The 288,358-nt window shown below is 36.6% G+C and overlaps 3 protein-coding genes across 4 annotated transcripts; 2 read left to right on the top strand and 1 right to left on the bottom strand.

Moving 5' to 3' along the window:
• Positions 1 to 48,594: 48,594 nt before the first annotated feature.
• Positions 48,595 to 49,741, bottom strand: LOC309835857 (sialomucin core protein 24-like). Its single transcript, XM_082675578.1, has one exon. It carries the CDS (start codon positions 49,661 to 49,663, stop codon positions 49,058 to 49,060), a length of 606 nt encoding a protein of 201 aa, XP_082531704.1. The 5' UTR covers positions 49,664 to 49,741; the 3' UTR covers positions 48,595 to 49,057.
• An 8,629-nt stretch (positions 49,742 to 58,370) lies between these two features.
• Positions 58,371 to 259,170, top strand: TDRD3 (tudor domain containing 3). Of its 2 annotated transcripts, XM_082675521.1 has the most exons (15): positions 58,670 to 58,725; positions 141,405 to 141,489; positions 146,239 to 146,304; positions 169,519 to 169,679; positions 173,278 to 173,419; positions 183,809 to 183,880; positions 186,402 to 186,551; positions 191,444 to 191,584; positions 195,736 to 195,892; positions 196,670 to 196,795; positions 211,201 to 212,051; positions 218,233 to 218,358; positions 229,409 to 229,494; positions 253,128 to 253,253; positions 258,931 to 259,170. In XM_082675521.1, exons 1-15 carry the CDS (start codon positions 58,685 to 58,687, stop codon positions 258,959 to 258,961), a joined length of 2,361 nt encoding a protein of 786 aa, XP_082531647.1. In that variant the 5' UTR covers positions 58,670 to 58,684; the 3' UTR covers positions 258,962 to 259,170. The 2 variants fall into 2 exon arrangements, with proteins under 2 accessions (XP_082531646.1, XP_082531647.1); XM_082675520.1 differs by lacking the exon at positions 229,409 to 229,494 and having other exon boundaries at positions 58,371 to 58,725.
• On the top strand, positions 242,946 to 245,462 carry LOC309836032 (trimethylguanosine synthase-like; the record flags this gene model as incomplete). Its single annotated transcript, XM_082675785.1, is given in 6 exon segments — positions 242,946 to 243,305; positions 243,309 to 243,989; positions 243,991 to 244,468; positions 244,471 to 245,273; positions 245,275 to 245,362; positions 245,365 to 245,462. Coding segments are annotated over 6 exon segments (2,484 nt in total). The 5' UTR covers positions 242,946 to 242,969.
• Positions 259,171 to 288,358: the final 29,188 nt, after the last annotated feature.

Genomic DNA, 288,358 nt, shown 5'->3' with positions numbered 1-288,358 from the left:
CACACACCAAGTCAATATTTCCCCTGCTCTAAATCATCCCAGGGCCAGGTACTAGGCAACTAGAGACCACTCCTCTAGCCCAAAGCCTGCCAAACTAGCTGATCCTCAACTCTTTACTCTGCCCTGCCTTGTCTTTCCCGTGGAAACATCAATAAAGGCTTTGGTCTAGGCTCTCCTCTGGCTCCTGTCTTCTGCCTTCTGACCAAAGCCTAGCACTTTCCCTTTGCCTTGAGTGCTGTGGTGCATGTGCCCCTCTCTCTTGGGAAATGTAAGTAATAAAAATCTTCTTTCAATGGCATTAACTTCTCCATGTTGTCACTTAGCTACCTTCATAAATTAATACCTGGGCACTAAGCAGTGTGGAAACAAGTGCAAATACACTTCATGAACACTGGAGAAAATAAAAGAAAGCAAGTGTGGCTCTTGACTAGTTGGTATTACAAGATTGGAGAGGGTGAAGACTTATGGCTGTCTACCAGAACCCATTCTCCTCTTCTTTTACAGCACAACAATGTAGCTGGGTAAACGAATGCCCAACTGCTTTGTGTTTCCCAGGTTCCTTTCACTTATGTGGGACCAATAGAATGTCAGTAGGCACGACTGGCTAATCCTTTAGAGACAATGCCTCAGCCAATGGATGTTCTTCCTTTATCCTCTCTTTTTATCCCTTCCCACCGGCTGCAGTGGCAGTGACTTAGCTTTGGACAGTTGTATGAGGACAACACTCTAGGACACTTGCTCTCAAAGTGTTGTCCCAGATGGGCAGCATCAGCATCACTCAGAAGCTTGTCAGAAATTCATACTCTCTAGTCCCAACACAGACCTACTAAATCAGAAATTCTGAGGATGGAGGCAAGAAATTTGTGTTTTAGTCCAAATGATTCTGGTGCATGCCCAAGTTTGAAAACCACTATTTTAGGCAAAAAAGGAGACATAAAATGAAGAAACCGAAGTACCTGAATGTCCACATGGCATAAAGCTGTACATATGAATCTGGAGCTCAGGAGAAAGTTGTGAGTGGGAGATTATCAATTTAGGGTGCTATTCAAAGCCACAGGAACACGTGAGATAACCAAGGGAGAGAGTCAGAGAAAGAAGGAGAAGAAGACTGAGGATTGGGGCATGGGTAGCTCCAACATTTAGAGAAAGGGAAGGGGAAGAGGAGCCTGAAAAGGAATCTGAGAAGTGGGGACGAGAGGGGCAGAAAGCAAGCTAAGAGTGAGGTCATGGAAATTAAGAGGGTAGAGTGTTTCAGAGGGGAAGTTGGGGCCCCTCTACTCAATGCAGAACCTCTCCCCTCCTCACTGAGTAGCAGCAATGCTTTGTTGAACAACTGACCCTCACTCAAGGGTGGGTCTGACTAAGTTAAAGTAACCCTCCCCACGTCCTCCACCCCCTGCCACCAATGTTTGCTACGAGAATGAATGTGAGGCCAGTTCTGGCCAATAAGATCCTAGAAATGTACTAGTGACTTATGTGAATATCCTTCCTTCCTTTCTTTTTTTTTTTTTTTAATTTATTTATTTATTTTGGGCTGTGTTGGGTCTTTTTTTCTGTGTGAGAGCTTTCTCTAGTTGTGGCAAGCAGGGGCCACTCCTCATTGCGGTGTGCGGACCTCTCACTATCTCAACCTCTCTTGTTGTGGAGCACAGGCTCCAGATGCGCAGGCTCAGTAGTTGTGGCTCACGGGCCTAGTTGCTCCGTGGCATGTGGGATCTTCCCAGACCAGGGCTCGAACCCGTGTTCCCTATATTAGCAGGCAGATTCTCAACCACTGCGCCACCAGGGAAGCCCCCCTTCCTTTCTTTTGATAGAGAACAATAGGAAGCTAATGTCTGTCTCTCCCACTGGATGGAAATAATATAGCCCTTGTTGTTACTGGAGGTCATATCAGGACCACAAAGGACAATGACATCATAATTTTAAGGTCATAAATTTCCTTATTTGTAAAATGGGGATAATGCTAGTACCTACCTCACAGAGGATGAAGCTGGCACTTTGGACACTCATGCAAAGAGATTAAAGGAACTAAAGCCCTTGATGACATGGCTGAGCTGCAAAATCAACCAAAGCAAACTTTCTGTTTGTGAGCTAATACATTTCCTTGTTTCATCAGTTTAATTTAAGATTTCTGTTACTTGTAGCTGGAAGCAGCTTATCTGATACAGAGATATATGAAGACGATTTCTATTTTTAATTGTCAGACAGTCACCGATTTATTACAAATTCTCAAGAAAGATTATTTGTGTGAAGTATTCTTCAACCAGTGTTGTAAAGCACTTTTCTAATAAAAGGAAATCTACAACTTAATCTTATAAGACAACTACAAAAAAATCAGCTTAGGAATAACTGATTAAGCATTTTACTTACCTTAGAATGGATATATATTTCCTATTAATGTATTCTACAATTCAAGTCATATTTTAATATTAAAACCTCAGTGGAACTAATTTTTTGAACTCTCATTTGGCAGAAAAATGCAAATATTTAAAGTCTATGTCTTATCCCTCCCTCAACCTTGAGTAATTGTAGGGACTGAAAATTAGGTCTAGGAAAAGAACATCTAGAATTTTAAATATGAAAAATACTATAAACATGAAATATATGCACACAAAGTCAATGGTTTGCCTGGTTGAAATATTGATATCTTAATTTCATTGAGAAAATTGATCTATTAAAATACAATGAAACTTAATACTTCAAATTAATTTTATTTACTACTGGAACACAAGTGGAGGTTGTAGAAAGAATGTTAATCTAGAAATCAGGAGCTTTTTGAATTAGTTCCACCCTTCCCACCAGGTCTGTAGTCTCAGATACATAATTAACCTCTTGTTACCTTATCTAAGGAGAGTGAGGAGAGGTTGATCTTGGTAACCTGTAAAGTTCTTCCAGTTCTGTAATTCTATAATTTAAATTGTTATCTTAAATCCCTAAAGTGAAAATAACTAAAGGCACATTTTTATAAACGTGTTCTATGTAATCTACTCTATTTCCAATTCCAAATTGGTAATTGTTTTCAATTCGTAACTCAGTCTCTTTCAAATATTTCTATTTGTAATTATTTACTAGGAGCACGTAGAAAGCTTTCATATGGATGAGTTTTAATTAAGTACCTGTGTGCCATGCACTGGAAAGACATATTTTAAAGAGAGGTGCAAATACACTGTGACAATGAAAAAAGAAACTTTCCTCTTTCTGGTGCCTAGAAACAGGATTAAAATTAAGCATGACTCTAAAACCAGCAATGTATTTCATAAATCATGAGATTATCATTAACAATATTCTTATTAAAAATGCCACTGTCGACATTCTCACAGTGTGATAAGGGCTGCATCAGCAGGATTAGTTTTGTGGTGTGAAGTGCTTAGTATTTGGTTTGTACTACAGTGTCTTTTATGACAAACATGCTTCATTCATCCAATGACAGAAGTTAGCCATATGCAAATGTGGGCAACAAAGATGATTTCTTATGTATGTTCCCCAATATTAATAGACAAATGTTATACTTATTTCCTTTGATCTACTGTTAGTTCCTCTTAGCTCTCGCTTCACTCCCTCCCGCACAAAAGACATGTATATTGCACATAATTATTGGGCATTTTCTTACTAAATCCTCTGTCTTCTCTAGTGTTAAAAGGCAGTAGTAGTACTTAACCTTTGGCTTGATAAATGTGATTCAATTGAGTTAAACTGCCGTTCTTCTAGAGCTTAAAAAGTAAAATACCAATATAAATATGTGGTAATTATCACCGGAACTGTTCATTTTTAACTATTAAATTTAAACAAAGAACAATTGCTGTTTGTTCATGCAAAACAAACAGTGCCTGCTTAAGATCTTTTTGATTAATCTGCCTCCCTGCATGCAGATCTAGGAGAAAACACTGCCTCGGGCTCAGCACACACATCAATGAATGGAAAAAGCTTTGCTGTCCCAGTCAATTGTTAGGGTTTTCCCAAAGCAGGGGTTTAGTGGTAAACAATTCAGGATTAGCTGGGGAAGGGGATGCCAAATTCTGGGGAACAGGCCAACACACCCAAGGCATGGCAAATGCAGCCTAATTCTAGAACCAGCATCAGAAAAAAGGGAGGAAGGTGTTTGAATAGGTGAGAAAAGGAACTGTTATCAGACACAGTGCCAAATCATACTCGAAAGTGCATCGGAAACAAGTGTAACGAGAAGGAGGAAACTTTTTAAACCAAAACTCCTGGCAGAGGCACTGCTGTGAGTACGAGGGCCAGACACACGTCCCTGGGGGTGTGCTCAGCATGTTAGGTCACCTGGGAGGACACCCGGGGGTGAAAAATGCAGATGGATTCAGACAGTAAAGCCTGCATTGGAGACCCTCATGCTCCCAGAGCCTCCCAGCTTGAATAAAAATCCACAGACAATCACAACCTATTTCATTTGGTTGGATTTCTTGTAGAAACTGGTGTAAATGCAGAGATGGATGTTCAGCCTTCTGAGAGGAGTTGAGGGAAGGAGGCTGTGGGGAACCACAGGGAAGGTCCAGATGGGCACTGGCCTGTGGACAGGACTTTCCATTGTCTGAGGGGAAGCGGCCCCAGTTGACCACTTTGTTACACGAGAGAAGTGAAATGATAACTGTCTACTATATTTTAGACACTGGCTAAGTCTTTTATGTTACTAGTAACACCAAATCAAGAGAGGGCAGGCTGGGCCCAATCCTCTTGGGGTAGGGCTGGCAGGAGCGGGGTAATGGGCAGATCCCAGCTGCTGGCAAGACACATTGACTGAGCTTCCCTGGGGAGCCAGGGCTCTGACCACTGTGGTTCAAGTTGAATGTGTGGGTGGGTATCCGTGTGTGGGAGGGGTTGGCCAAGACAGAGGAGTCCTAGAAACCCAAGCAGAAGGAGCCAGTTAAGCAGCCTCAACCCCAATTATTTACAGGATTCTCCTAGATAGATTCATGGGCTCACTCACCAACCATGTCTCAGGCTTGAATATTTCACACTCATATTGATTCCTTGGATGAAAAAAATGATATACAGATTCAATATCATCTCATTTAATTTTGAAGCAGCACAGAGCAGACTGTAGACATGAGGAGTCATCAAGACCACCTAGAAAAGGGATAAGACAGGAACAGGAATTGACATCAAATGGAAATGGACAGAATGTGATTTCTGAATGGAGGGATGAGACTTGTAAATGCCAACTAATAACAGAACAAGTCAAGATACTGTAATGATCAATTGCTATCATGTGACAAAGATGGGATAAGGCACCTGGGGTGGGGGGGATGAATTGGGAGATTGGGATTGACATATATACACTAATATGTATAAAATAGATAACTAATAAGAACATGCTGTATAACACAGGGAACTCCGCTTCACTGTACAGTAAAAACTAACACAACATTGTAAAACAACTATACCCCAATAAAAAAATAAAAATAAGTAAATAAATAAATTAATTAATAAAATAAAATAAAATTTAAAAAAAGAACTAAGGAATCATATAGCATTGATTCCTGTATTAAATATATTCACATATATATATATTCATATATGTATAATTCATATATTAACTATTTTAAATGTTGAGAAAATACCATGGGACAAGAACCATACAAGATACTGAGGACACAAAGTTGAATGACATGATCACTTCTCTCAAGAAGCTCTTCATCTGGTGGAGAAACACATGAGTTAAAGAATAATCAAAGTGTAATGTGTTATATCAGATGTAAGTATGAAGTCTTATAGAAGCCAGCGAACAAACCCAGCTCAGCCTGGGAGCCACAGGCAGCCTCCCAGAGGAAGAAAGTCCCATCAAATGGGATGTCATATACATTTATACAGATAGACATAGATAGCTGGGACCTGGATTACCCAATCCTTTTTTAATCAGTAGTCCTTCATTTCAATGTTCCACAGAGAAATGTATGCACAGAAACTAATGATCAGATTTGGCTCTAAATCAGTTGAAATAATGAGTTAGGACAGACAATGGGAATTACATAAGCCAAGTTGCTTAGAACGAAAGTGGCCTCAAAGTCCTCCTTTGCCTCCTTCTATCCTTCACCCTGGCTCCCACCTAGCTCAGGCCATTGCAGGCTAAGGCTGCAGGAGCAGGCTCTGAGCTCTCTGCACCTCTTCACAGTACATCAGGAGAACACAGTACTGCCTTATGTGGATTCACCTTTTGACTCCTTTGCTCAGCCCAAGGAAAAGCTCCTTTCCTTTCATGGTGATCAGTAAAATGCCTTTGAATGACCAATCTTAACAATATTGCTGTACCCTGGGGGAGAGTTTGTGGAGGAAGGACAGGGTGGAGAGGAGCCTTGACATTCCTGGAGAGTGTGAGAGTGCTGTATGAGCTAAGTTTTGAAGCACAGGGTAATCTAGAAATGAGTATTCTTGACAGAGGGAACCATATGCCAGACACCCGACATGAGAGATCCTAGCAAGTCTAGGGATTGCCAAGGAATGCAGCATGGTTGGACCCAGGATGTGAGGAGGGATGGTGGGGGCAGCATGAGAGGGAGAATGCTGAGTAGCTGGGGCATTACTGTAGAGATGGATGGGCCACCACAGGAATGAAAATAGCCATGACATCACATGCTTATTGTAGAACCAACACCTGCTCATATAAGAAGCCTACTTAAGCCTATTCTGTACTTTACTACTATCCTGATTCTATCCAGTCCCCAAACTTATTATTATGAGATTCCTATAATGGAATCTACAGCTCACTGAAAATTGGAGCATTTTGGAGAGTGTCCAGGAGCAATGAGGCTCTAGTAGTATGAAAGCAGCTTGTGGCATCTGGGAAAAGAAACTATGGGGCACGTTGGGCTGAAACTCTGGGTTAAGACCACCAAGCAAGGAAGGAGGCATGAGGCCCATTTTAATCTCCCCAGGCAGCATACTGAGGTGAGGAAGCAGTTCAGTCAAAGGAAGAGAAGCAGGGTAAATCTGCTTGGTTCAGGGCCTTGAATAAGTAGTCAATGAGAATGGATACTTTTTTTTTTGGCCTTGCTGCGTGGCTTGCAGGATCTTAGTTCCCCAACCAGGAATTGAACCCAGGCCCAGGCAGTGAAAGTGCCAAGTCCTAATCGCTGGACTGCCAGGGAATCCCAGAATGGATCATTTTTGAGAGTAGTTTAGAACAAAGACATAAGGACTCCCAATCTTGTGGCAAGATTTTGAGCAAGGGGCACTATATTGGTTATCTATCACTGCATAACAAATTACACCAAAACGTAGTGACTTAAAACAATATTTATGATCTCACAGTTTGTATGTGTCAGAAACTTGGACATGGCTTAGTTGGGGCCTCTGTTTCAAGGTGTCTCACAGGCTGTAATCGAGGTATCAGCTGGGCTGCAGAAATCTCAAGGCTCAACTGGGGAATATCCACTCCCATATTCACCCAAGTGATGGTGACAGGATTCAGTTTCTTGTGGATTTTTGGCTGGAGGCAGCCCTCAGTTTCTTGCCACGTGGGCCTCTCCACAGGGCAACTGACAACATGGTGTCTCCATCTATCGGAGTGAGCAAGAGAGAGAGCAAGAGAGGGCAAGCAAATCAGAAATTGGAGTCATTTCTAACCTGATCTTGGAAGTGGCATCCCATCACTTTTGCGGCATTCTATTTGCTAGTGGCAGGTCACCAGGTCCAGCCTACTCTCAAGGGTCCAGTCCACCCTCACACATACATATGTGAAGAGTTGGGGATCATTGGGAGCAATTTTAGAAGCTGTTCAGCAAAGACAGTAAAACACAGGAGGAATGAGCCCCATTAGAAATCTTTCAATCTGGGGCAACATCAAAGATGGATTCTGAGGTTGTAGGCAAGGGGGAGCATGAGAGCTTGAGTAGGAGAATCCTTCCCTTAAGGCATTGGAAACAGTGAGGGGAAGAGAGCAGATCCTGGAAGGTGGCAAAGAAGGAACACTGTCAGAATTTCTCAGGAAACGTGAGACATCTGTTAAGCAAAGAATTATAAGATTAGAATCCCGTTTTTTTGTTAATGACTCATTAATCAGAATTCTTCTGTGTCTTGAAAATCCAGGGGGTGAAAAGTCATAGCTGGATGAACGTTCTCTCCACAAGGCTGTATCTTATATATGGCTTCTGATAGTCCCCGACTCCCATCCTCCTGTTCAGTAATACCCCAGTTTTTCTGTCTGTAACATACATCCATGCCATAAAAGGACTTGTTGTCCTTGCTTATGCTACATGCCCACTGCAGGACCAATCACTGTGTCCAGGAGGTTGTAGTGTCATGATTAGCCTACCCTGAGACTCATGCTTACCTGTATAACTAAAGGCTGAGGGCATTGCTTGTAGTCATTAATACAGTTCACCAGATATTTCCACTTTCCTTCCATCACAAGGTAGGATTGCACTTCCCTGTTTCATTGGGGGTAACTTATGGCCATGTGGCTTTGACCAATGAAAGGGAGCAGAAGTAATGGATATCACTTTAAAAAATAACAGCCTTATTGAGGAATAATTCACAAACCATAAAATCCACCATCTTCAATTGTATGATTCAGGGGTTTTCAGTATATTCACAGAGTTGTACATCTGTCACCTTTATCAAATGCCAGAAAGTTTTCATCACTCCAAAATGAAACCCCATATTCATTAGCAGTCACTCCCCATTTTCCTCTCCCACCAGCCCTGCACATTGCTAACCTATTTTCTGTCTATACAGATTTGCCTATTCCGGATGTTTCATACAATGTGTGGCCTTTCATAACTGGCTTCTTTCACTTAACATAATGTGTTCAAGGTTCATCCAAGTTGTAGCAGAATCAGTATTTCATTCCTTTTTATGGTTGGGTAATATTTCAATGTATAGATTTACTATTACATTTTGTTTATCCGTTCACCCATTGATGGACATTTTGATTGTCTCCACATTTTGGCTATTATGAATAATGCTGCTACGAACATTTGTTTACAGGTTTTTGTTTCTTTTTATTTCTTTTGCATATATACTTAAGAGAGAGACTGCTGGGTCATGTGGTAACTCTATGTTTATCTTTTTGAGGGACTGCTAAGCTGTTTTCTAAAGAAGCTGAACTATTTTACATTCCTACCAGCAATGTATAAGGGTTTCAATTTCTCCACCAACACTTCTTATTTTCTATCGTTTAACTTTTTTATCGTTTAAATTTAACTATTCTTGAAGGTACTTTGTTGTGATTTTGGTTTGCATTTCTTTAATGACTAACAATGTTGAATATCTATCTTTTCATGTGCTTATTGGTCAGTTGTACATCTTCTTTGGAGAAATGTCTATTTAAATCTTTTGCCCATTTTTAACTGGATTGTCTTTTTATTGTCGAGTTGTAAGACTTCTTTATATATTCTGGATACAGGTCCCTTGTCAGATATATGGTTTGCAATTACGTTCCCCCATTCCTTCGGTTGTCTTTTCACTTTCTTGATAGAGTCTTTTAAAGCTCAAAGTTTTTCATTTTAATGAAGTCTAATTTATTTGTTTTCTTTTGTTTGTGCCATATATAAGGAAACATTTTTGTTTGTATCATATACAGGAAACCTGAGGTCTTGAAGATTTAGTCCTGTTTTTAAGAGTTTTATAATTTCAGCTCTTACATTTAACTTTACGTTTACCTTTTATTTCATATTTCACATTTAGCTTGTACATTTAGGTCTATGATCCATTTTGAATTAATTTTTCTGTATGGTGTGAGGTAGTGGGTCAACTTTATTCTTTTTTATGCGGCTATCTAATTGTCCCAACACCATCTGTTAGAAGGACTATTTTTCTCTCATTGAATTTTCTCTGTATCCTTGTCAACAATCAATTGATGATAAATGTGAAGATTTAATTCTGGGTTCTCAGTTCTATGTCATTGATGTTTAGCCTTCTGCCAGTTCATGTGTGTCACTTCCTTAGCAAGTTTTAAGAGCCAGTGCACAATTGGCCACACTTTATTTCTTTGCTTCTTCATTGTTCCAGATAGGGGCTGAAATCTTAGCCTGGGTTCCACAGTAAGGATAATGTGGAGAAAAGCTCAGAACCAAAGCACTCTGGACACAGTGTGAGTGAGAATTCAACTTTTGCTTGAATTCACTCATAACCAAGTTCATGTACTAGCCTGTTCTTAAAAATTCAACACTGAAATTGACAACTCCACATAGAGTGAGGGTGAAGTCCCCAAAAAAGCCTGAAGAAAGGAAGTGAGAAAGCATGCTAGACAAGCAAAACTTCAGCTATAATTTTAAACCCCAAGGGCTATGAGCTACCAATAAGTATGTTTTATATTTTTGATGTAGCCTGCCAACATCAACACATATTATTGATTACTATGTCCTAGGTACTGGTGTGTAAAATGGCATCTCTACCCTCAGGATCTTACATTCTAATTGGGAGGTGGAATGTATACATCGAATATAAAGAACCATAGAAGCTATCATGTAATAAGTGATGCTAGAGAGGTTTAAAGAAGAAACAAATATAATCTAGTGTGGTTAAGAAGGATTTCATTGTGTTGTGATTTAAGTTGTGCCTGCAGGGAAAAGAATGATTTAGACAATCAAAGAGGAGGAGGAAGGTATATAAAAAGTGAAAAGAGGGGCAGGCAAAGTAGTACCAACTTGCTTGGGAGACAATTAATAAATAGACTAGTTTATCTGGAACAAGAAGATCTTTTGAGAAGTAGTTGTAAAAAGAGTTTGGAGGCAAAATTGAAGTCTGTGAATGATGAATCTAAGTTTTATTCTGTAGGTAGTGGGAAAACATTAAAAACTTTTTTGGAGGAAAAATGATGTTTTTGTGAAATTAATCTTATGGCACTGACTTAGAAGCTGAAAAGGTAGGTTTACTTCATCACCTCTGAAATGACTGCAGAAGGCAGTACTTTAATATATCTAATTTACTATAGTTCATCAGTACAGCCCTGTAGAGACTTGGAAGTGTCAATTGCTTCACTGTTGTTCTCTAAGCTAGAATCGGTTCAGGCTACTCTAACAGAATACTGTAAACTGGGTGGCTAATAAACAACAGAAATTTTATTTCTCAAAGTTCTAGAGGCTGGGAAGTTCAAGATCAAGGTGCCAGAAGATTCAGTGTCTGGTGAGAGCTCAGATCCTGGTTCATAGATGATGCCTTCTCACTGTGTCCTCACATGGCAGAAGGAGAGAGGAGACTCTCTAGAGTCTCTTTTATATGGGCACTAATCCCATTCATGAGGGCTCCATCCTCATGACCTAATCACTTCCCAAGGGCTCCAACTTCTGGTACCACCATACTGGGAATTAAGTTTTCAACATATGAATTTTGGGGAGACACAAATTTTCTGTCTATAGCAATTACTATCTAATATTGGAATTTTCTGTATTGGATAATATAGTGCCAGTGCCTGAATGGTAATGTTTATCAAAATGGTAGAAAAAAAATCCCCAGAAAACATACCAAGTGTGGGCTTTAAATTTTTGGATCCATCCGGGCCTTGAAACTGATTACAGAGACAAATAGTAGACTTCAACAGTGAAAGAAATCAAAGACTCAGCCATCTGAATGTGGCGTTTGTGAGCTGTTTGAGTGAGAGTTGGCAAATATTTTCCCAACTGTCAATTCTAAGAAACATGCAAAGAGATTCTGTGAAACTGAATACAGCAGTGAACCTGTGTCTCTGTTAAACCGCAGATAAATGAAATAAGCTGATATTAAATTTCTAAAGGGAACTTAAACCACCTGCTAAGTTGTAGAATTTAATTTGCAAGATGAATACTTGGCAATGTGACACTTCTTTCATAGCTTCATTTGTTGTTTTAATAAAAATGTTCACCATGGTTTGGTTCCATCTGTTAGAGAAAGTGAAAACAGCTAACTGCTATTCAAACAAAAAATACAGCTTTCTAGAAAACAATATCTAGTGCCACCAAAATGTAAAGAGGTATTTATAAATTCTAAACTTCTAAAAAATGTTGTCATAATTGCACTGTATCTTGGACTCAACATATAAATAATTTATGCAAAAAATTTAAATTAAAATTATTCCCCCACACTCCAAAAGCAAATGAATGTGTTCAAAGTTATTGTGACCATGAATCTTATTGCATCAGGCTACAGATTTTCATTATAACAATTTGTAAGCAAATATTTGGTTATTTTTATAAGCCACAAATCTGGCTGAAGGAGAAAATGATATGTAATAAATAAAAACCACAAAGTATGTTTGTTGTTACATTTGCAGATTGGAGATAACAATAAGCTATAGTACAACAGCCTCCCTAATTTATTGATTAAATTTCCATAGATTTTTCTTCAGAATATGTAGATCAAAGTTTTATAACTTTCTTTTTGTTTGAATTTTATTTTATTTTTTTATACAGCAGATTCTTATTAGTTATCTATTTTACACATATTAATGTATATATGTCAATCCCAATCTCCCAGTTCATCCCACCGCCACCATCCCCACCCCAGTTTCCATCCTTGTTGTCCATACGTTTGTTCTCTACATCTGTGTTTCTATTTCTGCCTTGCAAACTGGTTCGCTGTACCACTTTCTAGATTCCACATATATATGTTAATACACGATATTTGTTTTTCTCTTTCTGACTTACTTCACTCTGTATGACAGTCTCTAGGTCCATCCACATCTCTACAAATGACCCAGTTTCTTTCCTTTTTATGGCTGAGTAATGTTCCATTGTATATATGTACCAAATCTTCTTTATCCATTTATCTGTCGATGGGCATTTAGGTTGCTTCCATGACCTGGCTATTGTAAATAGTGCTGCAATGAACATTGGGGTGCATGTGTCTTTGTGAATTATGGTTTTCTCTGGGTACATGCCCAGGAGTGGGATTGCTGGGTCATATGGTAATTCTATTTTTAGTTTTTTCAGGAACCTCCATACTGTCCTCCATAGTGACTGTATCAATTTACATTCCCACCAACAGTGCAAGAGGGTTCTCTTTTCTTCACACCCTCTCCAGCATTTGTTGTTTGTAGATTTTCTGATGATGCTCAACCATTCTAACTGGTGTGAGGTGATACCTCATTGTAGTTTTGATTTGCATTTCTCTAATAATTAGTGATGTTGAGCAGCTTTTCATGTGCGTCTTGACCATCTGTACGACTTCTTTGGAGAAATGTCTGTTTAGGTCTTCTGCCAATTTATTGATTAGATTGTTTGTTTTATTTTTTTAAATATGGAGCTGCATGAGCTATTTCTATATTTTGGAGATTAATCATTTGTCTGTTGATTTGTTTGCAAATATTTTCTCCCATTCTGAGGGTTGCCTTTCATCTTGTTTATGTTTCCTTTGCTGTGCAAAAGCTTTTAAGTTTCATTAGGTCCCATATATTTATTTTTCTTTTTATTTCCACTTCTCTAGGAGGTGTGTCAAAAAAGATCTTGCTGTGATTTATGTCAAAGAGTGTTCTGCCTATGTTTTCCTCTAAGAGTTTTATAGTGTCTGGTCTTACATTTAGGTCTTTAATCCATTTTGAGTTTATTCTTGTGTATGGTGTTAGGTAGTGTCCTAATTTCATTCTTTTACATGTAGCTGTCCAGCTTTCCCAGTACCACTTATTGAAGAGATTATCTGCTCCATTTGTATAACCTTGCCTCCTTTCTCACAGATTAGTTGACCATAGATGTATAGGTTTATCTCTGGGCTTTCTATCCTATTCTATTGATCTATATTTCCATTTTTCTGCCAGTACCATATTGTCTTGATTACTGTAGCTTTGTAGTCTATTCTGCAGCCAGGGAGTGTGATTACTCCAGCTCTGTTTTTTTTCCCTCAAGATTGCTCTGGCTATGCAGGGTCTTTTGTGTCACCATACAAATTTTAAGATTTTTTGTTCTAGTTCTGTAAAAAACTGCCATTGGTAATTTGATAGGGATTGCATTGAATCTGTAGACTGCTTTAGGTAGTATAGCCATTTTCACAATATTGATTCTTCCAATCCAAGAACATGGTATATCTCTCCATCTGTTTGTGTTATCTTTGATTTCTTTCATCAGTGTCTTATAGTTTTCTGAAAACAGGTCTTTTACCTCCTTAGGTAGGTTTATTCCTAGGTATTTTATTCTTTTTCTTGCAGTGGTAAATGGGATTGTTTCCTTAATTTCTCTTTCTGATCTTTCATTGTTAGTGTATAGGAATGCAAGAGATTTCTGTGCATTAATTTTGTATCCTGCAATCTTACCAAATTCATTGATCAGTTCTAGTCACTTTCTGGTGGCAACTTTTGGATTATCTATATATAGTATCATGTCTTCTGCAAACAGTGATGGTCTTACTTCTTCTTTTCCAATTTGGATTCATTTATTTATTTTTCTTCTCTCATTGCCATGGCTAGGATTTCCAAAACTACGTTGAATAAGAGTGGTGAGAGTGGACATCCTTCTCTTGTTCCTGATCTTAGTGGAAATGGTTTCAGTTTTTCACCATTGAGAATTATGTTTGCTGTGGGTTTGTCATATATGGCCTTTATTATGTTGAGGTAGGTTCCCTCTATGCCCACTTTCTGGAGAGTTTTTTTTTTTATCATAAATGGGTGTTGAATTTTGTCAGCTTTTTCTGCATCTATTGAGATGATCATATGGTTTTTATTCTTCAATTTGTTAAAATGGTGTGTCACATTGATTTATTTGCATGTAGTGAAGAATCCTTGCATCCATAGGATAAATTCCACTTGATCATAGTGTATGATCCTTTTAATGTGTTGTTGGATTCTGTTTGCTAGTATTTTGTTGAGGATTTTTACATCTATATTCATCAGTGATATTGGTCTGTAATTTCCTTTTTTTGTAGTACCTTTGTCTGGTTTTGGTATCAGGGTGAGGGTGGCCTCGTAGAGTGAATTCAGGAGTGTTCCTTCCTCTGCAATTTTTTGGAAGAGTTTGAGAAGTTTGGGTGTTAGCTTTCCTCTAAATATTTGATAGAATTCACCTGTGAAGCCATTTGGCCCTGGACTTTCCCTTGTTGGAAGATTTTAATCACAGTTTCAATTTCATTACTTGTGATTGGTCTGTTCATATTCTCTATTTCTTCTTGGTTCAGTCTTGGAAGGTTATACCTTTCTACAAATTTGTCCATTTCTTCTAGGTTGTCCATTTTATTGGCATAGACTTGCTTGTAGTAGTCTCTTACGGTGCTTTGTATTTCTGTGGTGTCCGTTGTAACATCTCCTTTTTCATTTCTAATTTTATTGATTTGAGTCCTACCTCTCCCTCTTTTTCTTGATGAGTCTGGTTAATGGTTTCTCAAGTTTGTTTATCTTCTCAAAGAACCAGCTTTTAGTTTTATTGATCTTTGCAATTGTTTTTGTTGTTTCTCTTTCATTTATTTTTGGTCTGATCTTTATGATTTCTTTCCTTCTACTAACTTTGTGTTTTGTTTGCTCTTCTTTCTCTAGTTCCTTTAGGTGTAAGGTTAAATTGTTTATTTTGCTGTTTCTTGAGGTAGGATTGTATTGCTATAAACTTCCATCTTAGAACTGCTTTTGCTGCATCTCATAGGTTTTGGATCATCATGTTTTCATTTTCATTTGTCTCTAGGTATTTTTTGATTTCCTCTTTGATCTCTTTAGTGATTTCTTGGTAATATAGTAATGTATTGTTTAGCCTCCATGTGTTTGTGCTTTTTACATTTTTTACCCTGTAATTTATTTCTAATCTCATAGCATTGTGGTTGGAAAAGATGCTTGATACATTTTCAATTTTTGTGAATTTACTGAGGCTTGTTTTGTGACCCAAGATATGATTTATCCTGGAGAATGTTTCATGTGCACTTGAGAAGAAAGTGTAATCTGCTGTTTTTAGATGGAATGTCCTATAAATATCAATTAAATCTACCTGGTGTATTGTGTCATTTAAAGCTTTTGTTTCCTTAATTTTCTGTCTGGCTGATTTGTCCACTGGTATAAGTGAGGTGTTAAAGTCCCCCACTATTATTATGTTACTGTTGATTTTCTATTTTACAGCTGTTAGCATTTGCCTTATGTATTGAGATGCTCCTATGTTGGGTGCATATATATTTCTAATTTTTATATCATCTTCTTGAATTGATCTGTTGATCATTATGTAGTGTCCTTCCTTGTCTCTTGTAACATTCTTTATTTTAAAGTCTGTTTTATCTGATATGAGTATTGCTACTCCAGCTTTCTTTTGATTTCCTTTGCACAGAACATCTTTTCCATCCCCTCACTTTCAGCTTGTATGTGTCCCTAGGTCTGAAGTGGGTCTCTTGTAGACAGCATATATATGGGTCTTGTTTTTGCATCCATTCAGCAAGCCTGTGTCTTTTGGTTGGGAGATTTAATCCATTCACATTTTTTTTTTTTTTTTTTTGCAGTACATGGGCCTCGCACTGCTGTGGCCTCTCCCTTTGTGGAGCACAGGCTCTGGACACGCAGGCTTAGCCACCATGGCTCATGGGCCCAGCCGCTCAGCGGCATGTGGGATCTTCCTGGACCAGGGCACAAACCCATGTCCCCTGCATCAGCAGGCAGACTCTCAACCCCTGCACCACCAGGGAAGCCCTAATCCATTCACATTTAAGGTAATTATCGATATATATGTTTCTATTACCATTTTCTTAATTATTTTGGGTTTGTTTTTTTATGTCCTTTTCTTCTCCTGTTTCCCACTTAGAGAAATTCCTTTAGCATTTGTTGTATAACTGGTTTGGTGGTGCTGAATTCTCTTAGCTTTTGCCTGTCTGTAAAGCTTTTAATTTCTCCATCGAATCTGAATGACATCCTTGCTGGGTAGAGTAATCTTGATTTTAAGTTCTTCTCTTTCATCACTTCAAATATATCATGCCACTCCCTTCTGGTTTGTAGAGTTTCTGCTGAGAAATCAGCTGTTAACCTTATGGGAGTTCCCTTGCAAGTTATTTGTTGTTTTTCCCTTGTTGTTTTTAATAATTTTTCCTTGTCTTTAATTTTTGTCAATCTGATTACTATGCGTCTCGGTGTGTTTCTCCTTCAGTTTATGCTGCCTGGGACTCTGTGCTTCCTAGACTTGAGTGGCTATTTCCTTTCCCATGTTAGGGAACTTTTGGACTATAATCTCTTCAAATATTTTCTCGTGTCCATTCTTTCTCTCTTCTCCTCTGGGACCCATATAATGCGAATGTTGCGGTGTTTACTGTTGTCCCAGAGGTCTCTTAGGTTGTCTCCATTTCTTTTCATTCTTTTTTCTTTATTCTGTTCTGCAGCAGTGATTTCCACCTTTCTGTCTTCCAGGTCACTTATCCATTCTTCTGCCTCAGTTATTCTGCCTTTGATTCTTTCCAGTGTATTTTTCATTTCAGTTATTGTATTCAAATAGTTACCTCTGTTCTTTAATTCTTCTAGGTCTTTGCAAAATCTTTCTTGCATCTTTTCGACCTTTGCCTCCATTCTTTTTCCAAGGTCCTGGATCATCTTCACTATCATTATTCTGAATTCTTTTTCTGGAAGGTTGCCTATCTCCACTTCATTTAGTTGTTTTTCTGGGGTTTTATCTTGTTCCTTCATCTGGTACATAGTCCTCTGCCTTTTCATTTTGGCTATCTTTCTGTGAATGTGGTTTTCGTTCTGCAGGCTGCATGATTGTAGTTCTTCTTGTTTCTGCTGTCTGCTCTCTGGTAGATGAGGCTATCTAAGAGGCTTCAAAGTCTTCTTATAACTTTCAATAAGAGTTGTTCCTCAATCACAAACTCCAGTACTTAACACCACGTTGGCATGTGGTAGGCATAAACTACTTGTTTGTTGAGTCAAAGAAGTGCAGCCGTAGTCAACCTTACATCAAAGAAAGGCAATGAGGGGAGAGACAGAGAGGTAAGAACAAAATGGAGGAAAAAAAAGGAAGAAGAGGATTTCCCATTCTCTGCCCCATGGAATTACCTCGGACATTGGTTTCAGTTTGTCTTACCTTGAGTTGCTCCCTTCTGTGCAGGGAGGAGAACTAAGGCTGAGAATGACACAGCGTGGGGGGGGGTTGTCCACAAAATGTCCTGTTATACTTGCAGAAAGGTAGGGTTATGAGAGTCTCATCTTGTGTTTCAATCTTGTGTTTGATTCAAGATGTCATGGTTTTGTCTCAGTTCACTATGTACTGAGAATTAGTCTCGTTGAATATTTGTTTTAGATATTTGGGTTTAAGCCTGGCCCTTATAAAGGTAAAGAAACTTTGATCCATGAAGTTGAATAACCAGCTAATTAACCACTGAATAGGAAATAGATCATATTAATGTCAATTAAGCAAATATTTCCTTTAGATAATCCCAAATTCTATATAAGTTAAAGTTCATATAAGAAGGAAATGAATAATAGATAAATTTACTCTTTTATTGAGTCATTTCATGACAATAACAAAAGTTGTGTCTCACTGGCAATTTTAAGATGGGTTAAAAGCACCTAGAAGAAGAATACTTATGCTAAGTACAAAGAGAGGTATTAATTTCCATATATTTGGTAGTGAAGTCTAGACTTGGAGACTAGGTTTTAATTACTTACTACTTGGAAACATTTTACAATCTGTTTGATCTCAAACATACACCTGTGAAAAATATATAATAATTATCCTATCTGGTTCACCAGGTTGTGGTAGGATGAAAATAAAAATAAGATAATGTGTCAAAGTGCTTTTTAATTGCATGGTGTTAAATTAAGGTATCTTTGGCAGTGTAGTTTTAATAGCAATGCTCTGAACCCTTCCATAGGAAACAACTACAAATAACCAGTACAGGGAAATCTCACAAATTAAAACTGACAGAAAAGAAACTGACACAGAATTGATAAAATGATACTATAGAAAAAAGATAAAAGTGATTAGCAATATCAAGAACAGAATGCTCTCCAAAAATAATGCCATGGAATAGTTGATATTTGGTACTAAGCGCTTCATAATAAATATTTTAAATGGTAAAAGAAATAATTATTTCTGTGAAACAAACCACAAAGAATTGAACTTAGCTAAGTTGGTGAGTACGAAATGGAGACCCTGAGCCCCCTCCCCCCACAGGCACACCAAAATTACAACTATTTACAGAACAGCTATTGATGAGAAAGACCAAAATCTAACAGAAAAGATCTTCTACAACCAAAGGTATAAAGAAGGAACCAAAATGAGATGGGTAGGAAGGGTGGAGCCACAGTATAGTAAATATCTATACTCCCAAGTGGGAAACCTACAATAAGAGGATAATTATAATTGCAGAGGTTCTCCCAAAGGAGCAATGGGTCCAAGCCTCACATCAGATTCCCCAGCCCAGGGGTCCTGAACCAGGAAGATGAGCCCTCAGAACTTCTGGCTTTGATGGCCAGGAGGGCTTACTTTCAGGAGAGCCAGAAGGTTGTTGGAAATAGAAACTTCACTCTTAAAGGGCACACACAAATTCTCAAATGTTCTTGGAGCCAAGATAGAAGCAGTAATTTGAAAGGGTCAGACCCACCGGCTGATCTTGGAGAGTCTTCCATAGAGGCAGGAGGCAACTGGAGCTCACCTAGGGGACACAGATGCTGGAGGCAGCCATTCTGAGAGCTTGTTCTACCACAAGGACACTGGTGTTGGCAAGGGCCATTTTGGAATCCTCCTTCAAGCTTATTAGCACTGGGACCCGGCCCCTTCCATCAGTTTGTTGGCACCAGTATTGAGAATGCCTCAGGCCAAGCAACCAGTGAGGTGGAGACACAGAGCTACCTACCAGCAGGCAGGCTGCCTTAAGACACCCTAAGCTTACAGCCACCCCAGGACACGGCCCTGTCCACCAGAGGGCCCAGGACCTGGTTCCACAAGCAACAACATGGATGGACCTGGAGGATATTATGCTTAGTGAGATAATTCAGACAGAGAAAGACAAATACTCTATGTTATCACTTATATGTGGAATTAAAAAAATAAAACAAAGGGATTAATATCACAAAACAGAAACAGACTCACAGACATAAGGAAAAAACTACTGGTTACCATTGGGAAGAGGGAAGGGGGAGGAGCAAGATAGGAGAAGGGGATTAAGAAGTACAAACTATTATGTATAAAATAGGTGTCTCCCCACAACTAGGGTGCTTACCAGACACTGGTGGGGGACGTTGACACCCAAGGGGTTGGGAGGAAACCCCAAGCAATTGGGTAGGATGTGGAGGGAATGAGGGGGTAGGAGAAGTGGAGGCCAGATCCTGAGGGGTAGCTGGGGGAGTGGAGGAGTTCCCACACTTGGAGGGATCTTTGGAGGTTTGGAGGATCGTGGGGAATGCACCTAGCATTTCCCCTGTGCACTCAGGCCCTGGGCAGCCTGCTGGACTCCCAGGCATGGTCCTCCACCCTCCGAGGCCCCCTCTGGCAGTGTGAGTCCTAGAGGCATAGGAGAGAGGGAGGAGGGAGGAAGAGGAAGGGAGATGGATGGGAGGGACCCTCCAGGACTGGAGGATCAGGGGAAGTGTAGCTGGTGTTTCCCCTGCCCACTTGGGCCCTGGGAAGCCTGCTGGCTCCAAAGGCAGGTCCTCTGCCCTTCAAGGCCCCTTACAGCCGCCTGGGTCCTAGGGGTGTGGGAGGGAGGGAGGGGGGTAAGAAGAGAAGAGGCAGATGGGGAGGGACCCTCCAGGATGGGAGGATCAGGGGAGATGTGCCTAGTTTCCCCCACCTACTCAGGCCCCCGGAAGCCTGCTGGGGTCCTGGGACTGGTCCTCTGCCCACTGAGGCTGGAGGCACTCTGGGGCCCCTCCGGCCATGCTGAGCCTAAGCTCTGACCCATAGCACCTCCAGGGCCTTTTCCAGTGGCATGGGTTCTAAGCCTAGACCCTGCCTGCTGCCTAAACGCTGCCCGCTGCCTAAACCATGCCCTCCACGGCCAAGGCCTTTTCTGTTTTTTTTTTTTTTTCCTCCTTTTTGCTACTGTGGTTTTGTTTTACCTTCTGGTTGTTGTTTCCTCTATATTTTTATTTTTTCTAACCTATCTGTTAGTTTTCTAATCTTACTTTATTTTTTACTCTTTGTTATTGTTCTCCTTTTTTTCTTTTTTCCTTTTCTTTTTTTTTTTTTTGCTGCGCTGCACAGCTTGCGGGACCTTGATACATGAACCAGGAATCAGGCCTGAGCTACTGTGGTGGGAGCTCCAAGTCTGAACCACTGAACTAACACAGAACCTCAGACCCCATGGACTATTCATCAGAGTGAGGTCTCCCAGAGGTCCACATCTTGGCACCAAGACCCATCTCTACTCAATAGCCTACAAATTCTAGTGCTGGAAGCCTCAGGCCAAACAACCAGTAAGACAGGAACACAACCTCACCCATCAAAAAAAAAAAAAAATGAGATGGCAAAAAAAAAATGTTATAGATGAAGGAGCAAGGTAAAAACCTACAAGACCAAATAAATGAAGAGGAAACAGGCAACCTACCTGAAAAAGAATTCAGAGTAGTGATAGTAAAGGTGATCTAGAGGCATGGATCGAGAAAATTCAAGAAGTGCTTAACAAAGACCTAGAAGAACTAAATAACAAGCAGAGATGAACAACACAATAACTGAAATGAAAAATACACTAGAAGGAATCAGTAACAGAATTACTGGGACAGAAGAATGCATAAGTGAGCTGGAAGACAGAATGGTGGAAATAACTGCTGAGGAACAGAATAAAGAAAAAAGAATGAAAAGAATTGAAGACAATATCAGAGACCTCTGGGACAACACTAAATGCACCAATATTTGAATTATAGGGGTCCCAGAAGAAGAAGAGAAAAAGAAAGGATCTGAGAAAATATTTGAAGAGATTATAGTTGAAAACTTCCCTAACATGGGAAAGGAAATAGCCACCCAAGTCCAGGAAGCACAGAGAGTCTCATACAGGATAAAACCTAAGAGAAACACACCAAGACACATATTAATCAAACTAACAAAAATTAAATTTAAAGAAAAATATTAAAAGCAACAAGGGAAAAGAAAACAATAACATACAAGGTTATCCCCATAAGGTTATCAGCTGATTTTTCAGCAGAAACTCTGCAGGCCAGAAGGGAGTGGCAGGATATACTTAAAGTGATGAAAGAGAAAAACCTACAACCAAGATTACTCTACACAGCAAGGATCTCATGCAGATTCAATGGAGAAATCAAAAGCTTTACAGACAAGCAAAAGCTAAGAGAATTCAGCACCAGCAAACCAGCTTTACAACAAATGCTACAGGAAATTCCCTAGGTGGGAAACACAAGAGAAGAAAAAGACCCCCACCCCCCAAAAAAACCCTAAAATAATTAAGAAAATGGTAATAGGAACATACATATCAAAAATTACCTTAAATGTAAATGGATGAAATGACCCAACCAAAAGCCACAGACTGCCTGAATGGATGCAAAAACAAGACCCTTATACATGCTGTCTACAGGAGACCCACTTCAGACCTAGGCACACATACAGACTGAAAGTGAGGGGATGGAAAAAGATGTTCCATGCAAATGGAAATCAAAAGAAAGCTGGAGTAGCAATAATTGTATCAGTTAAAAGAGACTTCAAAATAAAGACTGTTACAAGACATAAGGAAGGACACTACATAATGATCAAGGGATCAATCCTATATATATATATATATAAATATATATAATTATAAATATATATATATACCCAACATAGTAGCACCTCAATACATAAGGCAAATGCTCACAACCATAAAAGGGGAAATTGACAATAACACAATAATAGTAGGGGACTTTAACACCCCACTTACAACAATGGACAGATCATCCAAACAGAAAGTAAATAAGGAAATGCAGCTTTAAATGACACAAAAGACTAGATACACTGAATTGATATTTATAGGTCATCGCACCCAAAAGTGGCAGAATACACATTCTTATCAAGTGCACATGGAACATTCTCCAGGATAGATCATATACTGGGTCACAAATCAAGACTTGGTAAATTTTAAAAAACTGAAATCATATCAAGCATCTTTTCTGATCACAACACTATGAGACTAGAAATCGATTACAGGAAAAAACCCATAAAAAAACACAAATACATGGAGGCTAAACAGTGTGCTACTAAATAACTAAGAGATCACTGAAGAAATGAAAGAGGAAATTAAAAAAATACATAGAAATTAATGATGACCCAAAACCTATGGGATGCAACAAAAGCAGTTCTAAGAGGGAAGTTTATAGCAATTCAGTCTCACCTCAAGAAACAAGAAAAATCTCAAATAAACAATCCAACCTTACACCTAAAGTAACTACTGAAAGAAGAGCAAAGAAAACCCAAAGTCAGGAGAAGGAAAGAAATCATAAAGATCAGAGCAGAAATAAATAAAATAGAAATGAAGAAAACTATAGCAAAGGACAATAAAACTAAAACCTGGTTCTTTAAGGAGGTAAACAAAATTGATAACCCTTTAGCCAGACTCATCAAGAAAAAAAGGGAGAGGATGCAAATCAATAACATTAGAAATGGGGCTTCCCTGGTGGCACAGTGGTTAAGAATCCATCTGTCAATGCAGGGGACACGGGTTTAAGCCCTGGTCATGGAAGATCCCACATGCTGCAGAGCAACTAAGCCTGTGCACCAGAACTACTGAGCCTGCACTCTAGAGCTCGTGAGCCACAATTACTGAAGCCCGTGTGCCTAGAGACCATGCTCCACAACAAGAGACACGCGCAGTGCAACAAAGAGTAACCCTCACTCGCCGCAACTAGAGAGAACCCACACACAGCAACGAAGACCCAATGGAGCCAAAAATAAATTAAAAATAAAATAAATAAATTTAAAATTATTAGACCAGATGGTTTCACAGGTGAATTCTTTCAAACATTTAGAGAAGAGCTAACACCTTTCTTTCTCAAACTCTTCCAAAAAATTGCAGAGGGAGGAACACTCCCAAACTCTTTCTACAAGGCCACCATCACTCTGATACCAAAACCCGACAAAGAGGTCAAAAAGAAGGAAAATTACAGACCAATATCACTGATGAACATACACGCAAAAATCCTCAACGAAATACTAGCAAACAGAATCCAACAACACATTAAAAGGATATACATGATCAAGTGATTTTTATCCCAGTAATGCAAAGATTTTTAGTATACGCAAATCAATCAATGTGATACACCATATTAACAAATTAAGGAATAAAAACCATATCATCATCTCAGTAGATGCAGAAAAAGCTTTTGACAAAATTCAACACCGATTTATGACTAAAACTCTCCAGAAAATGGGCATAAGAGGAAAACTACCTCAACATAATAAAGGCCACATACAACAAACCCACAGCAAACATCATTCTCAATGGTGAAAAACTGAAAGCATTTCCTCTAATATCAGGAAAAAGGCAAGGATGTCCACTCTTGCCTCTCTTATTCAACATAGTTTTGGAAGTCCTAGCCACGGCAATCAGAGAAGGAAAAGAAATAAAAGGAATCCAAATTGGAAAAGAAGAAGTAAAACTGTCACTGTTTGCAGATGACACGATACTATACAAAGAAAATCCTAAAGATGCCACCAGACAACTACTAGAACTAATCAATGAATTTGGTAAGGTTGCAGGACACAAAATTAATGCACAGAAATCTCTTGCATTCCTATACACTAACAATGAAAGAGCAGAAAGACAAATTAAGGAAACACTCCCATTTCCCATTGCAACAAAAAGAAAAAAATACCTGGGAATAAACCTACCTAAGGAGGCAAAAGACCTGTACTCAGAAAACTATAAAACACTGATGAAAGAAATCACAGATGAGAAATATACTATGTTCTTGGATTAGAGAAATATACTATGTTCTTGGATTAGAAGAATCAATATTGTGAAAATGACTATACTACCCAAAGCAACCTACAGATTCAGTGTAATCCCTATCAAATTACCAATGACATTCTTCACAGAATTAGAAAAATAAATAAATAAATATTTTTTAAAAAAGAATGTTAAGCACTTAATACTTGCTGTGTTGTCATTTATGGAGTATTTGTACCCTACAAGTAAGGCTGAGATTGCCCCCTTGACCTTGGCTGTAGTTACAGGTTAATCAAACCTTTGCTCCTCCTGACTTGTGTTAGAAACAGAGAAAGGTTTGTGTGTTGGGCTGCTAGGAGGTATCTTGCTAGGTCCCCCTTCTGCCCTATGAATTGATTTCCCTGGCACAGTGGTGGATCCGGGCATGAGGGCGCTATTTGTGCCACCTTATTCCAGGAGATGGACAAATGACTCAAGGTGAACTCATCGAAACTTCCCCATGATCTGAGATTTCCTTTTGCCTGATAATATAAATAATTTGAAACAACCTGAGTCATGGGTCAAAGAAGAGCTATAAACTGAAGTTGCAGAATTTCTAAAATGCAATGATAATGAAAACTATATATCAGTGCTCAAAAATGTCATAGCCCTAAATATTTACATTACTTAAAAAAGAAGGAATAAAAATAAATGAATTAAGCTATTAACTTAAAAAGGTTTGAAAAGGAAAAACAAAATAAACTTAAGAAAACAGAAAGATGTATTAGTAAAGATAAAAGCAGAATTAATGAATTAAAAAAATAGAAAATTGAAGTGATAAATAATTTAAATCCTCAGTCTTTGTGGAAAATAACAGAGTACATAAATTAGTTAAGGAAAAATATAAGGGAAGTATAACTCCATAGATTGATAAATGACAGTAGGAAAGTAACCACAGAAAGGACTTTCAAGAATTCTGAGATTACTCTGCTTAACTCTATGCAAACAAATTGAAAAACCTGGATGGAATGAATAAATTACCATAAAAAATAATGAATATATAAACAGACCAAATTTCAAAAAGAAATAGCAGCTGTCAAAGCATGACCGTCTAAAAACATTACCAGACCCAGGCAATTTTACAAGAATTTCATAAAATCTTAAAAAATGGTAACTCCGGGCTTCCCTGGTGGCGCAGTGGTTGAGAGTCCACCTGCCAATGCAGGGGACACAGGTTCGTGCCCTGGTCTGGGAAGATCCCACATGCCGCAGAGCGGCTAGGCCCGTGAGCCACGGCCGCTGAGCCTGTGCATCCGGAGCCTGTGCTCCGCAACGGGAGAGGCCACAACAGTGAGAGGCCCACATACCAAAAAAAAAAAGAAAAAGAAAAAGAAAAAAAAAAGGTAACTCCAATGCTATTGGAACTATTCCAAGAATGGAAAAAAGTAAAATCCCAAACCTATTTTTTCCATAAGTTTGCAAGTCCTCTATGAATAAAACATTTAAATACAAAGGAAAGACACATATAGAGCACTTGAATTAATGGAAAGACATATCATATGCTTGATTAGGATTCAAATCAGTTTCTGCTAAGTTAATTTGCTAATTTAATGTGGTCCTAGTAAAAATACAACAAATTAATTTTTTTCTATACAAGTTGTTCCTAAATTTTACCTAGGAAATTAAAAAGTAAGAATAAAACATTAAAATTCTTTAAAAAAAATGAATAGTGATGTAGAACTAGCCCTACCAGATATTAAAATATTACAAGGTCTTCAGACAAACCAATAAATCAGAATAAGAATTCCAGAAATACAGCCAAATAGATACTGAGAAACATATTATAAATTAATATATGATAAATGTGGCATCTGAAACCTGTTAAAAAGAGAATTATTCATTGAGTGGTGTTGGAAAAAATGGGGTGCTTTCTAGATAAAATTAAGTGAGATACTTCACTTAACTTCAAATGGAATTAGGAAGAATTCTAAGATGACCCCCAAGATTCCTGCCTTTCAGTGTACACTTCCTGTATAATCCCCTACACTTGATTGTGGACAGGACCTGTGAATATGATGGGTGTCACTGCTGTGATTAGATTAGATTACATGGGAAAAGTGAATAGATTTGTAGATGTTATTAAGGTCTCTAATCAGTTGACTTTAAATTAATAAAGAGGAAGATTGTCCTGAATGGGTCTGACCTAATCAGCTGAGCCCTTTAATAAGGGGTTTAGATGTCAGAGAGTCTTCTGCTGACCTTAAGGAAGCAAAACTCTCTGTTGTTAGAGGTCCTCTAAGAGGGCAACATAGCAAGGAACTGCAGGGGCCTCTCAAGGTTGAGAATGACTCATGGCTGACAGCCATTTACAAAATGAAAATTAACTTATTCTAAGTAAATAGCTTAATTCATTTATTTTTATTCCTTCTTTTTTAAGTAATGTAAATATTTAGGGCTATGACATTTTTGAGCACTGATATATAGTTTTCATTATCATTGCATTTTAGAAATTCTGCAACTTCAGTTTATAGCTCTTCTTTGACCCATGACTCAGGTTGTTTCAAATTATTTATATTATCAGGCAAAAGGAAATCTCAGATCATGGGGAAGTTTCGATGAGTTCACCTTGAGTCATTTGTCCATCTCCTGGAATAAGGTGGCACAAATAGCGCCCTCATGCCCGGATCCACCACTGTGCCAGGGAAATCAATTCATAGGGCAGAAGGGGGACCTAGCAAGATACCTCCTAGCAGCCCAACACACAAACCTTTCTCTGTTTCTAACACAAGTCAGGAGGAGCAAAGGTTTGATTAACCTGTAACTACAGCCAAGGTCAAGGGGCAATCTCAGCCTTACTTGTAGGGTACAAATACTCCATAAATGACAACACAGCAAGTATTAAGTACTTAACATTCTTTTTTAAAAAAAATATTTATTTATTTATTTATTTGGTTGCATTGAGTCTTAGTTACCCATAACCCTTAGTTAAGGATTCCTTAGTTGTTGCAGGTGGGCTCCTTAATTGCAGCACGTGGGCTCATTAGTTGCAGCTCGTGGGCTCCTTAGTTGTGGCATGAGAACTCTTAGTTGTGACATGCATGTAGGATCTAGTTCCTGGACGAGGGATTGAGCCCAGGCCCCCTGCATTGGGATTGCGGTGTCTTAACCACTGTGCCACCAGGGAAGTCCCAGTACTTAACATTCTTGATTCATTATCTCTTTGTAAGAATAGTTTTTCTCCTATTGTCATTAATCTAGAGTCAACTTAATTTGATTTACTGATCATAAGCTTATCTAATTCTTATTTTCAGGCATCATTCTTTTTTTTTTTTTTTTTTTTTTGCATTATGTGGACCTCTCACTGTTGTGGCCTCTCCCGTTGTGGAGCATAGGCTCCGGACGCGCAGGCTCAGCAGCCATGGCTCACGGGCCCAGCCGCTCCGCGGCATGTGGGATCTTCCCGGACCGGGGCACGAACCCGTGTCCCCTGCATCGGCAGGCAGACTCTCAACGACTGCGCCACCAGGGAAGCCCAGGCATCATTCTTTAATATATTGTGAGCCATGTTGTTAACTAAGTATAGAGAATTGTAAAATGAAGATAATAGGGTGATTACTTTGAGCACAGTAAGTACAAGTTAAGTTTTAACAGCCCTATGGTGTATATAAATATTTCTCTGAATTATCCATTAATGACTTACCCCATTTAATCATGGCACATTTAACATGCTTTTTTTAAAAATAATAAATTTATTTATTTAATTTATTTATTTTTGGCTGTGTTGGGTCTTCATTGTTATGCACAAGTTTTCTCTAGTTGTGGCGAGTGGGGGCTACTCTATGTTGCAGTGTGCAGGCTTCTCAGTGCAGTGGCTCCTCTTGTTGCAGAGCACGGGCTCTAGGCGTACGGGCTTCAGTAGTTGTGGTGGGTGGGCTCAGCAGTTGTGGCTTGTGGACTCTAAAGTGCCAGCTCAGTAGTGTGGCACACGGGCTTAGTTGCTCCGTGGCATGTGGGATTTTCCCAGACCAGGGCTCGAACCTGTGTCCCCTGAACTGACAGGCGGATTCTTAACCACTGCGCCACCAGGAAGCCCTAACCTGCTTTTAAATGAGTTAAGGCTGCTAACTTTTTCAATTTTGTTTTAAAAGTTAGGTAAATTTGTTTGAAAAGTCAAAACAGTGAAATAGAAATGATTAGTCTATATGAAATTTAACTCTGTGTTTGCACCTTACAAATGTTAATTGTTTTACCAATGAATTGTAATTCTACCTAGCAACACTCCCTTCTTTCCATTTTTAATTTCTAAGAGAAGATATGTCTGAGTAATTACCAGTAAATTGCTCTGAACTGAATACAATGTTTGGAACACTTATGGCTTATATTTACAAAAAAGTCTTGGTAAAGAAAGTTAAAACTAAGATGTGTCAAATAGGTTCATATAAATGTTTCACAGTCTGTCTATTGGGCTCAAGAACAAATGACAGGGGAAGGAGGGAACAAAGGGACACAAAAAGTTAAAGAAACTGTCAGGATTATTTTATTCTTTTATAAAACCATGTTCTGATTCCCATGTACTTACTGTTGTATGGACATTATGGTCATTGTGGAGATCAATTATTCTTATACTGTAGATCTTAATGGGAAAAGTTTACTTGCCTTCTGTAGATTACTGAGTTACAGCTAAAGGATAAAACCATGAATTGAACAGGGCAAATCACTGTGGCCATTCTAGGTGTTTGGGAAAATCCTAAAGACTCCATCCTTACCCACATGTGTGGGTGCAGGCTCTCTCCTTACACACAGGTTCGCTCCACTGTGCACTCTGTTGCATCCTGGCCACCCTCCGTGCTCTGCCTCCAGAAACACCCCCTCATCCTTCACGGCCTCATGGCTGACCCATTCATATACGTTCTGCTCTTGCTCTCCACTCAGCCGTGTAGATCTGGATCAGCTCACCTGGGCCTCAGGCCTTTATTGGCACCTAGCTTAAGTCAGTAAATATCTGTTTAATCAAAGTTAATTGTAATAATGAGTTTTCACTTCTAAGATAAACATTTAGTGTTTACAAATTTGTTGTTGATATAATTAATTTTGTTGATTGTTTCTTCCTGTTATAATAACCTTGAATTTTGTGGATAAACCTCTTGTTTATAGCAAAATTTTTATTTATTGTGTTGTATTGTCTTTAGATTTTACAATTATCCATATATCTCTTCACTGATTTACAGTTTTAAAAGAACTAGAAACAAAGCATTTGTACTAGTTTCCTATTGCTACTGTGACAAGTCACCACAAATTTAGGAGCTTAAAATAACACAGATTTATTATCCTACAGTTCTGGTGGTCAGAAGTCTGAAATGAGTCTCACAGAGCTAAAATCAAGGTGTCAACAAGGTTGCATTCCTTCTGGACGCTCTAGGGGAAAATCTGTTCCTTGCCTTTTGCAGCTTCTAGAGATTGCCTGTATTCTGTGGCTTGTGGCTGCATCACTCTTACCTATGTTTTTGTCTCACATCTCCTTCTCTGACTATCTTTTCTTTATATAACTACCTGTGTGATTATACTGGGTCCACCCAGATAATCCAGGACAATCTTTCACCTTAATGTCCTTAACTTAATCACATCTGCAAAGTCCCTTTTGCTGAACAAGGTAACACACAAAAATTCTTGGTAAACAAGTTAAAACTTTCTGAGGATTAGGACATAGACATTTTTGGGACATCCTTCAGTCTACCACAAAATTCATTACTGCTATACCAGACAAGCAAAGAAATATATAAAATTGGGACCAGATTCTAAAAGGTTAATTAGACTTTAATATTAACTAAAAGACTGAAGTTGCATAGAAATAAAAATATTAAGATATTTAGTAATGAGATTATGTGAAGTCTAAAGTTAATATAGTAATTAATAAAATTCAAGCTTAAAAACCATAAATGCCATATTTGTTTGAAGCCAAGGTCTATCTAATCCAGTAACTACACAGAGATAATTTGATTGAGATTTTAGCATTTTATAGTATCAAACTGGATACCCAAACATACTCTTCAAGCCCTGTTCATTTTTTTTTTTTAAGAAATGTAATACATACATGGTAAAAAAAAAATTAGAAAAGTCTAAATGGTATATAATGAAGAGTAAATCTCTGACCCTCTCTGCCTCCCAGTCACTCACATTCTGTCAGAGGCAGCCAAGTCACTAGTTTTCTGTTTATTTTTCCAGAAATTACTTGATCATTTTAGTTGCTTCTCTCTAGAATCATTGAGCCATTAGGAAGTTAATCCATACATATATTTTATTTATAAGACTGTTTCTATACTAGTTAGACAGCCATTAAAAATAATTTCTATTAATACCTGAGACCCTCTTTCCACAGTTTTTATTGTTTACTATCTAAAAAAGTATGTACTGCCTGATAATCTACAGTATGTCCTTTGGTATTTAGATCCTTGATCACACTTTAATTTTCTTTATCCTCCAAAGGAGTGGGCTCTCAAGGCAGCCTCTCAGCTTAAAGTTTGGCTTTCCCAATTTCAGGTTGATTGACTTTGTTAGCTGACTAACTAGTTGAACTCTTTGGTTGTGCTTTCTTCATGTGTAAACTGAGCATAATAATAGTACCTACCTCTTAGGGTTATTGTTAGAGTTAAGTTAAACACTTCATAAGGCATCTGGCATTTACTAGGTATTTAGTAAACAATTGTCTTCATGAAGAACTCCAGCAAATGCACAAGGATTATCTTCTTGCATTTGCTCTATTTATCTTAGTTGCTATTCATTACTGTTATTCCACTGTTAACTAATTTACTGAGTATGGAAGGATTACTGTCCTGTAATGCTCAAAGCTAGCACTGGGCTCTTCCTTAAGGAGAGTAGCAGCTAATGTTCACTGAGCATTTATTGTGTCCTAGGCTCTGTGTTTTGCACTCTTGCTGCATTAAACTTTTCTGAGTTTTCCCAAACCTGTGAAGTTGGTGGTGTTATTTCATCATCCTCAGCTCAAGGGTGAGTATCCAAGGATTAAAGAGTTTGCGTAACCCCCCAGCTAGTTAGGAACAGAGCCAGGATTTGAACCCAGTTAGTCCAAGTCCAGTGCCCATCCTCTTAATTATGAATTATATTGCCTCTTGAGGAATGTTTGCTCTGGCATTTCACTAATCCTCAGGCCTTTACTCCCTCATCCTTCCTTCCTGCCTTCCTTCCTTCCTTCCTCCCTTCCTCCCTCCCTCCCCCTTCCTTTCTTTCTTCCTTCCTTCCTTTCTTTCTTTCTTTCTTTCTTTCTTTCTTTCTTTCTTTCTTTCTTTCTTTCTTTCTTTCTTTCTTTCTTTCTTTCTTTCTTTCTTTCTTTCTTTCTTTCTTTCTTTCTTTCTTTCTTTCTTTCTTTCTCTTTCCTGTCTTTCTTTCTCTCTTTCTTTCTCTTCCTCTCTCTCTCTCCACTTCTCTCTCTCTCCCCTTCCTTCCTTCTTCCTTCCTTCCTCCTTCCTTCCTTCCTTTCTTCCTTCCTTCCTTCCTTCCTTTCTTTCTTTCTTTCTTCTTTCTTTCTATAGAAAAATAAGCATTTATTGAATGCTTATTATGTGCCAGGTACTCTCAAAGGCAATAGGTATACAAAGATAATAGAGCAGTGTGCCTGTCCTTGGGCTCATGGTGGCCAATAGCTGACAGCGACACCTTACAGAGTCTTGAACTACCAGAACTCACTACTAAGTTGAGGCTAGTACATGTGGTTGCCAATATTTGATATAGTACCTGCTACCTTTCTTTTTCAAAGACACCATGGAAATGAGAACTTCCCTTAAGTCTTTTCTCTGATTGAAGCAAACAACTAACTTATTCTCTCTCTATTCTCCTCTGTACATGTATCACACTGGTTATTAAGTGCCTCTCTAGCAAGATTCCTATCTTTCAATATTTTAACAACTTGTCATTGATATTTTACAATTTTATTAGTGTTTTGAAATTAAAAATTTTACTTTTAGATAGTTGTAGATTCACAAACAGTTGTAAGAAATAATATGCAGAGATCCCATGTACACTTTATCCAGTTTCCCTGATGGTAACATCTTGCAAAACAATAGTACAATATTACAACCGGGATATTAACATGTTAACATGAAGCAATCCATCAATTTTTATTCAGATTTCCCATTTTACTGGTACTCTTGTGGTGTGTGTTCTTCTATACATCACTGAGATATTAATTCACGGTTAGCCTTGGATAATTTTTCCTCTCATAATTTTATTTTCACCTGATCTTCCCGTGAGAAATCTTTATATTTTTAAAGAAATGCTCTATTCCTTTCTGTGACAGCATCTTTGATATTGCATTATTTTAGACATTGCAATCAACCATGACGAATTTTTTTCTTCCAGAAATCTGGTCTTTTTAATTCACGTCACACATTTTCTTGAGCTTCCAGTGAGTTATTTTTAAATTATCTGCAAAGAGCCTGTGGCTTATTTCCATTAAATTAATCCATGTTTTCTCCATAATAAATGCACTTGTTTCATTATATTTGTAACATGTCGTAAAGGTACAATAGTTTTTTTGGGTTTTCCTGAGTTGAATCGTGTTATAATAGCTCATATAATAGTGGTACACTTTCAAATTTTCTATAGATAGAACTTCGTATTCTTACTTCCAAATCTAAAGTAATTTACTTTTTTCTGGGTACTAACATTACCTATTCTAAAAATCAGAGTATTGAGTAATTTATCCTACATAAAAACTTATCCTCAAAATCTCATCCACATGAGGCAATTACAACCTAAGTATTTTATAGCTCTCTATTGGATTTTGTCTCCCAGCTTTTGAGATGAAAATGAGAGCAAAATTATCACCTTCAATTCCAATTCCAATCCCAATTCAATGCAATATAATAATTATATTACTTGGAATTTGAATCTCTCCATTTTGTTTTTAGAATCTATTGTTATTAAGTAGGTAGTATTAGTCCCACCATCTCATATAAAGAGATAGGAACCCCAGATCTTCTGATTCCTGAAACAACAACTTACTGCCACACAGAGTCATGGGGACATGAAGATCCCATATATGGTAAACACCTGGCAGAGACTACAAATTGGTGGCCCATAAACAACATCCAGTTTACAGCTATTTTTTGCTTGACCTGCATGGTATCAGCCAGCATGTTTTTTAAAAAGTTTCAGTTAATTGACAAAACTTAAAAAATCAGGAGATTTCACAAGAAAATCCAGATTTCCAATTTCCCTTGAAAAATCAGGATGGCTGGCAGCAATCCCCTGGAGTAGAGGGGCAGCTCCCCAACTTCGTCCTGTCCCCCTGACCTTAAAGGTGGGTGGCACTGATGCTGTATCAGGACACTCATGCTTTACTTTCCTTAGGCCTGGGCTGACTGGATCAGTCATGTTATCTGCCAGATGCCCACAGCCACTGTAATAGGCAAGTCTGATGCCTGGGTTTTAGTCAAAACTCCTATCTGACCACGTGCTTGGTGAAGTAGTTGGACATGAGATCCATGAGAATTCCTTCAGATTACACCAGAGGTAGTTTGGGGGCTTGCTCCTAGGTCTTCTTTGATTGACCCTAAGCACCTGAAATTTTCCCTGTGAAGCTTGGCAGAGAAAACAAGAGCCCTGTCTTTAAGGACTGGAGAGGAGCTTGCCTGTCTCCTCTTCCTGGTCCCACCCTGCTGTCCACTAGACCTTACAAAGTTAGGGCATCCTCAATAAGGATTCTGCTGGTAAACAGCCCTCTGTTTGCTTTTGGATATCCCAGCACCCACAGAGGACTACACTGTTTAAATTGGGGTAGGGTAGGATTCCCATACAGGAAATACCCTCAGGCTTTACCTTGATGTATTCATCACTGGAGGGAAGAGAATGTAGAAAGCCAGCTCAGTGGCATAGGAAGGCAGGATGATGGTTTCATTTGAATTCTATTGACTGTATCTTTGCAATTTCCACCAAATTTTCCTCTCCTGATATCAAAACCTAAATTGTGTGTACTTGGGACTCCATTTTGCCCTTGACTCTTTTCAAGGGGTTTGGGAAGAACTCTGGTTTCCCATAGAAGTTAGTAACACTTGGGGCTATTAAAATTTCTGAGTGTCAATTGCTATTCTCTACTTCACATTGCTGGTGTATGCATGGCTTTAAACCTTAGGCTTCTGGCAAACGTTGATTTTTGAACTGTCCGCAGGGTTTTGAGAACTGTTTGTTAGTCTCGCTATTTTGATACTCACCAGGGAAAATATCCAACCTGCTATGGAACAGGATCATTAACTGAAGCATCCACTCTGAGAAGGAAAGTGCATAATGTTATAAGTGAAGTCACTGCCATGAAATAATACCGATGTATTCTTTTCAGTGAATTCTGTGCAAACACCTAGTCAAGCTGAGACTTCCCTGATTATGTACAGGGAATGCATTTCAGAAAATCACCAGCTGAGTTTTTCAGTGGTTTAAAAGCTGCTGTTCTATAGCATTCCAGAATAAAATAAGTAAATACCACCTACCAACCAGTCAAGTTTTTTGATGTAACATCCCTTTACTTCAAAGCTTATAATGAAATTGATTTTCATTGCTTTTTCATTTCAACTTGCAAGCCCCATGAATAACTACTCTAAAATAATTTCAACTTAGGGATGTTCAGGAACTGGTGAGAAGTTGATAGCGACTGTTTTATTCTTAGCCAAAAGATATTGAATAAAAATGTAAAGGAAGAACTTACTGTGTTTAAATGAGAAGAACTATATGATAAGGAAGCAAAGAGCCAGAACATTATTTTCCATGATAACCAGAGTTATTTAAAACTTTCTTTAATTTTGAGTGGGATTGAACCCTCAAACAAATGAGATTTCATAGCCTGGAGAACTGGCAGAGGCTGTAAATCACATTCTAATTCTGAAATGTCATTCATTGATTATGACTATCTGAGGAGATAGTCATCCTGATGAGAAATTTTTAAAAATACAGCAAATCATCCAGATATTTGGAAACTCCTGGATAATAAAATTTCTTACTTTGCACTCAAATAGATAGAATTGTATTGATATTTATTTTGAAGGTATATGTGGATTCATGTTTTGTGTATCCTGAAGCTTATGCAATTTGGGGAGGGGGATTTCTTTAAGAAAAAGAATACAAAGTAGTGAATATAAAATTTGGTAATAAAGTGATTATTATTTAGAAAGATAGTAGAAATTGCAGCAAGTTACAAATTTCAAAAGCCTGAAATACCAAAACATCACAAAATCCAGAAAATTAACAAAATTATTTTAATTGATGGACTTCCTGATATATCTCTGTAATACTTTTTTCCCTACACTTTTTAGCAGCATACTCATTAATGATCTCTTCATACGACAATAGTTTCAGAATATAGTTTTTTATCTAGAGAATAGAAAAATAATTCAGACTTTCCTCTAGCATAATTAACTTAAACTTGTTTATTCTTATTAAAAATTTAGAAAAGTTTCAGCTTCACAACTCCTGTAGATCACATCCATATACAATTTTAATATTGTTGGAAATTTGGAAAATCCTCTATCAAGTTTCTTTTATACATGAGTTATTGGATTTCAAGGCATTTCAAGATCTCTTAACCAGTGACTGATCTGATAGCACTCATTAACCAATTTGTAATTGATATTCTTGTATTATGATGCTGGGTGGGTCTGCACAGTGGGATGAAGGAAGATTCTGGGAAGTCATTCCACACTGGGACAGCCAGCAATAACAGCTATCCAGGGAAGTGCCCACAAACTACATAAACACATGTCTCCAAATCCAAACTAAATGTACCCCCAACTCAGTTCCCCTTAGGCAAATCCCCAATATGTAGAATTCCAATGCAGAATAGAAGGAGACAGTGGTTTTAACTGATTGAGATTAAAATATCCTTCTTTAGAAAATTTTACAAACTGGGCACAGTAAATCAACTTCTATCTCATGGGGAAGGAACCTGAAGCTAGAGGACTAGATGTAGCATTTTACTTAATTTTATCTATGCTCTGAAAAATGCCCTCCGAGCTCTGAGTGGGTATTGGTCTAGCCCTAGCACAGCAGACTAAGAACAAATGTTCCCTGGATTTCTGCATTTCATTCAGTGCCTACATTAAGTTTCCTTAATATACAAAGTTGGTGACTAATTTCTTCTGTTCAAACAGATGTCTTTCTGAGACTACCAATTGAGTTCTGATAGTTCAAGAGAAAATCTGAGAATTAATCTGACCCTCATGTGTTAGAGGGAACAAAAAATTCCTTATGAGTATGAGAATGGGAAGATGAAATGTTAAAGAAACTCATCGTTTAAGAAAAAGAAAAATGTAACATCTTTGTTCATTGAAAGATCAAATATATTTTATGTTATAGATCATTAAATATAAGAAACAGATGTATTAATTTATGTATGGATTATAATTTACCTGTAACAGATGATACTTAATAACCTTATGTAAAGGTTTGTCATAATCAAAATTTCATGCTCTTTCAAGACACACTTTGTTTAACTTATGCCTTTAAAAGAAGTCACTACAATTGTTGCAACAATTTGGCAAAGTGGGAGTTTCACTACAATTTTGGTTTGAGGGACACCAAAATGTCAAGTTGTTCCAAGATATTTCTATGTGCCATGGCAAAAAGGGATCTTTTACTAGAGCATGTTCTTCTCCTATTATAATAATATAAATTATTTAATTATATAAGCTATTGATATTTATTATCTTGATTTTTGTAGTGACAAGAAATCGGACAGGTCTGAGCGTCAATAAAATTGAATGGAACATGGCAGAGACAAGATCTTGATGGCAACAGATTTTTGACCATAGATGACAGGGCTGCGGTGATATCACAGAAACTAGCCACTATAGAAATCTCAATTCTTCAGCTTAATTCAATAAACATAAATATGCAAATTTTGCTTTATGAATTTTTTTTTGGAGTTTTTGAAATGGTAGCAGATAGGGAATCAAGTAATCAGTATTCTATCTTTCCTAAATGTGATTTGATTTTTTTTTGAAATGTTAGTATTCCATTTAATTAAAGAAGTAGATTGTGGCTAGGGGAATCTGAGAAAACTTAAGTATAAAAAAATATATATAATTTAGTGTAAAATTTTTCTCTTTAATTTGAAATTAGCTAAGAGAAATATGTACTTGAAACAGTTTTAAGAGGTAAAAAAATCCTATTCAAACTGGTTAAATAACTTATTGGCCCATGTAACAATTTCTTCAGGTTTGGCTTGATCTAGTGGCTAAAATAAATCAATTTATCTCTTTCAACCATGCCATTCATTGTGGGGTATCATTTTAAGGCACTGAATAGTGGCTTCTGGATCTCCAGGCTTATATCTCCCAAGATTCAAGTCCAGAAGATAAGGGAAAATACCTCTTGCTAGTAACTCAGCAAAAGTGATAGAATTCATTCTTACTGGACCAACTGGGGTCACATTCTCATAGTAGATCAAATTATTCTCTAGAGGAAAGCAGAAGTCTATTTGGAAGGGCCTGAGTCACATACTTTTCCCTGGAACAAAAGGTAAAATTATGCCACGCTGCATGGATGAGAATGAAGAGAAATGGGCACCCAAAAGAAATCCAAATATAACACTGTTAACAAAAGAGGGAGAATGACTGTTAGATGGAGAAAATCAAGTGGCGTCTACCTTTTGGTAACTCAGCTCGAATACTCATCTTTCTCCACAAATATACATTTCCAAACATGTCTTAGCTTGGCACATAATGACACTCCTGTCCTTCCCAAAGGGAGACAACTGTGAGTTTGGCCAGTTACTGCATCTAACTCTAAATTTAAGATATCTGGATAATGCATGTTTTTAAATAGATCTTGATATAATTCTCATGATCTGAGAACCAGTGGATAAATGCAAAACCTAAGTAGTTCCAATTAACTCAAAATGCAATTGTAGATTAAAATAGCCTAATTTCAATTTAGAATTCATATAGAGAAGGGGATAGCATAGGAGACAACCAAGGCTGGTCACTGATTCAGTAGTATATATCACATCCTTCAGGTAAGGACCAATATGGACTTTTGCTTGGGGAGTAAAAGAAAATCCTTGGTCATATACAATCTGCTAGCTCTCTCTCTGGAAGGATCTCCCTAGTCTAGTATCCTCCATAGATAATGACCATTAAGGACAAGTCCTCTTCTGGTGAAGTTATGTCTGTAGCAGCCGACTTTCTGTTGGTGCAAAGAAGGCAGGGGTGTGAGAGCTAATTGTGTATATCTCTTGCCAACTCTGAATCCAGTGACATATATTGGCAGCTTGAAATGGCCACGGTGGGAGTATTTATACTACAGAAATCAGCAAATGCTATGAATCAAGGTCCCCCTCCCTGCAGCCAGTTTTACCATTTATCAGGAAATCACTGAGAGGAGGTCTAAGGATTACTTAGGACTTAGGAATTAAGCAATCACCACCTTTTAGGAGTTAGGAATTAAGCAATCAGCACCTTTCTTTACTAAATTTGAGATTTCTCTAGCAATGCAATCTAAAAATTTAGTTGACTCTGAGTCTGCAATACCATGGGTTAATCACCAAATCTGTTTAATCTTGTTAAATTAGTCATTCAACTTAGAATCTGAGCAGGGATTTGTACTTCTTAGCAACCACCTTCAGTTTCTTCTTTATTTGCCCAGATCTCAGTGTCAAGACCTTTATCTAGTCCTTTGTCTCACAGCACAGTGAACATATGGTCTGCAAGTGAATAGGCAATAACTAAGCAGCTTTTAGCCCCCAAGCTGCAAGCCCACTGAATATTTGCAATTACAATGATTATTCCCTTTTGCAAGAAGAGAATTCATAACAAGAGATGCTAGGGAAGAACCTGAGCATCAGACTTTTTTTAAATGCCAATTTCTTCTCATGTTAGTTTTCCCATCTCCTGCTTTGTTTGCATTTCTCTGGTTTGGTGCGGAGAACTTTGTTTTTATAATATTTCAAACATTCAGAGCAGTAGACCCTCAGGCATTTCAGATTATAGGAGATTGGCAAAGGCTGCCTCTCTGAGCATAGATACATTTTTTTATCTTTCAAATGGTTCAATTGCTATGAAGTTCTTTGTTTTTCTTGTAGGAGAAAAATCAAGAGTGTAGTATCCTGCAAGCCGAGTGAAGAATGTGTACCAGGGAAGAAGAGGTGCTCAACTGTGTTCAGGGTCAAGGCTGATAAATCAATGTGCTAAATGTCAACGCTGATAGGTCAAAAAGGGTGAGAAAGAAAGACTGAGCGCTGCATTTGGCAATATGGAGGTCTGTGATAACTTTGACAAGAGCAATTTTAATGGAGTAATGGGGGCAAAATGGAATGGGTTTAAGTGAGAATGGGATGAGAGGAACAGGAGAAAGTAAGTCTTTGTCAGGGTGTTGCTGGGAAAGAAGAGCTTTGAAGATTATTTATAGCTCTGTGAAGTTTTGACTATATGTCCCTGAATGTATTTTCTTTGATGAGAAAGGTGTGTTTCTACATTCCTGTAACAAGTCTAGTGAGTCCTAACTTATTGCCACTTGATGGCACCTACAGATGGTACAAAGGTGAATTAAAAAAAAACAACCCTACTTTTTTTCAATTAGTCACTAGTATAACAAGGCTCTTAGCTAGGGTTAGGGTTAAGAATTTGTGACAGCTAATATATTTATTGACTTGAATTGCTCAGGATCCCTGAGTTCTCCATTTAATGCATTCACCATCAAAATTACCAAAAGACAGCTACCTAACTTCATATATATATATATATATGTAAATATATATATATACATATGTATATATATACACATATATGTATAAAATTTTTTCATTACTAAAATGAAGATTAAAAGATTACCTATACAATGCTGCAACAAGAACAAAAAATATACTTAATAGTTTGAGGTATAGTTGACAAAAATGATATAAATTCAAAGCAATACTAATCTATTTACATTTTTATTCATTACATTTAATTCTGCCTATTAATACTTACTGGGAAATCTCATTTTATTTTGTTAAAGTCAGAATATCAATTTTTAAGCTATCATTTGCTGGGAGGTCTAAATTTGAGAATGAATTAATTTACTTAGGTTTTTCTAAGATCCTTGAATTTTAAAGGCCTTAACAGTTTATATATAATAAGGATCAAACCCCCTCACTATTTGTAGATAGAGTGTGCATTTCGAAGTAATACCATACTGGCTATTTGCTTGACATTTCTGAAAAGAGCTTAAGTACAAGAAGAAATGAAGAGCAGTGATAATGGAGGGAAATGTTGAACAGTATTATTATTCAGCTCTGTTCTTACCTCCTACCTCTTCCAAGCTGTTTTTAAGTAGTAGGCTCTGTCTTTGGTGTTACTTCGCTTTTTCATGTGGAGGCGAAAACAGTGTCTTCAGTCCCTATGCAAGAAAATGTTGGCATGGATGGGAGAGAAAGGTTCATTTTTGCTCTATTTCCTTACACTCTCCAGTTCCCCTGAGAAGGACTTCTGACTTCTCTGCCCTACATAGACATTTCCACCTCATTCAGCCACTCTCCTGTTCAGGACTATAGCTTGAGCAGTTGGCAGCCCACTATTATTACTGTCCAGGGCCATGAATAAGATTAGATCCAGTCAGTTATCCAGATTAAATTCACTCTAAGGTGAGTTTGATATTGAAAAATGCAAAATGTTTCAAGCTCCTGGCCCTGTAGCAGGAGCATGATTAGATTCAAGGCAGAGTTCACTTGCTCTCCTGCACCGAACAGGTCACAAACTTGATTGTGGCTTTTACTGTGTGATCATGTTTCCTGTGAGCCTGTAGATGCATATTCTGGAATAATGACTTCCGCATTTTTTAGTATAAGGCTAAGCATGGTGCCAGTGCTATTATATAAGAAAACACACAAAAAACTATTCCTTCATGGTTCCTACTTCTTTACCACTAGTCACTATTCCTAAAGATATTAAATAGTTGATATATTTTGAGTATTTCATATATAATAAAATAATATTTTCTATAATAGAAAAATATTTTTATATTTAAATTTTACCAAATTAATTTAAATGTACCTCTTTATTAATAAGAAAAGACTGTGGGGAGTGAATTTGGTATAAGTTGATAACTATGATGATGATGATGATGATGATCATTTTGTGGTTTTGAGGGTGTTCTGGAAGAGGTTAAGGTATTGAGTCAAATAATATCTCCATGGATTCTTTGTATTATTGCCCATGATGTGTTGGAAATTTGTTGGGTAACATTCATAAGTGCATACAGTTCTTTTAATCCAGAGAAGACAAATGGTATCTGTAAACTAATTTCAGTCCATTAGTCTGATCTAACCTACAGTAAACATTTCAAGTTAATCAGATGACAGCAAACATTTATTACATTCAGTAACCCAATGTTTATTGAGTACTCTGTGTATGTGTGTTTTAATTCATTTAATCTTTCAAAGATTCCTGTTAGTGTGGTCCATTAGGAGATAATGAGGGTCAGAAGCTAAGTAGCTCTTCCAGGAACACACTGCTAATGAAAGGTAGAGCCAGAATTCAAACTTGGATGTATAACTTCCAAGTCCATACTGTTGACCACCAAGCTCTGTGACTAGCTGGGTAGGAAAAGGATGAATTAAAGTGCCTGCCTTTAAGCACTTCACAATGTGAAGGGAGAAATGGGTGGATGTGTACACAAATTATATCAATGTGTTACAGTAAGAACTGGAGAAAATGGATATACAAAATGGCATGTGAGCACAGAGACAGGAGGCAGCAGTTGTATCTGGGTAAATCAAGTGAGGGTTCACAGATGTGAAATCTGAGACACAAAGGAAAAGAAGGGTATTCAAGGCTAAGAGCATTGTAAGTAAAGAGCCGCTAAAGAGGAAAAGACATTGCACATTATGTAAATCATGCAAAATTTGGCATTGGGGTAGAGGTGCTTGTGGCAGGAGCATTGGAATTAAATATGACAATACTCTGAATTTACTCTATTGAATAATTGAATATTAAAATAGTCTGTAGGGATCAGGGAGCATAAGCTAAAGGTTAAGTGACTAAGACAGTACTTATGACTTGCTAAGTTTTAAGATAGGTCTATTTCTCTAGTTATTTTAATTACTTTGTCAGCATCCTTCAGAAGACATCCTTTCTGTAGATTTTTTGTTTCAGGTCAACAACTTCGTGTGCATTTCAGCTAATGCCTCATTATTATGCTAACTGTATTTTCTTTGTTGAAACTCTATATTACAGTGTGTTACTATATATGGCAGGCTATGATTTGGCCTTACTGAACTTTGGGCCATTACCAGTAGCTTCAGATTGAACAGGGTTATTTTGAGGTCATACACTGACACTACAAAGGATTGAATTATTTATGGCTTTAATATTCACCAGTGTTACTAGCGCAAGATCCAATATACCACTTACTATTATCTGTCAACAAAACACTGCATCTGTTCCATTTGTTGATGACCGATAAAACAAAGCAGTTTGAATTGCTGCTTTGAACTCCACATGGGTTGAATTTCTGCCCCAAGTATTTCAATAATAATGATGATGATATTTGTAATAAATATTTAAGATATTTATTAAAAATAATAATATTGTGTCTGAGACTAATTAGCACCAATCATAATGAATGTATAAAATTAAACACATATATCAATATCTATGTGTGTATACATATAATTTTACTGTATTATTACATTACTATTTTTATTTTTGCATAATAGAGATTGAGTGGGGGAAATAGGTATCTTCTTCAAACACTAGCTATAAGCCCAGCTGCATTTCTGTAAAAAATCAGGATTTGGTATAAAACATATTTTTAAAAGATTATAAATGAGAATATTTCTATCTCATTTGACCACTTTTCCCCTTATACTCTTAGATTCAGCAAAGCTTAAGAAAAATGGATATTAGATATTGTGAAAGAAGAGGTAGAGGAAGAAATATTTTATAAAACTAAAATTCCTCTTTTTAAGTGGCACCCCAAAAATAAATATATTGATAATTTTAAGGAATTAAACCTTAGAGATGGAAGGCAGTTTAGAGTTCAATTTTAATCATTTAAAAATCTTTTTTTCAAGACATCACAACATTCTCTCTGAGCATTAACCCTGAAATGAGTTTTCATTACCTCACAGTAGGTTTTCCTTTGTAAGAATCAGGTGGCACAGGGCATTTCCGGGAACAGCACTAGGAAATGGAACATCTTAAAGTCTTATTTTTCCCAAGGGACAATGTTATATCTGGGGGTTGCTTTACTGACAAAAACTTAGCATAAAATAAATCACAGGTATGTCCAATAATATAGCATAAAAGCAAATATTGAGTCATGGTGCAGACTAGAGGAAATGATGCAAATGAGTTCCTGTCACACAGTAGGCAATCCATACATGTTAGCGTCTCATATCCCAGGTTCTGGTTACTTTGGCTGCCTCAAAGACTACTCCAAAACTTAATGGCTTAAAATAATAATAATCACCTATTTTCTTTTAAAGTTCTGAAACCACACAACTCCGATGGGATTTGAACCCAGTGAAAACTCAGATGGAACTTGAACCCATGGGCTGGGACTTGAACCTACTGTCCTTTAGTCCAAATTGCTCACCTGGTGTCAGGACTTAACTGAAGCTCAGGTTCTTTATGTCTCATCGCAGAAAGAATTCAGTGAGAGACAAAGTGCTAGGTAAGAAGTGGATTTATTTAGAGAGATACACGTTTGATAGACAGAATGCGGACAGTCTCAAAAGGCAAGTGTGGCCCCAGGGCATATGGTCGTCTTGGAAAGTGTGAGTGGCCATGGGAGAAACACACTCCACAGACAGCATGTGAGCCATCTCAGAAAGCGAGAGGCCCCAAACCTTGGCGTGGTTAGTTTTTATGGGCTGGGTAATTCCATAGGCTAATAAGTGGGAGGATTATTCCAACTATTTTGGAGAAGGGGAGGAGATTTCCAGGATTCGGGCCCTGCCCACTTTTTGGCCTTTTTATGATTAGCCTTGGAACTGTCATGGCCCCTGTGGGTGTGTCATTTAGCATGGTAGTGCATTACAGTGAGCATCTAATGAGGCTCAAAGTCTCCTGGATGTCAAATCTTCCACCATCTTGGGCCTAGCTGGTTCTAACCAGTTTATGTTTATCCTAATGGCTATGTCATTCTTTTAAAGGTTGTGCCCTGCCCCCTTCCCTCCTATTTCAGTTCCTGTGGGTCAGGAAGCAGAAATCAGATGTGGCACCATAGGCTCAACTGTTCTCTTCTCCATGATGTCTGAGGCCTCAGCTGCAAGAGCCAAGGCCTGAAGGCTGAATCATGTGAAGGCTTATTCACTCATATGTCTGGAAGTTGCTGGGGATTACTGAAGGAGGGTCTAACTAGGGCTGTTGGCCAGAACACCTACACGTGCCCTCTCTGTGTGGCCTGAGTTTCTTCACAATATGATGGTTGGGGTGTAAGGGCACGTAAGATAGATAGGGAGATATTGAGAGAGGGGGAGATACTACACTGAACTTGTTTTTGCCTTTTATGATCTAGTCTCAGAAATCAAGCAGCCTTACTTCTGCTACATTTGAATGGTCAAGGAAGTTACAGGGACTCAAAAGGAGGAAGTATCAAGTCCACATGTCAGTGGAGGCATGTGAGTGCCACACTGTAAGAAGAGCATATGGCATGTGTATATATTGGTGCAGCCATCTTTGAAAAAACAATTTGCCAACCTATCAATAATCTGAAATAATAAAATTACACTTGAAATCAGGAATTAGGAGGGTCTGCAGGACTTTAAAATCCAATTATTTGGAAATCAAACCCTCTAAAGAAAAAAGAGTCCCAGAGAAATAAATTATCTGAGTGGGGCCATTCAACTGGTTATTCTAGTGTTAGGAGTTTAACCCAGGATTGTTGAATCTCAATTCTATAGTAATTTATCATATAAATATCCCATAAAATTTGTCTGTTTGTCCACTGATTAGAAAAATGGGCTTAATGTATTTAAAACTATCCATCTGTATAAAAAAATACAATTCTTATATACGAGAAAACTAGATTATTGAAACTAATATTGGAGGAGAATGTTTCCCAGCTGGGGTTAAAAAAGTGTAGATGTGTCTGATGAACAGGCTGACTCATGACCTCCCTGACATCTACTTGCATGAGCGAGAAGTACGGGGTTTCAGCAAGACAACAGAGTGGAGGGGACAGTGCAGTGTCTTTTCCTCAACCCTGTTCTGTGCAGTTTCTTGTTTGAGCTTTAGGGAATCTGAGGGCTGAAGCAACTGCTGTTTCAAAAGGAAAGTGTAAGACCCACTGAGTAAGCAGAGCTTCTCTGGGTCCCAGGTGTCCCAAGTGCAACCAGGATTTGGAGAGGGGTAGTCCCCACTTTACACAGAGGACGTGGTGGTGGGAACACATTGTGGTCTGGCATGTTGAGGTTTTGCTGGTTTTGGGTCAGTAATAAACAATCTCCTAGGCAGAGAAACAGAGAAAAAGAGAGGTCATGAGATGATTATAATATCCAAGTACTTTCCCCTAGTGGGTTTTGAGCCAGTGGACGAAACAAGAGGCTAGAACAGAAGACAGTGGAGGAATGTTGCTGCCCAAGTGTTAACGCAGCTCCTGAGGAGTCTTTGCAAAACTAGAATTTGTTATTTGCTGCGGTGGCAATAAGTAATGCGTTAAGTCCCCTGTAGTTATGTTGTGAAGAGTGATAGTAAAATTGGTGTAGAAATGCTAATGTAGATGCATTTGAACCTGCTGGCAGATAAGGTCCTTGAAAATTTGGATCACACTAATAAACTATCTATAATTATCATTTAATTAGCAAAAATTTTATTTGACTTCTTAGAATTTTGAAGGATATTTGGAGGAATGATTTCGATAACTTATGTCTAAAAAAATGAACTGCTACCTTCTCTTCCATTCACTCTGAGTCAAGCAGAAGTTTTATAAAATTACTCCATTTACTACCCTTTTCAAAAACATTTGCTGAAGCATCTATTTGAAAGTATCATTATATGCTTTTTTGTTTTTGAAATTTAGAGATCCAAAACCTCTTCAATCTGGTTGTCCCATTTATTGTTTTATACTTTGCAAGGGTTAAAAAAAAAGTAAAAGAAAAGAAAAAAGAAAAAAAAGAAAAAATCTACCATATGAACAGGATAATCACATGGAAGGCATTACTTGGATCCGTGCTACAGAAAGAGTGACAGGAATGTAGGGAGGAAAATAAGTAACTGATCGCTGGCACCAAGGTTATGATTAAGGATTTCACAGAGCGGGGGAAGATGTTTAACACAATGTAGTTTTTCCTAATTTTAGTCATTTACATGCCACCCTCAAAATTCTGCCATATCCACATGCTTCCAGTATTTTTGTTTGCTTAATATAAGTTTTTGAACAGAGCCACTGTTAAAAATCTTATGTGTATTTAGACAGGAAACTTTACCCACTACTATAAATAGAAAAGCCAAATAATTTGCCATAAACAGAAACTATAAAAAATAAACACAAAGAAAACAAAACAATGTTATTATAGTTAGAAGTTGTCATCTACAGAAGATTTTGACCTTAAGGCCTGCTATCTTTTTTGTTAAAAATGGAGGTTGGCAAGTGTTAGAGGGATGTTAGAAACACTTGCTCCAAACTGATACCTCCTCTTTGAGGCCATGAGACAAACTGAAAGAGAATTGGAAAGGGATATAACTTTCCTCTACATGATTGGTTTAATAAATATTTACTAAGTTAATGTTATTTAATATCATGTTCACAAACATGATAGAGATGTTTATGATAGAAACAGAAATTTCATGATAGAAATCTAGAAATGTTCTCCATCTCCACTTGTCCCATATTTTGAGAATGGTGTATTGGTTAAGAGGGTGGTCTGAGTGCTGGATAGACATGGATGTAAATCCCAGCTTTGTCATTTAATGGCACAGCTATCATGGAAAGGTAATTTTACTACTATAATCCTGTTTTCTCATTTGTATTTAAGCAAACATTTAGCACAGTCAATAAATTTTGTTGTAATGATAATGAAATGATAATGATAATGCTCATAAGGTAAAAATGTACAGGATGTGCTAAGGAAGGGACTATAGATATATTTCTATTGTTTTATTAAGGCATTGTCTACAGGTTGGTTGTCAAGCAAATCCATTCTGACTTCAGTTCCTTTGTTTTAAAAATCCATCCATATTGTTTGTCCTCCTAGCATCATAGTCCTTTTAGCAATCTGACTTACTAATAGCTCCTCTATTTCTCTGCTACTTCCTCTTTCTCCTACCTTTTACTGTGATTTTTCCTTAGGTTCAATCTTTGAGCCTCTTCTCAGTTTATACATTATTCCTCAGAAGCCTGGTCATTTATAAGGCTTTAACAATCTGTTGTACGAAGATGACTTAAAAATCAGTATCTCCAAATCTGCCCTTCAGCTGTTTACAGCCCAATTACTACTTGATATTTGGCACATCTTGTCACTTTAGATTAGACATGACTGAAGTCAGCACATCCGTTTCATCCTCCTCTCCTTGTCAAGGATCCCACCACTTTCCAGTTTATGAGTGTGAGGCCTAACTGCATGTGTTTTGGAGTCAGAATACTATGGAATCTTGGCTCTACCATTTACTAATTTAACTGAAAACTACTCATCAACAAGATTCAAATATATATATTTGGTCAAAACTTCCCAATACTTCAAGAAAAGTGAATGCTGGAAGAAATAGTCTGTAAAGAAATGTAGATAAAATACTTTTTACATTGAATTTCATTACTTAACTGGCCATTCTAAAGGGAGGATTTATCATCAGACACTGAAAGACTACAAAGACTTCTTGGGGAGCATTTTCACTTCTCTCTAAAAACATATCATCCTGTGGACTGTATCAGATCACGCTGTGAACATAAAATACATATGGTGTCTTTCCTAAATAGTTTTTTTTTTTTTTTAAATTTATAAATTTATTCCACTTTTGCAACGATAGCCCCAAATCCACCTGATTGATGCTCATTTGGCACATTCTTCTCAATTCTGGTCACTAAACTACATCCTGAGTTAGGGTGAAAAAATGCAGCTTTCAGGCTTTAAAATAACTACATTTAAATTGCCAAAAGAGTCATGAGGTTGTCTGCGCAGGACAATGTTTTCCATCACTTACAGAGTTACATTTGGCATGTCAAGAAGAGAGAACATAATCCCACAGCAGCAGCCATTTAAAATAAAAGAAGACAGCCACAAGGATTCATGCAGAATATTTTACATATTCCCGTTGAGCAAATAGATTTCACTGATTTTTCTTCAAGGGCGATGCTCCTATATGCATCCTTTGAAAAATTAAAGATCCTAGAATAGCGTCTTCCATGTGGGACATCTTGAAAGATAATGTTTTGGTTTCAGTGAGTTACACACCAGTCCTTGTTAATTTAGTGGGTCTGTTTACAGAGTGTGGTAGTTTCGTTCTTTAGATTTGCAGAATTTATAGAGAAAGAAAATTACAGCCTGCACACCCAAGACAAGGACAATTCCGCCAATGAAACTGGCTGCATCAAACGTAGACTTCCGCGCAGGTTGTGTAGTCGGAGCTGAAGTGATATTAGTTGTACCTGATGTAGTAGCTGTGGTGGAAGCTGTAGAAGGGGAAGGCGGAGTTGTGGTTTTAGCTGTAGAATTGGTTGGCAATGGTGTGGCAGTGGGCACAGTACAGAATTCGGTGCTGTTCACCACCTTGCAATCACTAACTGTTGAATTATCTGAACAGTAGCTTTTACCTTTACACTCTATCCAAAAGCAGGTAGTGTTAGCAGCATTAGGGTCAAAACAGGAAACACAGTTGTTGCGGCTTTCACGGATTTCTGGTGCTGGAGTGGTGACCGTCGGGAGGGTCAGCGGCGGCACCGGCGCTGTCGTGGTGGTGGTGGTGGTCGGTAGAACCGAAGGTGCAGTCGTGTTCGGGGCCAGGGTGGTGTTCTGAGCTGCGGTCATCACGCAAAGCGAGGCCAGGCAGCCAGCGGCCAAAAGCAGCGGGCGAAAGAGCCCCGACATCGCGTCCTCCGCGCTGGCCTTGGAGCAAAAGCTAAGACACCCAACGTTGCGCCCGTCCCTCCGTCTCCTGCGGCGCCGCCTCTCCTAAATAGTTTAAAAGGTAAGTTCAATGGCTCTAAGGAATTTGGCAACATTTAGTACTTGAAGTGCATTAAATGAAATAACTGAAATATGTGCAATCTAATTTTGTGATATGAAGGCAAAACAGGCTAATTCCTCTTTAACATACTTATGAAACTTGCTCATGTTGAAAAGTTGTTGGAAAGTGACTGCCAATGATTTTTATTTAAATGAGTGATTATTGGAAAACTGAAAGTTATCCAGAAGATACATTAAAATTGTGGTGATTTATTTTATAAGTGGGTGCAACTAGCATTCTTTTAAATGGAAGTTTCTTTGGGTAATTTAAAATATAATACATGACAAAACATTGATTTCTATACAGTTAGAAGGAATACAGCTGTGGTAGATATCTTTTGGAGTGTCTGCTTGGGTAAATATCCCCTTAGTTACCTGCTTCTTGCATGTAGTAATCCTCTAGCAGTTCTGTGTGAAACGTGACCCTATCATCTGACCATCTTGGTTGAACTTGTGGTGGGCTTCTTACCCATGCCATGCCATGCCATGGCATGCCAGAGTGCTTTTACTGAAATTTCCCTTTGGGGTCAAGAGTGAGAGTTAATCTCTCTAGGGCCTGGAACTGTAATATGTAAACTCAGGAGTTAAGGACATATGCTGTCATGCAAATTAGGAAGTAAGGAAAAAGAAAGAAAGAAGTTATGCATGGAACAGCAGAGATGTAGAGACAAAATTTTGCCTGGGAATACAGTGGCTTTCAGCTATTGCTTTCAGTCCTTCTTAAGGTCTGCTACTTCTCTGCTCATGGGTTGAATAGAATCCCCTCTGTCTTTATACATACATTCTACTTTCCCTTAGGTGTTATTGAAACCAAAGAGCCCTAAGACAACTCCTATTGCATGTTCTGCACTTTCAGTGGTATATCAAAACTACATTAATACAACTATGGAAATGTTTAGTGAAATATAAGGTATTTGAAGTACTCAGTGACTTATAGGAAATGATTACATAAAAAGGTTATGTAGAATACCTAGGTCAAGTAAAGTATTAAACTAGAAAAATAGTATTTCAAATATATAAATATAATTCATGATACCCAAACAAAGAGAAATAGCATAATCAGAAATATAAAATATATGTCATAAGAAGTGTTGCAATGTATTAGATGATAAAATCCTTAACAAGGGTAGATAGAAGAATCTTCAAATTGATACAGCTACCAACAGTATTGCACGCATATGTGAAACTCTAAGATTCCATAGAATAAAAGATGCCATATAAGTTCACTCTGCCATATACTTACTGGTTCTTATAAAAGTAACACTGTATTGGAAAATATGTATATATTTAAAAAGGACATAAAATCCTCCTCCTATAACCACCTAGAGGGCTATACTAGTAACATTCATGCATATGCCCTTTCAATCTTTTTCTTCACTTACAACTCATGTTGCTGTATTTGTGTCTAATAATGCTCATATAATGCAAAATAATTATATTATTTTTTAATAACTGACAAAACCCACAGTGATCACCTAAAATATTCAACTTACTAAGTAAAACAAATTGTTTCTCCCCTAAACAGTTAGAAAGAAAACTCTACAAGGGCAGATTCCATTTTCTTAATCACTGTATCTCCCCACGCTTAGCCCCTAAGTAAATTTTTGTTAAAGGATATTTGCATAAATAGACAATCAACAGTTACATTCAAGGACACACATAAAATACATAGCACAAAATCAAATTCCTTAAAAATTAGTCATTTTAATAATGAAAACATGGATTCATAATATTACACATAAGATCTCAGGTTTGGTTTGATATCTTCATAGCACTTGCTACAATTGTAACTAAGTAACTGCATATAATTAATTTAATGTTTTTATTCTCAGATAGACTATAAACCTCAAAGGCAGGGCTCATGACTGCTAATCTCACCTGCAGTGCCTGGCACAGTAGTTGGCTCATAGTGTGGGCTCAAAAAATCCCTGTTGAATGAATGAATGGCTTACTCATCTAGTCTCATGGTTCCTAAACCTTCTTTTTAATTGTTGAATCCTTTATTCAAATTAAAGCAGATTAAAGAAGTGCTGTTCTGCTTTGAGGGGGCTTAGGGGTTTAGACTCCAGCTTGCTGCCCCTTTTCCTTGCCACATACTGTGGTTCTTCAGGCACCAAGTGGAGCCACTAGGGCTCCTTAGAAAATCCTTTGTGATCCACTGAACCAGTCTAACTGCTTGGATTCTTTTCTGTAACGTTCGTACCAATTAATCATCTAACGGAAGCCTGAATCGTCTAACTCTGGGGAACTCACCCTGTTCTAAGACTACCTGTTTCCTTGTTGGACTGCCTCTAGATTAATATTCTTTATTAAATTAAGCTGAAATCTTTTCTTTAGGACTTAGGACTATAGGACTATAGTCCTTAGGATAGTCCTTAGGACTATCATCTGGGATTGACAAGGACAAGTCTATTTTCTTCCACATTTCAAATTTCTAAGGTCACTATTATAGTCTTTTTATTTGCCCTCCTTTCCCTTTTGTTTTTTTCTTCCTTGTTATTTTTATACTGATTATATGTTCATTATATTAACAACATAAAACAATATACTGTAGAAAATGAAAGTGTATTACATATATTATTTTAAAGTATCATGTAAAACAACAGTGTTACAACTTGCTTTTTTGATATATTTAAAATGCAACCAAAAGTGTAAATAATAATTTTTAAAAATCCATATTTTTACTACTCAAGGAACAGTAACTAACATATTGCCATAATTGCTTCTATTCCTTTTAAAGGAATAAACCTTACCAACAAAGCAAAATTCCTCTCTGGCAACTTCCCTCAGATGTATTCCCTTTCTTCCCCACTTCAACCAGTATTCTGAGTTTGTTGGGTATCCTTCAAATGTATTTTCATCCTTCTACAATACATTTGTGTGCACCTATACATCCAAACATAAATATATCTATGCTGTCCAGTACGTAGCCACTAGCCAGTGTGGTTATTAGCCCGGTACGTGGGCTTCTGCCTGTTGTGGCCTCTCCCGCTGCGGAGCACAGGCTCCGGACCGGACCTGCAGGCTCAGCGGCCATGGCACACAGGCCTAACTTCTCCGCGGCATGTGGGATCTTCCCCAACCGTGGCACGAACCCGTGTCCCCTGCATCGGCAGGCAGACTCCCAACCACTGCGCCACCAGGGAAGCCCTATCCCATTGTTTTAATTGTCATTTTGTGCTTATAGATGTGGTTAAACATTTTCACATATTTACTGAATGCTTAGATTTTATTTTTGTATATTGACTATACATATACTTTGCCCATTTCTCTATTGGAATTTTGCCTTTTTCTTAATGATTTATAGTAATTCATCACATTAAAACTTGTTTTTATTTTTTTACTCCGCATATGTATCTCACTAATATATCTTAGTTCATAGTGATCTGTTAAATTTTTTTTTCTTTTTTTTTTTTTTGGTAATGTCTACAATCGTACCCACTATAACTTATTTAAATATTTCCCTTTTGATAGATATTTTGTTTATCTTCCGGATTTTGTTTTTGTTTTTTTTTTTTGTGGTGTTACTGCACCACATTGACTACCACAGCCATTAATCTTGCTCACTGAATAGTTCTGGATCCTGGTGTTTGACTTCCTGTGTTGTCATATATCCAGTCCTGGCAGAGCATTTAATTTCCAGTGTGAGATCCTCCAGAGTCTTCTTTTCTCCTACTTCTTCAATCAGCAATGTTCCAGATGGTTAGTGCTTTGTCAGGGTCCTGGAGTGAGAATGATCAAGGCCTTTCTCCCCACTCTCCAGACATCCACATTAGACATATAACGTGAAAGAAAAATAAACATGTTTTGATCACAAATCACTAATATTTTGTGGTTGTTTGTCATGGCATAACCCAGACTCTCTTGATGGCCACCTATTTCTTATACTCAGTAGTTAAGAAACTTTTTTTTTTTTTAAAGGAAATAAGTTCATTTTTTCATAGAATTCTATGAGTCAAACAATCTTTAGAGGTCAGCTATTTCAATCCTCTGCCTACTAAATCATTTCCTAAATCATGAGTTCTAGAACCATGACAAATGGGTTAACAGCAAATTCCTTGGTCTTTAGTTTGTGGAACCCCACTCCTTTTATTGATCTTTTCATGAGTTGATGGACACTTTGATTATTTTTTCCACTTATTGGCTAATATGAATAATGCTATGAACATCCACGTACAAGTTTTTGTGTGGACATGTTTCCATTTCTCTTGGGTATACATACCTAGAAGTATATATGAGTTGCTGAGTCATATGAAAAGTCATTAAGTTAACTTTTTGAGACCTGCCAAACTGCTTTCCAAAGTGGTTACATGATTTTACATTCCCACTGGCAATGTACGAAGGTTCAAATTTCTCCATGTCCTCACCAACACTTGTCATTGTCCATCATCTTTTTAACCATAGCCATTCTAGTGGGTGTGAAGTATCTCATGTGCTTTTGATTTGTATTTCCCTAGTGACTAATGATGTTGAGTACCTTTTCATTTACTTATTGGCCATTTGTATGTCTCCTTTGGAGAAATATCTGTTAAAATGCATTGCCTATTTTTAACTGAGTTGTCTTTTTATTATTGAATTATAAGAGTCTTTATATATTCTTGATACAAACCCCTATTTTCTCCCTTTCTGTAAATTGTCTTTTCACTGTCTTGATGATCTTCAAGTCACAAAAGTTTTAAATTTTGATGAAGTCTGACTTATCTAATTTTTCTTTTTTTCAATTGTGTTTTGGATGTCATATCTATTGCCTAACCCATGGTCATGAAGATTTGCTTTTACATTTTCTTTTAGGAGTATTATATTTTTAGCCCTGCATTTAAATCTATAATCAGTTTTGAATTAATTTTTATGTATGATGTTAAAAGGGTCCGACTTTATTATTTTGCACGTGAATACCCAGTTTTCCCAGCACCATTTGTTGAAAAGACTCTCTTCCCTTTCTTAAAACTGAAAATAGTTTTTTCCTGTTTACAGGTTTCTAGCACATTTCCTGAAAAGTTCAGCAGTTCTTCAAACCTCCCTGGCATTGGCTCATCTAAGTTATTCACAGGTTATTTTAGTATTCTCTGGGTTGTAAATGGCTTAAGGTCAAAAGATTTAATGTGCCTCCGAGGGACTAGTTACTCTTATAATACCACTTTTTTAATTATGGTTTTTACCTCCTCATCCATGGTCTTCTATCATTTTCAATCTGAGAAACTTTTCCTGAAGTTTCTGAAACGAAACTGAATGAAATGAAAGGGGCAAAACATAGTTGAATGGATTTGCAGTCTCTCTTCTGTTAATTTATACCATTGACTCCAATACATTTAACTCCTCCTTTTTGTCCTCTTGTACCTAACAAAGCTCTTTTGTCATCCTTAGGCTCTCCCCCAGCTTTCAGTTCATTGTAGACTTTATATTTTCTGTAAATCAATGATTCATCTATTAAAAATGGAAATATAATTTTTTGTCTAGTCAGTTCCTACCATATCCCATGGCACTAACTTATCAATACAGAACATAATTCCAATTTAAAATTTTTGATGTGAAAGAAATTAGTATAATCCATGCTTTTTTCCTTAAATTTTTATTTTGAAAAGTTTCAAACTTAGATAAAAATTTTAAAAAATATATAATGAGCACCCAACCATCCAATCAGATTCACCCATTTTAAACATTCTGCCACATTTGCCTTCTCCCTCTCTTTCACATATATGTATATATATATACATACATATATATAATAGTAAGTTGTAGACACAATTCTTCAGCCATAAATGTTTGACATAAAATTTCTAACATTAAGGACAATATTATCACATCTAAGAAAATTATAATTCCATTGTACTATCTGATATCTAGTCCATTTAAATTTGTGCTTTTGGCCACAAAAATCTCTCCTCCTTTTCCTTCTCCTTATTCTTTTTAAATCCAGGGTTGCATGTTGTTGTCATGTCTCTTTACTCTCTTTAATCTGGAATAATTTTTTTTTTTTTTTTTTAGTTGAATTGGCTCATTTGAACAGCCCAGGCCAGGTTTCTGGTAGAAGATGCCACATTCTAGATTTATTTGCCTGTTTCCTTATGTTTTACTTGTTCCAACATCTCCTACATATCTTAGCCTTGGCACTCCTGACATCTTGGATCAGGTGGCTATCTTGTTCATTGCAGGATGTTTAACAGAATCCCCCTCCCACCAGGTTGTGACAACCAAAATGTCTCCACACATGCCAAATGTGCCCAGGAGATGGGGGTGGGTTCGGGATCCACTTCCTGGTTGTGAACTACTGTCTAGAAGCTTGCTTAAATTCAGGTTAAACAATTTTGGAAAGAATATTTCTCAGATGACGTGTATTTCTAATTGCATTATATCACTAAGCACATAATATCAGATTGTGCCATTAGTGATTCTAGCCTTGATCACTTATTTAAGGCAATGATTATTTTTCTTTAAAGTAAAGGTATGTTTTTCCCTTTTGTAAGAAGTAAGTTATGGCTTGATACTTTGAGACCATGTGAAGATTCTATACTCCTACAATCTTTCACCCAATGTCTTTTAGCATCCTCTGATGGACTCTGACTGAATCAATTGAAATTGACTTGGAATATGGTGATTTTCTAATTCTATTATTTGTTCTACATTTATTCTCTGGTATTTCTTTGAAAGAAAAGTTTCATCCCCCCTCCTTTTATTTATTTTTACTGGCACTCTGAATTCTTGCATTTTCTTTATCCTTTTTTAAAAATTCAACTATTGTAATTATTCTTTTTGATGCTCATATTATCCCAAATTCCTCCGAATCTTCGACCCATTCTTTAAAGCATTTCTTGAAGTAAGGAAATTTAGTGTTTTGTGGAGCATTTTATGAAAGTTATTTTAAGTACCACACAATGGTAAATTCTTATTGTACACACTGCATATGAGACCAAATGTGTAAAGCCTTCACATTTAACCAGCAAAGAATTCTGATGATTGGGACATTTTTTTTTTTTTTTTTTTTTGCGGTACGCGGGCCTTTCACTGTTGTGGCCTCTCCCATTGCGGAGCACAGGCTCCGGACGCGCAGGCTCAGCGGCCATGGCTCACGGGCCCAGCCGCTCCGCGGCATGTGGGATCTTCCTGGACCGGGGCACGAACCCGTGTACCCTGCATCGGCAGGCGTACTCTCAACCACTGCGCCACCAGGGAAACCCTGGGACAGCATATTACTTTCATAGTTAACAAGTTACACTAGTTGAAAAATTCAATTGGTAAGAGAAAATTCTACAACCAATAAAAATTATTAGCGATTTAATTTTGAGTCATCTATTTAGCTTCAGAATGGTAAATCTTTTCCTGACTCCTGGATATTTTGAATGGTGCCTATAAATTGAAATACACATGTAGTATATCTATGGACTAAACACTATACTACTGCAAAATGTAGGGACAAGGATATAGTTATTTCTGATTCTAAAAGTGCTTGGAAACATGTTTCATTAAAATCAGGATCTAAGCAACGTGCTTGGACACACATTTCAGTAGCATCACAGCTAAGCAAAGCATCGTGAAAAAATTTTGCATTAAGGAATTTAACTCCACCCAGTGTAATTATCCTCTTCCTTAACTGTCAGTTTCCTCCGCAGTCCCAGGAGCGGCTCTGCCCAATTCCGCAGTCTCTGCTCTAAGTCCACGTTGATGAGGCAGCCCCCGCCATAGGGTTGAAGGTTTTAACAGTCTCCCCAAATGACTTGCCACGTGGGACCAGAGCCACTCGATAGAATGTTTCTCCCCAGCAGCCACAAGACTGGAAAACCGGTGAGGGTGGAGCAAACTCTCAGTGAGCGTCTCCCGGGCCCAGCTCCCCTTCCGCCTGTTCCTCCGATTGGCTGGCGTGAGTCTCGGCCGCCCAATCGCGTTGGAGTGTCTCCTGCGCGGCTTGCGGCGCCGCCGCGCATGCCCACTCGAGAGCCGCCCCTACGCTTCAGTCCCCGGGAGAGCCAAAGAAGGGCACCGGCAAGCGGCGGGTGGGGACTGGGCCTGGCAGTGCCCGTGCCAATATCAGAGGGCCGTGCCGGGACCTGGATGGGCCCAGTGGGAGAACGACAGGAAAAACAAGCACCGACAGAACTACCCGATTTCCCCATATCCCTTAAGCGCAGGTTTTCCCTGGGTTGACCCATTCATTTTTATTGCAGTGTGGGAGTTGGACAGTCCGATTTAGCTGTGGGGAGACGAAAAAATCCGATTATATTTCTTTTCTTTGTATCCGGGCAGATCGAAAAAGGGAGCAAATGGAGCGAATCTTAATAAGAAAGTAAACTTTTCTCCTGTGTGGAGTGGACTGGGAACACCCTTACTTTGACTTTCCCTGTACGAAATGTGGCCGTATTAGCGCTTAACTGGAAGCGCTTTTCCGCCACCGCCCGAGCGTTTCAGCTCTAGCGCTGTCCTGCCCTCTCGGAGGTGGCCGCCTGTGGGCGCTGGAAACGGTGCCTTACTTTCTGCTGTACAAAGAACCGCCCCACTAGTTTCCACGGTGTGCAACTCAGAAAAGTGACCCCGAACGAAAAGCAACCGCCTTCGGCGGAGAGGCCGTGCCGTGCTCCTTACCGACAAACTGGCCCCGACCTGCAGGACCCGGCCTGTCCTAGGCGAATCGCCGCTGTCGGCGCGCCACAACCTCGCAGCCTCACGCCAGGCCGGCCCCTGCGGCCGCTTGGAAAACGCGGCTAGCGGAACCCGCACGCGGAAGCGCCGGGCGCACTGAGCATGCCCAGTTGCAGAGCCGACCAGAGGAGTTTTTTTCTTTTCTTTTCTTTTTTCTTTTTCTTTTCTTTTTTTTTTTTTTTGGTCTCAAGCAGCAGGCCTTCTCCCCACCCCCACCCGAGCCCCCCACCACCCCCGGCCTAAGCAGCTACCATGGCCGAGGTCCCCGGCGCGGTGTTGTCCCAGGCGGGTTGGTAAGTGGCGAGTATAATCGGCCGCGGGCGCGGGCCGGGCCGGAGTAGGGTTGGGGTTGGGGCGGTGGGGTGCGTGTCGGGGTAGGCGGAGGCCGCCGCCCGCCCCCGGCCTCTCCCCGGGCCCTCCGGGCCGGCTCCGCCCCCGGCGCCACGCGGAGCCCAACGAGTCCCCCAGCTCCCCTCGGCGTGGCGGCGCGGCCTGGGCCCCGGGAGGCGGGCGGCGCGCCGGGGAGAGGCCGGGGGCCGCGGGCAGGGCGGCGGGGCGGGCGGCGACGCAGGCCCGAGCCGAGCCGCGCGGGCGGACCCTCAGCGCCACCGCGCCGCTCCGGGGGTTGTTGCCGCGGCTGGACGAGAGGAGGCGAGGGCTGGAGAACGGAGTGCGGCGGAGAGGGACGAGCACGGCCGGAGCCCGCGGGCCCGCGGGAAGTTGAGGGCACAGCACAGCCCGGGCTGTTGCCGGGCCGCCTCTCCGTCCTCTTTATTACAAAGTACAGGACGGAGCGGGGGAAAGCCGCCCTCTGCGGCACACACACAACTTCTGAAGCTGAGAATGACCATATTAACTCGTGTGGATGCTCTGTAGAAGTTTTCTTGAAAAGATGACGGTGTTCGGATTTTTAAAGACATGTCAAGATTTTAGGATCTGAAAACAATAAAAAAAATTTATGCGAATTAAGCAGTTTCTGCAACTTCGGCCATTAGGGTTGTAAACATCCAGTTTAATTTACTAACGCTTTAACAGGCCTGCATGGGCACAGTCTGGGATGAAGGGTGGGAAGGAGGTTGAAAAAGATTTGCCCCTGCTCTCTGGAAGTTCACTATCTTAGCGAAAAGAGGGGAAGGAGGCATTAAAACAACAAACACAAAAACGGGAAATAGTGGTAAACTGTACAGAGGTGCAGGCAAATGTGGTATGGAATTGGAGAGGAAGGAGAGTTAATTTCCTGGAGAAGTGGGCTTTGGGAGATGGTGAGGAAAAGGCTTTGTAGATACAGAGCCGCTGGAGATGAGGCACAGAGGTAGGAAAGTGCTTATTGGTTTGCAGAATTGATATTAGATCCCTATGGTTCCTCGAAGTAGAAGGGGGTCCAGTGAAGATTAAGACCTTAAAAGTTTGTGGCCAGGTTATGGAGCCTACAAGTGCCTAAAGAATGGATTTGATTTTGTGAATGAAATTTTTGATTAGAGGGCTGTAACACCTGTGTTTTGAAGACGCTGTGCCTGGCTCTACTGGCACCTCATTTTACAGGTGAAGAGATTGAGGCACAAAATTGTTAAGTAACTTTCCAAAAAAAATGACATAACTGGAAAGTGGTGGAGTTGAATGGTGAGCACAGAGGGGCTGGTTCCAGCTCTGGTGCTTTTAACTGTTACTGTTCTGACAGTTTTTGCTTTTAACTGTTACTGTTCTGACAGTTTTTGCTTAGAACACCATTGACATAACAAACTGTAGCGTTAAAAACTCACCTTTTTCAGTTTTATTATTGTTCTTCTAACTGGAATTTCTACATTCAGTTTGTTTACCTCACAACGCTATCCTGAAAAATCTCGGATCACTCTTTGAGTTTTTCCCCATTCTTCGTTTGATTAACCCTTAGTTCTTCAAACTAGTTGTATGAATTCGTTTACAGTCTTTTACTGCTTTCCAACATGATCCCACCTGTGTTAGAAAGGCCAGTCTCAATATTTTGATTTCCAAACACATACTAAATTGTTTTTTGGACTCTAAGATCCTTAAGGGTGGGTAAACTGCATCTTATGTTTCTGTACATTTGTAATGCCAGGGAGCTCACTACCTTGAAGGTTCTTTTTTTTGGATTTTTGAATTTTGCTTTTTTATACAGCAGGTTCTTATTAGTTATCCATTTTATACATATTAGTGTATATATGTCAATCCCAATCTCCCAGTTCATCCCACCACCGCACCCCCGCCCCTGCCACTTTACCCCCTTGGTGTCCATATGTTTGTTCTCTACATTTGTGTCTCTATTTCTGTCCTGCAAACTGGTCCATCTGTGCCATTTTTCTAGGTTCCACATATATGTGTTAATATACGATATTTGTTTTTCTCTTTTTGACTTACTTCACTCTGTATGACAGTCTTTAGATCCATCCACGTCTCCGCAAATGACCCAGTTTCGTTCCTTTTAATGGCTGAGTAATATTCCATTGTATATATGCACCACATCTTTATCCATTCATCTGTCGATGGGCATTTAGATTGCTTCCATGACCTGGCTATTGTAAGTAGTGCTGCAATAAACATTGGGGCACATGTGTCTTTTTGAATTATGCTTTTCTCTGGGTATATGCCAAGGAGTGGGATTGCTGGGTCATATGGTAATTCTATTTTTAGTTTTTTCAGGAACCTCCATACTGTTCTCCATAGTGGCTGTATCAATTTACTTTCCCACCAACAGTGCAAGAGGGTTCCCTTTTCTTCACACCCTCTCCAGCATTTGTTGTTTGTAGATTTTCTGATGATGCCCATTCTAACTGGTGTGAGGTGATACCTCATTGTAGTTTTGATTTGCATTTCTCTAATAATTAGTGATGTTGAGCAGTTTTTCATGTGCCTCTTGGCCATCTGTATGTTTTCTTTGGAGAAATGTCTATTTAAGTTTTCTTCCCATTTTTGGATTGGGTTGTTTGTTTTTTTAATATTGAGGTGCAGGTGCTGTTTATATGTTTTGGAGATTAATCCTTTGTCCATTGATCCCTTTGCAAATATTTTCTGCCATTCTGAGGGTTGTCTTTTCGTCTTGTTTGTAGTTTCCTTTGCTTTGCAAAAGCTTTGAAGTTTCATTACGTCCCATTTGTTTATTTTTGTTTTTATTTCCATTACTCTAGGAGGTGGATCAAAAAAGATCTTGCTGTGATTTATGTCGAAGACTGTATAGTGTCCATTTAGTTCTGTAATCCATTTTGAGATTATTTTTGTGTATGGTGTTAGGGAGTGTTCTGATTTCATTCTTTTACATGTAGCTGTCCAGTTTTCCTAGCACCACTTATTGAAGAGACTGTCTTTTCTCCATTGTATATCCTTGCCTCCTTTGTCATAGATTAGTTGACCATAGGTGCGTGAGTTTGTCTCTGGGCTTTCTGTCCTGTTCCATTGATTTATATTTCAGTTTTTCTGCCAGTAACATAGGGTCTTGATTACTGTGGGTTTTGTAGTACAGTCTGAAGTAAGGGAGTCTCATTCCTCCAGCTCTGTTTTTTTCCCATAAGACTGCTTTGGCTATTCAGGGTCATTTGTGTCTCCATCCAAATTTTAAGATTTTTTGTTCTAGTTCTGTGCAAAATGCCATTGGAAATTTGATAGGGATTGCAATGAATCTGTAGATTGCTTTGGGTAGTATAGTCATTTTCACAATATTGATTCTTCCAATCCAGGAACATGGTATATCTCTCCATCTGTTGGTATCATCTTTAATCTCTTTCATCAGTGTCTTATAGTTTTCTGCATACAGATCTTTTGTCTCCTTAGGTAGGTTTATTCTTAGGTATTTTATTCTTTTTGTTGCAATGGTAAATGGGAGTGTTTCCTTAATTTCTCTTTCAGATTTTTCATCATTAGTGTATAGGAATGCAAGAGATTTCTGTGCATTAATTTTGTATCCTGCAACTTTATCAATTCATTGTTTAGCTCTAGTAGTTTTCTGGTGGCATCTTTAGGATTCTCTATGTATAGTATCATGTCATCTGCAGACAGTGACAGTTTTACTTCTTCTCTTCCAATTTGTATTCCTTTTATTTCTTTTTCTTCTCTGATTGCTGTGGCTAGGACTGCCAAAACTATGTTGAATAATAGTGATGGGAGTGGGCATCCTTGTCTTGTTCCTGATCTTAGGAGAAATGGTTTCAGTTTTTCACCATTGAGAATGTTGTTTGCGGTGGGTTTGTCACACATGGCCTTTATTATGTTGAGGTAGGTTCCCTCTATGCCCACGTTCTGGAGAGTTTTTTTTGTCATAAATGGGTGTTGAATTTTGTCAAAAGCATTTTCTGCATCTATTGAGATGATCATATGGTTTTTATTCTTCAGTTTGTTAATATGGTGTATCACATTGATTGATTTGCGTATATTGAAGAATCCTTGCATCCCTGGGTTAAATCCCACTTGATCATGGTGTATGACCCTTTTAATGTGTTGTTGGATTCTGTTTGCTAGTATTTTGTGGAAGATTTTTGCATCTATATTCATCAGTGATATTGGTCTGTAATTTTCTTTTTTTGTAGTATCTTTGGTTTTGGTATCAGGGTGAGGGTGGCCTCATAGATTGAGTTTGGGAGTGTTCCTTCCTCTGCAATTTTTTGGAAGAGTTTGAGAAGGATGGGTTTAGCTTTTCTCTAAATGTTTGATAGAATTCACCTGTGAAGCCATCTGGTCCTGGATTTTTGTTTCTTGGGAGATTTTTAATCACAGTTTCAATTTCATTACCTGTGATCGGTCTGTTCATATTTTCTGTTTCTTCCTGGTTCAGTCTTGGAAGGTTATACCTTTCTAAGAATTTGTCCATTTCTTCCAGGTTGTCCATTTTATTGGCAAAGAGTTGCTTGTAGTAGTCTCTTAGGATGCTTTGTATTTCTGCAGTGTCCGTTGTAACTTCTTTTTTATTTCTAATGTTATTGATTTGAGTCCCCTCCCTCTTTTTCTTGATGAGTCTGGCTAATGGTTTATCTATTTTGTTTATCTTCTCAAAGAACCAGCTTTCAGCTTTATTGATCTTTGCTATTGTCTTCTTTGTTTCTATTTCATTTATTTCTGCTCTGATCTTTATGATTTCTTTCCTTCTACTAATTTTGGGTTTTGTTTGTTCTTCTTTCTCTAGTTCCTTTAGGTGTAAGGTTAGATTGCTTATTTTAAATTTTTCTTGTTTCTTGAGGTAGGCCTTGTATAGCTATAAACTTACATCTTAGATCTGCTTTTGCTGCATCCCATAGGTTTTGGATCGTTGTGTTTTCGTTGTCATTTGTCTCTAGGTATTTTTTGATTTCCTGTTTGATTTCTTCAGTGATCTCTTGGTTATTTAGTAACGCATTGTTTAGTCTTCATGTGTTTTTGTTTTTTACGTTTTTTTCCCCTGTAATTGATTTCTAATATCATAGCATTGTGGTCAGAAAAGAAGATGCTTGATATGATTTCAAGTTTCTTAAATTTACTGAGGCTTGATTTGTGACCCAAGATGTGATCTATCCTGGAGAATGTTCCGTGTGCACTTGAGAAGAAAGTGTAATCTGCTGTTTTTGGATGGAATGTCCTATAAATATCAATTAAATCTATCTGATCTATTGTGTCATTTAAAGTTTGTGTTTCCTTATTAGTTTTCTGTTTGGATGATCTGTCCATTGGTGTAAGTGAGGTGTTACAGTCCCCCACTATTATTGTGTTACTGTCGATTTCTTCTTTTATAGTTGTTAGCAATTGCCTTATGTATTGAGCTGCTCCTATGTTGGGTGCATATATATTTATAATTGTTATATCTTCTTTCTGGATTGATCTGTTGATAATTATGTAGTGTTCTTCCTTGTCTCTTGCAACATTTTTTATTTTTAAGTCTATTTTATCTGATATGAGTATTGCTACTGCAGCTTTCTTTTGATTTCCATTTGCATGGTATATCTTTTTCCATCCCCTCACTTTCAGTCTGTATGTGTCCGTAGGTCTGAAGTGGGTCTCTTGTGGACAGCATATATATGGTTCTTGTTTTTGTACCCATTCAGCGAACCTGTGTCTTTTGGTTGGAGCATTTAATCCGTTTATGTTTAAGGTGATTATTGATATGTGTGTTCCTACTACTGTTTTTTAATTGTCATGGGTTTGTGTTTTGTAGATCCTTTTCTTCTCTGTGTTTCCCACTTAGAGAAGTTCCTTTAGCATTTGCTGTAGAGCTGGTTTGGTGGTGCTGAATTCTCTTAGCTTTTGCTTGTCTATAATGCTTTTGGTTTCTCCATCAGATCTGAATGAGATCCTTGCCACATAGAGTAATCTTGGTTGTAGTTTCTTCCCTTTCATCACCTTAAGTATATCATGCTACTCCCTTCTGGCTTGTAGAGTTTCTGCTGAGAAATCAGCTGTTAACCTTATGGGAGTTCCCTTGTATGTTATTTGTTGTTTTTCCCTCTTTGTTCTCAATTTTTCTTTGTCTTTAATTTTTGTCAGTTTGATTACTATGTGTCTCGGCATGTTTCTCCTTGGGTTTATCCTGCCTGGGACTCTGCACTTCCTGGACTTGGGTGGCTGTTTCCTTTCCCATGTTAGGGAAGTTTTGGACTATAATCTCTTTCAATATTTTCTTGGGTCATTTCTCTCTCTCTCGTCTTTCTGGGACCCCTATAATGTGAATGTTGTTGTGTTTAATGTTGTCCCAGAGGTCTCTTAGGGTGTCTTCATTTCTTTTCATTCTTTTTTCTTTATTCTGTTCTGTGGCAGTGAATTCCACCATTCTGTCTTCCGGGTCACTTACCCGTTTTTCTGCCTCAGTTATTCTACTATTGATTCCGTCTAGTGTATTTTTCATTTCAGTTGTATTGTCCATCTTTGTTTGTTCTTTAACTTTTCTAGGTCTTTGTTAAACATTTCTTGCATCTTCTTGACCTTTGCCTCTATTCTTTTTCTGAGGTCCTGGATCATCTTCACTTATCATTACTCTGAATTATTTTTCTGGAAGGTTGCTTATCTCCACCTTATTTAGTTGTTTTTCTGGGGTTGTATCTTGTTCTTTCATCTGGTACATAGCACTCTCCCTTTTCATCTTGTCTATCTTTCTGTGAATGTGGTTTTTGTTCCACAGGCTGCAGGATTGTAGTTCTTCTTGCTTCTGCTGTCTGCCCTCTGGTGGATGAGGCTATCTAAGAGGCTTGTGCAGGCTTCCTGATGGCAGGGACTGCTGATGGGTAGAGCTCAGTAAAAGTTTAATCTGCTTGTCTGCTGATGGGTGGGGCTGGGTTCCCTCCCTGTTGGTGGTTTTGCCTGAGGCGACCCAACACTGGAGCCTGCCCCGCTCTTTGATGGGGCTAACGGCGGACTCTGGGAGGGCTCATGCCAAGGAGTACTTCCCAGAACTTCTGCTGCCAGTGTCCTTGTCCTCACGGTGAGCCACAGCCACCCCCTGCCTCTGCAGGAGACCCTCCAACTCTAGCAGATAGGTCTGGTTCAGTCTCCTATGGGGTCACTGCTCCTTCACCTGGGTCCCGATGCACACACTACTTTGTGTGTGCCCTGCAAGAGTGGAGTCTCTTTTTCCCCCCCGTCTTGTCGAAGTCCTGAAATAATCCCCCTAGCCTTCAAAGTCTGATTCTCTTGGAATTTATCCTCCTGTTGCCGGACCCCCAGGTTGGGAAGACTGATGTGGGGCTCAGAACCTTCACTCCACTGGGTGGACTTCTGTGGTATAAGTGTTCTCCAGTTTGTGAGTCACCCACCCAGCAGTTATGGGATTTGACTTTATTGTGATTGTGACCGTCCTACCGTCTCATTGTGCCTTCTCCTTTGTCTTTGTATGTGGGGTATCTTTCTTCCTGAGTTCCAGTGTCTTCCTGTCAATGATTGTTCAGCAGTTGTGATTCCAGTGCTCTCGCAAGAGGTTGTGAGTGCACGTCCTTCTACTCCGCCATCTTGAACCTATCTCCTACCTTGTATATTCTTGATAAAGTCTAATAGAAATGGACCTTGGATGCCCATGCTCCTGCCAGTCAGAATTCTCTAACCAGGGTCTCTACCCAAGCTTAGTGTTCTTCCTGTCTTTGTTATTTTGTTATAAACCCTCAGCAATGTTATATTGTGACATTTGCCACTTTGTGTTGCAGTTTATCTGTTTACGTGTTTCTTACTTTAGAGTGCTCCTTTTGTGTGGCAGGGACTCATAAAGGCAGGAGAAACCTGTGGGGCTAACAAGACTATATATCTACAAGTTTGGGAATAATTCCTGATGGGTCTTGAACCTACTAGACTTGTGAAGAAAACAAGAGGATGTCCCAGTCTTATCCGTGACTTGTATTAGATCTTATATTTAAGTAGATATTTGTTATGTAAACATACAGAATCTCAAAGGTGTATGCAGAGAAGAGTACTGGAAGGAGAATTTTTGACCATAGAGCAGTTTGACCAACTCATTCCAGTTCTGACATCCTGAGTTTCCTTTGACTCTTGGGATTCTCTGTTATTGTCGCTGACAAAATCATTTTTTTAGTACTTAGTACTCAATTATTTGCAGGACCTCAAAAGTAATAGATGCTAAAGCACTTAAACTATTATTATCTGTTTTGTCAGTTTCACCTAAAATAGCAGGTTAGGGAAATATTGAGTGCTGAAAAGCTTATGTTTCTGAAAATGTGATCTTCATGGGGTGCAGGTGATCTGTATAGACTGATCTATATTCTAGTTTATGTTATTTTTTGAGCTCATTTTTTTCTTTTAAGTCTTTAATCTTCATTATAACCCCCATAAAAATCTATATTTTAAAATGTAACTCCCAATAGGAGCCACCTTGGCTGACTTTACAATAATGTTCTTCCTTAGTAGCCAGTAGCACGGAAGGTGTTAGGTTTACTGATCTGAACTGAAAAGTTCTAGAAACTTTTCCAGTATAGTGATTATGTGTAAATATTGCAGGAAATCGTACATTGGTCCTTTGTAATGCTTACTTATATGCATGGAATAACTACTGAGAGAAGATATGTGACTCTAGATTTGTCTGCATAACAGATTTACTTCACTCTTTGCCTTTTTTTTTTTTCCTCTTGAGATTTCCTTAAGGGTGAATTTTGTCCTTCTATTAACCTTTTGGATTTTTTTTTTAAAGCCTTTCAGAACATTTTTTTTTAATAGAAACATGTTAAGGAAACATAATCAACTGTGTTTAATTTTGAAAAAGTTTTTTTTTTAATAGAATTAGTGATTGTATAGCTTAACTCCCTCAGTGTGCAAATAAGGAAGCTGAAACACTGGTATCAACAGTTTGCTCAGAGATACAAGCGGCAGAACCATGAATACAGCCCAAATGTCTGGAATAAAGATTCAGTACTGATTTCCACTGAGTCCTGGTGACCATGTTTAATTTAAATTGTTTGTCAAATATAACACATTTGAAAATTGAAAATTGGATTAAAGCATTTTTTGTGATGTGTAAATTTCCTTTCCTCTTTGGGAAAGATAGGTGCTTATACTGAGAAGTGATGCTGTTGGAATCAAAGAAACCTTTACCTTTTGGTGGTTCACCTAATTGCTGATTAGGCTTATCTAAAAATCTGTTTAATTCTGTATTTTTTGAAGTCTAAGAATATCTGAAAAAGTAAGGCACTCTGTTGCATGTATTTGCCTTACCCAGCAGTTTTGAGTTGAAGAAACCATAAGGAAGCATTAGAAGTAGTGTGTTTCCATTTTATTCTGAAAGAACATATTTTCTAAGAAACCCTGGGTTTCTAACATCTAAAGTTTAACTTGGTTGTGCTTTGAGGTGGTTTTTTTTTTTTTTTTTTTTTTTTTTTTTGGTGGGTAGGGCAAAGTTGGAGGGGTAAGAGAGGGTGAACATAAAGGTCTTCTTATCTTGTCACCCTTGAATTTCACCTTCCCTTTTGGAGTTATCTCTCCTTGATTACTGGTACTACCCCCATACTGATATCCTCTGGCCCAAGTGTATACCAAACTTCACTCCCTTGGTTTCACCTTTGAACAACTAAGAAAGGCTACAAGTATAAATGTCTTTATCAAAACACTACTAGAGGAGAATATTTATTTATGGGATAAATGGAGAAAAGAAGATGCACAATGGCAGCATAGATTATAAAGTGATGGTTCTCTTGTCTTGAGGAGCATGCCCTGCTATTCCACATATTGCCTTGAGATAGCTGCTCCAGAGAGGTGGGACAACTTCAGGATATTTTGCTGGGATTTCTGATTCTTAGCTTTTGACCTGCCCACAGATGGAGAGCTGTTTTTTACATCCCATCACCTAGAAACTTCCTCCAAAACACATCAAGACCAAGAAAGTCACATTCCTGTTGTGTAGCCACCCCTGCACTTATCTTGTTTGTTTTTTTTCTGAGAAACACTCCAATTCCCCAGGAGATTGCTGGTAAATGAGCTCAATCTTCAAGTGAGAAATGCTCTTTGTAGCATCATAAATATAACTATACCTTCATATAATATATTGTTGGTAATAGTCATGCATAAGAGTTTATGCAAAGGGTATCAGAAGTTTTGTTCCCTCATATTATTCCAGCATAACTCTTAGGCATAAGTGTATTTGTAAAGAATTTTGGTAGTTCTTTCTAAGGTTATGTGCTAAGTGCAGGATTCTTTTATTTTCTAGAATTATAAAACACTTCATCATTACCACTTTGATATACATGTATTCTTGGTACTCTCTTTTGGAAAGAATCAGAAACATTAAGACACATTTTAGGTGAAACAGAATAATAGACCGTGCTGAAGAACACTAGAAGAAACCAGCTGCTTTATATTTGGTTTTGGGGAGAGCTTATTGGAGACATCTTTCCATTTTGAAATATTTCCTGTTTTTTTAATGAGCATTTGTTATTGTATCTTTGGTTTATGTTGTTTGTGAAGTTATAATGTTCAAATGTAATAAGTGTTGTTGACCGTCTGTCTCAAAATATGTTACATATTACCTGGTTGCTTCTGTTGATATTGTAAAGTGTCATTAATACACAAAAAAGACTGTGTATTCTGTTAAACTGTGCAAGTTTTCAGGTTCGAAGGTGCTATTTGCAGTATTTTTTTTTGGTGAATAACCTATAAATCTAGTTTTAACTGCCTGTCTTTGACTGCCTCAAGCATAAAGGGGGTATAAAAAGAAACTTGCTACCTCAGCAAGTTGAAAATAATTTTCTCCTCATACAGCAGCATTTGCTAGATTGAGTAAAAATTGCATAGTAACATTTCAAGAGCCATAAAAATATAACATATATATTTTTTGGCTTATGCTTTCTTCTTTTGACAAAACAACAATATTGGCATTTTGTCTTATCATGTTAAGTCCCATGTGTCTAGAAATTCTGACTTTTTGAAAGGTATAGAATCTGGAACTAGCTGAAGAACACTTTATCTCTGTATAATTTTTAGAAGAAGCAGACTGCACTTTCAGCAATGCAAAATTTTTCTTGTAAAAGTTGAGAAAACATTGTGAAGTCATAGAATGACAAAGAAAAGCAGAGAGATAGCAGGAAATGTGTGGTGATAAAGTAATAAAGTGAGTCAAAGATACTCATAGCAGAAGCACATTGCGATGTAGAGAAAGAGGAAAGAACAACATTGTGCTCTGGGGCTGGACAGAGCCTACATGTACCTTAGTACTGTAATCTCTGCATGTTTCACACCCTTGCTCGATGGGTGTGAGTCTGTGTGCAAATGTGAGCGCTTCTCACTCATTTTACGGTTTTACAGCCTTTAACGTGGAGACAAATAGCTACCTTCATCTTAGTATAGTACTACTGAAGGTATGATATCTTTACAACAATAAGTAAGTCTTTGCAGTAATGCAGGGAAATATGTAATCCTATAGTAATGTGTATACTGAAATACAAGTAGTAAATATTTGTACCTCTTATACACAAGGCACTGTGTTTGTTGTTAGGATGATGTGCAAGACAGGCAGAATTTAAACATTTTATACACTGGTATTTTGCTTCCAGGGTGTTGTTGAGAGCAGTTAACCCCCACTTGGGAAGTATGAAAGGCTTTCTAGAACTAGTGATGTATAAGTAGGGTATGTTATATATGCCAACTCAATATGGTGTCTAGTCTTTGTCTATGAAAAAAAACAAGGCAGATTCATTGATGTACTCATTCATCAAATAATTATTGAACATCTTTTTGTGGCAGGCACTTTCTTTTTTTTTTTTTTTCAGGGTTCTACTGCATTTTCACTCACTTTCCTGAAATTAGAGAAAGAACTAGATCAGGTCGAGGAAAAACGTTTTCCTTTTATTACAAAGTAGTGTTTATTTATTTTTTTTGAGTTGAATAATATATATTATTTTATACTGCAGGTTCTTGTTAGTCATCAGTTTTATACACATCAGTGTATAAATGTCAATCCCAATCACCCAATTCATCACACAACCACCTCCACCCCCCTCACGGCTTTCCCCGCTTGGTGTCCGTACATTTGTCCTCTACATCTGTGACTCAATTTCTGCCCTGCAAACCAGTTAATCTGTACCATTTTTCTAGGTTCCACATATATGCGTTAATATACGATATTTGTTTTTCTCCTTCTGACTTACTTCATTCTGTATGACAGTCTCTAGATCCATCCACGTCTCAACATATGACCCAATTTCGTTCCTTCTTATGGCTGAGTAATATTCCATTGTATATATGTACCACAACTTCTTTATCCATTTGTGTGTTGATGGGCATTTAGGTTGCTTCCATGACCTGGCTATTGTAAATAGTGCTGCAATGAACATTGGGGTGCATGTGTCTTTTTGAATTATGGTTTTCTCTGGGTATATGGCCAATAGTACTATTTCTGGATCATATGGTAATTCTAGTTTTAGATTTTTCTTTTTTCTTTCTTTTTTTTTTTGTGGTACGCGGGCCTCTCACTGTTGTGGCCTCTCCTGTTGCGGAGCACAGGCTCTGGACGCACAGGCTCAGTGACCACGGCTCACGGGTCCAGCCGCTCCGTGGCATCTTCCCGGACTGGGGCACGAACCCGTGTTCCCTGCATCGGCAGGCAGACTCTCAACCACTGTGCCACCAGGGAAGCACTATTTTTAGGTTTTTAAGGAACCTCCATACTGTTCTCCTTAGTGGCTGTGTCATTCCCACCAACAGTGCAAGAGAGTTCTCTTTTTTTCACACCCTCTCCAGCATTTGTTGTTTGTAGATTTTCGGATGATGCCCATTCTAACTGGTGTGAGGTGATACCTCATTGTAGTTTGATTTGCATTTCTCTAATAATTATTGATGTTGAGCAGTTCTTCATGTACTTCTGGGCCATCTGTATGTCTTCTTTGCAGAAATGTCTATTTAGGTCTTCTGCCCATTTTTGGATTGGGTTGTTTGTTTTTTTAATATTGAGCTGCATGAGCTATTTATGTATTTTGAAGATTAATCCTTCGTTGATTCGTTGGCAAATATTTTCTTCCATTCTGAGGGTTGTCTTTTCGTCTTGTTTATGGTGTCCTTTGCTGTGAAAAAGCTTTGAAGTTTCATTACGTCCCATTTGTTTATTTTTGTTTTTATTTCCATTACTCTAGGAGGTGGATGAAAAAAGATCTTGCTATGAGTGTTTTTCAAAGAGTGTTCTTCCTATGTTTTCCTCTAAGAGTTTTATAGTGTCTGGTCTTACATTTAGGTCTGTAATCCATTTTGAGTTTATTTTTGTGTATGGTGTTAGGGAGTGTTCTGATTTCATTCTTTTACATGTAGCTGTCCAGTTTTCCCAGCACCACTTATTAAAGAGACTGTCTTTTCTCCATTGTATATCCTTGCCTCCTTTGTCATAGATTAGTTGACCATAGGTGCGTGGGTTTATCTCTGGGCTGTCTATCTTGTTCCATTGATCTATGTTTCTGTTTTTGTGCCAGTACCATATTGTCTTGATTACTGTAGCTTTATAGTATAGTCTGAAGTCAGGGAGTCTGATTGCTCCAGCTCCATTTTTTCCCCTCAAGACTGCTTTGGCTATTTGGGGTCTTTTGTGTCTCCATCCAAATTTTAATATTTTTTGTTCTAGTTCCATAAAAAATGCCATTGATAATTTGATAGGGATTGCTTTGAATCTGTAGATTGCTTTGGGTAGTATAGTCATTTTCACAATATTGATTCTTCCAATCCAGGAACATGGTATATCTCTCCATCTGTTGGTATCATCTTTAATCTCTTTCATCAGTGTCTTATAGTCTTCTGCATGCAGGTCTTTTGTCTCCCCAGGTAGGTTTATTCCTAGGTATTTTATTCTTTTTGTTGCAATGTTAAATGGGAGTGTTTCCTTAATTTCTCTTTCAGATTTTTCATCATTAGTGTATAGGAATGCAAGAGATTTCTGTGCATTAATTTTGTATCCTGCAACTTTACCAAATTCATTGATTAGCTCTAGTAGTTTTCTGGTGGCATCTTTAGGATTCTGTATGTATAGTGTTACGTCATCTGCAAACAGTGACAGTTTTACTTCTTTTCCAATTTGTATTCCTTTTATTTCTTTTTCTTCTCTGATTGCTGTGGCTAGGACTTCCAAAACTATGTTGAATAATTGTGGCAAGAGTGGACATCCTTGTCTTATTCCTGATCTTGGACGAAATGGTTTCAGTTTTTCACCATTGAGAATGATGTTTGCTGTGGGTTTTGTCATATATGGCCTTTATTATGTTGAGATAGGTTCTCTCTGTGCCCACTTTCTGGAGAGTTTGTATTATAAATGGGTGTTGAATTTTATCAAAAGCTTATTCTGCATCTATTGAGATGATCATATGGTTTTTATTCTTCAATTTGTTAATATGGTGTATCACATTGATTGATTTGCATATATTGAAGAATCCTTGCACCCCTGGGTTAAATCCCACTTGATCATGGTGTATGATCCTTTTAATGTGTTGTTGGATTCTGTTTGCTAGTATTTTGTGGTTGATTTCTGCATCTATATTCATTAGTGATATTGGTCTGTAATTTTCTTTTTTTGTAGTATCTTTGGCTGCTTTTGGTATCAGGGTGATGGTGGCCTCATAGAATAAGTTTGGGAGTGTTACTTCCTCCGCAATTTTTCGGAAAGTTTGAGAAGGATGGGTGTTAGCTCTTCTCTAAATGTTTGATAGAATTCGCCTGTGAAGCCATCTGGTCCTGGACTTTTGTTTGTTGGAAGATGTTTAATCACAGTGTCAATTTCAGTGCTTGTGATTGGTCTGTTCATATTTTCTATTTCTTCCTGATTCAGTCTTGGCAGGTTGTGCATTTCTAAGAATTTGTCCATTTCTTCCAGGTTGTCCACTTTATGGCATACAGTTGCTTGTAGTAGTCTCTTAGGATGCCTTTTATTTCTCTGGTTTCTGTTGTACGTCTCCTTTTTCATTTCTAATTTCATTGATTTGAGTCCTCTCTGTCTTTTTCTTGGTGAGTCTGGCTAATGCTTTATCAATTTTGTTTATCTTCTCAAAGAACCAGCTTTCAGCTTTATTGATCTTTGCTATTGTCTTCGTTGTTTCTCTTTCATTTATTTTTGCTCTGATCTTTATGATTTCTTTCCTTCTGCTAACTTTGGGATTTGTTTCTTTTTCTTTCTCTAGTTCCTTAGGCATAAGGTTAGATTGTTTGAGATTTTTCTTGTTTCTTGAGGTAGGCTTGTATAGCTATAAACTTCCCCTCAGAACTGCTTTTGCTGCATCCCATAGGTTTTGGATTGTCGTGTTTTCATTGATTTGTCTTTAGGTATTTTTTGATTTCCTCTTTGATTTCTTCAGGGATCTCTTGGTTATTTAGTAACGTATTGTTTAGCCTCCACGTTTTTGTGTTTTTTACATTTTTTCTCTGTAATTCATTTCTAATCTCATAGTGTGGTCAGAAAAGATGCTTGATATGATTTCAGTTCTCTTAAATTTACTGAGGCTTGATTTGTGACCCAAGATGTAATCCATCCTGGAGAATGTTCTGTGTGCACTTGAGAAGAAAGTTTAATCTGCTGTTTTTGGATGGAATGTCCTATAAATATAAGTTAAATCTATCTGGTCTGTTGTGTCATTTAAAGCTTCTGTTGCCTTATTTATTTTCATTTTAGATGATCTGTCCATTGGTGTAAGTTAGGTGTTAAAGTCCCCTACTATTATTGTGTTACTGTCGATTTCCTCTTTTATAGCTGTTAGCAGTTGCCTTATGTATTGAGGTGCTCCTATGTTGGGTGCATATATATTTATAATTGTTATATCTTCTTCTTGGATTGATCCCCTGATCATTATGTAGTGTCCTTCATTGTCTCCTGTAACATTCTTTATTTTAAAGTTTATTTTATCTGATATGAGTATTGCTACTCCAGCTTTCTTTTGATTTCCATTTGCATGGAATATCTTTTTCCATCCCCTCACTTTCAGTCTGAATGTGTCCCTAGGTCTGAAGTGGGTCTCTTGTAGACAGCATATATATGGGTCTTGTTTTTGTATACATTCAGCAAGCCTGTGTCTTTTGGTTGGAGCATTTAATCATTCACGTTTAGGGTAATTTTCAATATGTATGTTCCTATGCCCATTTTCTTAATTGTTTTGGGTTTGTTTTTGTAGGTCCTTTTCTTCTCTTGTGTTTCCCACTTAGAGAAGTTCCTTTAGCATGTGTTGTAGAGCTGGTTTAGTGGTGCTGAATTCTCTTAGCTTTTGCTTGACTGTAAAGGTTTGGATTTTTCCACTGAATCTGAATGAGATCCTTGCCGGGTAGAGTAATCTTGGTTGTAGGTTCTTCCCTTTCATCACTTTAAGTATATCATGCCACTCCCTTCTGGCTTGTAGAGTTTCTGTTGAGAACTCAGCTGTTAACCTTATGGGAGTTCCCTTGCATGTTCTTTGTCGTTTTTCCCTTGCTGCTTTTAATAATTTTTCTTTGACTTTAATATTTGCCATTTTGATTACTATGTGTCTCGGCATGTTTCACCTTGGGTTTATCCTGTGTGGGACTCTCTGCACTTCCTGGACTTGGGTGGGTATTTCCTTTCCCATGTTAGGGAAGTTTTGGACTATAATCTCTTCAAATAGTTTCTCTGGTCCTTTCTCTCTCTCTTCTTCTGGGACCCCTCTAATGCGAATGTTGTTGCATTTAATTTTGCCCCAGATGTCTTTTAGGCGGTCTTCATTTCTTTTCATTCTTTTTTCTTTTTCTGTTCCACAGCAGTGAATTCCACCATTCTGTCTTCCAGGTCACTTATCCTTTCTTCTTCCTCGATTATTCTGCTATTGATTCCTTCTAGTGTAGTTTTCATTTCAGTTATTGTATTGTTCATCTCTGTTTGTTCGTTGTTTAATTCTTTTAGGTCTTTGTTAAACATTTCTTGCATCTTCTCGATCTTTGCCTGCATTCTTTTTCCGAGGTCCTGGATCATCTTCACTATCTTTGTTATGAATTCTTTTTAGGAAGGTTGCCGATCTCCACTTCATTTAGTTGTTTTCTGGGGTTTTATCTTGTTCCTTCATCTGGTACATAGCCCTCTGCCTTTTCATCTTGTTTATCTTTCTGTGCATGTGGTTTTTGTTCCACAGGCTGCAGGATTGTAGTTCTTCTTGATTCTGCTGTCTGCCCTCCAGGCACTTTCTTTTGGTATGATCAGGTGTAGTCTTAGGGGAGAAAGCCATTAATTATATATTCAAACATATTGCATCCATAAAATATATTAGAGAGGAGAAGGGATATGGCTCCATAAGAGCATATAAAAGGGAAATTTGGTGTCTTCCTGGTGGTCAGAGAATGCTTCTATGAGACCTGGAGAATAAGTGGCAATTAGACCAAGTAGGGGGAAAGCAGCATATGCGGAGATCATATGGCAGTAGGGAGCATGGTGAGTACAAAGGACTGAATTACCAGTATTAATGGAGGTCAAGACAGAGAGGCAGTATAGTAAGGTGGGACTGGGAGATACCCAAGGACTAGATCATGTAGCTTGGGCCTTGTAGGTCACGGTAAGTTTCATTTTTATTTTTAGGCAACAGAAATCAGTCGTAAAGTTTTATTAGGGGGTGGGAGGATTGAAGTAGGAACGAGATCTTAGTTACATTTTGAGGTATCCTTGCATTGAAGAAAATGGATTGGAGCTAGGTAAGAGTAGATGGACGGAATGGTGGTGATGATTGAGATGGAGAGCAGTAGATTGATTTGAGCGATAATTTATGAGGTAAAATCGACAGAACTTTATGTGAGTAAGAGAGAAGGAAGTGTCAAGGGTTTGATTTCTTGGTTTCTGGCTTGTATACCTGAACTGAATACGGTACAGTTAGAGTATTAGAAGAAGACCACATTCTTGAGGGGTGGATCTTGAATCAAAGTTGGACATTATTTGAGTGTGAAGTGCCTTTGAGTCATCTAAAGTAAGATGCCAGTTGGGCATTAGGAAATATTGGGCTGGCCAAAAAGTTCATTTAGGTTTTTCCGTAACAGCTTAGAAGCGAACTTTTTGGTCAACTAAATACTAATCTTGCACTCAGCAGAGAAGACTGGGTTAGAGATACACATTTGTGGTCATTTGAGTATAGTTGATGGTGAAGCAGAGCATGGATGAGATCATCTAAGGCTGCACTGTCCAATATAGTAGACATTAGCCATGTGTATCTACTGAGCACTTGAAATGGGTCTAGTCCAAATTCAGATGTGATGTAAATGTAAAATACACACTGATTTTGGAGACTTATTACAAAAAAGGAATGTAAATATCTCTCATTAAGTTTTTTATATTGTTTACAGTATTGAAATAATATTCTCAATATATTGTGTTAAAACATATTAAATTAATTTCACCTGTTTACTTTTTAAAATGTGGTCACTAGAAAATTGAAAATACATATGTGAGTTGCATTATATTTCTGTTAGACAGCAGTCATCTATGATCTAAAGACCAGGCTTTGAGTAGGAAGAGGCTAGGTTCAAGCAATGACAAATTTCAGCATTTTTAGAGGACAATTAGCCTTTAAGGAGCTGCCAGAGGGGGAAAAAGCATATGAAGTCATTGACTTTTCTAAGAAGAGAAAACGGATATAATCTCTTAAGAGTTCTGTGACAAGATTATTTGATTAGGTCATCATTAGTTTATTGTCTTGCTGGTATTATAGATTGAGAGCAGTTTTTAAGACAGTCTTTATAAATTTAAGGTATCTGAAGGTCATTTTAAAAAAATTCTCCCCAAATCCCCCCAAAAGTCCTCTAGATATAAAATGCAAGTAAAACTCAGTTGCAGCTTTTCAGAAGACAATCTATCATAAATATTAAGTGAACATGTTAAGAAAAAACATTTTTATTTTGCTAAATTTCTAAACAGGACCTTGAGAAGTTTGATAAATACCTAATGTGAAACATTAAACATAAGTATTGATGGAAGAAGTTGCTAAATAAGTTAAGCCAACATTTTATAACGGATATTGGAATTGTATTGTTTTGAGAGGTTTTTTTGGCTGTGCTGAGTGACATGTCTGATCTTAGTTCCCGGACCAGGGATCGAACCCACGCCCCATGCAGTGGAAGCGCAGAGTCCTAACCACTGGACAGCTAGGGAGTTACCGAGAAAGTTGATGCATGTAAGTTTAAGTGTCCAGAAAGTTGATAGGTAATCATGATAAAATTAATGAAATAATTTTACCTTTTTCTCTAGATATATTTTTGATTTTATATTCAAGCTAAATGAATATTTAGCTTTTCTAATTAGTTAGTTCGATTGATGCCTTGTTATTTTGTAAGCTCCAGTAAGGCAAGGATCCAGTCTTTTCATTTTTCTGTAGTATTCTAGCATTTAGCAGGGTGTGAGGTATACAGTAGACACTTAAATGCTTGTGGAATGAATGCTAGTGTCATCTTAATTAGTCTCAGTATCTTTCATCATATTGTTTTTGTGTTTTCCAGGAACACAAAATTTCTTCAAGCTTTTTGTAGAGTAGAAAATTGTTATTTCTGAAGTGAATGTTGTGAAATGAAAAAAAACCCCAACAGTTTTATAAAGAACGTAATCTCCTCAGAAATATAGGAAATAATCTTACACAAATACTTCTCTATTTTGATACTTATTTCTAACTGAATATAAAGACATATACCTACAAGTTTAGATGTAAATTTTGAAATATGTTGATAAAATTTCTTTGCTTGGGACAACCAGCTGTTTCTGTAGGGGCTTTGAAATGTTCTTTCTCAAAGCAGTGTTAATTAGAAACTTTTCAGAAACTCATTAAGTTAGTATATGTTTGTCCTGGGCCCTAATTATTTCTTTATACATTAGATATTTTATGAGATATGCTACTAATTTTTACTTGTCTTTTTGATATTTTAGAATTGTTAGCTTCGGGTCCCTGGTTAGAAAGGTGTTAGGATGACGAGATTGTAATTCATTCTAGGACCTTTGATGAGGCAAAGAAGTAGGCATTTAGGCACCTTGTAGCCTAGTAAGCTGGCATAGGCTCCCAATCCACCTGAAGACACTGCCAAGCACACGTTGCTCTTTTGTTATTTAAATTATGAACACCAAGAAGGACCATGTATATGTTACTAGTTAGAATACAAAGCATGTGAAATAGGCTCCTTCTCAGTATCCTTTTTCAGTGGCCCTTTCTGCCTGAGCTGAGAGCCCAAGTTGGTATAAAGGGGCTCCTAGTCTTATTGGTTTACCATGATCTTTTGTCCAGGCTGTTTGCTGATTTCTCAGTCTGTGTCACTGTCATCTATGAGTAATAGTGAGATTTCTTCAGGGCTATGTTTATTTGACTTCTTTTCTCAGTTGAGCTTCTTGGGGAGGGATGGGGTAGGTTAATACCCATGCTCCATCAGAATCTTCTTTCCTTGCTACATTTGGAAGTTTTACAGCATCGGCATGTACTGTTTCCTTATTTTGGTTGCTGATAAATTTTTTGACTTGCTTTTTCTGGCTGTGGTTGTTTTCTTTGTTTTTACTATTTTTTCCCTTGTTCACTTAATTAGTTACACATCCATCAGAAGTTCTTATGAGCATATATTAATTAGGTGTTTCTTTGATAATTAAAAATTGATAAATAATAAAGTATTATGTATACCTAATTAATTGCTATACCAATACCATGAAATTTCGGTGCCCTGTTTTGTGTCTTTGTTTACATCCTTGTTGTTGCAAAGTGATCACCTAACATAACTTTTAACTTTGTTGGTAGACATACTTAGCTGCTCTTTGCTACCATTATACTCATTACATTTTCTACCAGTTACATAGACAAGGTTTGTTTTGTAGTGATAGTTCACAATTAAATTTTATCTTCATAAAATTAGATGTACATCTTAACAAATTGAGAGTTTAACAAATTGAAATTTTGATTTGACATCATGAAAAAGATAATCCAGTGTAGTGGTATAGAATTTAATGGGTACAGGGTAATGAGAAAGGACTTAATATTTGAGTGATACATGACAGAAATCATGTATACATACTGAAGTCTGATTGAAAATGCAGTAGGGCATCGAAGTTTTTGCCAGTTTATATTTATGTGAATGAACATTTACACTGATATTAATTAAAATGCAAAAACTGGCCCAAGATAGACACTTGTAATATTTAGAAAACCGCTCTGTATTAGTTAGATTGAAGGCTAGGCTGCTGTAATAGAGGCCCCTCATTACAGAGGGCTCAAGAATGTAGCCTCCTTTTCTTCTGTCACAAAACAAAGTGATGGGGAATTTTGCTTTGTGCTGTCATTTAGGGACCTGGGTTCCTTACATCTTACTGATTTGTTGTCCTCTTACCCCTGCTACTTCAAGTGAGGTCCTCAGACCAACAGCATTGGCGTTACCTCATAGTTTATTTGTAATGTAGAATCTCAGATCTCTACTACAGACTTGGTAAATCAGTACCTGCATTTTAACAGGATTCTCTCAGTGTTTCTTCTGTACATTAAAGTTTGAGAAGCACTGCTCTAGGGCCTTGTCATTGTTATCATGGTCAAAGCCTTATCTGAGTTTCAAGTAACAGGAAAAGGAAAGACAGCAGAGAGCCATAGAGTCGTTGTTCCCTGTTGGGGAAGGTGGCACACATCATGTCCTTGGTTTCCAAGAACTTTCGTCTCAATCTGCCTGTAAGGGATTCTCAGAAATGTGGTTTAGTTCAGTGATTCTCAAACTATCTGCCAGTTTTAAAAATATCCAGTTTCTCACAGATCAGTAATTTTGTAAACTGAAATCTTTCAGCAATGTCAGATTGCTTCTAAATGCTTACCTCAGTTTCTGTACTTATCCCATCATGGTGCACTAACAAAGAGTTTGAGAATTGGCACTGCACCGACGCATGGACACACGGGTCATGTATTCTACCTGGATACACTTTCAATTTTTCACTCAGTGATGCTGTTCAAATTATGGTAATGTTACATGAATTGGTATGAATGAATGAGGCACTGTATTTTTGGCCTTTCATACTTTTTGATTTGATTTACTTGCTAATATTCTTCTACTTAAAAAATTATATTATTTAGTTTTTGCCACTCTGCACGGCTTGCAGGACCTTAGCTCCTGGACCAGGGATTGAACCCAGGTCCCGGCAGTGAAACCACTGGACCACCAGGGAATTCCTGAAAAATTATATTATTTTAAATGATAATCTTATGTTTGTAAAGGACTTCTCAGCTTGCAAAGCCCTCTTTCCCTAATTATATGTCATTCCATAAAAAGAAGTAGTATGTATGTATTATATTTGCTTATAAAAGGGTATTGTAAGCTTTCCTCGTTTAATCATGTTGCTGATACCTAGTATGGCACGTCAAAGGAGGATGTTCCTGTTTGTTATGAGATACCTTTCTAATGTATTTTGTAACTTTCAGTTATGAATTAATACAAACTAATATTAATTTACAATTGGTGTTATGAGACTTACCTGTGTCATTATCATATTGGCTTGACATGGTTTGAATTATTCCTGCCTCAACATGTTTTTATGGAAAATAAAATTGAATTGGACTGTTGGTAGTCTTTTAAAATGTTTTACCTTATCACAATAACTTTCATGTGTAAATTGAACTATTTAGAGTTATTGGGAATGCTTTATGCAAAAGTATATTTTAAAAATGTATGATTATGTATTTCTACATATTAAAGACACATACTTTTAAAGTGGAAAGTAGCCTAATGTTTGGCTAAATGTTTTTGTTATATTCAACATGCTTGTTGTTGTTTTGGCCTGCCCAGTGTTGTCCTGCAGCACCAATTCTTTTCCCCTCTAAGTACCCAGTGTACATGAACTAATAGGTCAGCAGAAAGTCTGCATAGTGAAATTGCCTAGAAACAGGCTTGCAAGCTTGAATCAATTTGTGTTTGAAACTGAGATTAATAAATTACATGGTTTTGAATAGTTAAAAGTCTATATTAGAATTATTAATTAGAATTAACTGGATTATCATGAGGGATTACTAAGGAAAAATGTTACAGAAACACTACTCTGTACCCTTGATCTTCAATTAGATTTATACCTACTTTTTTTTTTTTTTTTTTTTGGCTGTGCTCTTGCAACTTGTGGGACCTTAATTCCCCAACCAGGGATCGAACCCAGGCCCTCAGCAGTGAGAGTGCGAAGTCCTAATCACTGGACTGCCAAGGAATTTCCAAATTTATACCTATTTCTTGAGAAGCAGTATGGTTGGTGGTTAAGACAAGGGCTCTGAAGTCCAAGTCTCTTGAGCCAGGGTCAATCCTGGTTCTGCCACTGAGCAGCTGTAAGCCTGATCACATTAATTAACTGCTTGCTGCCTCAGTTTCCTCATCTGTTAAATGGTGTCAATTGTAGCACCTATCCCATAGTATAGTTATGAGGATTAGTGAGTTAATACACACAAAGTGTTTAGAACATTGCTTGTCATATGCTAAATGCTCAGTAAATACTTGCAGTTCTTCCTATTGTATGTTAAGCCTGGACTCTCATAACTTATGTGATTTGCACATATATGGATTTCTGATATTGTTTCACTTTTGGGAAAAGTTGTCCTTTACTCTGTTTTAGAATACGTTATTTAGTCTCTAAAAGGGTTCCTTTGATAAAGAAAAAAATCTTTATGTCTTAAGGATTTTGAATCTCATAAGTATATTCTTATCATTTGGTAATCTTATAAATAATTAGTGTTTCAAGTTAAAGATAAAATTGTACAGATAGAATATTTATTTCATATATTTAATTATTTCATTTGTAAAGAAAGAATAGAAAGACATTTGAGAGAGGAAACTATCAATATGTAGTCTCTTATTATGGATTTGAATTTAGTAAGTATTTGCCTTTATATTTGTAAATAAGGTTTTTACTTAAGGAGTAATGAGATGTCCTCCTCAAAAATTAAATGTTTGGAACCAGCTATGTAATATGTAAATTTATGGGACAATATAATTTTTTTTAAATTAAATACATTTTGAGAGAGGTATCTTCTGAGTCTAGTTTTTGAAGAAAGAAAGATTGTGTAGCTTTACCTTAAGTAGGGAGTTGGCAAACTATGGCCCGTGGGCCAAATTTGGCCTGCTGCTTGTTTCTGTAAAGTTTTATTGGAACACAACCAGACCATGCTTTTGGGCCGTGGGACAGATTTGAGTAGTTGTGACAGAGATCATATGGCCTCAAAAACCTACAATTTTTACTATATGACCCCTCATAGAAAAAGTTTGCTGGTCTCTCTCTACCTTAAGTAATTAGTAAAATAGATAAGTCCATTATTACTTAGAAAACACTGAAGTTTGCACAACTAGTACATGTTACTTGTCCAATATTTGGCAAAAATAACTTTCCAAAACAATGACAGTTCTTGTTCTTGTGCTCACTACTAATGATTGGTATGAATGGTGCTGGCTCACAGATTGGTAAATCCTCACTATTTGATAGGAATGTGCTGGTACTTGCAATGGGGCTTTCTATCAAATACAGAATTGTCAGGTGTTTTTGAAATGGTCTAATGATTTTAATAGACCTTTTCCTTTATGTCCTAGGACAGGTAGAAATCCTTCATTGGTTTCAACTGAGAATTTCTATCACGGCTGGACAACTTTTGGATTTTATAGAAAACCTAGAACACAGGTAGTTTTTAATCAAATCAGTACTGCTTAAGGGAAGGAAATGGTGTGAGGTTGAAAAACCTCTTAAAACATATCAATCCTGAGTAAAATATAAAAGTTTGTCTTTAAATAACAAAATATATGTGGTAGCCAATCATTTAAATTAGCCTGATTTATCTGTAACAAGCTGATTATTTTAGGTTAGAAATTGAACTTACGAAAAAAATAACTCCATGCCTTGATTTAACAAAGTTGGTGAAGTTTTCTAACAGTGGTCCAGGGACTAGGCATGAACGGTCTAATATAAAATGCAATTTTTCTATATCTGTTGCCATCCTCATTCATATTTTTCCTTTTTGGAAATGGGTCCTCACACTTGTAGAATTACCAGTCCCACCATGTAGATTCATGTTTGCTGGGATCCAGTGCACAGTATCCATTTTTTGACATTACTTTGATTACAGAAGTTACTGTTTCATCAGAACTTTTACATTTCATCTAACTACTTTGGTGTACTGGGGCTATAACTAATATGGTGATTATAAGCAAACATGCCGTTTAACAAATGTAACCACTAACAGGCAAATGCCATTATTGAGAAAACTGGGCCTTGAATTTTAGCTAAGTTAAACATACCAAGGCAATCTTTATAACTCAGCCACACACTTAAATAATATAATAATTTTGAAGAATACATTAGTTTTTCTGTACAAATCATGATTAATTTTACATGTCAAATTGTGAGATGTAAACAAATAAAATTGCTTCCTTTTCTCAAATGGCCAAACTTTGTATGGATGACTTGATGGATCTCCTGGGAACCACCCTGGTCCAGAGACCTGTGGAAACTTTTAAATCAGGGCAATGAAAACATCAGATTTGCTGGGTTTAAAAAGATCACTCTGGCTTTTATTTCAAGCATGGGTTAATTGTCAGGCAGGGACAGTTTGAAGAAAAACAGTCTTTAGAGGTAAATGTCATCAATGAATTTTTTTCTTAGTTCCCTTAAGAATTGAAGAAATGGAAAACTCTGGTTGGCTGTCAGTGTCTTTGACTTGTCTCCCTACCCTACTCTGCCCCAGTTTAAAACTAAAATCAGTTAATACTGTTTACTCAGTGTTAGTGCTGGTTGTTTCTTGGTGTCCTTTCATAAGGGTTTATAAGTTTGTTGGATGCCTAAAAAATTGTGCTTTGTAAGTTGATAAGTAGTGATGTAAGATTTAACATGGTGTGATGTCAAGTTATGGCAAAAATGACCTACTTTATTTCAACTGATCCCTTCAATAAATAACGTATTTCTCTAAGTGTAAAGGAAGATGAGGAAGTCCATAATATGGTTTTTAGATCTAAATTTCTGAAAAGTAGTAGGGACATTATTTTTCTTAACTGATCAACCACTAATTCCATTCTTATTTTAGTGCTATTTCCAGGCCAATATGTGAGTGAGGCTATATTTAAAACATTCGTTTAATAAGTAGATATTTATTAAGGAAGACTTCTTTTTTTTTCTTTCAAGATCTGAATTTCTTTTTGAAGAAATTATTTTGTGAATGCCTTTTCTGGTATTTTTCTTTGGTTTGAAAGTTACTGTTATAATATTGAGCACATGTATGATTGTGTGCATATGTAGAATTCTTTGAACCAGTCTTTATATTACTTTCTACCTTTTTACCTTTATTTACTGTTCCATCTGTTGTCTGCTGCAGTCTGGCTTGCGCTTCTTCCATGCTACTGAAATGCTTTTGCTGAGGTTACCAGTGACCTCCCAGTGAAGTACATTTCAGGCCTTTCCTTACTGACCTCTGTTACATGGGATGGTATTGGTCAACCTACTTGAAATTCACTATTCCTTGTATCCCCTAACACTGCAGAATTCTTGTTCTCTTCATCCCTTTCTGATTATTCATTTGCTGTCATTTTATGGTATTCTTGTCCCGCCCTTCTCTGCCTTTTCTTATCTTTCCTGTTGGTACTACCAAAACTATGTCTTTGTTCCACTTTCTCATTCTTTGTACTTTAACTGATAAATCTCATTTGTTTTCATATTGAAACTAATTTTTATATGCTAATGATTCCTAATGCCTAGGCCTGTATTTGAAAAGGCACCCTTGTGTATGAAACACTTGCTACTTAACTAGGTATCACAGAGGCACTTCAAACTCCCCATGTCTCTAACTGTGCTTCTCTTTCCCACTTCTTCTCTTTACACTTTGTCTTAGTTTGTGGCACACTCATCTTACCAGTCACATGGGAGTCATTTTTGACTCATACCATTCTCTTACATTTAAATTAGGTGTTGGTCCTGCCAGTTTACCTTCTAAATATTATTCCACTTCAGGCCTTCATTCCTTGGGAACACATTAGTAGCCTCCTCACTGTTTTTTTTGTTTCCTCTTTTAAATCCATCTTTTCTATGGCTGTTAGTATGAGTTATCTAAAATGGTTGTCTAATCTTCAGATCTCTTGTTACATACAGGATGAACACTGTCTTCCTTACACAGGTTTATATGGCCTCTTGTTCTTTCTCTGGCTTCCTTTTTTGCTCCTCTCTTCCTGTAGTGTGTGCTGTAACAACATCAACCTGCTTATGAATCTTTTGTGTACATGGTATCTTGTGTCCTGCCGTTGTACCATTTCTCATAATGCTTTTCTCCATTTGAGTTCACTCTTGCCTATCATTTTAAGCTGTCACCTGTTACTGGACTTCTTTTCTGTTGGGAGGTCCTTCCTCTGAGCTCTTGTAACATTCTGGCTCTAACTCATTGGGTTATAATTATTTATATGTGTCTCTTCAGGTTAATTAAACATCACTGGAACTGAACTTATTCGAGGTCAGTGACCATGTTCCTTTCATCTTTGAATTCCCAGGACTAGAACAATGTCTGTCACAGAGTAGGGAATCAACAAATGTTTACTGAATAAAGTGATTAGATTTATGTCATGTGATATCACTTATATGTGGAATTAAAAAAAATAGTTCAAATGAACTTATTTGCAAAACAGAAATAGAGTCACAGAAGTAGAAAACAACTTATGGTTACCAGGGCCGTAATGGAGGGTAGGGGTAAGTTGGGAGATTGGGGTTGACATATTCGCACTACTGTATATAAAATAGATAACTAATAAGGACCTACTGTATAGCACAGGGAACTCTACTCAATACTCTGTAATGACATGTATGGGAAAAGAATCTAAAAAGGAGCAGATATATGTATAACTGATTCACTTTGTTGTACAGCAGCAAAAACTAACACAACAGAAACTAACAAAGCATTGTAAATCAATTGTACTCCAATAAAATTAAAAAAAGATAAAGTGATCGGACTTTTCCTTTTAAATTTCAGCATGATTAACATACATTATAATGTGCAGCTTTTAAGTGTTTAGTGCAATAGGTTTTGATAGTTGTATACACTTATGCAGCCACCATCCCAAACAAGAGACAAAACATTTCCATCACCCAAGAAAGCTTTCTCATGCTCTGTCCTTTCCACTGGCCTGTTGCCCCCAGGTCATCTTTTTCTGACATCTGTCATCCTGAAATTTTTCCTGTAATTGGACATCATAAAAATGGAGTATTTTTTGTCTGATTTTTTAGAAACTTAACATAATGATTTTGAGATTCATTCATGTTCTTGCCTGTAGCAGTAGTTCATTATTTTTTTATTGTTGAGTAGTACTACATGTTTGAGTATAGCATAATTTTTAAGTCATTTTCCTCTTGATAGACATTTTGGGCTGTTCCTAGTTTCCGGTTATTAGGAATAAAACTGTGACCATTCTTGTACAAGTGTTTTTTTGTGGGCGTGTTTTTTCATTTCTCTTGGATAAAATATCAAGGAGTGGAAATAGTTGCCCATAGGGTAGATTTATGTTTACCTTTATTTCCAAAGTGGCTGTGACATTTTACACTCCAGCCAACAATGTATGAGAGTTTTGGTTTCTCTATTTCCTCACCAGTGTTTTCAGTCCTTTTAATTTTAGCCATTCATGCTTGAGTGAAATGATATCACATTGTGGTTTTAATGTGCATTTGCTTGATGACTGAAGATGTTGAGTATGCTTTCATGTGCGTGTTGGCCGTTTGTATACATTCTTTTTAAAAAATTGTATGGAAGTATAGTTGATTTATAATGTGTTAATTTCTGCTGTACAGCAAAGTGATTCAGCTATATGTGTGTGTGTATATATATATAGTTTTTGTATTCTTTTCCATTATGGTTTATCACAGGATATTGAATATAGATCCCTGTGCTATACAATAGGACCTTGTTGTTTATCCATCCTGTATATACTAATTTGCATCTGCTAATTGCAAACTCCCAATCCTTCCCTCTCTCACCCCCCTGCCCCCTCACCAGCAACCACAAATCTGTTCTCTATTTCTGTGAGTCTGTTTCGTAAATATGTGTATATATTCTCTTTTGAAGTATCTATTTGAGTCTTTTGCCTATTTTTTTAAAAATTGGATTGTTGGATTTTTTTTTTTTTTTTTTTTTTGCTGTACGCGGACCTATCACTGTTGTGGCCTCTCCCGTTGCGGAGCACAGGCTCCGGACGCGCAGGCTCAGCCACCATGGCTCACGGGCCCAGCCAATCCGCGGCATGTGGGATCTTCCCAGACCGGGGCACGAACCCGTTTCCCCTGCATCGGCAGGTGGACTCTCAACCACTGCGCCACCAGGGAAGCCCGGATTGTTGGATTTTTAATATTGATTTGTAGAAGTTGTTTATATGTTCTAGATACAAATCTTTTGACTGATACACATACTATGAATACTTTTTCCATCTATGGGTTTTCAATTTATTTTCACTAATGTTATTTTTTGATATTAGAAATGTTTAGTTTTGGTGAAGATCAATTTTATCAGTTTTCTCTTTTATGATTATTGCATTTTATGACCTGTCCAAGAATTGTTGCCTATCTTAAGTTTGTGAAAGTGCTCTAAAATTTGCTTGCAGAAGCTTTAGGGTTATATTTAGGTATATGACCAAATGAATTTTGGTGTGTGAAGTGAGAAAGAGGCTGAGTTTTATTTATTTATTTTTTTATACAGGATTCAGTTTTTTCAGTAACATTTGTTAAAAAGATTTTCTTTCCCTATTGGATTGACTTGACATTTTGGTTGAAGATCTATTGACCATATTTTGTGCATCTATATTTAGTTTCTATTCTGTGTCATTGTTTTGTCTGACTATCCTCATGCCAATATCACAGTCTTGATGAATGAAGCTTTATAGTAGTATTGATATCAATTAGTGCAAGTTTTCATCTCTTCTTACAGTATAATTTGCCTATTCTTGATCCTTTGCATTTTCATATGAATTTTAGAATCAGCTTACCTATTTATTGAACAAAGCTTGCTGGAACTTATGATAGTTAGAAAATAATGGTAGTGTAGTTAGCAGCCTCCAAAATCGCCTCTCAAACTATACGTAAGAAAATTCTATGTAAAAGCTTACTCTCAACATTATGTGAAGGTGGAGAATGCTGAAACTATTAAATAGCTGAGGGTAAGAAAGAAAGTTAACAAACACCAGTACCATTGTTCCACACATTCCCACTTCAAACTTGTCCCACTGTGGGGCTTGATGATTCAGGGCTATAGGGAAAGCAGAGGAGAGATGCCAGTGGCTTGAGGGTGAAACCAGAAAGATGAAATCTACCCTAAAACTGAAAATACTAAAGTAACTTGACATGTCAGGAAGGTATTTCAAATTATGCATATATTAAAGGGACAGATTCCAAATAAAGGGTCAGGTGGGAGATTTAAAGAGAGAGTTGTTGTATAATGGGCCAGGCATGCAACTTAAAGAGATAGACGGTTATATAAAGGAACAGGTATGTGATTTAAAGGGATAGACTCTATTTAACGGGTTAAGATTGATTTCAAAGAGCATGCACTATTCAAATGCATAATCTTACAAATACATAGCTTCTGGGAGACAAAAAAGGCAAAAGTGTAGGAAGTAGTTTCCTTTGGCATTTGGATAGTGAAGAGGAAAAAAATAAGGGGAAAGTTAGAATCTTACAAGACAACTGAATCACAAATTGCAGGATTTACAAAAACTACTTTGGCCCCCCCCCCTCCCCACCACTTAAGGAAACAGACCAACCAACCACCCCATTATAGTACCTGGTATTGATAGGAAAGGGTGACATTAGACTAGAAATACTGTAAAACAGGTCAACAGCACAAAAAATGAAAAAAAAAGTTTCTAAATCAGGAAACAAATTTGTACACAAATTAACTGAGGAAAATTCTCCTCAAATACACACCATGAAATATTAAAAAAACTGTAAATTGATACTTCAAACAGAATTAAATTTACTCTAATAAACATTTGAGAATATGAAAAATCATTTTAATCAGAAATTCAAAAACTGAAAACAGAGATGGACAATAAAATTGTCCATTAAAAAAAGAAATTATAAAAAGAATTGATGGAGTTCAGAAAAGAAATAGAAGAAAATGTCAAAATTATTCCAGAAATGAAGAATATATTCCAAGGTGCCAAAGGGATAATAGACTAATATGAAAATTTAATGAGCATCAAAAAAAAAAAAAAGGAAAGTAACCATGAGAATTAAAATGACATAAGGAAGTAAAAAATGTCAGAAAAAAAGTAGTGGAAATTGAAGAATTAGTTAGGGAAGGAATAATATTTCTTTTCTTGGAATCTCTGAAGAAGAAAACCAAAACAATTGAAAAGAGCTAATACCTGAAACTGTAATTCAAGAAAACTTTCCAGATAGAAAAGATCTGAATCCACACATTGAAAGTATACCAAGAACCTGGAAAAATTAATCCACAACATGTAACTCTAATACATGTTAGTAAAATTATTATATTAATATATCAAAGATAATAAACTCCTTAAGACTCCATGTAAAAAACCCAAATAACTTAGAAAGGCAAAAAATTATATAGTTAACCTTTAAACAATGTGGGGGTTAGGGGTACCGACTCTCCACGCAGTTGAAAATCCATGTGTAACTCATGGTCAGCCCTCTATATCCACAGTTTTGCATCTGCAGATTCAACTAACCACAGATAGTATAGTATTACTATAATATTTATTGAGAAAAATCTGTGTATAAGTGGACCTGTGTATAAGTAAGCAACAACCCATGTTGTTCAAGGGTCAACTGTACTAGCATCAAACTTTTCAAAACCAACATACAAAGCAAGGCAAAGTGGAACAGTGTTTTAAAAAAAGTCAATGAAAAAATAATTCCAGATTTTATATACAGTGAAGCTGGCCTTTAAATATGGTTATATAAACATAGTTTTCAGCAAACCAGAACTTAGGGAAATCTCTACCCCTCAGTCCTTCTTGAGGAATCTAGAAGGTGAGCTTCATCCAACCAGCTGGTGATTGGGAAAAATTCACCAAAAGGACTGATGATGAGCATTTAAAAAATGTATAAATAGACATATAACACTAAAACAAGATTGGTGTGAGAATGGACTACTAATATAAAAGTATTATATATTGTGACAGCATTAGAAATAATGTAACTGGAAAACAGGAGGGAAATGGAGAGGGGAGGGGGAAAATAGGGCAGTAGGTAGTTAAGAATATCAACAGTAGGTGTTTAAGAATATCAACATGATAAATCATACATTAAAAAGTTAAATGAGAAAATGAGACTCAAGGGAATTTAAAAAAGGTATAAGTACAAAGGCACTATGAAAACAAAAATACAGACCTTTGTAAAAACCAAAAAAACTTTCTTTAACAAAATAGCAAAGAATACACATCCTGTGGATAAAGAAACATGCTAAAAATAACAAAATACACAATTTATAAACTATGATGATGAAATTGAGACCAAATATATCAGTCATAACGATCAACGTAAATGGGCTTTACTGAAAAATTTTTGAAAAAATGTTGGTTCATGTAACAAAACCCAATATGCTGTTTGTAAGAGACATAATGTGATTCAGAATAGCTGAAAATAAAAGGATGGATAACAGTATACCAGACAAATGGAAACAATATGAGAGCAGGGATAGTGATTTTTATATCAGATATGGCAGAATTCAACTCCAAGAACATTAAATGTGACAGAGAAGGTTAATGCTTAAACCCACAGTCCACAGTTAAGATGTTACACTTATGAATATTTAGTTTATCAACCACCTTTCAGAAATAAAACCCACAGGAGATGTAGGGACACATAGATAGAAACATACCAATAATAGATTTTAAAATACCACTTTCATTAGTAGACAGATGAAGTGTACCAAAAAAAAAAAAAAAAAGGAGATAGAAGATCTAAATAATAGAGTCAATAAGATTGGTATTTGGTGCATACAGAGCACTACACCTTGGAAACAGAGAATACATATTTCTATTGAGTGCCCATGACACATTGACAAAATTGGTTATATATTAGGTCTCAAGACAATAATTTTCATAAAGTAGAAGTATTACAATTATTGATTACAATGCAATAAAACTAGGTTTTACTACCAAAAGCAAAAACAGCCTCTTCCACCCAGAAATGTAAAAATTGATTGAACAACTCCTTGGTAAAAGGGGAACTAGAACAGAAAGTCCAGAATTGGACTTCCTGTTTAGACACCAAAACAATGGAAACTTAGTATATGGCAAAGGTAGTGTATCAGTCTGGTTCCAATAAGGAGAGTGAAACCAACATGGTAACTTGAACAGAGAAAATTTCATATAAAAATTATGAACTGTAACAGGAGATTGGAGTAACGAGGAGTTCTAAGAAGCAAAGAGAATTTAAAAAAATATAGCAATAGAGGATATAAGGAGCAGCTACTACGCCTGAGGAGGAAGAACTTGCCTTGTCCTGGGGTCTGAGATTCATTCCTCATTGAAGAGGGTACTGAATGGGAGAGAAGTTGCTGTGGTCCTGCACTGGCAGAACCTGCTGGAAATCACTCCTTTGGAACTTCTAAATCTACCTTCTAAGGTGTCAGGGAAAGCTGGTCACAGGAAAGCTGGTCATAGGTAGTTTAAAAAGATTTTCTATATTTACCTACATGTTTACCATTTCAGATGCTTTTAATTCTTTCCTGTGGTTTCATCTTGTATTATTTTGCTTAAGATCAGTAACCTCTTATAGCATTTCTTGTATTGTGTGTCTGTTAGTGCTAACTTCTCTCAGCTTTTATCTAGGAATCTCTTATTTCATTTTCCTTTTTGAAGGATATTTTCTCTGGATATAGATTTATAGGTTGTTATCTTTTTCAGTTATTTAAAGATACGGTTTTATTTTCTCCAGAATGAATTGTTAGTGGAAATTCTTATATTTTTTTCTCAGTATATGATGTGTCTTAATTCTCTCACACTTCTATTAAGATTTGTTTTTTATTATTTTTTCCCCCAGCAATTTAACTGAGATGTGCCTTGCTGTAGTTTTCTTTGTGTTTATTCACTGTGAACCCCACAGTGTTGAGTTTTTGCATCTTTGGTTTGGTATCTTTCATCGGTTTTGGAAATTATGCAGGTGTTATCTTTTCATACGTTTCTTCTGCCTCATTTTCACTTCTATTTCTTTTCTAGAACTCCACTGACATTTCATGTTAGACTCTGTTATCTTGGATTTTCCATTCTGTTAATTTTCTTCCTTTTTTTAGTTATCTACTTCCTTTTTAACCTATGTTCAAGTTCACTAATCCTTTCCTCTTTTGTGTCATGTTTACTGCAAAGCCTATCTATGAATTCTTTATTTCTAACTTGTATTTTTTATTTTTAGCATTTCTATTGTTTATAGCTTATATATCCTTTGAAAATCCTCAGCTCTTCCTGCTTACTGTTCAGTTTTTTCCATGAGATCTTTTTATTTTTATCATAGCTAGCTTCAGGTGCCTGCCAGTTTTGACATTTGCTTTATCTATGGTCTGTTTCTACTGCCTATTTCATCTCTTGATTGTTTTATATATATATATATATATATATATATATATATATATATATTTGCTTTATGGTATGCCATATAATTTTTGATTGCAGGCTAGACTTTTTGTATAAAAGAACTGTAGAAAATGAAATAAATAGTATTCATTTCCATACCCTTCTTCTAGATTTGGAAGAGGGGTGGGATGGGGAAGCCTGAGGTAATGAGATTTGAGGTTACGATGGCTTTTTTTCAGTGTTAGTTTGAGTCAGGTCACCACTGATTTCAGGTGCTTTGAGGATAGGATCACAGTTTTCTCTTTGGCAGGACCTGGGATCTTAGCAGTGTTAACTTCCAGAGTTCTGCTCTTCCTTCAGCTAAGCTGCCAGCTATGAAACTGTGGGAGATCTGTTTCTCTGTTTTGCTGCCCAGCTCTCAGATTCATGATTCATGTTCTACTTTCTATTGCTCTCTAAACCCTTTTGCCTGTTTACTCTGTTAAAGCCTGGAGAGCCTTGGAGTAGTTTCTTTCAGCTCTCCTATCTCACTGCCTGTAGTTTAAAGCTTGGAGTGCCTAGAGATGTGGGAGTGAGGAAGGTGGGAGGAGATGAGAAGTTCTTGCTTCTTACTTATCCTGCCCATACTTATTTGCAGTTGAAAGCCTGAAGTGTTCAGAGGGTACCTTTCAGATACCCTGCGCTGGACCCAGCCTTCTGCCTTCTGTACCTAAAAGCCCAGATTGCCTCTGATGGACTTTCTCTCCCCCCACCCCCACCACCTCCCATGCCCCCTCTTCCCCCGCCTCCAGCTTTTGGCATACAATGCTTGAGCACTTGGTAAAAACCTGTGTGAGAGTTGGCCATTAATTGCAGACTTGCTTGTGGCTGTAAATCCTTGGGATTCTTTTTTTTTTTTTTTTAACATCTTTATTGGAGTATAATTGCTTTACAATGGTGTGTTAGTTTCTGCTTTATAACAAAGTGATTCAGTTATACATACACATATATTCCCATATCTCTTCCCTCTTGCATCTCCCTCCCTCCCACCCTCCCTATCCCACCTCTCTAGGTGGTCACAAAGCACCGAGCTGATCTCCCTGTGCTATGTGGCTACTTCCCACTAGCTATATATTTTACATTTGGTAGTGTATATATGTCCATGCCACTCTCTCACTTTGTCACAGCTTACTCTTCCCCCTCCCCATATCCTCAAGTCCATGCTTTTTTTTGTTTTTTTCTTAGATTCCATATATATGTGTTAGCATACGGTATTTGTTTTTCTCTTTCTTATCTGTGAAACCAGACTGTATGTGGCTGTAAAAAGTTGAAAGTCTGGCCGATTTGTCTTTCTTCAAGTGTGGTAAATTCCTCTTTCTTCAGAAAGGATGGAACAATTTTGTGTCTCTTTTATGAAGGACTGGCCACCCTCTAGAATTTAGTTCATGTAAGTTTCTTTGTGGCCTCATTGCTCTGATGGGTTTAAAAACTTGTGATTTTGTAGTTCATTCAATTTGTTTTGTTCATTTGGTTGAGAGTGACCGTCTCTTGCTGCTTTGTGGAACACAGTGTTTCTCTTTATATTTCTAATTTTGTAGAACTTTCTTAATGGTAAAAGAATGTGGAATTAATAACCAATGAATCATCCTTTTAATTTTTAAAATTTCCTTACAGTTTCCTTAAATGTTTCAAGTTTTGTACACTTGAAGCAGAATATTGACTAGGTCTACTCTTAATTTGAAAAAAACGAAGGCTATCTCATTGCCCTAGAGTATCATTGAGCAAAGTAATGTTATTTTGAATGTATCTCTTCATGATTGTGACTCGGAGGTTCTGAACAGGAAGCTACTTGGTCATGTTGTCCAATCCCTTTATTTTACCCATGGGAAAATATCTTTATGTTCTAGCTGGTCATAATGAGTTTGAGTGTGTTATCTAGTTATCTATAGCCATTGCTTTTTTGTCCTTTAGCACAATGTTTATATGTTTTAGACTTCTACTTTGTAATTTTTATCTGTGGTGAATATTTTATTTATTCAGAATTTAATTTGAATTTTAAAATGTTTAGAAAAGACAGATTATTTCTCTGGAGTATTAATTATTAGTGTTTATCTCTTCTGTAATATAAATGGGATATACATATAAACGGATTTGTGTTACACAAATATTTACTAAAACAGTACATAATATTGTGAATGTAGTGGGTTACTAAAGTATAGATAGTAGTCATGAATAATATTTTCCTTTGAATTGTTTTATGCAGCAGAATATACTTTTTCACAAAAATTGGACTTTGATATTAATTTTTTTATTGAAGTATAATTGACATACCATAATAGTTTCAGGTATACATCGTAGTAATTTGGTATTTATATGCATTTTGAAATGGTCACCATGATGAGTCTAGTTACCATCTGTATCATAAAAAGTTATTGTAATATTATTGACTATATTCCCTATGCTGCACATTACATCCCCATGACTTATTTACTTTATAACTGGAAGTTTGTACTTCATAATCCCCTTCACTTATTTCACATGCCCCCAGCAATACTTTACTCCCCCTCCATGTTTTATGTTTTTTACATCACATTTTACATCTTTTTATTTTGTGTACCCCTTAACATTGTAGTTATAATTGATTTTACTACTTTAGACTTTTAACTTTCATGCTAACTTTATAAGTGGTTGATCTACTACCTACTGTATACCTGCCTTTACCAGTGAGATTTTTTTCGGTGATATTAATTTTTGAGATATATGATTCCAGTGCAAATAATTTAAATTTCTTTTAATTATAAGAATTAGCTAATCTTCATTTCAGATATGTAACAAGTAGTTAGGAATGAATGGCCACTTGTTTAGTCAGAGAAAGGTAAAAATATAAAGTGCAGTCTTTCAGGAATAGATGCCAGCACAAGTTTTGTTTGATAGTTTTATAAATGATTGAGAGTGTAAGACAGCAGAAAAATTTTTAGGTTTCCAGAAACTTTTCTAACTGGTAAAGTGCTAAATTCATGGGAATAAAGATAAGGAGGATCTTTCAATGAACACATATTTGCAAATAAAGGCTAAATCTTATTAAATATAAGATAAATATATTTTATGTATTTATTTAAACAAGCTACAGGCCCAGTCTTTTCTTCACTCTTTTCTAAGAAATGTTGACTGAGTTATAAGTGGCCTTAGATAACTGGAGTCTCATGTACCTTTTACAGAGAACATTGCAGTACTGTGACTTTTTTTCTTGTACCTGCCATAAATATACTTACAGAATGTAAAGTTTCCTTCCACTTTCCTTCTACCTTCAGTTAACTCTGCTTATTTCCTTCTGCCTCAAAACCTTTATGGTATGAAGTGAGGTATGATTACTGGGTCAGTAACCAGATGATACAGTTCCTTAGGCTAATAGAATAGTGTTCAGCCCTCCCTTCCTCCCTCCCTTCCTTCCTTCCTGTTACTTTCCATTTACAGTTATTATAAAATATTTCTATATTCTTTGTGTTGTACAATACATCCTTGAGCCTATTTTACACCCAATAGTTTGTACCTTTACTATCTCCTATCACTATGTTGCCCCTGACAACTGGTAACCACTAGTTTGTTCTGTTTTCTGTGAGTCTGCTTTTTTGCTATATTCACTAGTTTGTTCTATTTTTTAGATTCTCCATATAAGTGATGTCATATAGTGTTTGTCTTTCTCTGTCTGACTTTACTTCACTTAGCACAGTGCCCTCCAAGTCCATCCATGTTGCTACAAATGGCAAAATTTCATTCCTTTTTATGGCTGAGAAGTATTCCATTGTATATGTATACCACATCTTCTTTATTCATTCATCTGTCAGTGGATACTTAGGTTGCTTCCATGTCTTGGCTATTGTAAATAGTGCTGCTGTGAACATAGGAGTGCATGTATCTTTTAGAATTAGAGTCTTCTCTGGATATATGCCCAGGAGTGGGATTGCAGGATCATATGGTAACTCTATTTTTAGTTTTTTTAAGGAACCTCCATACTGTTCTCCATAGTGGTTGTACCAATTTACATTCCCACCAACAGTGTGGGAGGGTTCCCTTTTCTCCACACCCTCTCCAGCATTTGCTGTTTGTAGATTTTTCGAGGATGGCCATTCTGACCAGTGTGAGGTGATACCTCATGGCAGTTTTGATTTGCATTTCTCTAATAATTAGCAATATTGAGCATCTTTTCATGTACCTCTTGGCCATTTGTATGTCTTTTTTGGAGAAATGCCTGTTTAGATCTTTTGCCCCTTTTTTGATTGGGTTGTTTGTATTTTGATATTAAACTGTATGAGCTGTTTTTATATTTTGGAAATTAATCCCTTGTCAGTCGTATCATTTGCAAATATTTTCTCCCATTCAGTAGGTTGTCTTTTTGTTTTGTAGATGGTTTCCTTTGCTGTGCAAAAGATTTAAGTTTAATTAGGTCCCACTGTTTTTGTGTTTTTATTTTTGTTTTTATTTTCACTACTCTAGGAGGTGGATCCAAAAAAATATTCCTGCACTTTATGTTGAAGAGTGTTCTGCCTATGTTTTCCTGTAAGAGTTTTATAGCATCTGGTCTTACATTTAGGTCTTTAATGCATTTTGAGTTTGTTTTTGTGTATTGTATTAGAGAATGTTCTAATTTCATTTTTCTACATGTGGCTGTCCATTTTTCCCAGCACCACTTATTGAAGAGACTGTCTTTTCTCTGTTGTATATTCTTGCCTCCTTTGCCATAGACTAATTGACCATAAGTGTGTGAGTTTTTTCTGGGCTTGTTCTCCTGTTCCATTGATCTATGTGTCTGTTTTTGTGCCAGTAGTAGTAGTAGTAGTAGCTTTGTAGTATAATCTGAAGTCAGGGAGCCTGATTCCTCCAGCTGTGTTCTTTCTGAAGGTTGTTTTGGCTATTTGGAGTCTTTTGTGTTTACGAGAGAGTGGCATGGACATATATACACTACCAAACATAAAATAGATAACTAGTGGGAAGCAGCCGCATAGCACAGGGAGATCAGCTCAGTGCTTTGTGACCACCTAGAGGGATGGGATAGGGAGGGTGGAAGGGAGGGAGTCGCAAGAGGGAAGAGATATGGGAACATTTGTATATGTATAACTGATTCACTTTGTTATAAAGCAGAAACTAACACACCATTGTAAAGCAATTATACTCCAACAAAGATGTTAAAAATAAAAAAACAAAAAAAACAAAAAAGAATTTTAAATTATTTGTTCTAGTTCTGTAAAAATGCCATTGGTATTTTGATAGGGATTACATTGAATCTGTGGATTGCTTTAGGTAGTATGGTCATTTTAACAATATCGATTTTTCCAATCCAAGAATACGGTATATCTTTCCATCTGTTCTTATCATCTTCAGTTTCTTTCATCAGCATCTTAAAAGTTTTAGTGATAATTCTTTAGCCATCTTTTACTGAGTTTGCCATTTCTCTCAGATACCATATTATTATGGTATTATTTTCTTATTTTGTAAATGGGAGTAAAATAGTACTTTCCTCACAGGGCTTTTATGACAATTAAATGACATAATACATGGCAAATGATTAGTGTGCTATCTGACATTTAAAACCACAGTAAATACTTGCTGATATTATTATTGTCACAGTTGTTATCATCATTAACATCGTCATCGTACCCACCCCGTCATCATTTCCTTTTGTCTGTTCTGACAATTACCATCGTATTTTACACACTACTTCTTATCACATTGCATTTAAACTTGTGCAGTAGCCTCCTAACTGATACTATTACCTCCAGTTTCTGTCCCATCCATGTGGTTTATTTACACTTTTCAGACAAATCTACCTAAAATAGAATTTTTAATCAGGACACTGCCCAGTTCAAGAATCTCTCTCCATTTTTCATAGACTTAAATCTTGCTTTGGTTTTTAAATAACTCATTTTACTTATCTAAACTTTATAGTAGGTTTTTATTAAATATTTGTTGAATAAGTTGAATCAATGATTCTATTATAGCACTTAAAAATTAGGTTGCAGTGCAATTTCAGTGTATCTGTGGTTGATGTTAGTATTCTGTTTTCATTTATGTAAATTTCTTCTTGTAAAAGGTAATCATTGATTTTTCTAAATGTAGTTGTTTCTAAACATGATTGTTAGAACTTCTATCAAATTAATGTACCTTTATAATTTAAAAAAATATAAAATGATACTGAAGGACTTGTAACGAAAAACAGTAGTTCCTGGCCTAACCATCTTTCTCCCCCTCCCCCATCCTACTTTAACTCTTAAATGTTTCTGATGGTTGTTGTCTTCTTTTAATATAATATGCTTTTATCAAGCTGTCTTGACTTTATAAGTTTTAATTTTATTTATCTGCCATATATGAATATTTAGCCTTGTTCTATGATTTATCTGTCCTCTCTAATAAATTATATTATTATTTTTAGGAGCCCATTACTTGCTTCCCTTCTTACTTATCTGTATATAGTATCAAGGTAGATGATATGTACATTTTGTCATGTAACTACAATTAAATCAATGTTATTTTTCCTATTGGTTGACACTGTAGCTGCAGTTAAGTTTATAGTGTTTTTATTAATGTGACTATAAATTTTCTTTTTAAAAAATCATGTAGGGCTTCCCTGGTGGCACAGTGGTTGAGAGTCCGCCTGCTGATGCAGGGGATGCAGGTTCATGCCCTGGTCTGGGAAGATCCCACATGCCGCGGAGCGGCTGGGCCCGTGAGTCATGGCCCCTGAGCCTGTGCGTCCGGAGCCTGTGCTCCGCAACGGGAGAGGCCACAGCAGTGAGAGGCCTGCGTACCGTTAAAAAAAAAAAAAAAAAATCATGTAAATAAGCTCTGATTTCATATTCTTTCTTAAACAGCCTTTTGTATCTCCTGGAGTTTCTAATTCCCTTTTTTTTTTCCTTGCATTGCTTGGTATTATCATTTCCTTCTGTTAAGATAGTCGTTCTCAATTAATAGCAATTTCCCCAACTCTCCGCCTCCTTCAGGACACTTGGTAATGTCTGGAAACATTTTTGGTTGTCCCAACTTGGGGAGTGCTACTAGCATCTAGTGTGTAGAGCTCAGGACTGCTGCTAAACATCCTGCTCTGCACAGGGCAGCTTTCTTGGGTTGGGTCCATTTTCTGGTTTTGTTCTCTTTCTTAGTTTATTTCATTTCCTCATTAGATTACAACCTTATGTAATTTAATTTCCTGTGATGGAATTTAATTTCCTATGAATGGATAAAGGTCAATTTCCTGAGGTATTCCATATCTGAAACTATGTTTTGCCCACACACCTGAGTGATATTTTGGATACCTATGGGGTTATAAGTGGAAATCATTTTCTTTCATCTTTTTGAGGACATTAATCAGAGTAAATTTGGTGTCAGCCTCACTCTTATTCCTTCTTGCCTTTTTCCCCCTTCTTTTAATTTTGTCTGTAAGTTTTTTAGTATTCTCTCTCTATATCCCTTGCATTCTGAAAATTCAGTTACATGTCTGGGGTCCTCCCCCCACTTATTGTATTGGGAATTTTCCCTTCTTACTGAGTTTTCTCAAGTTGTTAATTATGTCTTACGTTTGCTTTGGGAAATTCTCTTATTTATTTTTTTCTTTGCTAGTTTCTTCAATACTGTTTTTTGTTTTTAGAACTTTTATTAGGTAGATATAGAATCCCCCTGGATTAGTCCTTTACATTCTCTTCTTTCTGGAAATAAATAAAGCAGAGAGATTAATATACTAAAATCAGTGTTTTAAATACCCCAAATTGAATATTGTTAGCTAGTTCAATGACTTTTTTAAAATTTTTAATAAAAAAGGGAAGTTTCAGATAGAAATTCCCTTTACCCTTTCCCTTACACATGTTCAGACTGGTCCCCTTCTTTCCCTTTTCAGAAGCAACCCTGTTATGATTTTTGCATGTATTCTTTAAGGTCATTAAAGAGTGTATTTATCTATATGTGTAAATAAATAACATGTAGGATTGCTTAGTAGATAATTTAAGAATTTATATAGTTACTGTTTTACAGCCTGTTTTTCTGTCTTCTGTCCATGCTGATGTATATAGATCTATTTGTAAGCTCCCATGGACAGGGCCTTTGTCTTACTAACTGTGGAATCCCCAGCACCAAGAACAGTATCTGGCATATAATAGGTATGATGTATGTATTTATTTTTTATTTTTTTTAACTTTTTTTACTTTTTAAAAAATTTTAAATAATTTTTTCTTTTTCTTTTTAAATTTTTTTTAACATATTTATTGGAGTATAATTACTTTACAATGTTGTGTTAGTTCTGCTGTATAACAAAGTGAATCAGTTATACGTATGCATATATCCCCATGTCCCCTCACTCTTGTGTCTTCCTCCCACCCTCCCTATCCCACCCCTCTAGGTGGTCACAAAGCACGGAGCTGATCTTGTGCTATGCGGCTGCTTCCCACTAGCTACCTATTTTACCTTTGGTAGTGTATATATATCAACGCCACTCTCTCACTTCATCCCAGCTTACCCTTTCCCCTCCTCGTGTCCTCAAGTCCATTCTCTACATCTGTGTCTTTATTCCTGTCTTGGCCCTAGGTTTGTCAGAACTTTTTTTTTTAGATTCCATATATATGTGTTAGCATATGGTATTTGTTTTTCTCTTTCTGACTTACTGCACTCTGTATGACAGACTCTAGGCCCATCCACCTCACTACAAATAACTCAATTTCATTTCTTTTTATGGCTGAGTAATATTCCATCGTATATATGTGCCACATCTTCTTTATTCATTTAAATAAAGTGTCGATGGACACTTAGGTTGCTTCCATGTCCTGGCTATTGTAAATAGTGCTGCAGTGAACATTGTGATACATGACTCTTTTTGAATTATGGTTTTCTTAGGGAATATGCCCAGTAGTGGGATTGCTGGGTGGTATGGTAATCTATTTTTAGTTTTTTAAGGAACCTCCATACTGTTCTCCATAGGGCTGTATCAATTTACATTCCCACCAACAGTGCAAGAGGGTTGCCTTTTCTCCACATCCTCTCCAGCATTTATTGTTTGTAGATTTTTTGATGATGGCCATTCTGACTGGTGTGAGGTGATACCTCATTGTAGTTTTGATTTGCATTTCTCTAATGATTAGTGATGTTGAGCATCCTTTCATGTGTTTGTTGGCAATCTGTGTATCTTTTTTGTAGAAATGTCTATTTAGTTCTTCCACCCATTTTTGGGTTGGGTTGTTTGTCTTTTTGATATTGAGTTGTATGAGCTGCTTGTATATTTTGGAAATTAATCCTTTGTCAGTTGCTTCATTTGCAGATACTTTCTCCCATTCCTCACAATGTTGATTCTTCCATTCCAGGAACATGGTATATCTCTCCATCTGTTTGTATTGTCTTTAATTTCTTTCATGAGTGTCTTATAGTTTTCTGCATACAGGTTTTATGTCTCTTTAGGTAGGTTTATTTCTAGATATTTTACTCTTTTTGTTGCAGTGGTAAATGGGAGTGTTTCCTTAATTTCTCTTTCAGATTTTTCATCATTAGTGTATAGGAATGCAAAAGATTTTTGTGCATTATTTTTGTATTCTGCAATCTTACCAAATTCATTGATTAGTTCTAGTAGTTTTCTGGTGGCATCTTTAGGATTCTCTATGTATAGTATCATGTCATCTGCAAGAAGTGACAGTTTTACTTCTTTTCTGATTTGGATTCCTTTTATTTCTTTTTCTTTGACTGCTGTGGCTAAAACTTCCAAAACTATGTTGAATAAGAGTGGTGAGAGTGGGCAACCTTGTCTTGTTCCTGATGTTACTGGAAATGTTTTCAGTTTTTCACCATTGAGAACGATGTTGGCTGTGGGTTTGTCATAAATGGCCTTTATCATGTTGAGGTAAGTTCCCTCTATGCCTACTTTCTGGAGGGTTTTTTATCATATATCTGTGTTGAATTTTGTCGACAGCTTATTCTGCATCTATTGAGATTATCATATGGTTTTTATCCTTCAGTTCGTTAATATGATGTATCACATTGATTTGCGTATATTGAAGAATCCTTGCATTCTTGGGGTAAAACCCACTTGATTACAGTGTATGATCCTTTTAATGTGCTGTTGGATTCTGTTTGATAGTATTTTGTTGAGGATTTTTGCATCTACATTCAACAGTGATGTTGGCCATAGTTTTCTTTTTTTGTGACATTTTTTTCTGGTTTTGGTATCAGGGTAATGGTGGGCTAGTAGTATGAGGTTGGGAGTGTTACTCTCTGTTCTCTATTTTGGAAGAGTTTGAGCAGGATAGGTGTTAGCTCTTCTCTAAATGTTTGATAGAATTCACCTGTGAAGCCATCTGGTTGGGCTTTGGTTTGTTGGAAGATTTTTAATCACAGTTTTAATTTCAGTGCTTGTGATTGGTATGTGTATATTTTCTGCTTTTTCCTGGTTCAGTCTCAGAAGTTTGTGCTTTCCTAAGAATTTGTCCATTTTTTCCAGGTTGTCCATTTTATTGGCATATAGCTGCTTGTAGTAATCGCTCATGATCCTTTGTATTTCCGCAGTGTCAGTTGTTACTTCTCCTTTTTCATTTCTATTTCTGTTGATTTGAGTCTCTTCCCTTTTTTTTTGATGAGTCTGGCTCATGGTTTATCAATTTTGTTTTTCTTCTCAAAGAACCAGCTTTTAGTTTTATTGATCTTTGCTGTCGTTTCCTTCATTTGTTTTTCATTTATTTCTGATCTGACCTTTATGATTTCTTTCCTTCTGCTAACTTTGGGGTTTTTTTCTTCTTTCTCTAATTGCTTTAGGTGTAAGGTTAGGTTGTTTATTTGAGATTTTTCTTGTTTCTTGAGGTAGGATTGTATTGCTATAAACTTCCCTCTTTAGGACTGCTTTTGCTTCATCCCATAGCTTTTGGGTCATCGTGCTTTCATTGTCATTTGTTTCTAGGTACTTTTTGGTTTCCTCTTTGATTTTTTCAGTGATCTCTTGGTTATTTAGTAATGTATTCTTTAGCCTCCATGAGTTTGTAATTTTTACAGTTTTTTTTTTCCTGTAATTGATATTTAGTCTCATAGTGTTGTGGTTGGAAAAGATACTTGATACGATATCAATTTCCTGAAATTTACCAAGGCTTGATTTGTGACCCAAGATATGATCTATCCTGGAGAATGTTACATGAGCACTTAAGAAGAAAGTGTATTCTGTTGTTTTTGGATGGAATGTCCCATAAATATCAATTAAGTCCATCTTGTTTAATGTGTTATTTAAAGCTTGTGTTTCCTTATTTATTTTAATTTTGGATGATCTGTCCATTGGTGAAAGTGGAGTGTTAAAGTCGCCTACTATTATTGTGGTACTGTTGATTTCCCCTTTTATAGCTGTTAGCACTTGCCTTATGTATTGAGGTGCTCCTATGTTGAGTGCATATATATTTATAATTGTTACATCTTCTTCTTGGATTTATCCCTTGATCATTATGTAGTGTCCTTCTTTGTCTCTTGTGACAGTCTGTATTTTAAAGTCTATTTTGTGTGATGAGAGAATTGCTACTCCAGCTTTCTTTTGATTTCCATTTGCATGCAATATCTTTTTCCATTCCCTCAGTTTCAGTCTGTATGTGTCCCTAGGTCTGAAATGGGTCTCTTGTAGACAGCATATATACAGGTCTTGTTTTCATATCCATTCAGCCTATGTCTTTTGGTTGGAGCATTTAATCCATTTACATTTAAGGTAATTAATGTAATTATGTATGTTCCTATTCCCATTTTCTCAATTGTTTTGGGTTTGTTTTTGTAGGTGTTACCCTTCTCTTATGTTTCCTGCCTACAGAAGTTCTTTTAGCATTTGTTGTAAAGGTGGTTTGGTGGTGCTGAATTCTCTTAGCTTTTCCTTGTCTGTAAAGGTTTTATTTCCTTTGTCGAATCTGAATGAGATCCTTGCTGGGTAGAGTAACTTGTTTGTAAGTTTTCCCCTTTCATCACTTTAAATATGTCCTGCCACTCTCTTCTGGCTTTCAGAGTTTCTGCTGAAAGATCAGCTGTTAACCTTATGAGGATTCCCTTGTATGTTATTTGTTGCTTTTCCCTTGCTGCTTTCAATATTTTTTCTTTGTATTTAATTTTTGATAGTTTGATTAATATGTGTCTTGACGTGTTTCTCCTTGGATTTATCCTGTGTGGGACTATCTATGCTCCTGCACTTGATTGACTATTTCTTTTCCCATATTAGGGAAGTTTTCAAGTATAATCTCTTCAAATAATTTCTCAGTCCCTTTCTTTTTCTCTTCTTCTGGGACCCCTATAATTCGAATGTTGGTGTGTTTAATGTTGTCCCAGAGGTCTCTGAGACTGTCCTCAATTCTTCTCATTCTTTTTTCTTTTTTCTGCTCTGCAATGGTTATTTCCATTATTTTATCTTCCAGGTTACTTCTCCGTTCTTCTTCCTCAGTTATTCTGCTATTGATTCCTTCTAGAGAATTTTCAATTTCATTTATTTTGCTGTTCATCATTGTTTGTTTGCTCTGTAGTTCTTCTAGGTCCTTGTTAAACATTTCTTGCATTTTCTCCATTCTGTTTCTAAGATTTTGGATCATCTTTACTGTCATTACTCTGAATTTGTTTTCAAGTAGAAGCCCTATTTCTTCTTCATTTGTTTGGTCTGGTGGGTTTTTACTTTGCTCCTTCATCTGCTGCGTATTTCTATGTCTTCTCATTTTGTTTAACTTACTGTGTTTGGGGTCTCCTTTTTGTAGCCTGCAGGTTTGTAGTTGCTGTTGTTTTTGGTGTCTACCCCCAGTGGGTAAAGTTGGTTCTATGGGTTGTGTAGGGTTCCTGGTGGAAGGGACTGGTGCTTGTGTTCTGGGAGATGAAGCTGGATCTTGTCTTTCTGGTGGGCAGGACCGTGTCCAGTAGTGTGTTTTGGGGTGTCTGTGAACTTATTATGATTTTAGGCAGCCTCTCTGCCAATGGGCCGGGTTGTGGTTCTATGTTGTTAGCTTTTGGCATGGGGTGTCCAGCACTGGAGCTTGCTGGTCATCGAGTGGAGCTGGGTCTTAGCGTTGAGATGGAGATCTCTGGGAGAGCTCTCACCGATATTTCGTAGGGCCAGGAGGTCTCTGGTGGTCCAATGTCCTGAGCTCGTCTCTCCCACCTCAGAGGCTGTGGCCTGACAGCCAGCCGGAGCACCAAGGCCCTGTCAGCCACATGGCTCAAATGAAAAGGGAGAATAAAAAGAAAGAAAAAAGTAAAATAAAATGAAATAAAGTTATTAAAATAAAAAAATGGTATTAAAATAAAAATGTAATTAAAACAGAGCCACCAAACCAATAAACAAATCCACCAATGATAACAAATGCTAAAAACTATGCTAAGATAAACATAAAAATCAAAAACTAGTTAGGCACATACAGCAAACCCTGTCTACAGTTGCTTCCAGAGTCCACCGCCTTAATTTTGGGATGATTTGTTGCCTTTTCAGGTATTCCACAGATGCAGGGTGCATAAGTTGATTTTGGAGATTGAATCCGCTGCTCCTAGGCTGCACAGAGAAATTTCCCTTTCTCTTCTTTGTGCAGCTCCTGGTGTTCGGCTTTGTATTTGGCCCCGCCTCTGCATGTAGGTCGCTCTCTGGCATTTCTTGTTTGCCCAGAAAGGAGGGGGTTAAAGGAGCAGGTGATGAGGGTGCTCTGGCTCACTCAGGCTGGGGAGAGGGAGGGGTACAGAATGGGGGGCGAGCCTCTGGCTCAGAGGCCAGTGTGATGTTCCAGTAGTCTGAGGCATGCCATTTGTTCACCAGGTGAAGTTTTCCCTGGATCACGGGACCCTGGCAGTGGTGGGCTGCACAGTCTCCTGGGAGGAGAGGTGTGGATAGTGACCTGTGCTTGCACACAGGATTCTTGGTGCCTGCCACAGCAACCTTAGCGTTTCATGCTTGTCTCTGATGTTTGCGCTGATAGCCGCAGCTCGTGCCTGTCTCTGAAGCTCATTTAGGCGGTGTTCTGAATCTCCTCTCCTCACGCACCCTGAAACAATGGTCTCTTGACTCTTACGCAATTCCAGACTTTTTCCCCGACTCTCTCCTCGTTAGCTGTGGCCCACTAACCCCCTTCAGGCTGTGTTCACGCAGCCAACCCCAGTCCTTTCCCTGGGTTCTGACCTCTGAAGCCCGAGCCTCAGATCCCAGCCCCCGCCCGCTGCAGCGGGTGAGCAAACAAGCCTCTCAGGCTGGTGAGTGCTGGTCGGCACCGATCCTCTGTGTGAGAATCTCTCCGCTTTGCCCTCTGCACCCTTGTTTCTATGCTCTCCTCCATGGCTCCAAAGCTTCCTGCACTTCCCACCCCATTTCCACCAGTGAAGGGGCTTCGTAGTGTATGGAAACCTTTCCTCCTTCATAGCTCCCTTCCAGTGGTGCAGGTCCCATCCCCATTCTTTTGTCTCTGTTTTTTCTTTTTTCTTTTGCCCTACCCAGGTACATGGGGATTTTCTTGCCTTTGGGGAAGTCTGAGGCCTTCTGCCAGGGTTCAGTAGGTGTGCTGTAGGAGCTCTTCCATATGTAGATGTATTTCTGATGTATTTGTGGGGAGGAGGGTGATCTCCACATCTTACTCCTCCGCCATCTTGAAGGTCCTCCCAGTATATGTACTTCTTAGGTAAAGTAATATAGTTTATTTTTAACTGCTAAGTAGTAGTCAACTGTATGAATATACCCCATTTCACATTTTATTAATTTACTCCCTTACAGATTGACAGTTTAGGTTGTTTCTAATTTCCATTTTTCATATTACAAACACTGTTGTAGAATGTCCTTATATGCATCTCCTTGTACGTATGTTTGAGATTTTTATCAAGAGTGCTTATCTAGGGTTGGAGTTGCAGGGTTGTAGAAAATAAACTTTATATTTATCTAGATACAATGAAATTACTTTTCATAGTTTCTTCGTTTTAAAATCATGGTTTTAAAACAAGTTCTTTTCATATTTTTTTTTCTTCCTTTAAGTGCTCTGCACCCTGGAGCAATAGTTTTATCTTATTTTTCCTTTCAGATTATCAACTTTTCAAAATGATTATGTGAGGCATCAGGATCCATTCTTTTGAAATCCTTAGAAGAGTTAACCTTTGATTTTTAAGTTATATTGCCAATTATTCCTCCCTTTAAAAAATAACTTTTTGAGGTAAAATATACATAACATTAACCATTTTAAAGTGGACAATTTAATGGTTCTCTTCCATTTTCTCTCATCTGCTTCTCATTTTTCTTTTACTCCCTGAGAGATTTCTTTGATGTTTTCCAAACTTATTCTTGGGTTTTTGATTTCGGTAAGTATTTTTAATTTCTAGGAATCCTCTTTGTTCTTTAATGTTTTTCATAACACCCTATTCTTTTATTCATGTTTCTTTTATAGATGCTTAATAATTTTCATGACACTCTGTTTTTATTTGATATCATTCTTGACTTTCTCTGAGGTAGGTAATCAGAGATCCTCTCCCTTTCTGAATTACTTCTGCTTCCTCTAGTGCCATTTTTTCTTTTTTTTGTATTTTTTATTCTTGATCTCTGTTTCATGTTACAGATGTTCCCCAATTATCCATGGTATTTGGTTATTAGTTCACATTTGAGAATGAATGAGGAGAAACAGTCTTTATCACTGGGAGTGGCTTTTAGCCTGAAAGGCTTTGCTCTGGAGTGAAGTGGATCACTTAATAACTCACTTTAGGACCCGTAAAAGCTAGAATTGGGGTGGGCTTATTTGTTCTGTGGTACTCATATTTGCTATCTTGTTGCTTCCCAGAGAGAACATTCAGTTTCTTTAAAGAAAAACTGTGTGTATTCCTTTCTTTTTTGTTGTTTTTGTTTTTGTTTTTTATTGACAAACGCTTGGTTGCCAGAGTTTGCGAGTCTGCCCTTGAGTAATGGAGGGTGAGAGAATGTTGACCATTTTCCTTCTTTACCTTTTTTCCCCTCTTATTCCTCTCCTCTCCCTACTTCTCTTTTGTTTCACATATAATCCTACCCTGAATCCATATTCCAGTCTACTAAATAATAGACGTTTTAAAAATTTCAAGAAGTTTCACCCCAGTGATGGGTAAAGCCCCAAGCTGAAATATCATAAGGCAGTGTGACTGTCAAATGCATGAAACACAACAAAGTGTCAAGGATGTCTGGATTCCGCTCTGAATAAGGAAATTAATAATGGAATACCTTACAGGGTTCTGTATCAGGGCAGGCCTTAACATTTTGGAATTCATCTGGGAAAAGAGGCAAACTGAATGAAGGGCTCTTAGGGACTTTATAATTTGATGCCAGACTTTCTCAGGCTTGCTTTTATTTATTAAGTTTTCAAGCTCATTTATTAAATTCTTCTGTGAGACAGGCACTGAAGTAAGCACTTTTCACATGCTATGACATTTATTCTTCAACCTTGTTGAAGAAGGTAGTACTATTTTCATTTTACAGATAATAAACAGAGGGGGGCTCAAGGAAATCAACTAATTCCTTTAAAAAAATTATTTCTTTATGTATGCCCTTTCACAAAATGTGTTCAGTTTATCAGATATTTATTAACTACTTCTTGTGAGGCAAGTGTGGTACTAAGGATATCTTACCTTAAGGAACTCTGAAGTGCAGAGGACTGGTCTTTTATACAAGTAACAAAATACGGTGACAAATTGTGAAATAGCAGTGATTGAGAAAAATGTTCAGTTGAAGCCCAATCCTGATCAAAGAAAGGCAACAGAGGAGGAGACTTTTAAACTACATCTTGAGGAACGACTAAGGATTTGTTGGAGATGGGGTGAGGGAAGGGGGAAAATAAAAGAAAGTGTAAAGGTGAATGACATGGTTTTGGAGTAGTTGGTAACTTAGTGTAGTCTAAGGTAACTTGTTGGTCAGGAACCGGTGGTGACATGTCTGGGAATGAGGCTGGAATGGATGACTGGAGCCAAAGTGTATGTAGTTGTCTTCCTGTATGCCTTGTAGATGACTTTGCTGGCTTTTTTTCCCTTTGTTGGTCTTCTTTTATTCATTCAATGAATATGTATTGAGGACCTACTACATGCTAGAAGTTTCTGTTCTAGAGGCTTCTCTCTTCTCACTTACATGCTTGCTCTGGGCTACGTAGTATCTTATTAAGCCATATTTGCCGTTTTCGTGCTGACAATTCTCCACTGTTTCTCTCTAGCTGAGAATAGTCTCCTGAACATCAGCCATCTGCAGGACATTTCCATTTGTCTGACTTGCAGACATATCAAATCAAACCTGCCCCAAACTGAAATCATCATCCTTCTCCCAAAGCTGCTCCTCACCAATGATTCTCACTATCCATTCTCGCTCTCCCTCATTCCCCCTGAGTCACCAAATGCTATAATTTTTTTTGTCTAAATGTCTCTTGCCTCTGTTAATCTACATCACCCCCCACCCCCATCACTGCTCTAATCTAGTCCACCATCATGTTTGATTTGGACTGATGCAGTAGCCTTTCCAATTGGTGTCGATCTCCAGTATTGCTTCCCTCCAGGCTGGTTTTCTGTTGTATGCAGCCAAAAACATTCCTAGTTGATTCACTTGGTAGTTTAAAAAAAAGAAAGAAACCTCAGTGAGGAAAGGATTATTTCTCAAAAGAAAGATTTTTCTCAATATTATCCTGAATCGTAAAATTCAAGTTTTAGAGTGGCATGATGAAGTGCTTTCAAGGAAATGATTGAAGAAAAAGAAGGAAAAGGACCAGCAAGGCTAGAAGGTGAACCTATAGTTGTTGGAAGCTGCATAAGGTATATTGTGACTTCTGAAAGCTTTAATCAGACCAGATGGGACATAAAAGATCATGTCTTCTAGCTTTCTTATTTTATTTTATTTTTTTAAATATCTTTATTGGAGTATAATTGCTTTACAATGTTGTGTTAGTTTCTGTTGTACAACAAAGTGAATCAGCTATATGTATACATATATCCCCATATCTCCTCCCTCTTCAGCCTCCCTCCCATCCTCCCTATCCCACCCCTCTAGGTCCTCAAAAAGCATCAGCTGATCTCCCTGTGGTATGCAGCAGCTTCCCACTAGCCATCAGTTTTAGATTTGGTAGTGTATATATGTCAGTGTTACTCTCTCACTTTGTCCCAGCTTCCTCTCCCCGCCCCCTGTATTCTCAAGTCTGTTCTCTATGTCTGCATCTTTATTCCTGCCCTGCCACTAGGTTCATCAGTACCGTTTTTTTAGATTCCATATGTGTGTGTTAGCATATGGCATTTGTTTTTCTCTTTCTGACTTACGTCACTCTGTATGACAGATTTTAGGTCCATCCACCTCACTACAAATAACTCAATTTCATTTCTTTTTATGGCTTAGTACTATTCCATTGTATATATGTGCCACGTCTTCTTTATCCATTCATCTGTCGATGGACACTTAGGTTGCTTCCATGTCCTGACAATTGTAAATAGTGCTGCAATGAACATTGTGATATATGTATCATTTTGAATTATGGTTTTCTCAGGGTATATGCCCAGTAGTGGGATTCGTGGGTCATATGGTAGTTCTATTTTTAGTTTTTTAAGGAACCTCCATACTGTTCTCCAAAGTATCAATTATATATGTGTGTATATATATATATATATATATATATATATATAAATTTACATTCTCACCAACAGTGCAGGAGGATTCCCTTTTCTCCACATCCTCTCTAGCATTTGTAGTTTGTAGATTTTCTGATGATGACCATTCTGACCAGTGTGAGGTGATACCTCATTGTGCTTTTGATTTGCATTTATCTAATGATTAGTGATATTGAGCATTAATTATATCATGTGTTTTTTGGCAATCTGTATATCGTCTTTGGAGAAATGTCTATTTAAGTCTTCCACCCATTTTTGGATAGGGTTGTTTTTTTAGTATTGAGCTGCTTATGTATTTTGGAGATTAATCCTTTGTCTGTTGATTTGTTTGCAAATATTTTCTCCCATTCTGAGGGTTGTCTTGTTTATGGTTTCCTTTGCTGTGCAAAAGCTTTGAAGTTTCATTAGGTCCCATTTGTTTATTTTTGTTTTTATTTCCATTACTCTAGGAAGTGGGTCAAAAAAGATCTTGCTGTGATTTAAGTCAGAGTGTTTTGCTTGTTTTCATCTAAGAGTTTTATAATGACTGGCCTTACATTTAATTCTTTAACCCATTTTGTGTTTATTTTTGTGTATGGTGTTAAGAAGTGTTCTAATTTCATTCTTTTACATGTAGCTGTCCATCTTTCCCACCTCCACTTATTGAAGAGGCTGTCTTTTCTCCATTGTATATTCTTGCATCCTTTGTCAAAGATAAGGTGATCTTATGTCCATGGGTTTATCTCCGGGCTTTCTGTCCTGTTCCATTGATCGATATTTCTGCTTTTGTGCCAGTACCATACTGTCTTGATTACTATAGCTTTGTAGTGTAGTCTAAAGTCAGGGAGCCTAATTCCTCTAGCTCTGTTTTTCTTTCTCAAGATTGCTTTGGCTCTTTGGGGTCTTTTGTTTTTCCATACAAATTGTGAAATTTTTTGTTTTAGTTCTGTGAAAATTGCCATTGGTAGTTTAATAGGGATTACACTGAATCTGTAGATTGCTTTGGGTAGTATAGTCATTTTACAATGTTGACTTTTCCAATCCAAGAACATGGTATATCTTTCCATCTTTTTGTATCGTCTTTAATTTCTTTCATCAGTGTGATAGTTTTCTGCATACAGGCCTTTTGCCTCCTTATGTTTATTCGTCGGTATTTTATTCTTTTTGTTGCGATGATAAATGAGTGTTTCCTTGATTTATCTTTCTGATCTTCCATTGTTAGTGTTTAGGAATGCAAGAGATTTCTGTGCATTAATTTTGTATCCTGCTACTTTACCAAATTCATTGATTAGCTCTAGTAGTTTTCTGGTGTCATCTTTAGGATTCTCTATGTATTGTATCATGTCATCTGCCAACAGTGACAGTTTTACTTCTTCTTATCCATTTTGTATTCCTTTTATTTCTTTTCATTCTCTGATTGTTGTGGCTAAAACTTCCGAAGTTATGTTGAATAATAGTGGTGAGAGTGGGCACCTTTCTCTTATTCCTGATCTTAGAGGAAATGCTTTCAGTTTTTCACCACTGAGAATGATTTTGGCTGTGGGTTTGTCATATATGGCTTTTATTATGTTGAGGTAGGTTCCCTCTATGCCCACTTTCTGGAGGGTTTTTATCATAAATGGGTATTGAATTTTGTCAAAAGTTTTTCTGCATCTATTGAGATTATCATATTGTTTTCATTCTTCCGTTTGTTAATATGGTGTATCACATTGATTGATTTGCGTATATTGAAGAATCCTTGCATTCCTGTGATAAAACCAGTTGAATATGGTGTATGATCCTATTAATATGCTCTAGTATTCTGTTTGCTAGTATTTCATTGAAAATATTTGCATGCATGTTCATCAGTGATAGTAGCCTGTAATTTTCTCTTCGAGTGACATGCTTCTCTGGTTTTGGTATCAGGGCAATGGTGGACTCATTGAATGAGTTTGGGAATGTTTCTCCCTCTGCTGTATGTTTGAAGAGTTTGAGAAGGATAGGTGTTAGCTCTTCTCTAAATGTTTGATAGAATTCGCCTGTGAAGCCATCTGCCCCTGGGCTTTTGTCGGAAGATTTTCAATCACAGTTTCAGTTTCAGTCCTTGTGATTGGTCTGTTCATGTTTTCTGTTTCTTCCTGTTGCAGTCTTGGACGATTGTACTTTTCTAAGAATTTGTCCATTTCTTCCAGTTTGTCCATTTTATTGGCACATAGTTGCTTGTAGTAGTCTCTCATGATCCTGTGTATTTCTGCGGTGTCAGTTGTTACTTCTTTTTCATTTCTAGTTCTGTTGATTTGAGTCTTCTTCCTTTTTTTCTTGATGAGTCTGGCTAATGGTTTGTCAATTTTGTTTATCTTCTCAAAGAACCAGCTTTTAGTTTTATTGCTCTTTGCTATCATTTTCTTCATTTCTTTTTCATTTATTTCTGATCTTATCTTTATGATTTCTTTCCTTCTGCTAACTTTGGGGTGTTTTTGTTTGTTTGTTCTTTCTCTTATTGGTTTAGGTTGTTTATTTGAGATTCTTCTTCTTTCTTGATGTAGGATTGTATTGCTATAAACTTCCTTCTTAGAACTGCTTTTGCTTCATCCCATAGGTTTTGGGTCGTTGTGTTTTCATTTTCATTTGTTACTAGGTAGTTTTTGATTCCCTCTGATTTTTTCGGTGATCTCTTGGTTGTTTACTAGGTATTGTTTAGCCTCCATGTGTTTGTATATTTTACAATTTTTTCTCTGTGATTGATATTTAGTCTCATAACATTGTGGTTGGAAAAGATACTTGATACGATTTCAATTTTCTTAAATTTACCAAGGCATGATTTATGACTCAAGATGTAGTCTATCCTGGAGAATGTTCCGTGTGCACTTGAGAAGAAAGTGTATTCTGTTGTTTTTGGATGGAATGTGCTATAAATATTAATTAAGTCTATCTGTTCTAATGTGTCATTTAAAGCTTTTGTTTCCTTACTTATTTTCTGTTTGTATGATGTGCCCTTTAGTGTAAGTGGGGTGGTAAAGTCCCCTACTATTATTGTGTTACTGTGGATTTCCCCTTTTATGGTTGTTTGCATTTACCTTATGTTTTTAGGTTCTCCTATGTTGGGTACATAGATATTTACAATTGTTACATCTTTTTCATGGATTTATCCGTTGATCATCATATAGTGTCCTTCCTTTTCTCTTGTAATAGTCTTTATTTTAAAGTCTGTTTTGTCTCATATGTGTATTGCTACTACAGCTTTCTTTTGATTTCCATTTGCATGGAATATCTTTTTCCATCCCCTCACTTTCAGTCTCTGTGTGTTCCTAGGTGTGAAGTGGGTCTCTTGTAGACACCATATTTGGGTCTTGTTTTTGTATCTATTCAGCTAGTCTGTTTCTTTTGTTTGGGGCCTTTAATCCATTTACATTCAAGGTAATTATTGATGTGCATGTTTCTATTATCATTTTCTTAGTTGTTTTGGATTTGTTTTTGTATATCTTTCCTTGCTTTGTGTTTCCTGCCTAGAGAAGTTCCTTTAGCATTTGTTGTAAAGCTGGTTTGGTGGTGCTGAATTCTCTTAACTTTTGTTTGTAAAGCTTTTGATTTCTCCATTGAATCTGAATGAGATCCTTGCTGGGTAACATAATCTTGGTTGTAGGTTTTTCCTTTTCATCAATTTAAATATATCTTGCCCCTCTCTTCTGGCCTGTAGAGTTTCTGCTGAAAGATCAGCTGTTAACCTTATGGGCTTCCCTTGTATGTTATTTGCTGCTTTTCCCTTGTTGATTTTAATATGTTTTCTGTGTTAATTTTTGTTAGTTTGATTCATATGTGTCTTGGCATGTTTCTCCTTGTGTTTATTCCTGTATGGGACTCTCTGAGCTTCCTGGACTTAATTGATTATTTCCTTTACCATGCTTGGGAAGTTTTCAACTATAATCTCTTCAAATATTTTCTTATACTCTTTTCTTCTTCTTCTTCTGGGATGCCTATAGTTCGAATGTTGGTGCCCTTAATGTTGTCCCAGACTTCTCTGAGACTGTCCTCAAGTCTTTTCATTCTTTTTTCTTTTTTTCCTCTGTGGCAGTTATTTCCACCATTCTATTTTCCATCTCACTTATCTGTTCTTTGCCTCAGTTATTCTGCTATTGATTTCTTCTAGAGTATTTTTAATTTCAATTGTGTTGTGCATTACTGTTTGTTTGCTCTTAGTTCTCTAGGTCCTTGTTAAAAGTGTCTTATATTTTCTTTATTCTATTTCCAAGATTTTGGATCATCTTTACTGTCATTACTCTGAATTCTCTTTCAGGTCATGGCCCTATTTCCTCTTCATTTATTTGGTTTTGTGGTTTTTTATCTCGCTCCTTTGTCTGTAAGATATTTGTCTTCTCATTTTTTTCTAATTTACAGTATTTGAGGTCTCATTTCCCTAGGCTGCAGGGTCGTAGTTCCTCTTGCTTCTCTTTTTGCCCCTGGTGGTGGGGTTGGTCCAGTGTCTCATGTAGGCTTCCTAATGGAGGTACTGGTGCCTGCATTCTGGTGGGTGGAGCTGAGTCTTTTCCCTCTGATGAGCAGGACCATGTTAGGTGGTGTGTTCTGGGGTGTCTGTGAGCTTAGTATGACTTTAGGTACTCTGTGTACTGATGTGTGGGTTTGTGTTTTTGTTTGTTGTTTGGTGTGAGGCGTCCAGAACTGGGAGCTGCTGGTAGTTGGGTGGAGCTGTGTCTTGCATTCAGATAGAGGCCTCCGTGAGAGCTCTTGGCAATTAATTTCCCCTGGGGCTGGGAATTCTCTAGTGGTGCAGTGTCCTGGACTCAGTGCTCCCACTCCAGAGCCTCAGGCCCTACTTCTGAACCCCACAAATCACTCTTCATGGCAATAAAGGGCATTAAAAAAAAGAGAAAAAGACTAAGAAAACCCCAGACCAATGGTTAAAAAGTAAAATTAAACAAATAGAAAGAAGGAAACAGGCACACACAGAAAAGAAACAAAAATAGAACCGAGTAAAGTAAATAGCAAGAGATCCAGCAGGCAAACAAAAGAACCCAAGAATGAAATCAAACAAGTAAGGAGAAAGCTGACAAAAACCCAAAACCAAAAAACCAAAGCAGAATTCCAACTGAAGAATGAAGCAAAGAAACAAAACAAACCAGCAAAAATGATGTATATATAAAAAAAAAAAGAGCAAGGGAAAAAAGACAGAACAACAGAAAAGCAACGTAGAAAGAGAAATATTTTTTAAAAAAGTAAAATAGAGGGTATATTAAAGAAAAAAAAAAAGACAAACAGAGCCCCGGGGAAATGGTAAAAACAAAATCAAACAAACAAACAACGAAACGAGGAAACACGCACACACATAAAAGAAACAAAAATAGAGCCAAATAAAACAAAAAGCAAGAAAACAACCAGACAAATAGAAGAACTCAAAAATGAAATCATACAATTAGGATTAAAACTAACAAAAACACATAATCTTAAAACAAAACCAAAGCAGTGTACCAAGTGAAGAATAAAGCAAGGAAACAGAAGAAATGGATAAAAATAGTTAGGAAAATAATAGTACTAAAATAAAATGAAAAGGAAAAGCACAGGACGTCAGAAAAGCAAAGTAGAAATGGAAATATGAAAAACAAAGAAAGAAAAATATATTGAAGAAAGGAAAATAAATACGGGAAAAGAACACAGAACAACAGAAAAGCAAAGTGAAAATAGAAATGCATAAAAAAATAAAAGTAAAAAATAAAAATATGTTATAAAACACGGAGATCCCAAAAGACTAAAAAAATCCAAAACAGCAAACAAACAAAAAACAAGAAACAAAAAAAGAAAGAAAAAGAAACCAAGAAAAAAAAAAGCTTGAATCAAAACATAATAAAATTAATAGTAATAATTATGTTTCCCTGGGTGTCTGCTGTGAGTGTCCTTGTACACACTGTGAGCCATAGCCCACCTCCGCCTCCCCAAGAGGCCCTCCTCTGCCTCTGGGCTGGTCTCTGGACCTGCTGTGTGCCCTGTGGGGACCACTCTGACTCTGATCTGGCCCAGTTCCTGCATGTGCTTGCCCCCAAAAGCCACAGCTGCCAGAGATAGACAGTTTTCATTTGTGGGAACACTCATTGTCTATTCAGATATTCCATAGATGTAGGGTCTTCCTAGCTGATCATGGGGATTTTATCTGCAGCTTGTACAGCTGATGGAAAGATTTTCGATCTTCTTCCTTAGTCACCCTATCCCTGGGGTTCAACTTTGGTTTTATACCCACCTTTGGGTGGTCCACCCATAGGAGTCTGGTCCTGAGGCAGCCTTGGAACTCTTGGGTCTGCCTCTGTGAGGGCCAGGCGCAGAGGTGGTATGACTGCTTGGATCACGGGAGCACTAGTGGTGCCAAATGCACAGGGAAGCCGGCAGCCATGTGCGCAAGAGACATGGCCCTAGTGAGGGCCTTTTCTGGTGCCCGGCATAAGGCATGTGAGGGCCAGCCCTCGCCGGGGTTTTTCTGGCACCTGGAAGTAGGCATGTGAGGGCCAGCTCTGAGGGGGCTTTTTTAATTGTCATCAGCAGGCGCCAGCGTGTGGGGAGAGAGAGGCTACAATAGTGACTCTTCTCCCTGCCTGTGATTCAGCAATAGCACCCTGCTTCTCTGGCAGTCCAGTCTTCCTCCATAGACATTCCCTGCTGCAGATTTCCTCCCTCCTGTCCCCTCACTCCATCTCCCCACAGCCAACAGCAGTTCCTGTTCTGGGCCTGTCCTTCATTCCCCACGCACCAGCTCCCAGCCCCCTTGCACACCTGTGAACACACATCCCAATCCGGGGCACATAGGGCCGCAGTATGGACCATCTGTGTAGTTTTCACTCTTTCCTGTCTGCCGCAGATCGGCCACTTTTTCTTCCAACAGCCTCAAATGCTTCCCTTCTGTCCCAATCTGTTTCCCCATCAGAGAGGGGTTTTCCCCAAATTCGGGAATCTCTCTTCTCCTTCAGCTCCCCCACCCCGGGGTGCAGGTCCCATCCTGCTTCCTCTCCTCCTCCTTCTTCCTTTTTTTCCATCCTACCCAGTTATGCAGGGATCTTTATAGTCCTTTCTGGTGTCCAAGGTCTTCTGATAGTTTTCAACCGGCATTCTGTGAGAATTGTTGCATCTATAGATGTATTCCTGATGCATCGGTGGAGAGAGATGAACTCCATGTCCACCTACTCCTCCGCCATCTTGAATCCACCCAGCTCTCTTACTTTATATATGACTAACCTAAAGCACAGCAGTGTGAATTCCTTATGTCCCACTGAGTTAGTGCAGAATCCGGGTTTCAGACTCTAAGCATTTTTTAAAACTCTGGGTTCAAATGTCATTACCAAGAGTATAGACTGGAGCCAGACTCCTGGGGTTAGCATGCCAGCTCTGTCATTTGTAAGGTGTGTGTCCATGGGCAACTTAATTAAGCTCTTTGTGCCTGAGGTTACTCATCTGTAAAATGTGTAATAATATTACCTACCTCATAAAGTTGTCACGAGGATTAACTAAGTTAATATACATAAAGCACTTAGACCAGTGTCTAGCAAGCAGTGTTAGCTGTTGTTTTTGTTACTGTAAGGCATCCTGAGTTGAGTTATATATGTGGCATAATTTATACATTGTGTTACTTCATACTTTCATTTTGAAATGTAGGGAAATAGCCATTGTGCTTATAATACAGTTTTTATATTTTATCGGAATTACAGTAGATATTGATATTAGTGAAGGATATGGCCTGATTTCTCTGTGACTACCATATAGAATACTGAAAAGCGGCACTGAGATGTGGATATCTGGTGGTTGGCTAAGTCTTCTGTGACTCACTCCCACAAAGCAGCCATTCAGCAGATGTGCTTCACATTTGTGTTTTAGCAAAATTACACATTACTATGTTGTGTCTTGGGTTACTTACAAATAGTTAAATCCTCAAATACTAAAATGCTAATACAAGATATGTTCTGAGGATGTTAAATGGGAAAGTAGGTTCCCTTATCTAATTAACTCTGCATTAAAAAAAAAATAGAAAGAAAACAGGTTGTTTATTTCAGGTTCCTCAAGGAATTTAATATGTTATGTTATCCTATCTTGTGATTTTCTGAAAGGGCAATAAGATTTGTAGCAAACTTATTTAGTCCTGAGGCTGGTTGTTTTAGCATATGGTGATCTACTGGAGTTTGTAGAATAATAATCAACTGCCTTAGAATTGTTTTAATATGCCTCATTGAGTGAGATCTTCCTTTATTAGGGCAGAGGGTGTTCAGTTGAGGAAGGCATAAAATTCACAACTGATACCTTTCTTACTTATTGCAGACTTTATGATGCTATGTCCATTTTAACGTTGCAGTTATAGAATATATTACTGATGTTGCAGTTTGGACATAGAATATACTTTTGACTACTACAATTTGTATACTTATCTCACAGCCCTGAGCTTTTATCGTGCAAGGTTTATCATTCTCAGGAATGACTGATAGTTTTGTTACTAATGAGAAGGAAAACTGAGCATTACATTTTTGGTGTCCTAGTTGCAGGGTTGTGTTCTTTCTAATCTCAGCCCATTATACCACTTCCTCCTTAGAGCCTACCCTGATCGTTCCACACAGACTTTGCTGCCCAGTTCATCTTATTCATATAGGGTACCTTAGAACATTTTTGCTTCTTTTTATTATAGTGTCTTGTTTTCATGTCTACCAGTTCACTGGATCATAGACTTCTTGAAAGTGGGTCTGAGCTTAACTTGAATTGCTTTTGGTGCCAAGTAAGTCCCAAATAAAAATTTTATTGAAGGAAGGAGAAAAGAATTCATGAGACTGACTGAATTAAAGGAGACAAAAAAGAAAAAAAATTCCTTTGTTAAAGTTTTTGGCCATGTAAAAGGCCAAATTCTTGTGCCCTAATTGACATATGAGTACCATTACACACACTAGAAATATGTTTGCATCTATATCCATTTTCAATGAAATACCAGATTTTTTAACAGATAGAATAACAAGGTTTGTCTTTAAAATTACCTGCACGATAAATGTACTGCAAAAATATGGGTTTCATATTTTTCTAAATTATACAAGCTAAAAAAGTGGATTCACAAAATACAGTTTTGTCAACATACAGTTTTTATATAGGCATGCCTTTAGAATAATACTTCTTCAAACAACCTGACCTCTTGCCAGTGTGACTTTATTCATTTTAGGATTGTTACTACCATAATTGTTTGATAGAAATACACATATTTAGTTACCTGTATTATTTGATTAAATATCATCTTTGTTCATATGTACAACTTGAAAGTGAGAAAAATGTTTTCATTGGAAAATGGTGATGACTTTGTGCTTATAAAGGTTGAGACTTAATCCAGCCCCCACCCCCCTTCTCCAGGCTGAATAGCCAACTATGTGGGAACCCAGCACCATCCACCAGTGGGCCAGCACCAGCCCTGACCCTGCACCAGCTTCCCAAGCACCCAACCCTGCCCAACAGCAGGACAGCACCAGCCCCAGGCCCCCCGAGCCCCACAGCCAGCCATACCAGGACCTGTTTTGGCCAACCAGCAGTCTGGTACCAGCCACAAGATTTCCTCAGCCCTACTACCAGCTGTGTTAGGACCTCACCCTGCCCACCACTGGGTGGGCAGCATCTGCAAGAGGCAAGGCCAGGCAGTCAACCAGGCTCAGGGTCAGCGCCACCTACCAGTGCATCCACAGTATTCAGCCCCACCACTACAGAAGGGCCCACACAGGCCACATGGGGGAAACCCCTAGAACATATAGGTCTGGTGGCCAGAGGGGAGTATGTGACGGGGTCCCATAGGACATCTCCTACAAAACGCCACTTCTCCAAGATTGGGAAATGTAACAGACCTATCTAAGACATAGAAGTAAAAACAGAGAATTAGGCAAAATGAGGTGACAAAGGAAGATGTTCCAAATGAAGGAACAAGATAAAACCCCAGAAGAAGAACTAAGCAAAGTGGAGCTAAACAATCTACCTGATAAAGAGTTCAGGATAATGATTTTAAAGATGCTCAGCAAACTCAGGAGAAGAATGGATGAACACAGTGAGAAGTTCCAAAGTTAACAAAGAGTTAGAAAATGTAAAGAAAAACCAGAGCTGAAGAATACAATAACTTAAATAAAAAATACACTAGAGGGAATCAAGAGTAGATTAGATGATACAGAGGAACTGGAAAACAGAGTAGTGGAAACCACTCAAACTGAAGAGAAAAGCGTAAAAAGAATTAAAAAGAAACTGAGGATAGTTTAAGAGACCTCTTGGACAACATCAAGCATATTAACATTCAAATTGTAGGCGAAGAGTGAGAGAAGGGGGCAGAGAACTTATTTGAATAAGTAATATCTGAAAACTTACCTAACCTGGGAAAGGAAGCAGATGTTCAGGTCCAGGAAGCACAGAGTCCCAAACAGTATCAACCCAGAGAGGACTACAACAAGACACATTGTAATTAAAATGGCAAAAGTTAGACGTAAAGAGAGACTCCTAAAAGCAGCAAGGGAAAAGCAACTATTTACATACAAGGAAACTCCCATAAGGCTATCAGCTGACTTTTCAGCAGAAACTTGGCACACCAGAAGGGTGTAGCATGATATATTTCAAGGGGTGAAAGGAAATAAACTACAATCAAGAATAATCTACCTGGCAAGGCTGTCATTCAGATTTGGAAGAGTGATAAAAGTTTTACAGATAAGCAAAAGCTAAAAGAGATAAGCACCACTAACCTGGCTTTACAAGAAATTTTAAAGGGATTTTATTAGTGAAAAGAAAAGAGCACACTAGAAATATGACAATTATGAAAGGAAAAAATTCTTGTTGGTAAAGGCAAATATACAGTAATGGTAGTATATCAACTATTTATAAGGCTAGTAGGGAGGTTAAAAGACAAAAGTAGTAAAATCATCGATATCCACAGTAAGTATTTAAGGGGTACATAAAACTAAAAGATGTGAAATATTATGTTGTAACATTGAACGTTGTGAGAGGAATAAAAATTCAGGATGGTTAGAATGAGGCTTAACTTAAGAGATCATCAACTTAAAATAATCATGTATATGTATAGGTTGTAATATATAACCCTCATGGTAGCCACAAATCAAATATCTATGATAAATAGACACATAAAAAAGGAAGGAATCCAAACATAATACTAAAAATAGTCATCAGATTACAAGGGAAGAGAGCAAAAGAAGGAGAAAAAAGGCAAGAACTACAAAAATAACCCCAAACAATTAACAAAATGGCAATAAGTATATACTTATCAATAATTACTTTAAATGTAAATGGACTGAATACTCAAATCAAAAGACATAGAGTGGCTGAATGTATAAAAACAAACAAAAAACAAGACCCATATATATGCCACCCACAGGATACTTCAGATGTAAAGACACACACTGAAAATGAGGGAATGGTCAAAGGTATTTCATGCAAATGGAAATGAAAAGAAAGCTGGGGTAGCAATACTCATACCAGACTAAATAGACTTTTAAACAAAGACTGACAAAAGACAAAAAGGATGTTACATAATGACAAAGGGATCAGTCCAACAAGAACGTATCACAATTATAAATATGTATGTAGCCAACATAGCATCTGAATAGATAAAGCAAATATTAACAAAATGAGGGGAGAAATTGACAGTAACACAGTAATTGTAAGGGACTTTAACACCCCCACTTACATCAATGGACAGGGCATCCAGACAAAGTTAATAAAGAAACACTACCCTTAAACAACACATGAGACAGGATGGGATAAATATATATGTATAAAACGTTTGACCCAAAAGCAGCAGTATACACATTCTCTTCAGTGCACGTGGAGCATTTTCCAGGATATATCACATGTTAGGCCACAAAACAAGTCTCAATAAATTTAAGGATCATGTCAAGCATTTTTTCCAACCAATGATATGAGACTACAAATCAACTACAAGAGAAAAAAAAAACTTCAAAAAATACAAATGTAGATTAGATTCCTGGTCTGGGAGCTAAGATCCCACATGCCATGTGGTGCAGCCAAAAACAACAACAACAACAACAACAAAGAATCGTGGAGGCTGAACAGTATGCTACTGTACAACCAGTGGGTCACTGAAGAAATCAAAGAGGAAATTTATAAATGCCTTGAGACAAATTAAAATGGAAACACAACAATCCAAAATCTATGGGACACAGCAAAAGCAGTTCTAAGAGGGAAGTTTATAATGATACAAGCCTACCTCAGGAAACAAGAAAAAATCTCCAATAAACAACCTAACCTTACATCTAAAGGAACTAGCAAAAGAACAATAAACAAAGCCCAAAGTTAGTAGAAGGAAAGAAATCCTAAAGATCAGAACAGAAATAAGTGAATAAAGAGTAAACAATAGAAAAGGTCAAGGAAACTAAGAGCAGGTTCTTTGAAAAGATAAACAAAATTGATAAACCTTTAGCCAGACTCATCAAGGCAAAAAGGAGATTGCCCAAGTAAATAAAGTCAGAAATGAAAAAGTTACAATTGACACCACAGAAATATAATGGATCATAAGAGATTACTGCAAACAATGATATACCAATAAAATGGATAATCTAGAAGAACTGGTTAAATTCCTAGAAATGTCTAATCTTCCAAGACTCAATCAGGAAGAATAAAAATTTGAACAGACCAATTACCAGTAATGAAATTGAATCAGTAATCAGAAAATGCCTAACAAATAAAAGTCCAGGGCCAGTTGACTTCACAAATGCATACTGCCAAATATTTAAAGATTTAACATCTATCTTTCTCAAACTATTCCACAAAATTGTGAAGGAAGGAAAACTTTTGAACTCATTCTGTGAAGCCAGCATTACTCTGATACCAAAACTAGTGATTACAGGTCAATATCACTGATGACGGTAGATGCAACAGTGAAAAGCTGAAAACGTTTCCTTTAAGATCAGGAGCAAGACAAGGATGCCCACTCTTGCCACTTATATTCAACATAGTATTGCAAGTCCTAGCCACAGCAGTCAGACAAGAAGAGGAAGTAAAAGGAATTCACATTAGAAAGGAAAAAGTACAACTATCACTGCAGATGACATGATACCATGTATAAAAAATTCTAAAGATGTGACCAAAAAACTGTTAGAACTAGTAAGTTAACTCAGTAAAGGTGCAGGTACAAAATTAATGTACAGAAATTTGTTGTGCTTCTACACCAACAACAAACTATCAGAAAGAGAAGTTAATAATTTACTGACTGGAGAAGTATTAATACATCTTTTGCTACCCAAATGTTATTGACCAGAGACATATCGATATGTTTTTAGAGAGTGATACAATTAACATCACCATGCAAAGTTGTTAGCACTTAAAATTGATCAAGATTTCATTATACAACTTATTTTGCTCTGTTAGGTTTTTGTCCCAATCTTGTATATTATAAATACAAGTTAATTACCGTAAAATTTTCAAAAATGGCACATTGTGAAATTGAAGAATTTTTTGGTGAATTTTGTGCAGATACTTTCTCTGATTGTCCAAGTGACGTATATACTGGTGTCTCAGAAGATGATAGTTCTTCAGAAGATAGTTCTGATTCAGATGATGTGAATATTAGACCAACAAAAAGACAAAAAAACTTAGTGATTGACTCTGATGCGGAAAGTGAAAATGAAACGGTTTTGGAGAATGCTCCTTTGCTTCTACAGAAGAGTGGATTGAAGACAACGTTTCACAGAAATTGCATGAGTTTACAGGTGTGTCAGGTGTAACTGTTGAATGTAATAACCCTCCAAATGTTAGTGAAATAACAGAATTAATTTTTGGTAATGACTTTTTCGAGTTGGTTGCTTCTCAAACAAACTTGTGTCACCAACAGAATGAAAAATCATATAAAAAGTATAAGGCTTTAAAATGGACTGATGTAACCCATAGTGACATGAAGAAGTTTCTTGGATTAATAATTTTGATGGGACAAATAAAGTCACACTGGAAAGAATATTGGTCGACTGATCCCTTACTTGAAACACCTGTCTTTCCAAAGATTATGATGAGGCAAGGTTTGAACAAATAATGACATTTCTTCACTTTAATGATATCTCAGAAACTCCACTTCCTGCAGACAGAATTTCAAAAATTAAACCTCTTTTGGATTATCTTCTACCAAAATTTCAATCGACCTATATACCCAGAGAAGAGCTATCACTTGAGAAGGCAATGATAAAGTGGACAGGACGACTCAGATTCAAAACCTATAATCCTGGAAAATTTACAAAGTATGGAATTTTGGTCAGGATGGTTAGCGAAAGTGAAACTGGATATATATGCAACCTTGAGATTCACATGCATGAAGGAAAGAAACTGCAAGAAACAATATTATCAGTCCTACAACCTTATCTTGGTTCATGGCACCATATTTACCAAGACAATTGTTATAACAGTGTGTCCACATCTGAAATATTGTTGAAAAATAAAACCAGAGTTTATGGTACTGTAAGAGAGAATCATGGTCTACCAAACTAATTAAAAGAGAAATCTAAAGATCTACAGAGGGGAGAAATGACATTCTTATGGAAGGGAGAAGTGATTCTTCTTGTATGGAAAGACAAGAGGCCTAGTCCGCATGGTGACAACTATTCATGATGCCTCCATAGCATCTACAGGAAAGGAAGACAGGAGGACTGGCCATCAGATAACTAAGCCCACTTGTATATTAGAGTATAATAAATATATGAAAGGAGTTGATTGATCTGATCAATATCTTGCAAACTTCAGTATCCTCTGGAAAACACAAAAATGGTATAAGAAAGTGGGTTCTTCTATGAGTAATTGCAGTTTATTTAATGCATTTAAAATTTATTGTAGCCTTAATGAACAGAATAAAATGACTTACAAACAATTTTTGTTAGCAGTAGCTAGAGGATAGGTAACTGACCATTCTGGTGAATGTAGTGGTGATCCCGCACCTGGTCCTTCTTGTGGCATTTCTAAAAGAGCCCCCCACAAAGATCCACCTTGTCGACTATCAGGTAAAATAAAAGAACATATTATAGAGGAAATAATAGCCACAGGACTAAAAGAAAAAAATTGCTGCCAGAAAGTGTAGAGTCTGCTCTTCCAGGGGAAAGCACAGTGAAACATAGTATATATATATATATATTTTTTTTTTTTTTTGTGGTACGCGGGCCTCTCGCTGTTGTGGCCTCTCCTGTTGCGGAACACAGGCTCCGAATGCTCAGGCTCAGTGGCCATGGCTCACAGGCCTAGCCACTCCGCGGCATGTGAGATCTTCCCGGACCGGGGCACGAACCTGCGTCCCCTGCATCGGCAGGTGGACTCTCAACCACTGCGCCACCAGGGAAGCCTCCATAGTATATTTGTAATAGATGTTCTGTTCCCCTGCACAGAGATGCCTGCTATTCTGCCTGTCACACTCTATATTAGAATGCTGTAGTGAGACATGTTCAAAGTATCAAATAAATGCATTAAGCGCAAAAAAGTTGATATTTACTCAAACGTGGGTGTTTCAATATTCACTTATATAACAAATTGCCAGCCACAGGCATTAGTTTCTATAGAAATCCCCTGGTCAGTAATGTGTTAAGAAAACAATCCCACGTGTATTTGCATCAAAAAGGATGAAATACCTAGGAATAAAGACCTGTACTTGGAAAATTACAAGGCATTGATGAAAAAAATTGAAGATGACACAAATGGAAAGATATATCATGCTCATGGATTGGAAGAATTAATATTGTTAAAACGACGGTACTCTCCAAAGCAGTTCAGATTCAATGTATTCCCTTTCAAAATACCAATGGCCTTTTTTTTTGTTTTTTTTAACAAAAATGGAGCAAATAATTCTAAAGTCTGTATGGAAACAGAAAAGACCCCGAATAGCCAAATCAATCTTGAGAATGAAGAACAAAGCTGGAGGTATCACATGCCCTGATTGGAAACTATACTTCAAAGCTACAGTCATTGAAACAGTATGGTACTGGCACAAAACAAGACATATAGATCAATGGAACAGAATAAAGGAGCCCGGAAATGAACCCACACTTATATGTTCAATTAATCTATGGCAAAGGATGCAAGAATATACAATGGAGGAAAAAAACTGCCTCTTCAATAAATGGTTTTGGGAAAACTGAACTGCTACATGCAGAAGACTCAAACTGGACTACTTTCTCATAACATATACGAAAATAAACTCAAAATGGATTAAAGACTTAAATATAAGACTTGAAACCATAAAACTCGTAGAGGAAAACATAGGCATTATGCTCTTTGACATTGGTCTTAGCAATTTTTTTCAGACCAGTCTTCTCAGGCAAGGGAAACAAAAGCAGAAATCAACAAATGGGACTGCATCAAACTGCCTTTTGCTTTTGCAGAGTGAAGGAAACTCTCAACAAAACACATAGCTAGCCTACTAAATGGGAGAATGTATTTGCAAACATTATATCCAAAACATACAAAGAATTCATACAACTCAATGTCAAAAAGAAAACCTGATTAAAAAATGAGCAGAGGATCTGAATAGACATGTTTCTAAGGAAGACATCAAGTGGTCAACAGATACATGAAAAGATGCTGAACATCACTAATTATCAGGAAATTGGAAATCAAAATCACAATGAGATATCACCTTACATCTGTCAGAATGACTGTTATCAAAGACAGTAATTAAGTGTTGCCGGGAATATGGAGAAAAGTGTACCTTCATCCACTGTTGTTGGGAATGTAAATTGGTATAGCTACTATGGAAAAAAATATGGAGGCTCCTCAAAAAATTAAAAACAGAACTATCATACAATCCAGCAATTCCCCTTTTGGGTATTTTTCTGAAGAATAAAAAACACTAATTCAAAAAGATATATGCACTCATATGTTCACTACAGCATTATTTACAGTAGCCAAGGTATGGAAGGATCCTAAGTGTCCATCAATAGAGGAGTGGATAAAGAAGATGTGATTTATAGAATCAACAGAATATTACTCAGCCATAAAAAAAAATAGTCTTGCCATTTGTGATAACATGGATGGACCCAGTTGGTATTATGCTAAGTGAAATAAGTCAGACAGAGAAAGACAAATACCATATGTTTTCACTTATATGTGGAATCTAGAAAACAAAACAAACAACACAAGAGAGAAACAGACTAATAGATACAGAGGAGAAGCTGGTGGTCACCAGAGGAGAAGCATATGGGGGTTTGGGCAAAATAGGTGAAGTGGATTGGTAGGTACAAACTTCCAGTTACAAAATAAATGAGTGATGCAGATGAAATATACAGCATGGGGAATACAGTCAATAACACTGTAATAACTTTGGTGACAGGTGGCAACTAGACTTTATCTTGATCATTTTGTAATGTGTAGAAATATTGAATCACTGCATTGTGCACCTGGAACCAACATAGTGTTGTAAGTGAATTATACTTCAATTAAAAACATAAAGAACTCATAAAGTCAACTAAAAAGAAAACCAACCTCAGTAAAAACTGGGCAGGGGAGCTGAATAGACACTTTTCCAAAGAAGACATTCATATGGCCAACAGACACGTGAAAAATTACTCAACATCACTAATCCAGCTTTCCCACTTCTGGGTCATCCGAAGAGTATGAAATCAGTAATTTGAAAAAATATATGTACACCTCTGTTCATCATGGCATTATTCACCATATGCAAGATAGGGAAACAGCAGAAGTGTCCATCAGGAGGTGGATGAATGGATAAAGAAGATGCAGTATGTATGTACAATGCAATACTACTTAGCCATCGAAAGGATGCAATCTTGCCATTTCTGAGAATACGTGTGGACCTTGAGGGTATTATGTTAAGTGAACTATATCAGATGGAGAAAGACAAATATTGTATAGATCTCATTCCAATGTGGAATATACAACAAACAAACAAAACCCCCCAAATAAATAAGCAAACCAAACCAAAGAAAAGCAAGCACGTAGATGTAGAGAACAGATTTGTATTTACCAGGGAGGAAGGAACAGGTGGGATCAAGTTTATGGTGAAGGAAGGAAACTAAATTTTTGGTGGTGAGCATGCTGTTAGGGTATACAGAAATAGAAATACAATGTATGCATGAAACGTATTATGTTATAAATCAATGTTACCTCAGTTTTTTAAAATTGAGATTTTATTAATCTGCAACATTTTCTAATTTATTGTATATATGTCAGATATTATAAAACAATGCTTTATTGCTCTTTTAAAATTAAAAGTCATATCAAGGCTTCTTTATGATTAGATTAATGAAGATACAACTATTACATGAGTCACATGTTGTTTCTAGACAGTGCACACACATGAGAATGAATACATTGATATATAAATATAAAATCATGAGTTTACCCTGAAAGTTCTATTTCTAGATACAATTTTGAACATTGAACATCTGCCAGTTTTGGTTTCCACAGAGGTCCTCAGACCAGTCCCTCTCAGATACTGAGGGACAAGCAGCTATTGAACAGTATGAGATTGGGAAATCTATGTTTGAAATAGAAGTTGGCCATGATCTATTCTTAAGGGAAAAGATGTATTGCAGAAACTTTTACGTATATAAGTCTATTTTTATAAACAAGTATTTCCTTCTAAAATCCACCCCAATTTATGTGTATGTGTATTACAAGGATATTGCTATAATGTTGTTAATAACATTGTTAATAATGTGTATGTTTTGGAAGAATTGGGGAGGGGCCACTTTCACTTTTTATTATACCTCTGTATACTTGTATTTTTATTATTATTATTATTTTTTCGCGGTACGCGGGCCTCTCAGTGCTAGTGGCCTCTCCCGTTGTGGAGCACAGGCTCCGGACGCTCAGGCCCAGCGGCCATGGCTCACGGGCCCAGCTGCTCCGCAGCATGTGGGATCCTCCCGGACCGGGGCACGAACCCGTGTCCCCTGCATCGGCAGGCGGACTCCCAACCACTGTGCCACCAGGGAAGCCCTATTATTATTATTTATAGGCTTAAACTGATCAAGTTCACTGAACTTGATCATTCAGGGAGAGTTAATGAATCAGGGCATTTTAAATTGAATAGAGGACTTTTTTTAGATTCTAATATAAAGGATGGCTTTTCAAAAAATAGGTTTTTATTTAATTGAATGAGTACTTTCAAATTACTTAAATTCATAATAGGTGTATCAGTTTCCTGTGGATGCTGTACCAAATTACCACAAGCAGAGTGGTTAAAACAATAGAAAAGTACTCACAGTTCTGGAGTCTAGAAGTCTGAAATAAAGGTGTGTGCAGAGGGTCTAGGGGAAAATCAGTTACTTGCTGCTTACAGCTTTCTGGTGGTTGCTGGCATTCCTTGGCTTGAGACCTCATCACTCCAGTTTCTGTGTCCATCTGTGTCTCTCTCTTCTGTGTGTTATGTCTCAAAATTCCCTCTGCTGTTCTCTTATAAGGACACTTGTCATTGCATTTAGGGCCCACCTGGCTAATCGTCTCAAGATCTTTAACTTAATTACATCTGTTAAGATAATTTTTCCAAATAAAGTAACATTCAGTGGTCCCAGAGATTAGGATATGAACATATAATTTGGTGTACCACCATTCAGTCCACTGCAAAGAGATGGGTATACATTTAAATTATGTTTTCTAAGCTGGAAAAAGAAAACTTTTAATGTTTTTGCAGCATTTCAATTTCAAAAATTTAATCAACACCAAGCATTTTATATTTTAAGATGCATTTTAAAGAAATGAAAATTAGAATTATTCATATTTATTGACTAAGATATATGTATGAGGGACTATTTCACTCTTTTGCAAAACATTCATTTATATTTACTTAATTAGCTTAGTAGCATATTTAAGTGACTGCCATTTTTTATTTTAGGCATTCTATTTTCATTTCATTTTAATTTTTGGAGAATTGTTATGCTATTAAATGGTAAGCTATATGATGACATGCAATAGAAACATAGGTATTTGTCATAATTACCTATGATAATTGAAGTAGTAGGTTTTCATTTTTAATGTTTTGAATAAATGGTATTAGTTTAAATAAATTATGAGTGTAAATTATAAGATGTCTAATTTTAAAACAGATATTAAAATTGTAATTTTAATACAATATAATTCTGTGCTATAGAATATTAAACTTATTACTTACCAGTTGTTTCTTGACATCATTATTTAAAATTTTGACATAAATGGCAGATTGAGCAAAAATGATGGCAATGTATTTTGCACTGAAAATTTTCTTTGAGACAGAAATATTTGCACAGTCTCATGGAATAAGTTTTTTTCTTATTGTTAAAAACTATGTCTATTCATCCAATATGTAAATTTGGAAAAAATTAAATAATAAAAATCTTTTCATCTTGCTGACACCTTCCTTCATTTCTTAGTGAGCTCCATATGAAGAGCATGTTGGAAATATGTAGTTTAGGCTTTCTAATAAGGAAGGTTACACACTTTTGACTATTAGCTGTAGCCTTCAAGTAAATTCCCTTTATTGGTTGGCAGATTTCATTCTTTTCCTCCCTTCATTTTTTTCTTTCTTTCTTTTTTTCATTTTTAAATACAAGCTTTTCCCCATCAAAAGTGGAATCATACTTCATGTGTTACTTTTTTTTTATTAGTTACCTATTTTATATATATTAGTGTATATATGTCAATCCCAATCTCCGAATTTATCCCACCACCCTCCTTCCTTCTAATAACCCAGAAGAATTTTTTTTTGAACTATAGTAGATTCAATTACTATATTAGTTTCAGAAGAAGGCATTTTTAAGGATCATTATGTTTTGGAAATATTTTCCAGAATAGACACAAAGAGTACAGCGTTTAAGAAGGAAGAAAACTAGTTTTTATTTAGCATCTAACTTCATATGAGGCATATGCCAGGTATTTCATTTATTCTTAGAACAGCTCTTAAAGATTAGCATTTTTTTAGAACAACTCTATAGATTTTTTTTTTTCAAGTAGGGGAGGAAACAGGCACAGAAAGATTGAATAAATTGCTTTGTATCCCACATTTATTAAATGCTGAGACTGAGATTTGCATCTAGTTCCATCTCACTAAACAGTACAGATCAGATGACAGTCTCTCCAAGCTATTCATAAAATGCCTTCTAATATTTGTTATCATATCTTACATTTTAAAGTAACAACTCTCATGTAAACCTAACTAAGTACATGGTCTGGGGTTAATCCTGGGAGGCCTTTGGCCTGGCCTCTACAGGCCTTGATTCTGTATTGCAGTAGTCAGTGCACAGACATTAGGCCTAAAGTGAGTCTTTTCACCTGATGTATGGTTGTCACCTTTGTGCTGAAGCTGTCACCTTTGTGCTGAAGTAAAGATGACAGAAATGTCAAATCACATATTTAAAATATGACTTATTAAAAACTAACTTCAGCTCTGCTTCAGAATTTAAGTATGAAAATGTTGAATTAGAGGAAGGACATAAATTAATGAAAGTAAAAATATCCAGGCCTTCATTTATACTTTAAAAATATGTGAGGGTTTGGTTTACAAAAATGAATAATAACATAGTTAGGTTCCCATTGCCACTAATCCTTGTAGTATATCAATTATGGAATTTCAAAGGAATTTTTACTTGCTCAGATGTTAATTACTTAATACCAAATAAACATTCCAGGACTAATGTCTTCATGGGTTGGATTATGTATAGGGAAAATATTGCTGAAAAAAGATCAAAAAATAGAAGTTTGTGATTTGTTGTCACCTGTCTTCCTATAGTTATCTTAAAATTGTCATAATTATTTGTTTTGATGTCAGAGAAAAACAACTATTGAAATAATGTTGAAAATACTGTTTGTAACTATTCCACAGAAAAAAAGCATTAATCTCTAGTAATTTATGTGTACTTTTTATAAGTTTCTATTTCCAAAGGATGAACATAGGAGAGAATAAGAGAGAAAATTGTCTATTGATATGCTTCAGTTTTTTTTTCCATGTGAGATATCTCGAGTGTCTGCAAAATGAGTTTCTTTTTTAAATCCTGAGTGATCTTTATAGCAAACACAAATTCTAAAATTATAACAGTCTATTTTATTTTTGATATATCTACTAGCCACCAAAAAAACCCAATAAATGTTGGAAACCCTTATTTGAAAGCCAGTTTAGTACATCTTTGGAGTCTTAGCTTCCAGTAATGGGCTGATGATATTATGCTTGTGAAGCAAGGTTGTCATCTAGTGGTGTTTTCAAGTAGTACATTCTTCAGAATTAGCTCTCTAATGCATCTTTAGCATTTTAAAGGAAATGCTTAACAAAAACAAATCTAGGTTTCAAATTTTCAGAATTTAAACACTTTAAAATATTTTACATTATATATGACTTTACAAAGGATTATCCCTAGAACCTTTTCTGATGTCCGTATCTTAATCTTTAATATTGGGCCCCCAGATTTTTGTCTGGCCACTGAAATGTTGAAGTTTGAGTAATACAGATGTTAATCATGATGTATCAAGGCATTTCATAATGCTTCATGTCTCTACTGAAGTTACTTGCTTAGAAAAAAGATCCTTATGTAGTACTAAGCAGATTTTATTTTTTACTTTTTGCATATTTATCCTTTCCATTTTTGTGGAGGTTAATTTTTTGAAACATTTGCACATAAAATGTTAAGGTTTTAAGGTCTTTGCTTTTGGTGTTTTTATTTTTGTAATATAAAAATTTGGAAAGTTAGCAGAGAAGAAATTAAAATAGATTTTCCCATGTGTAGAAAAAATTTAATATCATATTAGCTAAATGGTGGAAGTAATATACATTTGTGCATGCAAAGAAATCATAAAAGCTAAAAACTGAAAAAGAGATGCATTTTTAAAGATAGTTTATATTTGAATAAAATAAATCTTATATAGAAAATAGTTCACTCACTAAGATGAACACTAATTACTTGTTACTTAAAGGTCCTTTATATAGTACATGTCTTTATTTGATCCATTCATACATAAACCATAGAGAAAATTAAATTTTAAGCTAGTGTTGACTCAGGTCCTTATTGTAATTGTTGGAATAAAGATTGTGGTATTCATTTTGGCATAGTAGGTGGCCACTTAACCTAAAGAAGGGAAGAAAATGGTAGTGATAGAAGTGGTACTTTTTTAGGGAAATGAAATAAAAGACCTCTTTTTTCCTTTTTTGCCATTTGGGTCATAGGACTCCCCCCTTTTGAATTACTTTTAATAGAATTCTGATCCTCCTGTTTGCTGTGCTTAATACCATAAATTCATTCAACTTAATGCTGGTGTACCAAGTTACATTCTGGTTGGTGACTCCCCCTCCCGCGCCCCCTCACCAATGTATTTATAAATTGTATTGAGTATATTCATTTAGTCTGTACCAGGTTATTTGAAGCAAATTTTGTGCCCCAGTTTTTTAAAAAAGTATTTATTTATTTGGCTGCATCAGGTCTTAGCTGAGGCACGTGGGATCTTTGTTGCCACGTACAGGATCTTTAGTTGCGGAATGTGAGATCTAGTTCCCTGATCAGGGATCAAACCCGGGCCCCCTGCTTTGGGAGCATGGAGTCTTAACCACTGGACCACCAAGGAAGTCCTTGTGCCCAAATTTTTATTAGCCTTGTTACCTTAACTAATCTTATTACTCTGTGGTTCATAAATAGGAGTTCATAAGCCATTTTCCTTTATCTTAAAGGAGGGAATTAGCAAGTTATCATTTCAGTGTTTTTGACTGGGTACAGCAAAAGCCTATAAGAAGCCTATAGCAAAACCCAAAATTTTCAGCAGGCATGTTACAGACCACTTACACTGTGGGGCTGGAAACAGGATATGCAGAGTGAATAGAGAGACCTTTGGGTAGTTTTTAAAAATTATTTTTTTAATGTCCTGGGAATTTTCAGTAGGTTGGCAATGTTCATATTTGCTAAGATGAAAGATACCTTTTAATATAAGTGATTTTAAAAATTACCTGTCATGTTTTATTCTCTCCTGTCCCTCTATTGGCTTGAGTAATTGGGAGTTAGTTATTATTTTCTTTGTAGCTAAGTAGGGATTCATTTATAAAATTCCCATTTTGGTATTTGGATAACCTATGTGGGCTAGTAATCTCAATGTACCAGCAAATAATCATGTATAGATCAGAGACCACAAAAACCACATGAGGCCATGTGATTTGGGTTTTCTTCAGAGACAGTTAAGACCATCCTGTAGCAGTCATTGTCCAGATATGTCCTTTATTTTTGATTGAGTCCCTATCCATTTGGGAAGAATGTTTTCACTCTTGATTTCCTTATTGGCATTTTAAAGAATTTTCATGTGTCATCAGCCTAATTTGTATGCGTGATAATAGATTCTGTTTTTGATTATCTTAGGAATTCATGTCTCAGTTCAGACTTGAATGGGTATTCATTGCTTGGACGGGTACAGGTAGGTGGAGGGGAAGAAAACTTCAGTGTGCTTTTTTAGTATTTCTGGCCAATTAGAACATTTTTCCCCCTAAAAAATATATGTAGTCTGGAAATCTAGGTAAGGATGAGTTATCATATGTGCAGTTTGAAGATAATTTAGGCCAAAGTAAATGATTTGATGATAAATCCCGTAAGAACACTATTTACATGCACAAATATGTTTATTGCTGTCCAGGAGTCATACAAAGTGACCTAAAAGACAGTTCTTTTCCTCTTTTGCTTGAAAAGGATGTCAGCCATGGATATTATATCATTTGAGAGACACTTAGCGCACAACCCTGCATGTCAAAGACAAGTTGAAAGTGTATAAGAGCAAACAAACAGATAACTGAAGTAAACCAATACGATTAATACGTACAAAGTGTGTGTGCCACATGCAGACTGAAGCCTGTTTTGTTTGGCTTGTACATTGCTTTGCAAAAAACTAAAAGCTAAAAATGAGATCTGACAATGGCTGCTTAACCTATCCTCATACAGATAGTCACTGGAGCGCCCCCTTTAGACGGGCGTGTACTCTTCAGTTTGTTGCTGCCCTCCTCATTATGTGTACATCATAGTCAGTAGTTAAGTTAGACTCAAGGATTTTACCTACTTCCGGAGGAATGGATCAAAGGAAAATTGGCACTCTTTTCCCTTGCAGTTAGGAATCCACTTACTGGTAATGGTGATCCACTATCTGGATCTAACAAGTGATATTGAAACAATAGTATTTGTTTTTATCACAGTTTTCTGTCAGTTGAGATTCTTGAACTGTAGTTTGGGAATGTCTGTTTTATATGCCCAAGTAACTTTAGAACATGAGGTAAAGATGGTTTTAGCAGTGAGACCCTTCTTATTAAATATATTTTCATTATTTGTAATAGGAAACCACCTCTCCCCCAAATTGGTGGATAGTAATTAATTTTAAAGCTTTTACTTCTTAAGTAAGAAGAGTTGCTCAGTGCTAAAATTAAATGACTCTGAGAAAGTCAGAATTTTAACATTTATTTATGAAAATAAGAAGCACTTTCCAAAATCTTTTAAAAATTTTGAGTGTTTATTAAACTGTAATTTAAAATAGAATTATTTGAAGGTAAAATTAAGGAGAAATATTAGTCTATTCCGTGAGTATCATGTAGGAATTTAGCCCTTTAGTGCCTTGCTTGTCAATAAAATGTATTCTGATGTATTTTTAGTTCAGAATAGTAATGAATGGTTTTATAATGTTACTGTGCTCAAATCTCCACCAGAGGAGAAAAAAAGTGTGTGCTTTGGGGGCTGTTGTAGTCAACAAGAGCTCTCTGGGGTTTGTTTCTTCTTTAAGGTCCATGCCCTTGGTTTTGCATACTCAAAGACGGCACCTGGGAACTGATTATGACTCACTTCCCTTGAGGTCCATCGTGCAGATGTGCACAGGGATCAGATCTGACACGCCTGTGCCAATTTTCAATTCCTTTTTTTCCCAGTGACCACATTAAGGCTGGTGAATTGTGTGTTGTTTTGTTCTTTCAGTTGCTGTGTTCCTGTTGTGCATCTTGAAGCGGATTTGGACATAATACCTTAGTTTTATCACATTTTTTATTCATTGATGATATTGGAGTCTTAAATGTTTACAAAAACAGAAAGATTAATTTATAAATCTCAAGTTACAGTTAATTTAGATTTAGTCCTGTGAAAATGGTCCAGTATTGACAGAAGGATCACCAAGATGTTACTGGGGAGACCTGTGAATGGGTCTCCTGTTTCTTGATAATTACAAAGTAAAGCTGTGAGGCTCAAGTCCTTTGATTTTTATTTATTTATTTATTTATTTATTTTTAATGTGAAGGGTGAGGAAGGGAGACTTGTAAAACTTGGAAATTGAGACTGAGCCATATTTTATAATTTCTTATATTCAAGAAGCCTTCTCCAGGCATCGTTTGGAAGAAATCACATGATATTTGATTTATACATGGATGAAGTCAAATTTACACCCCCTTATCTCTTCTGCCTTCAGAATTTTTGTTAGATAGATGTTTCCTCTTTATATTTTGCAGGATAGGTATTTTTATTGTTGTAACAATTTTTGAATCTCTTAATCGTAGTTAATATTAGTTCCCTGATCTTTTACTATGAAACTAGGCCTATTCTTATTTAATATACTTCGGAGACACTGATCGAATTTACCTAGTTGTGCTTTTTTGTGTGTGTTGGTAAAGTGTCTACTTGATTAAAAAATTGATCTGTATAGATGTTGACTTTTGTTTATGAGAAAAAAATCATATTCCTGATATTAGCATTAGTTGTTGATAAATAAAAATAGTGTGTTGTAATGAAAAGACTGCTAAACTGGGAATCAGGAGGCATTTTTGTTTTAACTTTTCATAGCTTAAGTTTGTATCTTGGGGCAAGTTTAGGTTAACATCTTTGGGCGTTCTTCATCTGTAAAATTGAAGAGTTAAACTTTGATTATTTTTTAAGATCATTTCCAGTTCATGTGACATCCTATAATCTTTTAATTCTAAAGAGTTACCTTTCTAGAAAACAAAAGTATTTTATTAGTCATTGCATATTATTTCCCCACTGTAGGAATTTTGAAAGTTGTGATTTTGTAATTACTCAACATTTAGTCAACATTTAATATAGCACCCATATCCCTCTATGCACTGTTGCTTCCTACAGTAAATAAAATTTGTCTCAACCTATACTGACCTCTCATCTCTTCCCCATTTTCCAGCCGTAACATTCCAAGTTATTACCTCTAGAATGTGCTTTATACTTTTTACTTCCATGTTGTTGGTCGTACTATTCCCTTTCTGTGCACTCTTTTCCATTCTGCAGCCACTTTGAGCCCCCATAACATTTTGTTTATAGTTATTTTGGCATTGTATGATAGCTGTTTACATGTTGTGTTATTCTTTATGTGAGACTGTAAACTCCTTGAAGAAAGATGTTTATTTTTCATCATTTTACTGATCTTATTACTGATTCACATAGTGCTTTTCACATAAAGGGGGAATTAATTAATATTTGTAGAACTGAGTTTGTAAGATGGTTAGTGCCGGATACAGTCAATGGCTGTGAATGGTGACAAATTATCAGGGTAATAAGGAAATGAACTTAGCCATTCTGAATTAAAGCAGTGTTTTAGCCATCTCTGCTGACTGCAAACATTGTATTCCATGGTCACTCATGTACTATTTATTCCTGCCTCCCATCCATTCATTCTTACTGACTCATCTACATACTTAACACTTCTATTTTTCTCTGTAGCCCACTTAACTCCTTGCCTTCATTCATCATTGTAGTTTAGCACTGCCATGGTCTTCAACTTTTAATAGTATCTAACTTTTTTTAACACATTCTTGCTTTGATTTATATACACATTCCTTTCTTTTACCTCCTTGATCTTATGCATAGGTTTATCAGCTTTAATTTTCTATTGCTTTTTGTACTCTCCTATTCACATTTCTTTTCACTTGTCCTTTTACTTTTGAGAAATCATTCATCCTATGTTTCTTAAAGGTATATGCTCTTTGGTTGCTCTCTTCAGGTAAAGTTTACATTGACAGGTGTCTTAGAATCAGCCTAAGGTTGGGGGTTGATGGTGGAATTGCTGGCCATCAGGAAGAGCCGGAGTTAGCTCTGTCAGATTAGCACTCCTGTATCTTTTTTTTTTTCATCTTTATTAGATTATAATTGCTTTCCAATGTTGTGTTAGTTTCTCTTGTACAACAAAGTGAGTCAGCTATATGTATGCCTATATCCCCTCCCTCTTGGGCCTCCCTCCCACCCCTCTAGGTCATCACAAAGTACCGAGCTGACCTCCCTGTGCTATACAGCAGCTTCCCACTAGCTATCTGTTTTACACATGGTAGTGTATATATGTCCGTGTTACTCTCTGAGTTCATCTCACCCTCCCCTTACCCACCTGTGTCCACAAGTCCATTCTCTAAGACTGTGTCTCTGTTCCTGCCCCGCCACTAGGTTCATCAAGTACCATTTTTCTAGATTCCATATATATGCATTAATGTACGGTATTTGCTTTTTTCTTTCTGACTTCCTTCACTCTGTATGACAGACTCTAGGTCCATCCACATCACTACAGATGACTCAATTTCGTTCCTTTTTATGGCTGAGTAATATTCCATTGTATATATATGTATCACATCTTTTTCATCCATTCATCTGTCTATGGACATTTAGGTTGCTTCCGTGTTCTGGCTATTGTAAGTAGTGCTGCAAGGAACATTGGGGTACATGTATCTTTTTGAATTATGGTTTTCTCAGGGTATATGCCCAGTAGTGGGATCTTTTTTAGTGGGAGAATGTCTACAGTGGCAATGCTAGCATCAGACCTTTGGTTAAAGGAGTATCTGATACTGATTACAAAAGATGCTGAATGTTAATGGGCATTTTTACAGGTGGACTTTTGGGGGGATGATATCTGAATTGTAGAATTTATCAAAGAGTTTCAAAATGACTGTATTGGGTGTGGGTGAATTGGTAGAGATGATTTTTCCCCCATTTGGATTCAATAATCTTTTTACTCTTGAATTAATTATTGTCTGCTACAGATGTATGGTTGGTTTGGACTGAATAAAAAATAACAAAGGGCAATAAGAAAATGAGTAAAAAAAACTGAAAAGAGACAGGAAAAGTGAAAGATATATGGTAAAAAGTTGCCTATCTTTGTGCTATTTGGAGTCAGAAGTATTTATTGAAAGATTCTTGGGAACATTATGTTAGAGAAAGGGGACTTGAGAAGATAATGTGAGAAAGGAGCCCAGAAGAAAGCTTGTTGGACTATATTTAAATCTATGTTGTTTTTGGTTCTATTTTTATAGCACATCTCAATCTCTTAAGAGTTTACTGTATTACTAAATATTTAAATTGGATATTGTATTTGTATAATAGTAAAGAGGAGCTCATTCATTCCTTAAGAAGTATATTGATGGTTAAATAGCTTTTCTCAGAAAACATATGGATACTTTTATTAACACGGTATCCCTTTAAAGATATAAAAGAGGAAAAATACGCATTGTCTATCCTGTTCTATCAGATAGTAAATAAACAGGGAGTATCCAGGATGCTTTTTGCCTCGTATTTGTAGTGGAAGCATTTTATAGTAGAGAACAAAATTGCATGTAGACTTAAGAAAATAATTTTGGTTAATTTTGATTTTAGAAAATATTAAGCCATTTATTTTATTTTAACAGGTATCTTTCAGATGAAGGCATTGAAGCATGCACAAGTTCTCCTGACAAAGTCAATATAAATGACATCATCCTGATTGCTCTCAATGTAAGTTTTATTTATTAACTTATAAATGTTTTAAATCTGGAAGCTATATTTATGAAAAATATCTCATAGAATAAACTGGATTTTATGATGAGAAAAAATCATAAATCATCTTGCATTTTTATTGTCCATTTTAAGTTGCAGGAATGTTTGTTGAATTTGGTAATCTCATATAAGCCAATTATAAGAAATATATATTTCTTTAACATCTATTATTCAGAATTCAATGAAAAAGGGAAAAATGCAATTAAAACTCCTTTTTTTTTCACCCTGTGATCCGTTACAGAATTTCATTACATTTACAGTAGCTATGTAATAGCAGTAAAAACTGATCATATTCATGAAAACAAATTGACATTTAATTTACATAGAAACTCTAGCTAGGTTATAGCTTCTTGACAGTTGTATTTTTTCTTTCAAAGTAACTTTTCCTGTTGATAAAAGTAGTATATATGGTACCATACGACTACTTCAGAAAATACAGAAAAGTAAAATAATAAAACCAAATAATTACCGTTAATGTTTTGGTGTATATTTCTTTCCAAGCTCTTTCCCTCTACCCATTTGTATAGTTGTATCTTATCTATAATTGGGATTGACTTTTGGATGTTTTTGAAGAGTTATAAAAATTGTTTGAAGTACAGATGTAAGTAAATTAATATTCTTTTTTCAATCTTGCAGTTACCCTATGGGAGTTTTTTTTGTATCGCCTTTGCAGTCACAGTCTATTAATCAACTTCATATACTATGATACATAATCAGTGAAATTCAGAAGAGAATTACTGTCTGATAAATCCATTACGTCACTGCAAAGTAGGTTTAGCATAAAGCAGAAAGGGCGACAACTGATAAGAGCATGTGAAGTATAAATAAATATATAAATGTGTATAACTTTTCAAATTACTTAAATTTATATTTACATAGTTAAACTTGGGTTTAAACATAAAATTTATATTTTGAAACCTGTGATTTTTTTTTTTAGCTGCTTTGAAATTTTATTCAATAAGACCAACAGGTTTTTTAGAAATTATGTGTGTTATCTGTGACTACAAATGGGAATATTTGCTAGACACTTTAACTTCCCTTGATTTGCACCCAAATTAGTGAATTTTATTTTCAAAAAATGGTATAAAGAACCCTAGTTTCGGGCTTCCCTGGTGGCACAGTGGTTGAGAGTCCACCTGCCGATGCAGGGGACACGGGTTCGTGCCCTGGTCCGGGAAGATTCCACATGCTGTGGAGCGGCTGGGCCTGTGAGCCATGGCCGCTGAGCCTGAGCATCCGGAGCCTGTGCTCCGCAACGGAAGAGGCCATAGCAGTGAGAGGCCCGCGTACCACACACACACAAAAAAGAACCCTAGTTTCTTTGTTTATTAAAAAAAGTCCTAAAGATGATAGGAAAAAGGCTTTGTGACAATCTTCTGTTCTTTTTTATTTTTCTTATTTATATACATAGGTAAATAGCATTGAGCTATGTATAAATTGGGTATGAAACTAAGTAAAATAAGTCAACATGAAGTATTTGTCCTGTGTACATAAGAGGTACATGTTATTATTATCTTAGTGAATTAATTTGTCTTTACAATTTTCTTTAAAATATATAGTTAAATACTGCAGTCCAGAGCTATTATGCGATACAATAGGATTAAAAAAAATACTTTTAATCGGGATGAAGTCTACACCAGACAAATAATCTAAGGTTCAAGTTTATAACCTTTAAATAAAATCAGGTATATACAGAGTTTCTGTTGAAGTTTTTTAACTTTCGAGTGATTGTGGGATGTTAATCACTAATTGAGAAAGACTTGCATTATTAGTTCTTACATACAACTTATTACATATTGGGAGAATAATCCATGCATAAGCTTGCTTATGTTCTCTTCCGCCAGTGGGAACACACTGAATTTGTTCCTTTATCTAGCAGTGAACAAAGCAATGGTATGTATATGGTTTTCCTGCCCAGGGAAGTCCATTAGGCTATTAATTGGGCTGCTTAGGAAGGTACTCTCTGCTTACCATGAAATAAAATTCCAGACTCCCCCCCTTAAAAAGCAGGTGTTTACCATAGATCACATTGTTAACACAAATAATTTAGGCCGTGAACCACAGTTTCAGTTAGGGAATGGTTCAAGTGCCAAGTTCCCAGATGACACCTTCGGGCCAACTTTGTAAGCTGGCCCTTCTAAAGATAGCAGCCTCAGAGCTGCTATGTAACTCTTTTCTGCATGGGTTTTTATGTTGAAAGGAGGGAGGTTCTTAATTTTTTCCTCTGTAGAATGAGGAGTAAGGATATTAAGAAATAACCTTGAAATTCAGCATGTAGTTTTGCGTTCAAATTCCTGAATTATTCAGAAAAAAATTAAATGATAGCCTAGTCTTAAATTACTAAATAATATGTAACAGTAAAAGTTTTAAAGATTATTTTTAAATTTGTTTTAAGATTCTGTGTAATACAAAATGATTTGCCTAATAGATATTCTGCTGAACTTACTTGAAAAAATAGTCAGGAATCTTTTGTGCATGTGCACACGTGCGTGTTATATATTTCTCCTGCATAATTGCTTATTCACTATAAATATATTTTTGGACCCAGTTATCCTAGTGACCCTGATATAACAGCATCTGAATCATAGAATTGCCTTTGCAGAACTCATAAATTGACTTTGAATTTAGGGTGTTTAAAGATTTGGTAGGTCATTTTCATCTTGCTAAAAGAACAATGAAATAACATTCCTTATATGTGTGTAAGGCACTTTGAATATATTGTCTCCTTTCAGCCTGACAACAGCTTTGGAAGATAGAATTGGTAATATATTTTCCATGTTACAGAGGAATAAATTAACTGGATTTAGAGAATTTCTGACGTGTCCCAGGTCATATTAGTTAATTACAGTATGTAGTAAATCAAAGTTTAGGATTTTAGTCTAGTGCTCATTTCTCATTTATATTAATGCCTCATTTTATTTTAATTTTTTAATTAGTGATAAAAACCAGAAATGAAGGACCATGATGTATCATAAAATTTTTATGTATTCTGTTTTTTATACATATTTAAATATTTCAGCTTTTGAGTGACTTCAAGATAATGCTTATGTTTTTATGAACTGTTAGTTGTATTATTGACTTGTACACGTTCAGATGATAACAATATGCATGTTTTATATTCGCTAAAGTAAACATGATAGCTAACATTCATTAAATGCTTACTGTTTGCAAGTCATTGTGCTGAATGCTTTACATGCATTATTTAATCTTCAAAACAATCCTAATATAGGAAATGCTAGTATAGGAAAGTATTTTTTTCCCCATATGTTGCTTAGTATTTTCAAAGTCAAAGACATGCAACTTGAGGTATGGTTTATAATTCTTTCACTCTATTATTGGGTGAAGGCTGCAAAAAGGATAAACCTGAAACATTGTTAAACAAGTATTTGGATTTGGGGCTTAGTTTACCTGGCAGTTCCATTCAGTGAGTTTTACTTAGGAGTGATCCTTGCATTACATTGAGAAATAAATTATAAATCATTGTAGTAAAAGACTGGAAAGGATCTGTGAGGGTTGTATAACATGTATGCTTGTTTCTTAAGCTGACCATATATGGATATTTCAAGTAAGAGGATATTCTATTATTGTAGGTGTTCAAAGAAGACTATCCTACTTCTCTATATGTAATCCTTTTATAATACAGTAATTTTAATCATCTAGTATTTTCTCCTTAAGTGTAATATAAATTTCTCCCTTATAAATTTTGTGATTAAATGCACTCTAAGTCTGTTTTGTTTTGCTCTTGAGGCAATGAAGAGCTTCTCTTTACTATATTTAAGGAATAACAAAACAGTACAAATTTAGTTATTAATCTAACCTCACTATCTCAAGCAGCGATATAATTTCTTAGCTTAAATAATTAGGCCTTTTTCATGAGTAGTATTAGTTTTCTTCTGAACAAATTTCTTACTTTTCCTTTAGTTTTCACTTCTTCTTACTTAAAGAAGACAAAATCCTGAAAAAGTCTGGTTTTTTTTATGTAGACTGTGTAGTTGAAGTTCTGATTTTATGTCAGAAATCCTACAACTTTATCTTAGTCCTATGTTGTTCTTTTTTGTTTTGCTTTAGTTTGCTGAATAATATGTACTTGGGAATTTTCATGTGGTTAGTCATTTGTTCACAACTTCTGTTTCTGTAATTTGTTTAAAAAGCAAATGAAATAAGTATTTACTACAGTATAGTCTTACGATTTCTTGCTGTTGCAGTGGTATTGTTCTCTGGGATATTTTTATGTTGTGTAGCTTTGTTATGTCATAAGTATCACAGCCTATAGAGTAATGTGTTTTCATGTCTCTGCATATCAAGGTTAGATAGAATTTAGTTGTCAAAAATATACTCTGTTTATATGTTCAAAGTAGTCATTTAGTTTTGGATTGTGGCATTAATTTTTTAGTAAGACTATATAGTTTCATAAAATCAAGTTTTAGATTTTAATAAAGAAGACTTAGTAAGTTAAAAGGGTATCTAGAGAAGTATGACCAGATATAAATAAGGCCTTTGATGTACTTTAAACAATTTATGTATGGGACTGTGTTATTAGAAAAGATTGATTTTATATATATATAGATCTCATAATCAGTTGAAAGACATTTATTTAAAGTTTGTTCCACACACCTTAAGTAATTTTATCTTTTGTTGGTGAGTGAAATTAGATTTAGATTCACTTTTCTCTATAATTTTATGTTAATAATAATATTTTTATTTTAGACAGACTTGAGAACAATTGGCAAGAAATTCCTCCCCAGTGACATCAATGGTGGAAAGGTGGAAAAGGTAATGAAAAATGTTAACTTCCTGAATTATGCTAAGTACAATAAATATGAACATCTACTAAATTCCTGGAATCGTTTTTTGTCAATGAAGACTGCAACTTCAAAATATTTTGGAGGTGAACAAGTCACAGAGTTATCATTATAGTGACTTCCTATACACATGGAAAATTATTAAAGCTTAAACTTTTAAACTTTTGGTGACTTTTCAACATTAAAAAAGAACTTTTGTTTCAGGAATTGTAACTATGACACACTTACTTTACATGTGAGACTTACCAGATATTATTGGTGCTCAGGAAAAGGACCTTTTTGTATCTTTTTATTTTAGTTACCTGTTAACCATATTTGTTTAATGAACTTATTAATATAAAGCTATAAGATTGGGAAAGAGTGTTAGAAGCATTTTGGCAAAGCTGTGCATTTGGTTGCTGCTATCATTTTGTGTAACACATATATGTATTCATGTTATGAATTTTTTCAGTGATGTTTTTAAAATACAAGGATACAATTTTTAGATACCAACTAGTCAGTCTTTTACTTCTTATTCATTTGTATTCAATTTCTTCTTTTTATTTGAAAATACATGTAAATTGCATCAACCAAGAATTTTATATGTGCTACTGCTCACTTTTTGAACTATTACGGAACATCATTATCTATAGTTTAAAGAAATACTTTGAATGTATATGTTTTGTGTTTGAATAAGTATTCTTATCATTTTAACACTCATATTTAAGATAGTTGCTGTACCTCAGATATTTTAAATTTTAGATAATTTTAAAAGGTCTGAAATGTAACAACATATTTTTCACATTTTCCCTTATGCAGTAGATGGTAGTCATTTAGCTGGAAAGAAAACAAGAGTTTATTTTATAATTTACAGTAGTTTTTGAAGCAGATACTCAGAGAAGAAAGTTCTACAAACTCCTCAGCAATTCATTTTAATGTTTAACAACACTCTGTGTCAGCAAACTTTAATTGTATTTTAACCTAAATTTCTTATGATGCAACTTGAAGTCCGTAACGTCTTCTTTGTCTTCCCTCAGGGGAAATGGAGAACATCTGGTTACCTTCCCTTGTGAATAAGTCTTCATATACTTGAAGCCTTGTAAATGTCAGTACCACAGGTTTCTTCTTGCTAAAGCCATCTGTCTTGGTTCCTCTGTTTATTCTGTCTCAGGCATTCCGTTCATCTTCATTGTTCTTCTCAGAGTCCTCTCCAGTTCCTTACATTTCTTTTTCTGGTTGTGGTCGTAATTCTCAGAGTTCAGCATACATCAGAATCATCCTGAGGCCTGGCTAGAACACACATTGCCAGCCTCTAACCTCTCCTGCTCCCACACATCTGTCTCCATTGAACTGGGATAGAGCCCGAGAATTTATATTATGAACAAGTTTCTGTGGGATGTTGATTCTGCTGGTCTGGGAACCATAATTAGAAAACTTCTCGAGTATAGAACTCCAAATTATGCAGGAGTCTTGGACAGGTCTGATGAATGCAACAGTTCTTTACAGGAAAAGTAACTAACATCAAAGCAGTGGCTGCGCATCCTTATGCTAGTTGATTTAAGAAAACTAGCATTCTGGATTATTGATTTTCCATTGTTTCTTCGGGTGTCTTTAGGGATTCTCAGAACCTATCTCTGCTATAAGCTCATGGGGAAAGGTACTGATAAGAGTTTTCTCTTCCTCCAACTTCTCAGAGCATTTTTTAAAAAATACTTTATCAGTTATCTATTTTATACATATTACTGTGTATATATCAATCCCAATCTCCCAATTCATCCCACCACCGCCCCCCAGCCCCGCTTTCCCCCCTTGGTGTCCATACGTTTGTTCTCTACATCTGTGTCTCTATTTCTGCCTTGCAGACTGGTTCATCTGTACCATTTTTCTAGATTCCACATATAAGCGTTAATATACGGTATTTGTTTTTCTCTTTCTGACTTACTTCATTCTGTATGACAGTCTCTAGGTACATCCACATCTCTACAATGACCCAATTTCGTTCCTTTTTATGGCTGAGTAATATTCCATTGTATTTATGTACCACATCTTCTTCATCCATTCGTCTGTCTGTGGACACCTAGGTTGCTTCTGTGACCTGGCTATTGTAAATAGTGCCGCAATGAACATTGGGGTGCATGTGTTTTTTTTTTTTAATTAATTTTATTTATTTATTTATTTTTGGCTGCACTGGGTCTTTGTTGCTGTGCATGGGCTTTCTCTAGTTGTGTTGAGTGAGAGCTACTCTTCATTGTGGTACATAGGCTTCTCATTGCGGTGGCTTCTCTTGTGGAGCACGGGCTCTAGGCATGTGGGCTTCAGTAGTTGTGGCACGCAGGCTCAGTAGTTATGGCTCAAAGGCTGTAGTGTGCAGGCTCAGTAGTTGTGGCACATGGGCTTAGTTGCTTCGTGGCATGTGGGATCTTCCTGGACCAGGGCTGGAACCCATGTCCCCTGCATTGGCGGGTGGGTTCTTACCCACTGTGCCACCAGGGAAGTCCAAAAGATGCATGTGTCTTTTTGAATTATGGTTTTCTCTCGGTATATGCCCAGTAGTGGGATTGCTGGGTCATATGGTAATTCTACTTTTAGTTTTCTAAGGAACCTCCATACTGTTCTCCATAGTGACTGTATCAATTTGGCTGTATCAATTTACATTCCCACTAACAGTGCAAGAGGGTTCCCTTTTCTCCACACCCTCTCCAGCATTTGCTGTTTGTAGATATTCTGATGATGCCCACTCAGATCAGTGTGAGGTGATACCTCATTGTAGTTTTGATTTGCATTTCTCTAATAATTAGTGATGTTGAGCAGCTTTTCACGTGCCTCTTGGCCATCTGTAAGTCTTCTTTGGAGAAATGTCTACCTAGGTCTTCTGCCGATTTTTTGATTGGGTTGTTTGTTTTTTCAATATTGAGCTGCATGTGCTGTTTATATATTTTGGAGATTAATCCTTTGTCTGTTGATTCGTTTGCAGATATTTTCTCCTATTCTGAGGGTTGTCTTTTCATCTTGTTTATAGTTTCCATTGCTGTGTAAAAGCTTTTAAGTTTCATTAGGTCCCATTTGTTTATTTTTGTTTTTATTTTCATTACTCTAGGAGGTGGGTCAAAAAAGACCTTGCTGTGATTTATGTCAGAGAGTGTTCTTCATATGTTTACCTCTAAGAGTTTTATAGTGTCTGGTCTTACATTTAGGTCTTTAATCCATTTTGAATTTACTGTGTATGGTGTTAGGGAGTGTTCTAATTTCATTCTTTTACATGTAGCTGCCGAGTTTTCCCAGGACCACTTATTGAAGAGACTGTCTTTTCTCCATTGTATATCCCTGCCTCCTGTCACAGATTAGTTGACCATAGATGTGTGGGTTTATCTCTGGGCTGTCTATCCTGTTCCATTGATATATATTTCTGTTTTTCTGCCAGTACCATATTGTCTTGATTGCTGTTTGTAGTATAGTCTGAAGTCAGGGAGTCTAATTCCTCCAGCTCCGTTTTATTCCCTCAAGATTGCTTTGGCTGTTCACGGTCTTTTGTGTCTCCATACAAATGTTAAGATTTTTTGTTCTAGTTCTGTAAAAAATGCCATTGGTAATTTGATAGGGATTGCATTGAATCTGTAGATTGCTTTGGGTAGTATGGTGTTTTTCACAATATTGATTCTTCCATTCCAAGAACATGGTATATTTCTCCATCTGTTTGTGTCATCTTTGATTTCTTTCACCAGTGTCTTACAGTTTTCTGAATACAGGTCTTTTTTTTTTTTTTTTTTTTTTTTTTTTTGGTGGTACGCGGGCCTCCCACTGTTGTGGCCTCTCCTGTTGCGGAGCACAGGCTCCGGACGCGCAGGCTCAGTGGCCATGGCTCACGGGCCCAGCCGCTCCACGGCATGTGGGATCTTCCCGGACTGGGGCACGAACCCGTGTCCCCTGCATCAACAAGCAGACTCTCAACCACTGAGCCACCAGGGAAGCCCTGAGTACAGGTCTTTTACCTCCTTACATACGTTTATTGCTAGGTAATGTATTCTTTTTGTTGCAAGGGTGAATGGGATTGTTTCCTTAATTTCTCTTTCTGATCTTTCGCTGTTAGTGTATATGAATGCAAGAGATTTCTGTGCATTAATTTTGTATCCTGTAACTTTACCAAATTAAGTGATTAGCTCTAGTAGTTTTCTGGCTGCATCTTTAGGGTTACCTATGTATAGTATCATGTCATCTGCAAACAGTGATAGTTCTACTTCTTCTTTTCCAGTTTGTATTCCTTTTATTTCTTTTTCTTCTCTGATTGCCATAGTTAGGACTTCCAAAACTATATTGAATAAGAGTGGTGAGAGTGGATATCCTTGTCTTGTTCCTTATCTTAGTGAAATGCTTTCAATTTTTCACCATTGAGAATGATGTTTGCTGTGGGTTTGTCATATATGGCCTTTAATATGTTGAGTTAGGTTCCCTTCCCTCTATGCCCACTTTCTGGAGATTTTTATCATAAATGGGTGTTGAATTTAGTCAGAAGCTTTTTCTGCATCTATTGAGATGATTATATGGTTTTTATTCTTCAGTTTGTTAATATGGTATATCACATTGTTTGATTTGCATATATTGAAGAATCCTTGCATCCGTGGGATAAATCCCACTTGATCATGGTGTATGATCCTTTTAATGTGTTGTTGGATTCTGTTTGCTAGTATTTTGTTGAGGATTTTTGCATCTATATTCATCAGGGATATTGGTCTGTAATTTTCTTTTTCTATAGTATCTTTGGTTTTGCTATCAGGGTGATGGTAGCCTCATAGAATGAATTTGGGAGTGTTCCTTTCTCTGCAATGTTTGGAAAAGTTTGAGAAGGATAGGTGTTAGCTCTTCTCTAAATGTTTGATAGAATTCACCTGTGAAGCCATCTGGTCCTGGACTTTTGTTTGTTGGAAGATTTTTTTTTTTTTTTTTTGGGCTACGTGGGCCTCTCACTGTTGTGGCCTCTCCCGTTGTGGAGCACAGGCTCAGAACACGCAGGCTCAGCGGCCATGGCTCATGGGCCCAGCTGCTTCACGACATGTGGGATCTTCCCAGACCAGGGCACGAACCCGTGTCCCCTGCATCAGCAGGCGGACTCTCAACCACTGCACCACCAGGGAATCCGTGTTGGAAGATTTTTAATCACAGTTTTAAATTCATTACTTGTGATTGGTCTGTTCATATTTTCTATTTCTTCCTCCTTCAGTGTTGGAAGGTTATACCTTTCTAAATTTTTGTCCATTTCTTCCAGGTTGTCCATTTTTTTGGCATAGAGTTGCTTGTAGTAGTCTCTTATGGTGCTTTGTATTTCTGCGGTGTCCATTGTAATTTCTCCTTTTTCATTTCTACTTTTATTGATTTGAGTCCTCTTCCTTTTTTTCTTGATGAGTCTGGCTAAAGGTTTCTCAATTTTGTTTATCTTCTCAAAGAACCAGCTTTTTGTTTTATTGATCCTTGCTATTGTTGTCTTTGTTTCTATTTCATTTATTTCTGCTCTGATTTATGAAATCTCTCCTTCTACTAAGTTTGGGTTTTGTTTGTTCTTCTTTCTCCAGTTCCTTTAGGTATAAAGTTAGATTGTTCATTTGAGATTTTTCTTGTTTCTTGCTATAAATTTCCCTCTTAGAACAGCTTTTGCTTCATCCCGTAGGTTTTGGATCATCGTGTTTTCCTGGTCATTTGTCTCTAGGTATATTTTGATTTCCTCGTTGATGTCTTCAGTGATCTCTTGGTAATTTAGTAACGTATTGTTTAGCTTCCATTGTTTGTGTTTTTTATGTTTTTTCCCCTGTAATTTATTTCTGATCTCATAGCGTTGTGGTCTGAAAAGTTGCTTGATATGATTTCAATTTTCTTAAATTTACCAACGCTTGATTTGTGACCCAAAATGTCATCTATCCTGGAGAATGTTCTGTGTGCACTTGGGAAGAAAGTGTAATCTGCTGTTTTTGGATGGAATATCCTATAAATATCAATTAAATATCTGGTCTATTGTATCATTTAAAGCTTATGTTTCCTTATTAATTTTTCGTCTGGGTGATCTGTCCATTGGTGTAAGTGCGGTGTTGAAGTCCCCCACTATTATTGTGTTACTGTTGATTTCCTCTTTTATAGTTGTTAGCATTTGCCTTATATATTGAGGTGTTTCTATGTTGGGTGCATATATATTTATAATTGTTATATCTTCTTGGATTGATCTGTTGATCATTATGTAGTGTCCTTCCTTGTCTCTTGTAACATTCTTTATTTTAAAGTCTATTTTATCTGATATGAGTATTGCTACTCCAGCTTTCTTTTGCTATCCATTTGCTTGGGATATCTTTTTCCATCCCCTCACTTTCATCCTGTATGTGTTCCTAGGTCTGAAGTGTGTCTCTTGTAGACAGTATATATACACGTCTTATGTTTGTATCCATTCAGCAAGCCTGTTTCTTTTGGTTGGAGCATTTAATCCATTCACACTTAAGGTTATTATTGATATGTATGTTCCTGTTCCCATTTTCTTAATTGTCTTGGTTTTGTTTTTGTAGGTCCTTTTCTTCTCTTGTGTTTCCCACTTAGAGAAGTTCCTTTAGCATTTGTTGTAGACTTGGTTTGGTGGTGCTGAATTCTCTTAGCTTTTGCTTGTCTGTAAAGCTTTTGATTTCTCGATAGAATCTGATGAGATCCTTTTCAGGTAGAGTAATCTTGGTTGTAGGTTCTTCCCTTTAATCACTTTAAATATATTGTGCCACTCCTTTCTGGCTAGTAGAGTTTCTACCGAGAAATCAGCTGTTAACCTTATGGGAGTTCTCTTGTATGTTATTTGTTGTTTTTCCCTTGCTGCTTTCAATAATTTTTCTTTGTCTTTAATTTTTGTCAGTTTGATTATTATGTATCTCGGCATGTTTCTCCTTGGGTTTATCCTGCCTGGGACTCTGCGCTTCCTGGACTTGGGGGCTGTTTCCTTTCCCATGTTAGGGAAGTTTTTGACTATAATATCTTCAAATATTTTCTTGGGTCCTTTCTGTCTCTCTTCTCCTTTGGGATCCCCCTTAATGTGAATGTTGATGCATTTAATGTTGTCCCAGACGTCTCTTAGGCTGTCTACATTTCTTTTCATTCTTTTTTCTTTATTCTGTTCCACAGCAGTGAATTCCACTATTCTGTCTTCCAGGTCACTTCTCCATTCTTCTGCCTCAGTTATTCTACTAGTGATTCCTTCCAGTGTATTTTTCATTTCAGTTATTGTATTGTTCATCTTTGTTTGTATGTTCTTTAATTCTTCTATGTATTTGTTAAACATTTCTTGCATCTTCTCGACCTTTGACTCCATTCTTTTTCCGAGGTCCTGGATCATCTTCACTATCATTATTCTGAATTCTTTTTCTGGAAGGTTGCGTATCTCCACTTCATTCAGGTGTTTTTCTGGGGTTTTATCTTGTTCCTTCATCTGGTACATAGTCCTCTGCCTTTTCGTGTTCTCTATCTTTCTATAAATGTGGTTTTCGTTGCACAGGCTGCAGGATTGTAGTTCTTTTTGCTTTTGCTGTCTACCCTTTGGTGGATGACGCTATCTAAGAGTCTTGTGCAAGCTTCCTAATGGAGGGACTGGTGGTGCATAGAGCTGGGTGTTGCTCTGGTGGGCAGAGCTCAGTAAAACTTTAAACCACTTGTCTGCTTATGGGTGGGGCTGAGTTCCCTCCCTGTTGTTTGTTTGGCCTGAGGCGACCCAGCGCTGGAAGGGACAGGCTCTTTAGTGGGGCTAATGGCAGATCCAGGAGGGCTCATGCCAAGGAGTACCTTCCAGAACTTCTGCTGCCAGTGTCCTTTTCCCCGTGGTTAGCCACAGCCACCCCCCCCCCACCTCTGCAGGACACCCTCCAACAGTGTCAGGTAGGTCTGGTTCATTCTCCTATGGGTTCACTTCTCCTTCCCCCTGGGTCATGATGCACACACTACTTTGTGTGTGCCCTCCAAGAGTGCAGTCTCTTTTTCCCCCTGTCCTGTCGAAGTCCTGTAATAAAATTCCACTAGCCTTCAAAATCTGGTTCTCTGGGAATGTCTTCTCCTGTCGCCAGACCCCCAGGTTGGGAAGACTGATGTGGGCTCAGAACCTTCACTCCAATGGGTGGACTTCTGTGGTATAATTGTTCTCCAGTTTGTGAGTCACCCACCCAGCAGTTATGGGACTTGATTTTATTGTGATTGTGCCTCTCCTACTGTCTTGTTTCGGCTTCTCCTTTGTCTTTGGATGTGGCGTATCCTTTTTGGTGAGTTCCAGTGTCTTCCTGTCGATTTTGCAGCAGTTAGCTGTGATTCTGGTGTTTTCGCAAGGGCGAGTGAGCGCACGCCCTTCTACTCTGCCAGCTTCTCACAAAGTTTTGTAAGTGGTCTCTTCAGAATTTCCTTTGAATGTAGCTAACAAAAAATATATATAACTTAGAATATTTGAATCTAGAATTTTCTTTGCCAAATTTTATCCTTTGAAATATTTTTAATGCTGATGTAGATTTAGTTTATACGTAAAATGAAAAGACAGAAAATAAGCTCTGTTCACATGAAACAGAAGTAGAGTGGGATTAACTGCCTTTCTGCTCTTCCCATTTATATTTTTCCTTCAGACGCCAAGTATAATTCTCTTCACATTATTCGTGAAAATGTTCTGAAAATTAATTTTAATAGCATTTTTAGAAGCCAACGCACGGGAATTACTCATTTTATTTGCCTTTGGTTAAAACTGCATACATTATATAAAAATATAACTACTTTCAGGCAAAAGTAAATGTTTAAGGAATGTATTTTTGACATGAATTACTTGTGTGTCTGTCTGTAAAATAAGACTAATACAGTAAAAGTTGCTTTATTTGTGCCTTTATTGGAAAGCTTTATTACCCAGCACTTCATCATGTTAATGGTGACAATCATTAAGACATGGGTCTAGACACTAAAATTATATAATAGTTCTTATTTAAAATAAATTTTAAATAAAAAAATTTAAATAAATTTTATTTTAATCTGTGCATAAGATAAGCAGAGTATTTGAATAAGTAATCTTCCTGTTCCTTGAACATGTCAGATTTTGGTATAAAATAATATTATTTTCTAATTTTCTTTTAATAGTAAAAAAAATAGCAAATGGAAGAAAGAACTGTATTACCTAGTGATTTTCCAAATAGATCATACTAGAAACTAATTTTGAAAAAACTAATTTAGACAGGAAATTTAAAGTGTGAGATAGACTAGCTGTCCCAGGAAGCAGAGGCATGGTTTTGCTGTGCTTCAGATACGATGTGGAGAGGGAGCAGAAAACAGTAGGGGCTGGTAACATATTGGACAGATACAGATTTTAGAATTATTGGACTAGATTTAAATCTCATTCTTCTGCTTATTATGTTTTTGTGACTTCTGGTAGTTATTTAATCTTGCCAGATTTTAATTTTCTTATCATTCAAATATTATGTCCCTTATGACATTGAAGAATTAAGTGACATAATCTATGTGACATCTTAAATGTAGCACAATGTGTATGGCAAGTATTGAGCATTATGAGACATTTAGGATGGTATTTTTGTCCTGGAGATCTAAGAGTGCATGTTTATTACCTCAGTTTGTTATCTTGTTACTTAGAGATCTCCAAGGGAATGCAGTAAATGAAGTAAGGCAAATGGATACTTCATTATTGACTGTGTTTTAGCCCCAGCCCCTAATGCAGAACTTTATCACTTGAGCTAGGTTGATCTTAGTATAATAGAATCAAAGTAGGTCAAATTTCTGCTTTATTTCTACTAAGTTCCATGCTTGCCTGTGATATTACCACTCCTAAGAGAGAAAGCCAAAGAAAAAAGAGTTGGAGAGCATTTGCCCCAGTGTTTAAGAAGCAAATCCTTAATAAGCAAGAGAAGAGAGGAGGCTGTCTTTTTAGGAGCTACTTCCATTAGTTTTGTGTGGGTCCTTTAAAAGAGCCTGTAGTCCTGTGTCTTCTATCTCCCTTGGAAGCTTATTCATTAGGCCTCAGGCTCCATCCAATGTACTAGAGATTCTGCAAGACAGAGCAGTAATCCTGTTTAGAAGTAGATTAAAGGAATGTAGAGAGGAGTCTTCAAACTTCTTCTCCTGAGAGGCCAAAAGTAAATGCTTACATGCTGTGTATTGTTATTATCATAACTAATAAGACTTAGATAACAGCATTTTCAGCATTTGGAAAGGAAGTGTAGAGAGAGCTATGATCCGGTAGGAGAGGTGGTAGGTCTGTAGTTAGGAGAAGACAGTTAATCCTGGAACATTGTATTTACATCTGTTTTGTCCGAAGACAAATTGGGACCTTCAGAAGGGCATTGTCATCTGAAGTTTGAAACTGAAGTCTTAATAATTCTATTAGTTATCACTGATTATTTTGTGAGGAAGTAGGATGGCCAAAAAAATGCAAGTAACTTTGTTAGTAATTACTGTAAGTTCTGTTCACATTCTTTTCTCTTTCCTCCCATCCTCTTTTTTTTTTTAACATCTTTATTGCAGTATAATTGCTTTACAATGGTGTGTTAGTTTCTGCTTTATAATAAAGTGAATCAGTTATACATATGTTCCCATATCTCTTCCCTCTTGCATCTCCCTCCCTCCCACCCTCCCTATCCCACCCCTCTACCATTCTCTTCTTAATATTATTTTGCAGTTCCCATATTTTCTCCTTAAGGTTGCTTGCAACCTTGATGCAAAGGTTTCAGACAAATTTAAAAAGTAGTTAGAGTGGGAAGATGACACTTTTCTCCAGGGTTCTAAGCCTAAGCTAGATTTTCCCATAAGCAGTTTATGTTTGACTTTTAGGCCATAAACGTTTTTAGAGTGGAGCAATATGTGCCGAGGAAGCTATATGCTGCAACTTCTGAGTTTTTCAGGCTTTGTATATCTAGATATTACAAGGTTCTGGAATATTTAGCTTGTAAGGTAAAAATCATGGAAAGAAGTCATGACAAAATGGAAGTAAAACTATGCTTCCTATAAAACTGTTTAATATTTTTCATATTCTTCTCCAAGTTTAATATTTTGTTGTAGTTATTTTCATAGCTTTAGCCTTTGAACCAAGGTGTAGAAGTTACTTATAAAATATAGGTTAATGTAAAAATGCTTTATTACCAGTCCAGCTGTGTGAGGACTTTAATGCATTACTGTGAAGCCCTAACAGGAAAGGCTTTCCAGATCTGTGTTTATTTTTTCATCTAAGTTTTAGGACTGACAGGTTGTATATGCATGTTTTTTTTTTTTTTTCGGTACGTGGGCCTCTCACTGTTGTGGCTTCTCCCGTTGCGGGGCGCAGGCTCAGGGGCCATGGCTCACGAGCCCAGCCGCTCCGCGGCATGTGGGATCCTCCCAGACCGGGGCACGAACCCGCGTCCCCTGCATCGGCAGGCGGACTCTCAACCACTGTGCCACCAGGGAAGCCCTGTATATGCATTTTTAAATGTGAAACTGCGATTAAAGGCCTAAATCTTTCCGGATAGAAGTGACCTTCTCAAAGCCTCAGCAACACCAACATCAACCACAAGATGGCTTCACTGCCTTAAAATTCAAACTGAATGCCCTCTCACCCTCAGACAATATAGAACTTGGATGTTTTCAGAAAAAAAAAAATTGAAAAATGTTTTAAGTTAAATAAATTGTGTCATGTTTTATTTATGTTAAAAAATAATACAATTTACCAGTGTTTCTTTTAGTGAGTTATTAAAATTAAACATGCACTTTTAATTTTAGAAAAATGGATTACTAAAATTCTGATATTACTGTGCTTTATTTACAAGCACTTATTGGTAATTATTAGTAGGACTTCTGTGTAGTTTGAAAGCAACTGCACAAAACAATCTATAGAGTATATATTAGATACTCTAATAATAATTGAAAAACTGTTCACTTTTTTTTTTTCTAATTCTCCCAGAAAACGAAAAGCTATAGCAGTGGAGGATGGAAATAGGCAAATGACACATTGAAAGAAGTGTTACGTTTGACTGGAGTCCCACAATGTTTTTCTTGTAATTGATTGGCTGTAATTGCCCTGATTGAATAAAAGCAAATTATCTGCTGTGCTGTTACTTTGATGTATAAAGTGATGTTTTTTCAGGCGATCTCAAGTTTGGGAAAACCTATTCAATATTTTGTTGTCTTTTTGTCTATTACTAGACATTTATAATACTCTGTTTTTAAAATTTCTAAGGGGTAGAAACTTTTAGATCTTCTAGTAGGTATACCACCATATTTATGATTCAGGAAGTTTTTCTTTTATTATTATTTATTTATCCATTTAAACTCTCTTGACATATATGAATATCAATTGAAAAATTTGAAATCAGGATTAGGGACTACCTTCCCAAAGCTATTTCTTTCAATGTTCCTTTTGCTTTTTTTTTTTTTTTTTTGCCGTACGCGGGCCTCTCACTGTTGTGGCCTCTCCCGTTGCAGAGCACAGGCTCCAGACACGCAGGCTCAGTGGCCATGGCTCACGGGCCCAGCCACTCCGTGGCATGTGGGATCCTCCCGGACTGGGGCACGAACCCGTGTCCCCTGCATTGGCAGGCGGACTCTCAACCACTGCGCCACCAGGGAAGCCCTCCTTTTGCTTTTAACCTGCTTTCTTCTTGACCTTTATTGGTACAAGCCCCTAACTTACCTAGGAGAACCCTGGTTTTCAGTAAACACTTCTTCTTTCTCTTTATTGAGAACCTACTTTGTGCCAGGTCCCATGTTAAATAATCTGTGTAATCTTCAGAACAGCATTGAAAAAGAGAAATCATTACCAATCTCTGTTTTACTTTAGAGATGAGGGAACTGCAGCTTTTCTAAAATCATAGTCTTTTGTTGCTATAGGGCCTTAATAATTGCCATGTGAATGGAATGTTCTTCCCTCAGCTGTCAGGAAAACTGCTATTTAGTCTTCAAATTCCAACTTGAATGCCACTTCTCTTCTAATTTTCTTGACCTCTTTTGAACAGAATTAATTTTTAAGAGTTATTCCCACTGCCCTTTATACCTACATGTTTTTAGTATGTAACAAATTTTATCATAGTTTTAGAATGTATGAAACAAAGAAGACAGACTTTGGTATGTGGCATATCTGAGTTTGAATTCTAATTCTACTTCTTACTGGCTGGGTAACCTCTGTCAAAATACTTTATCCTCTGCTCTCAATTTTCTCATTTAAGACACACAAATGATCCTAATATACTTTTTAGTTCTGGAGGTAAATTAAATAACTTATGTAGAACTTCCCTGGTGGCGCAGTGGTTGAGAATCCGCCTGTCAATGCAGGGGACATGGGTTCGAGCCCTGGTCTGGGAAGATCCCACATGCCGTGGAGCAACTAAATCTGCACCACAACTGCTGAGCCTGTGCTCTAGAGTCTGTGAGCCACAACTACTGAAACCGTGCGCCTAGAGCCCATGCTCTGCAACGAGAAGCCACTGCAGTGAGAAGCCCATGCACCACAACGAAGAGTAGCCCCCGCTCTCCGCAACTAGAGAAAGCCCATGCGTAGCAACAAATACAGCCAAAAATAAAATAAATAAGTAAATAAATTTATTAAAAAAATAACATGTAAAAATCCTGCCACATTTTCTGGTGTATCTAGTAAGTGCTAAATAAATTATAGTAAAAACACAAGGTAACTTTTTTATCAAGCAATTTTTGAATGTATATATGTGCTAAGTGCAGGGGCTGCAGAGATCAACAGGACAGCCCCTGCCTTCTTGAAGCATATACCTAATAAGATCAAGAAACCAACAATGTCAGTATAGTGGAACAAATGCTATGTCAGAAGTACATACAAGGGAGGGGTAGCCATCTCAGCTTGTTAAGCTTAGTGAGATGAGGTGGAGAGGTTGCTTTTCTTGCTAGACTGTTAGTTTTTAGACTTGTAATTCTCAATAAGGGAATAATAGGTAAATCCCCATTTGGGGGAATATTTAACATCTTACAGTGGGAGAGTGTATCTGGTGTGTGTATAAAGATTATATATGTATACACATGCATACACACACACACGTATTATTTATATTTAGAAAATAAAACTACCCCCAAAAAGGTATTTTATTATACAAACTATAGAAAATAGACCTTGACAAAATCTTGCCTGATAATAATACATGGAAGATAAGTAAGTTAACATTTATACTTCCTAGAACCTGAATTCTCTTCCTTTGTTTGGGGGAATTTCCCATTTTTAAAGTCTTGGTGGTGGAAAAGAAAATGCCGGATACTTTTTGCCCAGCCTCCTTTGCACCTATGCCGTGCACATGTACCTCAGCTGTACTAGTTCAGGTATAGCTGCATAGGACACGGGTTAGTCACACAAAAAAGCAGGAACTGTGGTGAATCCTCTCTGGTAGTGGCAGAAGCTACAGCAGGATTGAGTTTCTAGGGTAATAGCTGCCAACAGTGCTGGGGTCAGTGTCCAGGGCTAGTGAAATTGATAGTACAAGGTGTAGAGCTAGATGCTTGAGTGTGCTGGATCTAGCTTGTTCCAACTGATGAAGGCCGAATGTCAGCATCTCTTCCCTGTCTAGAGGTGAGTAGTTGAAATCAGCCATGGAAATTGGAAAATGCTACAAATTAGGGCTTCTTCTCTACCCTTCCTATCCCAAACTGTTTCATCAACATACTACTGCCATTAAACCAGTCTGTGGTTTGATTTTCACTGTTATTCTTGCTGTGAAGGCTACAGACTTAGTTCTCTAATACTCCTGACACTTCTGTGAACTACCCAATGTCTTAATTTCAAAATGTTATGTAAATTATTTGAGCAATTTTAATGTAATATTGGATATATACAAACATATCTCTTTTGAAGCTTAAAAATGAAGTGAGCACCTCTGAAGCCTCAGCCTGATGTAAGAACTAGAACATTACAATGCCATTCTGTCCTACCTCTTCCTCTCCCAAACACCAAGAAATGATTGTTGTGAATTTTGACTTTAGCTTTTCTTGACTTTTGGAAGAAATATTTTAGTTATATATGTAGTTATTTCTGTATAATATATTGTTTTTAAGAGAGAGGGTTTTTTTTTTTTTAATTTAATTTATTTATTTTTGGCTGCATTGGGTCTTGGCTGCTGCAATGGGCTTTTCTGTAGTTGCGGCAAGCGGGGGCTACTCTTACTTGCGGTGCGTGGGCTTCTCATTGCAGTGGCTGCTCTTGTTGCGGAGCACGGGCTCTAGGCACACGGGATTAAGTAGTTGTGGCACGCGGGCTCTAGAGTGCAGACTCAGTAGTCGTGACGCATGGGCCTAGTTGCTCTGTGGCATGTGGGATCTTCCCGGACTAGGGCTCGAACCTATGTCCCCTGCATTGGTAGGTGGATTCTTAACCACTACGCCACCAGGGAGGTCCTACTGTTTAGTTTTTAAGCTTTACAAAATGTTAACAGATTGTCTGCTGTAGCTTGCTTTTATCATTCAGTGTGATGGCTGTAACATATGTCCATGTTGTATATACCTAATATTCATTCATTTTCACTTTTATATAATATTAAGCTATCTAAATATACCATAATTTACTTATTCATTCTCCTGTTGATGGATATTTAGATGTGTTTCTTTTTCTCTTCTTTCTTTTTTTTCTTTAAATAATAGATGCACTACTACTACGTCTAGGAACAAACTTGTATATTTTTTCTGATGCATATGTGTAAGAGTTTCTTTAGGGAATATAACCAGGAATTGAATTATTGTATGCTAGAGTAAGCCAGTGTTCAACTTTACCAGATAATGCCAAATTATTTTTCAAAGTGGTTGTACCAATTTGTATTACCTTCAGTAGTGTATGTGAGATCCCATTGATCCATGTCTTTTGTGGCACTTGATATTATCAAATTTTTCTAATCTTTTGGTTGTAACATACATTATTCTTCCTCAGGCTATTCTGTCCCTGATGACCTCCTTCCCCGATATACATTTTAGAATCAAATGATCAAGTTTCTTAAAATGGGTCAGAGTTTTGAATGAAATTGCATTGAATCTGCATATCAGCTTAAAGACAATTGACATCTTTATGATAACTAATTACAAGTGAAATGCTGGTAAGCTGCCTCTCTGAAGAGGAAAAAATAAAGCCCTAATATGTAGTAGTTGCCACTATTTGTAGTATAAAAATTCCTGCAGTGGCTGATTATAAGTTATACTATGAAATCACCAAAGCCGGAATTGGGAAGAAGTGCTCATAACAGGCACTTGTGAACTGGCCTGAGCTGGCTTCAGCACACCTTTGGATGTATCTCTTCATTTATTTAGTTTTGTCCATGAAGTTTTATAATTTATTGAAAGTATATAGGTTGTGTATCTATATGCAAGCTTTATGCTCGGAACTTCCTATTTTTGTTGTTGTAAATGGTGTTTTTTAAAAAAAATACTGTTTTTTTCTCTGTTAGGGGTACATAAAAAGGTAACCAATAATTGTATGCTAATCTTAAATTTGCTGTCTTGTACTTATTATTCTTAATAATATATCTGTGTATTATTTTACATTTTCTCTATAAATATGCCTTTTGTTGACACTTCACATGAATGGGATCACACAATATATACTTTGTTGTATCTGGCTTCTTTCACTTACTGTCATGTTTTTGAGGTGAATCCATGATGTAGCATGTATCAGTAGTCTGTTACTATTTATTGCTGAGTAGTATTCCATTGTATGGACTTTACTTTTTCCTTTCCATTCTCTAGTTGATGGACGTTTAGATTGGTATGCATAGGTCTCTTATTGTTTCTTCATTGCTACTGAAAGTATGTTTGTGTTTTTATTATTATTATTACTCCTTAGATTGTTTATTTGCATTATTACTCTTTGCTTCCTGGTCAGTCTTGCTCAGTATCAGTTTCATCAGTCTTTGCAAAGAACCAATGCTAGACTTTGTTAACCCTCTTTACTGTATTTTTAGTTTGCTATTTCATTAATTAATCTTTATTTTCTTCTTTCTTGTACCTTGTTTGAACTCATTCTGTTGTTCTTTTCCCAACTTGTTAGTTCGACTCATTTATTTACTTTGTTTTCTAATATAAGCATCTCGAGGCTACTAATTTTTCTTCTACCATTGCTTTAACTATATCCCAAAGGTTTTACACATGGTATTTTCATTATCATTCGGTCCTAAATATTTTTCAGTTTATATTAAGATTTCTTCTTTGTTTTAATAATAGAACATTATCTTTTTTTTTCTTTTTGTTACAGATTTCTAATTCAGTTAGATTGTGGTCAGAGAATTTGGACTGAAAGATAGCTGTATTTGAAGACACTTACATTATGGCTTGATATATATTTATATGTCACATGCTTGCTTAAGGGGAATATTTTTTCCCTTGTTGTTAGGTTCACAGTTCTATATAAATTCTCTAGATTAGGCTTATTGTTTTATAGTCTGTGTTTGATAATTCCAAATTCTCAACTCCTTAGAGTCTTAAATTTTTTTTAAACATTAATATTTTTATGATTCTCAGATTTTGTAGCTTATTTCCTTGTATCATATGTTCTTGTAATTTTATATTTCTTTATCTTTCTGCATGGAAATCTTGGGCACCTGAATCAGGAAAGCTGATAGAAAGGATTATGGAGCTAGTGTGGTGCTACTACCTGACAGTGAGTTGAGATTCTGGCTAAGGTTAACTTTGCTACTTTTCCATAAGCTGAAAGCTGAGGGTCTCAATTGCAGTGTTGTTTCGATCAGAAGCAAACGTAGATTTTCTCTGGAGGAAAATGTCCTCCAAATTGAGGCTTGACATAGATGCCTGCATGAGTGACATGGGGAAAGTTCTGAAATTTCTAACATTATAATAAACAATTCTCTTTTGTTCCAGTTTTCTTGAGTCTGATACTATCCTTAGGATGGTACAGGGTGTGACAAATGATACTTTTTTTCTGATTTCTTCCTGTCCCACCCCCATGTTTATTAATATCAAATTTTGTTAAAATGATACTGAGTTATTTCAACAGAGCAAAGAAGTAGATGAGAAAGAGGGTGTCATAAAAATTTATCCCTCAGGCGTTTAAAGCAGCTGTAGGCAGAACCACTATTTCATATTCCAAGGCAACTTACTTGAATCATTACCCAGTTGCTTGGATCCTCAGGTAGAGATGTGAATAGTCCAGCAAAAACTTCTCTTGATATAAATATGAGTGGATGAAAAAATGAGCCCTAGAAAATCTCTGCTGAAGCCACTGGAAATGCTTTTGGAAGTAGTAACAGAGTAAAGAAATAAATTATGATTTTAAGTACTTAAAAAGGACTGTGGAGAATGAAACTTTTTTATTCTCTTAATTTTAACCCACTTTGCAATAATGATGGAAGATTTATCAGAACTTAATCATACTCATAGATTCCTTCTGAGTATATGGCCCCATTTCTAGGGTTGATGGAAAATGTGATGCTTATGTTGTTAGGTATAGATAGAGTGAGAAATTTATTTTTCAAGGAAATTGATAAGATTATAAAAAGAAATGGCTGGCAGATTTTTCATAGTATCATAGAATGTCTAAATTTAGATAGTTTCTTGATTCCTCAAAAATTCTCAGTTTTAACCGTTTATCTAGGTGTGATCAGGTTATAGATAAGTGGTTCCATGTCATCCAAACTTTGGAGAGTCTGATTGTAAACAAGAATGTTATTTAATATGATCATTAAATTAATAAACTAATACAGTCATTTAAATCTGACATTCCATGTCAATTGATATGACTAGTTAGGAGTTTAGATGATAGAGAGGTCCATCTACCTAGGGAAAGGAAGGAATGAAGCCTGGATGACTTTTTCTGGCCCCAGAGAATATCTCTGGTGTATACTTGATATTGTTTATTAGAATTAGAGATCTTCAGCTCGGTGGTTTGTGACCACCTAGAGGGCTGGGATTGGGAGGGAGGGAGATGCAAGAGGGAAGAGATATGGGAACATATGTATATGTATAGCTGATTCACTTTGTTATAAAGCAGAAACTAACACACCATTGTAAAGCAATTATACTCCAATAAAGATGTTAAAAAAAAAGAATTAGAGATCTTTTTTCTTAACTATTTAAAATTTTTACAATAATTTCTTTTACTTGCTCCTTATTGCTCATGTAAAGGTGAAAGTCAGACATTAAAGAAATCTTGGGCAAAATTAATCCTTGATTTTTATTATTTTCATTTAAATATGATATCTTTTTTCACTTTGGGGTTGCTCTTGATACTAGATGAACAAGGATTTTGAAGTTAATTCTCATTCAGTTTTGTGGATGCTTTTAGATGATTTTAGATTTAGGGTTAAAGTTAGGATTTAGGATCTTAACATTTTATTCTGCTATTTGTGTTTTATTTAGATCCAGTACTTCCCTATTTATTTTTTGACTACAGAGGATAATAAACTGAATATTGTAAATGTAATAATGAAAAAAATCGTTATATCTGCAATTTTACTTGTAGAATCTTTCTGAATTGTGGAACTAGTCTTAAGGCCTGTTGATTCAAATTGAGAATTGATTATAAAAAGACTGTGTGTAATTTGGGAGTTTCTAAGGAGAGTCTAATAAATAGTACCTTCTTTTTTACTTTGGTTCTGAATCGATTGAGAAAGAAAGAAGTGGCAGATGTGGGCCAAAGTATCAACTTTACTACTGATAAAAATTAATTTGGAAGATATGGCTTGGTGGGGGAGCCAAATGGATGCATTAATTGAACCACAAACCTGACAGATTTGTACACTCACTTATTGCAGTGCCAATCCAGTGAAGAGGCTGAGTAGGTACCTCCTCCTCAGGGTCCCTACCTAGATCCCAAGAAAGGAAGGGTGAGGATGAGCCCAAAATATACAGTATATTCCTCTCGATCAAATAAGTCATTTCATAAATGGGTGTGTTAGTTTCCTGAGGCTTTTGTTACAAATTCCCACAAACTTGGTGGCATAAAACAACAGAAATTTATTCTTTCACAGTTCTGTGGGACAGAAGTCTAAAATCAAGGTGTCAGCAGGGTTGGTTCCTTTCGGAGGCTCTGAAGGAGAGTCTGTTTCATACCCCTCGCATAGCTTCCAGTAGCTGTGGGCAGTCTTTGGTGTTCCTTGGCTTGTAGATGTGTAACTCCAATTTCTGCCCCCATTTTTTTTCTTCCCATGGCCTTTATACCCAGTGTCTTTGTGTTTATTTCCCCTTCTCTTCTAAAGAAGCTCATCATTGTATTTCTCCTAATCCAGGATCATCTCATCTTTAGATACTGATCTTAGTTAGGTATGCCAAGTCCCTTTTCACAAATAGGGTTATGTTTACAGGTTCCAGGTAGACATATGTCTTTTGGCAGGACCACTATTTAATACACTAAAAGGGATGGAGAGGCCAGGAGTTGGAGTAGTTAAATAAGTAAACTTGCTGCTTGCTAGGAAACATCAAGATCTGGGACCAGGTGTTCCTCCCTAGCATTCCTAGCTTTTCGTTCTCATGGTCAACCAGTTGTAGTGAAACGCCCAAGGTCGTGAGGCCCCTCCACAAGACCACCAGAGTCGAGAGTCAAAGCCAAACGGCAAGGGTCATTTATTGCAGGTTCGAACCTGGACCTCCGCGCACTCGTTGCCGGTGACGCTAAGAGGTCCTGGCGGAGTTTAGTACAGCTCTTTTATAGACAGGTACAAACAAGTTCGGGACGTTCTGCGGGGCTTTCCAGGGGTGGGGAGTACTGATTGGTTGATTTTTGAACAAAGACACTAGTCGCTGTCTGATTGGTTGGACGGTTGCAGGTTGACTTTTGAATAAAGACACTAGTCGCTGTCTGATTGGTTGGACGGTTGCAGGTTGACTTTTGAATAAAGACACTAGTCGCCGTCTGATTGGTTGGACGGTTGCAGGTTGATTTTTGAACAAAAACACTAGTCGCCGTCTGATTGGTTGGACGGTTGCGGGGTGGGGGGGCGGTCAGCAAGCGTAATTACAGAAGCGAGAGCGGCTAGTTAAGTTTCGGTTTCCTGAGGTTTCGTTTCTCAATTGGAAATACTTAAGACGGGGCCATGGTCACAAAAAGAAATAGTGCAAACAGGAAGACTGATGCAACCCTAGCAGTGCTGCGGCCTCCACCAGCCCAACGGCAGGGCGGCGGGAGGCTGTGCGCCCAACTTCAGGCGGCGCTCCCAAATGTGGCAAGCCCAGCGCCGCGCCCTGGAATGGCCCTTTTTCGGCCCTTCTCCTCCGGGAGGAACAGAAAAGAAACTCCAGGAAAGGCACAAATTGAATGCAGGGCGTCAACTCAGTCCTATTCCCACCAAAGTAGAACATAGCCCCCTCAGTAGGAGATCAGCAAAAATGGTCCTGTTACCCCCTCTGTGATTGCGTTGTTGGCATTATCTTCAATTTGTGTTTCTTTGGCAGAATCTTTTAAAGCCACTTGTCCATTTTGTGATCATTAATAGTTAAAACTAGGTAATATCTGTATATCCATTTAACTGCACACAAATAAATGTCAGTTTGTCACAATACATTGAAAGCAAACAAACCAGTGAAGGTGCCATGTCAACACCCTTGAGATGTAGATTTCCCCAAATTCTATAAAGATGCCTTGTTACCTGTATGTCACATGGACTGAATGAGAGTGTCTTTGTTGCTCTGATTATGAAGTATTAGGAACATTTAATTTCTTTCTTACTAAGAATTAAATAGAAACAATTGTTTTCCTCCCACACTTCAACGGATGTGCACTCCCTAGTATCATTGTGGAACACATAAGTCTAGATCACCACTGATTGTCTAATAGAACTTTTTGCAGTGATGTAGGACAGTCTGTATATGTGTTGTGCAGATATGGAACACTCAAAATGTGACCAGTGTGACTGAAGAATTAAATTTTTAATTTCACTCAGTTTTAATTAATTTAAATGTAAATTTAAATAGTTATATGTGGTTAGTAAAGCAAAGGCTAAATATTTGTCAGTGTCTAGGCTAAAAATATTGGGAGTAGTAGAATATAGAGAATGATGAACATTATAAGAACCGTTAACATGCCTCTGGTTTAATTTAAATGTCTTTATTTTAATGGCATTAGCAAAAGTAAAAGAAAAAGTTTATCCTGAATTAGTAGCTTATCTACATTTGTTAAAGGTTTTAGACTTATTTCAACTTAGAATTTTTTTTCATACTTGAAAATTAGATGTAAGTTTCGTATCTTTTCTCTAATTATATTCTCTAGGGCTAAATTTATAACAAAATTACTGCTTTTCGGGAAAGATACTGGTAAATATGAAGTGGAAATTTGTCAACCTGGGAACATGCTTACTCAAGAAATTGTGTAAATGTTATTTCACATTTCTCTTTGCTGAAAATATAAATTAAACTAATGCATACAGAAAGATTTTACTTAAAAAGCTATAACAAAAAGCTTTTTTTTCTTTGTAAGAATGATACTACTTAATGGATATAATATTTTATAATGTAGAAAGTGTTACTTTATGTTAAATTTATTTTTCAGACATGTAAGCAGATTTTGCTCTCATTCCCCAGTTATACCATAAGTGTTTTATTATATAAAAACTTTTAACTTAATATTCAATAGCTAGTTAGCCCATCAATTTTCTTTTTGTCTTTGATTAAAATATGGCTAGATAGGATGTTTATTCTCCTTACTGCCAATGAATAACAACATAGCATTAAACTCATTTAAAAAGGAAATGTGACAATAAGTCAAGTATAGTTCACACTTCTTAGATTTTATATGGTTTAAATTTTGGAATATGTTTTTTTTTTTTTTTTAATGCCAGAAGAAGGTGTACTTTAAACTTGATGTTTTTGAGCAGAAAACATTCCTTTCAACTACTACTGTAAAGTTGATGTCCCTTAAAAAATTACCAAGTTCTTTAATTCTAGAATGTCTGTTAATGTACATGGGTGGAACGGGGCATATATGTGAACAATTTAGAGCACATAAGACTGAAAACATCTTTTAATATACCTTTAATTCAGAAAAGTAACTTTTTCCCTGAAGTTTTTTCCTGTTATTTTCTGAAAATGAATTCAGAATTATATTAAAAAAATTCTTCAGGAGACTTTTTTGAAGTTTTATCTTTAAATACAAAAGAAAAAAAAAACCCACACTAATGTATATAACAGTTTAAATTTTGAACTTATTTAATTGAATTATCATTATAAATAATAAAGTAAGGAAAAGAGAAACATTTTAAGTGAAAACAAAGCTATGGCTAAAAGTGCTATTTATTCCTTTGTCTTTTGACAGCTTGAAGGTCCATGTGTTTTGCAAATTCAAAAAATTCGCAATGTTGCTGCACCAAAGGATAATGAAGAATCTCAGGCTGCCCCAAGAATGCTGCGTTTGCAGATGACTGATGGTCATATAAGTTGTACAGCAGTAGAATTTAGTTACATGTCAAAAATAAGGTAATTGGCACTTTATGGTGTACATTTGTTATAAGTGTTTAAAGGTACTGTTCACATTGGGTTTTGTTTTTAAGACCTTTGAAAAGAAGGAATGAACTCTTAAGTGCATGTTACAGTTTTTCAGAATAAATTAAAGAGTTTGTATTTTTACTTTATCTGTAAAGAAAAATAGTTTAAAATGGAGTTAGTTGCTCCTTAGTTTTAAAGTTAATAATTAAAAACAGAAATTTTAGGTGTTCTTACATGGAATGTAAGCTTTTCAATTTTATCACTAAATTTTAGGTCATTAAAATTTTTTCAGAACAAAAATTTCTTTAAATATGTCACAATTTCTTCCTTGACAGTTAGTTGCATCCATTATACTGTTTAGCAGTCTAGACATGGTACTCTGATAGCAGATGAGTGAAAAGTTACACTTGGAGGAGCATAGGTGATTGGCATCGTGGTATGTGGGAGGAAATGTGGTAGGTTGAGGCCTTGTATGCCATGTTCAATGATTTCTTTTTTTCTTCCTTCAACTAGTGTCTGCCTTTAGTGAGGGAGGCTCCTTCCTTAGAAGATATATTTATTCGTCTAAAATGTTGATTTTCATATACAAAGGGGCGTATATTGACTTTGTGATTATGTTGTCTTTTTTTTGAAGAGTAGAAAGAGTCCTACTTTTATGGAGAAACTTCCATAAAAGGAAACGCAGCCTTTCCTCCTTTGACAAATTTAATCAGATCCCCTCCAAGGGAGTTCACAGATGCCTGAGAAGAAAGACTTGCCATGTAATGGCTCATTCTCTCATTTTACTGCTGTATATTTCTCTGAGGTAAATGAAGACACAGGATCAACCCAGAGAGGAGGGTCCCTTACACTGTTTTCTTTTGTTGAATTTATTACAGTTTGACCGTTGAAAAAAAAATGTTGCTACTTTCTCATTCACTCATCATTGAAGTAGCATGTCTACTTTTGGTGCTGTAAAAACAACAGCTTACAGAAGTGTTCTCACATATGAACAATTTGGGAGACCATTTTCAAAATAAGTTTGATTATTGGTTATCTTAGAAGGAAGGTAGAAGAACTCACTAGAGAGGATAAACCAGGAACTGGTGTAGAATGTGTTTTCTCTACTGGACATTGCATTTCTCTGGGGTGCTTCTTTCCATTCATCTATCCTACCTCCAGCCCCACTTCTCACTGTATTTTTGTTTTTGTTCTGTTTTTTGTTTTTGTTTTTAATTTCAATGAAGAGAGAATAAAGGAACTTGGGAGTGTGAATAAAGTATTAATTAAGCTACAGTATGCTCTCTGAGTAAGAGTTATTTATGGCCCTGAAGGTGATGTAATAAAAATTATATTAAAATTTTAGCACCTATTTATTCTTTTGTGGGAATAGAACTGTAATTTAATTTGGTGACTAGAACTCTTTATCAATTATCTTAATGAAATTGTATGTCCAACTTCAAGTAATTCACCATGTTTTCCTTCTTAACCTGTTAGAGAAAGAATTTGGGAAAGGTACAGTTATTTTACATAAAAAATTAGCTCATTATCTGCTTTCAGATTAGCTTTTAGTTTTAAAAATCACAATTTAAATGCCCTTGTAATTTGCTTGCTATTTTTTAAGGTCTTTTGTAGTTTCTTATGTTGTTAATTTGTGTTTTTTACATTTTCATTTCATTTCCAATTTACTAATGTGTTAGAAATTATTGGCGAAAAATGGTTTTAAAGAACACATATTGGTCTTATATAAATGATGTAATTCATTAATAATTTCTTTAGAGGTAAAGAGTATAGAAGCCTGGTACCCTTGGTGCTTAGTTTTTTTATTTATCCCTAAATGATGACTATAGAGTTAGAAAATCTGTATCTGCTGATTAACTGGAATTGGGAAAAACTTCACTTAGTGTAAATGTATTCAGTTGTTGCTGATCTTGAAGTTTGATAGACATTGTGGTAAGTTGCCTACATTTACCACCACACAGCTCTCTACTTAAGAGTTAGGTTAGGCAAGGCTGTCCATGACCATTTGTTTTCTAAGTTATATAGGATGACTAAGAATGATTAAGCTTGGAGTCCTGAGAATAATTTTTACCAGATAATGTCTTACTCCATATGGGCTCTTTGAAATCTTAAAAATAGGCATATTCTATTTCTTCCTGTTAATAACTGTTTTATCAACCGTCTTTCTTAAAAAATAGACCAGAGATACCAGTGCTTTCATAGATTTGCTATTGCACTTATCGGCACATGGTGAATTTTATAAGCTTTTAAAAATGTGATAATGTAGGGGGCTTCCCTGGTGGCGCAGTGGTTGAGAGTCCGCCTGCCGATGCAGGGGACGTGGGTTCATGCCCCGGTCCGGGAGGATCCCACATGCCACGGAGCAGCTGGACCTGTGAGCCATGGCCACTGGGCCTGCACGTCCGGAGCCTGTGCTCTGCGGCGGGAGAGGGCACAGCAGTGAGAGGCCCGCGTACCACAAAAAAAAAAAAAAAAAAAAAAAAAAAAATTTGACAATGTGAAGTCTTTCAGCGTGATTTTCTAATTTATCCCAAGTGTTTTAGGACTATCTTTATTCCTATTTGGAGTTCTTTACCCCTTGCTGTATGTGCGAAGAGATGCAGTGGGGCTTGGTATATGTGCTTTTACTTTAGAATAAACCTATGTGATGAAATGGATTTCTTCCACTGTTTCCTTTATTAAAAGATTGATAGGAGGTGTTTTCTCTGGTGTTTGTAAAAGGGGTCATGGTGTTATAATGTTTGCCCCACATCTGATAATGTTAACCTATTATGAAAAAATACTTTTGAAGTCAGTATGCTTTAGAGTAAATAACTCTCATTTGATCTTTAACTGGATAGTTAACCAAAAAGAGCATTGTTTCATGTGGATTACAGTAACTCACATAGGTGTTCAATGTCTAAGATTATTACTGGTTTGATATCTCTTCTGTATTGAAATTTAATTTTATAATATAGTATATCTTTGCAATAATGCACAAAGCTCAGAGGGGGGAAAAAAGGGCAAATCTTACATTTATACAACATGGCATGGTTGAGAAAGTACTTTCATATCTTTTACTCTATTTATCTTTACCATAAGTTTGTGAGCTGTGATTTTTATTATCCAGATTTTTTTATTTGTTTGTTTGTTTACTGACTTACTTATTTTTTATTTATTTATTTATTTTGGCTGCTCCGGGTCTAGTTGCAGCACGCGGGATCGTTGTTGCAGCATGCAGGATCCTTAGTTGCAGCATGCAAACTCTTAGTTGCAACATGCATACGGGATCTAGTTCCCCGACCAGGGATCAAACCTGGGCCCCCTGCATTGGGAGCACCGAGTCTTACCCACTGGACCACCGAGGGGGAAGTCCCTATCCATATTTTTTTACATGTAGAAAAAAATTAAGGTAGAAAATGACAGTCTTGTACCTGGTCTTCTGACTTCCTCCCTGATGACCTATTCACACTATATAGCCAGTCACCTGAAAAACAGTTTTCACATTAGTGCATTTTGAAGAATTTTACCAGGTCACAGTATAAGACTGAATTCCAGTTTGGGGAAGGAGCTTAAATGTGTTTTAACTCTTTTTTTCTCTTTGCTTTAGCCTGAACACACCACCTGGAACTAAAGTTAAGCTTTCAGGCGTTGTGGACATAAAAAATGGATTCCTGCTCTTGAATGATTCTAACACCACAGTTCTTGGCGGTGAAGTAGAACACCTTATTGAGAAATGGGAGTTACAGAGAGTAAGTGTAAACTAAGAATGGTTTGAACTTTTAAAACACTACACTCTTTTTATTGTATTCTCTGTTTTAAGGGATCTTTCTATAATGGCTAGTAAAATTAGTTCTTTATGCCAGAGTTGAATAGAATGGAACACAGTGATCTTTACAGAAACTATCTACCTTTGTTTAACCATATTGTTCTTCTAAAACAGATGTCATTTTCAGTATTTGTTACATTTTATTACATATTTTAAAGGCCATTCTTTACTGAGGAGTTTTCAAAACTGCCAAGATACCAGTTGTAAGATATGTGTAATGTATCTGTATATAATTCTTTCTTCAGAAAATAAGTGTTTGTGCATATATATGAATAATGTATGTGTATTTGTCTTATTCATACACACACACACACACACACACACACACACAGATACAAGTGAAAGCAAATTAGAATTTCACTATAATGAAAGGGTTCTTGTTGCATTTGTCTTCCTAGTCACATTAGTTGATGTTTTCACCATTTATGTTAACAGTATCTTTATCCTCCTAGTCATCTAGGTTATCTAGTAATTGTCCTTCTACTTTGCTTCTAGCCACGAGTTTTATTGATCCTCTGCAGTCAGATCTCTTGTCAATCCCTTGCTCTCAGGTTCCATTGCCATTATTGTAGTTTAAGTCTCTGGCCTGAACTACTTGCAGCCTTTTAACTGGTTCCACCATATACCCTTTCTCCATCTTCTAACTTATTGTACTTCGGCCAGATTATCTTCAACATAATTCAGATCATGCTACACCCTGCTTTTATTTCACATACCTTAATCTGGGATTCAGGTCATTTATAATTTAGCCCTAGTTCCAGCTTACCTTTTCAACTTTCTTAATTTTTTCACATAGGTTTTGTTTTAGCTAAATGGAACTACTTACTCTTTCTTTGATTCTCTAAGCTTTCCTCAGTTGCACTTTTGAAAAAGAAAAAAGATTTTCCCACTTTTCAGACATTCATCTTAGTTTCTCTCTCATCCCCATGCTTTTAGACTCAAAACAAGTGCTCGTTTTTTTCACAAAATGAAATAATTGCTCCTTTATTGAATTCTTAGAATACTTTATTCATTGTATTAAGAAGTATATTACTTTTTATCTAGCACTAAAATTATATTTATTTCTTATCTCCTTTGATTGTAAGCTTTTTGAGGTCAGAATTCTTGTTTGTGTTATCTTTATTCAATTCTAGAAATATTTGTTGAACAGTGTGTAGGTCTTGAGCTGGGCGCCTGTATCTGTATATCATGTAATTCACCTAGCAGTCTTGTAAGAGAGTGTTATGTCCATATGGATCAGAAAATAGGCTTTAAGAACCGTTAAACTTATTTTATGATTAGACCACTAATAGGTGATGGATCTGAGCCTTCCTGTATCTCCAAAGTGGTGGCCCTGAGTCTTATATGTAATAAACATCATAATAAATAATAGTGAAATAAATGAATTACAAGCACATAGAACTAATTACTCTTTGAATTAGAATTCATGTTTTTGTGCCACTCTCAGATCTTGTCTGTTGTCTAAAGTGAGTCAAGGGGCCTAGCAATATTTCAAACTTTTGGTATTTTAAGATAAATTACTCTTTTCTATCTTCTAAGTTTGAAAGTGCCTCTGTTTGGGATGTAAATAGATAAGGAAATTTAGGCACATTTTTTATTCCTTAGTACTCATTCCTTATGATACTAATGTGCTACACTTTGGGCTGCTGTGAAATATAAGATACTATTATATACTGTATAAGATACTATGAAATATAAAATAATATTCCATAACTGCATTGTTTGATTGAAAATGTTGCACAAGCAAGTAAATCAGAAGTGGTTTGATAGTTTTATATAAATAGCCAAGTTTATGAACTTAAAATTTCCTGGAGAAATCCCACTCATTTCATGTGATCTTTTCCTTTCACAAATTAATATATTGTATTTTTATTATCATTAGAGATTTTTAAAAGTGTGTTAAGATGTTGTCAAGTCAGACCAACATATTATACATAATTTTTACAACCCAGCCAGAACTACCTTACTAATTGTAAAGTCAGTCAGACATTCCTAGGAACTTCCTCACCTCCAGCACACACACATACACACACACAAACACATACATGGATCAGTAGTACTTTGATAGTTATTCTTGTAATGTTTTATTATATATTTTTGCACTTTGTTTCCTGAAAGCCATGCTAGTATTTCGTGTTAGGGGGCAGTAAAAATTTACATGAAAAAGAGTTTAAAAACATCTTAATATGATAATAGTTCTCTTTGGTTTTATAGTTTTTTTTGATTTTGGTAACTATAATGTTGTAGAAATCATGGAGAGTTCAAATTACTTGAGCATCTGGCAGGTGAAACACATAGAAATCAAATGTACACATAGAAATAATAAACCATAGAGTTAATTTTGGAAGTAATGGTGTCCTAGGCATTCTTGCAAAATACATAGAGGGGGAAGAGAACATTGGATAGTATTTGAAGCATGTGTAGGTGTTGTAGTTGTAGCAAGTTGGATATAGACAGGTGACGAAAAGAAAAACTCAAACCTCAAAGTATGATAAAGATAGGTTTTGGAGAGTTCTGTAGCAGATATAATTTGTAAAGTAATGTAGTTCTATAACATTTTAGTGCTCCCCCCCCTCACCTCCTATGACAGATAATTTTTTAAAAATTTTTTCTGTTTTTAAAAATTGTAAAGTATACATAACAAAGTTTAACATTTTAATCATTTTTAAGTGTAAAATTAAGTGGCATTAAGTACATCCTTATTGTTACACAACCCCCTCCCTCCAGAATTTTTTATCTTCTCAAATTGAAACTCTGTACCAATTAAACAATAACTTCCCATCCCCCCCTCCCAATCTCTGGCCACCTTGTACTCCAGCTATCTCATAATAGTATAGTCATATAGTATTCACCCTTTTGTGTCTGGCTTATTTCACTTAGCATAATGTCTTCAAGGTTCATCCATGTTGTAGCATGTGTCAGAATTTACTAACTTTTTAAGGCTGAATAATATTCCGTTGTATGTAAATGCCACATTTTGTTCATTCATCCACTAATGGACATTAGGGTTCTTTCCACCTTTTGGCTATTGTGAATAAAGGTGTTATGAACATGGGTGTACAAATATCTGCTTGAGTTCCTGCTTTCAGTTCTTTTGAGTTTATACTCAGAAGTAGAATTGCTGGATTGCATAGTAATTCTGTTTAATATTTTGAGTAACTGCTATATTGTTTTCCACAGCAGCTGCACCATTTTACGTTCCCATCTGCAATGCTTAAGTGATCCAATTTCTTGACATCCCTGCCAACCCTTGTTATTTCATGTTTTTTGGATAATAACCATCCTAATAAGTGTGAAGTGGAATATCATTGTGGTTTTGATTTGCATTTCCCTAGTGCGTAGTGATGTTTAGCATCTTTTCATATGTTTACTGGCTGTTTGTATATCTTCTTTGGAGAAATGTGTATTTAAGTCCTTTGTCTATTTTAAATTTTGTTGTTGTTGTTGTGTGAGTTTTTGATTTATTCTGGATATCAATTCCTTATCTATGATTTGCAAATATTTTTCACATTCCATTGGTTGCCTTTTCACTCTGTTGGTAGTGTCCTTTGATGCAAAAGCATTTTAAATTTTATTGAAGTTCAGTTTTACCTGTTTTTTTTTCTTTTGTTGCCTATGCTTTTGGTGTCATATCCAAGAAATTGCAAAATCCCAATGTCATGAAGCTTTTTCTCTATGTTTTCTTGCTGAAGTTTTATGGGTTTAGCTCTTTGGCTCTTAAATTTAGGTCTTTGATCCATTTTGAATTAATTTTTGTACATGGTTTAAGACCTTTGCATATGGATATCCAGTTTTCCCACCCCCATTTGTTGAAGAGAATCTCCTTCCCCTATTGAATGACCTTATCTCCCTCATCAAAAATCATTTAACCGTATTTTTTTCTTTATTTTATTTCTTTATTTCTTTATTCTATTAGTCTGTCTTAATGCCAGTACTGTTTTGACTACTGTAACTTTGTAGTAAGTTTGTAATCAAGAAGTATGAGCTTTTTTCAGGATTATTTTGACTATTCAGGGTCCCTTGAGATCCCATATGAATTTTAGGATGGATTTTTCTGTTTCTGCAAAAAGCATTCTTAGGATTTTGATAGGAATTGCATTGAATCTCTAGATCTGTTTGAATAGTATTGCCATCTTAACAGTATTAAACCTTCCAACTCATGACCATGTGATGACTTTTCATTTATTGGTGTCTAATTTCTTTTAGCAATCTTTTGTTGTTTTCATTGTATAGATCTTCTTCTTTGTGTAATTTTATCCCTAAGTATTTTATTCTTTTTTATTCTAGTATAAATGGAAGCTTATAACTTGCAGTTGCTTTTTGCTTAGCCTAGTTCTCAGCAGTGACTTAAGGGAATTCCTATACAGGTTTCTGGAGCTTCATTTCTGTGCAGGCCTTTCTTTTTCAAAACTCTGCCCCAGAGCTTCCAGTTATTTCAGCCTGGCTTGAGCTGTGAGACATTTTCTCAACTCAGAACTCTGTGCTGTCTGTCTGCATTATGCCTCCAAGCAGAAAGGCAGAGTTCACCTGTTTGTTTGTTTTTTTCTCTTTCTCTTTGGGATTACAGTCCTGTGCTACTTCTTGCCCTATGTCTTAAAACAGTTGTTTCCTACATGTTGTCCAGATTACTAGTTGTAGAGGGAGATTAAGTCTTGTCTCTTACACAGTCATAGGATGGGAAGTAGAAATCCTGTAATATGCTTTTAATTATATACTGTGTATTGAGAGATGGTATTATTGGCAGCTTATGTGAGCTTTTAAGGAAGTCATGGCATAAACTGAAATGATTTATTGCTCTTTGAGTGGTCTTTTTCTTTAATCTAAATTAAAACTGGGGAAAGGACCCCTAGATAAGTTTATGCATTTGCTGTTTTTTCTTAAACTAGGTTAACATCTTAAATACAGCTTATCAAGAAATGTGATATTCATATATAGTTTAAATTGTTCTTTGATTAATTAACTGAATATTACTGTTGTCTTTAGTCTTAGTTTTTTTCTATAACTTATACAAAATATATAGTATTCCTTTTATAATGCAGGGACTCTAGAGTAGGTGTAAGGTACATATGGTAATTTTTTAACTTATTTTTCACCATTTAAAATATTTTAAACGTAACATTTTCTATAACAATAATCATTAAAAATGCACAAAAAACTTCAGAGTCGAGAAGGTGTATTAAGTGACAACCAGTGCTTAACAGATATATGTTAACACCTCAAAGATAAAACAGATAGGAGGACTAGATGGGTGAAAAGATTCCTTATGGCATTTTTTTTTTTAACATCTTCATTGGAGTATAATTGCTTTACAATGGTGTGTTAGTTTTTGCTTTATAACAAAGGGAATCAGCTATACATATACATCTATCCCCATATGTCTTCCGTCTTGAGTCTCCCTCCCTCCCACCCTCCCTATCCTACCCCTCTAGGTTGTCACAAAGCACCAAGCTGATCTCCCTGGGCTATGCGGCTGCTTCCAACTAGCTATCAGTTTTACATTTGGTAGTGAATATATGTCCATGCCACGCTCTCACTTTGTTCCAGCTTACCCTTCCCCCTCCCCGTGTCCTCAAGTCCATTCTCTAGTAGGTCTGCATCATTATTCCCATCCTGCCCCTAGGTTCTTCATGACCATTTTTTTTCTTTATATTCCATATATATGTGTTAGCATATGGTATTTGTTTTTCTCTTTCTGACTTACTTCACTCTGTATGATAGACTCCAGGTCCATCCACCTCACTATAACTCAACAAATAACTCAATTTCGTTTCTTTTTATGGCTGAGTAATATTCCATTGTGTATATGTGCCACATCTTCTTTATTCATTCATCTGTCAGTGGACACTTAGGTTGCTTCCATGTCCTGGCTATTTTAAATAGAGCTGCAGTGAACATTGTGGTACATGACTCTTTTTGAATTATGCTTTTCTCAGGGTATATGCCCAGTAGTGGGATTGCTGGGTCGTATGGTAGTTCTATTTGTAGTTTTTTAAGGAACCTCCATACTGTTCTCCATAGTGGCTGTATCAATTTACATTCTCACCAACAGTGCCAGAGGATTCCCTTTTCTCCACACCCTCTCCAGGATTTATTGTTTATAGATTTTTTGATGATGGGTATTCTGACTGGTGTGAGATGGTATCTCATTGTAGTTTTGATTTGCATTTCTCTAATGATTAATGATGTTGAGCATTCTTTCATGTGTTTGTTTGCAACCTGTATATCTTCTTTGGAGGAATGTCTATTTAGGTCTTCTGCCCATTTTTGGATTGGGTTGTTTGTTTTTTGATATTGAGCTACATGAACTACTTGTAAATTTTGGAGATTAATCGTTTGTCAGTTGCTTCATTTGCAAATATCTTCTCCCATTTAGAGTGTTCTCTTTTATCTTGTTTATGGTTTCCTTTGCTGTGCAAAAGCTTTTAAGTTTCACTAGGTCCCATTTGTTTATTTTTCTTTTAATTTCCATTTCTCTAGGAGGTGGGTCAAAAAGGATCTTGCTGTGAATTATGTCATAGAGTGTTCTGCCTATGTTTTCCTCTAAGAGTTTGATAGTGTCTGGCCTTACATTTAGGTCTTTAATCCATTTTGAATATATTTTTGTGTATGGTGTTAGGGAGTCTTCTAGTTTCATTCTTTTACATGTAGCTGTCCAGTTTTCCCAGCACCACTCATTGAAGAGACTGTCTTTTTTCCTCTGTATATTCTTACCTCCTTTATCAAGAATAAGGTGACCATATGTGTGCGGGTTTATCTCTGGGCTTTCTATCCTGTTCCCTTGATGTATATTTCTGTTTTTGTGCCAGTACCATACTGTCTTGATTACTGCAGCTTTGTAGTATAGTCTGAAGTCAGGGAGTGTGATTCCTCCAGTGCCATTTTCCTTTCTCAAGATTGCTTTGGCTATTTGGGGTCTTTTGTGTTTCCATACAAACTGTGAAATGTTTTGTCCTAGTTCTGTGAAAAATGCCAGTAGTAGTTTGATAGGGATTGCATTGAATCTGTAGATTGCTTTGGGTAGTGTAGTCATTTTCACAATGTTGGTTCTTCCAATCCAAGAACATGGTATATCTCTCCATCTATTTCTATCATCTTTAATTTCTTTCATCAGTATCTTATAGTTTTCTGCATACAGGTCTTTTGTCTCCTTAGGTAGGTTTACTCCTAGGTGTTTTATTCTTTTTGTTGCAGCGGTAAATGGGAGTGTTCCCTTAATTTCATTTTCAGATTTTTCATCATTAGTGTTTAGGAATGCAAGAGATTTCTGTGCATTAACTTTGTATCATGCTACTTTACCAAATTCGTTGATTAGCTCTAGTAGTTTTCTGATGGCATCTTTAGGATGCTCTATGTATAGTATCATGACATCTGCAAACAGTGACAGCTTTACTTCTTCTTTTCTGATTTGGATTCCTTTTATTACTTTTTCTTCTCTGATTGTGGCTAAAACTTCCAAAACAATGTTGAATAATAGTGGTGACAGTGGGCAACCTTGTCTTGTTCCTGATCTTAGTGCAAATGGTTTCAGTTTTTCACCATTGAGGATGATGTTGGCTGTGGGTTTGTCATATATGGCCTTTATTATGTTGAGGTAAGTTCCTTCTATGCCTACTTTCTGGAGGGTTTTTATCATAAATGGGTGTTGAATTTTGTTGAAAGATTTTTCTGCATCTATTGAGGTGATCATATGGTTTTTCTTCAATTTGTTAATATGGTGTATCACATTGATTGATTTGTGTATGTTGAAGAATCCTTGCACTCCTGGTGTAAACCCCACTTGATCATGGTGTATGATCCTTTTAATGTGCTGTTGGATTCTGTTTGCTAGTATTTTGTTGAGGATTTTTGCATCTATGTTCATCAGTGATACTGGCCTGTAGTTTTCTTTCTTTGTGACATCTTTGTCTGGTTTTGGTATCAGGGTGATGGTGGCCTTGTAGAATGAGTTAGGGAATGTTCTTCCCTCTCCTATATTTTGGAAGTGTTTGAGAAGGATAGGTGTTAGCTCTTCTCTAAATATTTGATAGAATTCACCTGTGAAGCCATCTGGTCCTGGGCTTTTGTTTGTTGAAAGATATTTAATCACAGTTTCAATTTCAGAGTTGTGATTGGTCTGTTTATATTTTCTGTTTCTTCCTGGTTCTGTCTTGGAAGGTTGTGCTTTTTGAAGAATTTTTCCATTTCTTCCAGGTTGTCCATTTTATTGGCCTATAGTTGCTTGTAATAATCTCTCATGATCCTTTGTGTTTCTGCAGTGTCAGTTGTTACTTCTCCTTTTTCATTTCTAATTCTATTGATTTCAGTCTTCTCCCTTTTTTTCTTGATGAGTCTGGCTAATGGTTTATCAATTTTGTTTATCTTCTCAAAGAACCAGCTTTTACTTTTATTGATCTTTGTTATGGTTTCCTTCATTTCTTTTTCACTTATTTGTGATCTGATCTTTATGATTTCTTTCATTCTGCTAACTTTGGGATTTTTTGGTTCTTCTTTCTCTAATTGCGTTAGGTGTAAGGTTAGGTTGTTGATTTGAGATGTTTCTTGTTTCTTACCGTAGGATTGTATTGCTATAAACTTCCTTCTTAGAACGGCTTTTGCTGCATCCCATAGGTTTTGGGTCATCGTGTTTTCATTGTCATTTGTTTATAGGTTTTTTTTTTCATGCGGTACACGGGCCTCTCACTGTTGTGGCCTCTCCCGTTGTGGAGCACAGGCTCCAGACGCACACGCTCAGCGGCCATGGCTTACGGGCCCAGCTGCTCCGCGGCATGTGGGATCTTCCCGGACCGGGGCACGAACCCGTGTCCACTGCATCGGCAGGCAGACTCTCAACCACTGTGCCACCAGGGAAGCCCTGGAAGCTTTTTTTTTTTTTTTTATTAAAGAACAATCTGTTGAATACTTCTTTTAAGTATACATTGATTTGTAAAACAAGACTTTTATTAAGGAAATTTTACTGTAATTGAAATTATCCTCCATATTATAAACTATAGCAGTCTGATCTCTTTAAATAGTTAGAAATCACTTTTATCAGTATTCCTATGAACTGTTTCTAGTTAACAGCACTTCTGACACCTAGTGTGGAGTTTTCTTTTCCACATCAAGCAATTCTCCAGTTCTCTCCACTGGGATACCAGGTAGATGTCCTAAAATTTAATTCAGTTCTGACACTAACTACCTGGATTTAGTACAGACCCCGTAGGTTAAGAACTCAGTCTCAGAAGACTACCCCTCACTTCAGGTGCTAATTGAAAGTAGTAGGTCCTGATGTTATCCACTCTTCTGTCCAACTTGGCTATAAATTAGGGGTTCTCAGGATCCCCTGCTCAGATTTGATAATTTGCTATAATGGCTCACAGAACTTAGGGAAACACTTTACTTGCTATTACTGGTTTATTATAAACGATGTTATAAAAGATAAACAGCCAGATGAAGAGCTTAATAGGGCAAGATCGGGAAGGGTCCTGGACACAGGAGCTTCTGTCCCTGTGGAGTTTGGTGTGTACCACCCTTCTGGCACATGGATGTATTCACCAGCCTGGAAGCTCCCTGAACCCCATCGTTTATGGGGTTTTAATGGAGGTTCATTACATAGGCCCGCTTGAGTTAATCACTGGCCACTGGTGATTGACTCAATCTCTAGCCCTCTAATCGCATGGTTGGTTTTTCCAGCTACCAGTCCCCACCCTGGAGCTTGCTAGGGGCCCATTAATAGTCACCTCATTAATATAAACTCAGGATGCTCAAAGGCGCTTATTATGTAGAACAAAATGTACTCCTTAACCCTGTGATTCAGGAAATTTCAAGTGTTTTAGGGTCTCTGTTCCAGGAACTGGGGACAAAGACCAAATATATATTTCTTATTATATAACAGTATCACAAATATGTTTTTTGCTAATAGATTTTTATGTCTAAAAATTTCATTTTGAAGATAATTTCCAGATATTTTTCTGTCAGATTATTGTTTTACTATGCATTAAAATGAAATTAATTAAAATGAAATTCTTGCTACCAAAGTTTATCATCTTTGTTGAGAGGTTTTAACTGTGTTTTCTTCTTATGGGAGCAACTTGGCAAATACTTCTGAAAATCATGTCAATTTGGGTTTTGGAAAGGGGAAGTAAGGGGAGAGTCTTTGCCTAGTTATTGAAGTTAGGAATACAATAATTTATATAGTTTGAAATTAATAATAGAAGGCTTTTTTTCTATTTCCTATAAGAATCTACTAAAATGAGTAGATTCCTGGTGCATTATAAGTGTTGTTAAATATATTTTTAATGTATAATTTCTGTTTTACAACTCACTTTTCTCACAGAGCTTGTCAAAACACAATAGAAGCAATATTGGAACCGAAGGTGGACCACCTCCTTTTGTGCCTTTTGGACAGGTAATGACTTTCATTTTGGCAGATGAATTTTAATCAGCAAAAAATGTTTTTCATTTGTATTCAAGCTGTGTTTAGTTTTGTGCTGAACTGTTCACTCAGAGGTCATAGGAGTTATATGGAAATATATTAACTACAGGAAATCAATAATTGTGTTTTTTTTTTCTCGTTATTGTAATTAAAGTTTTTGTGTAGATTCTTTTCTCAAAAGCTGTTAACCCAGGGCTTCCCTGGTGGCGCAGTGGTTGAGAGTCCGCCTGCCGATGCAGGGGACATGGGTTCGTGCCCCGGTCCAAGAAGATGCCACATGCCGCGGAGCAGCTGGGCCCGTGAGCCATGGCGGCTGAGCCTGCGTGTCCAGAGCCTGTGCTCCACAACGGGAGAGGCCACAACATTGAGAGGCCCGCGTACGACAAAAAAAAAAAAAAAAAAGCTGTTAACCCAAAGATTGAAACAGTTAAGAGACACACCTGAAATGCAGCTTAAAATTAATATCAGATGGTGGTGGGGCATTTTTTTTTGAGAGAGAAATGCAGAAGTAAGAAGACAAAAATATGCTATAATTTCTCACTTTGTTCATTAAAAACAAAAGAGGGAGAAAAAATAAAAGCATCAACAGAAAGATTGACAGGAGACAAAAGAGTGAGAACATGAGGCAGGGAAGGGCATCAATGCACTTTAGGAGAGCCTGCTGTCCCAGCTGCCCCTTCCGAGATTCTATTCTTCTGCCTTGATCCAAATGCCCATCTCAGTCAGGTACTTAATTTTATTTCCAGTTGGTATTTTCATTTTCAACTACAGCAGCCCTGATTCTTCTCTCACATAAGCTAAAGGTTTTCCTTCTGTTTCCTAACTTTCAACCCCCTTGCTGCAAAATGTTACCCTGAGGTACCTCCTCAGCTGACCAATATCGTGTGTCTTCCTGGTTGTGCTAAGCCTCAAATTGCCTTTAAAACAGTCTCCTCCAGCTTGTCCCTGCTTTATAACTGAAGAATCTGAGAATAATCCCTGTGACTGCTTGCTCTTTGCCACGTGATACCACTAAAATTTAGCTCTTGGTAATCTGCCTTGCATTTGTGCTTTATTTTCCTTCAAGAGTGCTGGCTCAAAGTGAAGATGAGTTGGGGACACAACAGCTAGGAAACAGACCTATATCTCAATAACAATTAAAAAAATTTTGGTATGAAAAACAGATACCTAGTTGATCAGAAAATAAGTGGGCAGGATCAATTGACATTGATCCTCTTCAAACCCCTTTTTGGAGGGTCTACTCAAAATTAAATAAGACATTCTTGCATCGTGGCTATTTTGAAAGTATTTAAAACATATGTCATTTTTTATTGTGCTTTGGAACATGGGACAGTCAAGATAAAAGGAGGCATGATCTGTGCTGATGATATTCTTATTTCTATCAGTGAAAAACCCCAAGAATGAAAACAGAGTGTAAACATTTTAATAATTTATATTTGAAAATAACAAATGCTGTGTTTGTAAGAATTTTCTTTCCCCTTAAACATTTTGGTGATAATATTTCTTTCAAAAATTGCTCACAGAGACTTATGATTTAATTATTTTCAAGAATTTGAAGTGTGTTTATAGCTTTTTTTTTGTATTAGGAAGTATATTAAAAGTTATAGCTTAAATAATATTATTTGTTTATGAAGTCCATTGTGAAAATCTGTTATTCAGCATCTTAGCCTTGAACATGGGTTAAAGACAGAATATGCTTGGCTGTGTGTTAGAGTCAGCTATTTTATATTTATATTATTGAAAATCAAAAATCTGTATATTTGTATAACACATTTATTTGAGAGCATATTTTTATTCCTCTTTAAAATTATCAAGTTGAAAAAGGTTCATTTTATAGGATTTTTGCTGTTAGAAGAGAGAACAGAATTCAGGACTTATTTTTAGACAATGATGGCTTTCTTAATTTGTCTTAAGAGACTAAAAACCTAAAACTTTGCAGCCTGATTAGTGGGAGGGAGTATGTTTTTAGCTTTCGGCTTATAAGATGAGAGACACCTTTCTATATGTTAAAATAACTATAAACCCTCATGGATATTGTGGCATAATGTGGAAATCAAGGGCTTAATAAAAAACTGAATTTACTTCTTGTGTAATAGTCTAGACTGTTTGAAATTTTAAATTATTTTAAGTCATTATCCTAAAATGAAACTTAGATCTTTTGGTTTGATGTATGTTTTAAATATTGGGTTAGCCAACATGTTCACTCATAAGATGTTACAGAAAATCCTGAATGAACTTTTTGGCCAACCCAATATGTGCCCTGTTTTAGATTGCCTACATTTAGTGTAGCTTTCATTTACCAGTTACAATTACTTAAAAGTTACTTCAATTAGCTTTCTACCTTTATTTTTAAATCTATGGGAAATAATTGTATTTTTATGGGCTCTTAGCTGTTGTGATACAAATATTTCTTTTGAAGACATTACTTACTTATGAAAAACTTGCATCTCTTTTGGAACTACTGAAACAATTTATTTTTATTTATTATTGCCAGAAGTGTGTATCTCATGTCCAAGTGGATAGCAGAGAACTTGATCGAAGAAAGACATTACAAGTTACATTGCCTGTCAAACCTCCAAATGATAATGATGAATTTGAAAAGCAAAGGACTGCTGCTATTGCAGAAGTTGCAAAGAGCAAAGAAGTAAGAAACTAAATCATTATGAATTTGTCTTATTCCTTGCCATTATGTTCTATTTAGATTACTCACAATCATTATTGTCTTTTCACATAAAGTAACTAATTGAACAAACTTTTGACATTCTTTTTCTATATTCCATCAGTAGAAAATGCCCTGGTGCCTTTTGGAGTCTTATGGGTTACACATTTTACTCATAAACATTCCTTTTCCAATCTCCTTAACAATTCCATTAAGTTACCTTTGCTAGCAAACCACTCTTCTTTTCTCCCACTTTCTTTTCTTCTTAACAGTATACAAATGAACACAACTTTTTTTTTTTTTTTTTTTTAATGGCAGAGGGTTTCCCATTATTAGTTGGGATAGATGATACTTTTTGAGGATAATTTTCCCCTATAATAGAAATTTTTGAGGAATTCAGGTAAACATTAGAGGGTAAATCAATGGCTCAGGATTAACATTTTTAACATTCTTAAATCTAATGTATAGTAAAAAATAATTTTTATCTTTGGATTATATGTGCATTTATACATACCCTGCTTTATCAAAAGGTTTTCTTTTCATTATTTGTAATTGCTTGCTTATTTGAAATAGGTGTTTTCTGTAGTTATTTATTGATTTTTAGATTTTGACAAGAAATTTTAGTTCATGAATTGGTTGCTTAGATAGATTTTTCTTAACCAGTGGTATTGAAATAGGTTTCTTTATTCAGAACCAGTAATAAATCTTAGCTAACAGCTGTTTTCCTATTTAAATTCAAATTTTAAGTAGGAGACTTCTTGAATTTTGGTAGTTCTTCCTGCAGTGTCTTTCTGTCCTGTTTATGTAGGGGACAAGAGCACAAATTCTGGAATCAGACAGACAGGAAACATATCCTGCTGACAACCTTGGATAGGTTACTTAAGTTTTGTACCATATTTACTTTATCTATGAAACTGTGAGAATTAAAATTGCTAATCTTTAAAACATTTAGAATACTACATGGCACAGATCATGATATAGTTACTGAACTCCAGTTCGGCAGCTTGTCACTCAAGAATCCAATGCTGAGAGTGTTGGGTTAAAGGAAAGATAGCTTTATTGAGGAAGCCGGGAATCCTGGGGAGAAGGTAGATGTATGTTCCAAAAAACCAACTCCCAACTCGCCAGTTTTGCTTGGAGATTATATAGGGGAAAGAGGAAAGGGCTACATGCTCATGGGGAGGGGGCTGTCTTCCATTTTCAGGACGTTTTTCTTGATCACACGATTCCAAGTAGCTAGCAAGTCTCGCTTGTGGTTGGAACATTAAGTCATACATCTTTGATTAGCTGTTCCTGGAGAATAAGGAACAAGGGTGAGGCCTATAGAATAACTAATCTTCAGTCTCGATATACATCAACAGCTTTCTTCATCCAACAAGCTAAGCTAAGTTAATGGTAAACTAGGGTAGAAGTCAGGCATAGTAAGCATAAGATCACAGCCATATCCTAACTAAGAAATAGAGTTGGAATAATGCTGAGAAGCTGAGAGCCCCTAATTATAGTCTCACTGCCTCAGTTAAAATAGTCCTTTGCTAAAAGGCTTCAGTAAATGTGACTATTGCTATTCCTCAATGTTTTCTCTATTCTAAGACATTTAAAAATCATTTTTAATATTTCTGAAATTAATTCATTTTGCACAGTTTACATAAAATGCATTTCTTCTTTCCCAAAAAGCTGTTAAAATTATGGAGTTTCAGAAAAGGATATTGGGAGTATATCAATTTCTTAATGATTATAGGAAAGTTGTTCTTTTGATTTACATTTTTCTCAGACAAACTTTCTTTCCAAAATCTTGTTTGATGTCTATTTTCTGGAAGATGGGAATCAGACAAGTTAGGAAATTACTGAAGTAATCCAGGGGGAGAAAAGTTTTTGGTAGCAATGGCAGCTGTGTAGGCGGTACAAAGTGTTCAGATTCTGGTATTTTGAAAATACAGCCATCAGAGTTTTTGAGAGATTAAAGATGGAGCTTGAGAGAAAAAGAGGTGTTATGAATGACTTCAAGGGTTTTGGCCTGAAAAATTGGCTGGTTAGAGTTGCTTACTTTGTACTGGAGAAGACCAGGGTGGAACAGGGTGTTATTAATATAATTAGTATATTAATACTGAGGTACCTCTTAGGCATCCATGTGGTAATGTTTAAAAGGCAGTAATACAGAGAAGAGTGTAGCTGAAAGGTGAGTTTTGGATTGGATGTATGCATTTGAAAGTGGTAGGCATATGGATTATATTTAAAGTCATGAGGTCAAATGAGATCACCAAGGGAATGAGAGCTGAAGGGAAGAGAAAAGGAGAAGGAATGAACCCTGTAGCATTTCAACCTTACCAGTTGAATGAAAGCAGCCAAGGTGTGACCAGTAAGACAGGATCAAAACAAGAGAATACAGAAATTATTTCATGGAGGATGATGTATTGAATTTATCAAAGACTGTTGAAAAGTCATGTAAGATGTGACCTGAGAATTAATGTAGAGTTAGAGGAGTCATTCATTCTCTCCACATTCCTTTATCATTCATGTAGATGCTGGTAAGATAAAGTATAAGTGTGCAGATATCAGTGGGTGGGTTGATGTGGTAAAAATCTATGTAAGTTCTTTAGTGATTATTTCCATTTTTTCAGTGAGGAAGTAAGCATGGTCAAACAGGCACAATGAGGGAGAAGATGTTTGAGATTTGAGGAGTGAGGAGAACATGTAAAATAGTGGTTTTTATTATTTGTATTATTTGTCTACTTTCTTAGATTCTAGAATCCTATTACTGGATCATGAACATAATGTAACAGATTCCTAGATAGGTTTGGTGCCTTGCTAAAGAAGATTGGGAGGGTGAATGGGCTAAGAAAATGTAGTAAGATTGCAAGACAGCATTAAGGCCCACTTGGGGTTTATGATGGTGATGATGTCACAGATGCCTAATTCACATAATATGGACGGGGTGGTGTGGCTCATACACGACAACATCAGTTACCTTATGGGTAATGTTTAAGTTGTGATGTTTCTAGATATTTGTATGTTTAGTGGGTAACAACTGTTTTAAAGCAGTGAAAAGCAATTCTGAAAATGCTATTTATCCTATTCCTTAATCCATAAAATGGAAAGAAAATAATAAGGAAATGCCTCCAGAAGATGGGACTATTTCACTGGCACCAAAATAAAAAGCACTTTTGGAGTTACATAATTTAAATTCCAGAAATATATTTAATTTGGAACAGGTCAGGATCCAGACTTTTCAGGTAACTATGTTCTAATATATTAAGCAAAACAGTAATATTGCCATCTGTTATGAGTGTTTACTATGTGCCAGTTATTGAACTCATCACTTCATGTTGATGATGTCACTTAATCCTCACAACATCCCAGTGAGGTAGGTGTTTTGGGGCCGTCCAGCGGCTTGTGGGATCTTAGTTCCCTGACCAGGGATCGAACCCCTGCCCCCTGCAGTGGAAGCGTGGAGTCCTAACCACTGTACCACGAGGGAATTCTCTCGTCCCTATTTTAAAGATGAGAAACCCGAGGTTCACGGAGGGTAGAAGTTAAGTGACTTGCCTGAGGGCGGGAACTAGGAAGTGGCTCAGTACAGATTTAGTCCCAGCCTTGTGTAGCTCTTAAGCCTGTATTCTTACCTGTACTACATTGTCTCCCAATCTAATAAACTTTGTATCACATTAATATAAACTCACATTTTTCCTTGTGGTTATGTAAGCAATGACTATCAAGACATTCCAAAGCTATTTTTTTTCTTTTTTTGCTGGGATTGCAGAAACCAAAAACTGAATGAATCCAGTAATGGGTCTTTGGTCTTTGAAGATGTAGTTTTAATTTTGATTTGAATTAAACTTAAATATTGTGGTGTATCAACTACCTAATAGAGGTATTTAATATGTTGTCCATTGATGCTTATCTCACATCATTTTTCTATTTTTCAGATTCTATTTCTTTACATTTTCATCTGATTCAAAATAATTTCCCAGTCTTATATAAATGTATATCTAGGATGTTTTCTTATTGTAATCATTTTAAGATACATTAAAAAATATTGATAATTATATCTAATAAAAATCAAGTCTTGGCTTCTGCTTTTATTAGCTCTTAGAAAACTATAAAGATATTATATAACCAGATATTTAATTTAATATTGTACAAATAACTGCGGAATGCTTTTCAGTCATGAATTTGTATCTTTCCTAACCGATGTTTTTTATGTTCTAGTCTTTCCACTGTAGTTTTGACAAAACAAAAATGAGATCAAATTCAAATTTGATTACACATATAATTATTCAAATAAGTCAGACAAAATAAGAAATATGGACTTTAAAGCTTTTATACATAGTTGGTAAGATATAGCATATGTGGTAATTAATGTAAATAATAAATTAGTAATGAGACTTTTAATCCCATGTTAAAATTTGTATTATTTTTCTACTTTCTTAGGTTCTAGAATCCTGAGCATAGAATCCTGAACATAATGTAACAGATTCCTAGATAGGTTAGGTGCCTTGCTGAAGAAAGCCTTGCCATGTAGCTGGATTTGTCTCATGATATCAGTCAAGTATTTTACCCTAGAATAATTTTTGACACCTAATCTCCATAATACTTGTACTATTTTCTTTTCTTTTATATTGTTGTCTACTTAAGTTTATTCTGATGATTTGCCTTGGAGATTTAAAGATTATAATCATGTAATTTTTTTAATTGTCTCCCCTGGACTTGTGAGATTATGACTAGTAGATATTTAGAAAGAATTAGTTAACATTTCATTTTTTTCCTGTAAAACATAATTAAGAAACTTAACTACTTCAGATTTTAGTCATAGCTTAGCCTTTAGAGCTTTTTTAAAATGTTATTTATTTACATTTCTTTTATCTTTCTGTTATCTGAAGACCAAGACATTTGGAGGAGGTGGTGGTGGTGCTAGAAGTAATCTCAACATGAGTGCTGCTGGCAACCGAAATAGGGAGATTTTACAGAAAGAAAAGTCAAACAAATCAGAGGGAAAACATGAAGGTGTCTACAGAGAACTGGTAAGGCTGAAGAACCAACCACAAAGTTTAATAGCCTTTTTTTCTTTAATAGCCTTGGATTTTTTAATTCTTTCTCAGAACCACCACTGGCTTTCTGCGTATATTATGAATAGGTGTCACAACTCTAAGAAGGCTTTCATTAAGGAGTCCAGTTAATAATTTCCAGTTATTCCATGGAAAATTTGGATTGGTTGAAAAATAATTTACTTAAGTAAAATTTACGTTTTACTTAACTTTCTAATGTCTGAATGATGTCTTTTAGAATGGATTGATAAAAAGTCATCAAATTAAACGGAGAACGCTCAATGGAAATTATATTCTAAAAGATGATGCCTCAGAACCATACAGTTATGGGCCATTCCCTACCTTCCCCACATCTTTTCTCAAATTTTGTCTAAAGTGATTTTGTTTTGTTGTGTTCTTTGGGAAAAATATATTGAAATGGAAAATGTATATTATAGACTCAATTGCAAAATATTCCTGGATTTTTGAGATAATGGGAGGAGTCAGAGATATTTCTGGTATGCTACAGTGTCCTCAGATATAAGGGAACTGACAGGAATTCATTTTCCTCTGCCTTTAAAGGTTAAATGACTTGGGGTGATTTTGTCTGTAGAGTGCTAAGACTAGCTTAACGAATGGGGTTTCATCATCCCATATAACAAGAAATTTGGAGATAGATGGTTACAAAGATTGGTAAATTCAGCAGTATAACAGTGTTGGAGCTCTGGTGAGCATCTCTCTAGTTTCTTGGTTTTCTTCTCTGGGTTACAGGATTCTCTGTGTGTTAAATCTTCATGCAAAAAGTTCAAAGGCAAGAAGGAAAGGGGACATTTATCTGGGTGTGGATCTGTTTTATCAGATAAAAAAATAATTTTGGAAATCTCCAGTAAATTCCATCTATGGTTCATTGACTAGAAGTAGGTCACATGCCCACTCCTAAATCAATCACTAGCCAAGGAGAATAGGTTTATAACAGAGCCAGACTATCTTTTCCTTGAATACATAATCATCTCTTTCTTTAAAAAAAAAAGTCAGTTTTCAGGTTTGAGTGGATACAGCAAGTTGAAAACTACACAGTCTCTAACTCAAGAAGCTCTTAAACTTGAGTGAATTGAGAACCCTCATCTGGGGATGTCTTGCCATAGAACACCAAAGACCAGCAGTTTGGGATTGTTGTGAGGAGTAAAAACATATGAAGGGAGTGATATCACAAAGATGGCAGAATGGAAAGCTCCAGAAATTGGGCTGTCCACCAAAACAACTCTTAAGCTGACAAACATTGTCTGAAGCAACTATTTTACAACTCTGGAGTCAAATCAAACTCTTGCAGCATACAGATGGTGATTAATGAAGAAAGAGGCTGGTCACTGGCTGACCAGGGAGATAATGGAACAAAGACTCCAGTGATCACATATCACAAGGAATAAAATCCTTACAAAAGAAAATCTGGAAAAGTTGCTAAACAAACTTACAGCTGCAGTCTTCATTAAGTAACAACAGCAGTCCCTGAGGAGGAGGGAGAATCTGATTTCCAAAATTACCATCAATACAGTATTCAGAATTTTCAGTTCTCAACAGAAAATTACAAAGCATACCATAAAACAGGAAAGTATGATCCACTCACAGGAAAAAAAAGAAATTGAAAGGAACTATCCCTGAAGAAGCTCAGGCATTGGGATTACTAAACAAGAACTTAAATTAACTGTCTTAGAAATGCTCAGAGGTGTGAAGGAACCATTGACAAAGAGCTAAAAGCAATCAGGAGAACAATATATGAACAAGTAGGGAATATCAATAAAGATAAATTATAAAAATAAACAAAATAGAAATTCTGGAACTGGAAAGTACAGTAGTGGAAATAAAAGATTTCATTAGTCAGGTTCAACATCAGACTAGAGCAGGCAGAAGAAAGAATCAGTGAACTTTAATATAGGGCAATTGAAATTACCCAGTCTAAGATGCAAAAAGAGAAAAAAATGAAGAAAAATAGAGCCTAAGGGACCTATGAGGTACCATCAAATATACCAACATACACATTATGTTGTGTATGTTCTCTTCCCAATAGAAGAGAAAAAGGGACAGAAAAAATATTTGAAGAACTAATGCCCCCAAACTCCCAAATTTGATGAAATCTACAAATCTAAGAAGCTTAGTGAACTCCAATAGGATAAACTCAGAGACACACCAAGACACATAATCAAGTTGTTGGAAGGTACAGACAGGAAATCTTGAAAGCAGTGAGAGAGAAGCAACTCATCAAATACAAGGGATCCTCAATAAATAAATGGCCAATTTTTCATCAGAAAGTATGGAGGCAAGGAAGCAGTGGGGTGATATATTGAAAGTACGGAAAGAAAAAAAACTGTTCACCTGTAATTCTGTATTCAGAAAAACTGTCATTTAAGCATGAAGGAGACTATCAAAAGGACAGTTTGAAATTTTAATGACCAGGAACCCTGTTCTTTTGCATGTTGCATGGTATTCAGCTCTTTATTTTCAACAATTGAAAGAGGACTTGATTAGGATGTCAGTTGACAGGTTCTTAAAATAATTTTTGATAATAGGTGGTATAATAGGTTGAATTGTGTCCCATCCATCACCCCCATGCTACCCCCCTGCCAAACAAGATAGTTTGATGTCTTGACCACCAGTACCTTAAAATGTGACTGACTCTCTTTGGAAACAGGATCTTTGCAGAGATACCAAGTTAAAAAGAGGTCATTAGGTTGGGCCCTAAGCCAATATGACCCTAGTTTAATCTCCTTATAAAGAGGGGAAATTTAGACACAGAGATAGACACTTACAGAGGGAAGTTGACCTGAAGACACACAGTGAGAAGATGGCTGTGTGACTGGAGTGATACATCTATAAGCTAAGGAATGCCCAGGATTGCCAGCAAAGAACAGAAACTAGAAGAGGCAGGGAAGGTTCTTCCCTAAATCTGTCAGAGAGAGCATGGCCCTGCCAACAGCACTGAATGAGAGTTAACTGGTTAACTGCAAATCAGGTTAACAAGAAAGGTACAATAAGTTATACCAAGGTTGGATATTAATTGATTCTTGAGTGTGTTTGGTTAAATTCTATGTATGGGATAATATTCTTAATTAGATATTTACTTGGGAGATAATTGGGAGAGGGAAAGGCTTTGGAAGGATTTTTTTTTACATTTAGATAAGTTTTTGAATAAGAAGGATGAATTATAGTTTTAATGTCTAATCCTTTTTACATTTACTTTAGTATATCTACAGCAGGGATGTAAATTTTCTCTTATGTGTCAGCTCTGATCTGTTGATCGTTGCTACTATATTTAGAAAGGATTTTGTCTTTGGAAGTCACAAAATCAGGGTTTGAAAAAAAGTCAGGGTTTTAAAAACAGGATTTTTTAAAAAGTGCTGTGCTTTTAACAACGTCTACATGGGTATCAGAGTAGCTGTCTGCACCATGCATGCCATGTGTAATGCTATCTTAAAGCCTATCCATCTTAACTCTTAAATGTATAAAAGTTAGTTATGTATTCCTCAGCTGGTTATGATTCAGTAATTTCTTCATGGGATATGTTTATGTTACTTAAACAGTTCTTTAATTCTACTCAGGTCTAGATTTTTCAAGATTTGGGGTTCTGACATTTGTAAAGTAGATTTTTTACTTGGGGTACAGGCTGTCAAAGCTTCATAGATAGTATTGCTAATAAATATAGAGCAGAGTACTGAAACAATAGAGAGTAGAAAAAAAACCAAGCTACTGAGATGGTACTATTTTGTTAGCTTCTTTTTATACTTTGCATTTTTGGAGAGGTGCTATATAAATTGCACTTCCTTAGGACAGAGAAGTATCAACCATGAAAATTTTTCATTAGGTAGTTTTCACTGCCTGTATTATTTTCAAAAGCCTTATTCTGACATATAAAATTTCTTTTTTGTTTGTTTTGCATTTGTAATGATACAGAGAAAGTACTGAAGGCACAACCCTGCATATCACAGATCCTTCCTTGACTATTGGTATGAAAAAACAGCAAGTGATGTATTAATATCACATTTTTTCCATAAACATCAGATGTAATTTTTAGTTAAAAAACAGCATGTAGTTAAAAACTTATACCTTGCTTGTTTATTGGCTATCAGCATAACTTTTCTCTTCGTTCTTTACAGGTTGATGAGAAGGCTCTGAGGCACATAACAGAAATGGGCTTTAGTAAAGAAGCATCAAGGCAAGCTCTCATGGATAATGGCAACAACTTAGAAGCAGCACTGAATGTACTTCTTAACAGCAATAAACAGAAACCTGTTACGGGTCCACCTCTGAGAGGTATAATTCATTAAGCAATGTGCCAGACAGTATTATTTGATTTTCAGAGAAATATATGTTGTCGACAAAGACTGGGTTTTGTTGCTGTGAAGGCTATAACTTCATTTACCATTATGGTAAGTGGAAGGAGCAGCAGTTTGGGAACCACAGTCTTATGTAGGTTATTCTTAGTCTCATTATCTTCATCTTTATATAAAGTAGGTCTAATACCTTATTTAACAAGGCCATGAATAATACAGAAAATATGAAGTAACTAGCTCTATTAACTATTTCTAGAACTAGGCCATTTGTATAAATGACTAGTCTATAAACTTTTAATAATTAACAGGAACATGACTTTTATTTAATGTTATTTTAAAATTATTGTATGGTCAAATGTATTATGTGATTTTTCAAGTCCCAGTCCTATATTCTTTTAAAAAAATAAGTGGTTGCTATACAGCAGAGATTGGCACAACATTGTAAATCAACTATACTTCAATTAAAAAAAAATTAAGTGGTTAAAGAAAAATCATATAAAAATGATTTATTTTCCTTAAAAGATAATTTACATGAACAAATTCAAATTTCCAGATAGATCATTTAAAGGATTAAAGGTGCTACTTAATATAGTCATTTAAAAACATTTTTGTTTTAATGGATGTAGAATATACAGAAAAATATGAAAAGAAATATATATATAAAGTTCTACTTAAGATGTCTGCTGATTATATTTTAGTGTATATTCTTTTTTTGTTTTTGCATGTATAATGTATATGTCTTGCTTTACTTCTTAAGGTAAAGGAAAAGGCAGGGGGCGAATAAGATCTGAAGATGAAGAGGAACTGGGAAATGCAAGGCCGTCAGCACCAAGCACATTATTTGACTTCTTGGAATCTAAAATGGGGACTTTGAGTGTGGAAGGTAAGCCAGCTTAAAGTAGATTTCTTTTTTATAATTTATTTATTTATTTATTTATTTTTGGCTGCGTTGGGTCTTCGTTGCTGCGTGCGGGCTTTCTCTAGTTGTGGCAAGCGGGGTCTACTCTTCGTTGTGGTGCGTGGGCTTCTCATTGCGGTGGCTTCTCTTGTTGCAGAGCATGGCCTCTAGGCGCATGGGCTTCAGTAGTTGTGGCATGCAGGCTCAGTAGTTGTGGCTCGCGGGCTCTAGAGCACAGGCTCAGTAGTTGTAGCATACGGGCTTAGTTGCTTCGTGGCATGTCGGATCTTCCTGGACCAGGGCTCAAACCTATGTCCCCTGCATTGGCAGGCAGATTCTTAACCACTGCGCCACGAGGGAAGTCCCTAAAGCAGATTTCTTTTTGAAACACCAAACTTTATTTGGAATTGTACAAAAAAGGTATAATATACTGACAGTGTGAATGTCTACTCGTGGGTATTTACAAATTTATTTAATTACAAATTTCCTGTTTGACAAAAGTACAGAAGAAAGTTTCAATTGTTGCATTCTGAAAATATTAAAGCTTATTTTGCCCTCTAACTGTACGATGGGCAATATCACCAAACTCTTTCCCTCAGTTTACTAGATGACAGATTTAGCTATGAAAACATATTGTTATGTTGGAGAAATTACTATATAACTTTATATAACTTTTTTGATTGTGAAATTGGTCTCTTTTTTCTCTACATATTACACGTTGTATGAAAATATGTGGTTATGGTTAGGGTTAAATGAGCACAGTGAGTGAGTATGCTCCCACATTGTGATATATTTCTTAGTATGATATATTTTAGTGATTAACATAATACTGAAAGAGATATAATCATGTTAAATGTTTATTTTTTAATTGAAGTATGGAATATGATAAATATTTTCTAGAATTGTAAGATTTTAATATATGATTCCAAAAAGTTAGAGAAATATTCTTTTAGTTTTCTCTTTCAGATATATTTCAAATTAAATTTAAGCTCAGAGATAAAACACTTTTATAACAAATTTAAAGTTTACAGATTTCATGAAAATGGAATCTTTTGTTAGATGACAAAGAAAAGATAATGCATTGTTTGAAAAACAAATGTTGGATGTAGAATGTAGATGAGATTTGTAAGTAGACACATGTAAGAGCAATATTTTCTTGCTTTTAAAGTATGATGAGGGCTTCCCTGGTGGCACAGTGGTTGAGAGTCTGCCTGCCAATGCAGGGGACACGGGTTCGTGCCCCGGTCCGGGAAGATCCCACATGCCGCGGAGCGGCTACCGTGAGCCATGGCCGCTGAGCCTGCGCGTCCAGAGCCTGTGCTCCGCAACGGGAGAGGCCACAACAGTGAGAGGCCCGTGTATCGCAAAAAAAAAAAAAAAGTATGATGAATTCATTTCCTGTTGCTGTTTCACAAATTACCAAAAGGTCAGTGGCTTAAAACAATGCAAGTATACTATCTCATAGTTTCTGTGGTTCAGGAGTCAAAACACAGCTTACTTGAGATCTCTGATCAATGTTTCACATACTAAAATCAAGATTTCAGCTGGGGCTGTGATCTTGCCTCAGGCTTAAGGTCCTCTTACAAGTTAACTGGTTGTTAGCAATATTCACTTCCTTGTGGATGTAGGACTGACATTCTTGCTTTCTTGTTTGATGTTTCATGGGGAGTGCCTTCAGCTCCTAGAAGCCCTCAGGTCCTTGCCACGTGACCTCCTCCCTAGGCAGTTCACATGTTTGCTTCTGCAAGGTTAGCAGGAGAATCTCTACTGCTTCTTAAAATCTGACTTCTAGATATTTTTGTCCCAACCTTCCTTTATACTATCCCAATCAGAGCTCCTTTGATTTCCTTTTATCCTTCTGTCTCCCTACATTTGCTTTTGACTCCTAGAGTCTCTACTAAATCCTAATGAAGTTGAGACCAAGAATAGTAATCTACGGTGACCTGTGTGTCTATCAGCTTTCAGTTCTCACAGAACACATCCTATACCAACAAAATGTAGTATACTAGCATTCCACTTGGGAAAAGGTATTAAAGTTAATTAAGATACATGACATGAATAATACACTGAAATCCAAACATCAGTGTTAGAGAGATTTACTTCTGAGGGAACAGAAATTTATAAACACATATGTTAATATTGGATATTGTTTTAGTAGACTGTTTTGTATTTACATTATTGTTCTTAATATGGTACAGAGTCAGCTAGAATATGAGAAAGATATAGGCATTATAATAGTATTTCACACCCTAGATTTTCACAAGGAATATAACCTGTAACCTTCATAAATCCCCAAATTAAAAAATTAGGTATTTCTAATGTTTGTAGAGGCTCTTAAATTTTATCCAAATTCACATGTTCCTTTGATCATCCTAACCCCAGAAATTACCCTCTCCAACTTACATTAGAGTTTTCTGTCCTACTTGATAACCACTGTTCTCAGAGAAGCAAATTTCTGTTCTTTCCTAGAAGTACTGTGTGGGGAGGCCAGCTAACCAAGATGGGAAATAGGCAGAGGCTTCTTAGAGTAGGTGGCATTTAGACAGGTCAAAGGAGGAGTGTTGGGGGAAGGGCGGTCCAGATATAGGGAACTCTGCATGTCCAGGCTTGGAGGCAGCAGAACGCCAGTTCCTATGCCTGGGAGGTTATGGGAGAGGTAGAGGTATAAGGCCAGATGTAAAAGGCCAGATGTAAAATCAAGAGGATTTTGTCCTAAGGAGTTTTTACTGTATCCAAATGACAGTGTAAAGCCATGAAAGGGTTTGTGGCATGACAGTAACAAAGTTTGGTGCTTTCAGAAAAAAAATTTGTCCATTGGCAAGGTGGAAAATGGGATTGAGACTGAAGTGAGGCTACAACTGTATGTGTTGTAAGAAATTGTTCATTCTATATATGCAGTATTTTATGTAGTATTTATTTGTACCTGGTCTATGGTAAGCAGCAGGGGTACAAAATTTAATAAAATACCTCATTCAGAAAATTCATCGAAATAGATGGATTTTGTAACTCTTGCCTCAAAGAAGCTTACTGTTAGTTTGTGAGACAGAAGAAACCACAAACTTAAAAGGTCATAGGAATGCTTATTAAAAAGAATATTATTATTTACTTTGTGTAAACCTTTTTATCATTTACTTAGTGTAAGCAACACTAAACAAAATATAAAGACTTAGCAGAGGTATTTTGACAATAGTCAAATCTGATCTGACGTTTTTGTAATCTGTAATAATATTACATTCTTTATTTCAAAGTTTTATTGCCAAAATAAGGCTAACTAGTTGTTTTGAATGGCTAAGAAATCCTTTAAACAGGCAGCCTTGAAAATACTGCTTGGTTTGCAGTATTTCATTGTTTTAAATGTTTGAGCAGAGAAACTTATCCTTTCAGTAATAGCTCTTCTCACCCTAAACTCTTTCTTTCATGATGCTGACATCGCATCAGAGGAGATTAATGATAACAAACATGAGCACAAGCAGCGGGACAATAAATTGATACATAAATGGACTGAAGATTATCATGCTTGTAGATGTTTCTTATGCAGGCATGCCTGGAGGATATTGCAGGTTCGGTTCCAGACCACCGCAATAAAGTGAATATTGCAATAAAGCAAGTCACACGAATTTTTTGGTTTCTCAGTGTATATAAAAGTTATGTTTAAAAAAAAAAAAGTTTATCCTATATTGTAGTCTGTTAAGTGTGCAATAGTATTATGTCTGGAAAAACAATGTACATACCTTAATTAAAAATGCTTTATTGTTAAAAAAAAATGCTAACCATCATCTGAGGCTTCAGCAAGTCATAGTAGTAACATCAAAGATCACTGATCACAGATCACCATAACAAATATAATAATAATGAAAAAGTTTGAAATATTTTGAATTACCAAAATGTGACACAGAGAATGGAAGTGAGCAAATGCTGTTGGAAAAGTGGTGCCAGTAGGCTTCCTTGATGCAGGGTTGCCACAAGCCTTCAGTTTGTTAAAAAAAAAAATGCAATATCTGCAAAGCGCAATAAAACGAGGTGTGCCTTATTCTCTTGGCTCTGTCTTCATGCAATCCTGTTACAATAAAGGTGACAGGATTAATGGAAATGTTTGATGTGTTGTCCTCCTCAGGTATCTTGCAAAAAAAAAGATCATTCTGTTATTCCTTCTCTTATTAATTCTCATACTATTGAGGTATTCCTAGGTGAGCTGAGGTTCATAGTAAACAGTTGAGGCAAGTTAATGAATTGTTTTTCTGCTTACTTCATGATTTCATGTTTCTTTTTAATTGAAAATAAAGCCCAGAATAACCTCTTACTTTTGTAAAATTGAATCTCTACTTTGGTTTTCCCTCAGAATTTGGTCATTGTTCCATAAATCTTACGTTCTAAAATTAACTCTGCATTGATGGGAGAAAATATTGGCCATTTTTCTAAGGAAAATCTAGAAAGCTTTTCAGGATAGAGTCTCCATAAATTTTAATGGTTAAATGCCTTATGGACAGCTAATGAAAATAACTATGGGCTCTTAATTTTATTCATGTTCATATCATTAGTGTCATTATTTGTGTCTGTTACATACCTAAATTGATTATAAAGAAGTTATCATTATTCAATGATGTGTATATTTGGATTTTTTTTAAATGTTTGTTTCTAATTCAGTTGAATTATCAAACCTCTCTTGCTTCTATGTTTTGTATCATTTAAGCTGTCTGAGGATTTTGTTTAGTTCAGGTAACCCTAAAAGTCATGTTTAGCTGAATAAGCCTAGGCCTGGATGGACTTGTTATGTCATATCAAATTCTGTGTAACGTGTGAGGCTTGTTGGAAAAAAAAATATATATATCCTCTAAGAATGTGTTTCTTACAGATTTAATGCAGGTAAGTAACACATTTACTTTCACATTGTATTATGTAATTTTCTCTAAAAGAACAAAGGGCACTATCATTTCTTTATCCTGATTTTTAGAAATTTCCATCAGAGATACAGACTTACCTTGGAGATAATGCAAGTTTGGTTCCAGACTTCTACAATAAAGCAAACATCACAATAAAGCGAGTCACACAAATTTTTTTTGATTTTTCAGTGCGTATAAAAGTCATGTTTACACTATACAGTAGTCTGTTAAGTATGAAATAGCATTATGTCTAAAAAAACAATGTACATACCTTAATTAAAAATTACTTTATTGCTCAAAAATGCTAACCATCATCTAACAAATTCAGAGTTGCCACAGATCTTCAGTTTGTAAGAAACGCAGTATTGGCAAAGTACAATAAGGTGAAATGCAATAAAATAAGTAGTGCCTATAATTGATCATCACATGTACTTTTCCTAGAGATTTTCTCGTATCATTAACGTTTTTGTTGTGTCTTTTAATTCAAGTTAAATGTAATTCTAGTTGACATTATTATAAATATTCTGAAAAAAATGAGGTTGGGCTTCCCTGGTGGCACAGTGGCTGAGAGTCCGCCTGCCGATGCAGGGGACACAGGTTCGTGCCCGGGTCCGGGAAGATCCCACATGCCGCGGAGCGGCTGGGCCCGTGAGCCATGGCCGCTGAGCCTGCGCGTCCGGAGCCTGGGCTCTGCAACGGGAGAGGCCACAACAGTGAGAGGCCCGCGTACCGCAAAAAAAAAAAAATGATGTTGGATTACATTGTTTTCTGAGAGTAATCACTAAAGTGTTCTATGTGATATGTAATAATTTGATGTCAAGTCAGTTGATGTCAATATTCAACTGATGAGTTTGTGATAGGGTTGTGTTCAAAAGGCTCATATATAGGCTCTTAAAAAAATTTTTGGTTTCATAGACTAGATAGAGTTCATGGCCAGATTATCAGGCCAACTTTCAACTTTACATACCTTAAGTTTATCAATATATTACTTCAGTAATACATAACTACCATTTGAAACAATGCCCACTAGAAATATATATTTTAAGTTTCAACTTGGGACAAAAAGAGTAGGTTTTATTCTTTCTATTATCATGGAAGATATCTGGGTTGGCCAGAGATAGAGGGAGGGGTTGCCTTAAGACAGTAACTTCACTGTTTTAACTTTTTACATCTAAATAAAACCAGGAAAACCTTCATTTTTCCAAATGGGGAACAAGAGGCATTGTGAAAAAAGTGGACAGAGTAACTTTCTTAAATTCATACTCCTCTGTTTCCTTGTTTCTATAGCTTATTTTGTAAATTAAGTATGTGTTACAAGTTTTATTTATGTTTCTCCGTATTTTGTGTCAAAATTTTAGAAAGTAGACTAGAGAATATGACCCAGTTGTATAAAGGGTAAACACTTAGAAAAATATGAACAGAATTCAAATAGAGATATTTTTTATGAAAAGGATAAGATTTAAATTAAACAATTATAGGAACTAAGAACTCATCCAACATTCATAAATGTTGGACATGGTCATAGGTGATCAAGCTTCCCCTTTCCAGGACCCAGTCTCATCTTCTACTTTTCCTCTTTTATTCCTTGGTTCATAGAATTCTGTAATCTCTCAAGAAGCATGATTATCTGAGTCACAGTCCTTTTGGCTTGTTGGTATAATTGAGAAGAGCACCTCATAGCTAGTTCCATCTGTGTCCTTTCTACTTTCAAGCTTGCCAGCTTGTTGCTTTCTTGTAGGACTTACTGAAGGCAATAAGAAGTAACCAACACCTTTCATCGCCCTGACATTTTCATACCAAGTTCTCTAAAGCATTGGCCTCATTAGTTAGGTGGTCTCAGTTCCAAGACAATAGGCTACAGTTTAACCAAACAATGAGGAGTGCCAACTTCTCTTAGGGGATGAAGCAGCTTTCACTACCTTGCACCCTTCCTTTACTAAACAAGTTTTACATTTTAGATCTGTCACTTGTATCACTCTTTTTCCTGGCACTAATTTCTGCATTAGTTTACATTAAGCTGTAAGCCACAGAAATCCAAATATGCAAAAAAAGTAATTTATTGGCTTATATAAGTGGAAGGTCTTTCTCTGTCTCTGAATTGTGTGTTGATGGGCTGTCTTCACGTGGAAGCAAAGATTGGCTCAGGTAGCACCAGGTATAGCATAAGGCCAATGTATATAAGGGGGCATAATGACATATAAAGATAGGCACGTAAAAACACTTATCTTAATTTTCCAAGCACATTTTTTCTGGGAAAAGATAAATACCTTTCATCATATGATTATTGATTCCCCAAGCTCAACTCCCAGTGGAGATGCTGGCATTTGTGTGTGTGAAGCAGCTGAAATAGGAGTACAAAGAGACTTGGATGGTCTGCTTGACTGTTGTTGGTGTCAAATCTCCATTCATAATATGAAAAAGTAATAAAAAAAAAATATTTCTCAGAAACAATCAAATGGCCCTTATACCTGGAATATCAGACAGAAAAAAGACCTTCCATCTTCTAATGTCTATATCTGCCTCCTTCTTAGTCAGGAGAGCTTAGGACATCTTAATTGATTCTGGATTATATGTTAGAGGGGAGGGAGTAGTTATCACTGAAAGCAGAGTTCTTTTACCAAAAGAAGAGGAGAATTGAATGGATGCTGTGGCAGATAAATACAACTGATTCTACCACTAACTTAACTCACAGCTCTTGTATTTTACTAGTTGTATGTCTTTGGGAAAGTTATATAATCTCTGAAACCTTAATTTCATTATTGGGAAATGGGGAAACAGTAGCACCACCTAAGTTTAGAGTTATTGAGAAGATCAAATTAGATTATGCATAAAAGTGCTAAGCACAGTGTTTGGCACATAGGCCTCCATATAATGGTAGTTCTAACACCACCGCCACCACCACTATCATCATCGTTAACATCATTGTGATTAGCAGTAGTAGCAATAGCATCCTCCACTCATTGTGTCCTCATCTCCTCCCCTACTACCCAACTTTAGGCCCTCATCAACCCTCCGCTGACTTTTTGCAGAACTTTATCATCTCATCCTCCATTTTGCAAACAGTGATCTTTCAAGACACAAATTTGATCCCACTACCCCCTTGCTTAAAATGCTCCATTGACTCTTCTTGTTGGCAGAATAAAATTCAGATTATATTACATATACTATTTTTGTGGAGTTCCATTTCTTTATTTTCTGTGGATTTTGTGAGAAGTAGCATTTTTCTTGGTTAATGGTACTGCATAATTTCAAATTCCACATAATATTCAGATGTAATATATTTAGATGGTAGCAGGTATAATATTAATGGTTGGTGAGTAATGCGTATGAAGTCGCAGGCTTTGGATGGTTGGTAGGTGTCTTTTTTGGTTTTGTTTTATTTTCATTTAATCAAGTTTCAAGTCAGTTTAAATAGTTTGACTTATAGATTTATAGCTTGAATTTTAAAGAATGAAGAATAGGGATACAGGAAGGGAATATGATAGAATGGTAACAGTTTTATTGGAAGGCCAGAAAACTAGGTCAAGAAGACAAGGAGAATGTGTATGTGTTAGCCTAGATGTTCTTGTGAAGGATTTCCTCAAGAAAGGATTGCCCATGTATTGAGTATCGTGTATGTTTACGTCGCCCATGTATTGAGTATTGTGCATGTTTACATCCAGTTGCATCAAACAACATTCCTCCTCATTTCCCTATGCAACTGATTGATTGAAATTGATGGCGGAATGCTTACTTGGAAGCCAGGGATGAATGATTGCTATGTGAATAGTCATAAGCTGTTAGCAAAAGAGAGAAAATGTATAGTTATCTATCCACTGCCTGTCACTTTCTCTCTATCCCTAACCACCAGTATGACCTTCCCAGTCCTTGATTTTTTCTTATAGGACTGATTTCTTTCTACCATTCCTTTTTTTTTTTTTTTGAAGTGCAAATTTACCCCACATATCTAGATAGTGCTTTAAGATTAACTTGAGATAGTTGTTTCTAATTCCATAATGTGGACTTGTTACCTTAACAGTGAATAGTCTGTACCAGTGATACTGATATAGTGTCTGATTTTGAATAAGTACAGATAAGTACTGAAATTGAGAGTAAGTATTCAGAAACTCTTTTAGTAGTTTGTCAATGCCTCAATATTTGTTACTGCATTTTACAAAAGTGACAGTCAACAGTTGATTGGAAATTAAAACCAAAACCAATAACTACAACAAAAACCCTGGTCCTTAGCTAGAATTACTTTGAAATGCTCTGATCTGTGTTGTTATGACATTGTGGTCCCTAGATTTTTAAGCATTCTGACAGCATAGCACCTGACATTATCCAGGTAGTTTAAGGTTCTAGATAAAATAGCAGGTGGAAAGTGAAAATATGCCACAGTGCTGCACAGGTAATGTCCGGATTATTAATGTAAAGTTAGTAGTTATTTGAATTTAAAAATTAATTGTATATAGAAATTTACATGTGGATTTAGGGATAACTTTAGTGAAAAAATTTAAAGGTAATGTATAGAAAGTTGGTGAAAATTGGCTTACTGTGAGTTTGAAATACACTTTTTAAAGATATGTTTTTCAAAAATCAAGGAGAGATACTCAACAGGCAGTAGAATTTAGAGATTGAATAGAGCTGGAAGAGTCAGCAAAGGAAACTGAGAAAACAGCTGCCAAAAAGTAGGAGGAGTAGAAACAGAGGTAAGGATGGGAGGTGTCCATTGGGTTTACATAGCATTAAGAGTGTGCTGGTGAATGTTTAACAACTGGCTGTGGGGGAAGAGGTGGGAGGCAGGGGAGGTATGCTCTGATTTTTAGCTTTTCCTGATTTCTGTGGTATAAATATTCCACTATGGCTAATTTCAAGCCATCAAAAATTAGCTAATTTCAATCTACAATCAGATTGCAGATTTTCTGAAAACTTAATAATCTGTTTTTGTTCAATATTCAGACTGGCTCCAACACACCACTGATTGGAGACCTTGACAAAAATAGTGTCAGTGAAGTAGTGGGGTTAGAAGACAAGCTGAAGGATATCCAATAGATAAATGTTCTATGGATGTTAAAGTGATTATTTTGAAGAGAGTGGTAAGAAAGGACGTATTTAATATAGCATGAAAAAGTTATGCTTTAGGCTTGGGGTAATGGGCAATTTCTCTTCCTATAACATAATATTTTTAAAAGGCTACAGTTTATTTTTTACTATATGGAGAACATAATCATTTAATAACCACTTGTGTTTATATGTACCCGCTAAGAATGAAACATAGTTCCTTGTCTTAACCTTTTTAATCTAAGTCAGAATTCATACAGAATAAATTTATAGAGGAAGTAACTTTTTACAGAGGACGCAAAGTATAAATTTTGAGCTGATAGATAAAATTTTATAGCCAAAGAGTTTTGTGATCATTACAGAATATACACAATATCTAATGATATTTTACACAAAAGCCCTGATTTGTGTAAATGAGAAAATTAGTTGAAAATTTTGATGTGAAAAAAAATGTAATCGGGTTTATATATAAACATAGAAATATTAGAAAATGTTATGCTTCTGTTTTAATGTGAATTCATGTACTAATCAGTTAATACCATCTTTTTGTAACAAGTATCTTTAATGATTTGTTTTTATTTTGCTTTATTTATTGAAGGATTACTCAGCAATAATTTTAACCATTCTTCTTGAATTAATGTCTGCATTAGTAGGTAACCTGTTATGCTGTGGTACTATGACTTTTTAAAAATAGTATCTAGCCCATAAATGGCCATTCCTTTGGTTTTGCTAAAGAGCTTTTGTGATTTCTGCATTGCACCAGAAATGAACAAATGTAGGTGATAAAATTGTAGTTAACATGTTGGTTACATTCTGTTTTGTTCCTGTGAGCAGGCAGGTTGGCATAATGAGAAAATCGTGGGCTTTTGCTTCAGTTAGATTTGAGTTAAGCTCTGGCTTCAACATTTTCTAGCTGTTAGCCTTGCTTTCTGTTAATTCACTTGTAAAATGGGGATAATAATATTGCCCTTCAGCGTGGTTGGGAGAATTATATGAAGTAATGTAGTCAAAAGACCTTAAAGTAGAGTCAGGTACGTAGTAAACTCTTAATTAAGTCATTTCTTCAGGTAGGTGTCTCAGAATAAAATGAAGAGTCATCCTGGGAAACAAAATATACCTGTTTTTTTACTATTAAAAGCAGGTACAACTGTGACTGGAGAATGAATACTCTGCAAAGAAGTATTAATATTTTAAGATACCTGATTAATTAAGCATATTCTTAGGTACAAACCCAAATAATTTGTGACAATTAGTAAATTCGTTCTTAATGATCCTTGCATTTCAAATCATGGGGCTGTAAAACATTGTAATCAATTATCTTGTAAAGATGAATTTTGAAACTCATGATCTGGTCTAATAGGAACATTTTATTACAAGGCAAATGAAACTCATGTAGTAGTCTTTGATTAATTTTATCATATAGACTTGTATCACTTTAATTTTTTAGATGTTTTCACAGTTTTATCTATTTTGTGATGAATTTTTCTGTCATTTTTTTGCTAATTTTTTTTTTCCTCCTATTTAATATTAAATGTTACCAATTTCCATTTATGCTTTTGTTTTGTTTCATCTTTCCCCTTCAGGTCATTAAAAAAAAGAAAAAAATAGTGATGCATTTTATTCTCCTTCCTATACAGAAGAGTGTCTCAGTATATTCCTATTAGAGTGACTGTAGACCTGGCCCCTGGTGCCAATTAGTATTTTGGTGGCTTGGGATAATCATGCCTCCTCACGAAAGGTGGCAGAGAGCCACTAGATTCAGAATTGAATGATGCAGAGTTGAGGAGCTTTCTATTTGACTTTTGGGCTATTTCTTAATTTATTTAAAATCACCATTCCAGAATTTAGTGATTGAGCATATTTTTTTATTTATTTAATAGATTAGTTCAGTTTCAAAATATTTACTTTATATCTGACATCATTACTTAACTACCTAAGATAAAAGGTATTAGGTTTAAGGAAATCCAAGAATGATGAAACCTTTAAGGACCTTCCTTGGCTTACTGTTATTTTATTTTGGAATTAAATGGATGTATATGAAAACTATGTGTTTTTTCGTGTGTTTTTTTGCGGTACGCGGCCCTCTCACTGTCGTGGCCTCTCCCGTTGTGGAGCACAGGCTCAGTGGCCATGGCTCACGGGCCCAGCTGCTCCGTGGCATGTGGGATCTTCCCAGACCGGGGCATGAACCCGTGTCCCCTGTATTGGCAGGCGGACTCTCAACCACTGTGCCACGAGGGAAGCCCGAAAACTATGTTCTTTTAAAAGCACAATTTTATCTTCTGCCTCATCGAGTTTATTTTTTTTAAGGTGTTCTTATTTAAAAAGCAGTTTCCTTTATAGATTCTTCTCTCACTATATTGCCTCAGCATAATAATGCAAATGAATTATATTCTTTAGTAGTAAAATTAATTGTTTTATTCTGTAATCTAATGTACATCTTCAGTTAAAATAGATTAGGAAATCTTTACCTTTTTTCTTCTTTTAGAAGAACTGAAATCAAATTCTCCCACACCTACCAAGCCTAATTGAAGCCTTCATTCCGTATATATGGTTATTCAACTGCCATTTGTAGTCCAGGATACTCAGTTACTCTCATGATGACTTAAGTTATTTGTATTTCCTGATCATCATAGATTTTGGTGTTCCTAACTGGAATAATTTTGAAAAATTGATCCCTAAACAGATCTAAAAAGCTTACTCCCCGAATATCTATTCAAACCTTGTCAGGAAATAAAATACCTTCATATTTGATTTATTTTGGAAGCTGAAAAATTTCTTCAATTCAATATATAAAGGACTTTACCTCTCTCTATTAAATAAACCTCACAATACCTGTATGTTACGACTACTGTGGGGACTATTGATAATGTGTATAAAGTGCTAGTGTGGGGTACCTAATACATAGCAGATTGTCAGCAAGAGACGGCTGCTGCCTTTATTCTCTAATAATGACTGGAACAAATGCCAAAACATGCTTTCTGCTGAAAATGCTCATTTGTGTCCACTTTTCTTCTCTCTAAAGAAAAAATTAATATTGACTACAGTGATTTAAAAATAAGATATTTGTGTTATATTTATAAAGCCCATCTTGGGAAAAAGTGATTTTGTAAAAATGTCTCTGTAGATGGTCTTGGCTATTATTTGAGATCTTGCATATTTGAAAAATTTTTATTCTTTGTCACAATTAATGGGTGGTTTGGCTGAATATAGAATTGTACTTAGAAAATAATTCTCCTTTAATTTCAAAGACATTTAAAGTCTGTTAGATTGCTTTCTAGCTTCCAGTGGTTCCATTGAGAAGTTTCTTTTCATTTTGAGCCTTGATCTTTCGTCTTGACTTGCTTTGTCATTCAGGAACTTTTAAAGGTCTTCTCTTTATTCCTATTGATCTAAACATTTTATCTGGTACCTTTTTTCCTCCAGTGGGTGTTTGGAAATGTATGGAGACAGTTTGAGTAGTCACAGTGACTAGGAATCCTGAGGGAGAATGCTTTAGGATTTAGTATCTGAAGGTCAAAGAAGTTAATTTTCTTGCAAATACAGGAAACATTCTCACCCAGAATGTCAATAGTGCCCCTGTTAAGAAGTATTGTGACCGTGGGGAAATGTAAGATTAATCCTGATCTGCATATTGATTATAGTGTATGACAAGAGAAACAAGATGTGTACACCAAAGACCAGTCAATATGATTGGTAATAGTGTTATAGACATGCTGTGTGAAACAATGGAGGAAGAAAGAGTAAGTGACACAGTACAAACTGAAGTAGAATAAAAATCATTATGTGAAATATAACCATCAGATTATGAGTATATATTTACCATGTTACTGATTTTGATTTCTAGTTGGACATTATCTGCACTATTTTGCTTAATCATATCTTTGACACTTTTTTCTATATTTCCAAGTAGTACCTGTTCTTAATTACTTTGATAGGTCTATAGTAAATATCTAATTGTAATCCAAGCACTTGGCAATTCCAGATCCAGAAAGATTTGAGAAATATTTTTTTTTGGCAAAGACTAGAACTTGACTGACAATGATAGCTATACATTTTAAATGGGACTGGGATTCAGAAAGGACTTGAGCAAGGGTTGTACTTGTACAGTTTTATAGCAGCTTCTGTGTTATCAGGTTGCAGTTCTATTTCATTACTGGCTTGGGAAATGAATTACCAGAATAGCATATATAGATTGGCTATGTTATAACAGTGCAAATATTCAGTGACAAAGACAACTTGTTTTTGAATTATCCACCATTTATTCATGGTTCATATCATTGCTTTACTTCACTAATGTGGCTAACCAGGCAAACTGTACATTAGAAATACAGGACTCTAACAAAGTAAAGAGGGATTAAGATAATGAGGTGGGAAGATAGTGGAAGATGTTAAAATAGTAGTTTGATAATTAAGTATTAATACAGAGTCTTCATTTTAATATGCATATGATATACTTTTACTTTTCAGAACCTAAATCACAGCCACAGCAGTTTCATCAAGGACAACACAGATTGTCAAATACTGAGCAAAATGGAGTAAAAGATAATAATCAACCAAGATATCTTCCTCGAAATGATACCAGACAGCCAAGGAATGAAAAACCTCCTCGTTTTCAAAGAGACATCCAAAATTCAAAGTCAGTTTTAGAAGGCAGTGGATTACCTAGAAACAGAGGTTCTGAAAGACCAAGTACTTCTTCAGGATCTGAAGTATGGGCTGAAGAGAGAATCAAGTGTGATAGACCATATTCTAGATATGATAGAACTAAAGATACTTCATACCCTTTAAGTTCCCAGCACAATGATGCTGCATTTAAAAAAAGGGATAACTCTATGCAAAGCAAATCAGGAAAAGTTCCGTCCTATGCAGAGGCAAAAGAAAATCCACTTCCTCAAGAATCCATAGATTATAATAATCAAAAACGTGGGAAAAGAGAAAGCCAAACAACAAATCCTGATCATTTTTATGATAGGAAACCACGAACAATAAATAATGAAGCTTTTAGTGGTGTAAAAATTGAAAAACATTTTAATGTAAATGCTGATTACCAGAATCCTGTCCGAACAAATAGTTTCATTGGTGTTCCAAATGGAGAGACAGAAATGCCACTGAAGGGAAGGCGAGTAGGACCTATTAAGCCAGCAGGACCCATCACAGCTACACCCTATGATGATAAAATATTTTACAATAGTGGGCCCAAAAGAAGATCTGGGCCAATTAAACCAGAAAAAGTACTTGAATCATCTATTCCTATGGAGTATGCAAAACTGTGGAAACCTGGAGATGAATGTTTAGCACTTTATTGGGAAGACAACAAGGTATGCATGTTATAAAGTTATTAAATACTAATAGTACTGAATGTAACAGGCTAGTGAGACCATAGAAAGCCATTACTTTGGGACTGAGTTGTGTTCTGTGATTGTACTAGTTTGTAAAGTCTTTGAATAGATGTATACATATATAACTTATCAAAGGGAAAACAAAATATTTAATATTTTTTATGGAGGCTTAGGAGTCCCATAGGATTTGGTTATGTTAAGTTTGATTTTCACCCGCATATCAGAAAAGTATTGTAAAAGTGATTAAGTGAAGTTGATGAGTTACTTCAGTTATCATCAACTGAACTATTAATATTTTCTTTCTAGTAAAATTATACTGATTCACAAGGGAGAAAATCAGTTGAATGACACAAATTCTGCAGATTTCATTTAATTTAAAGATAAATACACAGTCAGCCTACTTTAAAAAAATTAAGAGCAGGAAGGTTAATTATTTAGCTAATAATAAATAATCTAAGAAACAAATCATTTAAACAGTCTTCAGTTCTACATTATATTCTGGCTAAAAGGGAAAGAGGGAAATCGTGAAAAAAAAAAGAAGATGAGGTTGAGAAGGAATACAGTGCATCAGATAAAAGAGCCTGGCTGAGAGGGAGAGGACCAACACAGTGCAAACAGGAAGGGGAAGAGGACAGAGGGACCCTCAGAGAGAAGGGCCTTTGTACATGTTTCCCCTTCTGCCCAACATGCTCTTCCACCAACTACTCTTCTGATCCTTGAGGACTTGGCTCATATACTTTCTAGAAGAAGCCCTTCTTTTCTGCCCCCTCATCCCTTCTACATTATTGTCTTTCTCAATCAGTGCCTTGTTCACTTTCTAAAACTTATTACAGTTTGTAAGTATTTTTGGTTTTGGTTCCTGCATTGAATAACTCTTTCCCCTACCATGATTTTAAGTTCCTTGAAGGCAGGACCATGTATCTCTAGTTTTTCCTCTATTGCCCTGTTCCTCTCTCATAGGGATTTCATAATTATTTGTTGACTTTGTTAACTAGTTCATTCTCAAGGGGGCACTTACACAGGAAAAAAGTCGAGTAGTTAGGGGACTGGAGATATTAGCAAGGTAATAAAAACAGAGGTGAGTTATAGTGTGAGGGACCTAGGTGGATGTGAGGATCAAGTCAAAACATATTTGAAATAAATATTTCATATGTAGAGTAGTTTCAGTTGATAAGGGTGTGCCTGTGTGTGGCTAAAAGGAGTGGTGGAAGTAAAGTTAACTGAAAATTTCAAGGAACTGAAATTCAGGCTAGGAAGTGTGGTTGGATCTTTTAAAAGATGCTGTAGGGCTTGGGATCAGGAGGTGTTATCTAATGATAGCAGCAAGGAGGGGTCCAGGTACAACTAGATGGCGTAGTCTTTTAAGGTTTTGGTATGAATGTGAGATAACATTTGTCTAGAAGCAGCATCTCTACTGTCAAGTTTTTATTCAAGGCTAAAAGCAGAGGAGGAGACAGCACTAGCTGTGTCTTTTCTTTTTTTCAAGAAAAGCAAAAGCCCTCCCAGAAATACCAACAGACAAATTTCATTGGTTGGAACTGTTTCACTTGGCTTCTCCTTGGCTATTAGGGAGACTTGGAAAGCAAGTACAGGTGTTCTTCACTATCTAGACTCTTACTCTTGCAGCTGAGACCACTCACTTTCCAAAATACAACAACTGTTTGATTTGGCTAGTGAGGGGTTACTTATGCTTAACTGTTTCTCCATTATGGTAGAGGCAAGAAGTAGTTGGACATCAGTGTTAGTTTATAGAACTAACATTGTCTACCTTAGAGGGAGGGTTCACTTCTGTCAGATGCTTCTGTGAAAGGTTAAGGTGAGGATGGAAATTTTAGTTTGCATTGGACAGTGTGGAGTTGATGGTGACCTTGACGAGCAGAGGAAGTAAATGATTAATAATTAATAATGTTTGAAAGGCTTGGTAAAAGACTCAGGCTTTCCATTGAAATCCCATAAGGATTGTGCCCTAGTAGTAAGTGCAAAATACAAACAAGCCAGTACAATGCCTAAAATCAGCCCTTTACATGATTAAGGATATCTCCTTGTACTCTATCTGCCTGCCCCCCAAAATATAATCCTCTTTTGGGGAAAAGTAACATTTTCTATACAGATCCTCTTCATAGTATTTCATCTACAATGTCTGGTATCCTATAAAAAATTATGAGGCATGGTTAAAAATACAAAGAGAGAGAGAGAGAGAATATGAAAGACCAGAAACAAATGAAGCAACAGAGAATAACAGACCTAAGATATTTAGATATTACACTTAGACAAGTTCTTCAACAAATATTGAGTATTCAACAGACCATAATTGAGTAGCTGCTAAGCGTTAGGTGCTTGGGATATATCAGATAGTTTTATCTGTGCTGTTACCCAAATGCCTTCAAATACCTGATGAGATTGTTATTAAAGCTTTACTTTCAATTGTAATTTTCTCAGAAAATCAATGATACTGAATTCATCTATTGCCTCTACTGAATATATTCAAAGTAATGTCATATAGCTTCTGAAAGATAGTGCCTAATATTTCCCAAAATGTTTTGAGCTTTTAGAGTATTCTTAGAATAATTGGATGATCGTCTAAGATGACTACTTTGAATTTACGTGGATGTATACATTCAGTTTAGAGTGAAGGACTGTAGGCTCTGTATAGATGCACCTTTAAGCAAATAAGATAAATATTCACTCTCTGAAAGAGATGGCATTAGTTATCTTCTGAAACCACCTAATTTAAGAGATAACTTTTAAGTGTTTTTTCAAGAATAGTCAACTTTCCAATTTTCTAGCCAGAGACTAAGGTAAAGATTTAGGGAAAGCATTGCCTATAACTGTCATTAAGAAAGCATAATCTTAATTGCATTGTAATGATGTTCTGGAAATAATCAGTTAGTATCATTTAAAATATTCCTCATGATATCTTGCCTTCTCTCAAGCTTTACTTCCATAGAAGGATTTGAGCATTTGGGACAATGCTTTTTCTCCCTGTATGTCTGCCATAACTAGTTCAGCTCTTTCAACTGGGGTATTGTAACAGCCTCCAAATTGGTCTCCTTGCCTTAAATTTTATTCCTCTTAAACTTGTCACTGAAACTGCCAACACTGTGATCTTGGTCTTAGAGCATATGTCATTCTTCCTAGTTAAAATCTTTCACTTGTAGCCTCTAGCATGCATATAGAGCCTCTATCAGCTGGTCCTTACCTTCTTGTCCTGTTGGTTGACCCATCATGCCATAGTTAATTTAAAACTGCTTGTTGTTTCCTATCCTTTTCTTCATGTTTCATGTCTCTGTAACTTTCCCTGGAACACCCTCCTCAGTTCTTAACTTGGCTAAATACTCTTCATCCTTGAAGACCGTATCCATTGTCATGTGCCCCAGGAAGCTTTTCCTGAACTCCTCAGCTTTATTAAGTGCCATATCACTACACCTTTATTGCAGTACTTTCCACATTATATAGAATTCATTTTTCACATGTAGTTCCTGAAAGGATGCCAAGTTATTTGTTTCCCTAGGATGTATTATGACTGGCTGTCATTGTTGAACTTACCTGTTGAACTTACCTGAACTGACATTAATTATCTAAGAAGCTTACACCTGAAGCATGGGTCCAGAAATACAGCAATTTACAGAACACAGAAGCGTAAGGCTAAGAAATAAAGGAGGAAGGGAGAGATGTGAATGTATATTAAGAACTCTAAGATAAGGAAAATTCTAGCATGGTATCTCGAAATTTGCTAGCATCCAGATCTGGAAAGGAAAATATGATGGATTAACTTAATAACTTTTGTAGTATGAAGTATACTAGTTAATCAGTGAAAACAGGGACTTCCCTGGCGGTCCAGTGGTTAAGACTTTGCCTTCAAATGCAAGGGGTGAGGGTTTGATCCTTGGTCGGGGAGCTAAGATCCCACATGCCTTGGGGCCATAAAACCAAAAAATATAAAACAGAAGCAATATTGTAACAAATTCAATAAAGACTTAAAAAAAGGCATCACTTATTTAAAAAAAAAACTCAGTGAAAGCAGGTTCTTTCCTGATATACCCAGAGTAACTGCTATTTTAGAAGATTAAGAATTTTTGTTGTGTTTAGTATTTTTTGATTCTGGTGAGCCTATTAATGTTACTGAACTCAGGCTTTTCTGTTCATAGCTTGAAAGCCAAATCTCGAGAGACAAGTGTTGAGTAAAAGGAAAGATGGCTTTATTGAGGAAGCTGGCAGTCCTGGGAAGAAGATGGACTTGTGTCCCAAAAAACTAACTCCCCATTGCTCATCAGGGGGCAAGAGCTTTTAAAGTGGACTTTCAGGGATGTACGTGTGGAGGGAGGGGTTGGTGGAGGGGAGCTACATGCAGAACAGTAGTCAGCTCCAGCAATCATCTTGAAATTGGTCATGCAGTGACCTGATCAGCATCATATGATTGTTTTAAGTACAAGTAATCTTCAACTCCAGCGTCGGTGTGTTCCCATTTTCTTGAGGCCAGTTCTTGGAATTGTGTAAGATGGAACAGCTTATGTCATGGCTAGTCATCATGTGGTTAACTTTTTTTTTTTTTTGCGGTACGCGGGCCTCTCACTGTTGTGGCCTCTCCCGTTGCGGAGCACAGGCTCCGGACGCGCAGGCTCAGCGGCCATGGCTCACGGGCCCAGCCGCTCTGCGGCATGTGGGATCTTCCTGGACCGGGGCACGAACCCGTGTCCCCTGCATCAGCAGGCGGACTCTCAACCACTGCGCCACCAGGGAAGCCCGTGGTTAACTTTTTCTACCTGGTGGGGGTTTCAGTATCTGCAAAACAGCTCAAAGGATACAGCTCAGAATATTTATCTATAGCCCTGGAGGAGAAACTAAAGGTCCTTGACTTTGCTTAATGGCTAAACTATCAATATTATTTTTTTGTCTTGCTTGACTGTTTTCCTTTGTTTCTGCATTTTCTCACTTCTCTGATTAAATTTATTCTTTGGCTAAAGTTTTTCTACAGACAAGGGGCAGGTGGAGGACATGGAGGGAGAGGGGTGTTTGTCCTGGGAAGGTCCTATAGGGTCCTGTTATATTAAGGGTTACTGTTCGAGTGTTATATTAGAGCATCCAACTGCCCTAGTTTGAAGAAAACATTTCTTAAGAGTAAATAAGAGTTTTATGAGTTTTTCGTTTCCATATCATATTCACTAAGCAACGTTCAGATGTATAATTTGAGTCCTGAATGGGTTGACCTATAGTGGAGGGAATACTCCAATCAGTTGACCTACTCCCAGTTACCTCAACAGATAAATTTAAAAATTGTAGTTGTTACGTAAATTCAGTTCCTAGTGAGTTTGTTAATGTGTGTTGCTTCCAAGAGCCAAGGAACACTGGGTAAACAGATGAAATAAAAGTGTCCGGTCTTACAATGTCTCAAATCCTATAAATCCTGGGTATAAGTAATGTGCTTACTTTTTACCTGAAAACCCTCCTTCACCACAGCTGCCTGTATGACTGCAACAATGAGCCTTTTTCTTTGTTTTGTTTTTTTTTTGTCATGTATTTCTGTTTTTTAAATACATTGCTCCATACTTAAATATTCTGATTAGTACATAAGAATCATCTTACCAGTTTTAGTCAAAGGGCTTCAATGGCTAACAACAAAACATAACACTAGTTCTTTTTACACCCATTAGCATGTGAATGTTCTTCTCTATTGACCCTCTTAGTTCTGAAATCTTACTACTGCTCAGTGTACGTATATCAGAACTCACATGGCTGAGAGAATTTCTCTCTTTTTCTTAGCCAATTTATGATTATCCAAAGGTAAGCTTTCTTTCTTAAAAATATTATTCTCTTAAAAATTATTTTCTTTAACATATTGTATATTTTAAAGTTGCTAAGAGTGTAAATCTTAAAAGTTCTCATCATAAGAAAAAAATGTAACTATATGTGGTGATGGATGCTAACTAGACTGATTGTGGTAATCATTTCACAATATATACATATATCAGATCATTATGTTGTCCACTTAAAACTAATACAATGATATATGTCAATTATGTCTCAATAAAAATTGATTTAAAAAATGAGCTTTCAAAAAATACAAATATTGTAACATTTTGAGTATTTACATTTCCATCATGTATCACCCTTTGTAGACAATATTGATTGTCATATTTAAAATTCCTTTTTGTCTCCTCAGTTTTACCGAGCAGAAGTTGAAGCTCTTCATTCTTCAGGTATGACAGCAGTTGTTAAATTCATTGATTATGGAAACTATGAAGAGGTGCTACTAAGCAACATCAGGCCCATTCAGACAGAGGCATGGGTACGTGATCCAAATTCTGTACAAAGGCATAAGCTGTTTTGAAAGAAATACATAGCTCTAAAAGATTAGTCATAGTAATACGAAATTTGCCAGTGGAAAAATATTTTGAATTTGCTTAAAACCAGCTACTCCTAAAGTAAGATTTTAATTTAATAATTACATTGAACTACAGTAAAAATGAATGCATTGCAATTGCTTCTCTTGTATAATGCTTTGTTATATTATGCTTTGGAAATAGGTGCCCTTATTTATATGTTGGCCAAAAATGTGTATATGTTTTTATGGGTTTTTATGCATATTTTGTTCTTTCCGAGTTTGTTACTTTAAATTTGACTAAATTATGTCCAGCAGTTGTCAAATTTAAGTCTCTGTTGGATACATGTATATTCTTTATTATTTTAGTTACATGTAAAATTAAGAAAAACACTTTAAATATGAACTCATACTCCATTTACTACACGTATATTTATATATGTATATGTGCAGATTAAATTTAAATATCTTTGTTTAATAATTATTTGATTAATTTTGTTGCCAAATGTTATGTCAAAGCTGTAATGATTTTGTTGATGTAATTTAGACTGTATTGGCCTCATGGAGTCCATTTTATACAGGACTTATGTGACTACATAGATAGATTCTCAGCTACATTTAGGCAAAAACAGGAGGACAAGGCATATTAGAATTTGTTTCATAAAGTTTTTTTCAAAATTTATTTCCTTTCTGTAATTTGTGGATACCTGTTAATAAACTTATCACTAGAAGCCTAATTTGTTGCTGTTTCCCTAAAATGTAAAAATATACTAGAAAACTATATCATCTAGACAGTAGCCTTCATCATTGAAGCATACATTCTCATGAGCTGCTTTTAGTTTAGTTTAGCTTTGGTCTTTCTAGATTTTTCTGTCATGACCTCTGTGTCACTGCTCCCTCTCGCCTCCCCAAAAAAGATAAATAAAACAACAACAAAAAGCCTAGTAGCAGCAATCATATTTGGGTCCATAGATCTTTATTCTTTACCTTTTTATTCTAGAAAAATGATCATTTTCTAGGTAGCTTATTGTTTTATATTTTACAGTACAACATTCATACGTTTAAGAGATCCTTTCCTTCACTCTCATCCTCTAAAGTTTAGCTGCTTTTTCCCTAAAAGACTGAAATACCATCAATGTCCAATTTATATCTTTTCTTAGAGAAACTTGATGTAACTATATCTTTTGCCCTTTTGATTCCCATGTGATGGCTATTTTTATTCTCTTTTCATTTATTCTCTTTTTCATTAATACATCTTAATGTAGTTTTGATGGTAAAAGTATTTATTGAGTCTTTATTTGTAGAAGTTGAACCCTAGTTTGCTATTCATCATGTGATGCCAGTGTTTTTGGCCATTACAGTCAGAGTCAAAATAAAATTTTTACATTTAGTGTTTTTTTAGGAGATTTAATAAAAGATTAATTTTATTCTTTTCTCCCTAAAGAAAAATTTAAGTTTCTTTACTTTGTTTCTTCTCTACTTCCTCTTTCTGTTCCAGAGTGGACATAACTTATGAGCACATTTCTCATTCCTCACTGTAGCTTTTCCATTTAGAGGTGTTTGGTACTGAAGTGATCATTTTCTTTCTACAGTCAGTGACTTTTCCTTTTTTCCCCTTAATAGTCCTCGTTGCTTTATTATTGATTTTAGGTCTTTGTAAACTTAGCTGGACAATAAATTTATCACGTGACAGCCCATGTAGTGATTCTGAACCACAGCAGTACTTTCATATCCCTGCCTACTTGTGAATACTCTTCTAGGCTTTATTGTGCTTTTTTTTTTTTTTTTTTTTTTTTACCTATTTACTTTTTCTGCAGTCAACTTAAAAATCTTTCATAAGATACGTGAAATATTTTTCAGGTAGAAGCAGGATAGTATTACTAAATCTTTTGGAGATTCTGGTATTTCTTTTCTCCTATTTACAAGTAACCAAGTGATTGTTGATGTTTTATGATTTTGCATAAATTAATACAGCAAATATTTTTGGATCATGAACAGTGTTATTGAGGATAAGATCATCCTTTCTTCCTTATCTGTGTGAATAATTGACTTAGTTGTAGAAGCAGCTCCTTCTTGATAAATAGAAGCCACCAGCTTAACGTATCTTAACCCATCTCCTTTTTTTTTTTTTTTTTTTTTGCGGTCCGCGACCCTCTCACCGTTGTGGCCTCTCCCGTTGCGGAGCACAGGCTCCGGACACACAGGCTCAGCGGCCATGGCTCACGGGCCCAGCCGCTCCGCGGCATGTGGGATCGTCCCGGACTGGGGCACGAACCCGCGTCCCCCGCATCGGCAGGCGGACTCTCAACCACTGCGCCACCAGGGAAGCCAACGCATCTCCATTTTTAAAAAAATACATATGTGCGCATATACATAAAAAGCCTCTGAAGAAAAACAATCTATGTGGCTGTCAGTACATTTAACATAGAATTAGTGTAGAGTTCTCTTATCCTCTGAGAGTGCTGATGTTGGGGTCTATGAGCACTTTTTCTTTTTGTAACTTGGGAACTGTAACAAGTTTTAAGTTAATCCAAGCAAAACATTCACTATACTAGTAAGAAGGTAACTCTAATTGATAAGTCATACTAGAAAAATTAAAGAGCTGCAAAGGTATAGCAAGATGTTAGAAGCCTTAGCACAATTATTCACTCACACTATGGACTGTGTAATTTTTAATTTTTTTCAACTCTTGCACTACATATGTACATTACTGTTTTTAATTATGAAATGATTTTGTATATTTTATTAAGGTTTATGTTAGTTATTGGCACAAGATTCTGGAAAACCTCTTTTTTTCCTAAATGTAGCAATGATCATTCATTGAAATTTTTTTAATAGTTTGCAGGAAAAATAACCAAGAAGCCTGCATATAAACCAAAAATCTTTATAGAAATCAGTTGTCTTTATTGTCTCTTAAAGGTGTAAGGATAAATTATTAAATAAAAAGCATGAAATGAGATTCAATGACTAAGTTAATAGTTTCTTATATGGAAAATTAGAATAAAAATCAAGTTAATAGTTTAAATCTGTTAATATTTTTCTCATGAAGTTTAAGAACTAATTGCCTTAAATCAGTCTGTAGACAAATTTCTATTTTCCCCTTCTATCTGGATGTACCTTTTTACTTCCAGAACATACTCAGTGGTGATATTTTAGATGGCAAAAATATATGTTCTGATTATGATTAAATATGTTATTTCCTCCAAAATGATCTACTGAACTTTTTCTTATGTTATGTCATACTTGATTTTTTTTTCTAGCTAGATTAAACCTGGATCTTTTAACTATGGTAAAATATTCTGTCTTAATTTTAGTGTCTTTATTATAGTAAACTCTCTCATATATTAATGTGAGATTCACAGCTCATTCTTTTTTTTTTTTTTTTTTTTGCGGTACACGGGCCTCTCACTGTTGTGGCCTCTCCCGTTGCGGAGCACAGGCTCCGGACACACAGGCTCAGCGGCCATGGCTCATGGGCCCAGCCGCTCCGAGGCATGTGGGATCTTCCCGGACCGGGGCACGAACCCATGTCCCCTGCATCGGCAGGCGGACTCTCAACCACTGCGCCACCAGGGAAGCCCACAGCTCATTCTTAAGTGGATAAATCCTCTTTTTTTTTTTAATGTTCTTTGTATATTGCAGGATTTTCCTTATTTTACCAAAGTAAATGAAGCATTATGGAATCTCATATTATTTGTAAAACTATGTAGGGAGAAAACCATAATATTATTTTATATTTCTGACCACTGTATGAGAAAACATTAGGGGCAAAGGAAACCTATTTGTGTTTCCTGCAAGCGCTTTTCAAATTTATTCTTTTTAACTCTAAAACTAATATCAAGAAACCAGTAAAAAGATGCCACAGGCAATTTGGAATTACTGTAAAATACCCTGGCGTTGCTGCTCAGACAAATCTTTTGTGTTTTTAGAGTGTTGTTGCTTCTGAATCACTTTTCTAAACCTGGAAGGACAGTGTCAAGTCCTGATTTCCCAGAATATTTATGACTTGTATGCCACTGAGACTTATATATCCCAAGAAATGTTTTAGAACATGCTGATTTCTAAACTTTCTTTTTAAAGGTTCATAGTATCAGGAAATGATCTTTGTTCAGTTAATGTTCCAACTAGAAAAATTATGATTGTATTGATAATGGTTAGTTCTAAGACCTTAGCATACACATCAACTTGGGCAGTAATTCTGGAAAGTGACAGATGGATTGTTATTGTCTTTTAACCTACCTTAAATGTTTTTCTGTAGCATATTTATTTATTCAACAAATATTCATTGTATGTATGTTAGGTGCTAGGCATTGTTCTGGGTGAGGAATATATGTTAGTACTCAAAACACACAAAAGTACTGCCCACAAAGTTAGAAGAAAGTTATATTTCCAATTATGTGAAACAAACTTAAATATCTCATGGGAGTGTTCATTCTTACCTCTTGAAGCTTTAAAACAAGATATAAGTGGGAAAAATTTTGTTTACTGATTTTTAATTTAAATAATGTTTAGATCTTTATTTTATTTCACCTTATTTGAAGATAAAATTATTACAGAAGAAGAAAGTGTCATTTAATGAATTTTATCTATTTAAAATTTCCTATCTGTTTATCTACTTGATTTAAAAAGTAAATTTCTTTTTAGATAGGTTTGGGTTTCTTTTAAAAATAATTATAATGTATATCTTTTTCAATTTTAGCATACTTTAAAAAAAGAATTATCAGTTTCAAGTTTTACTTTTGAAGTAACTTTGTGCAAAATTTATTTTATAATGACATCCTGGGAAGCACATTTGAAAATTACCTTTTCAAATTCAAATAATGTTCAGAAAAAAACAAAGTATTCTACCACTAATAAAAATATTAAAGAGAAACATATTACCCCCCAAAAAATCCCTAACCTATTTTATGAGGAAAGAGATTGAGAGTTTTGATATGTAAATTAATGACTTAAAATGGATCCTAAATGTATTAGATGTATTAGTAAATTTATTAGTAATGTAAAATGTAAATTTATTAGTAATGTAAATGTATTAGTAATTTTAATGATATAGTAATAAAGTTAGGCTATATCTAGTTTGTATTTGATATCAAAGATCATAATAGATATTAAAAAGAGGACAGTTGTTATAGAAACCATTAACTTCAAAGGGAAATTAGAATTATGTAACAGTGAGGTTCTGCCAATTAGTATCCAGTAAAAAGTGCAGGCACCTATTTGATCAGAGTCCAGAAGGTTTTTCATTTCTGATAATAAGTTCTTAAATAATTTAGTGGGTATAATTTACCATACTTAAATTTCTGCACTAAAAGCATAATTTGAGTAAGGTCAGTGAAATACTGAAATACATTTTCTTCCACTATACATATTTTGGGACACTTCCCTTTCTGAGATTGCCTTATAGGCAATGCTCATTTTCTTTTGCAGTGTAAACACAGAGTAAATCAAAAGGAAACTGTACAGCTAGTTCAGCCCCATTTAAGAACATAATTTTCACCTTATAGGTGATGGAATTTGGGGGATTCCATGTAATATCTTTAAGCTCTGTTTTAATAAAGTTTGGTTGTATTTGATATGCTTTATTTATTTCTTAATCTATCACCCAGCTTTTCACAATTCGCACAGGAGGTTTTGGATTATACAGAAGGACTTTACTAGAGATATGAAAGCTTCTGACATAAAGGGAGAGATGATTCATTCATAAATGATGCCATATACATTGATATATCAACTTAAATACTGTTGACATCTACCTCCTGAATCCCAAATTCTGTTTGTGAATTTGAGATTATTATGAAACCTAAGAGATTATTATGAAAATCTCGAGATCTAGTTTTGACCGGGCTATATTATTCAAGAGACATTTTATTTCACCATTAAATTAATACTAAGAAAATAGTATGCTATTTTAAGAACCTGTACAAAAGTACTGCTTGAATTTTGCTATCTGATAATTTAATGTATTGTAATCTATTCAAAGGAACTGTATATAAAAATATCTTTAAAAGGTTTCTGGGTAATCTGAGTTTTCCTTTATTGAGCAATGAAAGTACATCATGTTATTTCATGTTCCTTTTTATTGAAGGTAAAATAACTCCCAAAGTGAAATAACATGGTAGGGTATTACCTAAGATGTGCTGTCTTTTTGATTTGTTTCTAACTTTAATTACAATTAATAAAACAATTTAAGCTTTATATTATTTAAATATTAAGAATCAAGTTAGCATAACTGTTTGAAAAATCTTTTTTGTGTACATGAATAATACCAGTAGCTATTATGTTAATCTTTTATCTTCTAAGTCTCCCCTTTATTAATAGCAACTTAAAGGATGGACTCCTGGATTATGGTGCTGGTCAATTGAGAAGTAAATTCCGAGATGCTTTAGACTTATGCTAAATGTTGTATAATTTTTATTTTTTCTTCAAAGTAGTCTTAGGAGGCATCCTGGGTATGATCTACAGCTGAAGGGGGCTAGGATTGTCAGATGAACTTATTTTTTCTTTTGACATTTTTGATTTAATAGATGCAAGGTTTGTTCTCTTTCAAGTGTAAATTTTATTTTTTCATTTACTTTACTTACCCAGATTTTTAAAACTGTAATTTCAAACTGCACTGAATTTTACCATTCCTTCACATATGTGTGCAGAAGACTTGCTAATATACTCATTGCACAGGAAATAAAGTAGTAAAATAAATGAATATGAGGAATATTTTTGTTTTGTTTTATTTCTTGTTCCCAAAGATGTTAAAGTATCATATTGGGCATGTGCCTTGACTAGGCACTCATGTCAGTATGTTTTAAAGACTTTTATAAATCTGAAGAGGCATCCTTCTTGAATTAAAAAAAAACCAACAGTGCACACAGTTCTGTTTTAGTTTCTAGTGAATTTCTGAGCCTCTTCCATCTATACCTAAAAAGGCAGAAAAATATGTTGCTTATTGCACCATAGACTTTATTCCCTTTCAGATGGAGCTCCTACAATGCATCTTTCCAATTCTAAAGTCAGTGGTTGTGAACTTTGTTGGTGATAGGCTAAAAGAGGATTTATGATACATATTTGATTGCGTACCATAACGAGTCGTCAGTTGCCCATTTTCTTTTTTAACCTTACATGGTTATTTGTGTTTTTCTGTACTCTTGCTTTTGTCACCTTATTTATTAGTCATCTCTGTGTTTTCATTCTATTTCTTAAACATCATTGTATCCTTTTGACTTTGTTTTTTAAACTTTATTTTCTTTTCACATTTAGTGGGTGGTATCTCTTGATGTATTTGTTTATTACCCCTTCCTACTGATCCTAATTTCCTGAACTTTACTGGACCTATGCTGTTTGTTCTAGAATCATGTGCAGTAGGCTTCACTATCACACCTCTAGAAAAAGAGTGGAGTTGATCTGTCTCCTTGTGAGAAACACTCTGGTGTTAATAGCTTTCAGTTCCATTAAACTTGGGAAATACTGGCAAGAGTTTTACACCTTAGTTTCAAATAACTCCCTTAGTAGTGGCCTGTCGTTGGCTGAGAGCTCCATTCAGAAGGGACAGGACGTTCTGCAACAGTGAGTACATTTTATTTGCCTTAAAAAAAAACAAAAAAATCCCATATAGTTTGTTAAGAGTAAACATAATGATGAGGTTCTAGTTAAGTAGCTCAGGCCATCATAAGAATTTAAAAGTTATTATTTTTTTGTACATACTTCTTCATGCCTAGCCCATCTAGCTCAGGGTTAGTTCTGTTTCCTGGTTAAATAAATTTGGAAAATGCTGGGTTAAAAAATTAAGTATGCTTTTTGATTACAGGACTTCTTTGAGCCAGTAACAGATTAATATGTATTTTAAATCTCCAAGAGAGAGACATATATAGTGTTTATTGCTTCACAAACTTATTTGCTCATGGGACCCTTTTTTTTTTTCCTGTATAAAATTTGTTATAGAAAGTCTACAGGAGTACTTTGAAAAACATCATACCTCTTTTCTTTGTAGTTTTCAAATTTCACATTTTTAAAATAGGGTGAAGATTTATCTTCAGAAACACTGTTTTAGATGTTCCAGACTTCTTCTTAATAATATAATATTGTACTTTTATGTTATAAATAGAGACTAAATATATAAAAGGCAATTTTTCCTCAAACATGTTCCATGATTCTTTACCTTTCTATGAATAGAGGACAAAATATACTTCTGAAAATTTATGTCCCTTCTAAGTACTTATGCCATTAGTAGTAGTGTTTTATTACATAAAAATAAATTTGACATCTTCTTTTACATGTAATTATACACAACTCACTGGTCATTTAATTTAATTTTAACTTAACTCTAATTCTAGAAACATTTATATATTAATTTTTTTAAATTTTCATTCATGAAAACTCCCATTGTAGCTTTTATAATATTGCTGTTTCTTTTCTGTAATTCTTGCCTAATAACCCACATGATCTTTATATGTTTCAGCAGTAAGGCATTGCCATGATTTGTTTGGGTATTGTATTTGTTATTCTCCAATAATCTAGCCTAAAGCAAAATCTGAAATCCTTTTTTTTTGTTAAACTGGCATTGGCTACTGAATTAAAGGAAAGTATCAAAGCAAGTTAATTCCACTGAGTGTGTGGGCATTCTTAAATGAAGAAGAGGACTCCTAAAATACCAAAAATTCTGTTTTGTTTCAACGTTTGTATTGCTCCTTTACTAATAGGCTAGTGTGTTCTCAAGCCTTTGACTAGTATTATTTCAGTTAATTAAAAGCTTGTTAAAAGCCTCAGAGAAAACAAACTATTAAACTTAACTGCTCTTGGTCTTCTGTTTAAGAGATCAGAAGATCTCTCATTTTCCTTGTAACAGTTATTAAGATGAATTGATAATCTTGGATCTAACTCCAGAGCTCACTTGAGAGATCTAGAGGGGAAAAAATTATTATTTTAAGAAACATATCCTTTCCAGGCACTTATAATTATAAACAAGGGCAGAATGTATGGTTGGATAATAGCTAGTGAAAGTGCAAACGAACTCTGTTAATAAGCAGTAGATATATACTATAAGTACCATTTGTTTTAGAGCTTAAGGGGATTTGATTTTAAGTGAGCATATGAACTGACTTGGTGGCTGAAACAGTGGAAAGAGGTCAGTAATTATTTGTTGAATGATTAGTGTAGTCCTAGTGGTCACCCTTATTACTTCAGACATGAAGCCTGAGTGTAACAGTTTAATATGATAGTTTTTCCACAAGTATTCTGAGTGCTTTTTGTAACAAAGCTACTTTAGAAAATAGATTGGCCTATATATGCAAGGGATTAAAAGGATATAAGACAAGTAGAAGATAAATTTCCTTCCTTCCAGAAGCCACATAATAAATATTAATAAGGCCTCTATCTGGCTGGCATGGTTCCAGTCTGGGAACCATTGTTGGCATGGTTCTTGATTATAATTTTGTTATGCCTGTTAAATGAATGGTATGGTGTGAAGGAAGTAAGTGGGGAAGGCCAAAGTTGACTTTTTAAAACTAGTGTTAACTTTAACAACTTTTTATTGGAATTTTTATTTTGCCTGAAGTGTGCTCATTTTTTCCCCCAGATCATGTGATTGGGAAATTAGGCTCAACCCTCCTGGTCATGCTTACCCAAGAGCTTATTATTCAAAGTAAGATACTAGAAGTCAGTTTCATTCTGTTTCTATATGGTTCAAATTCTAAAATTTTTGGACTTGTTATCTTTTTTAATGTTGGTAGCCATTTTTGATACTATTTAATGAATGATTAAGGAGAATATAATGAGCATTTTATCTTGAAAAGTTTTAAGTAAATAAGGCTTAAAATAATGTGGAGAAAAGTATTCTAGTGTATTTTTTTCCTTATAAAGTGATCAATTAATATGAATCTTATTAAGAATTCCTGAATTTGACCATCAGTACTCAAACGAATGTTAGACATAATTAGATTTTTAAAATATGGAATTGAAGTCTTAAAGCAAATAGAAAAGGGAGATAGATCAAGAACTTGAGAGTAGTAGTTCAGAAAGCCTCTAAAAGCTTTGGGCACAAATAAGGATATCCCTGGTTGATCTTTTATGTGCCCTGATTAGTGTTAATGCATACTAAGCACTTGGCCTTACTGATAGTAGTTCTCATAAATAGAAAGACTGTTTGAGACTGAGATGTAGTGGAGCTGATTACAAAATGATCTAGAAATGCTAAAACGTTGGTCACTTGCCCAGTCCATTTAAATTGTATCCTTGTATTCTTAGGAAATAAGCAAAGCAAAGAAAAATTCTCATTGAATGTGTTTAAAATTAAAATATATAATTCCCTAAGAAAAATTAAGGAATGATACAAGAAACTTGAGACTGAGAACTCTAATTTTTTTTTGTAGAAAATTACTTATAAAAGGCTACAATAAAAGCATTTTAGATATAATTTAGAAATGAATATAAGATTTAAATTTCAGGAAAATGATATGTACATTTTCCTACTGATTTATTAAAAATACTTAAAATTGGCTACGAAAAGACTGAATATTCCGTTCATTCTAATGATTATAATTGCTTTAATGAAATTAATGACTGAGGGAAGGTATTTAAGATAGGGAAAAAAATGACCACAGAGTAGGTTAAATGTAGATTTGGTATCTTGATTCTTAAGCATTTTTCAAAATAATTTTCATAATGGTATAATTTAAAAGGTTTGACTTAAACTGCTAAACAAAAATTTTTTAAACAAACTGCTTTAAATAATTTCAATTATAAGAACAAGTTTTGCTTTCTGAAATGATAATTGCTATTCTTTGAAGTTCCAATAAATTTCACATAAATGGCAAAAATACTTCTGACATTGTCTACTGCCAGTTGCCATTCTTGGACCCGAGGCTGAGGAACATTTCCAGATTCTGTGTGCTTTATCCTGAAAGAATTTGATGAAAAAGGGTCACTGAGAGAGTGAAATATCTGCTCTGCTTGGCCTTTGAAAGAAGGGGAGAGGGCAGGGCTAGTTTTGGGCAAATTACTTCCACCTCCCTTTTTGCCCCTGCTTCAGCTCCAGGGGAGCTGGAAATGCACAGAAGGAGTCAGAAGACCTGGGTCGAGTCCTGGCTCTGCCACTTACTACCTATGTGACTTTGGGTAAGTTATTTAATGTCTCTGGGTCTCAGCTTCAGTACAGGGTTGTTGTGAGGATTAAGTAATATGATCAAAGGAAATGTGCTTTATAAACTCCCAAGGTCTATAGAAATTTAAAATTTTATTATCATAACCTGGCCTTCTTCTTCCCAGTTCTTCCATAGTCTGGTATCCTTGGCTATGCATTTTTAAAGCAGCCCAAAATGACAACTCCTTTTGCTTTTCCCTGTATCCTCTCCATATGGGAACTCTTATTCCTGTCCTCTGCATGCTTCAGACTTAAGTATTCTAAGAATATTAAACCAGACTGGTTAAATTAATCTTCATTGTAGGGTGTGGATTGTGTTGCCCCTTTTTACCCTTCCCACTCTCACCTTTCTTCTTTAATCTTCTCAGAATTGTGCACTTAGAAACGTCGAAAAATCTCCAGTGCATGGAAGTTCGCACAGTGTTGGCAGAAGTCCCTTAAATTGTGTTACCCAGATCACTTCTCCATTAGTTAGTAAGGTTGATTGGGTAAATGGGAATATGATTATGTCTCTTGTCCTTTCTTTTTCTTTGTGTGAAATGAGATGGAAATAGTTCAGAGTTAAAACTTCTTCTAAAATCTCACTGATAAGCTAGATCCTAAGTTGAGGAATAATCATAGAGAGGAGACAAGGGATTTAGTGGCCATTTCTTTGGTCAGCTCTTTGAGTTGTATCTGACTTGGCCTCATCTTTGATTCTCAGTAAACTCTAGCCTACCCTCAGTCAAACTAAATTTATAACACCTGTTGTCCTTCCTGGGTGCTCAGTTGATAGAGCCTGCATGGAGCTAAGGAGGAAAGAGAATTTGCCTTCTGCATCACGTCTGGTTTCAGATCAAGGGATCTTTAAGAGGCCATAATGAGAGCTTGTAGCTCTACTTGATCCAGCCTTCCCACATAATCTGAGAATGCTTGATTGGGCTATGTGTCAATAATAGTAATAATAGCCCCTGATGTTAACTGCTTGCCATTAATGCCTAATTACCATGGAGCACAATAACAGTTACTCATGTCATGATTAGATTAACTTTCTTAAAATTTTTATTTTATTTTATTTTTACAGCCTTGAACCATTGACTTATGCTCAATATGGTTTCTTGCTGAAGTAGCAGTGTCATCTTTCTTAACTAAAAATTAGAAATATTGAACTCTAGTGGCAATCAAATGCAAATTGAAACAATAACAGTGTTAAATGTGTGAATTAATGGGAAAAAATTAAATGATAATGTTCCTGCTGGCAAAGATGCAGTGACATGAGTACTTTTATACATTGCTGATGGCAGTGTAAATTGGTGTGATCTTTCTGATTTTTTTCCAAGCCTTAAAAGTGTTCATTCCCTTTAAACTAACAATCCCACAGTTGTTAATCTCTGCTAGTGAAAGATAAAAGGAATAAGTGAATTTCTGAGAGATGATCATTGCAGCAATAACAGGAAAAACTAGAAACTACTTAAATGCCTAACAATAAGAATGGTAAAATAAAGCATCATTCATCAGCTGGGTGAAATATTTTACAATTGTGATAAAAGATCATTATGAAGGCTGTAATATCATGGGAAATATTTATGATGACTGAATGAAAGCAATTTATAGAGTTGAGAATGCCCTCAAAGTAGTGGTTGTTTTAGTGTAGTAGAATTATGTACAGACTCTGTATATGTGTATATACTTATTTTTCAATTTTATAAACTTTCTATAATTTTGTATTACATTTTTTATTTGAAAAAGTAACAGCAAGCAAAATAAAATTAGCAAGAAGAAAGTTGATCATGATTAGGGAATTTTAGTCTTAAAAAGAAATCCCTAAAATTTGCAAAAAGGATCTGAAAATATGGGAGTTTACAAAAAGAAATATGAATAAAAACATAACTTCTTTCTAATTTTTCCCTTTGCCTTCAGTGAAGTTAACAACAACATGATTATGGTTTTCCATGATAAAATACCATGATCTTTGAACTTGTTCCTGTCTATAATTAGTAAATGAAATACTTCTACAATTAAACCAGTAGACTTACCTATACAAATTACCACCTTCATTCAGTCTATCCATACAACCTACTTTCCAATTCCTTGCAAAATTCTCTCTTAATCACTGTCCACAGAACACATCAGAATTCAGTCTCTCCCAAGTACTTTCAAATGCACAGCAAAATACATTTCTCCTATGAAATGTTTATTTAATCCATACAGGCATACCTTGTTTTATTGCACTTTATTACGCTTTGCAGATACTGCATTTTTTTACAGGTTGAAGGTTTGTGACAACCCTGTGTCGAGCAAGTCTACTGGCACCATTTTCCCAACAGCATTTGCTCACTTTGTGTCCCTGTGTCACATTTTGGTAATTCTCACAATATTTCAAACTTTACTATTATATTTGTTGTGGTGATCTGTGATCAGTTATCATTAATGTTACTGCTGCAAAAAGATTTCAACCCATTGAAGGCTCAGATGATGGTTAGCATTTTTTAGCAATAAAGTAAATTTTAATTAAGGTATGTGCTTTGTTCTTTTTAGACATAATGCTGTTGCACATTTAAAGACTACAGTGTAGTGTAAATATAAATTTTGATATGCACTGGGAAACCAAAAATTAGTGTCACTCGCTTTATTGTGATATTTGCTTTATTGCAGTGGTCTGGAACCAAACCTGCAATATCTCAGAGGTATGCCTGTACTTACTTAACATTCATAATTTTGGGAATATGTTAGTATATAATTATGATACTTTGACACTTTGTCCCTGTTTTTTTGATACATTATTAAAATATTAACTGTAAAGTGATATTTTTATATTTGAGGTTTTCTTATTAACTTATAATTTCAAATATATTTTAATCTGTTTCAAAAAACTTTTTGAGCACTTACTATGTGACTTTATCTCTCCACCCAGAACAGTGCCCAGCACAACACATTTCCTTAGAATGATTGCATGCTGGACAATGGCAATGCATAGATGAGCAGTCTCTACACTAAAAGAGTCAGACTAGCAGAGGAGCCCAGCAAGTAAAGCACCATAGATGGAGCGTGTTTAACTCAGTCAGGAACTGACTCATAGAAGAGGCGAGGCCTTCCCTAACTATCGTGTTATAAAACAGCAGTGCGCCATCACACAAACTCTCTATCCCCTTTGCCTGCTTTATTTTCTGCATATCCTGCCCCTCCTTCCAACCCCTAAGTGAAAGCAATGTGAGAACAGGATCTTTGTCTCAGCTAATACTTCAGCATTCAGAACAGTCCCTGAAACATAAGGCTTTCAATAAGTACTTGTTAAATCTGAATGAATGAAGTTTAATGTGAGTCTCGAAAGTTTTGAAAGACTTAGCTTGGGAAAAAAACGTGTGAGAGAATAGCAAAGAGTGTAGGAGGGCATGGTAGGGTGAGGTATTTTGGTAGCAGTATAGGTTGGGTGTAACAAGTGTCAGCAGATGAGGCTGGCTGCAAAGGCAGGTGGCTTGAAGGATGGGGAGTCAGGTGGGTTACAGTAAGGAGTTGGAATATTTATATCTGAGAATAGGGACCAATGAAGGATTTGGGGTAGGGGAGTGTCATGATGTGATTTTGCTTTAAGAGATTATTTCCTGTGGTATAGAAAATGGGCTTTAGTGAAAGCAGAGAGCAGGGAGACCAGTTATTGCAATAGTTAAGGCAAGAGGTGGGGACTTTGGAGTCATCAGAGTCTAGGCAAAAGTAAAGAGTATGGGTGAGATTGTGTATAAAAAGAAAAAAGAAAGTGTGTAAAAAGAGAAAAGACGAAGACAAGGGTCAACTTCCAGGGAATTTCACAGCTGAGGGGTGGGAAGGGACATTGAGAAGTAGCTGTAGTTTAGGAGGACAAGGGGTTGGGCAGATGGGGAGGGATGCTTAATCCACAGTATAAAATGCTGGAAAGGTCAAGGAAGATGAGAATTGAAAAGTGGCTGTTGGATTTGGCAATTGGCAGGTTCTTATAACTGTAGAATGCACTTTCAGTGGAATGGTGGATGTGCATGACAATTTGTGGTTTCTTGACAGTAAGTGGGACATAAGAAAATGAGGGTTAGGCTACTTATAGGATCTTGGTTGTGAAGATAAAGAGGATAGAAGAAGAGAATAAGGAGTAAAGGAGCTCAGGGTGAAAATCCAAGCATGTTTACATCAAAGGCAGAGTGAAGAAAAGAGAGAAAGAGAGGTTGTAAAAATAGGTGTAAGGATTAAAAAAAATCCAGGCTGTGGTGAGAAAGTGGGGTACGATCACTTTGGGTGACTTTGGGTATGTTGAGGAGTACTAAAGAGAAGAGAGGAAGGAAGTAAATATAGGTGTGGATGAGAGTAAGCTGGGTTTCAGGGAAGGAAGGTGAATAATCCTTCACTAATGAACTCTTTTCTGTCAAGTAAAAGCAGGTCATCTGTTCAAAGTAATGAGGTCAAGAATAGGAGAGGAATTTTGAAGAGAGATGTAAAGATTTAGAAACCACCCAGGAAAATGGGAGAAGAAGCTGACCAAGAATGTATTTTCACAGCAGAAGTTTTCAACCCTTAGTAAAACTTACGCGCAAAGCATTCTGTGAGAGTTCATTCTCAGTTTCTGGTCTTTTAGTAGCTGCAGGAAAAGTTGAAGTGGATACAAAAATGAGAAGAACTTTACAAGTTTATTAAGTAGAAACTAACAAGTTAACCACTCAGCCCATTTTCAGTAGAGGTTCTCATTAAGGACCTGATATTTGAAAGTCTGCACAGTCATAATGACTATGTTATTGCCCTAGGACCTCAGCAGAATTCAGTATTGGAAAATGCCCTGTGAAAATGGCTTTAAGCTCTTGCTAGTAAATTTAGTATAATCCTAGGAATGTTAACAAAAGTTTCAGGCCTTCTTGAGCTAATCTTCATGCCAGGTAGTGATACATTAAATAGATAAAAATGTTAATTAGGTATTTGAACCTTCGAAGATGCAGTGACCCTGTGTATGTTTGGGTGTGCAAGTGTGCAAGCATGTGAGAGATATCATTGTTTAAAAATTGTGATAGTTACTAAAATGTTCATTTAGAGTGGCTTATCTGAGTAAGGAGAAAAGAAGAAAATAAGGTAGAAAATTTTTAAACTCCTGTTTAATCTCTTAAAACCTAACCTATTGACTTTTCTATTAACTGACCTATTTACAGAAGGAGATTTTCCTAACATGGACACAGTTTTAAATAAGGAAAAAATTTTTTAAATGCTCATCATAATATTTGCATGACAGTTATAAAGAGTTGTCTAGCTATGGAATTATAAAACAAAATCCAAATATGAAACCAGTTAAGAACACATGCTGTTCACAATCATAGAGTTAATTTATAAGCTACCATGGAATATTCTTATTCTGCTATTGAAGTGGACAGCCCTTTCTCATTGCTACCATACCAAAATATTGATAAAGATTTCTGAAAAAAAAGAGCCTCAACAACTTACTTTCAACTTTCCTAAGAGAGCTTAGGAAAGTTATCTGTCTCAAAGTTTATGCCACAGAATGTGATAACACTCATTAAACAGAAACAATACTATGAGGTTTATCAAATTATGAAATTGATGAACATCCTTTATTTAAAATGTATTATAAGTTCTTAGGTAAATTTAGGAACTTGCCAATTACATAGACAAAGCAGAATTGTTTGTATTCATCTAAGCCTCTGAGGGTAAATGTCTTGGAACATGTAATAGTTAATGGGAAAAATCTGGTGTGAAAATATTTGTATTGGTGAATTTTACTGCTTTATTATACTTTTCCTTCTCATTAGTAATATTTTTCAGAAAAGTCTCCATGTCTGTGGATACCAAGGGTGGGGGACACTAAGTTGGATGAATTTCATAAAGACAATTACAGTGAGCCCTCTGTATCCACAGGTTCCACCGACCGTGTATCAAAAATATTAAAAAAAAAAATTATAAGAAGTTCCAAAATGCAAAACTTAACTTCGCTGCATGCAGGCAACAATTTACATAGCATTTACATTGTAATAGATATTATATGTTATCTAGAGATCATTTAAAGTCTACAGGAGGGTGTGTGTCAGTTATATGCAAATACTATAGTACCATTTTATATAAGCACGCACAGATTTTGATATGATGGGGTAGTCCTGGAGCCAGTCACTCATGGGTATTGACGGACAAATGTACTGTATTTGATAAGCTAGTAGGATTTGTCTCAGTAAAGAAGATTGCCTCTGGGTTCCTTTCTTCACTGGAAGAAAAATGAACATTCTGCTAATTGACCAGATTCTCAGCCTCACTTTTGTATTACATTGGTTATTGACACCAATAATTGTAAAATCACTTTGTAAATGTAGAGTGCCACATCAAGGCTCGTTTAGCCTTATGTGTTCTCAACCTCTGTAACTCTCTAGAATAATGCAAATTGCTTGACTCAAACCAATAAAAGAGAAACTGTGTTGTATGTGACATTATAAAGAATGGAACTTTACACTTGTGAAGGAGTAATGATAGCTAACTTTATTGAACACTTAATGTTGTACCCAACGTTATTCTAAGCTCTTTACTTAACACTAATTTATTTAAAGTATAGTAGCTGCTTATTGATAGTGTAGCCATTTCAGGGTAGTTCATTCTCTCATTGAGTGATTCATAGTAGGCGGTGCTCAGAGTAGATAGCATTGTGGATAATTTGTGTTTTATAGTAAGAACTATAGCACCTAAATGATATCACATCCATTTTGTTTTTAATTTCATGATGTATTTAAAATGTAAATGAGATGGAAAGCACTTGATTTTGATCTATTTATATAAGCCTTGTAAAAGTTTAACATGATAGGCAATTCTCTCCTTCAGCCTCTGTATCTACTGGGATGTGTGGAAAGAGCATGGATTTTAGAGTCCAGCATAACCTGGGCAAGATACATAATCTTTTGGTTGTCTTAAAGAACATAGTAGCTCCTCAATAAATATTTTGTTCAGTCATCAAATGATTGAAATGCCTGGCACATAGGTTCTTAATTACTTTTGTTTCCATTTCTTTAGTTTTCCTTCAAGGATTTAGAAATAGCAGCCTCCCTTATTGTTCACTTCCTCAGAGTAATATTTGTTGACCCTTGACTGCCACAGCAATTACTGATTGGAACTTCCAGATCAGGAGTTGGGAAGGAAACTGAAACTGCTTCCTTGTACCATCTTTTTCTTTGAATTAATTTTTTTTTCCTTTTATATTTCCTGTTAAAGTTTTCTTTTCTGTTTGAATGTTACTAGGATAACAGACTTTTATATTAAGAATCTTACAATATAGCCCTAATAGAAAAATTCACAAGTCTTTTAAAGTAAACTAGTTTTTCTCATAAAGTGAAAGAACTGCATTCCCATTAAGCTAATAGTATTGCCTGCAAAGTTATAAAAATTTCCATCATTTTCTTTCACACTTTTGAAATCCTATGGTTTATAACAGCCTTCATAAATTGACGACTTCCATCCCAGCTCTGACACAGAGCTTTTCAGCCTGTCCTGCTGTCTGTGTACCTGCTGCTTGACATTGACAGGATTCTTGTCAAAATGGGGCTTTTGCATAAATTAGTGTTTAACCCTGGACAGGCTTTTCCTCCTCGTTTCAATACAGCTTTTAAGAGACTGTGCTGCTCTTATCCATAGATAATGAAAGTGAAATTTGACTATTTTATCATGCATTTTACACTCTGAAGGAGTGCCATAAACTTTACTAGTCTTATTTATTTTTCTTTTTTTTTAAAAAAATGTATTTATTTATTTATTTTTGGCTGCATTGGGTCTTTGTTGCTGTGTGCGGGCTTTCTCTAGTTGCCGCAGGAGGGGGCTACTCTTTGTTGTGGTTCATGGGTTTCTCATTGCCGTGGCTTTTCTTGTTGCAGTGCATGGGCGCTAGGCACACGGGCTCAGTAGTTGTGGCTCATGGGCTCCAGAGCGCAGGCTTAGTAGTTGTGGCATATGGGCTTAGTTGCTCTGCGGCATGTAGGATCTTCCAGGACCAGGGCTCGTACCCATGTCCCCTGCATTGGCAGGCGGATTCTTAACCACTGCACCACCAGGGAAGTCCTCTTACTGATTTCTTATTAAGCCCTAATTAGTAATTCTCAGTGTTACCAATTCTTGTACAATATAGACACCATCACTGATAGCCTACTGTCCCTTCTTGTCCAGAGGACCTATTTGCCTTACTTTTTATTTTAATAAGCAGCTTACATTGTATGTGGGGGAGAAAGTGAGAGGAAGGGGAAGGAGTTTTGAGTTGCATAAAGGAGTACACTTTAAATAATCTTATGGATGAATTTAGAAGTTTTAAAAAGTTAATTGTTTTACCTTAATACTTTCCAGTAGGTACATATTAAGCATTGTGGATAATTTGTGTTATACAGTAAGAACTGTAGCACCTAAATGATATCACATCCATTTTGTTTTATTAATTTTATGATGTATTTAAAATGTAAATTTTGATCTATTTGTATAAGCACTTGATTTTGATCTATTTCTTGGGTATTTGAAGCACCCAAGAAAATCTTTTGACTCTAATGCAGAGACTTTGTACCTTCCTGATGTTTTCTTACCATCATTGTTCCAGCCATGGCTGAATGGAGAAGGAACAATAGCTTCATTCTTGAACTACAAGAATATTTACATATTCACTAGGAACAAACATTTATTTGCTTTTCCTTTGGGTATGATGATGAGCAAATTATTCTCCATAGTATATTATCAGTTCCCCCAGCCTCTATTGAACATCTCAGATGTTTCAGGTGTGGAATTACATGTGACTAAAAACATGGTTCCTGAATTTCAATAAACCTAGAAATAGTATTATTACAGCAAAATATAATATGTTTAGTAGCCTTAATTAAATCAGGTGATATATACTGTCTAATTTTTCTTTACCTAAGTTGATGGAAATGAGTTTATCTCCCTTATTATTCTTGGAGAAAAGCTTTGTGATACCTTTTCTTTCTTCAACAGTCTAACCATCAAAAATGATTGAGAAGAGAAGCTAAGCTTGGAAAGAAAATGATTTCTTTTAAAAAAAGCTAACTCTTCATATACCGAACATTTTGAAATCTCAACATGAGGGAAAAAACCTCATAAATTTAAGCATACTAAGAGTAATTTATACTTAGTTAACAGCAAGACGATATGTTATATCTTTACCAACATATTGAAATAATTAGAATAAATGATCGAGAATGTGAAGATTGGAGTTCCTTCTATACAATGCCTGCTTATAACTGGAACGTATACGCCAGGCACCATATATGTCTGTGTTAGCTGATTTAATAACTACAGGAACCCTGTGAAATAATTATTAGTATTCCCACTTAATACACATGAAAAAGTACAAATCCAAGTTCAGAGCCATTAAGAAGCTTGCCTAAAATCATAGAGCTAATAAGTTGTAGAGCTGATGTTCAGTTTGCAGACTTGCTGACATCATAGCACATGATTTTACACTTTACCTGTAAATGGAGATAAATGATACCAACCTACTTTTTGTATAATGTATATAAAAATTTCATCATAGCAGTAAGTTTGTACTCAATATGTGATACACAGTTTTGGTAAAGTAACTATCAACTATTTAGTTCATTCAGTCTTAATTCTCTCTTTAAAATTTAGAGAATTTTAAATTGAGAAGCAAAGATGTATATGCAAGAGGTATTTCTCAAGGGGCTAGAAAATATTTTACAAAGAGTAGAAAAAGAATCAACCTATTCCTTTAACCTACAGTTCTATTCCTAAGAGCTTAATCTTATACTGTGAATCTCCTTTTATCTTCTAAATTTCACTGGAATCTAGTTTCAGGGTTAAACTACATTTTAGCCACCCATGTATGTTTTAGGTGGTAATCCTCCAATTTCCACTAGGCAAAAAAAAAACTAACAAATTACCAAGATAATTTTATTTTAGAAAAACTGACTTAATATTATATAGTTATTCAGAACACACAAATGATAAAACTATGCCAAAGTAGTTAGTATCTTTCAATAGTGCATATATTCAATTACAGTTAAATTTAAAACTTTAGGTTGGGAAAATAATTCTCTTCAAATATACAATGAAATAGACCTGGGAATAGGTTATAGACATTTCGTTTGTTGACAAGTACAGTATGAGCAAGGAATGATCAAGCAGCTGCTAAAAACATTAAAGCAAGGTCAGATTGCACTAATGATTATATAGAGTTTGCTCATCATGGGAAATAGTAGTATTATGTTGCAAGCAGACCATACATGCAATATTATTCTGAATACTAGGTTACATAGAATAGTAAATATTAAAATGTATAAAGGAAAATACGATCAAGATGATGGGAGATAGTGGAAATAATGGTATTTGACAAATGATTCCAGGAACTGAGTCTTTTGATTTTAGAAAATAGAAGACTAAGAGAAAGGCATAATACTTGTTTTAAAATAATTTAAAATCTTCCATATGGCAAAGGACATAGGCTTAATTAGAAAGCCCGGGTAGTTTGCACTTTCTAGAGGAGGATACAAAGGAGTGGGGTTGGCTGCCTGAGAAAGCCTTAGCATCCTTCACCACTTATTTGAAGGAGACAGAACCATCACACCACCTGTGTGTGATGTGTGGGGATGAATTTTGTACCTTGTAGATCAGATCATTGACTCCTGGGGCACCTCACAATTCTTAAACTACAGCTTTTATTAACTAGCCTGATAATTGATAAGGACTTTTAAACATATTTTCTTTATGTTTCACTATAGAGAAATCATTTTACTTAATTATGCAGACATTGTTAATATGGGTTGCTGGATATGTATGGGATTTAAATGTGAAAATGATTATTACATCATAATCTTATAGATAACTATAAATAATCTTATAGATAGCTGCTATAAGATTCAAAATTTTAATTATTTTCCTGTCAATCTTATGTTCCTTAGGGGTGAAAACATTAGCAAATGATTTTATTTTCAGTACTGTTAGATATTGCAAACCTTTTCTTAAAGTTATATAAAGCATGTCAAGTCGTCTCCTTTCCCTACTCCAACACTCAGTACTTTTTAATGGCAAAGATCTGGCCTGTATTTTATCAATTTGACGTGGAGTTTTCTTTTCTAATTCTGTTTCTTTAGTCTGTATTACAGGTCACTGAAGCACACCATAAGTACTTGTCTCAGGTGGTCAGTTACATAAAATGTACTGGGCTGACTGTTTTAGAATAAAAAGCAGTCTGGCATTATGATGTGGTAATTATTACTTTCAGAGAAAGAATTAGTTAATTCATTCTTAAAGTATATTGTATTAGTTACAAATTTAAGATGTAAAAATGGTATAACTTATGAGGGAGTGAAATGATTAACCACTTGTGATTAGTGCTCATAAGTTTTAACCGTAAAATATTCTAAAACATATTTGCTCAATTAGCATATTTGGGAAAGCAGTTGCTTTTGCAAGAGTAATTTATAGGCAATCACCTGAAAACATATCAACAGGCATAGATAAGCATTTTTCATTATTAATCATCATTGCTATACCTCTGCTGTTTAAATAGTGTCTCTGTTTTTTATGGCATTTGATAAAATTTTAAGGTTATGGTCTTGTTATTAAGGCAAGATGTTCAAAGAGGTTAATCACGTTTATTTTTAGCTTTTTCTTAAAATGTTCATATTTTAGGCAAATAATATCTTTAACTTTTGATTAATCATTTTCAGTAATGTGTCTTTGCTAATTTTCTCCTTTTCTTTGTTTTATTTGCCCTTTTTCTCTATAATTAAAAAAGAAGACCTCTTCCTAAAAGAAACAAAAACAGTGGTAACAATGGAATGAGTTTTAATGTGAAATTATTAGTTTTTATGTATAGATGTTTTTCAAATTTCTGAAGAAATAAAAGGCAAGCAGGTGACAAGAGTCTTTCTCCTTGCATTGGCTCTTTCATTTTCTTCAGTGGCTTTTCCACTTTCCTTATCTGACAAAAGCAATTTGAGGAATATTCTTAACAGCAAACCTGATTTTTAGCAAAATCTGTGAGTCTTGATAGTTCAATTGAAGTGAGCATGTATATATTACTGTCAAAGAATTACTTAATTCAGAATAATAGACAACGTATATGGCTTATTTGCTAAACTCTTTTTGGGTATTATCTCATGTAATGCTCCTTGTAAACCTATGAGTTGATTAGTGCTGTCTATGTGAGAAAACTGAGATGTAGAGAAGTTGAGTAACACATCTAGGAAGTGGTGGAGTCTAAACTCAGACTCAGATCTGACCTAACAGACTGAGGTCTTAAATACCAATGCCATGATAAGGTATCTCTCAAGGGAATCTGAGTAGATTGGCATCTTTTGGAGCAGAAATATGCTTCCTACCCTGACTTCTGGACAAGCTTTGGAATCTATTTAACCTTTAGCTTTAAAAGAGGAAATGAGTTGGAGAGAGGTACACATTTTTACAAATCATATATTCATTCTTTGGACTTCACTATGGCATTTCAACAAAGATGCTGACCATTAAATGTTTATACTAGCCTCAGGGCAGAAGCCATCTACTTATTTAAAATTAATCTTTAGCCAGCTATTAGAAAAAAATAAGCAAAACTGTCTGAAGCAAGAAATGTAAAATATACACTATGTGATGCCATGAAAAGAACTTTGGAGTGGACAGCCCAGGGGTCTTATTGAAGCATGGCCACTTACATAACTTTGGGTAAGTTACTCTGAGCCTTAGCTTGTTCATCTGTAGAAGGATGAGATTAAGTAATTCAAAGCATTGTTGCAAGGATTAAATGAGATAAAATGCCAGGCACATAGTAGAATAATCATTCCCCTTTTTTCTATTCCAAGTTTTAAAGAAAGTTGGGTGTGTTTTTGATGGAAGAGTATCAGTACTTTTATTATTTGAAGTTTGAAAAGGGTGACATTTTCTAGTCTCTTTTTTGTATTATATTCTCCTAGTTGAAATATGGATGCAGCCTTTTGATGTTGAGTTGCATTTTCTTGAGTGTCTAAGCTGCCAAAAATAGCTTGTTTACTTTGTATTAAATAGTAGAAGATCTTAACGATGTTAGAGGAAAGACAATGGTGGATAGTACTGTATTTGCTTTAACTGTCATTGAAACATCCAGTTTTCTTCCATGTTAAAGTTTAGTTGTCTTATTTAGGTAGTGCTTTAGTTGGCAGAGTACAGAATAAAACCCTTGAGGTAGGGATTCAGATGATTTCCTAATATCTGATAGAATCATCAATAATCCTTACCTAATTCTTATGTAACTTTAGAGAATATCCTCTTTTCTAAAAAGAGAATATCAGAACACAGTGAAATGTCTCAGAGTTCTCCTGAAACATTGTATTGCCGTTCCTCCCTGGCAGCCAGGCACGCCTCCAGTCCTCCCCTCGGTCCCCAGCAGCGGAACAGCGGCTGGGAGGCCTTCCGGCGCTGTTTGCGGCGTGGCCGCCTCCTCTGCGGCGCTACGACGTACTGCGAGAAGTGGAGCTCCGGGGTGGAGATGTGTCTCTTCCTTGAAGACCTGCGGGAGGGCTCCTGCATCCTCTGCCTCTGCTCCAGGGCGTTTGTGGAAGATCGGAAATTGTGCAGTTTGGGATTAAAAGGCTACTACGTTAAAGACGATGGCAACAGTGCAGGAGAGCAAGCTACAGAAGAGGAAGAAGGTGGTCGTCCCCAGGGCACTGCAGAGTCACGTGACAGCAAAGACGTAGGCCCAGATGAAAGTGAACTTGATTCTGAGGCTGAACTCATGAGAAGTATGGGACTGCCACTTCAGTGTGGTAGGGTGTCTGCACATAAGAATTTTGAGGTATCTATGAATACTAGAAACAAAGTTTAAAAAGAGAAAAAACATCAAAAGAAGTACTTAGATGAAATTAAGAGAGAATCTTGGAGACAAGAATGTGCGGAAGATGACATTTTGGCTTCAGATTCAGATGATCCATCTTCATCTGAGAATGAGAACACCAGAAGGTATAAACTTCGAACCAAAAAAGACATTGAAGGTGAGAATCTTCCTGCTGAAAATACATTATCTCCAAAGCTGGAAATTACGGAGCTCTGGGAGAAGTACTGGAAGGAATACCAGGGGGAACTGCTGTGGCAAAGCTGGCAAGAAAAGCATGCAGGTCAGACGCCGTCCTCAGAACCCTGGAACATCCCTAATACAGAGGTGGAATGGGAGCAGCATTATAGCCAGCTGTATTGGTATTATTTGGAACAGTTTCAGTATTGGGAAGCTCAGGGTTGGACTTTTCATGCTTCACAAAGCTGTGATACAGATACTTGTGTGTCTAAAACAGTAGTTGACAACAAGAAAGACGAAAATCGCACGAAAGCAGATGAACTTTCTTCTCCATCTTCATCAATGGATAGCGAAAGCTCTAGTTCAAGTGATAAAGATCATAATGAAATTCTTGATGGACTTAGTAATATAAGTCTGAATTCAGAGGATGTAGAACAGAGCCGATTAGATCCCTCTGTGAGTTGTGATGGACAGCAGAAGAGAATGCCTTGCTTAGGGCCAAAGTGAACCATGTAATGGAGGAAGCAAGGAAAGCAGCTTGTCTGGGAACAGAAGCACAAGCCAACCAGCTCAGGATTCACAAGAGTCATCAGAAGCAAACACAATCACAGACAGACCACACCTCATCGGCACTGATGGAGATGAGAGTGGCAAAGATCCACCTGAACAGAAGCCAAGCAAATTCAAGAGGAGCCACGAACTGGACATTGATGAAAACCCGAATTCAGACTTTGATGTCGACGGTTCCCTTCTAGGATTCAAGCATGGCTCAGGACAAAAATATGGTGGAATTTCAAATTTCAGTCACTGGCGGGTCAAGTATCCACACAAGAATGTGAAGTACAAGTCAAAGTACTTGGACATGAGAAGACAAATCAATATGAAAAACAAACACATCTTCTTCACTGAAGAGCCAGGAAAAACTCTTTTCAAGAAAAGCAAAACTTTGAATAAGGTAGAAAAATTCCTAAAATGGGTAATGAACCAATGCATGAGGAAGCATCGCAGGAGTCAGTTTCTCATAACAACATTCAAGATACTTGCACAAGCAGTGGTTCAGAGGAACAAGAAGTGTCTGTTGAAAAAGGAGATGACCCACCGGAGACGAGTGAGCCAGAACCTGGAAAGCGTCGTGCCATGTCTTCAGCTGGGGAAGTGGGAACAGAGAAAACTGACAGGGACAGCACAGAAGCAGCAGTGACAGATGAGGGTGACTGCCCCACCAAGGCTGCACCAGACCGTCTTCAGGTAGAAGCCGAAGCTGAAAATAAAAAGAAGAAGAAGAAGAGCAAGAACAGAAAGGGAATTGGTCTGCCTCCTGAGATCACCGCTGTGCCCGAGCTGGCAAAGTACTGGGCCCAGAGATACAGGCTCTTCTCCCGCTTTGACGATGGGATTAAATTAGACAGAGAGGGCTGGTTTTCAGTTACACCTGAGATCGCTGAGCACATTGCTGGCAGGGTCAGCCCGTCCTTCCACTGTGACACCGTAGTCAACGCATTTTGTGGAGTTGGAGGAAATACCATTCAGTTTGCCTTAACAGGAAAGAGAGTGATCACCATTGATATTGATCCTGTTAAGATCGATCTTGCTCACAGTAATGCAGAAATTTATGGGGTAGCAGACAAGATTGAGTTCATCTGTGGAGATTTCCTGCAACTGGCTTCTCGTTTAAAGGCTGATGTCGTGTTTCTCAGCCCTCCTTGGGGAGGACCACACTACACCACCGCCGAGATCTTCGACATCAGCACCATGATGTCTCCTGATGGCTTAGAAATTTTTCAGACTTTCCCAGAAGATCACTAATAATATCATTTATTTTCTTCCAAGAAGTGCTAATATCAACCAGGTGGCGTCCTTGGCTGGGCCTGAGGGCAAGTGGAAATAGAACAAAACTTTAATAATAGATTGAAGGCAATCACTGCTTATTTGGGGGAACTGATCCGCAGATCAGCCTCTGAATCATAAGTGAGGTGGTATAGAGATCAAAAGATCATAGCGGTCAGAACACTATTCACTTGGAATTTCTTCTCTGTATTCACTGACACTTTGTACCCATAGTAAAATGGGTATTTGTACCCTAATACACTTTTTGCCCACATTGTTGCAGTACCATCCAGAATTTGCTTTTAAACATCCATTTATTTTATAAAGTTAGTGTTTTTTAAGTTTCTATTGAAAAAAATATGAAATATATTTTGTAATATAGAAGTTTATATTCTTTTTCTATTAAAATGGCAGTGAAAGGAAGAAAAAAAAAACATTATATTCTCAGCCATGCATTTTGGACCAGTTGCTTAGTAGTTAGATTTTGAATCCGATTTTGTTTCTTGTCTTGAATCAGTGTGGTTTTTTTTAATTAAATTTTATTTTTTTATACAGCAGGTTCTTATTAGTTATCCATTTTATACATATTACTGTATATATGTCAATTCCACTCTCCTAATTCATCACACCAACACCACTACCCCCGCCACTGCCCCCCTTGGTGTCCATACGTTTGTTCTCTACATCTGTGTCTCTGTTTCTGCCCTGCAAACCGGTTGATCTGTACCATTTTTCTAGGTTCCACATATATGCGTTAATGTACAATATTTGTTTTTTTCTTTGTGACTTACTTCACTCTATATGACAGTCACTAGATCCATCCACGTCTCTACAAATGACCCAATTTCATTCCTTTTTATGGCTGAGTAATATTCCATTGTGTATATGTACCACATCTTCTTTATCCGTTCGTCTGTCGATGGGCATTTAGGTTGCTTCCATGACCTGGCTATTGTAAATAGCGCTGCAATGAACATTGGGGTGCATGTGTCTTTTTGAATTATGGTTTTCTCTGGGTATATATGCCCAGTAGTGGGGTTGCTGGGTCATATGGTAATTCTATTTTTAGTTTTTTAAGGAACCTCCATACTGTTCTCCATAGTGGCTGTATCAATTTACATTCCCACCAACAGTGCAAGAGGGTTCCCTTTTCTCCACACCCTCTCCAGCGTTTGTTGTTTGTAGATTTTCTGATGACGCCCATTCTAACTGGTGTGAGGTGATAGCTCATTGTAGTTTTGATTTGCATTTCTCTAGTAACTAGTGATGTTGAGCAGCTTTTCATGTGTCTCTTGGCCATCTGTATGTCTTCTTTGGAGAAATGTCTATTTAGGTCTTCTGCTGATTTTTTGATTGGGTTGTTTGTTTTTTTAATATTGAGCTGCATGAGCTGTTTATATATTTTAGAGATTAATCCTTTGCCCATTGATTCATTTGCAAATATTTTCTCCCATTCTGAGGGTTGTCTTTTCGTCTTGTTTGTAGTTTCCTTTGCTTTGCAAAAGTGTTTAAGTGTCATTAGGTCCCATTTGTTTATTTTTGTTTTTATTTCCATTACTCTAGGAGGTGGATCAAAAAGATCTTGCTGTGATTTATGTCAAAGAATGTTCTTCCAAAGTTTTCCTCTAAGAGTTTTATAGTGTCTGGTCTTACATTTAGGTCTCTAATCCATTTTGAGTTTATTTTTGTGTATGGTGTTAGGGAGTGTTCTAATTTCATTCTTTTACTTGTAGCAGTGTGGGGTTTTTTTCTGCCACAAAATATTTGGTTAAAATAAATTATTACCGGACCTGGTATATTAAACAGATTATCTTAGAGCTGCTCTGAGGGAAAGAGGGATTATAATTCTGCATTACACTTTATTCTAAAATGGTATCTTATTTCACTCAAAGTTTCAAAAACAGATAAATTAGTTTATTAGCATAAAATTTGCTTATTTTGCTTATGTTTAATGAAGGCTGAGATTTTTATTTTTCCCCATTTAGGTATAGAAGGTGAGTTTGTATTGTCAAATGAGAAATTTAATTCATAGAAGTCAAAAGCAGGGTTTAGATTTTCCCTGTGATAAAACGCAAAGACAACGGTCTCTGAACTGAGTCAGGGGCCTGTGTTCCCGTTCCTGTTCTTTCAGCAGTTCATTTTCTTATATTAATCAAGCCACTCAACCTAGCTGGTTCCTAGTGTACAGCAGAGGTTGAACCAGGTTGGGTTTTAGTTTTTGTGCTTTAGGGATTACAGAACTTGGAAGAACTAAAGAAGAGAAAGCCAAGGGGATACTGTATGTAAAAACACCCACTGTAACCTGAGCCCATCTATTTTATATTGGAATTCTGTATAAAATTTCATTTGAAAGAAGAGTGTCACATTTACCCCAAAAATAGATGATGATTTTTAAAATTTAAATTTGCTCAATTAGATTATCCCCAAATCCTCTTCCAATTCTGGCATTCACTGTGTCTGTATTTCTTGTCCTCATTGCTTGGAAGCATAGTGTGAAGGGCAGACAGGACTATGAATCAGAAGACCTACTAACTCAGGTTATGGTACTAATTACCTGAGCAAATTATAGCTTCTTAGTTTTTTGGACTAACTGTTCTTTACAGAAACTATCTGTTTTGTAGTCTGTGGTTCCAGGCTACCACAGACAGACCCAGTTTATTTTGTGGTGGAGTTGTAAATATGGAATTGGAATATATTTTTAAACAAGAATAATTGGTAAACTAAGGTCAGTGTTAATCATAATACTTGACTCCTGTAGGCACAGCTGTTATCCATAATCATCAATTACTTTATTACTATCCAATTTTCAGTTGCTCTAATATAATAGAATATTAGTATAATTGATCTAAAATAGATTACTTAAAATATTTTAAGTTCTACTATTGGAATCCATTACATGAATTTTTGTTTTTGTTTTTGAATGGGGCAGAGGTACTTTATTTCATTACTTGGACTAAAAAGTAAAATCAAAGGTCAGAGTTTTCCAGTGGAAACCAAGAGGAAATGTTATGAATATCCAAGGTATAATCAAAATTATATATACAACCTAGAGCCAATTCAGAGAGCTCAATAATCTTCAAAGTGGTTTTCATACATTAATTAATGCTGATGGCATCCCAAGGGTGAAAGAAATTTAATTCTCATATTTTAGTTATGGATAACCACAGGAAGACTCTGAATGGATCAAGATGTGCCATTTTAATAAGGCAGGTCAACAAATATTTCATCAAATATCTACCACATAAGCAATATATGAGGCGCAAAGTATCCCACTGATGTGGCCTACTTTACAGCCTGTTTTTTTGTTTGTTTGTTTTAGACTTTATTTTATAGAGGAGTTTTAGATTCACAGCAAAACTGAGAGGGGTATGGGATTTCCCACATACTCTTCGCCCCCACACATGCATAGCTTCTCCCGTTTATCAACATCCCCCACCATCTATCCGTTGTACATATGTTACAACTGATAGACCTACATTAACTCATCATTATTTTCCAGAGCCCATAGTTTACATTAGGGTTCACTCATGGTGTGCATTGGATTTGGACAAATGTATTGGGACATGTATCTACCATAATAGTATCATACAGGATAGTTTCACAGCCCTAAAAATCTTCCTGTGTTTTGCGTATTCATCCCTCCATCCCCCCTAACCCTTGGCAACCAATGATCTTTTTACTGTCCCTATTTTGCCTTTATTACATGATATTTTGGGAAAGCAGGTTTGTCTTTAAAATTATTGTTTGCTTAGGTTTTATATTAAAATTAGTTGCTATTTCTATAAACTGACTACACAAGTTAACCAGACAGGCAAAGGTGGTCTGGAAATTCATAAGTAGTTCATATGTGAATCACTCAAGGAGACATGTACTCATTAAGATTTCAGTGTTCAAAATATTCAGAGTTCAAGGATTATTGTTGAGGGTACGTTGTATACATTTTGTATGCTGGCTTGTGTTTTTGTGACTACTGTGCAAATTGTTAAAAGGAACTGACTAGAAAAATTTTTATTAAATTTCACACAAAGTAGCTATTAGAGGTGACAATATCAGTTAGTTTTTCCAAGTTTTTTGTGAAGAGAATTGCCATCCCTGTTCCCTACTCCCACCAGTAATCAATAATCGTTTTCTCCTTACAAAGTCATTGCTGTGCAAAAATGCTGAAGAAATGGTAATGTAAGATGAGGCAATTCAGTAAGTTAAGTAAGTATGAACATGTTGCTGAAGCAGAGGAAAACATAGTGTTGTCAGCGAATAGAGACCTCCCCACAGAAGTTCCATAAACGCAGCTTTTAGGCATTAGAGACAGAGGCAGAAGAAATATCCGAAAAGGAAAAGGGAAAGGGTGGCAAACCCAAACTTCCTGAATTTCAGAATTATTTTCCAGGCTGTCCTGGCACTTAGGAATAGGAAGTTTCCTCCTCCTCCATTTGCCTAGAGAGCATCCTTGGCCTCTACCTACTGGATGTAGTAGCAACTCCCCCCACCTACTCCTTCAGCTTGTAATAACCAAAAATGTCTCCAGACATTGGCTACCTCCCCTGCCCCCACACTGTGGGGTAGGGAAATCACTCCCAGTTGAGAACCACCAGATCCACCACCTTCTTTAGAGTGGTGGTTTATATGCTTATCTGCACATCACCTTTATTTGTGGAACAGAGAACCTGACCTGTATTTAAATGTGTTTCACACCTCCTACTGAAGTATGTTCCAGGTTCGAAGTAACTGATTTACAATGAGCTTTTCCAACAGCTCATTTATAAATGAGGAAATAGTGTATTTGTCTGTATTCTCACTCAAGATGTAGTTTGTGCTATCGAGAGACTAAAAATGATATGCAGGAAGGGTGTAGTTGTGACCCGTCAAATGTGTTTTATAGGTGAAGTTGTGTATCTCCTTTTTGCATTGGTGCTGTGACTCTTTTTTTCCTTTCAACATATCACTTCATTCATGTTTGGTGTCACAATGATTATTGAATATGTATCTTTTCATTAAAAGGAGTAATAAACTACTAAATATTGGCATAAAAAGAGGGCACATTTTGAATATTATTTATTTGGTATTTTAAAACCAGGTAAATCTGATAGCATGGTGAGCAAAAATCTGAGTCCCAATAAAATGGTTCTAAATCTCAAAAGCTTTGTTGAAGATGGCATTGGTCAGTTCCATTTTTGTGAACGTTATCACCAATCTTTTAAAGAACCTTGTCTGAGTTAGAAACAAAATGGCCCTGGTCTGGCCTCTTCCTCTAGTGAGCTCTGTGACTTGGGAAAATCACCTCTCTGGGTTTAGAGATTCCTCATCTGTCAAATCTAAGGGGACAGACCAGATAGCCTTCCAGGACTGTGCCAGCTCAAAATACTGTCAGATTTTTTTTTAAATGTTCATGAACTGTGAAATTAATTTTTTTTTTAGTTCTAAAGCTGTTACAGAGTAGTGAAACTAAAGGAAGAAGATAAAGGTATAAATTTCATTCAAAGATGACTCCAAATAAACTGCTCTATTAAATTGAGCTGTGTGTTATATGGAAAGGGGTGCTCATTCAGTGCTAAAAATTACTAGCTCTAAACTATATGAAGTGATTTTTGTGGGTAACCAGGTTTGCCCCCGACTACTCTGTGGGAAGAATATTTCAAAGTTAAAAGAGCAAGATTGTGCCTTTGACAACTGAAAACCAAGCTGTCAGAATTATTTTTATTTTTTGCTTCCATTTTGTATAAAATGATTGTGAAGACATCAAATAATGTCAAAGAAATCTCATGGTTGGTCATCTCTATAAAACCATTTAATCGGTTATGGTTAGTATAGTCTGAGATTCTTTTAAACAATAGAGATAGTTTTTCAAATAGCAATGGCATATTTATTATATAAATCCAGGTCACTCACTCAGTAAATGTAGGGTCCTACCTTTAATACTATATTTTATTGATAAAGTATATAGGTTTTTAGATGTCCTCTAACCAGTTTTGCAGCTGGGTGTGGAGAATAATAATATTCCATTCTAATTCCTAGAATAATTACTTCACCTTCTACAGCAGCAAACACATTTTTATCCTTCTCAGTTAATATGCACAGTTGCAAATGTCATATATCATAAAAATAGTTTCTTTTCAAATTTAGCTATAAGATTTGACAATAATCATTCAGAGCAGTGACCATATTAATAAAAAAATATTTCTCTTCTTTTCTGAGTACTTTAATTTTTCTTCCTGCATCTTGATTGCTTTACTAAATTATAGACATAATATCTGATACTTCTAACCATTTTGAGATTGATTATTAATGAAAGGGGCATAGAGAAAGGAGAACTAATCTGGAAGTTTGTCTCTAAAATGTTGTTATTGAGTTATGACAGATGTATTGTCAGATTTCTCTATTCTCTTATTTAGGTGATGATGGCCCCTTAAGGGTGATCATTAATTTTGGGCAATTAGTTTATTTCTTGTACATGCAGACTGAGACGTAAGGATTTAAATAGCAGTGTCTGAATCAAAACTCAGATTTATCTTTGAAGCATTAGGGCAAAGTCACAAAGCTTTCCTGGACTTCAGTGTCCTTTATATAAAATGGAGATAACGGTTCTTAAGAATACCGTGGAGAATGCCTATTAATGAGTGATATGTTCGTGCCAAATATTAAATATCATTTCTAAATAATAGGATTTGATCAAATTATCATAGCATCTTTCTACTTGCATCAAGTAAAATTGCAATAGTTGATCTGTAAAAATTAAAGAATAGAACTCAGTCTTTCATATAACTCCATTTGCTTTTAGGGTCAAAGGAAAGCAATCTTTTGGGACAGAAGATTCAACGATTAAGGAGGAATAGGAAGAAATAGGATAAATTTCCTAAATCATGCAAATTATTGTGCTCTGATAATTCAGCTGGAATTTAAACTCTGCTTTTGAAATAGATACTGTTTCTTTCATAAACAAAAATGAGAGCCAATTTTTTTCTATGAAGGGAACATACTTCACAGCTGCATTAATTTAAAACACTAAAATAACAGGGTGGCAGCACTCAGTAAGAAACCAGTGTGGCTTTTGGCTACATTTCTGTTGCTTCTAAGTCCTTTTCAAATATTGTAATTAACTATACTCTTTCTGCTGTTTATTCTGCTTATACTAATTTATCCATGCCATTCCTTGAGTTGCTGGTTCTACCCCCTTAGTAAGAAAGAATATGAGAAGAAAACAGTTTGCGTCTTACTGTGGCGATTGCTGTGTCTTGCATGAAGCTTTCTTTATATGGAAATTGTATTTCTCTCCTCATTCCAATCCATTATTTTTTTCCTGTCTCTAGATGTAAGGTTCTTAACGATGTTGGAGATTTCATCAGATGAGGACAAACAGCTGGTGAACATTCTCTGGCTCCTCAATCCCTTTTCCATATCTTACTAAAACCCCTTTCCATGATAAATACCTGGAAATATTTAGAAGCCCAAATATTCAATTAAAATTGTATTACGTTGCTCGCTTTTCTGTGTTTTCACCACATTGTGTCAAGTCATTTGAGGAGATAACCATAATATTATGTGGAAATAGTTTCCTTTTCTAGAATTAAATTTGATTCTAATGTTACTACTATAAATTTCATCCTACTATTAACAAGGACCAAAAGAGTTTTAACAATGTCCTTGCCTTTTTTTTTCTTTCCCCTGCCGCCTACTATTATAAAAATTGACAGATGTGAATCCCAGGGCAGCTTCTAAGAGGGTATATCAAAATGGGGACCATAAAATGTATTTAATGTAGGAAACTTGGAACTGTTTTGAACATGTTAAATCACTACTCTTTGCAAATAGGAAGAAGAAGCCACCTATGACCAAACTCTTGAATTCCGTAGAGGAGGTGATGGCCAACCAAGACGATCCACTCGGCCAACCCAGCAGTTCTACCAACCTCCCCGGGCTCGGACCTAATGTGAGAAGGTAAAGTTGACATTGTGAGGAGCTTTCCATGTAAAGAAAGATACTATCATGTTAAATATATAAGTCCAGTTATATATAATATATTATTATATATAATAATATATAAATATTATATATATAATATTTCATAATAACATATAGACCTACCTCATTTTATTGTGCTTCATTGTATTGCACTTCACAGATATTGCATTTTTTACAAATTGGAAGTTTCTGGCAACCCAGCATCAAGCAATTCTATCAGTGCCATTTTTCTAACAGCATTTGGCTCACTTTTCTGTCTCTGTGTCACATTTTGGTAATCCTCACAATATTTCAAACTTATTATTATTATTATATTTGTTATGGTGATCTGTAGTCAGTGGTCTTTGATGTTACTATTGCAAAATGATTATGACTCACTGAAGGCTCAGATGATGGTTAGCACTTTTTAGCAGTAAAGTATTTTTAATTAAGGCATGTACATCGCTTTTTAGACATAATGCTATTGCACACTCAATAGACAACAGTATAGTGTAAATATAACTTTTATATGCACTGAGAAACCAAAAACTTAAGGTGATTATTTTCTTGCGATATTTACTTTATTGTGGTGGTCTGGAACTGAGCCCTCAGTATCTCTGGGGTTTGCCTGTAATAGAAGAAAACTAATGTTTTAAAACTACTTTCAATTATAAAGTATTTAAGATAATACCATAGTTACAAACTACTTTTTCTCCAAACCTTTCCCTGCAAATGCTATCCCTAATCCCCTTTTTTCTCTATACCTACTCTTTTCTATTGGAGGTGATGACAATCAGTGAAATGACTATAGGTTTGAAAGCAGGAAGAAGATGAAAGAAAACAAAGGACTAAATAATTATCAACCTGGGTAATTGAGTTTATTTTTTGTTTAATTGATTTCAGTCCTTTTTAAGAAAGAGGAAATGTTTCATATATATCTTCAGGAATTGGATGAAGACAACATGACTGCTTATTGAGATGTAATTTTGGGGCCTTATGCTGTCAGTACAGAAACTTTCATCTTAGAGTTTCAGAAAGAGAGGTGGTATCTGAAAATCATCTTCAGTAGGAAGGAAGAGAAATATAACAAAGTCAGCAAATTATAGGACCAATCTAAGACATTCTCATTTTGATGAACAAAGACCTTACTTCTTAATATGTTTTTAGAAAGAAATACTTTCACCATCTTTGGTAACATTTCTATTTTTTCTTTATGCCAGTGTTTTTGAATATTTTTTTTTAATAATTAGAGTTTTCCCGTTACAGCTTTTGTTATACATCACATAAGACTATTTTAGACTTTATATCTTTTTTCTTAGTCTCTTCTTAGTAGCAAGACTATTGAGAATTTTTAAGAAATTGTTCCCAATTCCTTATTTCAGCTGTTCATTCTGATAATGCTGTTATCCACATTGTATTTGTCCCCTACTGTGTGACTCTCAAACCAGCCAAGACTGTTTAGCACTTGAAATGCAGCTAGCCTGAATTGAGATGTGCTATAAATAAAAAATGCATACCAGATTTCAGACTTAGTTTGAAAAAAAACTCAATAATTTTTATTATTTATATATCAAAATGATAATATTTTAATAGATTGGGTTAAATAAAAAGTTATTACAATAATTTCACCTGTTTATTTTTACTTTTTAATGTGGCTACTAGAAAAGTAAGAATTACGTATGCCTCACATTATATTTCTGGACAGCAATGTTCCAGAGTCTTATATCTCCTGCAGCTTCCCCAAAGCTCTTTCATTGGTTAAAAATTAGTTCTGTCATCCTAAATGAAGAAATGTTTTCCTGTATTTTCTAGCCCTTTGCTCCTTATGTAATAGTGTGCCTGGAGCAGAAGCCTGATGCTATTTGACTTCTGATTTACCCGAGTAAGCCAGTATAGCACCTTTTTCCTCTTATCGTTGGTTTCTCTTTGCACTTAATACAAGGCTGTCAAGTAAACAAACGTGACCTTTTGCCCACAGTATCACAGAAGAGCTACTTCTTGACTTTGGGCATTTTTCTGTAGCATGCAAGAATTGACCAAAGCAGAATCAAAGTATACGTAAGGACTTCAGCAACTTTACATTGTGCACGGTTGAACATCCACTTTTAAAATAAGCTCAGTGTGCTTATAATTAAATCTTATTTAAGGTAAATGAAAACAGAATTCCCTGTTAGCTTTCCAGGGTCTTCTAAATTGTTTAAAACAGGTTTTAAAATGAAGCCAAAGGTTCTCAACCCTCTGATTGCTCTAGGACAGTGGATGCAGGACTCTAGGGCTCTTCAAGGGTGCCTTAGGGCTGTTGAAGGGAGGGCTAGAAGTAGAGAGAAGATGGTGGGCGTGAGTAAGAGTGTAGCCAATGGGTAGAACTCTCAGTCCTCTGGCCTCTTCTTTAGTGTCTTTCATATGTTTTATACATTAGAGTTCCATCAAAAATTTCCTTTGAAAAAGAGTACACTGCTTAAAAGTAAATTATAAACCATAGCCCTGGGGTAATTGTAGCTTATTCGTATCAAACTGTACAGTGCAAATTGTTCCTAATGAACTAAAACGTTACAATCTTGTACAGTGCAAATTGTTCCTAATCAACTAAAACGTTACAATCTAAGTGGTTCGCTATGTTCCCTGAGCTAAAACTTCCATCTTTCCCAGATGCTTGCTTTGGATTATACTGTTGACATGGAAATCCTCACAGTAAGAAAATTAATTTTGGTGGGGGACAGTCCCATGATGGTATCACTAGAAAAACCTCACTGCAAAATTTACTCTAAAAATTAATTAGTAAGACACATGTGATCTTGGTTGAAAAAACTTATTTATTCATTTTTGTACTTAGTTCAAACATATGTTATGAAAAATTATGAAGTAGAATTAAATATACTATCTTTGAATGGGAGGTTCAGCAATAAGAATTATACTTTTTGCTTTTGTCACACAACTGAATATATTATTTTCTTTTTTTTTAAGTTGATATATTTATTACTTTTTTTTCTTAAGATATAATTTTAAATGAAAGGTTTTTAGCATAGGCCTTTTATTTTTTTATTATTTTTAATACATCTTTATTGGAGTATAATTGCTTCACGATACTGTGTTAGTTTCTGTTGTACAACAAAGTGAATCAGCCACATGCATACATGTATCCCCATATCCCCTCCCTCTTGCGTCTCCCTCCCACCCTTCCTATCCCCCCCACCCCTCTAGGTGGTCACAAAGCATGGAGCTGATCTCCCTGTGCTTCCCACTAGCTGTCTATTTTACATTTGGTAGTGTATTTTGTTTTTATTTCCTCATTCCTGGTTTCCATTTAACTTAAACATTTAAAAAGAAGATATACACTGTATCCAGCCATTTGACTTCCAGCAAATATAAGCATGAATTCTAATATATGCTGAAATTTTTGTAAGATTTTGTTATTTAAAATTATTCAAGATAGTAAGAAACACTTAAGACACTTTCTTTTATCAGTTCTAAAGAACATAATTTCGTAGTCATAATCTTTATGTTTTGGGTACTTTGCTAGGTGATGAATGACCCATAGTAGCTGCGAAGTAAGTGTTTTTTAAATCAATGTATTAAATCCAAGATTTAAAGTTGTTGATGTGTAATTTACATTCTTTGATTATCCTAAGAAGGTTTTTTACAAGCCTTCTATACCATCGCCACCACCGCCCACCCCTACATACTCATATACTTCCCCCAAAGTGGAAAGGGAATTAGATTCTGCTTGAGCCTGGTACTAAGGACAACATCAGTGCTTAGCAAAAGCAAGAGATAGCTGGGAGTTAGGGCTCAGTGGAGGAGGAGGTCTCTGGGGGCAATGTGGGAAATAGGCCTAGGTCTGAGAGAGTGCTGGCAAGTCAGATTCACCCCCTGAGGGGAGAGAGGGCCCAAAACCTCTAGTTCCTGGGCTCGTCATTGTTACAGACAACTTAGAGATAAGAGCATATATGGATAGAGAAAGTATACATAGTTATTTAATCAATGAAAATGACCAGAACTATGTGCATTTGGAGAGGTCTCTGACATTATTGGAGTCCTAGGAATTAGATACCAGTTATTGGTGGTGGCAGAAGAGTACGGCTTTAGACACGTTAAGAGTTTGACTTTGATGTGTTCGGTGCTATCATGAACTTCTGAATAAGAATTATATGATTAAAATTAAGCTTAAGAAATATTGCTGTTATGACATATATATACTACTAGGTATAAAATAGAGAACTAATGAGAACCTACTATATAGCACAGGGAACTCTACTCAATGCTCTGTGGTGACCTAAATGGGAAGGAAGTCCAGAAAAGAGGAGATATATGTATACATATGGTTGATGCACTTTGCTGTACACTTGAAACTAACACAACATTGTAAACAATACCTCAATTAAAAAAAAAAAAAGAAATAAATATTGCTGTTGGATGTAGGATGGATTACAACACCAGGAGGGAAAGAATCTAAGAAGCTATTGCACTGGTCCAGTCAAAGAGTTACAGCCTCGTGTCCTGCTGTAAAAGGAGAGAAATGGCAGACCTGTGTAGAAAGACCTTGTCACACACATCAGCAGGAAGCTCCCTAGTGCCATGGAGGTTAAGGCTAAGTATGCAAAGTGGTTTAATAAATGGTGACTCACTTTTAATTTTATTTCTAGTTTCTTATTTGTTTCATGAAAGAGTAGTCTTCACAGTTTTGCATATTAACCAGAAACCTTGAAACCAATAGCTAAGCATAGACTACTATATAAATACCATGACTTTGTTTATTTTGTAAGGTCCAGGTTTTAGCACCATTTGTAGCTGGTAAAAGATGGATTTTTAAATGGCTTTTTTTTTTTTTTTTTTTTTTTTTTTGGCAATCTAGATCAGCATCTTTTTGCAAAATTTTTCAAATCAAGGTCAGGGAAGTGATTGCCATGAAGATAGCTATTATTACAGGACCCCGTGATGCCAGCTGGATAGGCATCGTGTGAGGATAATAGTACCCAAAGCTCTTTATTTTCTAATCAGGAGACTATTTACCTCAGAAGACTTCTGCGCTGTTTGAATGCAGCCGTGGGAATGCTACCCATCCCTGCCCAACCATTCTTTCATCCATGAGACTGAAATAGGACTGAAGCAAACAAGGCTTCCCTCACCACCTCTCTCAGCCTTTTCTGTTGTCACCACCCAGAGTGTTTCTACTAGAGTGGTATCTGATAAAGGTGGGGGGCAGGCAGGGGGAGGCGACAGACTCAAGTAAATTACTTGTGAGACTAAACCAGCTCAAAGGTGTTCAAAGGGGAAATGGAGGTGAGTAGAATGGGGGTAGAAGTGCATTGGCAGACTGCATCTTTTTTAGGTCATCCTCTGTTAAACTCTACTCAGTTAATCCGAATTCCTGAAGTGCACATGCTAGCAATAGAGAGACTAACAGTGACAGAGATGTACTTTAAGAATTTCTAGAAGAAAAAATTATTTAAAATATTTTGCTTTTTGTTTACATACTGATTTATAGAAATTATAAATCAGTTTATTTATAAATCAGTATGTTTATGAATTAACAGTGTCCAATTTGCTCTACTTGTGATCTATTGATACTTCCACAAACGCTTCACATTTACAGGTAAGTTTCAGCAGTGTATCTTGCGTATGGAAAAGTCAATTTGAGGGTCCAGTTTCACTTTTTTCCTCTCTTTTTAAATAGAGTCTTTGTGAAGAAAGGAGCTGTTGACTGAAACATCCTGGTCAAAACCTGTTGATAGACCTCCTACTTGCCCTTCAGAATAAGATGGAGCCATGGTGGATATTATTATTTGGAGAACTAAAAGACAGATTTTAGGGGCAAAAATTCAACCCACGTAAAGAATGGGGGGAAAAATACAATAAATTAAGCAAATACCTTTTACAAGTGAAAGAATTTTTTCTTCTGCCATCAATAAAACCAGTGCACTATTAAATACATTGTTTTGCTGTATGTTTTATTTGCTGAATGTTATTTTTCTTGTTCATCTGGTACTAACCCCATACTAATTGCCTTCTGTAGAATGGCAATTACAGCATACTGATGCCTCCCTGTAATTACAGAATAAACTGACTTACACAGCTTGCCACATTTCTTACAAAACAACCTGAAGCCAAATAGCAGTTCTTAGTATGGTAACACTACTAAATATGACAGCAAAAAATATTCAAAACTTGTATATGTTGTTTTAGCACTCTATGAATGTAATTTGATTGAAAAACAGGCATTCCCTTCCTTATAAAATGTGTAGTGGATCTCTTAAGATGCATCTGGTTGCAGATAACAGAAAACACAGCTCAAACTGGCTTAAACACTAAAGTACTGACTGACTTCACTACCAGAAGCACAGTAGATTTCAGCTGGTTTAATTTAGTGACTCAGAGTTGTCATGAAAGGTCCTGATTCTTTGCATCTCATTTCTGCTCTCTCTGGCATAAGCATTCTACAGCAGGCTGCCCCATGTGAGCCCAGGATGGCTACAGCTTCCTGAGCTATTAAATCCAGGGATGCGGTTGGGGTCCCTTCCAGAAGTGCACTTAGAAGAGAAGTGAAGCTTTCACACTCAGGCCACATTTACCTGTATTGTGTGACTTTTCAACCTATGAACCAGAAACTTCAGCAAGGGTCTGTGGGTTAGTTTAGGCCTGATCCAAGTGTCCCACCCTTACAAGTGGGGGCCATCTGCTTTCCTGGAAGCATATTCGATTTGAGGCAGAGGATATATATCTGAAAGTCAGGATACTTGCCGAAAGGAGGGGGAGAGGTGTTGAAGAAGCAACCAGAATGTCCATTACAGAGAACCAGTACGTCTAAACTACAAACTCTTAATTTAATAGGACAAAAATAATAGTCTTAGTCCTATGAAGTAAGAAGTGAGTAGTTAAAAAGAAATAAGGAGAGGACTTCCCTGGTGGCGCAGTGGTTGAGAGTCCGCCTGCCCATGCAGGGGACACGGGTTCGTGCCCCGGTCCGGGAAGATCCCACATGCCGCGAAGCGGCTGGGCCTGTGAGCCATGGCCGCTGAGTCTGTGCATCCGGAGCCTGTGCTCCGCAACGGGAGAGGCCACAACAGTGAGAGGCCCGCGTACTGCAAAAAAAAAAAAAAAAAAAAGAATGGAATCTTGCCATTTGCAAAGACATGGATGGACCTAGAGGGTATTATGCTAAGTGAAATAAGTGAGACAGAGAAAGACAAAGACCATATGATTTCACTTATATGTGGAATCTAAAAAACACAACAAATGAATAAACATAACAAAAGAGAAACAGACTCATAGATACAGAGAACAAACAGGTGGTTGCCAGAGGGGATGGGAGTAGAGGGAGGAAAGAAATAGGTGAGAGATTAAGAGGTACAGACTTTCAGTTACAAAATAAATGAGTCATGGGTGTGAAATGTACAGTGTGGGGAATATAGCCAATAATTATGTAATGTCTTTGTATAGTGACAAATGGTAACTAGACTTATTATGGTGATCATTTTGAAATGTACAGAAACATCAAATTACTATGTTGTGTACCATGAACTAACATGGTATTGTAGGTCAATTATACTTCAAAAACAAACAAATTCATAAGAAAAGAGATCAGATTTGTCATTACCAGAGAGGGAGGAAGGGGGTTGGGGGGAATTGGATGAGGTGATCAAAAAGTATAAGCTCCTAGTTATAAGATAAATATGTACTAGGGATGTAATGTACAATATGATAAATATAATTAACTCTGCTGTAGTTATATATGAAAGTTGTTAAAAAAGTAAATCCTAAGAGTTCTTGTCAGAAAGAAAATATATTTCTATTTCTTTAATTTTATATCTGTGTGAGATGGTTGATGTTCACCAAACTTACTGTGGTAATCATTTCATGATGCATTTAAGTCAAATCATTATGCTATACACCTGAAACTTACACAATGCTTTTCAATTATATCTCAATAAAACTGGAATTAAAAAAAGAACGTAGGGTTATAATCAACTGCTTCAGTAAGAGAGGCCTCTGAAAGGGTCTCTTGCATTCTCAAAGCAAAGCTTACTAATTAGTTTTAAGTGTTTCCTAATCTGAGAAATGACAAGAATGAGAAAGAGACATATTTGGGGAACATTTTTTTTCTTCTCATTCAATTTCTCTCCTTTGAGAGCACAGGTATGAAACATACTAGTAGCACAGTGACTGCTTTGAAGGATTTGGGATCCTTCTGGGCTAGAGAAATACCAGGAAAAACTGGGTTGCTACTTAGAGAATATGGGGCTTAAAGAGGTGCTACTTGTTTGTTTTGTTGTTTATTTGCTTATATTAGAGATTCTGCCCACAAGAGCATGGGGTGAAACAGCGGTCAAAGGGAAAATGGAAAGTTAAAAATAAGGATACAGATAAAGGAAAGAACTCTTAGGGAAATACTTGAAAATGAAGACAGGCTCTTTCAGCCCCCATTTTCCAAGAGGGCAGGTTGTCTGCATAATGGAGAACTCCCACCCCCATCCAGAACGTAGAAATCTTGGTATTAAAACTTCTTATGAGATTTTTTCTGAGTCATCTGAGGGTGTTCTCTGGGCAGTAGCGTGGATTCTTCTGGCACATGGTGAGGTCTTTTTTCCTTGCTAATTTTTCCATCTTCCTTCTTTCCAGATAATAGAAAGTCAATTTTATGACCATGGTTAGACTGACCATGTAGGTTAAAAATATCAAGACATTGCTTGCTGGTATTGTCAGGTCCACATTATATAATCCAGATTCATAGACATTATAATTTGAGAGAATTATGATGGCATCATATTTAGTTTCACATTGGGATGATCTTAACTGAAGTCATATAATGACTCAGTTCAGAGATTGCTGGGCTCAACCTCAATGAAACTTTTATAAAAGGCTTTGAGAGACTAGCTGCCCATCTTGCAGGGTCTAAATAGTTTTTTAAAAAATAAATTTAGAACAGCAATAGTAAGAAAATGTAGCCTCATGAAAGGGCAGACAGAACTTTTTTTTTTTTTTGATACCTATTTTTATGTCATCTGGTTTAAGAGATACAGAAATACCCATAATTTTCACAGGCTGTTAAATGCTTTGAGGTTTATAGGCAAAGAACAAAGTTAGAGGAATGTGGTGACATATTCCAACTTCAGGTGTCATATTCTTGCCCTTTCGTCACAAAAGAAAGGCTGTTTTGTTAAAGTTCGAGTTCACAGGATTTCTGCTTGTGTCAGGATAGAGCAACAGAGGAAGGCTTTACCTTCCTGCCTGAAACACATAAAGAACTGGACTAAATACATGAGACATTGGAACTCAAGACATTGGACATGGGCAACAAGGTACAGTGACTCTTGAGAGATGAGAAGCAACTGGGTGAGCCTTACAATTGCTTCAGCTTACTGCCTGGAGGAAGTTTTAAGGCCATGGTGAAGGGAGGAGGAACCCAGGTGGTACCTGTCAGTCTCTGTGAGTTGAGAGATAGAGGGGAGAGCTTAGGGAAGACAGGGTTGGTAGATTTTGCAGGGCAGAATACCAGAGAAATGTTGTTTGACCTAAATCTAATATGTAAAACTATAAAAGATCTGGGAGAAAACAGGAAATCTTCATGACCTTGTGTTTAGACACAGTTGTTATGTATAACATCAAAAATATGATCCATAAAAGAACAAACTGATAAATAGTACTTAATCAAATTAAGAACTTATGTTTCTCAAAGACACTGTTAAGAAAATTTAAAAGAAAACAAGCCAAAGATTTGGAAAAAATATTTGCAAATTACATATCTGATAAAGGACTTGTATACATAATATATAAAGAGTTCTCAAAACACAATAAGAAATCAGTCTTATTGAAAAATGGGCAAAAGATTTGAACAGTTGACCAAAGAAGATATACAGATGGCAAATAAGACAATGAAAAGATGCTCAAAATCATTAGTCATTAAGGAAATGCAAATTAAAACCATAATGAGGTAACCGGTACACACCTATTAATATGACCAAAATTGAAAAGACCCTCCATACCAAGCGTTGGCAAAGAGGTGGAGGAATGGAACTCCCATACACTGCTGGCGAGAATGTAAATGATACAAACTGCTTGGAAAACAGTTTGACAGATTCTTAAAAAGTTAAACATACATATATACCCATCGTATGACCCTGTCATTCCACTCCTAGTTATTTACCCAAGACAAATGAAAGCAGATATTCATACTTAGACTTGTATATAAATGTTCATAGTATCTTTACTTGTAATAGCCCCAAACTGGAAACAACCCAAATGTCCTTTAACGTGTGAATGCATAAACAAGTTGTAGTATATCCATAAATAAAATACCACTCAGCAATGAAAAGGAATGAGCTGATCAATATTTCATACAACAACAGAAATGAATCTCAAAGTAATTATGCTGAGTGAAAGAGGCTAGATGCTCCTGCTTAGAGGGAGGGGAAAGGGAGGGACAAAGAGGGGGGAGAACAATTGCTATACGCCAATCATACCTCAATAAAACATCTTAAAAAAAATTGTAAACTCAATGTGGATGTTTTCTTGCTCTTCCCCTAACTCACTGAAATAATACTGGACACTACTGCTGCATTCAATGAAAAAGTCACATTATAACCTTTTACTCTTCACTGGGTTGTGGTGACAGTATTCTGACAGATATAATTGGCTTTGTTAGAAAATATTTAACCTCAAAAATATTCTTTATGATCATTTTAGAGATATGGAATCTTTAAAATTGCCACTGTCATTTGTAAAGCTCTTAATTCTCAGAGGCCAGATAGGTCATTATAATTATTGTTATTTTTGTTGTGTTAGTACTACTTAGACTTTTAAACTAAGGCTTCTTGGGGCCTGGGTTTTATATATATGTATGTGTACCTAAATTTTCTATTTTCAGACTTTTATCTTTCAGAAGCCTCAGGCATTTCTTTAAAAGGACTAGGGTTTTTAATAGAAAACATTTGCTTGTCTGAGCCCTTTTGTTTTTTCCTTTTATTTATTATACAATTTTCAAGTACTGACAGAAGTAACTCTAGTACCTGTGGCCTAATTTGCTACTTAATAGGTACCTGTTTTAATTTCATAAATCCTTTAGGTCTTTAGGGAAAATAAACCCATAAGTGGTTAACTCTGGCATTTTTACAGTACATTGAATTCTTCTAAACTTTACATGGCACTTTTTCAAAATGAAGTAAGTTTTCCCCCTTCTATCTTATATTGCATCTGTATGACATATACATGCTAAAATAAAGACAGTGGGCTTCCCTGGTGGCACAGTAGTTAAGAATCCACCTGCCAATGCAGTGGACACGGGTTCGAGCCCTGATCCGGGAAGATCCCACATGCCACAGAGCAACTAAGCCCGTGCACCACAACTACTGAGCCCATGCCACAACTACTGAAGTCCACACCTGTAGAGCCCGTGCTCCACAACAAGAGAAGACTGCAATGAGAAGCCCACACACCCCAAGGAAGAGTAGTCCCTGCTCACTGCAACTAGAGAAAGCCCGCGTGCAGCAACGAAGACCCAACACAGCCAAAACTAAATTAATTAATTTATTTATTTATTTAAAAAATAAAATAAATACATTTACGTGGTAGCGTTTACACACTATCGTAACTCTTCTGTTATTGGTACTCAGGTTTATGTGCACTGAATAAATAACTCGTACATTTTGTCTTAACCTGTTGCTTTCAATGTATAACATGCTAAAACTCATAAACTCAGATGCATGTGATAATCACAAGGTTGAAGATTTTTATAACCATTTTATAGGAAACACTTTATTTTGAGATGGAACATGGTAATTTTTCCATGTCTTCATGGTATTTGCAAAACGATACCCTTTATATACAAATGTTTCCAACTAAATTCTTCTTCGTATCTCTTAAAAATGTTTTGGGAACACATTTCTTTGTCCTGCTGAATAACAAGGCCCAGGGAATTCAGGCCATTTACTATTTTCTCGTTCATGAACATGGGTAGAAACAGATTCTGGGTAGGCCAGATTACAGTTTAGTCATCTACTAAAATAATTTCCTCTGTGAATAATTCAATCAACTTAATACAAGAAAATTGTGCCGTATGCTGTAAATAAGCTACTTATATGAAACCAGCTTTTTCCAACAGGAATTGTTCCTTCCAGGTGCCATTTATATCACTTCTTGGAACTTAATTCTTGGACTCCTTACAGTGAACAGTTCCTACTTAAGTGTCATGGTCATGTCCAGTTGCTCAGTTAATATTTCCTGGGTTCAAATGTTTCTACTTCAACCCCTGAATCTGATTCTTAGATTTTAGACACCAATAAAAGGAAGCTACTTATACTATCAGAGTAACACTAAAACACTGCACCAGTGGAATTACTTACTAATTCACATTTGTAAGAAAGTGGACACCTTTTGGATTGTTTATCCAGCCCCCTTCTCTTGGCACTGCTTTTCCCCCTATCTTTCATACTTTCAGAAAGAACCATTATGTTTGTATATTATTTACAGCAGAGAGGAAGTAGAATCATGAAGTAGCTGGGATCAAAGTCTCTACCTCTTCTTGACCTTGTGAACTTAAGTAGCTTAACCTTTCTAAGTCTTTGTTTCCCCATTTGGAAAATAGTAGGACTTACTTTGTAGGATTATTGTGAGACAGATAGAAGCAGCTGCTGACAGCCAGGTGCTGGCCTGGAACTCAACTCAACTCTTTTTGCCCATAAACAATTTCACAGAATATCAACAGCAGACAAAGTCACTTAAAGTCACTTGGAAAATGAAGAAGCAAGAAAAAACAAAAACACTCTATAATCATGTCTGAATACCAAAAGAAACCAAAACACCAGAGAAATAATTTAAAGAGCCAAAACCAAAACAAGAATTTGTCCAAACCACAAAAATGACTGAACTTCTCCCTTTTCTGGCTAATTTGAAAGACTGCTGCTCCTTTACCAAGCAGAGTTTCAGCTCTGCTTCATTCATCCCACCACCGAGATAACAAGTATGAAGATATCCAATCAAAGAATTTTCCTGCTTCTTGACAACATCCAACGCTGAGCAAAGCCTACTTTTCTTGTACCATTCCAAAAGTCCCATAATACAAGGCCAAATTCTACTGTGTTAACCACATTTTCTGGTTTCTGTATTTGATGTGCTGATCTCTGGGACATTGCTTTCATACGAAAACTAACCAATCCAAAGTCCACTTACCCTCGTGAGACACTAATACCCTGCCCTAATCTTCCCAGGGCTAGGCATCAGACAAATAAGGGCATCCTCTACACCCCAGAGTCCACTGAAATTATTTAAACTATTGTAAACCTGGTCAGCCCATCCGTTCCTGGGAAAACCACAATACATGAAAGCTCTTCCCAGTTTCCCTCACTCTCTCTCTGCCTGCCATCAACCTTTGTGTTCTCTCCTGCGGCATGTCCTCCTATTCTTGGAAACTGTGCATAATAGACTATCTTTTCAATGGCACTTGTCTTCTAATCTGCTGTCCACAACAAATTTGAGTAAAACCAAAATCTCAGGTACATTTTTAAATACCTATAACAAGTCCTTTCTAGCATCTTCTTACTAAGACATCACACAGTTCTCCATGACATATGGTCTCTTTCATTGCAATGAGCCAATAAACCAAATTTGTTCAACAACAGGTATATTTCTGGAAGTCTTTGGCTGGTCCTTGGTTGATCATCAATGCTTTCCAAAGAAAGATCTCAATCAAAAGGGGGAAATGTGAAAGGAAAATCAGATTGGAGTTGGTATTGCTAAGAGAGCTCTCTAAAATGGAGCTGGGGGACTAATGAGGAAGTGAGAATTATGCACTTCTCAACCCGGATGGAATCTGAACTTTTGACCACTTATCAGGCATGAAGAACATCTGCCCAAAGTTCCAGAAACTGAAGATACTTATTGGATCCTTACCCTAAATAACTTGTGACATCCTATCCTTTAAAGGCAAATCTTCCTTTTTGCATCACAGCTAATCATCATTCTTGCAAGGCAACTTTAACAACCTTGTGGATTTGCCTTTATGAGCCCCTGACTCATTCTCTTCCTTGGAACACTCTCAGTTTTACCCAAATAAGTGTCTCCTGAATTGTAATTCCTAAGACCCCAGATAAAGCTCTTTGTCCTTTGCAGCCTTGATGCTGATTACTGTTTGACATTACATGACATCAGAAGTGGGATCCTAAGTGATTTACCTTTACCTCTGGTGCTGCCGTGGTTACTGATTATTGTTTGACACCGTCGCTAATTTTCTCAGTGTTTTATTAGGACCCTTCAAGAACTTGTTATATTTACCACAAATATAGAGATGCTGCTGCTAGTGGTGCCATGGGGTGGTTGTTATGCTTCCTTCTTTTGATCTCTTTTACTTGTGAGCTGTATTGCCCTCTATGGCACTAAGTTTGTTTAAGGTCTCAAGCCTTCCAATCTTTCAGGCTATGCTTTATAACATGTTTGTCCACATACTCCCTGAACATGAAAATAGAACAAAACTAAAAAACTATATACCTTCTAGCATACAGTTAAAGAGAAAAACTGCAGGCCTCAAATGGTGTCACTTATGCTAAAGCCAAACCTCGATTTAATACCTAACCTAACTGCAGTTTCAACTGTCACCAGAAGTATAAACTTAATCCACTAGTCTAAAATTTACCGGTCAGCACCACTGAGGTAGTAGGTCTTGTGGGCCCTCTTCATCCCCCAAAGGAAGAAGAGGCAACCTGCATAATAAAACCCTTGCCACTCTCTTCCCCACAAAAGCAGATGTCCTGACCTAAAAATAATCCTTTCTTTTCTTTTGCTAGTAGCTCCCTTGTCCCACCCTTCTTTCTGTAAAAACATTCCATTTTATACAATCCCTCAGAAGGCTCTTCCAGTTGCTAGAATAGATGCTGTCTGATTTATGAATTGCCTAATAAAGCCAATTAGATCTTCAGATTTACTTGGCTGAATTTTGTTTTTAACAATATTGTTAAGTCTACATAAAAAATTTTTCCATGTACTTTTAATATCTTTATATATTTGTAACAGGGAAGAGCCAATTTTGACCCCATGTTGGATCTGTTTCTTTTACTTTAACCTCTGTTTTTCCTTGTTTTTGTTATTATAATCCCACATAATGGCCTGCCTCAGGGAACCCTGCCTCTCTGCCTGAATGTTAAACTAAAGCGCCTTTGTTCAGCTCACAGGGAGACAATCTGACCCTGCCCACCTGTGAAAGCCTGCGGAAAAGAAGAAATTAACAGATCCCCTCCCTGTGGCTGGCCATTCCAGGAGATGTTTGCAAGACTTATGGCCTTTTTACTTTACTTCCCCCCTTCCTCCCCCTCTCTGTTCTATAAAATAAACTGGCATCCAAACCCCAATAAGATGGTTTCTTTGAGACTTCAGTCTGCCATCTTTGTCAGTCGGCTTCCCGAATAAAGCCGTATTCCTTGTCTCAACACCTCGTCTCCCAACTTATTGGCTGTTGTGCAGTGAGCAGAGCGAGCTTGGACTCAGAAACATATATTCTTCAAAGCCTTGGAGCTACACATTTAACTCATTCAGTTTTTGGACAGTGTTGTCATTTTCCATCAGTTAGCCAAAGCCAGTCCTCAGGTCAGACCAGTCAGCCAAATAAAAGCATAAGGTTTGGGGGATCAGAAAGCACCTAACTTTGTTTTCTTCCCCAACTCAAACAAACATGGCAATACCTTTCTTTTAAGACATTCACCTCACTTCTGAATTCTAAGATAGATGGATCCTGGCTGTGAGTTTGTTGTCATGATGAAAGAAGATAACTTGAGTACTTCATGGCCAAGTTATCTTTGCTTAGCTGCTCCAGGATCCCCCTGCAAGTTGCAAACCTACCTCCAGCCATAAAAATATGAGAAGTTTTTTTTCTCCACTAGATATGGCTGATAAGCTAACACAGTCACCCCATTTACCACGTAAATCAAGGATGAACTATGTGTGACAAATGGTACTGTCAAGTACCTTTACTTGAGGACTAGTTATTGTTTGTCTGAGCACATGTATGTAATGGGTTCTATGCTTGGCTATACAAGGGGGTCGGATTTTTTTTTCTGTCACTGCAATTTCTCAGCAGACTACCTGTGGTGTGTATCACATTCTGATTTAACTTTTATTCATTAATGTACCTGTTTTCTGTCTCCACCACCTTTGTGGAGAGGTTTTCTGGGTCGGAAGAAGATTTTTTTTTAATGCTATTTCCCCAGCAGGTGCAAATAGTTCTTTACACAGGTTCCCCAGGGTAAGTAGTAAGCCTGACCCCCCTGGGAATCCACAGCACTGGGGAAGCTCTGTTCCACTGCCTGAAGGCCCATGGGGTCAGCCTGTGAGGGCTCCCCTTGGGCCACAGGGTCACCTTGTTACCAAGTCCAAGCTTGCTCTGCTCACTGCACGCCAGGCCAATAAATTGGGAGACGACGTGTTGAGGCAAGGAATAGCGACTTTATTTGGAAAGCTGGGCATCCAAGAAGATGGGGCTAGGGTCCCCCCAAAAAACATCTTATCGGGGTCTGGATGCCAGTTTCTTTTATAGAACAGAGAGGGAGAGGAGGCGAGGAAGTAAAGTAAAAAGGCCATTCGTTTTTCCTGGCTTGGCCAGTCTCGGGGAAGGGAATGTGCTAATTTCTTATTTTCTGTAGCCATTCACAGGTGGGCAGGGTCAGATTGTCTCCCTGTGAGCTGAACAAAGGCACTTTAGTTTAACATTCAGGCAGAAGGGCAGGGTTCCCTGAGGCAGGCCATTATGTGTGATTATAATAACAAAAGCAAGGAGAAGTAGAGGTTAAAGTAAAAGAAACAGATCCAACATAGAGTTCCATTTTGCTCTTCCCTGTTACAACGTCCTCTGACTTGCTTGTAGTAATCCAGGCACCAGGGCACCAGTTAGTGAATGCAGGGCCAGCACTGACATGACACACACTGCTTTTCCTGACAACCGCCTCTCAGAGTTGGCTCTGACAGCATATCTCAGCCTCCAGATTCCCTGGCTCAGTGGGCGGCTTCCTCATCACCATGGGAACTGCTTTGTGGGAACTCTGTGATTTGGGCTGTGAAGGAAAGCTTCTTGAAGAATACTGCTGGGGCGACCATCTCTTGGGAAGGACAAGTCTTTTCTCTGTGATTTTTCTCTCTATTTTTTCCCCTCTTCAGAACTTGCCTTTGCCTTGTTTCGCTGACATGTTTTAAAATATTCTCTCAGTGGACATTAAAAGCTAAAAAAGGCCTCACCGTGTTTAAACTTCCCTTTCCTCCTATGCACTTCCCTTCCCTGCCTGATCCTCACCCTGGGATTCTGCTTGCATCCTGGGCTCAGCGCTTCCCTGGGAAGCAGGATGGAGCTGGATACTGGCAGGTCAGGGACATCCACACAGTCTGATTTGAGGAGTGCTGAGCCCGCCCACCTCCAAAGCTCTAAATTCAGTATTCTGGAACAGTAGCACTTTAAGCAACTTGCCTTTCAGCACAAAGAGGATCTCCAGATGAATTTGCACTTTAGAGGCTATAGTGCAAGGGGGAAAAGCTGGGTTCAGATCTAGGCTAGCTATTTGCCAACGGGGACAAGTTATTTTATTTTTTTAACCTCATTTTCTCATCTCTAAAATGGAGAAAATTACCCATCTTGCTCTTGTAAGCCCTAAACTGGTGCTTTTAGAGTAACTAAGATGTTGCAGAGGCTCAGACCAGACAGCATGCATTGGCTCCTCTTCAGGTGAAGAGCAGGCCCCTGAGGGTGCTGAATGAGAAACAGGGCTGAGGAGCTGGGGAAGAGCTAAGTCACCACTGAGGGAACACCTGGGTCAGCATGAAGGGAAAACCTGCCTCAGATGGGGAAGAGATATTGTGGGAGGAAAATCAAAGTGGAGTTGGTATTGCTAAGCGAGCTCTCTAAATGGAGCTGGAAGGCCACTGAGGAAGTGTGACTTATTATTGTCCTAATGAAGGTATCCAGAACATCTGCCAGAAACTCAAGATACTTAATAGAACCTTACCCTAAAATAACTGGTGACATCCTATCTACTTGTTGGACTCCCAACCCTAAAATAACTTGTGATTCCTTAAGGGTAAATATTTTCTGATTCATGTCAGAGTCTATCACAGTTCTCACCAGGCAACTTTTAACAACCTGTGGACAAAGGTCACCTGCCATTTCAGTAAACAAAGCATATTGCTGCCATAAAGCTATTGGCCACTGCAGCCACCACCACCAATGCACCCAGATGGGATTCAGGGTGGAGAAAAACAGGATACTGGCCCTAGATAGTTAAGATACCTATCAAAGGAATAATTTCAGTGAGCCCAGACTCTTGCATCTTTCATATATAGAAAGGCACTAAAATCATTAACTTGAGATGTTTGATTTTTTGTGATTAGCAATAATCTTTTGACGTTTGACTATGTTTTTTGTTTTGTTTTGTTCTTCAGCAAAAACTCCTGTATATCCTGGCTCTCCCTTACCTCTTTTGAAAAGTTTCTCAGAGCTATCTGAGAGGTTGTTTCCAAGCTATAACCCTCAGTAATGCCCTGAATAAAACATAATTCTCCACTTTTAAGTTGTGCGTTGTTTTGTTTTTGTTTTTTTCAGTTGATAGTTTTGGCAACCGGTGAAGGGATTCAGAGCAGACATCTCTCCTTTGCCTGAACTCTATGAAGATCTGGAACCTGGCACAAGCAGAGGCCTCTTGGGTCTGTCTGCCTCCTGAGGGAGTCCAGACAAATTTGTGTGAGTCTCTCCTGGTTTTCAGATGTCCCATTATTGGCTGATGATCCTAGATTTTATTCAGTCGTATTAAATTCCTCTCTGGAGGAGTAAGTTATCCTTGAAACTTAGTTTCAAGAAGAGGTACCTGGGTTATCCTCAGTTGAAAGACACTGAGAAGATTTTTGCCTAATTTAGACAATGAGTAGGGTTGGTCTGGGTAATTAGATGGGAGACTGGCCTGGCATTTTTCCTTGAATGGGCTACTTTAATAGGGTTTGTTGGAATAAAAGTGAAGATATCTCATGAGAGCTTTCAACTGTGAATAAGGAACATCTTCTTCCCAGCTGATGAAGGCTTTCTCAGGGAACTGAGAAACTTTTGAAAGTGGTGGCAGCAAGTCCTCATACCACGCAGCTGTCCCTATAGAGAAACCCACTCATTTTAATTAAAAACTTGCTCTGCTGGGGACACACATGAGAGCTGGCCACTCAGTGATCTGAATACCCACAGTGGTCTTATACTACCCAAGGGAGAAACTGAGACATGTAAGGGGGTTGAAACTCCTAGAGGAGTTAAGCTCACAAAGAGCACATTGGTCCACTGCATGATCATCACTAGCAATTTATCTTGGCAGACTGACCTTGGAATGGAGAACAAAGTTTTCAAAACAAAAGAAAAGGAATGACAGATTGCCAGCTTCCAACTAATACCCCAGGCAGACTTTTGTATGTATGTACAAAACTTATATTTGCAAGGAAATCTTGCCCTGAAAATGCCCAAGATGTGGCTCTTTTATTACATACACAGTTAAGTTAGAGAAAACTGGCTTCATAAAACATCTTCTCAGAATTCTGACTTTAAAGAAAACAAAAACCCTTTCATTTCTCTCCCTGTGTCTTTGAGATGTAAATGTTCTACCAGATCTTAGGCATTGTTTGCTGTTGTTGTTTTTTCCTTTTCTGTGTTTTGAGAGTTGATCTCTACCATCCAGAAAGTACACATATAGTGTACATTTGGCAGCCAGTCAAATAGACTGGGATTCTGAGCAGTGTTTTGTCTGGCTCTGCCAGCTCACAGGGGTCTTTGTCACCTTAACTTTTGTTGCATTACCTGTATAACAAAGGCCTTTTACTTTCTTAGGTGGTTTTGGGGAGTAAACTTTCTAGATCTTGTGAAGGCTGCATCCATTGCACTCTCTTGTGGGGATGCCTCCTGTGACCTGAGCTGCTATTTAGATACATCTCATCAATGACCAGATGATAGACCCTTTAAATTGAAAAAATTTCTAAATTGGTAAATTTTTAGAGAGCACTCATTATAAATAGCTGGTACCTATTGGTGAAAAAAACAAATTAGAAGAACATCATATATGTATCTCTATATATAGATATATATTATCTATCTATCTATATCTATCTATCTATATATATATATAGTTAACCTAAGATCTCCCTTAGTTTAAAACAAATAAAAAACCAGTTTGAGAAGCCTTATTTGTGGTCTCCACTTCCCCTCAATGGGCCTTACAGATGCTAATAAAAACATTAGGATAATTAATGTTAACTGGGTTAACAGGGAAATAAGAGAAAACTGAAGAGAAAGTCTAGAGACTTCTTCCCAAGAAGGTGGAAATTTTAAAGGAACTCATCTCAAAAGAATAAAAATCTTTAGATGGTTATTAAGAAATAGGACATTAAATAAAATGAACATTAATGGGATTAAAACAAAAGGTTTTTATACAACATGAACTAAGGTTGGATGGGCCAAAGGGACTCCCTATTGGTCCCAACATTAAAGGGCCCCAAACAAGTTCACTCTATTGACCCCAGTTAAAATCTATATATTTAAAAGGCTGGAAGAAAATTACACTGAGATATCTGATCAACAATTGCTTGGGGCAAAAGGCCAATTAATCAAGTTAAGAGATTGACAAAAAGACCTGAGTCCCTCGCTCAACCTTTCACTGGGGATCCCAAAGCCTTTATACAAAAATAGATAAAATGGCTGGGGAATTAAAAGGAAAGCTTCTACGATTCCTTATAAGACCAAAGCTTGCTGATGGGGTCTTAATGGAAACTAAAGTTAAAGGTATTAAAGTTGACAGAATTGAGAAAATTTATAAAAATTGGTATATTTAAATGGGCTTTATATAAAATGGTTACATTACTTTTGCTTAATTATATTGTGTGATAGACATTATGTCTCAGTGGGGTGCTTCACCTCCCCTTGGTATTATAAGACAGGGCATATAAATGTGCCCTTCAGACAATAGTAATTAAAAATACTAAAAGAAAACAAAAGGATTACTTGAGCCTGCACAATATGAAATAAAAACTGAGAACTAATATTCAGGGGCTAATGAAAACAATAATAGAAATTATTTTGCTCTGGGTTTAACTTGTACCCTCAAAAAGAGGTCCTTTGTTGAATGCCTTGCGCAAAATTCCGAAAGCATGATAAATTGATCCTTAAAGTTCTAGAACAAAGAACTCTTGATTTTCAGTTTATTTGGGAATCTTCTCACTGATATAAAAAAGCAAATTAATGAAAATATAGTTGGGCAAATCAATCTTTTAATATCATTTATGTGGCAGACCAGTTCTTTGGGGAATTAAAGCAACTGTCTTTGTCTTGCAAATCAGAAATGTAGATACAGCCCACAATAACCTGAGACTGAGTCTAATTAGTTCAATCATGAAACCAAAGTTTTTTAAAAAAGGAAAAAAAATCCCTTTTAAAACTCAAACCACTGGACAGACTCCCTAACACAAAATCTAATTCACAGCTTCCTTAAGAATTTATCAAGAACAAATATATATCTTAAAAGTCTTTTCCACAAATAGTAAAGACTTAGTCATCTGAGCAAATAAATTTAACGTATTCCAACTGTTCTTTAGAAACTAATACGTTTATATTGTAGGACCTGATTCATCACTAAATAAATGTTAAAGTGAAGCTATGAGATCTCTAGTTTTGTCTGTTTACATGTTTGTGTGTACATTATACATATGAGATGTCTCTATCTCTGGAAAATATTATCAAAATTAAATTTATAGAAGAATTCTATTTAATTGACTTAAAAGTGTTTACAAATTAAATATTTCTAAATATAAAGAAAACTGGCCAGAATGAATTTCAGGTTATCCACGAAATATTCAATATTAAATTAATATTTTGCATTAAAACTAGCTTAAACTTATTGGGTTAATCAATATAGACATGTCTTACTTTTATTGTACCTAGGTTTACTAAAGGTCAATAAATTCATGTTATTTCTGTTACAGAGTTCTTTCAGAAAGGAGAAATTAACTTGGTATGATATTTTCATAAGTTATAAAATAATGGTAAACGGGATAAGAGTTTTCAGGTGAACTCTTTAGGAATAATTATGTTTTGGGTACATCTATCTAAAATAGTTTCTCCAGATTTTTGGTAACTTGAAATTTTAGAGTTTTACTAAGTTAAGTTAAATGATGGGAACTCACTGAGTATCTAGGTCATTTCAAATAAGATGAAATACTGGAACATTAATTGCTAAACAGGTCTAAATTTACCTACTTTGTCTCCTTATGAGAGGGAAACTGAAGATGTTTAGGTTTATTAGACGCACATCTTATACCACATTGAGGAAAGAAATTATACTATGAAAAGGTGTACATTTCTAGAGGTTTTGGAATGTTCCTAAATGTTTGCCAATCAAGAAATTCTGGTATGACAAACAGTTCACAATTGCTTGCTGCTTGTAGGTTTTTGCTGGAGATCAAAGTTTTTAAGGGTTAAAATTGTAATATGTAATTAAGGCTACTGAAAATAATAAGGGAAACATTTTAGTTTGCAAGGAAAGTAGGATGTGTGTTTTCAGCAAAACAAGGTATGAAGAATAGAAATACATTTTGTTAAGGGGAAAGATTAATTTTGTCCTATAGCTGGTTATACCTGGATGGAAAAATGAGCAACAAACTAATATGGATACAGAAAGTTGTGGAAGGTTTATAGAAAGAGAGCCCTGAAAAAGGGTCCTTGTTCATGGTTAGGCTGAAACTGAATTGAACTGAATTAGGTAAATGAATTTAGTTATTGAGAGTGGGCTGGTGCAGGACTGGAGTTGGTTTCTCCCTCTGTTAAGAGAACAAAGTTTTCTTGCAATGTTGATCTACTTTTGATAACAGACTGTGAGTTTCTTTGCCTTCTAAATGATCTGTATTTGCCTTAAAGAAACTTTTATTGTCACTTTGGTTGAGTGAATAAGTATTGTTTCACAGTGACCTACGGTCCTATTTGACCAACTGTTTCAAAAAACTTTTGAGGGGAATTCCCTGGCAGTCCAGTTTTCAGGACTCTGTGCTTTTATTGCTGAGGGCCTGGGTTAGATCCCTGGTCAGGGAACTAGGATCCCACAAGTCACACAGCACAGCAAAAAAATAAATAAAATTTTAAAATAATAAATACTTATTATTTATTATTATTATTTATATAATTAATAAATATATTTATTATTATATAATAAATACTTATTATTATACTTGTTATTAAAAATAACAAATGAAAACTTTTGATAATATTTTTTGACAGACTTCCCAAATATCAAATTCTAATTAAGATTCTTTTGACCTCCAGCTAACTTTGAGTTGCTTCAAAGAGTCCCAGAAACATCTCAAAGAGAGATATAAACAATTTAGATTTATTTGGTACATTAAGTCACATGGGAACCATTGTCAAAGAAGTGGTGATAAAAATCTTTGGTTATATTGTTTGGATAAATGTGCAAACAGATATTCCAAAATTTATGTGGAATTCCTAAAATTCTGTTATGTCCTGGTATAATATTATTAGTCATAATTCTAGTTATTATCTTAAAATGTATGTCACAGAAATAACCAAGTTTCTTGTCAATTGCATTGTAATCAGATATTTAACCATGGTATTTTAAGTCTTTTGTCATTTATAGACAATTACTGTTTTACTCTGATGTTTTTATAAAATTAAGATCTTCAAGAAGATTCATAACAAGGACTTTTTGACAAATATGAGTTTCTGATGATTCTTAGATCATATTACTGAACTGGTAAGAAATTATAAAATTCTAATGGAAAACCTGATGGTTCATCCAGATCAACAGGAATTAATTACATGGGACTGAATGAACTGATCAATATGATTTATTATTTTATGACATTTTTACTGAAAAATACTGGCATTTAATATTTGTTTTCCAGGAAAACTTTCCTCTTATGTTAACTATGACCTACAACAACTTGATAAAGTATATTTTTGTAAATAAAGATGAAACATTTATCTTTTTCTCTCTACATGATCCCTCCAGAATTTTGTTTCTCCAGCCAGCTCCCCTGTGGACTTGATGGCTTATTGCAATCAGATTACAACTAGTTATACTAAACATTGTTTTAATTTGTTTTCTCTTGTTTTCAAATTAGTTATGCCTTGTGCCTGTCTCTGCTGTACTGTGACTTTATTAATGTTACAGCTGTATTACTTATATCCGGTCTATTTTATAAGATTGTTGTCTCTTGCATTACCCAATGTGTAACCAGGCCTCCAACAAAAGTAATGATGGCTAAATGTCTCGAGGCAATCAATCACATATATAACTCTACATAGAATCATTTTAATAGTGCAACTCTAGATATGGGAAGAAGCAATAAGGGAAGACATTTCCTGAATCATAGTAGACTAGTAAGACAGGTGATCCAGAGAATTTTAGATTATAAACAGGGCCTAATCCAAAAATTAGCACTTGAGGGGTCTGTCACCAGAATGTTTGCCTGATCTAGGAATGAGCCTTCTTGGCATCATGGAACAAAATTGGTCATGAAATGCCTCCCAAACATTGGTCGAATTTATGACCAAGAGGAGGCACTATGGACCAAGAATGGTACCTGCCGTTTCAGTAAACAAAGGATATCATGGTCATAAAGCCAGCAGCCACTGCGGCCGCCCCCAGCAGTGCACACAGAGGGGAATTCAGGATGGAGAAAAACAGTATTCTGGCCCTTGATAGTTAACATACATTTCAAAGGAATGATTTCAATAAGACCAGATTCTTGCATCTTCCCATACATAGAAAAGCACTAAAATCATTAACTTGAGACGTCCGTTTTTTTTGTGATTAGCAATAATCTTTTAATGTTCGACTACATTTTTTCTTTTTTCAGCAAAAACTCCTATATATCCTGGCTCCTCCTTCACCTCTTTGGAACAGTTCCTCAGAGCTACCTGAGAGGCTGTATCCTGGGCTTAAATCCTAAGCCCACCAAATAAAAGGTAGTTCTCAAATTTTAGGTTGTGCATTTTTTCAGTTGACAAACCTTGTGGTCTTTATAAGCCCCTGACTCTTTCTATTCCCTGGAACTCTCTTTCGGTTTTACCTGAACCTGTGTCTCCTGAATTGCAATTCTTAAGACCCTGAATAAACTTTTTTCTTATTTGCAGCCTCCTGCATTTTGTTTTGGTTGACAGTATAGAGAAAGAGTTATGGAAGAAACACTTCTACAGCTTCATAATTTTACCAATCTTAAGGCACAAATATTGTATCAGATCTAACTGGCTTATTTTCTGTAGGTTGTCACATGTGTTGAATTAAGAATTTAGAAAATGGATAATGGAATGAATGTTTACTTTGCTCTAAGGTACAGTTTGATGTGGACATTTTTTGACAAAATCCAGTGTTTAATGATGTATACAAAATAGAGTTTTTCAAGAAAATACCAGTCTAAAACCCCATATGTTTAGTTTTGAAATTAAAAAATCTCTGAAAAATTTATTAATATATTTGTGGCAAACATTTTTGGCATCAAAACCTCACCAGAGGGCTTCCCTGGTGGCGCAGTCGTTGAGAGTCCGCCTTCCGATGCAGGGGTCATGGGTTCATGCCCGGTCCAGGAAGATTCCACATGCCGCGGAGCAGCTAGGCCCGTGAACCATGGCCGCTGAGCCTGCACGTCCAGAGCCTGTGCTCTGCAATGGGAGAGGCCACAACAGTGACAGGCCCGTGTACCGCAAAAAAAAAAAAAAAAACAAACAACAAACAAACAACAAAAACCTCACCAGAAATGACACGAAGTTTCACATAGAACTTATTTATCCCAGTTAGTGTCAATATTCATATTTCATGGTAGAAATATTAATATTTGATATGGATGCTGCTTCTGTAAAAAATTAATAAACAGAGACCTCAATTAAATAGACTTGAGAAACCGAATGGGGAGTGCTTACACCCTGCAACAATAGCAGAGCCCAACAGGAAGAAGAAAGAGTTTTTCTTTCCTGGCAAGGACTCAGCCAATGAAAAGCTGTGGACTCTGTTTACTATATCCCTTCCAAGTTCCTTTTTCTCTGTGAAAGCATTCTTCCTTCCTTGCCGGGACCTGTAGGTGGTTCAGTAGGATTGCAGATCCTGAATTGCAATTCACTGTTGATTCTGAATAAACCCATCTTTGCTGGGGAAATATGTGACAGTCTATTTCAGGTCAACATTTCATATGCCATTTGAAGGTGTCATGTAATATAGTACTCTATTTCTTTACTAACACCCAAAAAATTTCGAATTCAAAACACATCTGGCTCATAATGTTTCAGGTGAACTATTGTGGACATAGTTTCATCACAGTTAATTCTTTTTTTTTTTTTTTTTTTTTTTTTTTTTTTTGCGGTACGCATGCCTGTCACTGTTGTGGCCTCTCCTGTTGCGGAGTACACGCTCTGAACGTGCAGGCTCAGCAGCCATGGCTCACGGGCCTAGCCGCTCTGCGGCATGTGGGATCTTCCCTGACTGGGGCACGAACCCATGTCCCCTGCATCGGCAGGCAGACTCTCAACCACTGCGCCACCAGGGAAGCCCTACAGTTAATTCTTGAATGTGGAAAAGATTTAGTATAATTTGTAAGACAACGTTGGTGTGTGTGTGTGTGGGTGTGTGTGTGTCCTTTTACAAACTAATACCAATGTTTTTCCTACAACTTTGCAAAACATTAGGAGCATTTTTTCACATGCTCTGTTATCATATGAGATACAGATATATTATCCATCAAATATATCTTTTTTTTCAGGATTCATAATTCTAGTACCATAATCACTATGCTCAAGTGTTAAAGAAAGAACACCTGAATAGATCTTCGTCCCAGGATCTTTTGGTTTACCTCCATTCTTACTCCAGTGAACTATCTGGACAACCTAGAAGAAAACTAAGTGTACTTGTAAGTCTCAGCAGTAGAGTGGATCTTGGCGGAAGACACTCCATAGTGTAGCAGAACTGGTTATAGTGGAACTTGGTAGAATACACTTTAGTTGTAGAGTACAACTTTGGAGATGGCAGTTGGAAGTTTGACTCTCATGTCCACCACTCCCTGACGAGACATTGTTCACAGGTAAGCCTCAGTTCAGAGGGCATAATAATCATACCCACTGAGAGGGTGGTTGTGAGGCTTAATGGAAGTAGCTACATATCAGATGGTAACCGCTCTGGCAAGAGCCCAGTCTAATCATCCAGTGCCTGGCATTTTATTTATTAAAGATTTATTTAATATTTATTTGTTTATTTTTGGCTGTGTTGAGTCTTATTTGCGTCAGGCGGGTTTCTCTCTAGTTGTGGCACTCAGGCTTCAGGGAGTGTGGGCTCTGTAGTTTGGGGCATGCAGGCTCTAGTTGAGGCACAGGAGCTCAGTAGTTGTGGTGTACGGGCTTAGTTGCCCCATGGCATGTGGGATCTTAGTACCCTGACCAGGGACCGAATCCACATCCCCTGCATTGTAAGGCGGATTCTTTACCACTGGACCACCAGGGACGTCCCCCGGCATTTTGTAAAATTGAGGTATAACTGACATAACATTATGTTAGTTTCCAGTGTACAACACAATTTGATATTTGTACATATTGCAAAATGATTACAACAATAACTAGTTAACAAACATTACCTTTTTTTTCTTGTGATGAGAACTTTAACAATTTCTTTTACCACTTTCAAATATACAATACAGTATTATTAACTATAGTCACCATGTTGGACATTACATCTCCATGACTTTTTCATTTTATAACTGGAAGTTGGTACCTTTTGACCAACTTTGTCCGTCTAACCCCTCCCCGCCTCACTCCCCACTTCTGGCAGCCACCAGTCTGTTCTCTGTATCGATGATCTTGGTTTTTCCTTTTTTTAGATTCCACATATAAGAGAGATCATACCTTCAGTGCCTGGCATTCTTGGCTCTAAACTGAGCCCTCTCACATGTCCAATATCAATGATGTCCCATATATGACAACTATCCCATACTCAGGGACTACAGGTGTGGGACTCGAGGGACATTGTTCCAGCTAATGATTAAGAACTCTCCAGACAATAGGGGCTTCTTAGACAATGGGTGAATTTCCAGGATGTCCGGCCCCCTTCCGAGAAGGAGGGAGATAACAAAATGTAAAAAAGGTGTCTGTCAAAGACCAATCAGGCAGCTGGGGACAAGTTCCCTCTCTGGTCCGAGCCTAAGCCAGGACCAATCAGCAGGAGAACACAACCAAATCTATAATTTACATACGGGGAAGTGGGAACCTATAAAACTGACATATTCGCGCCCAAAAGGGTTCCTTCTTCGACCTCCTGCGTGAGGACCAAGGAACCCCGGTGCACCGGCCTTCAATAAACCTCTTGCGTTTTGCATCGACTTCCGACTCTTGTTGTTTCCTGGGCGAGTCGAAACTCCTAGGAGACCGCGCAGATCTAACATTTGGGGGCTCGTCCGGGATTCCACTCGCCCCGGACCACAAGAACATCGGGAGTTGGAGGTACCAGGTAAGCTCGAGCTTGATTGTCTGTTTGTCCCTTGTTCTTTGTGGGCCATTATCGGAGGAAAGCCGTAAGAATCGGCTTATTATGGAATCTGTATCGGACCTCTGGCTAGGCAGACGTGCTAATAGCCGGCGTCCATGAGCCCTAGGGGACGCCCTGGTGGCTCATCTGGAAGGAGAGGCAAACTCTGTCTCCCCTTCACTCGGTTTCGGCAGTTCCCTTGGTGATAACTGCCATCTGAAGAAGTTTCGGTTTTGAAGCGAGCTCGCGGTGGCCCATACGTATATGTGTTTCGTGGAGTTTTAACTGTTTCTGTATTGTGGTCTATTCTTCTTCTCTGACGGACGACAATGGGACAAACTATGACGACTCCTCTTTCCCTTACCCTAAGCTATTGGACCGAAGTTCGGGCCAGAGCCCATAATTTTTCGGTAGAGGTAAAGAAAGGAAAGTGGCAGACTTTGTGTGCCTCTGAATGGCCAACATTTCAGATAGGATGGCCCCCCGAAGGATCCTTTTTATTAGACAAGATTAAGCTGCTGAAGTCTAAGATATTTAATATAGATCCCCACGGACATCCAGACCAAGTACCATATGTCTTGGTCTGGGAAGATTTAATTCTCTCCCCACCTCCGTGGGTCCGGCCCTTTGTTTCCTCAACAGGTACGTCCGCGCATACATCAGCAACGTCGGAGATATTAGCCTTAAAGAAAAACCCCAACAGGGAGAAGCTACCCGACGCCCCGGATCTACCGAAGGCGATTTATCCTGACCCGCAGTCCGATTTGCTTCTTTTGGATTCCCCACCCCCTTATCCTCCGGCCCCGAATCCCCTACCACCTAGAGGACCCCCAGCTCCACTGCCCTCGGCACCAAGGGAACCATCCATGATGGAAGAAGAAAGGGGTCCCTCAGTGGGCACTAGGAGCCGGAGGGCTATCTCCCCGGACTCCACTGCCCTACCTCTTAGAGAATATGGCCCCCCCAATGGCCAAGGGAATAGACCTCTCCAATATTGGCCCTTTTCCTCTGCAGATCTTTATAATTGGAAAATGCATAACCCAACTTTTTCCGAAAATCCACAGGCCCTTACCGCTTTAATAGAATCTCTTGTTTTCTCCCACCAGCCCACATGGGATGATTGTCAGCAGCTGCTCCAGACTCTCCTAACGACTGAGGAGAGGCAACGGGTTCTTTTAGAAGCCAAAAAAAAAATGTATTAGGCGCCAATGGGCAACCTACCCAGCTGCCTAACGAGATTGATGCTGGTTTCCCACTCGTCAGGCCAAACTGGAATTTCAATGCCCCGGAAGGTAGGGAGCGCCTGAAAATGTATCGCCAGGCTCTGGTGGCGGGTCTGCATGGAGCGGCCAGACGGCCCACTAATTTGGCTAAGGTAAGGGAAGTAACTCAGGGGCCCCAGGAATCGCCAACTGTGTTCCTGGAACGTTTAATGGAAGCCTTTAGACGCTTTACCCCTTATGATCCAACTTCGGAGGGACATAGGGCTACTATAGCAATGGCTTTCATAGATCAAGCGGCCCCTGATATTAAGAAGAAATTACAGAGGCTAGATGGCTTGCAGGGATTTTCGCTTCAGGAGTTAGTAAAAGAGGCAGATAAAGTATATAACAAAAGAGAAACAGAGGAAGAGAAGGAAGAAAGAAAGCAGAAAGAGCAGGAAGCCCATGAAATAAGACGGGATAAGAGACAGGAGAGGAATTTAAGTAAGATACTGGCCACTGTGGTTGGAGGAAGAAATATAGGGGATAGAAATAGGCAGGAAGGGCGAACGGCAGACAGAAGGCGGCCATTAGACAAGGACCAATGTGCCTACTGTAAAGAAAAAGGACATTGGGCGAGAGAATGCCCTAAGAAAAAGAATGGAGGAAGGCCAACCAAAAACAAAATCTTAACATTGAAAGAAGAAGACTAGGAAAGTCAGGGCTCGAACCCTCTCCCCGAGCCCCGGGTAACTCTTAAAGTGGAGGGGGAACCTGTTCAATTTTTGGTAGATACCGGAGCCCAGCACTCCGTCCTTCTCCACTCAAAAGGTCCTATCTCAGCTAAAAGGTCATGGGTACAAGGAGCCACTGGGAATAAACAATATTCATGGACCACACGAAGGACAGTAGATCTTGGGATTGGACGAGTAACCCATTCATTTTTGATTATTCCGGAATGCCCCTATCCTTTGTTGGGAAGAGATTTACTCTCCAAAGTAGGGGCTCAAATCCACTTTCAGCCAGAAGGTCCCACCATAACTGATAATAAGGGAAGGTTACTTCAAATATTGACTATGAAATTAGAAGATGAATATAAATTATACGAGCAGCCTTCATCCTCACGAGTTAATGTTACTGATTGGGTAACTCGGTTCCCTCAAGCCTGGGCAGAAACTGCCGGAATGGGGATGGCCAAAAATCGGCCCCCGGTGCTAGTGGAACTCAAGGCAACTGCCACCCCAATAACGGTCCGTCAATACCCCATGAGTAGAGAAGCCAAAGACGGTATCCGTCCCCATATACAGAGGCTACTAGACTTGGGCATCTTAATAAGATGTCAATCAGCATGGAACACCCCTCTCCTGCCGGTAAAGAAACCAGGAACAAATGATTATCGGCCGGTGCAGGATCTACGAGAGGTAAACAAACGGGTGGCAGACCTCCACCCCACAGTTCCAAACCCTTACAACCTCCTGAGCACTCTTCCACCTCAACATATGTGGTATACTGTTTTGGACCTTAAAGATGCTTTTTTCTGTTTAAGACTCTCTCCCCTGAGCCAACCCTACTTTGCCTTCGAATGGAAAGATCCAACATCGGGAATGTCTGGTCAGCTGACATGGACACGGCTACCTCAGGGATTTAAGAACTCCCCGACCATCTTTGATGAAGCCCTCCATCAGGATTTGGCATTATATAGAGAATCAAATCCCCAGGTAACATTACTCCAATACGTTGATGATATTTTATTAGCTGCTGAGACCCAAGAAGATTGTATCAAGGGTACTGAAAAACTGTTAACGGAACTTGGAACCCTGGGATATAGAGCCTCAGCCAAGAAAGCACAAATATGCCAACAACAGGTCAGTTACCTGGGGTATCTATTAAAAGGGGGGCAAAGATGGCTTACGGAGAGCAGAAAGGATACGGTGGCCCAAATTCCGGCTCCCAAAAACGCCAGGCAGGTTAGAGAATTTTTGGGGACGGCCGGATTCTGTAGACTATGGATTCCAGGGTTTGCTGAGCTGGCAGCCCCATTGTACCCCCTAAACAAAAACAGCACTCCTTTCGTTTGGGGCGATAAGGAACAACGGGCTTTTGACCAAATCAAACGAGCTTTACTTTCAGCTCCAGCCCTAGGACTGCCAGATGTAACCAAACCTTTTCATTTATATGTGGCCGAAAATAAGGGCATTGCAAAAGGAGTATTGACTCAGAAATTGGGTCCCTGGAATCGCCCAGTTGCTTATTTGTCAAAAAAATTGGACCCTATGGCATGAGGATGGCCCACCTGTTTAAAGATAATCGCTGCAGTGGCCATTCTAGTCAAAGATGCTGACAAACTAACTTTAGGACAAAATCTAACAATAACAGCTCCTCATGCCCTGGAAAATGTAGTCCGTCAACCACCGGATAGGTGGCTAACTAATGCCAGGATGACCCATTACCAAACCCTGTTGCTAAACTCAGATCGCATCAAGTTTGCTCCAGCCACAGGACTCAATCCAGCCACCTTGCTACCTGATCCTGACTTGGAAGGCTCCACCATCATACATGATTGTCAGGAAGTACTAGTCGCAGCACACGGCAGTAGGCCAGATCTGATGGACCTGCCCCTCCCTGATGCTGATTTCACCTGGTTCACGGATGGGAGCAGTTTCCTGGAGGAAGGTAAGCGTCAAACTGGGGCAGCCGTGGTAGACGGAAAACAAGTCATATGGGCAGCGGCGCTACCACAAGGGACCTCAGCCCAACGAGCTGAATTAATTGCCCTGACGAGGGCATTAGAGATGGCAGAGAATAAAAAAGTAAACATCTACACAGACAGTAGATATGCGTTTGCTACCGCTCATATCCACGGTGCCATTTACCAACAGAGAGGGCTACTAACTTCAGGTGGCAAAGAAATTAAAAACAAAGACGAAATCGTGGCTTTGTTGACTGCACTCATGCTTCCTACTAAAGTCAATATCATCCACTGCCCTGGACATCAAAAAGGAAATACCCCAATAATTAGGGGAAATAATATGGCTGACCAAGTGGCCCGAGAAATAGCATCGGGAGAAGTCATTTTAGGACTGTCAGATAAAGTTCCTGAAAAACCAGGCCGCGACGAAGAAATCATCCCGGCCACAACAAAAGGAACTTTGTCCCCTCAGCAAGCAGAATCCATGTTACAACAGATGCACAGATGGACACATTTGGGGACTAAAAAGATGGTAGCCTTGTTACAAAAAGCCGGGTACGAAACCCCTGGAATGACAAAATTAGCTGAACAAATTGTGCAGGAATGCGTCCCATGTCAACAGGTAAATGCTCGCAAAGGGAAACTTGAAACTGGAAAGAGACTCAGGGGGGACCGCCCAGGAACTTACTGGGAAGTGGACTTTACCGAAGTGCGTCCTGGAAGGTAGGGTAATAAATACCTTTTAGTTTTTGTAGACACTTTTTCAGGATGGATAGAGGCTTTCCCAACAAAGAAAGAAACAGCTGCTGTAGTAGCCAAGAAGATTTTAGAAGAAATTTTTCCTCGATTTGGAGCATCAAAGGTAATAGAGTCTGATAATGGTCCAGCCTTCGTCGCCCAGGTAAGTCAGGATGTGGCCAGATATTTGGGAACTGATTGGAAATTACATTGTGCCTATAGACCCCAAAGTTTAGGTCAGGTAGAAAGAATGAATAGGACTCTAAAAGAGACCCTAACTAAATTGTCCTTGGAGACTGGCGGTACCGATTGGACGGTGCTCCTTCCTTTGACCCTATTCCGGGTTAGAAATACACCTTCCCGATACCATCTTACTCCTTTTGAAATATTATATGGTGCCCCGCCTCCCCTCCTCACTTCAGGAAAAGAAATAAAACCTGATTGTCAAAATAACACTGACTTATATGCTAGGCTACTGGGACTCCAATTGGTCCAGAAAGAAATATGGTCCCAACTCGCCAAGGCCTACCAACCGGGAACACCGGGAGAAACTCATCCTTTCCAAGTCGGAGACTCCGTATACGTCCGTCGGCATCGAACCCAGACGTTGGAACCTCGATGGAAAGGACCATACACCGTCCTCCTCACCACCCCAACGGCCATAAAAGTGGACGGCATCGCTGCCTGGATCCATGCTTCACATGTGAAGGCTGCACCAGCGACGGCATCATCAGGATGGCGGGCCCAAAGAACCGACAACCCGCTCAAACTCAAGCTTCTATGAACCTAAGACATAATTTTGGTTTTACTGCCTTTACTGACTGTAAGTGATTTTAGCCCTCACCTCCCCCAACGTTTAACTTGGCAGGTAATTTCTCAGACTGGAGATGTAACCTGGTCCATTAGTCATACTGCACCCCCCTGGACCTGGTGGCCAGATCTTTTTCCTGATGTTTGTAAATTGGCTATAGGAGCACCTTATTGGGATACAGAAGATTCTCATGATATGAACACTGCCCCTTCCAAAGTTTCGGAAACTGATTGGTTTGGGCCGGGTTGCAAAAATGCAGGCAAAAGAATGATGCTTGGTATCCTCACTTTCTACGTATGCCCCGGGTTCCACCGCCCTTGATCTCTGAATTATAAATGTGGTGGAACTGAAAACTTTTATTGCAAAAACTGGGGATGTGAAACTACCGGGGATACTAATTGGAAACCCACCTCAACTTGGGATTTTATTACTGTAACGGCTAATTATTCTCATAATGAGGATACCGGCCACCGGAGTAAATGTTCAGGATGGTGTCATCCCCTTAACATTTCCTTTAGTAATCCCGGAAAAAGAGATAAAAAATGGATAAATGGTCATTCTTGGGGCGTTAGATTTTACATGAGGGGATATGATTTAGGAATATTAATGACCCTTAAGCTAAAGATTGAGACTCCTGCTCCTATATCAATAGGCCCAAATCCCATACTTGGCCCCCCTTTGCTTCCCCCGGCCCCTTCAACTACGTCAACAAAGAATGAGACTAATGAAACCTCTGGATCCAAAGAACCCACAGTTAAGCCTGGGACTCCTCAGGATAGGATGCTTTCTTTGGTGCAGGCAGCCTTTACGGTTCTCAATGCTACAAACCCAGAGGCTACAAAATCATGTTGGCTTTGCTATGCTGCCCCTCCCCCTTATTATGATGCTATAGGATATAGCTCCAACTATACTAATTCTACCTCCTCAGACCAATGTCGATGGAAGCAAGAAGGGAACAGTAAATTAACCCTGTCCTCGGTTTTTGGAAATGGTACTTGTATAGGAACACCTCCCCAGTCCCATAGACACCTTTGTCATGATTTTAGCCTCCCTTCAGGCTCAGGATATCTTGTACCTCCTCAAGATGGATGGTGGACATGTAACACGGGGCTCACCCCTTGTGTCTCTTTAGAGGTTCTTAATACTTCAGCTGACTTTTGTGTGTT

Source organism: Grampus griseus, assembly GCF_964374135.1.
Source record: "Grampus griseus genome assembly, chromosome: 18".
Lineage (NCBI taxonomy): Eukaryota > Metazoa > Chordata > Mammalia > Artiodactyla > Delphinidae > Grampus > Grampus griseus.
The sequence above is the reverse complement of the archived record's forward strand: the minus strand, read 5'-3'. Positions and strand labels throughout refer to the sequence as shown.

Coding starts and splice junctions, on each gene's coding strand:
- TDRD3 (XM_082675521.1), top strand. CDS start 58,685: ATGGCCGAGGTCCCCGGCGCGGTGTTGTCCCAGGCGGGTTG. Junction 183,881..186,401: donor CTTTTGTGCCTTTTGGACAG/GTAATGACTTTC, acceptor TATTATTGCCAG/AAGTGTGTATCTCATGTCCA. Junction 253,254..258,930: donor CTCGGACCTAATGTGAGAAG/GTAAAGTTGACA, acceptor CTTTTTAAATAG/AGTCTTTGTGAAGAAAGGAG.
- LOC309835857 (XM_082675578.1), bottom strand. CDS start 49,663: ATGTCGGGGCTCTTTCGCCCGCTGCTTTTGGCCGCTGGCTGCCTGGCC.